Source organism: Rhinopithecus roxellana, chromosome 10 (assembly GCF_007565055.1).
Source record: "Rhinopithecus roxellana isolate Shanxi Qingling chromosome 10, ASM756505v1, whole genome shotgun sequence".
Taxonomy (NCBI): Eukaryota; Metazoa; Chordata; class Mammalia; order Primates; family Cercopithecidae; genus Rhinopithecus; species Rhinopithecus roxellana.
The window spans coordinates 29,568,486-29,812,278 of record NC_044558.1 but is presented as its reverse complement, the minus strand read 5'-3'; the positions used below and the strand labels follow the sequence as shown (position 1 = coordinate 29,812,278).

At 36.5% G+C, this 243,793-nt stretch overlaps 1 protein-coding gene across 2 annotated transcripts; it reads right to left on the bottom strand.

Annotated features, from left to right (window-relative positions):
• Positions 1–275: 275 nt before the first annotated feature.
• On the bottom strand, positions 276–171,402 carry OTOGL (otogelin like). 2 transcript variants are annotated; one of them, XM_010383676.2, is made up of 58 exons: positions 171,351–171,402; positions 169,979–170,018; positions 168,863–168,911; positions 163,332–163,398; positions 161,113–161,211; positions 158,765–158,919; positions 151,515–151,636; positions 147,824–148,029; positions 141,746–141,873; positions 141,293–141,399; positions 135,884–135,990; positions 135,478–135,603; positions 134,111–134,219; positions 133,173–133,219; positions 132,565–132,710; positions 131,310–131,433; positions 129,764–129,941; positions 125,649–125,773; positions 122,557–122,766; positions 121,184–121,349; positions 120,471–120,545; positions 117,944–117,996; positions 116,188–116,350; positions 105,360–105,467; positions 104,462–104,600; positions 79,681–79,815; positions 73,481–73,630; positions 70,879–70,998; positions 68,065–68,181; positions 64,737–64,893; positions 64,045–64,071; positions 59,632–59,799; positions 57,665–57,943; positions 54,693–54,810; positions 52,047–52,126; positions 51,680–51,748; positions 47,382–47,455; positions 44,115–44,292; positions 43,688–43,830; positions 43,409–43,432; positions 43,225–43,317; positions 40,981–41,170; positions 37,093–37,307; positions 26,040–26,181; positions 24,928–25,113; positions 22,333–22,545; positions 21,762–21,866; positions 21,362–21,469; positions 19,930–20,031; positions 19,503–19,607; positions 19,378–19,418; positions 11,677–11,740; positions 10,571–10,749; positions 10,002–10,106; positions 7,575–7,694; positions 6,173–6,218; positions 1,120–1,199; positions 276–476 (listed from the first exon to the last, which is right to left on the bottom strand). In XM_010383676.2, the coding sequence occupies exons 1-58, from the start codon at positions 171,400–171,402 to the stop codon at positions 276–278; spliced, it is 7,035 nt and encodes a 2,344-aa protein (XP_010381978.2). The 2 variants fall into 2 exon arrangements, with proteins under 2 accessions (XP_010381978.2, XP_030795223.1); XM_030939363.1 differs by lacking the exon at positions 79,681–79,815.
• Between the last annotated feature and the right edge of the window lie 72,391 nt (positions 171,403–243,793).

Sequence of the window (243,793 nt, the reverse complement as noted above, 5' to 3'; positions counted from 1 at the left end):
ACTGTATCTGCACCAGGTTGCAATTAAAGACATAATAGCATTTCAGCTGAACAACTTACAGTCATTTGATTTTCTAAAATAGAGTAAGGCAATAAATTTAATTTTGCTATTGAAACTGTATACATTTTGTACCAAGTGGTAAATTTCCACATTCCAAGTCTGAAAAATACAGTATTGTTAAACAACATAAATCTGCCACATGCCTAAGTAATAGTAATAAAAGCTAACTCTATTTGACATTATGATGTTGTACAGAGTTCTTGGAACCCAAGAGTTTAATTCCACTGGCATGTACAGTCTATGGGTTCCTGGAGAGTGTACATAATTGCAGTGCCATTTCCTGAGCAATACAGAGGCAGAGACAAGTTTCGTATTCCATTTTCACGACAACACTTGCAGAATCTTAGGTGACCTTCAATATTGATGTTATATATGGTAGCTGATGGGCATTTGCCGTCACAAGATGCAACATTTATCTGTAAGAAGTGACAGTGAGAAAAAAGTCTTAAACTTTTAAAAGTACTGGTTATTATTTGATTCCACTAAGAAAATCAGATGAAAAGGTTTCTTCCTTATCACTCCAGTCCTCAAGCTTCTGCATGTTGGAAGATTGTGAAAAACAATAAGTGAAATGTCATTCACATAAGTCAAAGGGATATTCCATGGCAATGCTCAACATAACATTCAAAGCATTAAATGTGCACATATAACTCGACATAAATATATATATGGAATATGTTAATCACAATAATCTATTGTAACTTGTGTTATATCATGGCTCAAGTACACTGCAGGTCATATTAAAAGGGACAAAGTTAGAAGCAGGACTCTTTTTGCGGAGTAAAATTGCATAGTGAAGACAACATGTAGTCAAATACATTTAGATTCAATTTCTATCCCTCTGGATTGCAATCATCATTTAGAACTGTTGATTATGCTAAGAATAATTCATACTTCTTCACAAACAGAATATAGCAACATTAGAATGTAGGAATAATCTCAGTTAAATATTGTAAGTGTTGGCATTTTGTTGGCTTACAAACATATTCGTTCTGTAACACATATACTTTCTAAAAAGATGCGTGCCACTTATGTAGCAAATGACATTTTTCCACTTACAGGGCTTTGGCTTATACAGTCCTGTTTCCTTATGACCGATTTAATGATCACTTTCTGGCATATTCTTTCTTCTCTTTTGCCTGATAAAATATAAAATATATTTATTCATCAAAGGCCCATGTTAAATTGTTTAAACATATGAATATATTTACAATTGAAAATTGGTGCATTTATATAAAATATATTCCAGTATTGAAAGATATTTAAAATTTCCCTCTTACATTTTTATGTGCAATATTTATTTTCACCTTCTAAATAGATTTTCTTATATTTTCTTATAGATTTCTATATATTTTCTTATAAGCTTTACACTTATTGATTTCCACTTTATATCTTATTATCTTAGAATAATTATCATAATTAGAAATCAGAAACATTCCACACATGTAATAATGCTAACATCAACCTGTGTGTGGCATATATGTGCTTAAAATAATTTTTGGAATGAACCATAAAGTGTATAAGCAGATATACACATATGTAATTAATGCATAACTACATATATACATCAATTTTAAAATAAAAATTGAGAGATTTAAAGCCACATTATCTTAATGGACATTAACATAAAATAATGCAAAATTTTAATAGAATCACTTACCAACCATATTGAAATGTATGGATGAGTCATACTTGAATTTATGGTTCTGAAATGGTCTTTTATAATGTCAAATGAAAACACTTTGTATGCATTCATAGTATCTTAATACGTGTCTGTGTGTGTGATGGATTATCACTTGCTATTACATGCAAGCATCTGTATTTAATGATGTATGATAGTGGATGTAATCCCTGAATCAAGATGCAAAAACCAAGGTTCTCTCTATTCCAACTTGCTTTGTCACTTTAGGAAAATCACTGAATTATCCTGCTGAGTTTCCTTATTTACAAAAGAGTGAACTTATATCCCAATTTTCAAATACAGTTTGCCATGAAATCCTTATTTAAAACAACCTCAACATGTAAAATATAGATTAAGCTACTCTGCTTGAAGGAGAGATGGGTAGCTAAGATTGACTGAAGAATTACCGTCCTCAAGGTCACTCATGACCTCCAAATTGCTAAATTTCAAGATCATCTCTCAGTTCTCATCCTATTTGACTTCTCAGCAGCATTTGACCCAGTCTATCACTCTGTCCTCCTTAATATACCTTCCACACTTGGCTTCCTGAGCTCACCTGCTTTGGTTTTCATCCTGTCTCACCCATTGCTCCTCAGTCTCCTATGCTGGTTCTCTCTCTTTTCACTGATCTCTTGTTCATGGTGTGACTCAAGGCTCAGTGCTGTTGGTTGACTGCAGGCTGTTCTGCCCCTTATGGTGCTTTCACTTAGTGATTATTTCCTTAGCCCTTCCATTCTTATGTAAGTTCAAGAATAAGAATAGTCAAGGAAAAAAAATCATCTTTACCATGACCTATAAGATGCCTCACCCTCTTCTTTCTATCACCTTCCTCCTCTCACTTTCTGTGCAACAGCCACATTTTGCTTTTGCTATTTCCTCCACTTTGAACACTCTTCACCATCTGGGGGCTTCCCAAGGACACTCAGTCTCTACTCAAATGACGCCTCATCATCAAGGCATTTTCTGAGCCCCCACTTAAGCTAGCAATCCAGCCCATCTCATTCTCCATTCCTTTTATTCTGTATTATTTTTCTATATACCACTCATCACTAAGTGACATATTAGAATACATTTATGAGTTTGGCGTTTCTTCCCCTTCTTGATAATGAGCACTCTCCATGCAGATATTGCTTCATTCACTATTATGGTCCCCGTGGTTAAAAAGATGTTCATTATGTAGGCACCCAATAAAAAGCCAACAAGTTAATTCATTCCATAAATGAAACTGGGGAAGCATTAATTTATTGTTAGCTGAGTTTGTTTGTACCAAGAGGTATTTCTAATTCATCCCTCAAAAACTTTATTGTAAAAGATTTTATTCAATAATATCCAACCTATGATAGTATCCAACCTCCACAGTCTCTTCAACATAGCCTGGTCTTCAGAAAGCAAAGGCAGCAGCAAAGAGTTTTCAAATAGGCCAGCAGAAACTACATTACGAGTCCTTTCACATCAGATGAGAGAAACTGAAGTGGCTTGTTATTATTCTGCAACTTCAAAGAACTTAGCAGAGTTGAAAGATCCTGGGCCCAGATACTGGACAGACCTAAATTTATTATTGAATAGTGTGATCGGCTTCTCTCTGAACCTTCTATTTCTCATCTGTAGGGAAAACATACCTGTCTCCCAGAACTGTGGTGAGGATTACGTGTGGTCCTGTCAGCAATGTGCTTAATAGAGTGTCAATGTGTGGCAGCCAATACTGGTCATTCATATGATTAGTCACAGGGATATTCCCCTGTCTTCCCTGAGTTATCACAAATATACTCACTTCTCTAATAATTAACATAGGGATACAGAAGCCAGGGCCTTAACATTGCCATGTGACTCTATTCCTGCATCTCATACCTAAGGAAGAGTCTAGACTCTGAAGAAGATTAAAAAAACAAGTGAAATCTTAAATTTCCTCATATTCTAAAGTTAAATTTCATTTCTTGAGTTCCTGATACAATGACTATTTGATTCATATTAGTTTATATTTGATTTAAAGAATTCTGAATGAAAACATGCTTATTTCTAATGAACAGAACGTTTGTAATCAGTGTGTATATAATTAAAGCCTTAGTGATTAAAAATATCTAGGTGATATTATATTATCCCTAAAAGTCTTCCCAATATAATTATCATGAGTTGAATTGTGTCTTTTAAAATACCTGTGTATCTTAGAATGTTATCTTATTTGGACACACAATCTTTCCGGGGATAATTGAGCAAAAATGAGATCATTAGGGGTTGCTAACTCAGTATTACTGGTGTTCATGTAAAAAGGGGAAATCTGGAGTCAGACACACATACAGAGAAAACACCATGTGAGCATGAAGATGGCCATCTACATGCCGAGGAAAGAGGTTTGGAGCAGATCTCTCTTTCACAATCCCTCCAAGGAACCAGCCCTGCTGACATCTTCGTTTTGGAGTTCTAATCTCCATAAATTTCTATTTCAACCAGTTTTTGGTTTGTTACAGCAGTCGTGCAAACTAATGTAATAACAAATTAGATGTCAGGCCATCCTATGTTGGACTTTTTTGCTTGTTGTCGATGTGTAGGTGTGCATTGAATTTGGCTTTTTAGACATTACGTAAATAAAAATTCAGTCATTCTAGCCCTGCCACTTCAGCAGAGCTCATCATTCAGTCTCTGCCCTCTCCTAAAACTTGTCCTGGCAATGTTCCAGAATACCATGAAGAGTTAAGAAGCAGAATGTGAAATCAGGCCCGCAGTAGATTCCTAGCATTATCACTCATCAGAGGTATGACTTGGACAAATTATTTAACCCCACTAAGCAGAAAATCAAGATAATGTCAGAACCTATTCCATTGGATTTTGGGGGGAATAAATTATAATATATTACATATTATATATTGTATATAGATAGTATATATTACACAGTATTTGTATTAATACTTTAATACATTCTAATATTCTGTTCAATATGACTCTATGGATCTAAAAATATAAGACTACTCTTACATATTTATGGGATTTAGTCTTTCATGAAAGAAATTCAGAAATCTTTCTCAAGAGGCATGTCAGTTCATATCTAAGAATCTGGCCCTATACCATGGTTTTTTGTTTTTTTGTTTGTTTGTTTGTTTGTTTGTTTGTTTTGAGACAGAGTCTCGCTCTGTCACCAGGCTGGAGTGCAGTGGCATGATCTTGGCTCACTGCAACCTCCGCCTCTCGGGTTCAGTGATTCTCCTGCCTCAGTCACCCAAGTAGCTAGAATCACAGGCATGTGCTGCCATGTCCAGCTAATTTTTGTATTTTTACTAGAGACAGGGTTTCATCATGTTGGCCATGATGGTTTCAATCTTCTGACCTCGTGATCCACTCAACTTGGCCTCCCAAAGTGCTGTGATTACAGCATGGTATTATTAAATTGAACTTTGTTGTGCCCCTTTCCTAAAAGCTTCTCTAAATTTTAAAATTACTGTCTATGCCAATTTTCTCTAAATTTCTATTTTTATATTGAGATAAATTCATAAACACTTTTAAAAGGAAAACTAAATGTGGTTTCATGGATAACCCACTTAAAATTATTCAAATTATTCAGTCCTTAAAAATATTTAAAATTACTATGAAATAGTAACCCTAGCACTTTGGGAGGATGAGGTAGGCAGATCTCTTGAGGCCAGGAGTTTGAGGCCATCCTAGCCAACACTGAAACACCATCTCTACTAAAAATATAAAAATTAGCCGGGCGTGGTGGCACATGCCTGTAATCCCAGCTACTCAGGAGGCTGAGGCATGAGAATTGCTTGGACACAGGAGGCAGAGGTTGCAGAGAGCTGAGATCATGCCACTACACTCCAACCTGGGCAATAGAGCAAAACTCTGTCTCATTAAAAAAAATTACTATGAAATAAACCTTATAATCCAAGTTAATAAAAAATATATTGCATTCAGATAGCTTTATGAAAACAACTATGAGAACTTTTATGAAAAGCATATAAATATTATTTACTAAAATGATATCCAAATTTATTGTATAAAACTATATACTTGTTCAAACAGGTTTGAAAAGTACTGCACCCCATATGTTGTTTTTGGAGTCACAATGCCATTTTAACTGTAATCTACTTGTTTGTGTAAGTTCAGTATGGTTCAAACAAATATGATCACAAGACACTTTTCAATTTTAAATACACTGAAATCTTATGAAATACCATTTGTAATATGCCACAATAAAAATTTAATATTTAAATTAAAATTAATCTAAATGAAAACACTTTCTTTACACTCCAGAAGTTAAAGACTAATTTATAAAATTATTAACCATATGATACAAAAAACATACGATACAAAAACACTTTATAAAATTTGTTTTCCTCTTTGCATCATAAGAATTGAATTTTGTGAGAAAAACCATACTCACTATGAGCAATTAAAACTAATCTATCAAGTAAATGCATGGACTATGCTCTCACTTACAGATCTTGCAACAGCCTTCATTATAAAGCTTCACAATCCCTTCATTCTAGAAAGAGAAAAAATGAATAAAGTCCAAGAATATGGTGTTCATCCATGCTCTCTTATACTAGAACAAGAAAACTAACTTTTCTAAAATTTTTATCAAATATCACAAAGTCTTTATAGAAAAATAATTGGAATTTAACTATTACTAAAAAGAATTTGTTTTTAAAATCTGGAGTAGATAGTTTGCTTAAAAATACATTATTTATACATTGGTACTATGGAAAAGAGTGTAAAAGGATTATTCTACTTAAAAGGACACTTTAAATGCCACAAAATATTTTTATTAAAACAAAATAATAACAGCTATTCTAAATAATGACCATTATATACTTTCAACTCCTTGAAATAACCTAAACCACTTCCATTTGACTTGAGTTTCTGAATATAACTGAATGCTAAAATTGTACATCTTTTTCTTTAATAGTTTATTATGAAAAAATATTTCCTTTCTTGGAAAGACTCTCGTCTAAGACTAAACTTTTACAAGAATTACTAATTGCTTTAGCAACCTGCTAACTGCAGTTGAAATAAGAGAATGATTTACTCTATAAATATTAGTCTGTGAAGCAAGATGATGCCCAAATTTTTTCCAGGGCAGAAATTCTGTGACTTTAGTACATGTTATATCTAGCTAGCCAGCCAGCCATCATCATTGAAAAGGTACATCCTGAAAAAAAAAGTCAATGAGACTAGACTGTACTATTTCACTATACAACAGAACAAAGCTTAGTTTTCATTAGTAATTATTATTGTCTAAATAAATAAATCTACAAAAATCTTGCAAAATAAAAATTATATCACGTTCACAAATCTACTCTCCCAGTAAACTCTTCTCTGAGAGAATAGGGAAAGTTATAGAGCAAAACTTAAGAATAGGCAATCTTGTGACTTGTACTAAATTTTTCAGTGGCCTGTGACCAGGAAAGCTAAGGCAAACATCACATAGGCCAGCATGCATTAAAGTTGAATGACATCATAAATCTCACTGTTTGTTTAAGAAAGAAAATTTCCCAAGCTCTGATTCCTTAGCTTATTAATCCATATTAAAGGGAAGGCCAAGTCTGCTGATCAAATGATTTTTCAATAATCTTTGGATCTATAGATAAAAACCCAATGATTGCAAAGTATCTATTCAAAGATAGTCAGAATTATCTGGAACACTGTATATTACTCAAAATTTCAAATGGGAAAAATAGAACAGAGCTTTTATTTATTCATGAAAATAACACATTAACCATTATGTATAAGCCACAATGTAAGCATGACCTTAGACAATATTAATGTATATTTTCTAAATTATATAAATTTTCTAATTATATAATTATCTAAATTTTCTTAGATATAACAAAGTACAAACCGTTTTGCATTCAGTCTCATTAAAAGGGGGACAGACCATAGTGTAGTTCAGAATTATTGCTCCTTCATCAGTTTTAATACATTCATATGTGGTGCAGTTATAGTGCCAGGTACTCCCTTCCTAAAAAATAAAAAGAAAGTTACTATTTAGCATATTAAAATCTGCTGTATTTCTTAAGTACAATATTACTCTATTGAATAAAAAGTCAAATCAAGATGCAGAGGCTTCTTGTGACACAAAATGTTCCATAATGATTAGAAATGTCTATTACATACACATGTATTATGTAATTATAAAATAATTAGAAACATACGTGTATGGTATATACTTATCTAAAATGATAAAAAATACACACACATGTGTGGTGTGTTTGTATATGCTGGGTTTCATACTAGAACTGTGAGGTAAATGTGAAATAAAACAATAGAGAGTGAAAAAGCAAATAGGTGTCTGTTTCTACTACAAAATTGTCTAATTTAACTAAGTGTCCAAGGTCTTGCTCTAATATTTTCTCACTAATTATAAAACAACAAATCTTATTACTGATATACCTCCTTTCTTGAGATGTGTTTATTCTTCCTTCTACTCCCTTATCGCCAAAAAGTTTAAAGAAATATTTAAATGACAGTGTTTATTGGCTTGTGGTTCTAATTGTGCATACCTTACATTATTTAAAAATGTATCCCTATTCTTTCAAGAAGTATTTAAATATAATAACCGTTTCATTCTTGATTTCAGAATTTCTATTTAAAAGTAAAGTCAGCTGAAATAATTGTTAATCTATATTTTTATTTTATAACTCACATTTAAAAATGAAAGTAGTTAATGTCAGCATTACCTCATCACTTAGGCAAAAAGGAAAATTCATAAAAGAGATGGAAAATACATCTCTTTTTCATTTTATTCTACTTTAAGAAGATTGACCACGGTGGAGGGTGTGTTGTTCTAGGCCTTCTCAATTTCTCATAGATTTTGCTTTAAATTAATTAAGGCCATTCTCTTGATAAATTTAAACATCAGACCAGGCCTCCAGCTATGATGCAGAAGGCTACATTTTTGAATCTCAAGTTACTTTCCATGGTGCTGGACAAATTGACTTAATTCTGTCCAAGCAAACACTTTGTATCATAAGGTTTTTTTTATTGCCACTCCATCCTTACTACTACTGGAGATTCAAACATCTACCCTTGTTCTGAATCAGGATGTTGACACTTTGTGGTTATTTTCAGATGAACAGTCACCATCACACTCTTAAAACCATTTAAAGAAAGTGTAAGCATGTCCTAAATAGTCAACCATTTAACCTGGTACAACATAGGCTTTTTGTTTAATCAAGTATTAGGCCACTCTATACATATAATCTTAAAGGATTTTCAGCAGTAATGAAGACAGTTTGGGAAAGGAGAAGGCACTTTAAAGACATGAAACCTTACATTATATGCTCTTAGATATTTTTAAACATAATAAGCTCATTGGATTCAGGTATTTTTCTTTTTGCATTTAAAAAAAAATATGTGTTTCTAATTTGTTTGCATATTTAATTAAGTCAAAGCTGAGAAATTCATGAGTTAAATTTATAAATGTCATTTGCAACCAAATGAAGTATTTATTTTTAAAAAGAAATGGTGAAGGAACCAATACTGATTTGAACATAATAAAAATAATACGTGTGTATTATACATACATACACACACACATATATATATATATTTCTTCCTTGACACTACTTTCTCACCAAATCAAGTGTATTTTTGTACATAATATATATTGGTTAGAAAAATGTCAATTGTCTAATCCAAAGAATTCTATCTTTGTGATAGATTATATATATGCTAATCTGTTGATACCTCTGTTAATTTGCTTTAAGAGATAGAATTATATTTTTGGAATTTGCAAAAAAAAATAATAATAATAATAGTAGTAGTAGTAGTCAAACTTTGGCTTGAAGATTCCTTACAGATCAGTAAAGAATTCTGATGAACTTGACTACTTTCTTGTCTTATATTCTAATTTTATGTATAGTTTAAGGTCTTCTGTGAAACTCAATTAGAAAAGATCTGTAAATGTTCAAATTCAGGAAACAGTAATATGTAATTTATCTGAAATCGAAAATTAGCTGTCACACAAAAGTATTAATTGTTCCTTTCCTTTGCAATCAGCATTTCTCAAAGACTATTCCTTACATCTAGAAAAAAGGAGTGAAGATATATGACAAAATAAATTTGGGTCACAAGTTAAGCATTTTTCTTTACAACATAAATTATCAGATACTTTAAAATGTAACAAATGTAACTGTGGCTTGTGTGATGTAGGTGTACTGTGTTTGCTGTATGCAGTGCAGTGTGTGGGGGGCACATTTTCCAAACTTTGAATCAAGAACACCTCCTTCAGAAAATAGCACAGAGCGTTACCCTCCATGAAACATACCGCGTATACAATTGATGTTCCATTTTCCATCTGGAATTTGCAGGATACATTTTTGCAGGTACCACAACAATCATAATCACTTGGGGATGGAGTATATACCTGGTGCTGCATATAATGATATTAGATTAGCGACACCATATCAATATTTTAATGAATTACTTCTGGAGAGTTATTTCTTCCAAACATAACTACAAGCTCTCTCCAGACAATTGTAAGAATTTCTAAGGTTGAATATGAGAAGTTTCCAATAATGATTGACTTTACATGGTTATATTAGAAGTGAGATAGATGTTAACCTTTACTTCTAACAGCCAAATTCATCAAGCAGGTGTAACAACCTCAGGTAAGGCAACCTGGCAAGCTGTATAGAATAAGACTCCTGAAGTTCAAGGTTATGCACAGGAAAGTGAAAGTCTATGTTTTATAGACACATTACAAAATAGTAGACTATTGAAGAACTATACAATGTTTATTTTTAACTAATGGAGTATTCACCATTTCTAATTCTATAACTCTGTCATTTTTGAATGTATTAACTCTCACCAGAATAACTTACAAAGAATACTTACAACATCACATTTTTTTGAACAATTCACCAGTGTAAAATTCAGACTGTGAAAGCCTGTATGGTTATCTTTTTCTTCCAGACACTCTATAGTATAACAAAAGTCTTCTTCCAAATATTTTATCATGGATTGTCCAGGATTCAATACTGATGCTTCTTGAAATACACACACATCATCCTTTTCTAAAACAGAAAAAAACAGTCAATAAGAAAATATACTGTTGAGTTTATTACTAATCCATCATTGGAACTTATATTTGAGTTTATGTTGTCATTCTGATGTGCCAATTTTTAAAAACTAATGAAGATTTTCACATTTACATTTTTTAATAACCCAATATTTACTTAAAAATGTAGTACACTATTTCTTAACATAAAATAAAAATTTATCTGTAAAATCAACTGCTGTTTACTGATTGAACTTCCTTCAAAATCCATATTTTATAGCAAGTTTGGAATATGAGTTCTTGGTCAGGCACAGTGGCTCATACCTATAATCCCAGCATTTTGTGAGGTCAAGGCAAGAGGATTGCTACAGACCAGAAGTTTGAGACCAGCCTGGGCAACATAGCAAGACCCCATTTCCAAAAAAAAAAAAAAAGCTGGGTGTGGTGGTGCACGTCTGTAGTACAAGCTACTCAGGCAGTTAAGGCGGAAGGATTGCTTGAGCCCAGAAGTTCGAGGCTGCAGTGGGCTGGGATGGAGCCACTATACTCCAGCCTGGGTAACAGAGTGAGACCCTGTCTTAATAAAAATACACTAATAATAATAATAATAATATAATGAGCATAACTTCATACTCTTTAGATGTCTATATTTTTAAAGTAAATATAGACATATTAAAAAGAGCCTAATGACAACTTTAAAATTCACTGAGGCCTCTGAAAAAAATATTTATATTTCTGTTCTGTTATTCCATCTCAGAACATTTAGAGATATTACAAAAGAGGAAATTGAAACATAATAATGCATTTTTATACTCAAATACTGGCAAATGGCTTAAAATGTATAATATGTGTCTCAAAAATGAGATTTTTAACTTGTTAATAGTGAAAAACAGATACTACTGATATTCATTTATAATTTAAAAGTTATAAAAGACATAGTTACCACAGAGATACTGTATGCATCCACAATCACTCTGGAAGTTATGGTCTATTGCAGTAAATTCTCCCTATTGGAAATAAACTACTATTACTTATCATTTAGCTTATTATATTATTATATTACATATATATAAAACAATTTATATATATATATATATATATATATATATAGACACACATACATACTCAGTGATAGCATCTAATAAGTTCCTTATCACACAGTCATACACTTTTTAAAATCATATTGTTTGATTCTGAGCTTCTGTAGGGCAATCAAAGACAATATTTGCCAACCCTGGGAACTTTGCTTCATGGAAATGTTCTTGACCTGCTCTACCGAGGCAGCCCAGGGCTCTGATGTCTGCATCTGCACAAGGCTGCTATAATATATACAACAGCAACACAAGTATAGTATAGTATAGTGGTTAATAGCACAGTCTTAGGAATGGAACTGCCTTTGCACCAATCCTGACTCCATAACTTACTAACTTTTTGATTTAGGGCACATTACTTAATCAGTCTGCTCCTCACTTCCTTCATCTGCAATATGGAGATAATAATACTGCCTGCCTCTTAGGATTGTTGAGAGAAATAAACGGATCAATATATGTAAAGAGTTTAGAACAGGACTGACACACAGAAAGTGCTATAGAGCCTTTTGCTGTTAGTACAGTTGTTACTATGACAGATACTCAAACTTTGCCCTATCAGGCCTGACAGAGATTCTTCCCACCAAATACAGGACTAGGCTTAAAGTTTCAAGAATTGTATTTAAAGCATCAACTTTTCCTGGATGCATTTAATTTTCGTATGACATCAGTAATAAAATGAATTTTATTCTTGACACAAATAAATGACGCCAATAAATTCACATAAAAGGCATTTTCCCTCATAAGCTAATAATGTTTTGCTTTTTATAGGGCCTTATAAGTTGTAAAGTAGTTTTATGAACACTAATTCATTTGATATTTTAGGACTTTAGTCATTAGACAATTCCAATGGGACTGGAAATAAATGTTAGAATAATGGAGTTAAAAATAATAATAAATCAAATTCTCCGAGTGCATGACTACTCCAAAGATTTTAAAAAGACACTAACTCTTTTAGGTAACATATGTACCTGTTTTTTAATAGTTAAAGCCATAATGTTAACTCTGTTTCCTCAAGCTTAGGCTTAAATCTTCTATCCTTCTCTTCCATGCTCATTTCCTTTGAGATCTTATCCACATATTCAATTATGCTTTTATTCTAAGTTGCCAATTTTACCAAGAGGAAATACCTCTTTGATTGCTCTACCAATCCTAAATATTACCTGAAAAAATATGGTAGTTTTTACTCCCAAATGAACGTCCCTCTCCTGTAAAGTCTGCAGCGAAATCACTTTAGGGGGCTTCCACTTTGGACTATTATGAAGAGTGCTGCTATGAACATTCAAGTATAAGTTTTTATGTAGACATATGTTTTCATTTTTCATCAGTACATATTTAGGAGTGAAATTGTTGTGCTATATAATAAGTCTATGTTTACCTTTCTGAGTTATAGCCAAGGTGTTTTCCAAAGCAGCTGCACCATTTTACATTGCCACCAGTAGTGTATAAGGGTTTCCATTTCTCCACAGTCTTGTAAATGTGTTATTTTTTGTCTTTTTAGTGAGTTAATATAATGGGTTAATATACATGAAGGGTTATGTATATTCGGGCAAGATGTGAAGTGGTATCTCACTATAGTTCTGATTTGTATTTAAATGATACTTAATGATGTTAAGCATCTTCTCATGTGCTACTGGTCATCTGTATATCTTATTTGGATAAATATCAAGGTATATCCATGCAATAGAATATTATTAACAACAAAAGGAATGAAGTAGTGACACATGCAACAACATGGATTAACCTTGAAAATATTATGCTAAGTAAAAAGAGCCAGACACAAAGACCACATATTATACCATTCTCTTTATAGGAAATACCAAGAACAGAAATACATGGAGAGACAGAAAGTAGAGATTTCTGAGGGCTGGAGAGTCTGGAAAGGAAAGAGGAATGACTGCTGTAGGTACAGGGTTTCTTTTGGATTGGCGAAATTCTTCTAAAATTGATTGTCTTGAAGGTTGTGCAATTCAGTGAATATACTAAAGGCCACTGAACTGTATACTTTATATGGATGTATTGTATGTTATGCAAATTTATGTCAATAAAGTTATTATTTTAAAAAATTGCAAAGGCCTAACATACACTTTTCAGGTTGAAATACATTTGTCTATGTGAATAAACTAACGTGATATTTTTAAAAATCACCTTAGTCACCGAAACAAACATTAGCCATTATTCAGAGTGAGTACTCAGGAACAATGAATCAGATAAATGCTTGTGTAAAGCCACGAATGTTAAAACTAAATCATCATGGATGGAGGGTTATGTATATTTGGGTAAGATGTTCAAGGATATTAAAGCTACTAGTTATGTTCTGTGTGTCTAGCACAGTGCCAATAATATAATAATCATTTAAAAATGCTTGGAATAGTGAATGTCAAAATATGATTCACAATTAATATTCAGACATTGAGGGTTGAGTTGGAAATAAGCTAGATGGGCCAGCATCTAGCACAAGAAAAGAGAAAGTAGAGACTGGTAGAAATCCACTAGGAAAAAAAATACAGAGCTAAGGTCACAACCAGACCAAGGTTAATGAATGCACGTAGAGACTGCTACCCCAAAAAGCTTCAAAGGGTCTAGAACACAGGAAGTATAAAATCCCATACGAGGAAAGGTTATCTTTTTCTTGTTACATTGGAAGCTATTGAAATGACTCAAGATGTTATGTTGGCTTTTCCAGGCCAAAAAAAAATAAATAAATAAATAAATAAATAAATAAAAAAAAAAGGAGCTCTGTATGAGGCTGGTTACAAGTCAAATACTAGGACCTCTACTCTCAGCTGCTCCACTGGCCATTGTAATGTTTGTTCAAGGACCCAGTAATCTTGGACTCTTGGTGTGCAGGGCTTGAAACCTTGAAGTTTTTTAATCTCTCTCTCTCTCTCTCTCTCTCTTCCCTCTTCTCCCAACCAATACATTTGTTCAATTTGTTACAAAAGGCCAAAGTCTTTCATTTTGCCCTCCTAAATTCACACCAACCTCACAATACACAAGATGTTCATTAATGAACAGCTACACCAGTCTCTTTGCTGATTTCCTGACACTAATGTTTTAGTGCTCATATCCTGCTATGCATAAATAGAAACATCTCCTTCAAACACCATTTTCTTCATAACTTTCATCCTATGCAGGACTCTTTCCATCTCCTATCACATAAAGTTTGCACGGAACTCCTCAGGGTAGGACTGTGCTTTTTCAAGTGTCTGGCATGATGACTGCCCATAACTGATCTTCAACAAATGTTGGTTGAATAAATAAATGAAAATAATACATGAATAAATCAAATCTGCATTCCTCAGCCTTGCCTTTAAAGCCCTCTTGGCCAGGTGCAGTGGCTCACACCTGTAATACTAGCACTTTGTGAGGCCAAGGTGGAAGAATCACTTGAGCTCGGGAGTTCAGTGATGCTATGATTGTGCCACTGCATTTCAGTCTAAGCAACAGAGCCAGACTCTGTCTTTAGAAAATAAAAATAAAAAATAAAGCCCTCCCCAAATATACCAATTTGTGTAGATTTTTATCTCTCATTCTTCCTTCAGTTAGCTCTTTCTCCAGGCGAGAGAGAGGGTGTTATGGTTATTATTCTTCAGCATACAACTATTACCTCATACCTTTGTGAATTTACTTCTGTTTCTATTAGCCCCTGTCTGAAATAGTTCAACTGCTTTCATCCATTATTTTTAACCTATCACATTCTTCCAAGTTTTTCTTGATGGTCGCTATCTCTGGAAACTTCTTCATAATGATCTCTATAATGTGATTAACATTCTGAGCATCATGTTTAACTTGTAATCAATTATAATAAAGTAATTTAAGAAATTAAGTTTTAATGTGCTCCCCAAATTTTATTGTTAAGATATCTATACTACTCAAATTGCTCTACAGATTCAATGCAAACCTTGTCAAAATTCCGGTGACATTTTTTACAGAAATAGATAAAACAATCCTCAAATTTGCTTGAAACCACAAAAGACACCAAATAGCCAAAGCGATCTTGAGCAAAAAGAACACAGCTGGCAGCATCACGCTACCTGACTTCAAAATGTGCTACAAAGCTACAGTAATCAAAACAGCATGGCACCAGCATAAAAACAGACACACAGACCAATAAAACAGATTAGAGAACCCAGAAACCAATCCATGCATTATGGCCAATTAATTTTTGACAAAGTTACCAAGAACAAACAATGGGAAAAGGATAGTCTATTCAATAAATGATGCTGGAACAATGGCGTGTCCACATGCAGACAAATTATATTAGACCCTTATCTCACACAACACACAAAAATTAACTCTAAGGGGATTAAAGACTTAACTGTAATGCTTGAGACTATAAAACCACTAGAAGAAAATATAGAGGAAAAGCTCCAGGATATTGGTCTCAGCAATGATTTTTTTGGCTGTGAACCCAAATGTAGAGACAACAAAAGAAAAATATACAAATGGGAGTATAGCAAGCTAAAAACCTGCTGCACAGCAAAGGAAACAATCAACAGAGTGAAGAGACAACCTACAGAGTGAGAGAATATATTTGCAAACTATATATCTAATAATGGGTTAATATCCAAAATAAATAAAAAACTCAAACAACTCAATATCAAGAAAAACAAATAAACTGATTTTTAAAATGGGCAAAGGGCCTGAATAGACATTTTACAAAAGAAAACATATAAATGGCCAATAAGTATATTTTAAAATGCTTAATATTAGTAATCAGGGAAATGCAAATTAAATCCATAATGAAATATCACCTCATACCTGTTAAAATGGTCATTATCAAGAAGACAAAAGATAGCAAGTGTTTGTGAAAATGCAGAAAAAGAAACCCTGCACACTGTTGGTGGGAATGTAAATTAGCATAGTCATTACAAAAAATAGTATGTATGTTCCTTAAAAATTAAAAATAGAATTACTATATGATCTAGCAATTCTACTACTTGGTATATATGCAAAGGAAATAAAATCACTGTATTGTAGAGATATCTCCACTCCCACGTTTACTGCAGCACTACTCACAATAGCCAAGATATGGAATCAACCCAAATGTCCACCAAAGGATGAATGGATAAAGAAACTGTGGTATATATACACTATGTAATACCATACAGCCTTGAAAAAGAAGAAAGTCCTGTCATTTGAGACAACATGGATGAACCTGGAGGACATTATGTTAAATGAAATAAGCCAAGCACAGAAAGACAAATACCACATGATCCCATTTATACGCAGAATCTAAAAAAGTTGAACTCATAGAAGGTAGGGAGTAGAATAGTGGTTACCAGAGCTGAGGGTAGGGGAGTAGGGCTTAAGGACATGTTGGCCAAAGGATGCAAAATTTCAGTTACATAGGAGAAATAAGTTCAAGAGATCTATTGTAAAATGTAATGACTATCGTTAGTAACAATGTATTGTATTTTTAGAAATTGTTAAGAGCATAGATTCTGTGTTCTCATCACAAAAAATATGATGTTGTGAGGTAATGCATGTGCTAATTAACTCAATTTAGCTATTCCATAATGTATACATATTTTAAATTAACATGTACATAATAAATATATACAATCTTTGTCAATTTTAAAAATAAGTACATAAAATATAAAAACAATTAAACACAAAGATTGTATAATGCTTCTAGTTTGCCTTTAGAAAACCTATGTGTCTCAGCCAGGCACGGTGGCTCACGCCTGTAAAATCAGCATTTTGGGAGTCCAAGGTGAGCAGATCACGAGGTAAGGAGATTGAGACCATCCTGGCCAACATGGTGAAATTCCGTCTCTACTAAAATACAAAAAATTAGCTGGGTGTGGTGGCACATGTCTGTAGTCCCAGCTACTCAGGAAGCTGAGGCACGGGAATCGCTTGAACCTGGGAGGCAGAGGTTGCAGTGAGCAGGGATCATACCACTGTACTCCAGCCTGGCGACAGAACAAGACTCCATGAAAGAAAGACAGTACAGTACAAGACAAGAGAAGACAAGACAAGACAAGACAAGACAAGACAAGACAAGACAAGACAAGACAAGACAAGACAAGACAAGGCAAGACAAGAGAAAAGAAAAGAAGAAAGAGAAAGAGAGAGAGAAAGAGAAAGAAAACCTATGTGTCCCAGAAAAAAAGATAGAAAGTAGAAAATGGCTAGGTCAGACTTGTAAAGGGAAAAAAAACTAAGAAATTTAAGTTTTAATGTGTCAAAAAAACTAATACTTATAACTAATACTGATTGAGCCCTTCCTATATGTCAGACACTAAGCATTTAAATTATATTTGCTTATTGCCTATAAGGTATTATTATTTTTATATTCCAAATCACAGAAGCAAGCCACAGCAAGAGAAAGGTAGAACAAGGCAGTCTCACATTCTCTTTCATTCTTGTATCAAGTTGTGCCTTGGCTACGTTTTCTCAGGGAAATAAAGAGTTAAGGCAGAGTAGAAAGAACAGGGAATACACAAACATACACACACAAAAAGCAATCCTTGGTTAGAATCCTGAAAATCTCAGTCAATAATTTATTCCCTTGGATTTCATCTCTGTCACTTGTAAAATGAGCTAAAGTACTGACTTGGTAAAGATTCAGTAAGATAGTATACTGAATACGTTATGTAACTGTGAAGGACTAGAGAAGTACATGGCATCATAATTCTACTCTCGTGTAGATGTATATACAGTGTACACACAAAATAATCAAATGAGAGAATTATTATGAAAGTTATTTGTAAAGTTTAAACATTCTCTGTAAAGTATAGATGAGAGCATCATTAAAGCAAATGTTGGATTAATGCTTTTTACATAAAACAGTGGCATCCTAGGAGGGGTTCTGTTATTTTAAAAAGTACCTCATTCCTTCTTCATAATATAGCTTTGAACTGGAGATTCTGAATGAATTCTCTAAGTGTACACATTGTTTGAGAAGGGAAAGAAAAGTAAACTGTCTTTGTGAAATAAAGCGTGTCTTCTCTAATAAATAAGGCCAGGAATATATTATCTTTCTCAAGCCTTATCGGCATATCATGAAGGTAAATAGTTAAAGAAAACAAAGACTTGTAAAGCACTATGGGATACATTTAAGGATTAAATAAGTGACACCAGAGTTATCCTTGCTATTTCTAAAAATTAAATATTTGAAATTTCTATAAGGTTTGCATGTTCGCAGATAATGCTTAACAAGAAACAGGCAGTTCCATGTTTGTATCCCCTTCTCTACAACAGAGGCATTATTAGCGCACTTTCTTAAAGAATCATTAGAGACACCACTCAAGATAATTTTTTTTCAATATTTTGCTTCATTTTAGTACCAGTGAACTTAAGTAGATACAAGACTAGCAGATTCTATCAGCAGTTAAAAAAATAATGTATTGTACTTTCCTATCTCAAGTAAAATGTAACTTATTGACTATTTCCTAATATCAGAGCACATTATTTTAATCTACTTCAGTACAATTTAATGTGGATAATTTTATTAACTCTGAGAATAATTTAGAAATGAGAGAGATAAAGGAAAAATAAACAGATTTAAATAAATATGACAAGTCAATCAAAATATGTGTTCTTACCACTTCACAAGTTGGCATAACAAGGTTTTCACAGTTACATTCTAAAAGGCAAAAATCAACATATTTACATTGATCAAAATAATTAACTTATTATAATGAAAACTTAAAATACGAAAATTAGTTACCACAATGCCATGTTGGGCAACATTGACCAGATACATTTTCTTTCACAAGATTCATATCTTCTGCACAGTTGAGTAATGGCATAGGACAAAGGTTTGGCTCACATACTAAAAAGAAAAATTACATGGGTAAAGATGGATTTTATAGAGTTACCATTTCTCATTACCTACCATTTAGTTCACTGTGATTACCAATAATGCATGGATTCATATTTCCCAAGTGCTACCTCTCCCACCACCAGATTGCCATGTGTTGTTGGTGAAGATAAAACAAATGACATATAAACAGGTACAAAAAGAGTACTGGTGCTAGGATAGCTCAAGTGAAAAACTTTGAAAAAGGGTCTGATGTAACAGCCAACTAAGATGCACTGGACTTCTTAAACATTGGACACATCTAAATATTTTAAAATAGTTAATATACACTTACCACAGTAATACTGAGGGCAACAGAAGTGTGTGCTATTAAGATCTACTGTGAGAAATTCCCCATCATCACATAGTGGAACAGGTTTGGTGCAAGATTCACAAACTAAGGGGAAACAAAAAACCAAAAGTCACAGCTGAGCTAAAAACCATGAATTATAATATGAGCTTAAATTACCACACATAAATCAATTTTGTTTAAGAAAATAGTAAAAGAAATATAAGGTATATCTCCTTATTTGGTCATAAAAACAATAATACTGTCTGAGTATATTGCATTATGCTTTCCAAGCACAGTGACATATAGAACACCATCTTACCAGAAAGGTAGAACGTTCAGATTTCCTAGGTAATTTGTTCTCATTAGAATCAAAATGTCACTTGTTTATTTATTATATTTATGTTTTCTTAATTTACTACCATTGATGACTCTCATTTAGGGATGAAAATGTAGCAGGCATTTGTTCTTTTGGGCTGTTTCAGCATGCCCTCCCAACTTTGGTAACTACTCTCTGAATGACCTTCAGGAAATGCACCACCCACATATTTTTGAGTGACTATCTTTAAAGGTGCCTCACATCACCGGGCCACTCTGTAGAAACAACCCACATAGGAGTAATCAGAATCCCTTTGGATGGAATTTGAGTCATATATAGAGACACATCAAGTGAAGAAAAAAATAAAGTTGGCTCAATCATTAGTGACCTCTACCTAGAGCAGCTGGTTTCTCTCCTTCCAAGGGCTTGACTGTTCTGCTTAATTTTGATCCTACCTTCTCAGATTCTTCCAATAACGGGTTGTGCTAAAGCTAGCCAGAATCAATCAGTTTTACCACTTGCAGCCAATGAATCTTAACTGGTGCAAATAAATTGTTTTGACTACTTCTGAAACCTACATTAATCACCAAGGAATCATGGATATAATGATTCATTTAAAAAATTAGAGAATTCTTTATATTTCAATGTTCAGTTCACCAGGCAGAATATTTAGCTCCAGCCATTTTCCAGTCACCCTTTGTTTCTGCCATTCTTTTTTGAGATCATCATACCTCAAACATGATATGCAGGACATGAAGTTTTAAAGACATATTATAAAGTCTTAGCAGAGCTCATTATTCAAGTTGGTTCTTCGAGGAAAGCCGGTGCTAAATTTTTCTTCAAAAAAATTAAGTATTGGCCTTATTATTTAAAAAGCTTAATTTAAAAATCTTGGTCATATTTGGACTGAGGTATATAGTTTTTGTTGATGGGGGAAGGTATTTATTATGATTGTCTAGTCATTCAAAATGTCATACTTTCTTTACAACAGTTCTCATTCAGTTGAATTCTTATAACATCAGAATATTGCTTACCAACAGTCTCATAAAATTCACATCAAATAAGATTTTTTCCTAGATCCTTTCTCTTCTTCCAAGAAATTATCTCTAGAATACTCACCACAAAGAGGGGAAAAACAACAAGGTTCTTCCTGTTGAACTTGAATCATGAATTGGTCTTCTCTGCATTCTGGTGTTGAAATACTGGGGCATTTCAATGGGTCACATTCTGCAGAAACACAATTATATTAGAAAACGCGTATAGCATGAGATGATAAAATAAATGACACAGTGTTTACCTCTCTTTGAATTTAGTAACAAATATCTTATTTTAAAGTTCTTAATCATATATACATATACATATATATGAAAGATACATACCAGGTTTAAAACATTAGCAAGACAACTCCACAATCTTTTATAATAAAGCATTGTCTTGGAGACACAAAGAATGAGAATCTAATCCACTGTTCTGAATAAACAATGAACCTCACTCTTAATTTTCTATATTGATTACTTACCACATTTGTACTGCGGACAGCAAGAAAGAGGACTGTGGCCAACAATCAATTTTTGACTATTTGTACATGTTGGGATGGTAGTTTCACACAAAGTAGTGTCACATCCTGTAAAGAAGAAAAACTGTTAAAATATTAGTGAACATAACTAAAATCTGCCAACTCAAAGCAGGGAAATGACTGCCATCTCAAAGCAGGAAACTCAAAGAGGGGAAATGACTCTCATTATGCATGTTTTTACACTGCAGTTAACCCATTCAGCTAACAAAATGGGCCATATATGAAAATGTAGCAGCTTTGAGGTTTTTCTATTATTGCCTTTCACCCTTGATTCATAAATCAAAGATTCCCAGTTCTTTTCTCTTCTCATGTTTTGTTGAATGTTATTAACTGTGAATAGTCACAGTTTTATATATGTATTCAACAAAATTGTAATGAAACAAAACTTGCTTTGAGAAAATGGCATTTATGCCACATTTTTTAAATACAAAGCATTATATATGCTCTGCTTTTTCACAAAGAATATCAACATATTTTGTGGAATCAATTGAGTATAAGGCTTCTTCATACATACCACAAACTTCCTTTGAACAGCAGGTCCATTTATCAATGATGCCCATGACAACTTCAGCTTCGCGTTCACAAACTGGCGTGGGCTCTTCATCACAGTCAGGTTCTATAGGAATAATACTTCCATTCTCCAAACATTTGTATAGAGCGCATTCATCAATGCCCCCATTCCAAATCTCCCCAGCAGTGCGAGGTTCGTCTTCACTATCAGTGCATGCTTAAAAAGATCAACAGTATTATAACTCTCATAACCTGGGCACTAAAGTAAATCATGCCACCATGTTTTGGTTTCAGACTGTGACATGGCCCGGTGACATAGATGATGTGTCACAAGTCTATTGTTTTTCTCAGATTTCTCTTTCATCACCCACTAATTTACGCTTTTCTTTAATGGAAGTTTATACTTAGTCCACAGAAAGTATTTTTTTCCTGGTCAGATGCAGTGGCTCATACCCATAATCCCAGCACTTTGGGAGGCTGAGGAGGGAGGATTGCTTCAGGCCAGGAGTTTGAGACCAGCCTGGGCAACAGAGCAAGACCTTGTCTCTACTGAAAAGAAAAATAATTAGCCAAACGTAGTGGCATGCCTACTCAGGAAGCTAAGGTGGGAGGATCACTGGAGGCCCGGAGTTTGAGTCTCAGTGAGCTATGACCACTGTACTTAAGCCTGTGTAACAGAGTAGACCCTGTCTTGAACGAACGAATGAACGAAAGAAAGAAAGAAAGAAAGAAAGAAAGAAAGAAAGAAAGAAAGAAAGAAAGAAAGAAAGAAAGAGAGAGAGAGAGAGAGAGAGAGAGAGAGAGAGAGAGGGAGGGAGGGAGGGAGGGAGGGAGGGAGGGAGGGAGGGAGGGAGGAAGGAAGGAAGGAAGGAAGGAAGGAAGGAAGGAAGGAAGGAAGGAAGGAAGGGGAAAAAGAAAAAATTTCTTTCCTTTTACAACCATCTATAAATCTGTATGTCTTCTTCTATAAATGAAATGTTCCATTATTTTTGACACATTTCAAGTCCTGTTAACATAATTTATTTAGCCTAATCAAATTCAATCATATAAATTTAAATTAGTTTGAAAACAGTAACTGTTAAAAATGAGTGGGATTAGAAAGCAAGGTAACCCCTACCTCATATAACATTTATATCATATGAAAATTCAAAATATTTCTGCTTTAAAATCTAAAAGTAAAAAGTAGGCAATCAGGCAAAATATTATTTAGTGACTATTATTTTTAAGTAAAAGTTTTATGATAAATATGACCATCTAGTAGTTCTTTTGAGGAATAATAATGATAAATGTAGTTACCAACCACATCCTCAGCCTTCAGTGAACTCTTATCCTATTTACTATCAAACCAAATCTCATAGATCTCTAAAGAATAAATATAAGCACACCTGTACACCCTCAAAGTCTTCCACAGATACTTTCTATACTGGCAAACACTAGCTTATTTCTGAAACTAAATATGCATTTCACTCCTCCTTGCCTTTTTCTTTAATTATTAGTCAATTCATTTTCTTATGACCACAATGAAGAGGCCTATGACTGACAATTCCTGTGCTACAATCATCTCAATTTTGCACTTTTTCATCTGCCGCCACCATGGAGACAATGTATCAAAATAACATTGTTTGAAAATAAAATTAGAAATACTAAATGTGTTCCTCCAGTATCTTAGTACATTTTGTGTTGCTCTAAGAGAACACCTGAAAATGGTTAGTTTATAAAGAAAAAAGGTTCATTTAGTCACACTTCTGCTGGCTAGGAAGTTCAAAGTGCGTGACACCAGCATCTACTTAACTTCTGGTGAGGGTTTTTCTCCTGCCTTGTACTATGGCAGAAAGTCAAAGGAGAGGTAGACAGATGTGAAGATGAATCAAACATGAGGAGGAAACTTCCTTTATAACAATCTGTACCTGAAGGAAAGATTCCATTTCTGCTAGAACTAATCTAGTCTCACAAGAGTCATAAATCACTCACAACCTTGAGAAGGCATTAATCTATTGATGAGGGCAGTGACCGTATGATCTAGACACCTCCCACTAGGCCACATCTCCCAGCACTGCCACACGGGGGATCAAACCTTAACATGAGTTTTGGTGGGGACAAACTACATCCAAATCATAGCACCCAGATAATAGTACCATCTGCCATTTCTTACATGCTAATTTTCTCAAGGCACCATGTTAAATGCAAAATGCTTTTTACTAAATTACGTAGCCCACACTAACCTTATAAGTACTATCATTTTCCTCACTTTCCAGATGCATAACCTGAGACTCATAGGAGTAAAAGTGAACCACTAATATATGAATTAACTTGAATTCGAGTTCAGTCCATAATCCACACTCTTAATTCTTGATTTCCCATGCTTTTTCTCAGTTACTATAGGCAGATGTAAAGATTAAAACACATTACCACTGAAGCTTTTATAACAATTAACTTCTCTTGAAATCATATTAAAACCAAACTACAGACAAACTCATTTCCTTTCCAACATTCAGGCTGTCTTTGATAAATCTTTGTTAGCACATCTCTGCAATATCTAAAAAACGTTTTTGTCTGTTTGTCGGATCCCTGAAAAGGCATTTTGTATTTTGTGTCTTACCGCACTCTTTCTCTGAAATGCACTGGGTTGAATGTGGCCTGTGAAGAATAGTTCCATCTTTGCACACACAGTCTTCTCTTAAGTTCAAACAGGAAGAATGTCCATAGAACCATTGGTTCAGGCATGTTCTTGCTTCACAAGGTCGCACACAGGGTTGATATTCCTTCCCCTCTGGGCAACTCAGGGCTTTGAAGAATAGGAGACAAAATTTGCTAATGATGAAAGTAACCTATTTAAATTCTAGTAAAAGAAAGAAATGTCAGATTTCTTACAGAAAATATATTTTGCAAATTTTAGTCTCTTCAAAGTCCATTTTTCATTTACTCTGTAACCATACATCAGAAACAAAGGCACCAATGTGTTTGCTTTTTGCATTTTTTGTAATTTTTAAGCATTTTCCAAGGGTCTACTAGTATTAGCTGTTATGGTGGGAAACGCTTATCAGATGTATAACAAATAAATATCACCAACAGGCAGCACAAGTCTGGTTGGAATAAATATACAATCAACTACTATGAAATTATTGCTCTGTGCAGTAAGAAGAGTTAACAGTCTACTCAGAATTATAACCAAAATACACTTTCAGTTGAGTTTCAATAAAACTCAACCAAATCATAAAAAAGAAAAATGCTGTATGTTTAGGTTTGATCCTTCACTGTCAAAAGAAATTACTATTGCTTTGCAGTTTATAAATGATGTTTTAGAAAAGCCTTGTGGATTGTCAATGATTGTAAAAAGTCATACTATTAAAAATTGAATGCTCAGCTGGTGGGGTTATAAATTGGTACAATCTCAGTGGAGAACCATTTGACACTGTCTAGTGAAATTGGGGATGACACACATTCCCGATGAATCAGCAATGCCCCTCTTGAATAGTGATTACCTCTCAGGGAAAAGAGAGAGGGAAGGGCTGGAGAAGGCACATAGGGAGCTTCATGTGTGACCGTTTTATTTCTGAAATTGAGTGATGCAACTTGTGTTTGTGATAGCTTCTTCTGTGCATTTTGTGCTTACTAAATTAGTTCGTGATGAAGAAAAAGAAGGAAAGAAGTGATTGCAAAAGTGACATTTATTTATGATTAAAAAATATTATTCAGTTAACAGTTACTTACAGCAATAATCAGGTTTTCTCCACTGAATACAGATATCAAACTTGTTGCACAGAGCCACATATGCAGAAAGTGCATCACACTCATAGTTCCAAAAATAGGTATAATTGATCCACATCTTTTCACAAAAGTCTTTCGGTGAAACCTAGAGAAACATTCTGCTTTGAAATAAGTTATATTGTTTTATTTCTCTGAAAGCCCTAAGCTAGACTAAGATTATTTGGAGAATCAAAGGGTAGCAAGTTAATATTCATTATACTTCATCATAGACCTTACTTTTTTCAAAAATTCTTAATATTAAACATCACTCTAAACACACTTAAATAAGACAAATACCATGTGCACTAATCTACACACATCTTTCTTATAAAGGTGGAAAAGAAAACAGTATGTGGAGCCAAGCAAAAATTTATTTCTAATATCCACTGTGGGCTACAATTGCCTTTTCCATATACTGAATAAGAGTTTGAAGAATTATAGATTAAGTTGTAAGCTCACAAAGCATTCTATAATGGTATATGGTATTGATTATTAAATAAAGTTACAAATGCTTCTCAAAACTTTTATTAATATTCAATGTTAGTTACATGATTTGTTAAATTTGGCACACCTCAATTTAATTAGAGACTCATTTGTTCCTATAGAATAGGTTCCATTTTGATCTAGTGATACCTGAAATATAAATAATGTAGCATGTGACAATATTTATTCCACTTTTCTCTCAACTCATTAGTCAGTAGGCACATACTAAATATCTAAATTTAGATGCCAAATTCTGATACAGGCCAAAGCATCCAATAAAAATAATGATCATTGGTGAGGATGTAGGGAAAAGGTAACCCTTGCGCACTGTTGGTGGGAATGTAAATTAGTACAGCCATCGTGGAAGACAATATGGAGGTTTCTCAAAAAATTAAAGATAGTAGGCCGGGCGCGGTGGCTCAAGCCTGTAATCCCAGCACTTTGGGAGGCCGAGACGGGCGGATCATGAGGTCAGGAGATCGAGACCATCCTGGCTAATACGGTGAAACCCCGTCTCTACTAAAAAATACAAAAAACTAGCCGGGCGACGAGGCGGGCGCCTGTAGTCCCAGCTACTAGGGAGGCTGAGACAGGAGAATGGTGTGAACCCGGGAGGCGGAGCTTGCAGTGAGCTGAGAGCCGGCCACTGCACTCCAGCCTGGGCGGCAGAGCAAGACTCCGTCTCAAAAAACAAAAAAAAAAAAAATTAAAGATAGTAATATTACATAATCGAGCTACCCTACTACTATGTACATATCCAAAGGAAATGAAATCAGTATGTCACAGAGATGTCTGCACATCCATGTTTATTGCAGCATTATTCACAATAGCCAAAATACAGAATCAACCTACGGGTCTGCCAATGGATGAATGAAGAAAGCAAATTTGGTAAATATACATAGTGGTATATTATTTGTCCTTTAAAAAGAATGAAATCCTGTCATTTGTGACAACACAAATGAACCCAGAGAACATGATGTTAAGTGAAATAAGCCAGACACAGGAAGACAAATACCACATGATCTTACTCACATGTGAAAACTAAAAAAGTTGATCATATAGAATTGAGCAAGGAATTATATTTACCAGGGATTGAAGTGCTTGAGAAGATGTTGTTAAAGGGTACAGAATTTCAGTTAGATGGGCAGAAGTCCAAGAGATCTATTGTACAACATGTTGACTATAATAATATATTACATTATTGAAAAATGCTGAGAGTGGATGTAAAGTATTATCATCACACAAGTGAAAATCACATAAGGTAATGCATTTGTTAATTAGCTAGATTTCATCATTCCACAATGTATATACACAGTAAACACGTACAATTTTATCTGTCAATATAAAAATAAAATTAGATATTTTTAAAGATGCAGAAAAAAACCCTAAGAATCGACTATCTTTCAATGTCCTTTGTGAAATCTCAGTTTCCAACCACCTTACTTTACACACAATACTTGCTTTAGTCACTAATAGCCTCCTTTTAATCAAATGCAATGAAACTGATATTCTAAACCCTCCCTGACCTCTCAGAAGCCTATATTGCCATTAGCACATCCACTTGCTTAAAATGTTCTCTCCTTGAACTTCAAAGGTACCACACTCCGTTGCCTTTCCACCTATTTGGTCATTGTTTCTTATACCTGCCTCTCATTCTGTTTTACTAGATCCCATCCTCAATGGTCATGTTCTGTCACTGAAAATGCTCTCCCCAAGCTCATCCATTCCCATGGTTTCTATCACCATTTGGGGCATTTAAATCTTCTTTATCTTGGTTTCTTCATATGTGAAGTAGAGTTAATAGTAACAACTACTACTACTTAAGATTGCTGTGAAAATTAAATGAGCTAATATGTGGAAAATGTACAGAAAAAAACCCTGACACAACATAAATTATCATTATTCTTAAAATCCATATACTAATAACTCTTCCAACCTGATCTCTGGCCTCAACTTACCTCCTCTGAGCTCCTGAATTATGCTCCAGAGTTTCTGCTTAGTGTTTTCACTCTGATGATACACATGACTTAATCTGTCCGAAATTTTAAAAAAAAAAAATCCCTTCTCTACTTAGCCCACAAAAGCTGATTCTTCTGTATCCTCTACTTACTTATTAACTGATGAACACTTTCATCATTTATTGGGTACCTAACTACATATCAGACACTGTACTATGCATAAGAATAAAGGTAAATAAAACAGACCTGTTCTCTGCTTGTGGATCTCAACAACTACAAAAACAAAACCTTTAAGTAAGATGAAGAGAAGCCACCATGTTAGAAAGGATTGAACGAAAAAAGTATTCCAGCTGGGGAAACAGCAAGAAGTATAGCCTTTTGACAGAAAAAAATAACTCTTGGAATATGAAGAAAGCTGAGAGGAGGCAACAACGTTGGAGCTTAGCAAACAAGAGGAGCATAGCACAAGATGTGGCTGCAGAAGTAGGTGAGCCAGATCATAGAGGACATTGACAGCCCTGGTAAGAACTTTGGAATGTAGTCTAAGTGAAATACAGTGAAGGATTTTAGGTAGAGAAATCACACATTCTGTTTATAATTTTAAGATATTATTCTGCCTGCTTTGTAGAGATTTGCAAACGAGGATGAAGCTCAGTGGTAGAAAAGGCTACAGTAACCAAAACAGCATGGTACTAGCACCAAAACAGATACATAGACCAATGGAACAGAACAGAGGACTCAGGAATAATGCCACACATCTACAACTATCTGATCTTTCACAAACCTGACAAAAACAAGCAATGGGGAAATGATTCCCTATTTAATATGTGGTGTTGGGAAAACTGTCTAGCCATAAGCAGAAAACTGAAACTGGATCCCTTCCTTACACCTTATACAAAAATTAACTCAAGATAGATTAAAGACTTAAATGTAAGATCTAAAACCATAAAAACCCTAGAGGAAAACGTAGGCAATATCATTCAGGATAGTCATGGGCAAAGACTTCATGACTAAAACACCAAAAACAATGGAAACAAAAGCCAAAGTTGACAAATGGGATCTAATTAAACTAAACAGCTTCTGCACAGAAAAAGATACTATCATCAGAGTGAACAGGCACCCCACAGAATGGCAGAAAATTTTAGCAATCTATCCATCTGACAAAGGGCTAATATCCAGACTCTACAAATAGCTTCAACAAACTTACGAGAAAAAAACAACCCCATCAAAAAGTGGGTAAAGGATAGGAACAGACACTTCTCAAAAGAAGACATTTATGTGGCCAACGAACATGTGAAAAAAAGTTCAGCATCACTGGTCATTAGAGAAATGTAAAACAAAACCACAATGAGATACCATCTCATACCAGTTAGAATGGCGATCATTAAAAAGTCAGGAAACAACAGATGCTGGAGAGGATGTGGAGAAATAGGAATGCGTTTATACTGTTGGTGGGAGTGTAAATTAGTTCAACCATTGTGGAAGACAGTGTGGCAATTCCTCAAGGATCTAGAACCAGAAATACCATTTGACCCAGCAATCCCATTACTAGGTATTACTCAAAGGATCATAAATCATTCTACTTATGTTTATTGCAGCACTGTTCATAATAGCAAAGACTTGGAACCAACTCAAATGCCCATCAATAATAGACGGGATAAAGAAAATGTGACACATATACACCATGGAATACTATGCAGCCATAAAAAAGGATGAGTTCATGTCCTTTGCAGGGACATGGATAAAGATGGAAACCATCATTCTCAGCAAACTAACACAGGAACAGAAAACCAAACACCGCATGTTCTCACTCATGAGTAGGAGTTAAACAATAAGAACACGTGGACACAGGGAGGGAAACATCACACACTCTCTGTCAGGGGGTGGGAGACTAGGGGAGGGATAGCATTAGGAGAAATACCCACTGTAGATGATGGGTTGATGGGTTGACGGGTGCAGCAAACCACCATGGCACATGTATACCTATATAACAAACCTGCATGCTCTGTACATGTATCCCTGAATATAAAGTATAATTAAAAAAAAAAAAAAGATGTAAGTCAAGAGAAGCATCTATTAAACTATCTGACATTCTGTTTAACAATATTGAATTATAAAGCTTTGTCATTAGACCAGGCAAGAGGTGATGTTTGTCTGGATTCAAATGGTGGTGGGAAGAAATGCATGGATATTGAATATATTTTGGAAGTGGACTCAACATGACTTGGTGATAGCTTGGATGGAACAGACCGAGCATCAACAACTCATCAAGAATTTCTTTATCTCGCCGGGCGCGGTGGCTCAAGCCTGTAATCCCAGCACTTTGGGAGGCCGAGACGGGCGGATCACGAGGTCAGGAGATCGAGACCATCCTGGCTAACACGGTGAAACCCCGTCTCTACTAAAAATACAAAAACTAGCCGGGCGAGGTGGCGGGCACCTGTAGTCCCAGCTACTCGGGAGGCTGAGGCAGGAGAATGGCGTAAACCCAGGAGGCGGAGCTTGCAGTGAGCTGAGATCCAGCCACTGCACTCCAGCCTGGGCGACAGAGCGAGACTCCGTCTCAAAAAAAAAAAAAAAAAAAAAAAAAGAATTTCTTTATCTCGATATGTTACCCTGTTTAAGCTAGAAAGTTGAAGTCATCTAGAAATGCTCACCCTCCCTTAGCACTAACATCTAATTGGTCCTTAAACCCTGCCCATTCCACATCCCAAATGTCTACCAAATGCCATCTTTCTTTTCTAAACATGCCGCTATCCTCACTTGCTTCCCACTCATCAGCAGAGTCCATCATCATTTTCCCAAAGTAGACTTGCTTTAAAAGAATTCAACAGGGGCGGGGTGTGGCAGGAGTGAAGAAGATAGGCAGAAAAAAAGAGGCAATTTTTAAATGATTTTTTAATATGACGGACACTGAAAAGTTCTTATACTGTTCCCACCACTTTTGTGAATATGTAAACATTACCACAATAAAAGATTAAAACAAGCAAATAAATAAAAACTACTCAGAGACCTTTTAATTAGCTACCCTACTATACCTGCCTAGCCCATCTTCTTCAGACCTTCATACAGATCTATAGAGCAAATTGTCATGACTCTCCCTTTTTTCTAGTTCTTAACTTTCTTTTTTTTCTTGCAATAGGACTTCAATCAACGTAACTTTTAGAAGCAGAGGGTAGAGAAAGGGAAACTTTATCTCAAGGTTGATTAGAGCTCAGCCCAAAGAAGTCACTATAAACTCAAATTTTCTTTGAAGTATTTTTTTGGGGTCGTGCAAGTTTTACATTCTGGTGCTTAATAGTCTGTGTCTTTTAAATAAAAATAATGTCTTACAACTTGAGGCTTTGAAAGAAAAAGAAATACACCCTGCGTATCTCATGACTTCATGGGCACTTTGATATTGCATTCAATCCCTAAATATCCATGCAAGAAATCTGCGGTGAATTGAGAGATCCAAGGCCAAATATCAAGTTCAACATGATGGCAATACTATGTCTTCTCTATCTCAGTTTTGCAATATCCAAGAACTATGTGGGTAAAAAGAAAATGCATTTTCCACTATTGTATGCACTGTGCCAGAGTTATCACTGAATCATCATGACCAGAATGCAGCTAAAGACATTGTCTGAAGACACAGGCTACTGTGCATAGAATCCTCATAAGCTTTGTAAAGGTCTCTTTTAGTTTCTCAAGGAAACACATCTAGAGACTTTGAGTACTTGAGAGTCTGAAAGTACTAGTACTTCCTACAGTCAATTATTTTATCTTATTCTCAAACTTTTTTTTATAGTATTTTTAATTGGTCACTCTTGAAAAAAAAATCTGCAAAATAAGCCAATTTTGTGAGCTCTTCTTTATCATTACAGTTAAAATAATCCATTTACATTATTTAGGTTTTACTTTTTATCTTTTCTTTCCATGATGACAAATGAATTTTCAACTCTGACTGTAAAAATATTATAGCCATGTCCAGGTATGATGGCTCACACCTGTAATCTCAACACTTTGGGAGGCCAAGGCAGGTGGACCATTTGAGGTCAGGAGTTCGAGACCAACCTGGCCAACATGGTGAAACCCTATCTCTATTAAAAATACAAAAAATTAACCAGGTGTGGTGGCACATGCCTGTAATCCCAGCTACTGAGGAGGCTGCAGTAGGAGAGTCGCTTGAATCTGAAAGGTGGAGGCTGCAGTGAGCCAAGATCACACCACTGCACTGGATGACATCACTGCCTGGATGACAGAGCAAGACTCCTCAAAAAAAAAAAAAAATATATATATATATATATATATATATATATCATATATATTTTATAGATAGCCAATGCCTTCTTTAATTAAATTTATTTATATCTATGCACCAAATAAAATGGCAAACTAACTTTCTTTTGTTGAAAGAGATATTCAAACTATAATACTTAAAAAAATTTTAAAAATTTATCCCATCATTGAACAGCCTATGAAAACATAAAAGCAAAATGTTCCTTGTGAAGAGAGTGATGTTGGATTAAATGAGGATCTTGATGGACAAGCCTGACCTTCCACACGATTCTAAAACTAGTTCTGAAGAAATCTTTTGAGACAAGATTACTTGTTATTTATAAAAATAAACAATCAAGCAAAATATTCTAATAATTATCCTTAAATTCTGCATGATTGATTTTTAGATGTTACCCTAGGAATAGTTTTATGTACTTGTTGATTCAGATTTTCCAACATAAGACACAACATAACTTGGTGCCCATTTACATTTCTACAATAAACAAAACCCACACTTTAAGTAAGCATTAAGGTATCTATTATAATTGTTAGATTAGCCACTTGTGCTAGTGTCCAATTCCTCCTGTATATTCGGATTTTAGGTTTCTTTTTTTGCTGTCAAATTCACTGGAGGATTTTTCTTTTGTTTTTGTTTTTTGAGATGGAGTTTTGCTCTTGTCATCCATGCTGGAGTGCAATGGTGCAATCTCGGCTCACTGCAGCCTCCGCCTCCTGGGTTCGAGCAATTCTCCTGCCTCAGCCTCCTGAATAACTGGGACTACAGATGTGTGCCACCACATCCAGCTAATTTTTGTATACTGGAGGATTTTAAGAGAAAAGTGGAAGCTATCGCAGACTAAATGGTATCCTGTGTTGCTTCATTATGCCTTGAATAGTCAAGCTGAAAGTTTCCTGATATAATCAACCTTTCAAGTTCCCAGTTAAAAATGCAATTTAAAAAAATCATGATGCTTTAAAAAGACAGACTAAAGTGGCACTGCCATGAGTTTTAAAGTATTTGCTATTTCTTCATGTTTATGTGCATGCATTTAAAAAATGTGAACATTGAAAACTTATTTGCATCCAAATCTCCATGTAAAACTGAAGCTCCACAAAGACATGCCATTTTTATCCCATGACTTCATACTTTTGTCTTTTCCCTCAGGGAATGCACAGGGCAGCATCAAAGATCATTCACAGTGAGCTCCTTCCTGACTTCACAATTCCCTTGCTTTCCTTCCCTGACTCTTCCCTTCATAGATGTTGCACCACTCTTTCAATGTTTTCCTCACATGGCCTTTAAACAATACTTTCTCTTGCATATACAATCAGCTCTTCTTATCCAGGGTTTCCACATCCATAGATTCAACCAACCATGGATGAAAAATATTCAGAAAATCTGACGTGAGAGATATCTGGCTGCGACATCTGTCACCCCATTGACTGCCCGGGCTGATTTGGCTGATCTGGCTCACTAGGCAAGTGTACCCTTCCTCCCTCACTGTTCCATGCACGTCTCTCCTGAAGGTGCACATTTGGTTGAAAGTGAGAGGTGACAATGTGCTAGCAGCCCTCACTCTCAGCACCTCCTCGGCCTCGTAGTCCACTCTGGTGGCACTTGAGGAGTCCTTGAGCCCTGCTACTGCACTGTAGGAGCCCCTCTCTGGGCTGGCCCAGGCTGGAGCCAGCTCCCTCTACTTGTGGGCAGGTGTGGAGGGAGACGCACGGGTGGGAACCGGGGCTGTGAGTGGTGCTCACAGGCCAGCACAAGTTCCTGCAGGCACTTTCCTGCCGGCACCGGCGCAGGCTTGGTGGGCCCCACACTCAGAGTGGCCAGCTGCTGCCGCCTGGCCCAGGGCAGTGAGGGGCTTAGCACCTGGGCCAGCAGCTGCGGAGGTTGCACCAGGTCCCCCAGCACTGCTGGCACCCATGCTCAAATTCTCGCTGGGCCTCAGCCGCCAGCCTGCGGGGCAGGGCTTCTGACCTGCAGCCTGCCATGCCCGAACCTCCCCCACAGTGGGCTCCCGCAAGCATCCCTCCCCAAGGAGCACTGCCCCCTGCTTAGCGGTGCTCGGTCTCATCAACTGCCCAGGGACTGAGGGGTGCAGGCCCCGCTAGGGACTTGTGGGCAGCTCCACCTGCAGCCCCAGTGCAGAATCCACTAGGTGAAGCCAGCTGGGCCCCCCAGTCTGGTGGGGACTTGGGGAACTTTTATGTCTAGCTAAGGGATCATAAATGCACCAATCAGCACTCTGTCTAGCTCAGGGTTTGTAAATACACCAATCAGCACTCTGTCAAAATGGACCAATCAGCAATTTGTAAAATGGCCCAATGAGCAGGATGTGGGTGGGGCCAGGTAAGGGAATAAAAGGAGGCTGCCCCAGACAGGCAGCAGCAACCTGCTGGGGTCCCCTTCCACACTGTGGAAAGTTTGTTCTTTTGCTCTTTGCAATAAATCTTGTTGCTGCTCACTCTTTGGGTCCACGCTGCCGTTAAGAGCTGTAACACTCACCGCAAAGGTCTGCAGCTTCACTTGTGTCAGTGAAACCATGAACCCACCGGGAAGAATGAACAGCTCCAGACACGCTGCCTTTAAGAACTATAACACTCACCGCGAGGGTCCGAGGCATCATTCTTGAAGTCAGCGAGACCAAGAACCCACCAATTCCGGACATAAAAGGACGACCATCCCCGACAGAGGACCAGCCTTCAGTCAAGGGTATAAGAGTAGCTGCACTCCCCTGCTAGAACCTCCAAAGAAGCTCTCAAAAATATTCAGAAAAAGAAAGTAAAAAAACAAGGATAAAATAAAATTATTGGGGCCATCAGAGCCTAAACCATGATGGCCATCAACTTCTCCACCCACAGTTCAAATGCCTGTGGCATTACAACCTCAAATACAGGTTAGACAAGTACAACCCCCCCAAAAAAATCAAGCAAAAAACAAGAATAAAATAAAGAAACAAGAAAGAAATAAAAGCAAGAATAAAATAAAATAATAGGAGAATAAAAAATAATAAAAATGTAAAAAAAATACAGTGTAAAAACTATTCATATAGCATTTATCTTGCATTAGGTATTATAAGTAATCTAGAGATGATTTAACATATATGGGAGAATTGTGCAGGTTATATGAAAATACTATACTATATTTTAGAAAGGGACTTGGGTGTCCAAGGATTTTGATATCTGTGGGGGTCCTGAAACCAACCTCTCACAGATACTGAGGGGCCATTGCATTGTTATCTCTGCCTGGAACTCCATCCCTCCCTCTTCTCTCCTGGCAAACTCATACTTCTAAACCTTTCAAAGATCAAAAACTGGGCTGGGCATGGTCGCTCGTGCCTGTAATCCCAGCACTTTGGGAGGCCGAGGTGGGCAGATCACGAGGTCAGGGGATCGAGACTATCCTGGTTAACACAGTGAAACCCTGTCTCCACTAAAAATACAAAAAATTAGCTGATGTGGTGGCATGCACCTGTAGTCCTAGCTTCTTGGGAGACTGAGGTAGGAGAATGGCGTGAACCTGGGAGGTGGAGGTTGCAGTGAGCCGAGATTGTGTCACTGTACTCCAGCCTGGGTGACAAAGTGAGACTCCATCTCAAAAAAGAAAAAGAAAAAATATCTAAAACTCCATAAAGTTTTCTCTGAACCTGGGCTCCTGTATACCTCCATAATGTATATTTTAATGTATCTGCTCACAGACTTGCCTTCCTACTAGGCGTCCTATTCATTTTCTATCACAAGAATCTAACACAGTGATTTCCATGTACTAGATGCTCACTAAATTTTAGTTAAATGATTCACAAAATACTGTATTTGTCCTTTGTCTTTAATGATGGATCATTTTGACAATATAGATTATTTAAAATGCCTATTAATCACTTAAACTCAGAAAGTTGGAGACTAATAAAGACCAAGTAAATTGAGTGAGTGACAGATTCTATTACAAGCATATGCCTAAGAAGCCAGGATCATAAGGAATTGATTAAAGCCTCACTGTATTGGTTTTGATACTGGGTTATCAAACATCATTGATCTCTGTCTCTTAGAGACATTTATTCATAGGACAAATTTTCATTTTTTGAAAGTTGTAGATATATTTCTAACAAAGCATAAAGAAAAGAAATAAAATTATCCTTCCTGTGCTTGTAAGCCTATAAACAATAAGTGATTCTGAATTCCAAAGCATACTGGCAGAAGGTTGGGGGTTTTGTTTTCAGTAGAAGAACATCACAGCAAGAAGAGTAATGTATTGGCTTTTACTCTCAACATATCTAACATGAAAGTATAATTTATGGCTGCTTCCAACTTACTTTATCATGACATGGAATGAAAATTCTTCTATTTAATAACTCAATGCAGTGGCTGCAGTCATGCTCAGTACAATTCCTAACAGGTCTTCTCATTGTTACTTCAAATGATTTCTCAATTTCCCAGCTCTCAATAAATAATCCTATGTCTTCCATATTTGTAATAATTGTGCCATTTTGCATCCTTAGATCATCATCTGGATCTTCATTGCAAACTCCTTGAAAGAATATGTGACAATTAGAAAAAAATAAAACTTAAACCAGTGTAGACAGCACAACTAAATCAGCTAAATAATAGATTTTAAATGACCGAATGATTTACTGTATGAGGTGCCAAGTTTATATATCCTTGAACTCTTACATTGAAAGAACTTTTTAAATTATGTTCTGATTTTTTGATAAAATAGTGTAGAACTAACTGCCATAACCCAATAAGAAAGATATCAAAAGCCTAGAAGTCAAGATACATGAAGAGATCAGAGAAGATTAAGAAAGAAGACATTCATTCTGCTCCTACTCTTCCATTACTACCACCATCTTCTAACTTAGTAACTAGTTTTTGAGTTTGGCAAGGTACTTCCTACAGTAATGGATATTTGGTGATCGGTTCCCAGGCTTCCGCTTCCCTGTGAAAACTCTGCCTGAAAATATTAAATATTTTTCTTTCAGGAGCTATCACTGCTCCATCACCTAGTGCAGGACATCATTCCAGGTGACAGAAAGGTAATCTTCACTCCCTTGCATTAGCAACTGTTCCAGGTAATCCAGGCATAAACCAGCAAGCATGTAGTAGTCACCTAGGCACATAAATTTATTCAAATAGGGAAAACTTTGATCAAGTTCAAGACTTGAACTGGGAATTCTAGGACACAGGCAATTTTCCTTCCTTGGGATAACATGACCTGTTGATAGCTGTAATACCTTGACCTGCTGCAGCTTCTATCTTCCTTGAGAAAAGCCAAATTGTGGATGAGCTTACTCTTCATCAAATGCAGTGCAGAGCCAGGAAAGTAATGAGATCAGATCTATAATCATACCTTACCTGAATCCCATCCTACTTTAAGACATAATTTTTCTTAATTCCCAAGACTCTGGGCTATAAAATATATGAATAAAAATTTTCTTCAAACATCAAATCTTAATCCCCAAGTGAAGCGGTGGCCTGCCCCTCCACACCTGCGGGCATTTCTCGTTAGGTGGAATGAGAGGCTTGAGAAAAGAAATGAGACACAGAGACAAAGTATAGAGAAAGAAAAAGTGGGCCCTGGGGACTGGTGCTCAACATACAGAGGACCCACGCTGACACTGGTCTCTGAGTTCCCTCAGTATTTATTGATCATTATCTTTACCATCTTAGAAAAAAGGAATGGCAGGATAATAGGATCATCGTAGGGAGAAAGTCAGCAGTAAGACATATGAATAAAGATCTCTGTGACATAAGTTTAAGGAAAAGTGCTGTGCCTTGATATGCATATGTAAACATCTCCATAAACCTTTTTAGTGCATAAAGAGCAGCATCGTGCTAGCAAGTCCCACCTTTTGCCCTAAGGCGGTTTTCTCCTTTCTCAGTAAACAGAACATACAATCGGGTTTTACACCGGGATGTTCCATTGCCCAAGGATGGGCAGGAGACAGATGCTTTTCTCTATCTCAACTGCCAAGAGGCCTTCTTTCCTCTTACACTAGTCCTCCTCAGCACAGACCCTTCACAGGTGTCAGGCTGGGGGACGATCAGGTCTTTCCCTTCCCACGAGGCCATATTTCAGACTATCACATGGGGAGAAACCTTGGACAATACTTAGCTTTCCTAGGCAGAGGTCCCTGCGACCTTTGGCAGTGTACGTGTCCCTGGGTACTTGAGATTAAGAGAATAGTGATGACTTTTAACAAGCATGCTGCCTTCAGGCACTTGTTTAACAAAGCACACCCTGCACAGCCCCAAATCCATTAAATCTTGAGTCACCACAGCACATGTCTCTTGCAAGGACAGGGTTGGGGGTAGGGTTACAGATTAACAGCATCTCAAATACAGAACAAAATGGGAGTCTCTTATGTCTACTTCTTTCTATATAGACACAGTAACAGTCCAATCTCTCTTTTCCCCACACCCAAGGAGATATATCAGGATGAATAAAGGTTGCAAGGCTTCACTTCTGTAAATACACAGGGTACTACATGCAATTAAACATTTTAAAAACTTAAGTGAACTACATTGTAAAGCAGCTACTATTTTTTAAGTCTAAACTTTTCTAGAGAAAGGCAATTGCAAGTAAAAATATGTTTTCACTGCAACTTCAGTCACCACTCCAGACTTCATAGTGCTGTGTAGATGTCAATAGAAGCCTCTCATTCCAGTGTTCAGACTCTGTTTGGACAACAGTCTTACTCACCAGAAGCTTTTCAGCCAGCACCCAGCCTAGTGATCCTGACAGCACCCAGATTTCCCTTTAATTAAGCATACTTCTCTCATTGTGGAGGTCAAGGAATTTAGGGAATGAGCCCTGGTTAGCAAAAAGGTGATCCTAGCCCTCTCTCTGCAGCACTTAGTTAAGAATTCAGCTAGCAGAGTGTCTGTCTACATGAAAGCAAGAGCTAATAGTAGAGAAGAATAAAAAACATAAATATCAAACTGAAATAATACCCTTCAACAATGATAAGTTATAGGAGAAAACATACATTTTCAGTCTCGGTTATTACTCAGTAATAACTACTGATTTAGTACATATATATATATATATATATACTAAATTAAGTATATACTCAATAATGCTTATTTCCAAATAATAACCTTGAGTCACCATAGAAATTTATGCTATGTTTAGCATGCTGTAAACAAGTGAGGAACTAAGAAAACCATTTTAGCAAAAATTTCCAATAAATGTTTACATTTTAAAACAGGAAATGTGGATATTTTGTGTAATTTGTTGAGGGCAAGGACTTAGCCACTCATTTTTGAGTTGTCAGCATCAAGCGTAATGTCAGATACACAGAAGATGATCCATAAACTATTGCTTAATTAATATTTACTGAGATTAAAAATAGATATATTTGTACTAAACCAACATTTATTGACTGTGTGTATTTATGTGTTGTGTTTACGTTAACTTTCACATGTAATCCAAGCAATCTTGAAAATAGACATTACTGTCCCCTTTTAAAGATGAGGAAACTGACATTCTCTTAAGAGCACAAAGCTGTAAAGATAATAACCTGTGTTCAATTTTCTAGCAGACACCAGAGCCAGTACTCTTTTTATTTCATTATGTACCTACAGATATTTCTAATTTGTTTCCTTTGACTTAAAACTCTTTATATATCTGCATAATATATTACAATATTAAACCTAGATGTAATGGTATATCTAAGCATTGCATTTCATGATAAAACTAGGACAAATATTCTGAACATTGTGTTCTTTCAAGATGACTTAAATGAATTTTCTCTGATTTCAAACTTTTTAAAAAATTAAGAGGAAATGAAGATACACAAGCCTTTAAACTTTCTACGCCTCATTTGTATCACTTATAAATTGAAATAACACTATTATCTACTTACTAGATCTTAAAATTAAGTGAATTAAAATATGCAAAATAATGTCTGATGCTTCATTAATGCCTAATAAAGACGAGCTAGTGGAAACACAAACAGCATCACAGTAACAGCAGTAAGCATATATTTTCATAAAATACCTAAATTGAAGTGTTATTTCCTGCTCCCTAGCACATTTATGGAATAATCATTGCTTCCTTCAGTATTTACATGGGAACTGAAAGTTAGTATCACATCTCAAATCTGAAAAATGGGGCAACAGGGCCCAAAATGGTATAGCGTGAATAGAAAAAAATAATAATAATAACAGACAAAAATCAAGATTTGAAGGGCAGCACTCACCACAAAGTCCTTCTGTGTAGGATGACAAGTTAAATCGGAGGCCAAAATGAATGTCTATGATTCCTGTAAGATGAGTCCACTTTATGATTAGTCCAGCTGGAGTAGTAATTACATACATTGAACCAGAATCGTCTATGGACAGTTCCTGACTTGAAAATGGCAAAGGCACAACAATGGAATCCACTTCTACCTAAATAACATAAATACAACTGTTAAGAAATGTTTACTTAAATATACAAATTAAGAGAATACAGATTATTCCTTTATTCTGATTTAATGTAAACTGTTTTTTAATTTAAAAAAAAAGTATTTCTTACTGCTGCCACAACTTCTCAGAACTTTTAAGTTCTTTTATTGTTCCTTTGCTGTGTTTTGCTCTAGTCAATATTTGTTCTAATGTCATTGCCTTTCATTTTTCCTCACAATTTAACTGTTTTATGTTATGTATGCTTTTATGTCTGTTTCCTTCAATTTGTGTTTATATTAATAACACCATCCTTCTAATATGAATTTAAGATAATAATGTTATTTTCTGGACATTTTTCTTAATCTGGATTCTTTCCTTGATCTGCTAAAACATTGTTTGCTTAGCTGCAATGTTCATAACAATCACCTGTCAGGCTTGTTAAAGATCAAGATTCCCAGTGATTCAACTTTCCAGGTTTGCATTGGATTATAGACTGTATTTTTAGCATGTACTAAATAAGTATAGACAGTCTATACAGGTATTTGGTGATACTAATGTAGGCAATCCAATGATTATACTTTGAAAAATAGTGCTTTAAATAATGGCAATGACATGAAGCCATGAGCTGTAACTAGCAGCAAATTTCTCAAAGCTATGCCTCACCAACCATTCAATTTCTCATTTTTATATCTTGTTCATACTGTTGTCCTTGAGCTGAAACATACTTTCTCTTTCTCTCCTTTCTTTCTACTTGTTCTTTAAGATTTATCTTAAGTGTGACCTCCTCCAAAAAAGACCTGTTCGACCCGCCTATAAACTATAAAACATTAAGTTACTCTTCTTTTTATTTCTATGATATCTTGGTCATAATTCTCTCACTGTACCTCCTCTTGCTTTCTAATTAGCAGATAATTACATTATGCAAATCATGCAAAAGTATATGTTACTTGAGATCAAGACCTATGTGGTTTTATCATGTTAAACTCTCACTAAGTGATTTTCAAAAATAACTCATCATTAGCTGAATACAGTGCCTGACCAGTGAATGACCAGTGATGAGTTCATCTGGGGTCAAAAATAAGTCCTTCCACCCAAATGCTACAAATAATGACACTGACCAGTTTGTGTTTACTTCTCACCCACTTCCTGTAAGTATATCAACCTCATCAAACTCAAAGGTATACGCAAATGCTATCATTTTAAAAAAGTACCTTATTTATATATTTTGTTTTACTTAATTAAACCTTTTAAATATCTTCTTACATTTTTAGGCTCATTTTAATATTATTTTCAGTCTAGAATCTATGGACCTATGCTAACAGGTTGAATTATTTCCAGAAAGTGCATAGTACCTCAGCCATATTAAGAAAAATCTTTACACATTTTTTTTCATATTTTAGAGAGAATAACTTAGAACTGAGTGAAACACTGAGTTCATAACTCACTCCTGTTTGGCAAATATATGGGATAAGAGTTTTTCCTGTAAAACCAAAAAGCTCCTTTCATTTTTTATAATGCATTGCTTTTTTATAATGTATTGTGCTTCTTCAATTTATTTCAAAAAAGTTAAATATTTTTTTCATATTTTTTCTTATTTTAGCTATCTTATTTTTACCAGAAACTTAATTATGTCAATACTTCAAATCCACTCCTTCCATCTGTTCTTAATGGTCTTTATTCTGGTGTTCTTGGCTACTATACTTTTCAACATTATCATCCCTTTCCTTCATATCTTTTCCACTCTGTCTGATTTGAAACGTGATATTAACTCTGACACAAAGAGGACTGGCCAATCACATTATCTCATCGGTCGCTAGTGTATTTAACATGGTTCCTGCAGTTACCCTCACAGGGGAAAATATTTGCAATAATTGGCACATTATTGAGAGAAAAAATAATATTAAGAAACACATTTTATATTGCCCATGAAATGATTAGTATATATAATAACAATTAAATTCCATTGATATGCTTAATTTTCCCTCTTATTGGAAATAACTGTTTATATAATTTATTTTCCTCTAATGTGATAAAAACTTTTAACTTCGTGTTCTTACCTTTCTTGCTAACCGATTGACAATTATTTTATGTATGGATGTTGTCACATTTAACTTCTTAAAACAAAGTCCAGAGATTCTTCCAGAGGGAGCCTTAATTTGAAAAAAATTAAAACTTTATGGAGTTAAACATAATTGTAGTGACAAACAGAATGAATGTACTAAACACTTTGCAAATACTCACTAGCTTTTTTAAGGATTTTCCATTCTGGAAAAAAATAAAGAAAATACTTTTAAATGCATTATTTGACTTTTTAAAGCATTATTTGGATTAATATTATATGCTTCTAAAAAGATTGATATGAAAAGTTTTCAGAAATGTTTCTGAAACATTATCAGAAGACCGATCTCAGTATCTCAGTGAGTTCCTGAGGTCCCTCCTCCTATGAGAATTCTTGATGTTGTAATAGACATCAGCTGTAGATTTATAACAAAATGACTGCAAAAATGAATTATGACCCACCTGATTCATGGAACATTTTTCAATATGAGCAACTATAATTTCACCAGGAATTCTTACTAAGATATAAGAAGCCATGCTATATAATGCTGCATTGTTTCCATCAAATGTAATAATGCTCAGTTCTGACAACATGGAACACCGACCTACAAAAATGGTGGAAAGCGGATTTAGTCTACTAACTATCTGCATTTTTAGTAATAATTGTTCTTTTTAAAAAATCTGTTACATTAGCCTTGTTATGTCTGACAACATATATACTATATATATACTATACTGTTATATACTCTGAGCCAAAATCGTAAATCAAATAAACAAAACTCAAAAACAATAACTTTGGCTCGATGAGGTGAAAGGTTCAAAAAAGTAACACTCTCTCCAGATTGGAAAAAGAAAAAAAAAGATCATCACTTAAGAAATGCAAACTTACAAGGACATTCCCACTCAGGGCAGCAGATATCACTGTTCACTTGAACTGGCCTTCCTCGGAAACCACAGTCAGGCATTTTCACCTCCTTTGGGCAATTAAGAGACCAGTTGTATAACTGCCATTCCATATTAAGGCATATGTATTGGCTACAATTATAAACAGGATCAAATTGCTGAGGCTGTTAATAAAAAAAGATGGGAGGGATTGCATTGGGAGTTATACATGATATAAATGACGAATTGATGGGTGCTGACGAGTTGATGGGTGCAGCACACCAACATGGCACAAGTATACGTATGTAACAAACCTGCACGTTATGCACATGTACCCTAGAACTTAAAGTGTAATAAAAAAAAAAAATTTAAAAAAACTAAAAAAGATTAGGGTTTTTTTTCCATTCTCAATTAACGTTTTTAATTGATTTTTAAATTTCACATTACTATTGCCCATGTGTGCATTTATTAAATATAAAAACTTTTGAAAGATAAAGAATTAAAATTTCACTACAACTTCTTATTGATGTACCCTTTCTATAATATTCAATATGTATTTAATTTAAGCCTTATCTTAATATTGATTGGGTATTAGATTACCCATATATTTGAACATCTGAAGAAAACAATGTTCTCCTAAATTCCCTAGATTAGTTTTTTTGCAAGCAAATTTATAAAATGACAGGTGACCTTTCATATTGTGTTGTGTAAAGCTAGCATATGAATATAACTTCCATTAATGTCAACTTAAAAATCACAACTTAATACTATCTAAATATTTCATTAAAAATTTATATATAACATCAGTTTGACAGCACCTAGACTGTATAATCATAAATTAATTTTATATGTAACTCAAAATGTCTAGGTAAACAAATAAATAAATAAGTGGTAGGTGTTTCAAAGTTTATAAATCACATTCCATTTAAATTATGGTAATAATTACAGCAATGCTAAACTAGACATTTTCTAATTAACCCATTTCATTCTCATAACCCTCTAAGGTAGATACTATTATTTCATATTTATTTTATAGATGAGTAAACAGTGTGGGGGTTAAAGTTAATTTGCCCAAGGTCCCACAGATAGAAGATAGTAGAGACAGCATCTCAGTCCAGGCATTGTTACTCAGGAATCTGTACTCTTGACCAATACTCTACTGCATGTCTGGGGATTTCAGAATAAAAATTAACAACTATTTACCACCTATTACATACCATACACTAATAAAGTATCTTTTTGTATTTGCTTCTCCCTAAATCTTTTGGATCAGTTTCTATCATTCCAATATAATATATGATTTTAAAAATAAGGTTAAAAGAAATTACTAATTTTCTAAATAATAAGACTCTTAAGTGAGCACTTCAAAATTTAGGAGTCCAATTTTCCAAAATTTTCTGTGTGAAAGTTGTATCACTTATCAGGTATTGACTTTGCTTTCCATTTAGCCAGAAAAATGAAAGCAATTACAAGAAAACTATAGCCCTTTCAGACATCTAAACCACCCAAAGGATTTTAGACATACCACTCTACTGAAACTCTTTTTAACAAGATCACCAACAACTCACCTTGCTAAATCCAAAGATCAGTTCTCAGACCTCATCTCAGACCTATTAATACATTCAGTATAGCTTATTACTCCACCTTCCTTATAATATTTTTTTCCTTAGATTTCAGATCACCTGCAGCCTCCTACATTTTCTCCTATTTCTCTGGTTAACATTATTTGCATGTCTGTCATCTTCTCTCAACCTATGAAAGTTGCAGTGGCCCTTTTCACTTCTCTATCTGTACTCCCTTTATTATCTCACCCAGTCTCATACCATTTATCTGATGAGAATTCCCAAAATTTTTTCTTAGCATGACCTATGTATATTCCATGTATGTCCGTCAAATCTGTATGACCATAGCTTTTTGCTGTCTGGGAGGAATCTCAAGCTTCACATGGCAAAAGTAAACTCATGATTATACCCACTCCAGACATTCACTCCCCATGATTTCTCCATCCTGGTTGACACCAGCCCTTTAGTTGCTGAAAGCAAAAATTTTAGAATTTTTGTGGCTTCCCTTTTACTCACACTTCACATCTAATCTTTCGGTAAGGTCTGTGGCCTCTACCTTCAAAATATATCCAGGATCCAGGTACTTCTCACCATCTTCACTGCTATCACCTGAACCAGGCCATCATCATCTCTGGCCTAAATTCCTACAATAGCCTCCTAACCAGTTATATTGTCTCCTTACACCTTACCCACAATACACCAGTCAAAATGATCTTGAAACTACTCAGATGGTGTAATTCCTTGACTCAAAAATATACAGCACCTTCCCAAGTCATTTAGAACAGAAGCCACAGTCTTTACAATACAAGGTCTAACATAATCTACTTTATTGTTTACTATTTTATTCCTTTATTACTTACTTGTCTCCTTGTCATTCTTTTAATACAGTAGGTACATTCTTGCCTCAAGGCCTTTGCACTTGCTGGTCCCTCTACCTGGAACTTTGTTGCCCCAGTCCTCTACATGGGTTCACTCTCTCAAATTTGCACATCGTTTGCTTAGAGGTTGCCTTATCAGTGAAGATTTTCCAACCATCTTATTAAAAATAGTATTATTTTTCTCCTGACCAGCACCCCTGACTGACATTTTATATAACTTCATTTATTTTGCTTATGGGCTATCTCAGAAATTCCAATAGAATGTAAACTCTGGAAAGGCAGAAATGTTTGCCTACTTTTATATTTTTTCCGTAGGATCCGAATAGTGCCTGGCCAGAAATGGTGCCAAATAAATATTGGTTGAATAAATAATTAGTTTATCAGAGCAAATGGTATATTTGAAATAAGATCTCTGCCCAAGTCTTAGGAGAGAAAAGTACTAGTTCTAGGAGCCAATGACTTTTACCTTTTCTGCTTACCAGTGTATGTTTAACATCTTGCACAGTGACTGACATTGAGTAGATGCTTAATAAATATTTTATGAATGCCTGATTCACAGATAAATCCATACTAGATGACTCTTTATTAAGGAATAACACTTAAGACTTAAGATCTTATTTCAATTTTGTTTTTCTTAGTGTGACTAGAAGCTAATTAATAAGAAATATCAGTTACAATTGTTCCAATGAAATATATATTTCTTATTATCTTTTAGCAAGGATAGACTAGAGAACATACCAAAAAAAGTTTAGTAGCATTTGGACATTGACACAGTAATTTGAGTGGATGATATATGGAAATGACAAAGAGCTGGAAGATACTGCCCAGTCATACCTCACATTCCAAGCCTGTAGTTGGTGTTAGCATATCAAACACAGTGATTTCTGATGGAGTAATCATTTCCATAACTGTCAGAAATGAAAAGGTAATCCTCATTAGTGGAATGTATTTATCTTGTATGGAATTGATATGTGACAGAAACTGTACTAAGAAATTTTATATAGATTATTTCACGTATTCCTTCCTAGAATCCTGTGGTGTTGGTAATAATAGTGTCGACATTTTACAGATGAACAAACTAAGCTGTAGAGAAGTAAGGCTGTTAAGTGGTAGAGACAGAATTTGAACTTGGAAATGAAATCTGATTTCAGAAATTTGGCTTTTAATCACCATTCTATAAACCCCTTGACTTTCTTTCTTTTTTTTTCTTTTTTTTTTTTTTTTTTTTTTTTTTTTTTTTTTTTTTTTTGAGACAGAGTTTCGCTCTGTCGCCCAGGCTGGAGTGCAGTGGCGAGATCTCAGCTCACTGCAAGCTCTGCCTCCTGGGTTCATGTCATTCTCCTACCTCAGTCTCCCAAGTAGCTGGGACTACAGGTGCCTGCCACCACGCCTGGCTAATTTTTTGTATTTTTAGTAGAGACGAGGTTTCCCCGTGTTAGCCAGGATGGCCTCCTCTCGATCTCCTGACCTCATGATCCGCCTGCCTGGGCCTCCCAAAGTGCTGGGATTACAGGCGTGAGCCACCGTGCCCGGCCTACCTTCACTTTCTTAACGGTGTCAACACAATTGTGTGAACGGGTAAAAAAAATATTAATATTATCACTAACCATTCCTCAGGAGTTGAAAATTTTGTTACATTTTGAAAATAAGTAATGAGGCTGACCCCTTGATTTTGGTGAACCTTGAGAATGTGTTCCTTGCGAGCAGAATAAATGCTGATGTGGACCATGCGGAGACTCTAGTTGGTGGGTGTGGTTTAGGGGTGACCCATGAAAACGGGAGATGTGATTGGTAAACACATCTGTGAGGCGCCTTCTAAAGGCGCCAATATCAGAGTTATCTCTAAAATATTCCGTCCGAAAGATTACAGAAGAGCCACAACGAATAGCTGAAACTATTCCCGGCCATAATTGCAGTGCCCAGAGTTGATAGTGTTTAAAAACAACCTCATTAGTTTCCTATTGCTGCTGTAATAAATTACCACAAATTTAGTGGCTTAAGACACCACCAGTGTATTAGCCGTTTTGGAGCTCAATGTAGCCATTTCACAATGCACACATATTTCAAAACAACATGTACACAATAAACATATACAATTTTTCTTTGTCAATTTTTAAAATTAATTAATTAATTTTTAAACAAAATAAGTCCTAAAATCAAGCTATCAGTAGGACTGCATTCCTTCTGGAGGCTCTAAGGGAGACTCTGTTTCCTGGTCTCTTGCAGCTTCTATGAACTACCTGGACTTGGCTCATGGTCCCTTCCTTTAACTTCAAAACGACAGCACAAAATCTTCAAATCAATCTCTCTCTCTCTCTTCCCCTTCTTCCTTCCCTTCCTTTCACTTTATTTCCTCTGATTCTGTTGTCACATCACCTTCCCTGACTCCAACTCTCTTGCCTCTCTCTTATAAGGACATTTGTGATTACATTGGCGCCTCATGAATATTCCAGGATAATTTCCCCATCTCATGATCCAGGCATAAGCCAGTCAGCACCTTAATTTAGTCACATGTATGGCCATATAAGGTCATATATTCAAAAATTCCGGGGACTAAATAGAGTGACATCTTTGGAGGGCCATTATTCAGCATACCATAATGACATTTTAAAAACTTTTAATATTCCAGACCAGGCGCGGTGGGTCTCGCCTGTAATCCCAGAGCTTTGGGAGGCCAAGGTGAGCAGATCATTTGAGGCCAGGAGTTCAAGGCCAGCCTGGCCAATATGGCGAAACCCTGTCTCTGTTAAAAATACAAAACTTAGCCGGGCATGGTGGTGCATGCCTGTAGTTCCAGCTACTTGGGAGGATGAGGCAGGAAAATCACTTGAACTTGGGAGGTGGAGGTTGTAGTGAGCCCAGATCATGCCACTACACTCCAGCCTGAGTGACAGAGCAAGACTCCATCTCAAAAAATAAATAAATAAATAAATTATAATGACTGGGAAGTTCAGTGGTCCTAACAGTGAAGGAGTTCACTGTTATCTAAAATCATCAAAGGCTTACAAACATTATCTGGGTATGGATTTACAATAGCCAAGCTGTCTTGATAACTATAGCTTTGTGGTATGTCTTGAAACTGGAAGTATGAGTCCTCCAAATTAGTTGTTTTTCAAGACTATTTTGGCTTTTCTAAGTTCCTTACACTTCCATATGAATTTAGGGTTAACTTACCAATTTCTGCAAAGAAGTAGCTGGGATTTTGATAGGGATTGTATTGTGTCTATAAATACAATTTGGGAGTATTGCTATCTTAACAACTCTACCAATCCATGAATATGGAATTTCTTCAGCTTCTTAATTCTATCAACGTTTTATAGCTTTTATTGTACAAGTTTACACATTTTTTGCTACATACATTCTAAACATTTTATTATTTTTTGATACTACTATAAATAAAATTGCTTTCTTGATTTCATTTTCAGATTGTGCATGGCTAGTATATAGAAATACAATTGATTTTTGTGTATTGCTCTTGTATTCTGCAACCTTGCTGAACTCATACGATATTGCTAATAGGTTTGAGTAGATCCCTTAGAATAACCTAAGAGCGTGACATCTGCAAATAGACGTAGAAATAGCTTTATTTTTCTTATTTTTGAGGGTAATGAAATATAGTTTGTATTCTCTGCATATAGATTGTGGTGGTTTAAATCATTTTACACATTTGAGATCTATGTTGAATATTAATTTGGGGACTATAAGAGAGTCCAAAGTAAAGAGCAATACTTAGAATAATTAACAGTCTATGCCCCAGATATTAAAACATGCAATCTTATTTCATAGACTTATCCCCTTATAAACTGAATGATCTAGGTGAAGTACCTCCACCTTCTCCCACAGCATGCTCTAAATTATACTAAATTCACTGATGCCTAAAATTTCACAAGAGTATAGTAATTCCTCATCTCTACAAGGGTAACACCTCTCTCATAGGGCTCTTTTCAAGATTAAATGTATGCCAAATGCTTAATCCAATACCTGGCATATAATTACTACTCAAATGGTAGCTAACCAGAGAAGCAGTGGTACTAGCGATGGTTACAGTGAGGCTATTAATATGTTTTTAAAAATCCAGTTTCTTATCATGAGTCCTTTGTGACCTGCCCCCGATAATCTCTTCCACTCTATCTTTCAACACAATTCCCCTCAAACTGCACATTCAAGATACACTGGACCTGCTTAAGATTCCTTCATGTGACATATTCTCTCTCGCTTCCAGACTTTGCACATGCCGTCCTTCTAATAGGAACATATTTCCCCCTTCTCTTAGCCTACCCAATTCCTATCTTCAGTTAACCTCTGACACCACACCTCCAAAATAAATATGATGGCCCTCCTGTGGGCTGCTTGTATTTACCCCTGTTATAAGATTGCAATAGCCTCTGGTCTATCAGCAGTTTTAGGGTAGGAGCTGTGACTTGTTTATCATACCTCCTCACTGAGGGCCAGGACAGTGCCAGGTAGAATTGGTGTTCAATTAAAGCTTGTCAAATAAATTGAAAGAATAAATATCTGAACTTGACCTACATTATAATACCTTGAGGAATAATGCCTTACGTTTGTCAAGCCTCGCTGAGTGGATTTATTAAATCCTTCCCTGAGGCAAGTTTCACAGTGCGGGAGGAAAGCAAGGTTACGAACCCAGAATGCCTCCTCCAGAGCCTGAGACAGAACGCAAACATGGAAATGGATGCAGTAAAGAAAACCCTGATTTGTGTCTATGTTTCTTTAGAGCCAATTTAATCACTGTGAAAATCTAGGTGGGATTTAATAAAACCTAAGAGTAGAATTTAGGTTTTTACATATGAGGGAAGTCAAGGAATCTACACAAACTGAAAAAAATGAGGTGGATCAAATGTAGAAACCATTCAGAAAATGAGGCATGCAGCCCAATGTGGTGTGACTCATTCCTGTAATCCCAGCACTTGGGGGGCTCAAGCAGAAGAATCCTTTGAGGCCAGAAGTTCTAGAAAACATGGCTTGCTGAGCCAATGGATAAGCTTAATGAAGCAAAAGTGACTGCTGGGTTTCCTAGCCCATAGAATAGTATTAACAATAGCAGCTGTGATAAGTGTGCCAACACTTAAATTACATAGTGCTACTTTTGTTGTCTAAAATTGTAACAATACCTGTAAACATGGGCACAGTTGGCTTAGCTGGTGGCATTAATGTTGGTTCTGTGGGAATCACAGGTATACCTACAAAGAAACAAAGATGCTATTTTTAAAACTGTATTTGCTTAAAATGAGACCCACATATTTCATACAGTGCTCTTTAGCATCAAGGAAAATGTTTTGGAAAAGAGAAAGCAGGAGAGATGTTAGTGGAAGATCTACATGATTTAAAAAGTAATTAGAAAAAAAGCTATGTAAGAGACATTGAAGAATAATCTTATGAGAGTTGTCTGTCTAAAACTTGTTTACAACCACTTGCCTCAGAGAAAAACTATGCAAGCGTATCATTTTTCAGAGTAAATTAAGCAAGGTTCACACTTACAGTCTCCTGGATAAACACACTTGAGGGTGACCTCATCAAGGATCATATTTTTAGGGCAGTAGGGCAAGCATCCTTCAACCCTTTACATGGAAAAAGAGTAAATCAAAGTGAAAAAAAGTTTGAAATACCAAAACAAAAGAAAAAAGGACTATATTTAACATATGTAACTAAGATGTATTCTTCCTAAAATGCTTCTATATACCCTTGTCAAGCACTAAGAACTGCTCCATCTGCTACCAACCCATTATATTTCATTTTATAAAATCACAAGCTAGAGGATGATGAGAGAATAGCATTAAGATTAAGGCAGAACTTGAACACAGAATATTAGAACCATACACTTATGTCTGGGGCACACTAAGGCCATGTTCCATGAGTCAGTGGAAATGTGGAAGAATAATTTATTAAGTTGTTGTTGTTGTTGTTGTTGCTGTTTGTGACAGGGTCTCACTCTGTCACCCAGGCTGCAGTTAGTGACGTGACCTTGGTTCACTGCAGCCTCATCCTCCTGGGCCCAGGTGATCTTCCCACCTCAGCCTCCTGAGTGGCTGGGACTACAGGCATGTGTTACCATGCCTGGCTAATTTTTTCTATTTTTTTGTAGAGATGTGGTTTCGTCATGTTGCCCAGGCTGATCGTGAATTCCCGGGCTCAAGCAATGGGCCTGCCTCAGCCTCCCAAAGTGCTGGGATTACAGGCATAAACCCTGGCACCTTGCCAGTTTATTGAGATTTCAACCTGTATTGATTGCACTGTTGCTTTCCACTCTTATACTCCCCTCACATCCAAGCAGATTGGCATGGTCTTTGACACTATCCTTGCCTTGACGGTGTTTGTAGAACAAATACAGCATCTTCAGTGGTCTCCCTCCCTGTTATTAATCCTAAACTCACTGAAAAGATATTAGTGATCTCTAGGTGGAAGGGATGAACATGGTTGTAGTTCTTTTGAGAACAGGGAGAGGAAGGAGCAGAAGCTATAGTTTTCAAGAATATTAGGACCTGTGCCCAAATCTGGGGCAGTGCTCTGGAAGGACATGGTTGTATAAGAGCCTGAAGAGATTCTATTTCAAGCCCTACGATATCTGGCCTTGGTAAGAATCCCCAGTCCTTGTTTGGAGCACAGAAGCCAAGGAAGAGTCTCAAATTTCAAAAGGCCATGTTGTGGGCCAAAGACAGGAAGGAACAGGAGAATGCTTTTCTGCTAAAGGAATGAGACAAAATAATGACTGAGAGGGTATTTTCCTATGTCCAATTAAGGCTCAGAGTTCAATTTATTCTAAATCAAAGGAAAAAATATAATCCTTCAGGTGCAACCAACTCTAATTATTACATTAATACATACTACAGAGAATTCATGCAGATATTGCTATAAAAAGGCTTGCTCGTCTGCCTCTAGAATATACTAGCAGTTTTAACTAATATATTTAAATGTTTTAAAAACATTTCCATTGCCTCGTCTGTAAATAATTTGAACTAAAGTATTGAAGGCCTCGTTTCATTCCAGATGGAAACAAACTAACTTGACACTAAAGGTAAATGCCGCTCAGAAGACCCTTGTTCTTGGAGGCAAATCCAGGCAACGCTTTTTAAAGACAAGAAAAGTTAACTTCTGTCTTAATGAGGTTTAATGAAACACATTTAGCCATCTCCTGGATACCTCCTTCACAATTGATTTTTTTAAAACATAAACAGCTTAGCTTATATAACTGTTTATTTCATAAAATGAAGTTGAGTAATAAAACTTTTAACTAGCATATGATATTCTTAGTCTTCTCTAAACTTTGTGAAGTGGAAGAAAAAAGAAAAATGAAAGTTACTGAATCACTGAAAGACAAAATCTAGTTAGGTATCGTTTATTTGAGTCAAAATCAATTTTACACAACTCAATTATTTTTTGATGCAAGTCAAAACCACAGCCATCCTTGTACAATACTTTTCAAAAATCCATTAACAGCCATGTCTTCTACCTTACAGTAAAAGGCAAAGTCCTTACAACAGGTACAAAGCCTTATATGATTTGCCCACTACTATTATCATCTGGTCTCATCTCCCACTTCCCTCCATTTTGCTCACTTTGTTCTAACTTATTACCTCCTTGCTGATCCTCAAACACACCAAACACATTCCCACTACAAGACCTTTGCACTGTTCTCAAATTAAAGACTCTTACGCAAATATCCACCTGGCCAGCCCCTTCACTACATTTAGATCTCTGACCAGATGTCACCTTGTCAGGGTGCTCTTCCCTGACCACCAATATCAATTAGCAAACACACACACACACACACACAAGCCTTATGCTCTCTGTCTCCCTCATCTTCCTTTATTTTTCTCTGTAACACATATCCACCATAACAATATGTTGCATTATATATTTACATTTTTGTTTGGTTATTTTCTGCTCAGTCCAACAATATGTAAGCTTCATGAGGCCAAATACTTGTCTATTTTGTTCAGTATTGTCCCCCCAGCAGCAAGAAGATTGCCTACCACATAGCAGACATTCAATAACTACTTCTTGATTTAAGTGAAATTAATAGCATAAACAACTTCAGAATGGCTGTTTTTAAATCTTGAAAAAATTAACTGAAAACAGAATTTGCTAAGGCTGGACTTTGATCACTTATTGATAAACATTACTTACGGTGGAAGAAATTTGCATGCTACTGCTTCAGGGTCACTACAGGTTTTAAAACAGGGTGTAGCACAAGGTTCATATCTCCATTCACACATCCTCCTGTAAGGTACTGCTGTCTGGATTTCTGGGAAAAAATAAAGTTTAGATTGTGTGCATATTTAATACAAAGCTTGAAAACTAACAATTTCTTTTCTTTTTTTTTTTTTTTTTTTTTTTTGAGACAGAGTCTTGCTCTGTCATCCAGGCCTGAGTGCAGTGGCACTATCTCGGCTCCCCACAACCTCTGCCTCCTGGGTTCAAGTGATTCTCGTACCTCAGCCTCCCTAGTAGCTGGGACTACAGGCACACGCCACCATTCCCAGTTAATTTTTATATTTTTAATAGAATGGGGTTTCACCATATTGACCAGGCTGGTCTCGAATTCCTGACCTCAGGTGATCCACCTGCCTTGGCCTCCCAAAATGCTGGGATTATAGGTGTGAACCACTGTGCCTGGCCAAAAACTAACAATTTCTTATGTGAACCCTCCTAGGGTTTGACCCTTCTTTGACCACAATGCTACAGGAAAGACAGAACTGAAGAAAAAAACACTGTAATTTCTTGGTGATCAAAGCATTACATGCTCAGATTAAATATCTAGATATACACCTATCTTCCAAAGATTTAAAAAAGCAAGGGGTTGGAGGAGGCTGAGGAAAATTCAAAGCATTCTTTTTCTATATATATATGTAGTGGGTTTTCATCTGTCTTCACATCATAACAATACCAAACACTTCTTTAGAATTTTACTTTTTGCAAAGTAATTGTCCGTGCATTATTCTATTTTATCCTGCAAAAACCCTATTAAGTAGATATTATTTCTAGTTTATAAATGAGAAAATTGAGTCTCACAGCAGCCAAGAAACTTGGCAAGTTCAAACAATTAGAAAAATGACAAGACCAAACACATTTCATGAACTCAAATCTAGGAAGAATATTCTGTTGTTTTTCTTACAAAACTTAGCACATTGCCTTGTACCAGATAAGTATTTTTTGAATGCAAAATACATGGGCGGATTTGAAAAATACATGCATACAGTTCTAAAACCTCCCTTGCTTGAAGTTTTTCTCCTGCAAGGTCTGCTAATACTCTCCCCTTCCCACAGCATAGAGAAGTCCTTTTGTAGCAGTTCAAAGATATCTCTGAACAAGAGAACCTCTTAAGAAAGAAAATTCAGGAGGCAGGTATGTTTCTTGGACTCTGGGTACAGAATTCAATTCCAAATTACAGCAAGGAAAATAAGTCTTTTTGGAAAGCATCTATGCATCTACAGACTTAAGTAATTGCGGAACTTGAGTTACTGGTCCCATGCTTCCTGAAAGAGGACTAGTTCCAAGACTACAATAGTCTCCTGGAGTTTCCTAGGTTTCAGAAGCCCACAAAGATCAACTTCTGATATTCTGATGATGCCATGTGCCACAGTTCTCTAAGCCTCAAATAGGACTACTAGGTCTGGTTCTAAGAGCACAGATTTCTAGAGCAGAGGGGAAATAGAGGCCTGGAAAGGTCAAATGTATGTAAATTGAAGTAAGCAAATCACATCCACTCTATGGAATGCTATATAGATGTGTCAGTGGGTCCTTTTCTCAAGAGCACAGTGCAGAAGGACAGCTCTCCCCTTGGTTCTCCTTGCTTTCTCTCTCCCACTTGCAGTTCTCAAAACAACTGCAAAATGTTCTGAGAGTTATCCTGAGGTAGGGAGGAATCTTCTGAAACAATCCAGGATCTGTTGCCATTCCCAACAGGCAGTCCTGCAAAGTGTGTGCTCAGTGATTCCAGTTGCACCTAAAGTATCAAATCCAGAGCAGAGTGCTTTCAGGGTCCCTCAACTGCAGTGCAACATGGAGCATGTGCAGACAAGATTCAGTTCACCCTGGGCTTTTCTGAGCCTAGAGGACTGGCTCACCATGAATCCTAGGCTTCTGTTGATTCTTGCCGCCTATCTGTAAGTAGTAAAATTCCTTTGCCTGACTTGTTTTCTGAATATGTCACCACACTAAAGAAGGTATGGCACCACACCTAATAATGCAAATGGTAGAGATATTAGAACTTCTTTTGCTTTGTTCTGAGCTGGTTGCCAGGGTAAGAACCCTTGCAGAATTCTGGAATCTGGGTTTGCACAAAACCTCCTGCCAGACTTAGGAACCTTTGCATACAGGAACTGTATTCGATAGGTAAAATTTTGAAGCTCAATTTGTACTTTTTAAAATCCATTATTAGAAGGGCTTGCAGAAATATACCCTCAACAGAAAAGGCAAATTAACTGCTCTCTTGAACTGCTTTAGGAAGGCTCACAAGGATGAAACAATTTCTTGGGGAGACTCAAGATAGACATCAACCTCCTGGATTTTGAAAATAAAGCATGACTTTTAAGATTGCATAAATAAGTGAAGCTCGCTTCAGAAAATTCAATAGCTATAGACCTCAAAGGCTCTCTAGAAGTAAGATTAGGCTTCTGCTGAACTAGATAAATCTTCTAGAGGTCAATGGAAACAGATACCCTGTATCCAACTGACAGAGATAAACATATTGTCGTTATCACTAAGAATCAGATCAATAAGAATCTGCCTTCTAGGAAAGAAAAAGTAGATACAAACATTAGACAACTATGCCACATGAGTGGGTCCTGATTCCAATGTCCAGACAGCACTCGTAGTAATAATTGGGGTAATAATAATAAATCAGGTTATTTAGGATTGTTCTAAGCGATGTACATCAACTTATTCAACACTCGCAATAACCCTATAAAGTGGGTATTATTATTTCTCCAATTTTACAGTTGAGTACACTAAGGGGTATAGAGGTTAAGAAACTTACTTAAGGTCATAAAACTATCTGCTTATATACAGTAAGAATGGTTTTTAAATTAAAGACATAAATATTCTGTTTAATATAAATTACCTATTTGTTCTCTTTTTGGAGATCTCAGGAAACATACCTTCTATGCTGAAGCTACTTGAATGTTTAAATTCTTCAGAATCATCATATTTTGATGCTTTGACACTAGCACCTGTGAATATGATGAAAAAGGCTTTCTTGCTGTATAATTCAAATGCACTGTAACCAGGAATCCAGAGGCCCTGATGGTGGAAAAATGTTGCTCTCCGATGAAAGGCTGAATTTGCCTCCCACAGCTCCAAGCTAAGAGTATCACTGTCATGGACATAGAGAAAGTAGTTTGGCCTTTCAGCAGATTCCAAGGAAACAAGTGCCAATGCTGTAAAACATAGAGCAGTGTAGATTCTCAGAAGAAGGAAGATCATCAACATTGGTATCACAAAATGTACTTATAAAGTAAACAAAATACTACTGCAGAATTGCCAAACATAGTGCCGATCACTAAGATTTCAGAATAAATTAGGAGATGCCTGAAAGAAGAAAAAATGTAGTACTTTAAATTCAGTGAATAATAGTGATATCACTAAAAAGAAAAAAAAATCAGTCTTTGGTAACTTCTATCTTTTAAATATTTTGTCCTTGGGGGAAAAAAATAAATGTCAATGAGGACTCCAGACTGTACAATTTTATAAAAGAAATTGAATGATTAATTGGACATACATTTGTGTTTGCAAGCTTTAACATTTACAAATGTACAAAATCTACAAACGGCTAAATTGGATGATAGAAAAGAGAATAGAGAAATAGATCAATTTAGGGATGTAACTGCATTTCAGTATCACTGGGCTCTTTTAATGAGCAAATGTTCTTGAAAGAGATTTTACTGCACCAAAAAGGGACTATTTATCCAACATTATTGTCAATTTCCCAAAAGATGATCAAATGGCTAATGGGCAATTGGGCTTTACAAAGCATCGAAGAATTATCACCTTTTTTTAGCTAGGGCTTTGAACATTTACCTTATATTTGTAAAACTCATGAAATAAAAGTTTTTAAATTGAGATAATTTTAGGTTGATTTTCTTAAATAAACATCATTTGGATTTTTTCTAGTAAAACCATTAGTTATTACAAATCGTAAAATGAAGAGTTCTCTCAAATTCAATATGGTTTCAAAGGCATTTATCATGTTGTAAAATTTAAGTTCTGCTGAGCACCAAAAGATGCCAAGAATAATAAAATAAATTTTTATATGAGAAAAAAATGTAACAAACATAATTTAGAACTTGATGGTGATAGGTGTTTTCAGAACTAAAAGAGTTCTTTTTACAGGAAAGAAATAATTTATTCTAACTGAAGAATTGTGAGCATTCTCAGAACAAGTGAAAGTTAAGTCTGATGATTCATCCAACAAATAAATTCCTAAGCTGATACAACATGTCATGCATGGTTCCAAGTAGACTGAACATCACTGGATCAGAAGGGAAACTACCACCAATCACAACAGGTGCCAGGTGGATACAATCAGTAAAGACCTGCAGGTACAAACCAGTAAAAGTAGGACTAGGTTCAGGGCACTGAGGACATGTCCAGGAACCAGAACAGACAAGGCAGTTAAGGATAATAGAATAACAGACTGTTACAATAACTGTCTACACTCTGATTTATGCTCTTCATATAGAACTTCTTTGGTATCAATTCACAATTTACTTTTACTTTTGGGGGCATTAAAACCTTTCAAATGTTAAGAATCAGTGGATGGTTTTTCAAAAACATCAAACTAAGTTCTGTGACTAATACTAAGAAAATTTTAGCTATATTTTATTTAACACCAAAAACTCAAACAATTGTCATTCTAACATATACATGCCAATAAATAAACAAAGAAATGATTTTGTATACAAAAGAGAAAGCTGGCTCTTGTGCCAATGTTATATTTTATTTCATATCCCTTAGAGCACTTTTTTAAAATGCCATAAACATATTAGATTCTCAATTAATATTTACTGAGTGGTTACATTTTAAAATGTAAATGCAAAGCTAAACTCTTATTTTCAATTATACTTACATGATACCTTCTCTTTGAAAAGGCCTGGAGTGATCATAAAATAAAAAAATAAATTGGTATGAACACTGCTTCTTGGCAAAGAGAAAATGCTTCTGCTGGTCATATTGACCCCCAGAACAAGGCCACTCTGCCCATAGCTTGCCAGCATATATGGTCCTTCTCCAAGTCCTAGTTAAGTACAAATATGAGAATTACAAATTGGCACAGATTTTTAAAATTTCAATCTGTCATTTCAAAGAAATGTTTTAATAACAAAATACTTAAAAATATTGAGCAATTAGAAATTTATCACTAATAAAATAACTAAACTCTTCAAAAATAATGATTTATATACATAATGATGTATATGTATATGTTTGTGATGTGGGTTATGTAAAATGTTGATATACACGTGATCGGTTGTTTCATAAAAGTTTAACCTTACTGCTCTCGGTGTATTTTACGTTCCCTCTTCTCTCATTTTTATCTCAAAGCCAATTTACCTCAGCGCATGCTGAAGAAGGAGAAAAAAGATTCAAAGAATGTAAAGGCAAGACTTTCTTTCCCTTAAGGACTTAAGACCAGGCCTAAATAAAGGGGAAAGGATAATTGCATTGGAGGGATGAGAAGTCTTCCAATTAGGAAAGGGGAAGGAGAACCAAAATTTCCACCGTAAGGACCAGGAGAAGAACAAAAAGACTGAGAGGATACACTATTTTCAAGTGTACTCTCCTCACTGACCCATCATCTGGGACACATTGAGCAGCTGGGGACCCTTCTAAACAATGAGGAAAAGAGCTTCACTAGGGACTTTGGCACCCTGTATAGAGATAGAAACCTGAAACAGCTTTGCCCCCACATCAAGGTGGAGCTGAGCAGAAACAGTGGACAATTTTTCTTAACCTGACTGGAGGAGACTCACCACCACAGTTACAAATGTTACAAATGCAGTGTTTCTCCATGAGCCAAAATACATGAGGACCAAAGAAAATTACAGCAATAGTCTCTACCTGGTAATGGCTAACTTTCTAGCATGGACAAGAGGAAAGTGACACAAACCTCCAAGATGCAAATATACTTCAAAGTATAAATATGTAGATTTGTACAAATATGTGAATAATATACAAATAATAAGGTAAGTGAATTATAATGAGATACAATTCAAAATGGAGAAGATGTGTATACAATTACAACTTGAGGACTTGAAGCACCCTTATGAATATTCAACATAAGAATGAGAAAGGAGAAGGAGCGTAAAACAAAACCTCTCCCCTGCTGCACATGCCCCTTAATACAGCAACCTGCAGAGACAATTGCCATCTGAGAAACCTGTTTGTATAAAAACCCAAAGCTTTTGAATTGACTCTTAGTTAATTGGTAGCTTGATTCTGAACTATTTTCGCCAGCAACTGGGAGACAAAAGTCATTGATCTTATCATTAATTTTCGGCAGGGAGAAGTACAATTCCACCATCTACTGAAAGCAATCATTTCCTGCAGTGATTCTTTAAAAACAGAAATAAGCATATCCTATCTAATAAAATTACTCTGAACTTAAAAATCATATAACAATTTTTAGTAGGAAATTGAAGTTCTCCCTCACCTACAGAAATAGCATTTCAAATGCAAGCTTTACATTTTTAGTAAAAATCGTATAAATGAACACAAAGATATTATATAGAATCATTGTGCTAAGAATTATTGAAATAATCTCAGCAATAACCTTTGAATTCTTCTGCTACTTTTTAGAATTCTTCCTACAGAATCACACTTATTTATTTATGTATGTGCTTTAAATACTATAAGTATCTTAATAACATAGTGTCTGGGATGTAACAAATAAAGAAAGGGAGAAATATGCCAGCTATAAATGCCCAAAAAGGACTAGATAAATTTACAAGGGCTGTGAAATTCATTTGGGATGAAACAAATTAAGAATAACCATTTAAAATCATTTTCTATTTATTATCACTTTCCACAATCATCACAATTTTATATTCCCCTTCAACCTCTATCACTGTTGCATTGCTTTTACAAATTCTAACTCCCCTTGGCACACTGATGCCTTTCCCTATTACTTTGATCATAGGAAATTTATTCGCCTGCCACTTCACTGAGTCAATCAGTGTCTCATGAAGGCCAAATGCCCCATGTTCATGCTCTGATATTATCAATACAGTATTACAAATGAAACTAGAAGAACAGGTTTGAAGGATTCTGTAACACACTAGAAGAATGAATCATCACTAGAGGTACTGCAGACTTGTTAACAGAGAGCAAAATGTAGCAAGTAGCAAGAGGTAAAGAGATTCAATATGCATGGAAAATTCTGCTTCTGGGACCACAAGTCTGCAGAAGAAATGCCAGAAAATACAAAGGCACAGATGGAGACTGTCATAACAGAACTGGGTGAGACAGGAATCTTTGAGTGAGGAAGTTATTGGAGCATTTTCTCAGAGTGTTGTCTGTGTACATTATGTAGAACCTGTGATGACAATGTGCGGTGATCATCCCTACACTAGGATGTATTAACCATACAGTAGGCCATGTAGCATGGAGGTCAAGCTCACTGGCCCTGAAGCAAATTGTTTACAAATCCCAGTTTGCCACATTTTGGCTAAGTGAATTTGGCAAAGCTATTTCATCTGTCTCTGCTTCAATTTCCTCTGAAAGTGTTGATAATAGCAAAATGCTGATAATAAAATAAAATAATAACATTTTGAAGTTTAAATTATACGATCTAGAGAAAGCAGTTAACACAACAAAAGCTTCTGTTATTGATAATAGGCAATAAATCACATTTTAATTATGGAATCCAAAGATTGATGTGGAGTGTTTGTGTGTGTGTATGTGTGTGTGTGTGTGTGTGTGTGTGCGTGTGTGTGTGCATGCACATGTATGGCAGTCTCTTCACAATCTTGAACAGGACATATTTTTAGTTAGATTTTCTTTAACTACCACAGATATTTTTTAATGTTGAATTTGCCTCCTCTATCAAACTTCTATAAATGTAACAAATACAACTAAAATCAAAAATGCCAATTTTCTTTTTAATTCATTATCTCTATTTCTCTAAAATTATCTAGCTGACAAATTTCTCCAATAAGCCACCTGAAGTGCCTCAGATTGGTTGCTTGGCCCAGATTTCCTGTAACTATTATTCTAACTGACACATCCATCATGGATCCAGAGTTTGCCCAGTTACTGACAAAATGGATACTTCCCTAGATCACTTTACTTGTCTGAATTAGGTTTTGAGGGCTGTGCCTTCCTCATTAAAGAGTTTTGCAAAAAGACTCCAATTCTGCCATCTTCAAGTATTTTCACTAAAAACACAATTCTCTGTCTCTTCTTACATTTATACCTTAGTTTTAGACAGCAGCACCTCTCGGATTTCTTATTGCAAATCTGGATGTTTTCTGAGACCAGGAGATTTTCATTATTATTGTATCAATAAGTTCTCATTCTGGTAATGTGTAAAGAATGATTTTTGCCTGCAATGATGGCAAATTAAATTCCTTACATTATTTCTTATGTCACTGCATTTATACTTTGTTTCTTTGATTTCCACAACGTAAGAAAAATGTGACTGTAGTCACCACGCTGTATAATCGATACCAGAACTTATTCCTCCCATCTAGCTGAAACGTTGTGCCCTTTGACCAACATCTGCCCTTTCCCTGTCCACTTCCCCACCACTAGCCTCCGGTAACCACGATTCCATTCTCTACTTCTAAAAATTCAACTTTTTTGGATTTCACAAATAAGTAAAATCATATGGTATTTGTCTCACTGTGCCTGACTTATTTCACTTAGCATAATGTTCTCTAGGTTCATCCATGTTGTTGCAAATGATAGAATTTCTTGGTTTTTAAGGAATGAAGAGCTAAAAGAAAAAATTTCAAATGTTCTCACCACAAAGAAATGGTAAATATTGGAGGTGATGGATATGCTAATTAGTCTGATTTGATCATTCCACAATGTGTACATGTATCAAAACACTACATTGTACCCCATAAATATATACAATTATATTTGTCAATTTAAAAATCAGATAAAATTGTAAAAAACATTTGAACAATGTTTACATTTATATAATGGTAAAGGTATGCATTTATTATAGATCTTTCATCCTTTTTATCTAAAAAATTAACTAACTTCACCCATCCATTCATTCATGTCATTCCAAAACTGTACTGAGGGCCTCCTAAATTCTGAGAACTTAATTTACACACTATTTTAGTTTTCAGGAAATAAATCTTAACACAAATACTTAGAAATTTTTGAAAATTTTAAAACCTAAAAGCTTTTATGGAGTTACATAGTTCTGAACTATTTATAATTTGTTCACAGCATAAGTTGTTCAAAAACTTTTAATCTGAAAATACACCTAATAGAATACTATAGTGATATTTTTAATTTGAATGTCACATACCTTCATTGTAGTATTCACAATCAAGAGCTAAAAGAAAAAAAGAATAAATATTAAACTATGTAAGAAGCCAATCACTTACCTGAATGTGGGCAAGATATGGCCACATATTTATCAATAACTATGTGAAAGAATATAGAATGGTATTATTTAGGAAATTTTTCTGAGCAAAGAACATTCTTTAAGTGATGTGCTGTAATTAAATTTCATATAATTGTTTTAAAGTAGGAAAATATATCTGCCAATTTAGAAATCTCAACTGAAAGTGTTCAAATTGTAAGCTTGTTCAGATGTCTTACCACCTACACAAGTAAGTTAAAAGTTTAAAGAGTCAAATCTGGAAGCAAATTCAAGGTGATTTTTTAAAAATATGTTTATCATCAGAACAACGAAACTTCATAGGCATAAAAGAAAGTCATAAACAATTTCTCTAAGGATGGTATTTAAATAATTTATATTTCAAATGGTGCAATGACAGCAATCACACATAGAACAAAATATTATCTCACAATTTCTTTATATAAGTCCTTTCAGTATTCTATAATTTATGATTGTCAAAGGAATATAAAATTTCATCATTTTAATTTAATACTATTTCCATGAGTTTCCTGGCATTATTTCTAAGATAAATCAACAATTAATATGTATTTATTTATCAGTTCTCTACATAGTGATGTTCTAAGTAGGATACTCACAACAAACAGTAGATGATCTCCAATGAATTGATATTCCTTCCTGACAACACTTGTATGCATATGCAGCTATACTAGTGCACAGACACTCACAGTCCCCACCAAGATTACAGTTACATGTATCCTCATGGCAATTTTTGGCAAAATAAGTAACATCAATCTGAAACATGAGGTGAAAGATTACTTAATTTTAATAGATACTGATTATGATTTAAAGTCAACCCTCTAAAAGAAGATTATGTGTTTTCAAAGTTTGATATTATCAGCTTAACACTGCCACCTAGAGAGTTCTCTTTACTACAAACTTCTTTATTGCCCAAAGGAGAAAAAAATGTATTAGGAAAATGTCACATCAAAGAACTAGTAAAAGAAATAATAAGATTAATAAATACATAAAACTTCGACAATATAACAGATTAATTTTTGAAAGCTTCTTTCATTACTGACATAATCACATGGCATTAAAATAAGGGCATCTTCTGCTTCCAATTGTAATCTTATATAATTTTGTATCTTTCTTCCTTTTTTCCTTTCTTTTTTGCCCCCGCTTATGCAACATCCTAATGGCTATTAATGGTAATAGCAATCTTTAAAAACAACTTATTCTATTTACTTTATTTATTTATTTTATTTGCAGTATATTTAAGTAGCTGACAAAATTTAATATATTGACAATGCATTAAAAAAGGAGCAAGAGACTCAGGAGGCTGAGGCAGGAGAATCCATTGAACCTGGGAGGCGGAGGTTGCAGTGAGCCGAGATTGCGCCATTGCACTATTGCACTCCAGCCTGAGCGACAGAGCGAGACACTGTCTCAAAAAAAAAAAAAAAAAAAAAAAAAAGCAAGGGACTGGGAGCTGTAGCTTATGCCAGTAATCCCTGCACTTTGGGAGACCGAGGCAGGTGAATTACTTGAGATCAGGAGTTCCAGACAACCCTGGCCAACATGGCAAAACCCTGTCTCTATTAAAAATACAAAAATTAGCTGAGCATGGTGGCACGTGCCTGTAGTCCCAGCTGTGGGAGACTGAGGCAGGAGAACCGCTTGAACCCAAAAGGTGGAGGTTATAATGAGCCGACATCAAGTCCCTGGCCACACCATCTCAAAAAAAAAAGAAAAGAAAAGAAAAGAAAAGAAAAGAAAAAGAAGCATGGTTTGCTGTCACTGAGCTGTATTTTATTTTTTAGGTCAGTTCATGGGTTAACTTTTCTTTTCAAGTGAAAAAGAACCAGCAGGCTCTGTGGTTCAGGACTCCAGACTTGACACAATATTTCTTGTCAAGCAGGTGTGATCCTTGGAAACTATGAAAAGTCTCAAAAGCAACCCTTTCTATAAACAAGACTCTAGTCTACCTATGTGGCTCTAATACGGCAGCCCTCAAACTTTCCTGTCTCAGAATCCCTTTACACTCTTAAAAAAATCACTGAGATCCCCAAAGAGATTTTGTTTATGGGATTATATCTACCAATATTTACTCTATTAGACATTAAAAATGAGACATTTAAAAATAACAATAGACATTATATATTTACATGAATAACATGGTTTTAGTGAAAAACGCTTATACATGCCAAGAAATAGTGAAAAGAGTGCACTGTTTTACATTTTTGCAAATCTCTTTAATGTGTGGCTTAATAGCACACAGCTGGATTCTCATATCTGCTTCTTCATTTGGTCTATCATAATGTTTTTGTCTTGTTTGGGTTTGCGTTGAAGTAGATACAGAAAATTCGGTTCCACACATATATTTAGTTGGAAACGAAGGAGTACTTTAATATCTTTTTCAGGTCATTGTGATATTCTTTGACACTATATCAGAACTCAAAAAAATATCATTTTCAAAAAGGCCGTTGCAATGTGAAATCTAAAACTGTATCAATAAACTTTATACTTTGCTATATTAAAATTGTTTTTATATTTTGCCCTTTGAATGGATCTTTTACTTCTGCATGATTTTGTAACATCATGCATTGGTCATGTGGAAAATTTATGGACCCGTGCATATCTTCAAAATGCTGACACATTTGATTATATACAATAGCTACAAGTCACGTTTGTTAATATCATCATCTAGATCATCAAAAGACTCATTAAGTATCAAAAACCTTATAAGCTCGCAGGGGTGGATCTAACTTTTACAAAACTCTAATTTTCCCTTGAAAGCAAATTTTATCAAAGACAACAGACACCATCAGGTGTTTCCTTAAAGCCACAGACTCATTTCACACATTTTAAGAAAATATCTGCCAGGCACAATGGCTCATGCCTGTAATCCCAGCCTTTTGGGAGGCAGAGGTGGGCAGATCATCTGAGGTCAGGAGTTCCAGACCAGCCTGGCCAACACGATGTGACCCCGCCTTTACTAAAAACACAAAAATTAGCCGAGCATGGTGGCACACGTCTATAATCCCAGCTACTCGGGAGGCTGAGGCAGGAGAATCGTTTGAACCGAGGAGGCAGAAGTTGTAGTGAGCCGAGATCATGCCACAGCACTCCAGCCTGGATGGCAGAGCAAGACTCCATCAGAAAAAGAAAGAAAGAAGGAAGGAAGGAAGGAAGGAAGGAAGGAAGGAAGGAAGGAAGGAAGGAAGGAAGGAAGGAAGGAAGGAAGGAAGGAAGGAAGGAAGGAAGGAAGGGAAAATATCTGCCAAATATCCCTGTCTGACTGTCTGAATAACCACATATCATTTGTTCTTTGAAATAGAATGGCATTCCAAGAGAAAAACAACCATCTTAGCTCACAAGTCCAACAGTCATACAAGTGACTTCCTTCAAGACCACTAACATAGCTTTGCATGCAGCAGAAATATTATATTACCTAATTTTTACCAATACATTGAAGTATTGCTTAAACTTCTATTGGGACCTAAAATAATCACGCTAGGAAGGAGTTTTGAAAGTGAAATTTCTATATAAGTTACATTCCATCTTGGGATGTGCTTCCAAAACTATTTCAAATGTGCTACAAGCAATACTTTTAAACCATACTTTGAGTTGAGAACATTTGACAATGTTCTCTAAAGAAAAGTAAACATTTATGCTGTTAATCATAAAATGATGTATGTAAATAATGTTCCATAAACTAGAACAAATTATTACAAATATGCACAAAGGTACACTGTTAAATTAGATGGAGTAAGGGAGAAAGTAAATCAACTAAATGTGCCACTTGTACAGAAAAACAAACTAACACATAAGTCCCCCTAACAATAGTTAGGTGGTACATCTAAAAAGCCAGTGGGTCACCCAGTTATGTGTCATGTTCACCTCAGTATTATAGACAGAGTAGAACATCTTTAAACTTGAGAGTTCATTAAAGTATTCATTTACCACATTGCGACAAGAAGCAAAAACATCGCTGTACAAAATGGAGCATTCTTTCTTGGCATAAGGAAATTTGTTTTGATATGCCTCACAGGGTTTAATGGTTTCATCTGGATTTTCACACTGTTGAAAAAAATATAAGAGAAAAAATAAGTTTTTCAAGGGATAATTTCTCAAGCAGAGTAACCTATCCAACTTCACTCATTACAATTGCACCTAATATATTCTCATCCTTTTAGATAGGATTTGCGTAAAGCACCTGCTCACATCCAATTCAATGTTAATTGCATATATTATTTTCAAAAGCAACTAAAAAGAATATTAAAATCATGGCAATGTTAGAGATAGAGTGGTGATAAATGATTTTTAAATTATCTTAAACACAGCATTTGCATGACTTAAAAAATTACATGAGCATGACCTGTTTCTTTCATTTTCACCTTCTTTATTTCTGTCACAAATCATCTGAGAGGTTATATGTACTCAAATCTCTGCAGACTCAATTCCCATACATACAGCAACTTGGCCTCTTCTTCTCCTAATCCACTTCCCTGAAACTGCCCTGAAAAAGGTCATCCATGACCTCTTTATTGCTAAATATAAAGGTAATTTTTCAGTCTTCCATTTTGCTTGACTTTTGCTGCTTTTGATTCTATTTAAAACTTTACCTTCTTAAATGTCTCTCTTCATTTGGCTTTGGTGACACAATTTTCTGCTGGATTTCCTCTTGCTACATTGGCTGCTGCTCCCTAATCTCTTTCTTCCTGCTTTTTTTGCAAAGCTTAATTCTCAAATCTCTATTTTCCTCATTCAGTACATGTGTCCTGGCTTTAACGCTCTGAATATACTAGTAACTGCCAATCCCTATGTCCATCCCACATCTCCTTCCTGAATTTCAGAACTGAACATTTCCACCTAAATATCTCTGTCATTTCTCTCTCAGCAGGTCCTAACCATCCCTACCTCTATACCATTGTCCTTCCCCAACTATCCACATTCATTTCCTCCTCTTTGCCCTGCCTCAGGGAGGAACACCAGCATCCACCCAGGAAGCCAGGAAAGTAGGAGACCTTCTTGAAACCTCGAAATTCATCCTTCCTAATACAGTCTTTCAGCAGATATTGATGAGTTTTATCATTAATGTTTCCCAAATTTGTACAGTTTTCTAAATCTCTACTGACTTAATATTTCTAGCTGGATTATAAGAGCCTTTTGGCCCTTGTATCTTACAGATCTATACTTTGCACTTCAGCCTACACCACAACCAAAATTAACTTCTTGAAATTCACTTTGTGCACCATACTCTGTCCAGCCTCTTGACACCTTCTAGGTGGCTGCTCCCTCCTTTCCCTGTTAAATTATTTCCAATAAATTTCACTTTCTTGGCTCCTATAAATCTTATAAGATTCACCTCCAGGGTACCTTCTCCAGAAACCTTTCCTGAACCATCACAATCCCCATTTTGTGTGCACTTCTATCAAAGCAACTACTTTACTATGTTCTGACTGTTAATTTTTTAACCTCTAAATTTTCCACCTCTAGACTCTAAATTCCTTAAAGGCAGAGACTGTGATTTATCCATATTATGTGTCTGCATGTAATGGAAAATATTAAGTGCTAAATAAAAATAGTGAATTTTTTTAAATGACCTGAGTTTCAGCTTTGTCTATCAGATGTGAATAAAAAACTTATTTTGATGGGGTTTAAAATTATTTGACGACTCCTAATATTTAAGTACCATTACAAATAGTTACTTCTTAATTCATTTGCAGATACAAAAATGTAAAACAATTTTTTTCAAAAACTTCTAAAGGTAACAAGATATAAGATAGCCACAGTTAAAAGGATTTTGTCTCTCTCAATATAGTAGATATTTTAGGTATTAAAAGGTACACTTTTGTACTCTTAAGCTTAGACCACACTCAAATATTACTTACTGGAATAAATGTTCTACCCCATCCCCTCTTTATTCTTTAAAGAGATTTAGACATATTAGTAAACTAGGCAAAGTAGAGAAGTAACTAACCAAATGGCAACCAAACAGGAAATTGTGGTTTCAAACACCCCATCAGTTAAAAAGAACAGCAGGCTAAAAAAAGAAAGTAGAAGAAAGAATAGAACCAATTTCCAATTTGACTCTGTTTTCTGAGTTCGGAATTTTTCAAAATGTGTTTCATATAACACTACTTCCTTGAGAACTAATAAATAAAAATATAGATTATGTCAGTAAGTTTGGAAAATCCTTCAAACATGTCCCTCCTTTATAGGCTTATAATGCCTCAAGAAACCCTTTGAAAGAGAAATATGTAAAAATTAATTTATCCAACTGCCGCCAAAGGTAGTTGACCACAATCCACCCACCCACACACATACACACACATCCCCATTTATTTCATGTAATACAGTAACATGGCTGTTAAGAAATTCTGTCTTCATTTATTTATTGCTTTGAACTGGCAAAAGTTCCATCATCCTTCAAAATGCAGATACATTGATAAGGCATTTTGCTATGGTGAGGAAAACATGAGGGAGAAGAGATGAATTTGAATGTCACCTCTGCTACTTTCTAGCCATATAATATTAGACAAGTCATTTAACCTCCCTGAGCCTCAATTTCTTCATCTATAATAAGGAGAAAACATCCTTTATATAAGGTAATCAGAAAAATTACATGAGAAGATAAATATGAACATTCATCAGCTATAAATTACTATGAAATAATATGTAAAATAATATTACCTAAATAAGAATAAAATATACTCGTGGAAAAATATTCTTAAAAATTTCTGTTGACTTCTAAAGTACATTTATGTAACTTACCTGTCCTAATGCCCAACTATCTCCAAATACCTGAGCATTTCTCACTTCTAAGTTATTAGATGTGGTCATGTCATTTGAAGTGCATTTGTCAAAGTTTCCACACAATCCTGATAGCTTGTTCTAAAGTAAGAGAAAATCACCAGGAAATATTCTATATTCACTTTAACATTTAAAGACTCATGTTCATTAAAACTTTTGAGACATTTCAAATATACATTTAAGAATTTCCACAGCAATCATTTTAAAAAATTAACTTGAAGAAGTGGATTTTCTCATACCAATTTAATTATATTTAGTGATTATTTTAAATTTGCAAAAATATTTTACCCGATTTCAAGTCCTATTTATCCACATTTACCAGTGTCTTGGCATTAATACAACTAATGACATAAATAACTTGGAAAAGTATAATTCAAACAAGATAGTACATATGAGAGTGTATGTGTATGCAAATGTACGTGTGTATATACAGAATTAATGTGTGTGTGTGTGTATATATATATATATAATTCATAATTATATATATTCTCATCCTTGGTGGAAACAAGGATATAGGATGAAGAATGGCAGATATATTCCCTGCTTGTTGAAATATATCATATTGCCTACCTGATTTGCCTACATACAAGTTAACCATTTGTTTTTCCACAGCCCCTTCCTGATGCCTCAGCTTTAGGATAATTACTGTTAGTAATGGCCACTGTCTTTGAACAGATGTAATTTCAGAAAACAGAGGTCTCGTGGTAATAAGTGGCTATGGCAGATGTAATTCTATGGTTGTTGTCTGCTTTGCCAGAGACACAGGCAGCCTACTTCACCATTAAGGGATGGATTCTATTCTTCAATATTGAAGACAGCATTCAGCATCTTTAAATTCAAGGTTTTAAGAAGTAGTTCTACTGCTTTTAGAAAATCACTGCAAGTTCTCCTCCTTTCTCTTCTTTCATCTAGTAGTACTTTTGAAAACAAGGATATTGGATGAATAATGGCAGTGAATATTTGTTGAAGAAAAACAGCAATGACTGAAGGTTATTTCGGTTCATCAAAGAAATTCAAGATGCCAACAAATCTAGGAATAGATCTTTGGGCTTTATCCTCCTTAAGACTGAAAGACTATAACTTCAATATACAATCATATTTTATAATATATTAAAACCTTTTTTAAAAAATGTATCTTTTCTGTATTTTTGAGAAGATATTGTTGCTATTCCAATTTTCTTTAATTTGACAAAAATTATATCCATGAGTCTCAGTCTCAATTTCAGGTAAACCAGATTTTAAAAAAATACATCAGTATTTTTGCAAACAACTTTAAAATATGAATTCAAAATATTCAAATAAATATTCGAAATATTTAATCAAATTTGAAATATTTTAAATAGTAAACTACTTAACAATATTTAATAAAAATACTTAGCAAGGAATAGTATATAAAATAATTTAAAATATAAATTGACAAAAATTATAAACAACTCAGATTGGATATTCAACCATGAATGGATAAATAAATTGTGTGGTACATCCACACAACAGAATAGTACTCAACAGTATAGAATTCACATAACAATTTATATGAATCTTAAATATACTTTGCCAAGTCAAAGAAGCCAGACCCAAAAGACTACAGATTATACAATTCTATGTATATGATATCTGAGGAAGGCAAAACTATTGCAGTGGAAAATATAATCAGTGGTTGTCTGAGGTTAGGAGACAAATGTTGGAGTTGACAATAGAGAAGCAACAAGGAGTATATTTGGAGGTTGACAGGTATGTTCTACGTAGAAATGTTGTGACAGATACAAGGCTCCATGCATAATATGATTTGGCTCTGTGTCCCCACCCAAATCTCATCTCGAATTACAATCCCCATATGTTGAGGGAAGGACCTGTTGAGAGGTGATTAAATCATGGCGGTGGTTTCTCCCAAGCTGTTCTTGTGATAGTGAGGGAGTTCTCATGAGACCTGATGGTTTAAAAGTGTGGCATTTCCCCCTCACTCTTTCTGTCTTTCGGGCCACCTTTTGAAGAAGGTGGTTGCTTCCCCTTTGCCTTCCACAATGATTGTAAGTTCCCTGAGGCCCTCCCAGCCATGCAGAACTATGAGTCAATTAAACCTCTTTTCTTATAAATTACCCAGTGTCAGGTTGTTCTTTATAATGGACTAATACAATGCATTTGTCAAAATCCATAGACCTGGATACAATAAGAGTAACTTTTTTTTACATTTTAAAAATAATTTTACTGCATGTAAACTTAAAAAAAAAAAAAATCCAGAATGTGGAGGAAAACATGGAATGCAGACTGTAAGAACTAAATCTAATTGCATTATGAAAAAATCACATAGTTAAGCTGAAGAAAAAGAGAAGAAAGCTGGCTTAAGAAATCTTGGAAAACTGGATACTACAAGGTTAAAGTCAAAAAGAACTGTACACAAACAGTGTACATGGTAAAGTTCTTCTTCACAAGGGTATGAGTTAGTAATTCTGAAAATATAACCTAGTTCTTAAAGGAAAACATTAATTATTTTATTTTCATCAAACATCAAAAACTAAATGTGATTTTATTCATTACATCTCATTAGGAGCTTAGGTTGACCTACCTTCCACTGTGGCCCAACTTTGATATGAATAGTTGTCTTCCTATCCCAAAGAATAGTGATATCTTTCTCTGGAAAGTATACTACTATATAGTAACCAGCCTTCCAAAGCTGGTAGGTAGGTTTGTTTTCCAGGAAAAAACCTGATCGTTTCTTAAAAAAAAAAGAAAAGAGAAGAAATAAAGTGAATACTAGGTTCTCTAACCAAAATATATCAAATTAGCTTAGTTAATATTTACCAACAACTATCTATGTACTAATATTGTTGCTTGGTCATGCCTTTTCTGAATTCTGTAAGAAAAGACAAAACAATTGCACAAAATACATAAATACATAAATATTGATTACCAGACACAAACTAGCAGATGGACCCCACATGGATAAATGGACAAAGGGAAAAGATATTTCAGATACATGCGGGGAAGAGCAAAACAAGGGAATGGACACAGAAGACATTAAGTGATATCCCCGCCAAATCAGAAATTTTACATCTGTGATGAATAAATACAACAGAACTAAAAAAGGTATGGCCTTGCCTGCAAAAGAGAGAAATTCGGTCCTGCTCATGTTTCTGAGTAGCTAATGATAGCATGCAAATAATCTACTGACTTCATTAAAAATGTATTGAAAATCAGAATCATTAAGTTTGCTAGGAGACATTGCCTTCCCAATTCAGGTAAAAGAAGCTGTGAAGTACTTCCTTTAAGTGAAAAGGAGAAAGTTCTCAACTTAACAAGAAAGAAAAAAAATTGTATGCGGCGGTTGCTAAGATCTACAGTAAGAATGAATCTTCTATCTGTGAAATTGTGAAGAAGGGAAAAGAAATTCAGCTAGTTTTGCTGCTGCACATTAAACTGCAAAACTGACAGCCACAGTGCATGGTAAGTGCTTAGTTAAGATGGAAAAGGCATTAAATTTGTGGGTAAAAGGCATGAACAGAAACGTGTTCTGATGGCTGGCAATTGAGTCTGCAACTATCTACGGTTTCAGGCACCCATTGGAGGGCTTGGGACCTAACCCTCATGGACAAGGAGGAACTACTGTATGTGTGTAGCAGGGTGGGAAGGGGTGAATTACCATTAAAGGGATTCCAGAAGGCTTCTTGCAAGGGGTGGGTGTGAACTGATCTGCAAGAGGATATGCACAGCAAGGTATAGGGGGTTGAGAATGAGAATGGAGAAGAAATCCTTCCAAACAAAAGAAATGGCTTGAATCAAGACTTACGGACAAGAAAGTCTCAAAGATTTATTCAGAACTAAGGAGAGTACCAAAAGGCTAGAGCATGAATTACATGATGGATCATAGCCTGAAACCTTTGCAACCAAGTTATACAGAGTAATTATCACATGTGCAAAATGTAGTCAATAAAAGCTTTCAAACAAGGAAGTATCAGACCACAGTTGTATATTAAAAGAAGATAATTTATGCAGTAGAAAGGATAAAGCAGAGAGAAATGAGAGATGGAACATATCAGGAAATGTTAGAGAACTTTTATTGTAAAGTAGGAATATACAATATTCTTTATTAAGCAAGGGCAACACATGGCTATATTGATTTGAATCTGACCTTGAAATTAACTCATATAATAACTTCAAAAATGCACAGCTAACATCAAAGTAAGGCAAATTTAGCCAGAAGCAAAATAAAAATTGTGAAGGAGATATGAAATTCTTTGGTTACTTTTCTCCTTCAAGTAATAACAAAAGCATAGTTTGAAAATACTATACTACAGTAGACTTTTTAATAAATATTTCAAAGGGAAAATGAAATAAATTTATTCACATCCATAAGGAGTTTTCAGTCTCCTAGACCAAGGTCATACTTAAAATAAGTGCACAATATATTGTATAGAAGAGTATATATTGTACATAACCATATGTGTAGTTGACCGGCTCTCTCTGATCTCATTTCCTTTCACTTCCCAATCCCCACCCTCACTGACTAAGCTTCAGCTATGCTGGCTGTCTTTCTGTTCTTCAAATTTACCTAAGCTTTTACCCATCTCAAGTCTTGTGTGTTTGGTGTTCCTCCTGCTGGGAACTCTGTTCTCCAGATCTTAGCGTAATGGCCTCATTCCCATCAGTTGTGACCCATATGCTCCCTCCTCTGTGAGGCCTCCCCTGATTGCCCCACTAGAAATTTCATCCTCAAGATGAGCTGGATTGGTAGGCATTTAGACAGTGCAATGCTCTTCTGAGCAAGGACAGTCCCTTGCTCAGATGTGGGCCACCACTTGGGGTTTAATGCTCTGTAACTGCCATCTTGAAATTCTGATTTTATGTGTGAATCCATGTTTTGTCAGTGAAGTTCAGTGAGACAAAGAATCATGTGTCTGGGCCTTGAAGCCTTGGCTCACATCTCCTGCTGTCTGTCCAACCTCCCTGGGATTGATTCTCAGATGCCTGCTTCTCTGCAGCCACCCAGAGACCACTGCTACGCTCTACTAGCAACACAGAGGCAGGATGAGTTGGACTTAGGCATGCATACCCAAATGCCAAGTTGGAGTTATGAGGCAAGGAAGGCCCTCAGCACTGACAGGGTATGTGATGTGCACTCACCCCAGGACTGTGCCTATGCTTGAGTGAGCATGGCATTAAATGATAATTTTAAAAAAAAGAAAAGAAAAGAAAAAACACCACGACACATCAAGACAGAACACAAAACAAGAAAATGAAACATTTTACCTGTTTTGAACAAATTGCATAGCTTGCCCTGCCCCCAAGTCGGTCTCTGCCACCAGGAACTAATTCTATTGTTTTCACTGCACTCTTTAGTATCTTTCTATCATTTTGTTTGTCTTTGATTTGTTTCTCTTTTGCTCAGTTTGGTTTTGCATCAGTTATCCTGATACAAAAGCACATCTTTTCTATTTGTCTTTAGACATAAAATCCTTCATTTTCCTTAGATAGGGCAGTTTACTACAAGAAAATCCTCTGTGGTCAAAGGGAGTTGCCATGCACCTTACTTTTCAGATTCATAAATAATGCTGTTCATTAGAACAGTGAGGTATTATGAATTTTCCAAAATAGAGATCTCCACTTCAGATGAGAATTAAAGCACTTTAAACAAACTCTAGTGATGTTAGCAAGATATGTTAGAAATATGAATTAAAATATTTAAAGTACAGCTTAATAAATTAATAAAATGGTTATATCTTATACATTTGATAAAATTAGAATTGTGCATTTACATATAAAAATAACAGAGGTGGGCCGGGCACGGGGGCTCACACCTGTAATCCCAGCACTTTGGGAGGCCGAGGCGGGCGGATCACGAGGTCAGGAGATCGAGACCATCCTGGCTAACATGGTGAAACCCAGTCTCTACTAAATATACAAAATATTAGGTGGGCAAGGTGGCGGGCACCTGTAGTCCCAGCTACTCAGGAGGCTGACGCAGGAGAATGGCATGAACCCGGGAGGCAGAGCTTGCAGTGAGCCGAGATCACACCATGCACTCCAGCCTGGGAGACACAGCAAGACTCTGTCTCAAAAAAATAAAATAAAATAAAATAATAAAATAACAGAGGTGGTTTTTTGTTCTTCCTTTGAATGGGTGGTCCATCTACCATAAAATAAATAGTGCTTATTTTTCACTTTCGATGTTTGAGAAAAAAATATTGCAGGGGATTTCTTTAGGGTCAAACTGTTTTTATGACTTTTCTTAATCTTATGTCATACAATTTATATAAAGGAGACTGATTAACACCTACATACAAGTGAAAATTGGAAGTTGAAAGTTATGTGGAGTTGCAATCACCACTTCAAAGATGTGTCAAACTGTCTTTATAAGAGCATTTACTATTTTCTCTTGTATCTTTTTTAACATCCTTCTTCTTAGAAATAACCTTCACCTATAAATGAATATCTGGTTGGTGGTTATGACAAACTGCTGTAATTACTTGAAAAACATGTCAACATGATTGTAGAAACTCTGTTTTGCCCAAAGGTTGACTGCCGCCCAGTTTCAATGTTTCTGACTGAAACATAGTTATGTTTTAAGGTAATTGTTCTCAAACTTTAGTGTGCACAAGAATTTCGGGTACCATTGAAAACGTCAATTTTGTTTTCAGCAACAGCCATTCCGATTACTGAAGTCAGACCAAAAACTAGCACTTACAAGGAAAAATTCCAGATGATTTTAATGAATATTGGCAGATCAAACTGAGAGAAACACTGTTCTAAACATCTCAGAATATAGGTCAGTTTTTAAAGCCCATTTGTTAAATCATGTACTTTCTAACTCTAAAACTTCTTGCCTATACAATGAGGTTCAAATATCTTGCACCATTCAAGAGCCTCCATAGTCTGGACTCAGCCCCCTCATCTATTGCCTTTACCACATGCTCCCTGAATGACAGCTGATCAGGACACTCCTCCCTGAGTCGCTTTGCCACTCCCTCCATCCACTGTCTCATATATTGTGCTTCCACCAATCTAAACCACCTGCAGTTATCCAAACATGCCATTTCATCTCTCAGCTCTGCTCTACTGAGTGGGTTTATTCGTCTGTACTGATTGCCACCCTACTCCCTCTCTTCACCTGGCTAATGCCTAATCATCCTTTAAGACTCAGTGCAAATTATTTCCTCCACAGCATGTCTTCTGAGCCTTCAAAAATAGGGAGGGTAAAGGAAATAAGAAGAATCATTCCAAATCCATCAATTTATACTTTTTCAATCCTCACAGAAACTAAAGAAGTAGGTTCTAAAAATCTTCCCAAATTTACAGATGGAAAAGCTGCAGCTTGGAGAGGTTAAGTAAACCTGCCCAAAGTTATAGAGCAAGCAGCTGATGGAACAGAGGCTCCAAGTTACTACTGAGTGACTCTAAAGTCTATGCTCTTAACAATCACCCTAAGCACCCCAGGTTTCTTTAGGTGTTCTTCCCAGGAGTTCCCATATTATCCTACATAAATTCCTATCATAGGACACCATGCTGCGCATCCTTATTTACCTGAATGTGTCCGTCACCTGAGCAGAAACTTCTTAAAGGCAAGCACAGTGTTATTTCACTATTGTAGTCCCAACAATTAGCACATGTTTTGATATTCAGTAAACATTATAAAAGAATGTATGAGATGAATGAATGAATGAAATTTATTCATTCTATTAAATTGGGCAGGCTCCAAGGATACAATAAACAAGAACTTGGAGACAATTGGGGAAGACAAGCTCACAAGTAGTTTCATTAAAGCATGATACACATTCTAATAGGGTGCTTCAGGGTATGAGGAGGAGCTCCTTGGAGGAGGTATGATAAGACATATTGCATATGAATAATTTAAATGGAAAGACAGATCCAGGAATAAGCAATAACAGTAATGAACGGACTAATAAGATGCTCCACCTCCTGGAATGTGGGCTTGAAGCAGAAAGTGATGACAGAGCAGCCAGGAGAGGTGGGCAACAGTCAGATTGGCAAGGCCTTGGAGGAGCAGTGGGAAGGCATCTCAAAGTCTTGAAGAACCACAGAGTGACATATTAAGATTTCCATCAAAAATATACATATATAAGGCTGGGTGTAGTGGCTCATGCCTGTAATCCCAGCATTTTGGGAGGCCAAGACAGGTGGATCACCTGAGGTCAGGAGTTTGAGACCAGCCTAACCAACATGGTGAAATCTCGTCTCTACTGAAAATACAAAAATTATTTGTGGAGTGCGTCTGTAATCCCAGCTACTCAGGAGGCTGAGGCAAGAGAATCGCTTAAACCCAGGAGACAGAGGTTGCAGTGAGCCAAGATCATACCACTGCACTCCAGTCTGGGCAACAGAGTGAGATTCTGTCTCCAAAAAAATATATATATTTATATATATATATATATATATATATACACACACACACAAGTAAAACTACCTATGTTGCAGTATTTGAGGATGAATTAGAGGGGAAAGACTAAAACTAGAAGCCAAGAGTCTAGCCTGAAAGCCACTGAAGTAATGAAGGCAATAGGTGAGGGCTGCAAGGGCCCAAATGGTAACTATGGGAATGAAAGCAAGATGAATTGGAATATGGAGAAGGGAAGTTAAGAAGTAAGAAGAGAGAAGTGAAGCACAATTTACTGAAGCCACACAAAATGGAAAAGAAAAAACAACATAGATCTCATAACCATTTACAGAGAGAAGTAGCCCAAATCATTTCTATTCTATTTTCAGTATCCTCGGGACAAGTTCAAATGATCCTGAAAGAAATAATTCACTAACCTGTTTGTAAGGAGTATCATTCAGGTAAATTTCAGTGTCCCCAACTGAAATCAAAACACTTTTAGAACAAACAATATCGTTGTCAAAGCATTTCTTGTTCTGGGCAATGACAGATATATCTGAATCATCTGTACTCTGAAATGTCAAAAATATTTTATTAATACAAACATATACAACCTACATTATTTTAGTTATTTTTATTAAGAAATCTTAAAGATCAGTATTGACAATGGATTGCATTAGAACTGAAAAACAACTTACCTCTATAATAAAAAGTCATTTTTAACTAATAATGTGAAGAATTTTATAGCAATATAGTAGGATAGCTCAACCTTTAAACATCTATAATGTCTCTGTTAAAATTTTGATCCAGCCAAGTTTACCATTTTATTTCTATAGCTCAAATGTATCAACCATTATCATTTTCTTTGTCAATAATCAACAAAACAATATGTCACTTAGGGAAATCTTAAAAAAAAAAATTCATTTGAGACATGTCTTTGGTTTTATTTAAAGGATATTTCTGGCTGAATAATTATTTGTCTATAAATAAGAACACAAATAGTTACAAAACTTTGGTATTTGTTAGTAAATAAAATAATGTGCATTGTTTGAGAGCTTGCTTCGCATTTTACATATATTATCCAATTTAGTTCTTATGTAAACTTTTTGAATTAGGTATTATTTCCATTTTACAGATGAGGAAACTGAGGTTAAGACGGACTAATTGATTATCTGAGATCGCTTTGCCAAATAAGCGGAGGATCAGAGTTCAAATCCCTAATCTGTTTTGTTTGTCTTGATGCCACTTATAAAGAAATTAGGAAGGGTCTAGAAATGGTTGAGGAGAAAGACAACTTTAGATGATAGGGAATCCCTAACTTCAAGGAACACTGTTTGGTCTCTCTACTCTAAATGACACACTTCCACTTCCAGTTAGACCCCTTTCCTTAGCAACTCCCCCACTGCATCCACTAAGTCACTCTTTAGAATCAAAGTTTCTAATTTTCTCCCCCAGTTGAATGGATAGGTTTCTTCAGTTGCACTGACTCTGGAAATTTCATTCTAAAATATTGTTTGTATCTGGTTCTTTAAAAGTTTTAATTGGCAAGTTATAATTGTATATATTTATGAGATACAAAGGGATGTTATATGTATATAATGTGAAATAATTAAATAAAACTAACATATTCATCAACTCATATACTTACAATTTTTCTAGGAAGAAAGTACATGCTTCTTGTCAAATTTTCAAAGTGGTCTTAATCTCCCCCAAAGTTAAAAGCTACTATTTGAAGAGCCCCTTCACTAATAGTGGACAGTAGAGATTTCATTAAAAGGAAAGGAAGAAATGTGACATTTCTCCTTGGATTCAATGTTCAGTTTTCAAAGGGCCATACATATTTCCTGAATCTTTTCCATTTTGAGACATATGGGTCAGCGTTTATTTTCATAGTAAGAAAAAGTCATTAAATGTTTGGCAATTATAGGCCAGGCACTGTGGCTCATGCCTGTAATCTCAGCACTTTGGGAGGCCAAGGAGGACACATCACTTGAGCTCAGGAGTTCAAGAGGTCAGTCTGGCCAGCAAACCTGGTCTCTAATAAAAATGCAAAAATTAGCCAGGCATGGTGGCACACGCCTGTAGTTCCAGCTACTCACGAGGCTGAGGCAAGAGAATTGCCTGAACCTGGGAGGCTGAAGTTGCAGTAAGCTGAGACCATGCCACTGCACTACAGCACTCTAGCCTGGGTGACAAAAAAAAATTGGCAATCACTGCAGCCTCAATTTTCCAGGCTCAAACAATTCTTCCACCTTGGCCTCCTGAGTAGCTGGGAGACTACAGGTGTGTGCCACTACACGTGACCAATTTTTAAAATTTTTTTGTAGAGGCAGGGTGTCACTATGTTGCCCAGGCTGGTCTCAAACTACTGGGCTCAAGTGAGCCATTCATTTTAACCTCCCAAAGTACTGGGATTAGTGGTGTAAGTCACCTTGCCTGATGATCATAGAGTTCTTGATGTAAATTCTCCACACTTAGTTTTTCACAACACTGGCAATGTGAAAACTAGCTCAATTCATCTCTTATTTTGGCTAAATTCTTTCTGCCTTGTTAATAAGTGTTATAGTGACTAGAGGATAGTTTTTTAACGAATGGTATTGATGGAGTAATTAATGTGTCCCTCTGTAGCCCATTTTTCCTTCATAGATGCTGGGAGCTTTTGCTGCTTTTTAAACAATCCTTTTGCAAAGCATTGCCTAAATTTTGAAAAGTGAAATAATAAGGGTCATTACAATGATTATGACATTGTACCTCTCAAAAAAATAATGTCATACTTTTCTGCCTTTCTGCATAATTTGCAAAGAAGTAAAAGTACATAATTTAGGGTTTTGCTTTGCTCTTCCTCTTGGGAAAAGTTATTTAGATTAAGGGATGTGAAAAGTTTATTGAAAGGCTTTCTATTGCCATTATATTTTATTACTATCAATTAAAGTGCCTCAATGTTAGTTTTATCCTTTATATTAAATCTGAAATGTCAAGAAATATTCTATCTGTATGGTTTGTCTTATAATATCATGTTATGCTGACAGTAATTTGAAACAATAGCACTATACCTAAAAGTCACATTTCTATACTTTCCATTTCTAACATATTTCAAGTTAATATTAGGTTTAGAAATAATGCCGCAGAGTTGCTAAGCAACATAGTAATAATGATAACAAAGCTGGAGGAAAAAGGTCAACATCAATGTGCCACATGGGCTCCTCAAAACCCTTCATTCTCAGGTACTAAAAGCTTTAATACAGAATATGCCCCAAAATGACTCTGAAACAGAAACTCAGCACCTTTCAAGGACGTATATAATTATACTTGACATGTCAGTCTCAGCACCTGTCATAGCCCCAGCCTTTTAAGGGTAATTATCCCACACAAAGTCTCTGCCAATATCATAGCCTCAGGCAGCCATGGTTTATGTCCCAAAGCAGCGCATTCATTTATGGGCAAAGGGACTTCAATGCTGGCAGAAAAAACGAACTATACTCTATTCAATTCTCTCTCAAATTTGAACCAGAAAATACCGAATTTTTTTTAATGTTTTGCAGTAAGATCTGAGGGTGAATAAACACATAAAGGATGTAAGGAAGTGTGGGAGCTGACCAGGTAAAAACAAGCTGAACATATGAGGAAGTAGAAATGATGACTGAACTGAAGAAAAAGTAGAGAAAAGACACAGAAAAGAAAGTTAGACATGCTGGCCTGAGTAAGCAGAAAATAGGGCAGTCACACAGAGATTGTCCAAGTTGCAAGAATGACATCAGGTCAACCATGACTCTCTGCTGCCTGGGGCCAAAACCACCCTTCAGTTGACACCTTCATGAGGTTCTTGTTAGAACACATAAAACGTTGGAAAAAAGAATGGTAAATATCGTAAAAGTCTACAAAAAGTTTACGAAGATCTTACCTTGTGATCAAATTAATTAAAATTGGATGTATTTTTTTAAATAACTTTAGTGTTAATAATGAACAATGCAAGGTAAAATTTGGTTTTTTCTTTTGAACACCATTTTTGTGTAATATTAAGAGATAGTAAAACATTTTTATTTACCTTTTGAGTATACGGCAACAAAAAGGGAAGAGAGAAATAGATTAAATTTACCTTTTTAACCGTCTTTATTAAGTTTTAAGATTATTTGGGAAACTGAGTCTCCTCTCTACCAAAGAGTAAAGGTTATTGCTTTTTAAAATATTTGAATTATCACTTTGATTAAATAAATGACTAATTTTACAGTGATCTGTGACTATTTCGCGATATCAAGTATTTTAAGCCTTTGATATTTGATAACCTTTCCAAATTCTAAATTCAGTCTTTTGACCTCAAACTAACTTTTTGGATATTAGGACTCCTGAAGTCCAAGATAGACATATTAATCTTCATTGGTACGTTAAAATTATACCAGAATCATTGTCAAATACGAAATGGTGTTTAACTTTCTTTGAGTTATTTTTATATGAATGTGTCATTAATGTATGTTCCAAAATTATATCAGATTCATATAATTCTTGTATGTCTTAATCTATGTTATCAGGAATAATTATGACTATTACGTTAAATGATTGTATGCCACAGAAATAATCAAATTTCCTTATCTATTGTGTCTTTAACCATTGCTATTTTAAGACTTTTGTCATGCACAGACAATTATTGTTTTACTTTGATTCTTCTCAGAAAACACTTTATAATCAGCTGCAGTACACAACTTGCTTCCTTAGGGAAGGTTGTGGAAAGGACTCTGACAGGTGCTCTTGAAGGCAGGTTTCTGATTACTCTGGAGACTGTGTCATTCGACTAGAGAGAAAACTTCTGGGATTCTCATCGGAAAGCAGATGTGTTCGTGAGGATTGCTGGCCCAATACTGGGCAGAACAGGAGTTAATAGCATGGGACTGAAATAATAGAAGACTGAAATATTTTCCTATGACTTTTTTGTTTGAAACATTGAGCTTCTTTTTGTTTTGTTTTCTAAAGCCAAGAAAAAAATTCTGCCAGGCGCAGTGGCTCATGCCTGTAATCCCAGCACTTTGGGAAGCCAAGGCAGGCTGATCTCCTGAGGTCAGGAATTTGAGACTAGCCTGACCAACATGGAGAAACCCCGTCTCTACTAAAAGTACAAAATTAGCTGGGCGTGGTGGTGCATGCCTGTAATCCCAGCTACTTGGGAGGTTGAGGCAGGAGAATTGCTTGTACCTAGAAGGTGGAGGTTGTGGTGAGTGGTGAGCAAAGATTGCACCATTGCACTCCAGTCTGGGCAATAAGAGTGAAACTCCACAAAAAAAGAAAGAGAGAGAGAGCGAGAGGCGAGAGAGGAGAGAGGAGCGAAAGAGAAGAAAGAAAAGAAGAAAAGAAAAAGAAAAGAGAGAAGAAAGAAAGAAATGAAAGAAAGAAAGAAAGAAAGAAGGAAGAAGAAGACAGGGAAGGACGGAAGCGAAGGACCGGAAGGAAAGGAAGAAGGAAGGAAGGAAGGCGGAAGGAAGGACGGAAGGAGGAAGGAGGAAGGAGGAAGGAGGAAGCTGATGGAATGAGGAAGGCCTTCCTGAGGAAGGAGAAGGCGGAAGGCAGGTAGACCGAAGGCCAGCCTTGGGCGCGGCCGGCCGGCCTGCCAGGAGGCAGCGACAGACAAAGAACGCCCGACGTCGGGCTTCTCCCTCCAAAAACTACACCCCAGGAACCACGTGACAAGAACTCCTTTCACTCCCTACCGGAAGCATGACGCGGAGAAGGGACGACTTACCGGACAAGGACGGTAAGGAAGAAAAGAAAGAAAACTAAAAGAAAACCTTTCTTTTGAGCCATTTATAGCTTAAAACAAATGAAGTAAAGCATTCTCTTGTGAGCAAAATTTGAGGCATATTTCTTACTATCTGATTTCTCCAGAATTTGAAAACCATTTGTGAGTATTCTTAAATGATGGCAATATAGCTATTTGCATAAGTTCAACAAGAATCTATTTTCTGCTGTAACAGAACACAGTTGGAGACACTGGTTATTTTACCATGGCTTTGACTAGGATGGAGTATTTACAGATATGACTGGACTGCTTTGGGGAATTTAAGTTGACATTATAGAGCTGACCAAAGCCTCTTATACAGACTGGCCTGGCACCTTGTTTATGCAATTCCTTTACAATGTTTGTGACCTGTAGTAAGTGAAGCACATCACTTTCTGACAGGACTAGAAACCCCAAGTTATTTTGGAACCTCAAGAAGAGAGAAATTAACCCAATTCATATAGGTATTTGCAGGCACAGATAAATCCTTAGCTTGGCTAACCTCAAGAGGCTTTTAAAAGGTCTAACCTGAGATTATGAAAAAGTTACAACAAAGTCAACATAAAAGAGCCTATATGTACAATAATTATTCTTCCTTCACTTTATGCAAATAATCAAGCCATATATACTACAATTAAAACTTATTTTGCAAGTAAATTGGTTCTGTTATGATTTGTCTTTCATAGAAATGAGGAACTCGAGAGGGAAAAAAATATCATTTGAAAAGAAACTATGGTACATCTTTTATTAGATTGTGGCCTTGTCCATTATTTCTTAGTTGTTATTATTTCTCTACAATCAAACATAAACACAAGAATATACTTTCCTCTTGCCAGGACTCAGAGTTAAGACAAATACTCTACTTGAAGTATTTTCTGCACAATCACTATTTGAAACTACAATGATAAATGTTATGTTTTCTCTGCTACAAAAGAAAATGAGGGTAACAGGAGAAAATACTAATAAGTAGTTATTGAGTTCACCAAATGCCCAGCATTCTGCAAAATGACTTGGAAAGAATAATAAGAAATATAAGGTATTGTCCCCACCATCAAAACCTTAGAATTTTCTTAGAGAAATCTGGAGTATATACTTCACATGGAGTATACATAGTAGATATGTCTTTACCAGCATGCTTTCTATTTAATAAGCCCCTAAAATTGTTTTATTAAATGAATGAAATAATAATGTGAACAAAGATCACCACCATACATTGGAGAATGTTTGTAGAGACGCTGACACATGTATAAGAGTTTCAATGCTTTTGGTAGAAATGTGCAAATATTTTTTCCATACACGAAATGAAAAAGTTTCATAGAATCTTTGTCTTACTACTTAAAACGATACCATAAACAAACATCTTTAACAGTAATGATATAAACAATGGGAACATGTAATGTTTGACATTATATTGTCAGTGAAACTTTCTTTGTTCTGAATGTAACTTAAATTTGACCATGCAGAAGAAGAGAATAATTTCAAAAATAATTAAAATCAGGTTGTTAAGAAAGTAAAATGTTCTACATCCTCACTACTCAAAATATGGTCCATAGACATGGAACATCAGCACTATCTAGTAGCTTATTGAAAAGGCAGAACCTGGGGGATTTGGCAAGATGGCAGAATAGGAACGCCTCTGGTCTGCAGCTCCCAGTGAGACCAAAGCAGAAGGTGGGTGATTTCTGCATTTCCAACTGAGTTACCTGGTTCACCTCACTGGGACTGGTTCGACAGTGGGTGCAGCCCACGGAGGGTGAGCAGAGGCAGGGTGGGGCGTGGCCTCACCCAGGAAATGCAAGGGGCCAGGGAACCAGGGAACTCCCTCCCCTAGCCAAGGGAAGCCATGAGGGGCTGTGCTATCCAGCCCAGATACTACGATTTTCTCACGGTTTTTGCAACCCACAGACCAGGAGATTCCCTCGTGTGCCTACAACACCAGGGCTGGGTTTCAAGTTCAAAACTGGGCAGCTATTTGGGCAGACTCCAAGCTAGCTGCAGACTTTTTTTTCATTCCCCAGAGGCACCTGGAACCCCAGCAAGACAAAACTGTTCACTTCCCTGGAAAGGGGTCTGAAGCCAGGAAGCTAAATGGGCTCATTCAGCGGGTCCCACCTCCATGGAGCCCAGCAAACTAAGAACCACTGGCTTGAAATTCTCGCTGCCAGCACAGCAGTCTGAAGTTAACCTATGACGATCAACCTTGGTTGGCGGAGGGGCATCTGCCATTACTGAGGCTTGAGTAGATGGTTTTCCCTCACAGTGTTAAGAAAGTCACTGGGAAGTTCTGTCTGGGCGGAACACACCACACCGTGGCAAAGTGGCTGTGGCCAGACTACCTCTCTGGATTCCTCCTCACTGGTCAGGGCATCTCTGAAAGAAAGGCAGCAGCAACAGTCAGGGGCTTATAGACAAAACTCCCATCTCCCTAGAACAGAGCACCTGGGGGAAGGGGCGGCTGTGGGCACAGCTTCAGCAGACTTAAACGTTTGTGCCTGCTGGCTCTGAAAAGAGCAGCAGATCTCGCAGCAGAGCACTCAAGCTCCGCTAAGGGACAGACTGCCTCCTCAAGTGCCTCCTGACTGAGAGACATTTCCTAGTAGGGGTCGACAGACACCTCATACAGGAGAGCTCTGACTGTCATCATGTGGGTGCCCTTCTGGGATGAAGTTTCCAGAGGAAGGAGCAGGCAGCAATCTTTGCTGTTCTGCAGCCTCCACAGGTAATACCCAGGCCAGGCAAGCAGAGTCTGGAGTAAAACTCCAAGAAACGCCAGCGGACCTGCAGAAAAGAGCCCTGACTGTTAGAAGGAAAACTAACAAACAGAAAGTGATAACATCAACAAAATGTACACCCACACAAAATCCCCATCCAAAGGCCATCAGCATCAAAGATCAAAAGTTGATAAATCCACAAGGAAAAGGAAAAAACAGCACAAAAATGCTGAAAATTCCAAAAACCAGAATGCCTCTTCTCCTCCAAATGATCTCACCTCCTCTCAGGCAAGGGCACGAAACTGGACAGAGAATGAGTTTGATGAATTGACAGAAGTAGGCTTCAGAAGGTAGCTAGTAACAAACTCTTCAGAGCTAAAAGAGTATGTACTAACCCAATGCAAAGAAGCTAAGAACCTTGATAAAAGGTTATAGGAACTGCTAACTAGAATAACCAGTTTAGAGAAGAACATATATGACCTGATGGAGCTGAAAGACACAATACGAGAACTTTGTGAAGCATACAAAAGGATCAACAGACAAATGAATCAAGCAGAAGAAAGGTATCAGAGATTGATTATTGGCTTAATGAAACAAAGCACGAAGACAAGATTAGAGAAAAAAGAATGAAAAGGAACAAAGACTACAAGAAATATGGGACTATGTGAAAAGACCAAACCTATGACTGATTGATGTAGCTGAAAGTGACGGGGAGAATGGAACCACGCTGGAAAACACACTTCAGGATATTATCCAGGAGAACTTCCCCAACCTAGCAAGACAGGCCAACATTCAAATTCAGGAAATTCAGAGAACACCACTAAGATACTCTTCGAGAAGAGTAACCCAAGACACATAATTGTCAGATTCTCCAAGGTTGAAATGAAGGAAAACGTGTTAAGGGCAGCCAGAGAGAAAGGTCGGGTTAGCCACAAAGGGAAGCCCATCAGACTAACAGCAGATCTTTCTGCAGAAACCCTACAAACCAGAAGAGAGTGGGGTGGGGGGCAATATTCAACATTCTTTTATTATTATTATTATTATTATTATTATTATTATTATTATTATTATATTTTAAGTTCTAGGGTACATGTGCATAATGTGCAGGTTTGTTACATATGTATATTTGTGCCATGTTGGTGTGTTGCACCCATCAACTCATCAGTACCCATCAACTCATCATTTACATCAGGTATAACTCCCAATGCAATCCCTCCCTACTCCCCCCTCCCCATGATAGGCCCCGGTGTGTGATGTTTCCCTTCCCGAGTCCAAGTGATCTCATTGTTCAGTTCCCACCTATGAGTGAGAACATGCGGTGTTTGGTTTTCTGTTCTTGTGATAGTTTGCTAAGAATGATGGTTTTCAGCTGCATCCATGTCCATACAAAGGACACAAACTCATCCTTTTTATGGCTGCATAGTATTCCATGATGTGTATGTGCCACATTTTCTTAATCCAGTCTGTCACTGATGGACATTTGGGTTGATTCCAAGTCTTTGCTATTGTGAATAGTGCCGCAATAAACATACGTGTGCATGTGTCTTTATAGCAGCATGATTTATGATCCTTTGCGGATATACCCAGTAATGGGATGGCTGGGTCATATGGTATATCTACTTCTAGATCCTTAAGGAATCGCCATACTGTTTTTTCCATAATGGTTAAACTAGCTTACAATCCCACCAACAGTGTAAAAGTGTTCCTATTTCTCCACATCCTCTCCAGCACCTATTGTTTCCTGACTTTTGAATGATTGCCATTCTAACTGGTGTAAGATGATATCTCATTGTGGTTTTGATTTGCATTTCACTGATGGCCAGTGATGATGAGCATTTCTTCATGTGTCTGTTGGCTGTACGAATGTTTTCTTTTGAGAAATGTCTGTTCATATCCTTTGCCCACTTTTTGATGGGGTTGTTTTTTTCTTGTAAATTTGTTTGAGTTCTTTGTAGGTTCTGGATATTAGCCCTTTGTCAGATGAGTAGATTTCAAAAATTTTCTCCCATTCTGTAGGTTGCCTGTTCACTCTGATGGTAGTTTCTTTTGCTGTGCAGAAGCTCTTTAGTTTAATCAGATCCCATTTGTCAATTTTAGCTTTTGTTGCCGTTGCTTTTGGTGTTTTAGACATGAAGTCCTTGCCCATGCCTATGTCCTGAATGGTACTACCTAGGTTTTCTTCTAGGGTTTTTACAGTACTATGTCTAACATTTAAGTCTCTAATCCATCTTGAATTAATTTTCGTATAAGGAGTAAGGAAAGGATCCAGTTTCAGCTTTCTACTTATGGCTAGCCAATTTTCCCAGCACCATTTATTAAATAGGGAATCCTTTCCCCATTTCTTGTTTCTCTCAGGTTTGTCAAAGATCAGATGGCTGTAGATGTGTGGTATTATTTCTGAGGACTCTGTTCTGTTCCATTGGTCTATGTCTCTGTTTTGGTACCAGTACCATGCTGTTTTGGTTACTGTAGCCTTGTAGTATAGTTTGAAGTCAGGTAGTGTGATACCTCCAGCTTTGTTCTTATGACTTAGGATTGTCTTGGCAATGCAGGCTCTTTTTTGGTTCCATATGAACTTTAAGGCAGTTTTTTCCAATTCTGTGAAGAAACTCATTGGTAGCTTGATGGGGATGGCATTGAATCTATAAATAACCTTAGGCAGTATGGCCATTTTCACAATATTGATTCTTCCTATCCATGAGCATGGTATGTTCTTCCATTTGTTTGTGTCCTCTTTGATTTCACTGAGCAGTGGTTTGTAGTTATCCTTGAAGAGGTCCTTGACATCCCTTGTAAGTTGGATTCCTAGCTATTTGCTATTTGGTTCTCTTTGAAGCAATTGTGAATGGAAGTTCATTCATGATTTGGCTCTCTGTTTGTCTGTTACTGGTGTATAAGAATGCTTGTGATTTTTGCACATTAATTTTGTATCCTGAGACTTTGCTGATGTTGCTTATCAGCTTAAGGAGATTTTGGGCTGAGACAATGGGGTTTTCTAAATATACAATCATGTCATCTGCAAACAGGTAGAATTTGACTTCTTCTTTTCCTAACTGAATACCCTTGATTTCTTTCTCTTGCCTGATTGCCCTAGCCAGAACTTCCAACATTATGTTGAATAGGAGTGGTGAGAGAGGGCATCCCTGTCTTGTGGCAGATTTCAAAGGGAATTTTTCCTGTTTTTGCCCATTCAATATTATATTGGCTGTGGGTTTGTCATAAATAGCTCTTATTATTTTGAGGTACGTTCCATCAATACCAAATTTATTGAGCGTTTTTAGCATGAAGGGCTGTTGAATTTTGTCAAAGGCCTTTTCTGCATCTGTTGAGATAATCATGTGGTTCTTGTCTTTGGTTCTGTTTATATGCTGGATTATGTTTATTGATTTGCGAATGTTGAACCAGCCTTGCATCCCAGGGATGAAGCCCACTTGATCATGGTGGATAAGCTTTTTGATATGCTGCTGAATCCGGTTTGCCAGTATTTTATTGAGGATTTTTGCATTGATGTTCATCAGGGATATTGGTCTAAAATTCTCTTTTTTTGTTGTGTCTCTGCCAGGCTTTGGTATCAGGATGATGTTGGCCTCATAAAATGAGTTAGGGAGGATTCCCTCTTTTTCTACAGATTGGAATAGTTTCAGAAGGAATGGTACCAGCTCCTCCTTGTACCTCTGGTAGAATTCAGCTGTGAATCCATCTGGTCCTGGACTTTTTTTGGTTGGTAGGCTATTAATTATTGCCTCAATTTCAGAGCCTGCTCTTGGTCTATTCAGGGATTCAACTTCTTCCTGGTTTAGTCTTGGAAGAGTGTAAGTGTCCAGGAAATTATCCATTTCTTCTAGATTTTCTAGTTGATTTGCGTAGAGGTGTTTATAGTATTCTCTGACGGTAGTTTGTATTTCTGTGGGGTCCGTGGTGATATCCCCTTTATCATTTTTTATTGCGTCTATTTGATTCTTCTCTCTTTTCTTCTTTATTAGTCTTGCTAGTGGTCTGTCAATTTTGTTGATCTTTTCAAAAAACCAACTCCTGGATTCATTGATTTTTTGGAGGGTTTTTTGTGTCTCTATCTCCTTCAGTTCTGCTCTGATCTTAGTTATTTCTTGCCTTCTGCTAGCTTTTGAATGTATTTGGTCTTGCTTCTCTAGTTCTTTTAATTGTGATGTTAGAGTGTCAATTTTAGATCTTTCCTGCTTTCGCTTGTGGGCATTTAGTGCTATAAATTTCCCTCTACACACTGTTTTAAATGTGTCCCAGAGATTCTGGTATGTTATATCTTTGTTCTCATTGGTTTCAAAGAACATCTTTATTTCTCCCTTCATTTCGTTATGTACCCAGTAGTCATTCAGGAGCTGGTTGTTCAGTTTCCATGTAGTTGAGCGGTTTTGATTGAGTTTCTTAGTCCTGAGTTCTAGTTTGATTGCACTGTGGTCTGAGAGACAGTTTGTTATAATTTCTGTTTTTTACATTTGCTAAGGAGTGCTTTACTTCCAATTATGTGGTCAATTTTGGAATAAGTGCGATGTGGTGCTGAGAAGAATGTATATTCTGTTGATTTGGGGTGGAGAGTTCTATAGATGTCTATTAGGTCTGCTTGGTGCAGAGATGAGTTCAATTCCTGGATATCCTTGTTAACTTTCTGTCTCGTTGATCTGTCTAATGTTGACAGTGGAGTGTTGAAGTCTCCCATTATTATTGTATGGGAGTCTAAGTCTCTTTGTAAGTCTCTAAGGACTTGCTTTATGAATCTGGGTGCTCCTGTATTGGGTGCATATATATTTAGGATAGTTAGCTCTTCCTGTTGAATTGATCCCTTTACCATTAAGTAATGGCCTTCTTTGTCTCTTCTGATCTTTGATGGTTTAAAGTCTATTTTATCAGAGACTAGGATTGCAACCCCTGCTTTTTTTGTTCTCCATTTGCTTGGTAGATCTTCCTCCATCCCTTTATTTTGAGCCTATGTATGTCTCTGCATTTGAGATGGGTCTCCTGAATACAGTAGACTGATGGGTCTTGACTCTTTATCCAGTTTGCCAGTCTGTGTCTTTTAATTGGAGCATTTAGTCCATTTACATTTAAGGTTAATATTGTTATGTGTGAACTTGATCCTGTCATTATGATATTAACTGGTTATCTTGCTCGTTAGTTGATGCAGTTTCTTCCTAGCCTCGATGGTCTTTACATTTTGGCATGTTTTTCCAATGGCTGGTACCGGTTGTTCCTTTCCATGTTTAGGGCTTCCTTCAGGGTCTCTTGTAAGGCAGGCCTGGTGGTGACAAAATCTCTAAGCATTTGCTTATCTGTAAAGGATTTTATTTCTCCTTCACTTATGAAACTTAGTTTGGCTGGATATGAAATTCTGGGTTGAAAATTCTTTTCTTTAAGAATGTTGAATATTGGCCCCCACTCTCTTCTGGCTTGTAGAGTTTCTGCCGAGAGGTCTGCTGTTAGTCTGATGGGCTTCCCTTTGTGGGTAACCCGACCTTTCTCTCTGGCTGCCCTTAAGATTTTTTCCTTCATTTCAACTTTGGTGAATCTGGCAATTATGTGTCTTGGAGTTGCTCTTCTGGAGGAGTATCTTTGTGGTGTTCTCTGTATTTCCTGAATTTGAATGTTGGCCTGCCCTGCTAGGTTGGGGAAGTTCTCCTGGATGATATCCTGAAGAGTGTTTTCCAACTTGGTTTCATTTTCCCCCTCACTTTCAGGCACCCCAATCAGACGTAGATTTGGTCTTTTTACATAATCCCATACTTCTTGCAGGCTTTGTTCATTTCTTTTTCTTCTTTTTTCTTTTGGTTTCTCTTCTCGCTTCATTTCTTTTTTTTTTTTTTTTTTTTTTTTTTTTTGAGATGGAGTCTCACTCTGTCACCCAAACTGGAGTGCAGTGGCCGGATCTCAGTTCACTGCAAGCTCCGCCTTTCGGGTTCATGCCATTCTCCTGCCTCAGCCTCCCGAGTAGCTGTGACTATAGGCGCCCGCCACCTCGCCCGGCTATTTTTTTGTATTTTTTAGTAGAGACGGGGTTTCACCAGGTTAGCCAGGATGGTCTCCATCTCCTGACCTTGCTATCTGCCCGTCTCGGCCTCCCAAAGTGCTGGGATTACAGGCTTGAGCCACCGCGCCCGGCCTTCTCGCTTCATTTTATTCATTTGATCCTCAATCACTGATACTCTTTCTTCCAGTTGATCGAGTCGGTTACTGAAGCTTGTGCATTTGTCACGTATTTCTCGTGTCATGGTTTTCATCTCTGTCATTTCATTTATGACCTTCTCTGCATTAATTATCCTAGCTATCAATTCTTCCACTCTTTTTTCAAGATTTTTAGTTTCTTTGCATTGGGTACGTAATTCCTCCTTTAGCTCTGAGAAGTTTGATGGACTGAAGCCTTCTTCTCTCATCTCATCAAAGTCATTCTCCGTCCAGCTCTGATCCATTGCTGGCAATGAGCTGCGCTCCTTTGCAGGGGGAGATGTGCTCTTATTTTTTGAATTTCCAGCTTTTCTGCCCTGCTTTTCCCCCATCTTTGTGGTTTTATCTGCCTCTGGTCTTTGATGATGGTGACATACTGATGGGGTTTTGGTGTAGGTGTCCTTCCTGTTTGATAGTTTTCTCTCTAACGGTCAGGACCCTCAGCTGTAGGTCTGTTGGAGATTACTTGAGGTCCACTCCAGACCCTGTTTGCCTAGGTATCAGCAACAGAGGCTGCAGAAGATAGAATATTGCTGAACAGCGAGTGTACCTGTCTGATTCTTACTTTGGAAGCTTCCTCTCAGGGGTGTACTCCACCGTGTGAGGTATGGGGTGTCAGTCTGCCCCTAGTGGGGGATGTCTCCCAGTTAGGCTACTCAGGGGTTAGGGACCCACTTGAGCAGGCAGTCTGTCCCTTCTCAGATCTCAACCTCTGTGTTGAGAGATCCACTGCTCTGTTCAAAGCTGTCAGACAGAGTCGTTTGCGTCTGCATAGGTTTCTGCTGCTTTTGTTGTTGTTGTTGTTGTTTAGCTGTGCCCTGTCCCCAGAGGTGGAGTCTACAGTGACAGGCAGGCTTCCTTGAGCTGCTGTTAGCTCCATCCAGTTCGAGCTTCCCAGCGGCTTTGTTTACCTACTTAAGCCTCAGCAATGGTGGTCGCCCCTCCCCCAGCCTCACTGCTGCCTTGCCGTTAGATCGCAGACTGCTGTGCTAGCAATGAGGGAGGCTCCGTGGGCGTGGGACCCTCCCGGCCAGGTGTGGGATATAATCTCCTGGTGTGCCCGTTTGCTTAAAGCACAGTATTGGGGTAGGAGTTACCCGATTTTCCAGATGTTGTGTGTCTCAGTTCCCCTGGCTAGGAAAAGGGATTCCCTTCCCCCTTGCGCTTCCCAGGTGAGGCGACGCCTTGCCCTGCTTCAGCTCTTGCTGGTCGGGCTGCAGCAGCTGACCAGCACCGATTGTCTGGCACTCCCTAGTGAGATGAACGCAGTACCTCAGTTGAAAATGCAGAAATCACCGGTCTTCTGTGTCGCTCGCGCTGGGAGTTGGAGACTGGAGCTGTTCCTATTTGGCCATCTTGCTCCGCCCTGCCTCAACATTCTTAAGAAAGGAATTTTCAACCCAGAGTTTCATATTCAGCCAAACTAAACTTCATACACGACGAAGAATTAAAATCCTTTACAGACAAGCAAATACTGAGGGATTTTGTCACCACCAAGCCTGTCATACATGAGTTCCTGAAGGAAGCACTAAACATGGAAAGGAAAAACCAGTACCAGCCACTGCAAAAACATACCAAAATATAAAGACCAATGACACATGATAAAGAAACTGCATCAACTAATGTGCAAAATAACCAGCTAGCATCATGATGACAGGATCAAATTCAGAGCTAACAATATAACTTTAAATGTAAATGGACTAAATGCCCAAATTAAGGGACAGAGACTGGGAAACTGAATAGAGTCAAGACCCATCAGTGAGCTGTATTCAGGAGACCCATCTTACATGCAAAGACACGCATAGGCTCAAAATAAAGGGATGGAGGAATATTTACCAGGCAAATGGAAAGCAGAAAAAAAAGCAGGGGTTGCAATCCAAATCTCTGATAAAACAGACTTTAAACCAACAAAGATCAAAAAAGACAAAGAAGAGTATTATTACTTAATGGTAAAGGGATCAATGCAACAAGAAGAGCTAACAATCCTAAATACATACACACCCAATACTGGAGCACTCAGATTCATAAAGCAAGTTCCTAGAGATGAACAAAGAGATTTAGACTCCCAAACAATAATTGTGGGAGACTTTAATACCCCACTGTCAATACTAGACATATTAACGAGACAGAAAATTAACAAGGATATTCAGGACTTGAACTCAGCTCTGGACCAAGCAAATCTAATAGACATCTACAGAACTCTCCACCCCAAATCAACAGAATATACATTCTTCTTAGCACCACATCACACTTATTCTAAAATTGACCACATAATTGGAAGTAAAACACTCCTCAGCAAATGCAAAAAAAAAAAAAAAAAAAAAAAAGGAATTCATAACAAACAGTCTCTCAGAACATAGGGCAATCAAATTAGAACTCAGGATTAAGAAATTCAATCAAAACTGCACGACTACATGGAAACTAAACAACCTGCTCCTGAATGACTACTAGGTAAATAATGAAATGAAGCCAGAAATAAATAAGTTCTTTCAAACCAATGAGAACGAAGACACAACATACCAGAATCTCTGGGACACAGCCAAAGCAGTGTTTACAGGCAAATGTATAAATGCCCCTATAAATCTAAATGCCTACATCAGAAAGCAGGAATGATCTACAATCAACACCCTAACATCACAATTTAAAGAACTAGAGAAGCAAGAGTAAACAAATTCAAAAGCTAATAGACGTCAAGAAATAACTAAGATCAGAGCAGAACTCAGGGAGACAGAGACACGAAAACCCCTTCAAAAAATCAATGAATCCAGGAGCTGGTTTTTTGAAAAGATTAACAAAATAGACCACTAGCCAGACTAATAAAGAAGAAAAGAGAGAAGATTTTCTAGTTTATTTGCATAGAGACACAATAAAAAACTATAAAGGGGAGATCACCACTGATCCCACAGAAATACAAACTACCTTCAGAGAATATTTTAAACATTTCCACCAAATAAACTAGAAAATCTAGAATAAATGGATAAATTCCTGGACACATACCCTCCCAAGACTAAAGCAGGAAGAAGTCAAATTCCTGAATAGACCAATAACAAGTTCTGAAACTGAGGCAGTAATTAATAGCCTACCAACAAAAAGAAGCCCAGGACCAGATGGATTCGCAGCCAAATTCTACCAGAGTTACAAAGAGGAGCTGGTACCATTCCTTCTGAAACTATTCCAAACAAAAGAAGAAGAGGGACTCCTCCCTAACTCATTTTATGTGGCCGGCATCATCCTGATACCAAAGCCTGGCAGAGACACAACAAAAAAGATAATTTCAAGCCAACATCCCTGATGAACATCAATGCGAAAATCCTCAGTAAAATACTGGGAAACTGAACCCAGCAGCACATCAAAAAGCTTATCCACCACGATCAAGTTGGCTTCATCCCTGAGATGCAAAGCTGGTTCAACATACACAAACCAATAAATGTAATCCATCACATAAACAGAACCAATGACAAAACCACAAGATTATTTCAATAGCTGTAGAAAAGGCCTTCAGTAAGATTAAACATCCCTTCATGCTAAAAACACTCAATAGTTTAGGTATTTATGGAACATATCTCAAAATAATAAATGCTATTTATGACAGACCCATAGCCAATATCATACTGAATGGGCAAAACTGGAAGCATTCCCTTTGAAAACCAGCACAAGACAAAGACGCCCTCTCTCACCACTCCTGTTCAACATAGTATTGGAAGTTCTGGCCAGGGCAATCAGGTAAGAGAAGGAAATAAAGGGCATTCAAATAGTAAGAGAGAACGTCAAATTGTCTTGGTTTGAAGATGACATAATTGTATATTTATAAAACCCCATCATCTCACCCCAAAAACTCCTTAAGCTGATAAGCAACTTCAGCAAAGTCTCAGGATGCAAAATCAATGTGCAAAAATCACAAGCATTCTTATACACAAAAAATAGAAAAACAGAGAACCAAATTATGAGTGAACTCACATTCATAATTGCTACAAAGAAAATAAAATACCTAGGAATACAACTTACAAAGTATGTGAAGAACCTCTTCAAGAACTACAAACCACTGCTCAAAGAAATAAGAGATGACACATACAAATGGAAAACGATTCCATGCTCATAGATATGAATAATCAATATCACGAAAATGGCCATACAGCCCAAAGTAATTTATAGATTCAATGCTATTCCCATCAAGCTACCATTAACTTTCTTCACAAAATTAGAAAAAACTACTTTAAATTTCATATGGAACCAAAAAAGAGCCCACATAGCCAAGGTAATACTAAGCAAAAAGAACAAAGCTGGAGGCATCATGCTATCTGACTTCAAACTATACTACAAGGCTACAGTAACCAAAACAGCATGGTACTGGTACCAAAACAGGTATATAGACCAATAGAACAGAACAGAGGCCTTGGAAATAATGCCACACATCCACAACCACCTGATCTTTGACAAACCTGACAAAAAATTACTTGTCAAAAAATAAGTAATAGGGAAAGGATTCTCTATTAAATAAATGGTGTTGGGAAAACTGGTTAGTCATATGCAGAAAACTAAAACTGGACCCATTCCTTACACCTTATACAAAAATTAATTCAAGATGTATTAAAGACTTAAACACAAGACCTAAAACCATAAAAACCCTAGAAGAAAACCTAGGTAATACCATTCAGGACATGGGCATGAACAAAGGCTTCATGACTAAAACACCAAAAGCAATTGCAACAAAAGCCAAAATTGACAAATGGGATCTAATTAAATTCAAGAGCTCTGTACAGCAAAAGAAACTACCATCAGAGTGAACAGGCAACCTACAAAATGGGAGAAAATTTTTGCAATCTATCCTTCTGACAAAGGCCTAATATCCAGAATCTACAAGGAACTTAAACAAATGTACAAGAAAAAAAACAAACAACCCCATCAAAAAGTGGCCAAAGGATATGAACAGACACTTCTCAAAAGAAGACATTTATGCAGCCCACAAACATATGAAAAAAAGCTCATCATCACTGGTCATTAAAGAAATGCAAATGAAAACCACAATGAGATATCATCTCACACCAGTTAGAATGGTGATCATTAAAACGTCAGGAAACAACAGATGCTGGAGAGGATGTGAAGAAATAGGAGTGCTTTTACACTGTTGGTGGAAGTGTAAATTAGTTCAACCATTGTGGAAGACAGTGTGGCTATTCCTCAAGGATCTAGAACTAGAAATACTGCTTGACCCAGCAATCTCATTACTGAGTATATACCCAAAGATTTATAAATTATTCTACTATAAACACATATGCACACATATGTTTATTGCAGCACTATTCACAATAGAAAAGACTTGGAGCCAACCCAAATGCCCATCAATGATAGACTGGACAAATAAAATGTGGCACATATACACCATGGATTACTATGCAGCCATAAAAAAGCATGAGTTCATGTCCTTTGCTGGGACATAGATGAAGCTGGAAACCATCATTCTCAGCAAAGGAATGCAGGAACAGAAAACCAAACACTGCATGTTCTCGCTCATAAGCGGGAGTTGAACAATGAGAACACATGGACACAGGGAGGGGAACATCAAACACTGGGACCTGTCAGGGGGTGGGGGAGAGCAAAGGGAGGGAGAGCATTAAGACAAATACCTAAGGCGGGGGGCGGGGGGGCTTAAAACCTAAATGATGGGTTGATGGGTGTAGCAAACCACCATGGCACATGTATACGTATGTAACAAACCTGCATGTTCTGCACATGTATCCCAGAACTTAAAGTATAATTTAAAAACAGAAAAGGCAAGAAAAGGTAGAACTCAAAACCCCACTTCAGTCATATGAAAACAGAATTCATATTTTAACAATATCCCTAGGTGATGTGCATGCACACTAAGGTTTAAGAAGGGCTGCTCTAAAAACTACACATTGAAAGTTCGTGTATGCATTTATCACAAGTGTTAGATCGCTAGAACTAAAAAATTATGTTTAAGCTTGTGGTCTCTATTCTCAAGTGGAGACTGTTGAAAAAAAGTCAAACAAGTGATTTTTTAACTTCATAATTCAGCCATAATTGTGCTAGTTCCTATGAACAATCCAGAAGAAGTATACCACATAGTTCTGACATAAAATGATACACAATCTAGGTTAGTACATAAAAATAATCAGAATATAACGAGCTGCTTAATTTTGATGTGATGACTATAAACACGATAGGATAAAAGAACAGGACAGATAAGTGTGAGCTGAAAATATGACTTTGAGGGAGCAGAGGGAATCAGATACAGAGAGTACGCTGAGAAAAGACATAGATGAGGGATGGAGTTGACCGAACCCTTGGAAAGACTGGTGTAGGAGGTTTGACTTTATGACAATATTGGAAGCCGCTGGAGGCCATTAGAAGTCGCTGTAGTTCTTAAGAAGCAATGATATGATAACAATATGAGTCTCAGAAAGATAAATAGAAAGAAATAGTATATTATTGTGAGATTGAACTTGAGTCAGAAATATAGCCAAGAAATTAAGGGGCAGAGCTGTACACATCAATTTGGAATTCATCAGTGTGTAGGTGTGGCTAAGATTTTAGAAGTGGATGAACACACCAAGCACTAGGAAAAAGGGGCAGAGAACCACAAACAGATGTCCAGTTCAATAAACATTTAGTGAGAAACTATGTTCCCAGCATGGTACTCCTCCCTTGTGAAACAATGATGAGCAAGACTTGGTCCTTGCTCTGAAGGAACCAAATCAGTCATCTCTGAGTAGTGGCTTATGTAAGAGGAAAAGACAACACAAGACAAAGAAGAAACCAGAGAGAGACTGAAAGAATCATAATATCCAGAAAGTCAAGGGTGGAGGTAACTTAAAGGAGTGTCAGAGGCACCTAAATCTCAAGGAAAATGAGGATTTGATATAAAATCAACCTGAAAAGTACATTTGTTTATGTGTTCAAATTTCTAAATTGTTATCTACTTTTCTAAGTCTCTAAATTTATACTCTAAACCTCAGGGGATGAAAGGATTTGAATATTAAATTGTTAGCTAAAACAGGCCTGTTCAAAGAGGATGCTTAGATAAAGTATATTCATTAGTGTGCCTTCCTTAGGCTCCAAAAATAATCCAAACAGCACAAGACAAAAAATATATATATATACCCTATAGGCAACTTACCATCCGCTGTAATTACATGACTGCCAAATCCATTCCTAGGTATTTATTCTTTAAGAATAAATAAATAAGAATAAAAAGAATAAAATAAGAATAAATAAGAATAAATAAAAAAGAATAAATAAGAATAAAAAACTTAAAATCATTCATAAAGGAAGCCAAGACAAGTACCAACAGGAAAATCCAGTGATGTAAACCATAAGCAAGAACCTTGCTTAAGTTCAAAAAGCTACAGATTTTACAATTCATTTTTTATTTAACAGAATTAATATAAAATGGAAGATAGTCTGTTTTCTTGACTTAGGCTTAAATAACAGAATCACACACAAACCTCTAATAATATAAAAGTCATATCCAGAAAAAAAAATGCATTAATCATAGGTTAGTTTGCTGGAGGAAAAGATGTTATTTTGTTTATTCTTGTGTAACTTCTTGCTAAAGCTCACATTTTTCATTTAGAAATGTAAATCTGTGATCAGTGATGTCTAAAATTTGAGTATACAGGTAATTCAAATGCATTCAATGTAAGAAATTTTAAGGATTTTATCAGATACATAAAGCCTGGCGTTTACCAAAGCATATCATCAAAATAGCATTTCTAGAACTGAGTATAATATCTTTTTATTGTTATAACCATAAAAAATATATAACCCAGTTATGGTTTAACATGTTATATTTATATTCAGCAAACCAAATTAATAACAATAAAAATGGCTAACATTTATTGAACACTCACTTTATATTAAATACTATCTAAGCCTTTTGTATATGTTTATTTAATCCTCAGGAGTACTTTCACAGTTATTTTTCTCATTTTATAGATGAGGAAACAGAGGCACAGAACATTTAAGAACTAGCCCATTACCTATAAATAATAAAAGTTAAGAATTAGTTAAAGAAATACCAAAATCTGGCAGAGATACAATGAAAAAAGGAAATTTCAGGTCAACATCCCTGATTAACATAGACACAAAAATCCTCAACAAAATACTAGCAAACTGAATCTAGCAGCACATCAAAAAGCTAACCCACCACAATCAAGTGTACTTTATTCCTGGAATGACAGGTTGGTCCAACATACACAAATCAATAAATGTGATTCATCACATAAACAGAACTAAAAACAAAAACCATGTGATCATCTTAACAGATGCAGGAAAAAGCTTTGAATAAATTCTAACATCCCTTCATATTAAAAATCCTCTAAAAGTTAGGCATCAGAGGAACATACCTCAAAATATTAACAGCCATCTATGACAAACCCACAGCCAACATCATCCCAAAAGGGCAAAAGCTGGACCTAATCCCACTGAGAGTGGAACAAGACAAGGATGCCCACTCTCATCACTCTTATTCAACACAGTACTGGAAGTCCTAGCCAAAGCAATCAGGCAAAAGAAAGAAATAAAAGGCATCCAAATAGGAATAAGAAGCCAAAGTATCTCTCTTTACAGACAATATGATTCTACACCTGGAAAACCCCATAGCCTCTGCCCAAAGGCTCCTATAACTGATAAACAACTTCAGTAAAGTTTCAGGATACAAAACCAATCTACAAAAATCAGCCGCATTTCTATATACCAATAACGTTCAAGCTGAGAATAAAATCAAGAACTGTAATTCCATTCACAATAGCCATATACACACAAAAAAATGCCTAGGTATACAGCTAACCAAGAAAATGAAAGATCTCTACAACAAGAATTACAAAACACTGCTGAAAGAAATCAAGATGACACAAACAAATGGAAATACATTTTATGCTCATGGGTAGGAAGAACTGATATTGTTAAAATGGCCATACTTCCCAAAGCTATCTACAAATTCAATGCCATTCCTAAGCAAAATGAACAAAGCTGGAAGCATCAAACTACCCAATTCCCAACTATACTACAAGACTACAACAACCAAAACAGCATGGTACTGGCACAAAAACAGACACAATGGAACAGGTTAGAGAACCCAAAAACATAGCCACATACCTACAACTATCTGATCTTTGACAAAGCTGACAATAATAAGCAATGAGGAAAGGACTCCCCATTCAATAAATGCAGCTGGGATAACCGGCTAGCCATATACAGAAGATTGAAACTGGAACCTTTCCTTTCATTAAATACAAAAATCAACCAAAGATGGATTATAGACTTAAAAGTAAGACCTAAGATCGTAAAAAACCTGGAAGAACACCTAGGGAATACTATTCTGGATGTAGGCCTTGTCAAAGATTTCATAACAAAGACACCTAAAGCAATTGCAACAAAAACAAAAATTGACAAGTGGGGCCTAATTAAACTAAAGAGCTTCAGCACAGCCAAAGAAATGTCAACAAAGTAAACAGAAAAACTACAGAATGGGAGAAAATATTTGCAAATTATGCACCCTACAGAGGCCTAATAACCAGAATCTATAAGGAACTTAAACAAATCAATAAGCACCAAACAACCCCATTAGAAATGGGCAAAGGACATGCAGAGACACATCTCAAAAGAATACGTACATGCAGCCAACAAGCATATGAAAAAATGCTCAACATCATTAATTATTAGAGAAATGCAAATCAAAACCATAATAAGATATCATCTCACACCAGTCAAAATGGCTATGAATAAAAAGTCAAAAAAACAACAGATGTTGGCAAGGTTGCGAAGAAAAGGGAAGGCTTATACACTGCTACGCACTGCCGGTGAGAATGTAAATTAGTTTAGCCACTGTAGAAAGCAGTGTGGCAATTTCTTAAAAAACTTAGAATTATCATTCAACCCAGCAATCCCATTATTGTGTATATACCCAAAGGAATATAAATCGTTCTACCGTAAAGACACATGCACATGTACGTTCATTGCAGCACTACTGACAATAGCAAAATCATGGAATCAACCTAAATGCCTATCAACAGTGGAATGGATAAATAAAATGTGGCACATATACACCATGGAATACTACACAACCATAAGAAAGAAATGTCTTTTGCAGCAACATGGATGCAGCTGCAGACCATTATCCTAAGTGAATTAACACAGGAGCAGAAAACCAAATACCACATGTTCTCACTTATAAGAGGGAGCTAAACACTGGGTATATATGGACACAAATAAGGGAACTATAGACATTGGGACCTACTTAAGGGTGGAGGATGGGAGGAGGGTAAGGGTCAAAAAACTATCTATTGGGTACTCTGCTACTACCTGCATGATGAAATCCTTTGTACACCAAACCCCAACAACATGTAATTTACCCACATTAACAAACCTTCACGCATATCCCCAACCCTAAAATAAAAGTTGAAAAAAGATATAATTGTTTTATAGGTTTTATAAATAACACATGAATTCGATATATCAGGGAGCAGCATACTTGTTTTTTACATTAAATCTTTACACAAATGCAAATAAAAATGTGTAACTGTGACCTACCTTTATCAAAAAAACCTGGCAATCACTGATATAGTCATATTCTAGTCCATCAAAAGAATAATAATGTCGGTCCCCATATATTGTGCACACTGCTGGGCATGGATAATATGTGCAATTGAACATTCCTCGTCGACAAACGCTATTAAAAAATAACACCAGTTACCTTTCTAAAGAAACTTGACTCTAACTCGTGATTTCAAGTGACAGTAACTTTGGAATGTCTGTATTCAAGAGAACTCATGAGCCAATATCCCTTACGAATGCTGCCAATTCATTCTGATACCACCTATTATTACATTGACAAATTAGGCATACATTTTTTACTTTGTTTAAATAAATTATCAGACACCAAAACCAAGCCTGGGAATTGTGCATTGGTCACACAGAAAGTAGATGATAGAATGAAAAACTGAACACAGGTCTGCTGGTAACTGAGAGAGCACAATGGCATCTCCCATATTTGAGTACATTTACATGCATTAGACATGACATTGCTCATGACTTTAGAATTTTTGTCCTTACTTAGGGAAATTATATTTCAAATTTTATTTTATGGTATTTTTTTGACTTACCTTGAAACTGAAAACCTTCCATTAAATACGTTCTTTTTTTTGTAACATTTAGCACTTTCTTATAAATATGAGATATTTTTTCCTATTAAAATTTTAGATTGTTGTATTTTACACTTTTCTTCTGGGCTGAACAAATATGCATAAAAATAATGGTATGGTTCCCTGCAGACAGTAAGTGTCCACCAACTCCTGCAAGCCTTTAAATTATTTGCTCAGGCTTGATTTAGTTTTTGCTGATGTCAGTGTCATTAAATAAATACAACAAGATGATTGAAATTAACACAATTACTTAGGAAAATATTTGTGAAATAAATGGATCTCCTTACCAGGTGTAACACGGTGTAGCAATCACTTCTCCTGAGAGATACTCCCAATCTTTCCAGATACATGGGCAGCTTTCAGGAACATAACACTTTCCTTTGTGTTCTGCCATTCTTCCAAATGAAGAATAAAATGCTATTTAGTATGAACTACAGATTTCAATTTTAAAATATCAATAATCTTAGCATATTAACACTATCATCTATATTTAGAAGAGCTGTCTAAGGCACTCTATCTAACCTATTGAGGAGTTGAATCCAGTCTTTCTCCCCACTTTTTCCACATAGTACTTTACATATCACAGTACTAAATGTCAGGCAAATGACTATATGTGATATGTTGACCTTTTTGCTATTCACTGAGTGCATGAAAAGAAGACAGAAGCCTAAATTTCTAATAAAGTGAGTCATTCCGAAAAAAAAATTTATGGAGGAAGTGAGAGTCCCATTCTTCAATATCTGCTACTTAAAAGAGTCTGTAGGGCCTACAATTTTTTGATGAAAGAGTAAATTATTAAATGGCTAACATTTTTGTTACAAGATGTAGAGAGTAATCGAAAGCTTCTTTCTGAATGCTGGAAGTTGAAATCAGGAGAGTTTAACTTAGGTGTGTGTGGAACTAAAAAACATTATATTAAGTGTTTCACATTGTTTATTTAATGTGATAATTTTTGAATGTTGGTTTTCTTTCAAGTATTTTTTTCTTGAAAGATTATCCCCTGAAATAGTGTATAAAAATGTCTATGACTATAAAAGTTAAACATATACAAATGTTATATTTTAATATACAATTTAAATATAAATACATAATTAAGTATAAAATTTTAATATAAAAATTGAACAAATCTCAGAGAAGAATTAATTTTGGTGTGTTATCTAAATATTTGGTATGAAGATTAAATATATATTACATATAACATCAAATCCTTTAATATAAATATATATTTCAATATTCTTACAATTTTCTCTAAAAGTTTTAGTAACTTAAAATAAGGATAAATAGTATAACAATAATTTTGTTAGTAATAAATTATAAATATAATAAATATATAAAATAACAATAAAGATAAAAATAACATTAAATTTGAAAAGTAATTGTCATTATTTAAATAATTTGTTATTATGAATTAATCTATAATGTATTATTTAAATAATAACAAATAATAAATAAATAAAAATTAAAAGCTCCTAAAATAGATAAGGTATAAAACTTTTTTTACATTTTGCTTTAAAATATAAAAATTCAAGATTATAAAAATTAACATGGAATTCAGGAACCCTGAATTCTTGCCTATTCTCTAAAATAGAAATAATTTCTCATGTTGTTTTAGCTCTCTGCTTTCTCTCTCATGGCTCTTTGTACACAGCACTGTAATTCCTTATTCAGTATATATGCTGTCCACTAGACTTTCAGCTTCACTTGAGAGGACCATAAATATCTTGTTAATGTTCATGTCACACAAAATGTAGCACATAGAAGACAACTGAAGAAACTTATTTATATAAATGATGGATTATCTCATTTAGATTTTTTCTTTCAGACCAACAATGCCCTCGGTTCTACAATCTCTCATCCTGGCCCTCCCAAACTTCTAGCCATGCATCCTGAGCTTTGAATTTTTCTTCTGCCTGGAAAATTCTTCTCCCATGTTCCATCTGGCAAACTTATCACTTAAGACTCAATTCAATGCAATCTTTTATGTCCCCAGCTCCTTCACATACTCCCTATACTTAGCAATTTTATGAACCTTTATTGGAGGATTTATCACAATGAACTGTTAAGTACTTCATTAAATATCTTATAGTGATAATAAGAACAATAACAAAACTAATATTTTTTACTGCTTACTATGGCAAAGTACTATTCTAACCATTTTAACTATGCCGCTAACTGATCTTATCCTAGTGACAATCCCCTAAGGTAGATTCTATCATTATCTAATAAATGTATTTTAGTACCCCCCATTCCTAAGGCTTAACACAATGCCTCAAAATTAGACACTTCACAAAATTTAATTGTTCAGTTGTTTCAGTGAGGGAAACCTCACCAAAATGAACCACAATTCTTATATCACCAGCCAAAGTCATGGTTTTAACTGGCTTTGCTAATTAATGACTGATGAGTTTTTCATAACTACTCAAGACTGGAAGAAGGAAAAGGAAAACTTTAAATCACTATAAATTATAGGTGTATTTCAGAGAGATTGTTAATTTGGTTCTAGACCACAGCAATAAAGTTAATATCACAATAAAGCAAGTCACACAGATATTTTGGTTTCCTAGTACATATAAAAGTTATATTTACATTATAGTCTGTTAAATGCATAATAGCACTATATCTAAAAATATATATACCTTAATTTAAAAATACTTCATTGCAAAATAAATAAATAAAAGTTAATGATCATCTGAGCCTTCAAGGAGCCATAATCTTTTTGCTGGAGGAGGGTTTTGTTTCAGTGTTGATGGCTGCTGACTAATCAGAGTGGTGGTTGCTGAAGGCTGGGATATCTGTGGCAACTTCTTGAAATAAGACACAAGGCCGGGTGCGGTGGCTCAAGCCTGTAATCCCAGCACTTTAGGAGGCCGAGACGGGCGGATCACGAGGTCAGGAGATCAAGACCATCCTGGCTAATACGGTGAAACCCCGTCTCTACTAAAAAATACAAAAATCTAGCCGGGCGAGGTGGTGGGCACCTGTAGTCCCAGCTACTGGGGAGGCTGAGGCAGGAGAATGGCATAAACCCGGGAGGCGGAGCTTGCAGTGAGCTGAGATCCAGCCACTGCACTCCAGCCTGGACGACAGAGCGAGACTCCATCTCAAAAAAAAAGAAATAAGACACAGTGAAGTTTGCCACATTGATTGACTCTCCCTTTCACAAAAAATTTCTCTGTAGCATGCAATGCAAATGCTAGTGTTTTACCTAAAAATTTCTTTCAAAATTGGAGTCAGTCCTCTTAAACCCTACCACTGCTTTATCAACAAAGTTCATGCAATATTCTAAATGATTTATTATCATTCCAACAATGTTCACAGCATCTTCACCAAGTATGGATCACATGTCAAGAAAGCACTTTTTCAATTGTGATGTTAGGGTGTCAATTTTAGATCTTTCCTGCTTTCTCTTGAGGGCATTTAGTGCTAAAAATTTCCCTCTACATACTGCTTTAAATGTGTCCCAGAGATTCTGGTATGTTGTGTCTTTGTTCTCAGTGGTTTCAAATAACATCTTTATTTCTGCCTTCATTTTGTTACGTACCCAGTAGTCATTCAGGAGCAGGTTGTTCAGTTTCCATATAGTTGAGTGGTTTTGAGTGAGTTTCTTAATCCCGAGTTCTAGTTTGATTGCACTGTGGCCTGAGAGACCGTTTGTTATAATTTCTGTTCTTTTACATTTGATGAGGAGTGCTTTACTTCCAACTATGTGGTCAATTCTGGAATAAATGCGATGTGGTGCTGAGAAGAATGTATACTCTGTTGATTTGGAGTGGAGAGTTCTGTAAATATCTATTAGGTCCGCTTGGTGCAGAGGTAAATTCAATTCCCAGATATCCTTGTTAACTTTCTGTCTCATTGATCTGTCTAATGTTGACAGTGGGGTGTTAAAGTCTCCCATTATTATTGTGTGGGAGTCTAAGTCTCTTTGTAGGTCTTTAAGGACTTGTTTTATGAATCTGGATGCTCCTGTATTGGGTGCATATATATTTAGGATAGTTAGCTCTTCTTATTGAATTGATCCCTTTACCATTATTTAATAGCCTTATTTGTCTCTTTTGATCTTTGTTGATTTAAAGTCTGTTTTATCAGAGACAAGGATTGCAACTCCTGCCTTTTTTTGTTTTCCATTTGCTTGGTAGATCTTCCTCTATCCCTTTAATTTGAGCCTATGTGTGTCTCTGTGCGTAAGATGTGTCTCCTGAATACAGCACACTGATGGGTCTTGACTCTTTATCCAATTTGCCAGTCTGTGTCTTTTAATTGGGGCATTTAGCCTATTTACATTTAAGGTTAATATTGTTATGTGTGAATGTGATCCTGTCATTATGATGTTAGCTGGCTATTTTGTTCATTAGTTACAATTGAAAGAATTAGAGAAGCAAGAGCAAACACATTCAAAAGTTAGAAGAAGACAAGAAATAACTAAGATCAGAACCAGAACTGACGGAGATAGAGACACAAAAAACCCTTCAAAAAATCAATTAATCCAGGAGTTGGTTTTTTGAAAAGATCAACAAAATTGATAGACCGCTAGCAAGACTAATATAGAAGAAAAGAGAGAAGAATCAAATAGACGCAATAAAAAATGATAAAGGGGATATCACCACTGACCCCACAGAAATACAAACTACCATCAGAGGATACTATAAACACCTCTACGCAAATCAACTAGAAAATCTAGAAGAAATGGATAAATTCCTGGACACATACACCCTCCCAAGACTAAACCACGAAGAAGTTGAATCCCTGAATAGATCAATAACAGGCAATAATTGAGACAATAATTAGTAGCCTACCAACCAAAAAAAGTCCAGGACCAGACGGATTCACAGTCGAATTCTACCAGAGGTACAAGGAGGAGCTGGTACCATTCCTTCTGAAACTATTCCAATCAGTAGAAAAAGAGGGAATCCTCCCTAACTCATTTTATGAGGCCAGCTTCATCCTGATACCAGAGCCTGGCAGATACACAACAATAAAAGACAATTTTAGACCAATATCCCTGATGCATATTGATGCAAAAATCCTCAATAAAATACTGGCAAACCAAATACAGCAGCACATCAAAAAGTTTATCCACCATGATAGAGTGGGCTTCATCCCTGGGATGCAAGGCTGGTTCAACATATGCAAATCAATAAATGTAATCCATCATATAAACAGAACCAAAGACAAAAACCACATGATTATCTCAATAGATGCAGAAAAGGCCTTTGACAAAATTCAACAGCCCTTCATGCTAAAAATTCTCAAAAGCTTAGGTATTGATGGGACATATCTCAAAATAATAAGAGCTATTTATGACAAACCCACAGCCAATATCATACTGAATGGGCAAAAACTGGAAGCATTCCCTTTGAAAACTGGCACAAGACAGGGATGCCATCTCTCACCACTCCTATTCAACATAGTGTTGGAAGTTCTGGCCAGGGCAATCAGGCAGGAGAAAGAAATAAAGGGTATTCAGTTAGGAAAACAAGAAGTCAAATTGTCCCTGTTTGTAGATGACATGATTGTATATTTAGAAAACCCCATCGTCTCAGCCCAAAATCTCCTTAAGCTGATAAGCAACTTCAGCAAAGTCTCAGGATACAAAATCAATGTGCAAAAATCACAAGCATTCTTATATGCCAATAACAGAAAAACAGAAAGCCAAATCATGAGTGAACTCCCATTCACAATTGATTCAAAGAGAATAAAATACCTAGGAATCCAACTTACAAGGGATGTGAAGGACCTCTTCAAGGAGGACTACAAACCACTGCTCATCAAAATAAAAGAGGACACAAACACATGGAAGAACATTCCATGCTCATGGATAGGAAGAATCAATATTGTGAAAATGGCCATACTGCCCAAGGTAATTTATAGATTCAATGCTATCCCTATCAAGTTACCAATGACTTTCTTCACAGAACTGGAAAAATCTACTTTAAAGTTCATATGGAACCAAAAAAGAGCCCGCATTGCCAAGACAATCCTAAGCCAAAAGAACAAAGCCGGAGGCATCATGCTCCCTGACTTATATACATATATACTATAGTACAAGGCTACAGTAACCAAAACAGCATGGTATTGATACCAAAACAGAGATATAGACCAATGGAACAGAACAGAGCCCTCAGAAATAATGCCACACATCTACAACCATCTGATCTTTGACAAACCTGACAAAAACAAGAAATGGGAAAAGGATTCCCTATTTAATAAATGGTGCTGGGAAAATTGGCTAGCCATATGTAGAAAGCTGAAACTGGATCTCTTCCTTACACCTTATACAAAAATTAATTAAAGATGGATTAAAAACTTAAATGTTAGACCTAAAAACCATAAAAACCCTAGGAAAAAACCTAGGCAATACCATTCAGGACGTAGGCATGGGCAAGGACTTCATGTCTAAAACACCAAAAGCAGTGGCAACAAAAGCCAAAATTGACAAATGGGATCTAATTAAACTAAAAAGTTTCTGCACAGCAAAAGAAACTACCATCAGAGTGAACAAGCAACCTACAGAATGGGAGAAAATTTTTGCAATCTACTCATCTGACAAAGGGCTAATATCCAGAATCTACAAAGAAGTCAAAGAAATTTACAAGAAAAAAACAAACAATCCCATCAAAATGGGCAAAGCATATGAAAAGACACTTCTCAAAAGAAGACATTTATGCTGCCAATAGACACATGAAAAAATGCACATCATCACTGGCCATCAAAGAAATGCAAATCAAAACCACAATGAGACACCATCTCACACCAGTTAGAACGGTGATCATTAAAAAGTCAGGAAACAGCAGGTGCTGGAGAGGATGTGGAGAAATAGGAACACTTTTACACTGTTGGTGGGACTGTAAACTGGTTCGACCATTGTGGAAGACAGTGTGGCAATTCCTCAAGGATCTAGAACTAGAAATACCATTTGACCCAACCATCTCATTACTGGGTATATACCCAAAGGATTATAAATCATGCTGCTATAAAGACACATGCACACGTAGGTTTATTGCAGCACTATTCACAATAGCAAAGACTTGGAACCAACCCAAATGTCCATCAATGATAGACTGAATTAAGAAAATGTGGCACACATACACCAGGGAATGCTATGCAGCCATAAAAAAGGATGAGTTCATGTCCTTTGTAGGGATGTGGATGCAGCTGGAAACCATAATTCTCAGCAAACTATTGCAGGGACAAAAAACCAAACACTGCATGTTCTCACTCATAGGTGGGAATTGAACAATGAGAACACTTGGACACAGGAAGGGGAACATCACACACCAGGGCCTGTCATGGGGTTGGGGGAGGCGGGAGGGATAGCATTAGGAGATATACCTAGTGTAAATTACAAGTTAATGGGTGCAGCACACCAACATGGCACATATATAAATATGTACAAACCTGCACGTTGTGCACATGTACCCTAGGACTTATAATAATAATTAAAAAAAAGAAACCACTTTTTTTGCTCATCTATAAGAAGCAACTTCTCATCCATTCAAGTTTTATCATGAGATTGAAGCAAATCAGTCATATCTTCAGGCTTCACTTCTAATTCTAGTTCTCTTGCTATTTCCTTTGCATCAGTAGTTACTTCCTCCACTGATGTCTTAAAACCCTCAAAGTCATCCATGAGGGTTGGAATAAACTTTTTTCAAACTCCTGTTCATGATGACATTTTGACCTCTGCCCATGAATCACTAATGTTCTTAATGGTATTTAAAATAGGAAATACTCTCTAAAATATTTTCAATTTTCTTTTCCCAGATCCATCAGAGAAATCATTATCTATGGCAGGTATAACCCCGTGAAATGTATTTCCTAAATAATAAGACTTTAAATTTGAAATTACTACTTAATCAATGACTGCAGAATAAATGTGTTAGCAAACCTGAAAACAACATTAATATATCATTCTGTATCTCCACTGGAGCTCCCAGGTACCAGGTGAACTGACAGTAAGCAGTAATATTTTAAAAGTAATCTTTTTTCTAGGCATCAGGTCTCAACAGTGGTTTCAAAATATTCAGCAAGCCATGCTGTAAACAGACGTGCTGCCATCCAGGCTTTGTTTTTCCATTTACGGAGCACAGGTAGAGTAGACTTAGCATAATTCTTAAGGGCCCTAGGATTTTTTGAATAGTAAATGAGCATTGGCTTCAACTTAAAGTCACCAGCTGCCTTAGCCCCTAACAAGAGAGTCAGCCTGTCCGTGGAAGCTTTGAAGCCAAGCATTGCCTTCTCTCTAGCTATGAAAGTCCTAGATGGTACTTTACTCCTATATAAATCTGTTTCATCTACATTGAAAATCTATTGTTTAGTGTAGTCACCTTCATCACTTATCTTAGTTACATCTTCTGGATAACTTGCTGCAGCTCCTCCATCAGCACTTGCACTTCTATGTTATGGAGATAGTTTCTTTTCTTAAACTCCATGAGCCAACCTCGGCTGACTTCAAACTTTTCTTCTACGGCTTTGTCATCTCTCTCAACCATTAGAGAATTGAAAAGAGTTAAAGCCTTGTTCTGGATTAAGCCTTTGCAGAAGGGAATGTTGCAGCTGATTTGATCTATCCAGACTACTAAAACTTTCTTCATATCAGCTAGCTGCTTTGCTTTCTTACCATGTGTGGGTTCACTGGAGTAGCAGCACTTTTCATTTCTTTCGCAAACGTTTCCTTTGTATTCACAATTTGGCTGTTGCAAAAGAACTAGCTTGTAGCCTATCTCAGCTTTCAATATGCCTTCCTCACTAAATCTAATCATTTCTAGCTTTCAATTTAAGGTGACAGATGTGTGACTCTTCCTTTCCCTTGAACTTTTGGTGACTATTGTAGAGTTATTAATCAGCCTACTTTTAGTATTGTGTCTCAGGGAATAGAAAGACCTGAGAAGAGGGAAAGAGATGGTGGAATGGCCTCTACATGGAGCAATCGAAACACACATAACATTCATCAGTTAATTTTTCCATCTTATATGGGCACCGTTTGTGGCACCCTGAAATGATTACATGATAACCAAAGTTCACTGTTTACAAATTACCATAACAGATAAAATGATAATGAAAAAGTTCTGAAATACTGCAAAAATTACCAAAATGTGACACAGAGACACCAAGTAAGCACATGCTGTTGGAAAATGGCACCAACAGACTTGCTTGAAGCAGGATAGCCACAAACCTTCAATTTGTAAAAAAAAAAAAAAAATGCAACACCTGTGAAGTGCAATAAAGCAAAACACAATGAAACAAGGTATGTCTGTATCTGCTTTAAACAGGTTTGGGCAGTGGGATAGGAAATAAACATTTCCTGAGCGCTTACTAAATAACTGGTGTGCAGCATATACTCAGTCATCCAAGAAGTAAATATATTGTTATACCCGTTTTAAAAAGAGAAACTTGAGATTTCAAGTGGTTAAGTAACTTGCTGTAAGGTACTTCAGCTTATAAGGAGGGCCAGCATAGAAGCCATTTCTATCTGACTTTTCCTCTATACTACTTTCCATTTCTGCAATCCACAGTGATTTCTCAATTAGGGTTATGTGGTCCTTTTATAGTCACTAAACTGCTGGCACTGTTAGGAGCCACATGAAATAAGTCACACTGGACTGTTGTGCCAAAATGAGCCAGACAAGGTCACACAGAAGACATGGCAAATCACATTACCATAAACAACGTTGTAAGAGAAAGCTATCTTAACGAAATATTTCCAAATCTATCAGAGACCTCTAAGTCAATTCTAACCACATTTATTTCAATACAATCAGAGAAGGTAGGAGGAAATCTCCTTAACATTTTATAATGAGATTTAGCCAGTAAATAAATCATTGTCCAACTAAACGTCAAAGGTGACAGTAAATACATTTTAAAAGATAATAGCTTAAGCACAGCATATAAAATAAAATTAGGATATGGCTTTAATTAGTCATGCATTCCTAAGAGTCACAATCAAATCAAATAAATCAAGCAATGTTGTGGGTTTTAATTATTCTACCATAATAAAGGTTTTATTTCCCTTCTCCTTTTTACTAAAAGGTCTTCCTTGCTTATCTGCTCTTTGGCCTAATTTCTACCTGTCTTTATTTTCCCAGCCATGGGCACTTGTTCTTTTGTGACCTTCTTTTCTCTGCCTGCTATGTCCTTTCTTTCTAAAAAGATTAATGCCAGTCCCAAGTTACTTGGCTCCTCAAACTCTTCCAGATGGGGGCCATTTAGACAAATGCAATTCTCCTGGGAAACAAACCACAAGACCTTGCTCTTCTTTGCTCCTGGTTTATATGAGCTGATCCCAGGAATCCCTTTGTGTGAACATGTTCATTGAGGAAGAATGGGTGACCTGTTTGCCTTAGACGGCACTCCCTCTGCACAGCCTCTATTTCATTACCAGAAGAGGGAGGGGCAGGGAGGCCAGATTATATGTATCCCTGTGAGGAAGCCAATAGCTACCAGATTCTCTGTTTGTCTTTCACGCATACTAGGCATTTCTGCAATGGAAGAATATTTATGAAGATAAGAGTAAGATATGCTGCCACAAAATAGTGGCTCATATTTATTAAACACACACACACACACACACACACACCCACATATCACAATGCCTAATTGAGGCTTAAAAGGAACTTGCAGAAAAATCACTCCACTAACAGTGTCAGAGCTGGGATTTGAGCAGTGGTGTGTCTGAAGCCAGAAGTCCCACTGTTACCCACTGCCCTTTGTAGCCTCAATACACTATTTTCTTTAAGATAAAACAGTTGGCATCACTATTACAACTTCACATCAACACCAGTAACTGCACAACAGCATATTTACAAATGCACTTGAAGAGTGTTTTGAATGAAGAGTGATTAATTGTGTCACTTTCTCAAAATTGCAGTTTCATCAGGGGAGAAATTCCAGCTTCATCCAAAAACGAGTTTTCTCCTCAATTCAGTGTATTCCATTAATAATATTTCACAATATTACATGAGCAAAGCAAAATAATTACAATAGTCTTCTAGCTACCAATCCAGTTAAGCACTAGTCAGAACAACAATTCTGGCTATTTCTGTAAAGAATGTTTTCAGGAGATCTTGTGCTTTCAGGCCAATCCTGAATGTTCTGTATTATGAAGAAGAGGCTTACCCTGGAGCACAAACACAGCCACTTATACAGGGTGAGGACGGGGCGCAGGTGAAGTTCATGGCTAGGTTTGCACATGTAGTCTCACAATTAACACCACCAGCTGGTAATTCGGGGTCAGGAAACCTGCAGTCGAAATATTCTTTTCCCTCTGGGCAGATGTGAACTTCAGATGTAAGCACAGACAAAATGTCCTTAACTTGTATCTGCTCCATAGACAAATAATCATATTGGCATGCACTCATCATCAAAACAAAATTCACCATACAATATTTTACCAATTTTTAATAGATGATGTTCTTACTCTGTGATTTTTAAGGAGCTTGAAAATATCCCCTATCCAGATTCCCTTTAGTCACAAAATAGGTTTATTCTAAGCCTATTTTGAGTTTGAGAATGTTAGCTGCCTTCCACAAGACGGTAACTAACTAGAACATAATTTTTGAAGTCAAAAAACAGGATATTTTTATTAATTCATACACATATTATCAATTTTTCAGCATACGTTATCAATTTTTAAGCATAACGTAAAAGCATTATGGCTTTTACAAAGCTACAGTGAACACATGATTATTCTAAATCTCGCTTCACCTCGAGTCATTGTTTGTATCACTTCTCACTCTACCACAGAAGTGCAGAAGTAGACATAATTATAGTCAGGACAGAGGCTCCATATTCTTCCAGAAAGCTTTTGGACTCTTAGAGATCAAATAAATTTCCTCAAGTGGGGCCAGAGGGATCAAATCCTGTGGGTTCCTCTGTGAGAAGGCTAGCCACCTGGGCTTCCCTTCATTGACCCGGAGTCACTCTGAATCAAATGGGGCAGTCAGGATGGCCCTGTAGCTACTGAATGTGTGTGGTCCATAAACATGTCTTGTAAAGAAGCCCTAGGCTTGTCTGAATCCTTGTAAAGTAAATTCAGGGCATGTAATTCAAAGCTCTCTGATAATAATATATACCAGGCCATTCAAGTACATAACAAAGCAATAATAGCTCACAATTACTTTTATCAGCCTACACTCTTCCTGCCCATTAAAATCTATGAAAGCAAGTGTTGTTTTATTATGTGCCTAGAATTTGCCCCCAGTAACTGAGAATTTGAGGCTCTTTATATGATGAAAATAAATAATACATCTGGTCCTAATATATAAGACCTTAGGAAAGATATTTAAAATGACATTCTGAAGGGATGACAGTGAATGTCATTTTACATGCCATGTTAAATTTATTGCTACTAGTCCCAGAGCCTTGCTACTCATAATGCAGTCCAGGAACCAGAAGTATTAATGTTATCTTGGCCACTGATAGAAACGTAGAATCTCAGGTATCACCCCTGATCTAATGAATCAGAATCTACATTTTAACAAGATCCCCACATGTGCACACTAAAATCTGAGAAGTGATGGTCTAGAGTTTCCCAATTTCTGTCCCACAAATCGGTAACAATAGTTGCCTAGATACATATCCCTAAAGTCCTTGGGATGCCTGAGGTGGTTCTGCGGTAGGCAACATCTAGGCAGCATCCCTGGGTTGATCTGCTCTGCCCCTGAGCTGACTCATATGTTCAACCCAGAGCGCCCTAAAATTATAATTTTCAACGTGGAAAAAGTTGGGAAGCACTGGAACACCATGTTGAAGAACATTCCCAAGGCTATAGCCATGCACATTGGGAAGGAGAGGTGATTGATAACTTCTGCCAGGAGTGGAGGCCATATCAGAGCTGCATCCTCCTTCAGGAAAACGTCTTTTAACATCTTACCAGCAGAGGGCGTTGCTAATTCATCACATTTCACAGTCCCATTTGAACACTGGCTAGAAGTAAATAAATAGTTAATTTATGGAACCAAATCTGTTTTGTTTTGTTTTTTTCCTGAATTTCAACAACAATCTAATGTACAAGAATTGATTGAGTACATCATACAAATGCAATTTTTCTCACAGAATTTTTTACAAGCTATTGGGTTAGGTCCTATTTCAGGAACGCGCTATTTCAACACAACACTTTTTATCAAACACCTGTAAGTGTGGAGCATTGAGACAGGCATGGGAGATACGAACACTAAAATTCATAGTCCTTAACATAATTTGTCTAGTAGGAGGGGAAGACACACAAATAAATAATGTATGCAGTGTGACACATGCAACATAGAAATATGTTAAGAGATAGAAGTAAAACAAAGAAAAAATGTTTTTAAAGTCGGTTGGCAACCAACATCAGGGAATCAAAGGAAGTAAAGTCTGAACAGTTTTGAAGAGTGGATGGATGTTATGGCACACCTAAGGTAGGAAGGCTATAACACTCAGTGGAAACACATAAACCATGAAGAAGTAAAGCCACATTCTACATAGCAAAGTGCAATGCAGGAAGGGACCGGCTGTGAGAATGCCAAAAGAGGCAGAGGCTAGCTCCTAGAAGATGCTAAGATTTTACCACGAGGTGAGCCATTGAAGACCTTAAGCACAAAAGTGATATGGTTGCTTTGAATCATTTTAGCAGCAGCATTGAAGATAGGGTGGAGTCATAGCTTCCTTACAATTTACATTCTAAAGTCAGGGTAAAAGCCAAGAGCCGCATATAGGAAAAATTAACCTTGAAAATCCCTGAAGAAGATAACATGATAGAAAATAACACATCAGTTCTCAATAACTCCAATGCAGTTTTTCTTTCAGCTTTGGACCAGATCATAGGTTCTATATTTAAGCCCAGATGAAGAAGCTGACGCACATATACAGTCCACATCACATGAAAAATATGCTATGCATAGTTGAACACTAGAATGACATTCAGAGGTGTGATTCACCAGTGAGTGAGTCACCTCTGATTGAATGTGCTCACACTTTGGCACAGAGGAACTGAGACAGACAGGTCTCAGATCACACATCCAGGTCTTCCATATCATACTTACTCTGGGACAAAGGCTTTTAAAAAGGAATGGCTAACAAAGTCACTATATTAAGTGAATTTTGATTTTTTTTTTTCATTGAGGAGAGATGGTTACTTTGTTTTTGCTAAGTTTACATACATTAATTATGTTAAATCCAAAAAGACATGACACCTAGGCAGAATGAAAGAGGGGAAAAACTAGAGGCAAGAACACCAGAGAGGAAGGTCCAGGGAAGAGAGAGTGAGACACACTGATTGCTAAAGCAGTGATGATGGAAAGGAAGAAATGGCTTTTGACTACGTGTAGAAAGTAAAATCAAGTAAAATCTCAAGTTGCTGGGTATTTACTGATTAGCTGTTTTGAGCAGGAGGAAAGAGTCGAAAATGATTCCCAGAGCTCTGCCTTGGAAAACTGTGAATAGCAGTACTGCCTACCACAGAAAGATCCAAAAGCTAGTTGCCAATGTGTCTTGATGTGGAAAGGAAAAGAGGTGGAGATAAAGATAAAGGTAAATTGAACATAATCAATATTCTGTTGTGAATACAAAAATCAGCTGCAGAGCAATCAGGCAGGAGACAAGCACTGCAGAGCCAGGCTGCCTGGGACTAACTCCCAGCTTTAGTGTCAGGGTCCTTAGCCACCTGTATCCCATTTTCCTCACCTGTAAATCAGGATAAAGCAACATTGCCTATCTCTTAGGGTTATGGTGATGAGTATTTTCATAATAAATATTAAACATTTAGAATGGTGCCAGCACAAAAGAAGGTACACAGTAATGGTTAGATATTATTATTGTTATTATCTACTGTCTATTATTATCTGTAGGCACCAATGGGGCAACTAAAAAGGGGAGGTTAGGAATTATATGTAAGTATGGACTGCTGTATGGACACGCCTAGATTTTCAACAGAAATGTTATAACCAGAATGAGTGTTATCCTATGATTAAGTGTTATCTTTCTAGTATTGATGGGCCTGGGGAGGAGGCACACTTACTACTGTGCAGGACATTTTTCAAATCTTTTTCAAAATTGCTTTTTTTGAGCCATTTCAGTAATACTGTAGTATTTAAACACGTACTTCACCCCTAACTTCTATGTAATAACCAAAAATGATCAAAGGACTTTCATTTCACTGTGAGATACTTAAATTCATAACTCCTTTCTTCAGTTATGAGTACAAAACTTGGTTATTTCACTTTGAAATGTCCAATATGCATGTATTATGTATATCTGTGTTTGTACATATACATACAATCATATGATCATAAAATAGTTAAAGATTACATTGTTACCTTTATTTTTTAATTATAGAAGTCTTATTTCAACTTACAGTTTGGGTTAAGAAATTATATTAGCACATACATAATTTGTCAAACACAATCCCCATCATCAAAACCTACCATAAGCCCGAGGGTGTGGGGATGAGCTCTCCAGGTTGATAAACACTGCCTCTATAATGACACCTGCAGTGGAATCTGTAAGAAAAAAAAGTAAATTAAATAGGATATATTTTTTTTCAAAAATCACTAAAATTCAAGCCGACCCTGTGCTCTCCATTGGTCACTGTAAGGTACACTCTAAGGTCTGCATTATTCTACAAGACTGCATGCAATCCTATCACACAAATAGCGGAAGATGCTTACACATGAAGTTTTGTGTGGCTCCAGATTTTGTTTTCTAAAATACAACTCACAAACTGTTTTGTTTTAGTCACAAGAAAAATCACTGAATGCAATTCAGAGAAACATAACTGATATATCATTTAACACTATGTATAAGACAAAAGGCTTTACTTCATGTGTAAATTGAGAAATCTGTGAGTGCTGAGATATTAAAGTCCTGCTACTAAAGTTTGCCATGTGACAGTGAAACACAAACCTTGTTATTGATTTGACTATGGTAAAAACAAGCAGTAGTACACTTCAAGATCAACCATCAGAGATTCCTTAGCTCTTTCAGTAGCTATTGATGAACATGTGCACGGTTTTTGTTGTTGTTGTTGTTGTTGTTGTTGTTGTTGTTGTTGTTTTAAAGTAAAGATGAAAGCTCATTTAGCCCATAAGAAGAAAAAGGGATTAAAACAGGATGCTGCCAACCTGTTTCTGTGACTTACATGGGTACACAAAAGTTAAGAGTGTCTTCATAGAATTTGCCTTCCGGACAATTACAGCCTTCAGCACAGTCATCATTGCACTGCTCCAGGGAAGAGAGAGAAATGCAGGAACGGAGGCAGAACGAGGAGCAGTGATGGTACAGCATGCCCTTCTGGCACACCACAGCTAAGGACAAAGGAGTATCGCTTGAGAAAGATTCCCATGGCACATAGAAACATTTTATGCCTGCTTAGAGGTATGTGATAGAAAATGAAAGCTGGCCCATTACAAGGTAAGGAATTGGGAGACCCTTAACTTGGATGCTCAAAGAGCATCATCCTCAGCGAAAAGGAAGGACTAAAGCAGGGGTTGGAAAACTTTTTCTGCAAAGGGCCAAATGGAAATATTTTCAGCTTTGCAGATCATATAGTCTCTGTCACAGCTACTCACCTCTGCCCTTGTAGTATAGAAGCAGCCACAGACAACACACTAACAAATGGGCATGACTATATTTCAATAAATTTTATTCACAAAAATGCAGGAGACCCAATGGTTGTAATTTGTCAACCCCCAGACTAGAAGAAATTGGCTCATAGTATAGAAAGATGATAGAAAATCTTCTCTTAACTGCTGGGTCTGCAATTAAAAAGTTACCTCTAAGAAATCAAAATCCTAGACGATATCCTAAACAAATTTGGTATATGAATTTACATTACTTTTATATTTATATTATTTTTGTCTTAGAAAGCCAAAATTGAGCAATTAACATCAACACCAGCCAATGATACCCCTGGAATAACTGGAAAAACCCACTGAGGGAATGAGAAGGTGGAGAGAGTGGTACCCCTAAAACCTAAGTCACAAAAGATTCTAATGGGGGTGGAGGGGTGCTGGTAAAAATTTGCTGATAAAAAAATTATAAAACACACAAGGAAACAATCTACCATGAATGAAAATGGCAGACAACATAGTGTGAAAATTAAAGCCCCAACAATTTGATAATAATTGCCTGTTGCATAACATCTATTTAAGTACAAGTCAACTGCGTCACTGTATTACATAATCTTTTCCATACTTTCTAATATTTAGATATGACATTTCCATGATAAGGATTTTTCAAATGTTTTAAATTATTTGTTGCATATTTCAAAGCATAGTTACGATACTTTCATTTAACATAAAACTAGTCAAAAGTTATTGGTCTTATCCAACATATCTCTGATCTTAAGAAATTAAGTATTTCATTTGCTTTTCATGTTTGTACATTATGAGAATATTTCAAATAACTTATATGCAATATTGACCTTTCATTTAAAAAATAAAAGCAGTCATTACAAACATAGAGGTCTCTAAGGTATTATCTGATAGTCTTTATCTGTGCTGTTGTACTCACCACAGAAAGAAATCTGAGCTCTGAAATCAATGGGAATACCATGCTGGCTGCAGAGGTAGGCATAGTGGGCAAGAGCATTGCACAGGCAGGAGCTTCCACACTTGCATGCATCATGGCGGCAGAGCTGATAGTACAGGCCAGGGCTAATATAGATGTGGCAAGGAGCAAAGAGCTCCTGGTGGATGACATCACAGTGTGCTGCATACCCAACTAACAGACAAAGAGCCCCATTAGCATCTTATTTAATAGTTCAGATCTTACCCCTAAGTATCAAGTTCCAGAATTATCCAAGCATTTCACTTTTTCAGAAATATACTGTAGTGCATATTACTTTTAATACAAGAGTGAACAATTTCAGCTTATACGGTTTTTATTTTTTATAATATTGGTAAGAGCACTTAATCCATATTCAACAGTCTTTTAGGAAAAACAATAGTGTATTGTACCTGAATAGCATGAGCAACAGAAGGGTTGAGAGAAGCAACGGCCTCAACCATCCCATTGCATGAGGATCATCTTAGGAAACCTACTATAAAGAATTGGGGCGTATTGGGAGGCTTATTTCCAGACATCCACACAAAATAAAGTGGTTCCATATTGTGGATGTTATGGCAACTCTGTAATACACAATTGTCTAGGAAGAATTGGGAATGATCTCATTTCAGTGGAGTCTCTGAAATGGATGGTAATGTGTCAGATGCCACATAGTCATTGAACTCAATGTCTGCACAATGCACAGTGTACAATGCCAGGCAGATATTAGACGCTCAATAATGTTTGATAAATAAATCTATAAATGAATGAATAAGTAAATAATGAATAGAAATTGGGGATTGGGGTATATGCTAAAGGCCATGAGATATAACTATAAAATCACCTGGGGAGGGGAGGACATCTGTGTAATCATTTCTTGAAATCTGTTGATTTTTCCCTTGAGAATGACTTATCGTATATAATCTTTTATAGAAGTAACCAAGTTTGACAAAACAATTCAGATTCCATCTTTCTGAAAGAGGGTAGGTTTGTGGTTTCTTGATATAGTGGACCTAGTTTGCATCGGTTTCCTAACAGATAAAATTAATCAATCTTTTCATTGTCATTGCCTTTGACAGACCAGATAAGCTGTTGGAGATCAGTTTTTTCACTACTAAGGAATTATACTGAACTTATTTTGTTGAGTATATTACATATATTTAGTATTGGTAAGAAAACATGGTAATTGCTCAAGTATGATATTTTTGCATTCAGTATGTATATGTATATAAAACAAATGACTTAAACTATAGCAGTATATAGCAGTATACTGTTTAAATATATATTCTTAATGCCAAGGATCCTGAAAGAGCAAAGTAATCCACCAAAAAGGCCTAATAATTTGTAGATCAAAGTATAGTCCACTGACAAGTTAAGGATAACTAAAGAAGATCCTCATGAAAACAAAATATACTTTAGAATCTAGATCAGAGTTATTGACTTGTGTCTATTTATTTTCCTTTCTTTCGGGATATTCCTGAATTTACCTATTTGAAATTGTTTTTTAAAAATCACAATTCATAGTAAAGCTAAAAAAAAGCTAATATCAAATATATATGCATGTATATAGCATGTGTACGGCTTAGGGTGCATGCGGGGAGGTTAGTGTGGGTAGTTCACATGATTCTTTTCAAAGTAAAGACAAATATCTCAAAATATAAATAGTCTATATATCCAGTTCAATATTTCAGTTTCATATATATATAAAAGACATGGGGTATGGGAAGAAAAGTGGTAGAAAATAGAGCAAAATAGCATATAATAAAGGAGGTAACTAAAAAATGACCACTGGGAAACTGAATTTATCAATTGAACCCTACTTCAACTTTAACATGTTGTTAAAAAGTAAAAAATAAAGTTGCTACAATATCCAGGAGGAAACCAAGAAAGAAACAAACCAAACAAGAGTAGCTGAAGGAGGCAGAGTAGATTAGTTGAAAGTTGGGGACAGAATGGAGGAAGGTATTGTTAAATGGGAATGAGATTAAAAGTAGTCATTCATGAAACCAAAAAACTCTAGTCTAGCCCTGTTATTATAGATAAGAAAAATGATCAAAGAGGTTACCAAACTTCTTCAAGTTGAAAAGCTGGCTTAGATTAAAAAAAAAAAATAGCACAAAGAGCAAAAGTATCTTGTGCTCTTTCCAGCATACCAGAATTCCATGTTAATAATAAAAACAATATGGCAATCAACAGAATCCTCCCAACAACCACTACACAATCCATAAACTGCTAGCTTCTTATGAATGTTCAACCAACATGAATAATGTATTTTTCAAAACTACATCAAAATAGTGAACTAGCCAAGATGATTAAAGGAAAAAATAAAATTATAAGAATATTTAAGCATGTACATTAACTTTTTCACAATTATATATATGTGTATGCCTTGTGTATATCTTCCATCTGAATATATACATGTATATCTTTTTTATTGCAAAGTGAACTAGACTTTAACATGGTTTGCTGGGGCTTTAGTTTTAAAAAATGCAATCAAAAATTCTTAGCATGTGGGTTGCCCTGTCATTACAAATTGGAACTCTGGAGCATGACCATCTCAAATTCTTGCCCACTCGATGGCACAAAGCCTCTTTGGATCACTGGCTTCCTGCTTATAAAGCCATAATATATGCTATGAGGAGGAACTTGTAATGAGATGGTAATAACTGACATCGAACATCCCTGGACTATCACAGCATTCTCAGAGGATTCCCAGAGGCTTTTCTTTAGCATTTAAAGACTCTGAAAACTTCCAAATACTAGTCCACATCTGCAAACAAGGGGTTTTTAAACACCTAAAATACGAAAATTTATTAATGAAAAATAAGAAATAAAAGTCCTTGTCAGGTTCTTAAAAAACAACCTAGATTACATAAAAAGACATATGTAAAGGCATAATATTAAGCAAAAATATATATATACATGAGGAATGGCATTGATTTTACCATAATGAAGAAAAACAGAATTTAAACTCACCATCTAATCTTATAAAATTCTAGTAATACATAGAACTTTTCCGTAAGTTTACAGCAGAAAGGAAGTTTACATGCAAAACTTACTGTTTTGTTGATTGATGTTACAGGGGTCCACCACTGGGACATGAACAGGTGCAAAACAGGTAGAAGAAACTCTCCACGCATTTGCATGAAGTTGTGGTGTACCTTCTATCATGCCTGATGGAGAACTAGAAAGCAAAGATAATGCTCACCTTCATGTATCTCTCATTTATTTGTTCATATCCTTCAGATATTTAAATAAGAGAATACTATTTTTCATAATGTACAAGGAAATCTTAGAGCTTGAAATTTTCTACCAGTTTAATAAAAGTACAACAGTATTAAGCTCCATATTACTAACATTTTACAATGTACCAAATTGTAGACATACATGATTTTATTTAATCTTCATCTCAACCTTATAAGAAAAATATCTTTTCTCCCCATTTTACAGAGAAAGCAAAGCAGAAGCTCAGAGAAATATTAAATTACACTAAGCTGATAAGTATCCAAGCCACGATTCAAACCCAGTTTTCCCTGACTTAACCATACACACTCACACAACCAAAACTTTAGCATGTGTATAGTTTAGGGTGCACGTGGGGAAGTTAGTGTGGGTATTTCACCCGATTATTTTCAAAGTAAAGACAAATATCTCAAAATATTAAGAGTCTATATATCCAGTTCAATATTTCAATTTCCATTATGAGATCTGAAATATCAAGATTCCATTATGAAGTGGGCAAACCAAATGAAAAACATCTATCTTAAAACTACAACAGTGTTTAGGAGACAAACACTGCAATTCCACCCCCAGCAGCCATTCTGATGTATTACTTCATCAACCAACATTTATTAAGTGACAACCCCTATTGGACAATGTGCCAAACACTGTCAAGACTTCTAAGGGAATCAGGTTGAACTAGATCTCCCGCAGGAAGTTTTTGACCACACCACAACCCTGACTGTGTTAACTCCTCCACTACAGCTAAGTGGAAGAGTAGGCATTATCTCAGCTTTCTCTAGTGTCCTTATAGATGAACTATTTTCACTGGAGTTGCTCAACAGAGTGACAGAGAGGACAAAAAAAGGGAGCAACACATGCCATTTCCTTTTCGCCACCGTTTCGTCCTTCTTTCCTTTTCCTGTTCCTCAAAACCAAACTAGCCCATAACAGTAAAGAACCACAACAAACACCCTAGTACAAAAATCTCGTTTTGTTTATTTAAGAACACTGAGACTCAAAGTAATTGCATGGTTTGTGCTAGTTTATTTCTTCTCATTCTTTCCCCTTCCTTCTCTCTCCGCTCCTTTGAAGGACAATAAAATAGGTCAGGGTGATACTTGTAGTCAAGGTTTCCAGGTGGAACTTGGAGCTTGGCTCTCTGATTTCATTTAGTTTACTTTAAAACAATAAATTTTAAAAATAGGAGCTAAAATGTGGACCTATTTATTGTCTTTCATTTTATAAAATAACCTTTCAGCTCACCATAGTCGACTTACTATAATAAGGCATACAAAATACGTTTTCAAGTAATTAATATTTTCTATTCCACTGTGCCTGCATATTCACATTAACCTTTGTGAAGAAAGAATTTTAACTACTTAAGTTGGAAAGCTAAACACTGTTCACAAATTATCTCTGACTCTGAAATATCATCCTGTACTCTTATCACACCTAAATGTTTATATGTGGCAGAGACTGGTGCCTTAGAAAGAGGCAGACAGATCTGCCATTTCTTAAACATTGACTGCTGACCCATTCTGACAAATAAAGAAGAGAAAGCGGGAATAATGTCTTTTCTGAACATCATAGCCAAGCCACTTAACGTAGTTTCTGTTTCTCAAATGTGGTGAAGACATCAATATTTGACCTACAAATAAATAAAACAAAACACTAAATTACCTAAAAAACAAGGTACAGGAAGACAAGGAGATAAGATACAAGAAATTACAATTTAAAAAATTTTAAATGCCAGTTCCCCTTGCTCATCCAAACTATCTTCCTGATACCCCACTAAACATTCTACCTCAGTTCAATTAACTGTCCACTATATGTGAGGTTCTATGCTAGTTCCTAAGAATACAAAGACCAAGGACATGACTCTTAGTCTCAAAGCCCTAACAGATAAACAAGACAAGAAACCAGACAGATAAACAATAAATTTTCATAGATAACACATTGTCAGATTTAACTTCGTATGGTGGGACATGAATCAGCTTTTTGAGGCAAATAATGTCCGAATTGGGGTGAACAATAAATGCGAGGTCACAAGAAAGATGAGGAGCAGGAGAGAACCCGAGCAGGAAGGAGAGTATGTGCAAGAGTGTTTTTTAAAAAAGCACATATGTTTATTGCAGCACTATTTACAACAGCAAAGACTTGGGACCAATGCAAATGCCCATCAATGATAGATTGGATAAAAAAAAATGTGGTACTATGCAGCCATTAAAAGGAATCAGTTCTTGTCTTTTGCAAAGACATAGATGAAGCTGGAAACCATCATCCTCAGGAAACTATAACAGGAAAGGAAAACCAATCACCACATGTTCTCATTCATAAGTGGGAGTTGAACAATGAGTACACATGGACACAAGGAGGGGAGTATCACACACCCGGGCCTGTCAGTGGGTGGGGACTAGGGAAGGGAGAGCATTAAGACACACACCTAATGCACGCAGGGCTTAAAACCTAGATGACAGGTTAATAGGTGCAGCAAACCACCATGGCACATGTATATCTATGTAACAAACCTGCACGTTCAGCATATGTATCTCAGAACTTAACGTAAAATAAAAAAATAAATAAAATAAATAAAATTAAATTTAAGAAAAAAGAAACAAAACAGTATTTGGAGAGTAGTTTCTCCATGAAATGTCCCCTGGCTGCCCAGCCCAAAATGAACCCTCTATTGTTCTTCGAGCCATAATCAAAAACCCCAACACTTAATTTTTAGAATCACCTCAGTATTTATATATATATAGTTGATTTATATATATAATAGTTGATATATATATATAGTTGATTGATCCTTGCCTAACACTAAATATTCATTTTTTAGCTATTTTTAAAATTAAGGTATAGCTAAAAAAAACTGTACATTTACAGACTACAACATGATGTTCCGAGGTATACACTGTGAAATAGTTAAATCAAACTAATGAACATGTCCATACCTCACATTCTTATTTTTTGTTATGAGAACTTTTAACACCTACTCTCTTAGCAATTTTCAAGTACGTGTTACATTAATTATAGTCATTATATAATTAATTGATCTCAAAACATCTCCCAAACCTACGCATCCTATCTAGCTGAAACTTTGTATCCTTTGACCAACATCCTCCCATACTCCCACCCCGACCCTTATCCCCTGGCAAACACCATTCTATAATACTTTGCTTCTGTGATTTCAACTATTTTAGATTCCACATATTTCTTAAAGGTTGTTATCCTCTCCTGATCTGCAACACAAAGCTCCGTGAGGATGAGAACCATGGCCTACTGCTTAAATTGCTCCCATTGTGCTTTTAGCATGATAATAAGTGTGCAAAGCATTTACACTAAATTATAAACTGCTTCTTTTCACATATAGGTGAAAAGTACCTGGTTAATACAAGGGGTACAAATATATATTGTTGCTTCTCTTCCAATGAAACACTAACAATCACAATATCTAGCAAGATAAAAAATGTTGCTTTAGAGGTATTAATAATACCAAATGATATCAATATTTATAGAGTATCATTCACTACCACTAATGCATAATGATATTGAGCTGTTACTTTTGTTGTTGTTTATTTGTTTTTTTGTTTTTAGGCAGCAATGTTTCAAAAATAAAATACGTTAAGGTTGATAGGGGTAGAAAAGAGAATAGCGGGGAGCAGTGAGCATAGCTGAACCACACTGCCTAAATCCAAAGCCCAGCTCCACTACATGTGAGCTAAGTGATCCTGAATGATTTATTTGCCACTTTGAGACCTTGGTTAGTTTCCTTATCTATAAAATAAACATATTAATCAGAGATTGCTCTACATTTTAAATATGATGACCTATGTAAATCTCTTGGAATAATGACAGCTAAGCTATTATTAGTTAAGTAAACATTTTTAATGAATTTATATCCTTTAAATGATCAGTCATCAAGTTATGTTAACTATGCAGAAATCATACTTACAGAAAATCATCTCTTATGTTCCCATTAAAAGTGCCACACAGACCTAATGTTCTTCTTTTCCATGCACTAGTGAGCTGAATATAAATTCTTTCCCCATCTATAGCAAACAGAATCTTTAAACCAAATGTGGTTCTTAGAAGTATAAATAAGGATGACAGAGTTTGAATTTCAACAACACCTGCAGGAAAAGAACATATGTAAATCAGCTTTGACATTCACAGACGATGTTCTGAAATGCTAGGGTACACCACCAGGACTCTCCTCCCCAGATACAAGGGAAGCAGGGGAGGCAGGCTAGTGGTTCCTGCCTGTGCTTCAGGGCCAATCTTTGCCACCCATGGCTGCCTTTTTTCCCTTCTATTCCTCTCCTTTTCTCCCTTAGCAGCCATTTGTAATAGTTTTTCAGGTCAACACATACTTTCAATTTGCAAGCATCTCACAAGGAAGGAGGCAGTCCTTAGACATTTGAAGTCCAATTCATTACCAAGTTCAGGCTTTTGTCCTAAACGTTTTTTCAATCTGTCTTCTTCTCTCCATCTCTATCATTACTGCCTTAGATGACCTCCTCCTCATTCCTTGCATGCCTTACTTTTATAACGTCCTAACTGTTGTCCATGTTTCCTGTCTAGCAACTCTCAAAGTCACTTCTACACTGTTGTCGTAGTCATCTACCATAAAAAAATAAAAATAAAAAATAAAAAAAAACCTCCTTAAAAACTTACCATTTATTCGGTTGAACCATGAGATTGCCCTCTTTGTAAATAAAAATGGTCAAAAATGACAATTACATATTTGATTCATATCAAGTTCAACTTCCCTAGCCTGACACCTGAGTAGTGCGAGCATGCGATTTGTAAGATAAATCAGGACATTTTTGAGAGTGAGAGTGTTATTAACGGCTATGCTGGAATGCAGCCATGAACAGGACCTGCCCTAGAAATCCACAATGTAAAATGCCTCCTCCGCAAGCCTTTCTCATCCTTACCTACACTCAGACATTCTCCTTTACCCTGTCTCTGCTGTAGGAATACCAATCTAGTTCTGGTTCCCCCTAAATATGCTGCAAAAATTGACACCTCCTTGATCTCATGAAACATTTTCCCCATCCCCTTCAACCCGGCAATTCCTTATCCTTAAATGCTCAATGAGACAATCATTGTACAATAACCTCTTTCAGAAAACACTCCTGACCATTTCAGTACACCCTTCTCCAGGGCTGAGTGAGCTGCACCTCATTTTACACTCCCAAAGTCTTTATGTATGTCTTTGAATTTATCACATTTTATTGTAAGTGGCTGCTTGCTTGTCCCTCTTCCCTTCCAAAGTCTAGGTCACTTGAGGTAAACACTAGGTCCCATAAACATGATTATCATCATTATCTGTAGCTGATGGCCTGGTGACACACAGGAACTCAATAAGTGTTAGGTAGTCAGCCTAACATTGGGAAAAGATCCCATTTTGTTGGTGTGTGTTAGTTTTTTTTGTTTTGTTTTGTTCTGTTTTGTTTTTAATGTAAAGAAAGTACACTACTAGCATTGTTTCTTACCATTCAGGTTGAAGCCTTGGTTAGGACTAGTGAGAATTTGTCCTCCCCTACTAAGGGTCACTTGTTTGTTAAAATCATCCTCCAGAATCAGAGTTATAGACTGAAGGCAGACCAAGCCAAGATTCTGCATAAAAATCAAATTATCAATGAAAGGAATGGGAGAGAGATAGAGTCATAGAAAGAGATAGGAAGGTAGAGAGGGAGATGGCAGAAGGGGAGAAAGAGAGAGGAGAGAACAAAAAAGAAAGAGAATACATATAAATTAGAATATCTAATATACAAAAGGCTTGAGTATAAGTAATGTAATAAAGTAGTTGATACATAACCCGTTTTATGTAGCCCCATTCCTAATAAAATATAACTTTATATAGTACATTAAATATATCATGTGTATACATACATTCTAGTTAGAACATTAAATTAAAGTCTTTCAGTAAAGTACCAATAGTTATGTTTTCCATGGCATGTAAAGTATCTCTCTAAATTCATTCAACTGACGTATTAGACATAAAAAGTCAGTAAAGCAAAGAACCAAAAGAATTAGACTTCTACACAGAAAGTTAATTCAGACTCTAATATATTACACAGAAAAAGTAAAACTGGAAAAGAAGCAAATAAAGCAGTTCAGAATTTTTGTTGGAAATAATTATTTTCTATTAGAATAAAACTAGAAACTTAAATATTTTGGCAAAATTTTGACTACCTGCTTTAGAGAGATGAATGAAAGACCTGGATTTCTTTATTTAGAAATTATTGATGAGTTTACTGTTTCAAGAAAAGATCTAAATAAATAAATATTCCAATATGTTAAGAAATTCATATCTGTTTAGAATGCTATGAAATCAGTTCAAAGCTGTCAAAAATGATCTCTTTAAAATAGCTAGATTTAAGTAAATAAAAAACTTGGATTCACTGTACAATCATGCATAAAATGTTCAAAAAACTGTACGTACAAACACTACTTTTTTAAAAAGAAAATGCAATTAAATATATAGTATTTAGTCTAAGACATACTTGTTTTCACAGCTTAATATCTCTGAGATCAAGATGCGTCATGTAACCAATGGTATGTCATAGAATAATCATCAATGCTTCTTTCTAATATGTAGAATAATGATGAATCTTAATAATCAACATCATCTCAGTTTTAAAGAAAATAGCTATATCCATTCATGTTACAATTCTTAGTCTGAAATCAAGTTTAAGTAAAAATCAATGACTCCATATTCCTCTGGTCATTTTGAAATGTTCTTACCTGCTCACAGGGAGCTTTCTGTAAAGTAATAGTGAATTTATCTTTTCCAGTTCCTTTCACGAGGATGTATTGGCACATGCCAATAAAAGAATAATGTCGACCATCGAAAGTTGTAAAGTGAGAATCACCTACAACTGAGCATTGAACTACCAAAAAAACAAAGATAAAGAAAAGGAGGTGGAGATAGAGGAGGAGAGGGAGGAGGATGATATGATTAGGTTAATCCTTTAAAAGCAGATCAACTTAGGGTAAATAATCATGCATCAAAACTTTGAACACCGACTGTGTTTGTTTAAAATTTACTGGTTTGACAAACTTACTAGACTAAATTATATTAACCCATTTAATTTAATGTTTATAAAATGATATTTATTCTACATACTTTTTTAGATTTTATAATATTTACACTATTTTAATAAAGTTTTACCAAAGTTGCCCACTCAACGCTATCATTTGTTCAATTTTCCATGTATCCTCTGAGTAACCGCATTTGCAGATTATTATAGCCCCTGGTATATATGAGATGTCTTCATAAAGATCAGTGCTATCTTTCTCCCCAATTTAAAGAAATTTGAAACATTCTCTATAAAAACATTTTAAAAGATTACCTGGACAGTCATGCTCAGTGCAGTTCCAAACTCCACCAAAACACACACTAAAAGAAATTATAAAAATGTTAATTTATTGGCATAGAGAAACTGTATTAATGTTTGCATCAGTGTATTGATTAATGTAGCAAAGTATATCATGTTTATAGGTTCAGAATAATCTGACTTAAAAAACATATCTGCAAAAGTTCAATTGACTGGTAATTTTGAGCTGGCTGGCACCTAAATTATTATCTCTTGTGTATCATACGTAAAAATCACTGACTATGGTGAAGATCAACGGATATTAAAAAGAGAGAAGAGATCTCCTCTTGTGTCAGACAAATTCTACCTTCCACCCTGACATAGGTATGAGTTTTAGAGGACAAAAGCAGAGTACCTATAAAACGGAAACAGAATCAGCATCTGAGAACATGGTTAGTTATCCTATTACACTTCAGCTGTATACACTGACACCAAAGGGAAAAGCATCTGACAACATTTAGACCTCTGTTTCCTTTTAGGACTGTCCTGCAGGGATTTCATGTCTGCCAACAGTGTTAGCAAATTTAATATGGAATTCTAAATGTTTCTAATCATGGACCAAAAATTGGTGACCTGGAGAGTCATGTTTTGCAGTATGAAACAGAGAAGCCCAGAAGCACCATCAAGTTCTAAAAGTATGTGCAAATTAGTGATTACAAATGATAAGAAAATGCAACAGACTCATCATGTGGATACAAGACGTTAATAGAATTACCAAGGTAAGTGATAAGAATTCCATCATAAAAAGAAATACAGATTTCCCTTCCCCCAAGGAGTTTAAATAAAATGCAAGCTTTGTGTTGGAATTTGGGGAAGCTAATTAGTAATGAGTATATTCCTTTAAACATCTGTCACGGTAAAGTTGTCAACTAGCCAAGTACCCAGAAATAATTGGCTGTACATTGATCACATACCATTCAGTACATTCTTGTTCAATTTTTGAACCAACTGAATAAGCTAATCCATGAAAACTGCACGGGCAATTTTCCAAGGAGATGCAAGTCCCATTGTCCATTATGAGGCCTATTTGAGAAGAAATACACACCAAAATTTCAAAAGAAATAATAAAAATTGGATTTCTTGAATATAAAAATTCAACCAACTTCTGTTGAACACCTACTCGTGGTGCTGGAAATACAAATTTCTTTACTTTCAGTGGGATTACTGACAACCTGACTCTTAGGCAGTAGCTACCTTAAAGGATCTATTTCAGTAGTTTTCAATTTTCTTATCCCATGACTTGCCATCAAAAACCTAAGGTTCACCATACAGAATAAAGGAAACCAAAGAGTGTTTCCTTGCATTTGAGGGAGGAAGGGAGAGAAGGCGGGAAAAAGTACACTTTTAGTTTAGTTTCTGTTCATTCCATGATAAGAAAGATTTACACTGTCACACAGAATCATAAAGAGCTAGGTACGGCTCCTCAAATGTCCAAGACCATGGGAATGCACTTGTTACTTCTCCCCAACAAGTAAAGGAGGTTGAACCAGAACTTAAATCAGCCATGTTACTAAGCACACTGTTTCATTCAGCTGACCTTTCTCATGGTAAGACTGTAGAAGAAAGCACTGACTTTATTTTGGTGCTTAAGTTTACATTCTGGGGCAAATGCCTTATCCTGTCATTGACAGGTCACAAACAGCTCGAACTAGGATTGGTCTGCCATACTTTGAGTAGCACTAACAGAACAATGAACAGAGGCCAAACAGATCTGGTTCCAAGTAATCCTCACTCAGTTAATGAGAATATTGGGAAAATCACTTATCTCTGTGATTCTATTTTTTTAATCTGTAAAAATAAAAGGGTTTGAGTAAATCCTCAGCGTTCTTTAGAAACAGCTATCAGTATGGCAGATTCATTCCTAATTTTAAATCCTACCTCTCTAAGTTACTTTTCATTTCAAATATTAAAACTATATCAATACTAAATCTTGTGCTAGAAAAATGTGAAGGCTTTCTCTCAAACTTCCTTTCCTTTTTTAAAAAGTGAAGTCATATAAATTGTTAAATACCATTAACTATTGATAGAACAAAAGATTTCTCATGGGTAACTTCAGGACCATAGATTCCAAATTTCCTGGGAACTTTAAAAAGTAATGAGCATTTTATCAGTGAAAAGTAGCCATTCCTCCTCGTCACTTCAAGGACCAAATTCTACAAGAACAGAAAATTGCAATAGGTCTAATGTCCTGCGAGAGGACAGAAAAAGGAAGATGTGATCCTTAGATCATTGGGTACTAGTTTCCATGAGTGCACACGTGGTTTCTTCATGAAGCACTTACCATCTGGGCAGTAACATCCATCAAGGCAATGGAGATTGCTCCCGTGACATTGCTTCTCAAATGTGCAGGTTGGTGGACAACAACTGATACAGTCCCGATGGACAAAGCTATCATCACATTTATCAGCTGAAAGGGGCAAACAGGGGAACTTAAGTCAATTTTATTAGCCTCTATTTATTTTTAAAAATTATAATTTTATTTTTTACAAAAAAGTATTTGCAAAAAATAACTTTTAATTGCAAAAAAATGCATACTTGTTTCAAAAAGTATGCAAGTTCATAGATATAATTATATCAATAACAAATATTTGCAATTCATTAGTATTCAGCAGTACAGTGAGTTTTGAGTTCTAGGGTTAACCCAAAATTGGCAAAAGTACACAACGCTTGGGAAATAAAAAACATACTGCACGCTGGAAAGTCATCTCTCCAATCTTGAATAGGGTAGCCAGCATGAGAACAGGCTCTAGCATACTCAGTGGCTGCTCGACAATAAGTTTCATCATCATCAGTTCTAGAAAGTGAAAAGACAGAACCAGAATCACATAGGAAATATTGACAGAAACCATACTTGAGGTCCTGATCCCTAGAAATGCTGAGTGCAAAATAATCATAAATAATAATAAAAATAATAATAAAGATAAAAATAATAATAATAGAGACAAATAATCTTTATCAAAGCATTTTAATACTTTTGTCACTTTTCTCTTGAGCCAAAGGAATACTATAATGAAAAAGATTTATATTTTAATTATGCCATTTTCCCCATAATCTGTGTATGTATTTTTTCACTCACACACGCAACATTCCAGGCCTTTTAGAATAAGTCCCATTAAAACAGATAAAATTCTATTACAACAAAAGCAATAAATATGAAAGCTGTTTCTAAAAGATCATACTCTTGATTGTCCACATACTGGAATAAAACCTATACCAATAAGCTATAGTACTCAAAAGTATTTTAATGGTTCCTCAGCAATCCTTGTAATAAGAATCTAAAGCATAGTATTCCATGGTGTATATGTGCCACATTGTCTTTATCCAGTCTATCATAGATGGGCATTTGGGTTGTTTGAAAGATTGAATAAACGGCATTTAACTTAAGACTTAAAAGAGGATTTTGAATTCTTTCAAGTTTAAATTACTAAAGCTAATTATTTTTATAACATTGCCAAGACTAAATAATATTTAATTATTTTCTTATAATCACTTCAGCAGCTTCCCCCCAAAATAATTTCTTATTAGAGCGCTGAAAATTCCCAAAGCACATTAGTAAGGCGCTTTTCAAGTAAACAGATTTACACTAAGGTAGAGGGCTTGTTTTCAAGCCAATCCAAACTCAAAATTGAATAGTTAAATATCTTAGAAGATAATGACCTTAAGAATGCTGCATTTTATGAGGCTTAACATTTCCAGTGTCACTATTGTAAAAGCCACCATCTCGAATTGCCCTTAACCTGTGCTACTGTAATGGGAGTCCTGCAGCTTATCTAGTCCAATTAACTGAGCTTTAGAAGGAAAAAAGGACTGGGCATATAAACTCCAGAGGCTCAGAAAATATTCTAAACCTACAAACAAGAAAAGTCTTTTCAAAACAGTATAGGCTAAAATTGCTAAATTCCTGGAAAGACATTACATTTATGATTTACCTTCTAATATGTGCATTCTTTCCTACATTAATGGTGGTTTTAAAAGCTAGCAAAGGAACTGAATATTGGTTTTCCAACCCAATGCAACTATTGCTATAATACTCACCATGTGTTGTCTACGTTATTCTAGGAATCATGACAGGCACATTAATATGTGACACCTCATGAAAACGCACAATAATTGGGCAAGAAAGAAATTATTATCAAGAAAGAAATTATAATTTACTAAGGGGAAAATAAGTTTTTTTTTTCCATTTTGAATGATAACTTTAATAGGAAAAATGGACATTAAAGAATCTTGGTTTTCACATCAATTGGCTTTGGCATGGCAAAATTAAAATCATTTCCTTGCTGCTGGGTTTGGCATTCTTAGAAGCAGAAACAGGAGGGCATAATTCAAGGATTGGTAGAGTATCATGCAAGTTTCCAAGTCAAACGTTATCTCTTCCATGGAGCCTGTGTAGGCACTCTCTGATAAAGTTAATAGTTCTGTCCTCTGCATCCAAAGCACTTTGCATTTAGGGCACTGTGTCATTTTTAGAGACCTGTTTATCTGTCCTATTAGAATATGAGTTTTTAGGACAGAGATCATGTCTAAATTTTTTCTGTTTCTCCAAGGGGTGGAAAAATACTCAGCTCAGAATAGATACTCAAAAGATGTATGTTGAATTAAATTCAATACACTATCATAACCCAAGCAGGAAATTAATCTGTGTTCAACCAATTCACTTTTTCATTCTTATTGTATGGGACCCTCAGGATGCAGTCCCCTAATACAGGAAATGAAGAGAATCATTCATTTCCTACAGAATGGAAGAAAGAATGTAAATAGGTCTGGCCCTGAATGAAATATTGAGGGGAGTGAAATGCTGGCTCTGGCAGCTTCCCACTTCCACTTTATCAGTGTCCACTTAATTATAATATCCTTCCTTTGGTATTACACGCCTGCTTTGCCCCTAAACCCAGTCTCTCTACCACAAAGGTATCTCTTAAGGTGTCAGCTGATTTCAGCCAGTACAAGTTGTTTCTCTATCCTACTATTTTCCCTGGAGAAAGCATCAAAGTTTCGACGAAAGTCAAAGTCTAAAAACTATCAAAATTTCAAAAGACAAAAATGCTAATTTCTCAATGATGAAATTTCAGATGAAGTAGGTGTGGCAGAGACCAATTTTTGTCTCCAGTTCCCCCTTCTTTTTAGTATCAGAACATCCAAGTTTTTGCCAGGTAGATGGCTGCCAGCCAAACACAACATTTTCAGCTTCTCTTGCACCTAGGTGTGGCCATGTATCCAAGTTCTGGCCAAAAGGTTAAAAGTGGAAGCACGCATGAAACTTCCAGATCAAAAGATGCCAGTCCTTTTGGGGTTTTTTCCTCCCTTTTTAAGAGCTAAAATGTGGACATGATAGTGGTGATGCAGTTTGGGCCATGAAATTGAAAATAATACCCTTGACAAAAGGAAAAATGTAGCAACAAGATCACTGAGTCACTGGAAAACTCATGGAGCAGAGCCACAATGCCAAACCAAGACCACTAACCAGCATGGATTTGTATATAAGAGAATATGAACATTCTATTTAATTTAAGTCACAGTCATTTTAGCTGTTGAAGCAGCTAAACAATATCCCGAACTAAAAAATGAAGAATGAATTTCCTGGACCTACAAAACAATATTTTATCTCAGACTACTTGACAAATGGGTGCTAAAGATATTAAAGATAAGGCAGTTGAAAAGATGATTGGAGAATAGTCCAAGACTGAGCCACTGTGGAATAAGAATAATTTTTAATTCCATATATATGGCTAAATAAGGACTATGGCCTACCTACAGGCATCCTTAAAAAAGAGAGAAAAAAAAGAGAGCTATAGCAAGTAGCTCTTAAATTAAAAATGAAACCAAATAGGGAACAGAATTTTTAAAAATATATACTAAGGTCACTAGCCAATATTTTAGGCAGAGTGGGGGCTCTTTCAAGGCTCCTGCATTAGTTCAGGAATCCTTGAAATTTAGAGACTATACATGTAAGTCTAGGTATAACTGCACTCTATTCAAAAGTAAGAGATGTCACAAATAAGCTTATTTTAAGAAATATTATATTTATTATTTTTGTAATAATTTCCATTTAATTAAAGAGTAGTAGTTATAAATAACACAATTTCATACTACCTCAACCTTTCCTCTTTGTTCTCACCTTTTATAAACCTCTTAAAGAGCTACTCAAGATGTCATTTAAGTGGTTTTACTAAACTAAAAACTAGTCTGGTTCTTTATTTTAAAAATTTCTATGTATCACTTATACTTCTTGGGGTTCATCAAATATACAGATATATTAAAAAATGTCTTTTTTTTTTTTTTTTTTTTTTTGAGACGGAGTCTGCTCTGTTGCCCAGGCTGGAGTGCAGTGGCATGATCTCAGCTCACTGCAAGCTCCACCTCCCGGGTTCATGCCATTCTCCTGCCTCAGCCTCTCCAGTAGCTGAGACTACAGGCCCCGCCACCATGCCCGGCTAATTTTTTCTATTTTTAGTAGAAACGGGCTTTCACCGTGTTAGCCAGGATGGTCTCCATCTCCTGATCTCATGATCCACCCGCCTTGGCCTCCCAAAGTGCTGGGATTACAGGCGTGGGCCACTGTGCCCAGCCGACGTATTAAAATTTCTTTAGATACTCTTGAATGTTCAAGATGAGTAATCACATATACTTGTAATGTTTTGAAAGAAAAATAATTTTTAAAAACTTTAATTGTGGGTAATTTATGGTAGGTTCTACATTGAACTATCATCCATGAACACAGTATGATGAGTCTCATTAAATTTGTTGCTTGTGCGACCACCTATCCTGGATGTTCGTAACCTGAGACAGAATGCAGGAATCTGTGACCTTAGGCAGAAAAAATATTACATGCTTATTTTCACTAATCTCCAACGGAAACTTAGCATTTCCTTCCATTATGCCTATAGGTAACACATCACAATGTTCTTAGCAATATCTGTGACTTTGTCACCATGTGTCTCATATGTCCTTTTTTCATATTTTTTATTTTCATTTTCCATTGTTGCAGACTCACAAAGCACTGTTTACACTAATCACTATGTCAAACTGCAGTAGTTAAATGCGTGTTAAAAGCATATATACCAGAAACTCATTTTTTTAATACTTTGATAACTACTTTATTAGAATTAGTTTTCTTTGGTATCTTACGTGTTTTATTTTGTGCATTTCAAACACCGTTTTTAAAATGGATCTATAAATTTCTCTAGACTCCCAGAAGGGATTCATGGCATAAAAATGCTTAAGAGCCACTGTATTTTGTTCATGCTGGTTATGTAAAACATTTAGAACTACCATCCATATATAATCTAGCAATCCGCTAAGGAGTATATATCCCCCCAAAAACAAAATCAACATATGGAAGAGATATTTGCACTCCTGTGTTTATTGTAGAAGTATTCACAATAGACAAAATATGGAATCAACCTGTGCCCATCAGAGGATGAATGGATAAAGAAATTGTAGTATATATACACAATGGAATATTATTCAGCCATAAAAAATAAGGAAATTCTGTAATTTGCAACAACATGGATGAAATGGGGGGTCATTATGTTAAGTGAAATAAGCCAAACAGAAAGACAAATATCACTCATATCTGGGAACTAAAACAGTGAATCTCATGAAGATAGAGTGTAGATTGGTGGTTACCAGAGTCCAGGAAGGGTAGGAGAGAGGTGGGGGATGAAAAGAGATTAGTTATGGGTACAATGTACATGAGGAAGAAATAAGACCTGGTTTGGATAGATAAATGGGGGGGAGCTATAGTTAACATAAATCAATTGTATATTTCAAAATAGCAAGAAGATAATAATTTGAATGTTCCTAGCATAAAGAAAACAATTTAAGGTGACAGATACTCAATTCCCTTTATTTGATTACATGAATGTATTAAATTATCACATGTACCCTGAAAGTATGTACATCTACTATGTATCAATAAAAAAAATTAGACTGTGACTGTTATATAGCAAATTTTTAAAAGCTGTTTGTAGTTTATGTTTTACATTTCCCATAATATTTTGTGAACAGCTGAAATGGTTAAGTAACAGAAGTGGCTGTGGGTCTTCTTTTTGCATACAGAAAATTTTATTACCACTACAAATCATTTCACTTACTTGCAAAGATCATTAACACAGCTGGCAATATATAAATATGGATCAATGTACTCATGGCAGCTCAGAAAAGGAAACTGCAACAGTATCTGACACTTGAAGAAGATTGCCTGTGCAAAAAAAAGATGCCAGTCACTAGAATATATTTCATGGTATGTGTATAGTTTTCTACTATTTTTACACATCTATTTGCAAAATTTTCAGTTCTCACAAGGAAAAAGATGGTAACTTATACATTTTAACCAACATTTTTCTAACTACATTATTTTCATGAGTACTGCATTTATGAAATCACTACATTCACTATTTCTAAAATTGAAGTGATTTCCTATTACATTTCCTTGATATAATATTTTCAAATTACATTGTGTTTACACTAAAATGCCTAGCTAATAATACAAATAAGATATACATGTATTCTGTCTGACATGCCCACATTTCTCACATCAAATTTACCTCAAATGCTGGCATTCCACTGGAGCACGGATTTGGAAAATCTGAGGGTGTGAGTACACATTTGGTGTCATCTGGAGTTTGCACCAACCAACTATTTGCAAACATAGCGATGTCTTCTGTATAGTCCTCTATTTCACACAAGCACACACACACACACAAACAGGTGTGATCATATCATTTTCCACAAACATAGACATGGTTCTTCAACACAAACTTCCTGGTCAAAACATTAAACTCAGTAACATTATAATTACCAATGTGATATGAGATATTAATATCTAAACCTTTGTTATTTTAGCATAATAAAAACAAATTGAATAAAATGTGGGTACTAAATAAAAGTTAGTTCCATTGGAAAGAAAAAGGAAACTGCATTCAAACAACATAGGGAAGGACTGAAGGTGAGTGAGTACAGCATACACACTGGTGAAGCATTAATCGCCAGTGTTCAATCAGTGCTGTTGAAAGGAGAAAAAATACGTGTAAAATGAAAAAACATATATAAAAGTTTAGTGCAAAAATTATCAGACAGCTCTCTCATTATATTTAATATTAGTAAGAACCTTTTTAAAATTACAGTTATATTTGGTGGGGAGGGTCCGCACAAAAAAAAAAAAAATGTCAAATTCTTTGGGACATTTCAGAGGACAGTCACATAGACAATGAAAGACTAGAAAACACATCAATAGAAGAGATGACTACAAAGCATATCTATTTCATCTAAATATGATGAACAGTGTTTTGAAACATGCTCAGGAAAGACATCCCTACTGAGAATACTGAAGCTAATTCAGCATTAATCTCAGGCAAGATTCAGGAGTTAATGTGTGGGCAACAATGAACAACAAACAGATATTTGGTAGTGAGTGCTATGACTCCATAACAGAGTGCTCTCTGTTCTAAATCAAGTTTTTAAGTTGTCTCTCTACCTGAGTAGTTCAGGGAATGATGCAAAAATTAATCCTTCACCTCTTCCATTCAGACAAAGACTGAATCTCAAAGCTTAAAGACTTGGCAAAACCAAACAAGATGACATCTCAAAGTCCCATGTCAGACAGACTTCAGATTTGAGGTTGGAGTTCTCCACCACCTAGATTGGCATGGTCACAAGTCAACAACTGATGATAATCTATTGCACCACTAGAGTCAGAAATCTCAAGCCAAATGTTTGCCACTCTCTGTGAATATCTTCAAAGCAGAAAAATAATGTGTGCATGCCACTACCAAACACTGGGAAGTGAGGGGCTTTAATATATGTAAGAATGTTTTGCTCTCTTGGTGTAAAATCTTAAACTTTACCATAGCCTAGCAGACTTTGCATGAGCTGGACCCTGCTCTCCCCTTACTCCCACCCGGCTCTGCTCTTCCTATATCTTCTGTACCTTTTCTTGCTCAACCTACTCCAGTCTTATTGACTTTGTGCTGTTCTTCAAACACTCAAACTTATTCCCACCTCAGAACACTTGCTGTTGTTCTTCCTCCTTCAAAACCACTCTTTCCTAAAATCTTCTCACTGTTGCCTCCCTTACTTGATGTAGGCCTCTGTTTAATGTACTCCTTCTCTGCCATGTGATCTAGATTAGCACCAATCACACACTTGCTCCATCACTCTTTACCTTCTTCCTCTACCTTTATTCTTTCATGGCTGCTATTGCTCATAAAAATTATATTTAGCTCTGTTTATTTTATTTTCCATTACAATACGTACTACATGAAGGCAGAGATCTTGTCTCAGCTGTTCTATTGTTTTATCCCTAGAGCAGTATCTGGCATATAGTAGGTACTCAAAATATATTTGCTAAATAAGTGAATGAATACATATAGGGGAATTTGTGAAATTTATTAAAGAGATTATTAGAATCCTAGGGCTTTCGGGCTGGGTGCAGTGACTCACGCCTGTAATCCCAGCACTCTGGGAGGCTGAGGTGGGTGGATCACAGGAGGCCAGGAGTGCGAGGCCAGCCTGGCCAACATGGCAAAACCCCATCTCTAATAAGAATACAAAAACTAGCCGGACATGGTGGTGCATGGCTATAATCCCAGCTACTCAGGAGGCTGAGGCACGAGACTTGCTTGAACCCGGGAGGAGGAGATTACAGTGAGCCAAGATTGCGCCACTGCACTCCAGCCTGGGTGACAGAGCAAGACCCTGTCTCAAAAAAAAAAAAAAAAAAAAAAAAGAAAGAAGAAGAAAGAAGGAAGAAGGAAGAAGGAAGAAGGAAGAGGAAGAGGAAGAGGAAGAGGAAGAAGAAGAAGAAGAAGAAGAAGAAGAAGAAGAAGAAGAAGAAGAAGAAGAAGAAGAAGAAGAAGAAGAAGAAGAAGAAGAAGAGAGAAAACAGAAAAAAAGAAAAACAAAAAGAATCCGAGGGCTTTCTAAATTGTCTGGCCTGCTGCTTTGTCTCTGATATCACTGAAAAGTATGGGCACACTGAGGAAAGTATGGGCCTGCTATAATATACTTTTTAAAAATGGAAAAACTGTTGTCCTTTTTAAGTACACTTATAGTTACATTTCCTTTCAAAACATTTTTTAGAGGTCTGAAGACACAGAAATATTTTCTAAAAACCCACTTATTTCAATGCTTACACACGAATTTTAATGTTACTAAACAACCTGGCCAATCCCTTAGAGTTCACTTTAATTGCTGCTTTTGAACCATGTATTTAGCTATTTTACATTGCATCAAGAGTCCTAAAAGTTGTTTATCAGGAGATTTTTAAATCCATATCTAATGGTGGTGTGGGAGCCTGCTAAACTAAAATTAAAATACGTTGTATAAAATATGCTCTAAGTAGAGTAATTTATTGTCCATATTGGGACATTTCTGAGAGAGAAAGGGAGGCATTATTAATTATTATGCTGGGGAAAAAAATGAAAGTAGACCAGGACTTCTATGTTGTCGCACAGCTAGATGTAGACATGAATTATGGAAACAGAATTCTCAACTAGACAACAAATTATATTTCTTCCTATGTGTACAGAAAATCTGACAAGTCTAATTTCTTTGTGAAGTCATCCCTGAAGGATGAGTTGAAATGCAGAGAGAAATGCAATTTTAATCACCATTAAGAAACTATGCATTCAGTGGCATTCAATCAAACTCACTTTCTCTAAAGACTTTTCTAATCAGCAAAATACAGGTTGAGTTTCAAGAGAATATCAGGCTTCTTAAAGCTAAAGGTAATACTGCTTATCTGTAGCTATTTTCTTGCATTATTATACCATGGGAGGAAATAGAAAGGCAGTTTCTTGTCAAAGTTTTTGTAAGTCAGGTTTTTAAAAAAATTACTCTGCCTTATACTGTGAAGTAAATAACATTGTGAAGTAGCTGAAATATTTCCTTAGGTCTTTCCCATATACTTTCCGGAATCCTTCTTGCCTTCTGCCAGTTCAGCCATAATTCAGTTCAACTGCCTACTGCCAGTCTTCCTCCACTTCTAATCCACTGACACCCTTGTGCATGCTGGCCCAGTTGGCGCACTGTGAACAACTATCTTATGTTCCAGGTTATCTGGAATGTACAAGTCTGTCTGGCTCTTAACTCAAATCTAAGTCTTCCTGCCTCTAACAAGAGCAGATGTTATTTTCTATCCTGACCTCCATACCGTGTTCCCTGGGCATCCCAGGAGGAGTTGCCCAAAGCAGCAGTCTTTCCCTTTTTTTTTTTTTTTTTCTTTTTTTGAGACAGAGTCTTGCTCTGTGTCCAGGCTGGAGTACAGTGGCATGATGATCTCTGCTCACTGCAGTCTCCACCTCCCATGTTCAAGCAATTCTCCTGTCTCAGCCTCCGGAGTGGCTGGGATTACAGGTGTCTGCCACCACGCCCAGCTAATTTTTGTATTTTTAGTAGAGACAGGGTTTCACCATGTTGGTTGGGCTGGTCTTGAACTCCTGACCTCAGGTGATCCACCTGCCTCAGCCTTCCAAAGTGCTGAGATTACAGGAGTGAGCCACCACACCTGGCCTACCCCAAAGCAGTCTTTTCTAACTCTAACACAGAGAACTGGACTAAGTTGTTTTTTTTGTTTTGTTTTGTTTTGTTTTTTCATGAAGCTTTGATACACAAGAAAAAGAAATCAGCAATTACCATCTGACTCATTCTGCCTGCATCCAAAACCCTACTTCCTAATACAGTCTCAAGATTCTAAATTTGTGACCCCTCTCATTGCAAATGCCAACTGGGTGCAAAACACCATTTCAAGATGATCCCAGTACTGTACATTTTTATTGTACTCAGAGACTTTTAAACACTTTCATTTACATTTTCTCGTTCAATATTTACTGGCTGGGAAGCTCCCAGAGTCATTATCATTATCTCTATTTTACATATGAGGAAATTGACTTTTTGGAGCCCTGCTCTCCACTCTAGCTACTAGTAAACTAATCCTGATGATGTATTATCTTGAGCAAAACATTTGCATTTTAATAAAGGCTTCTCAAAGCAATGTAGAGACATTTTCAAACGTTTTTATTTCAGCCCCATTATAGGCTTATGAAGAAATACTTGGAGATGACTATAAATTAAATTAAATGTATTGAGTATTATCTATGTGCCAGGTACTGTACTAAGTATTTTACACCAATTGTCTCATTTAATCCTTGCGACCCTCATGAAGTATATGCTCTTACTATTTCATTAAACTTATAAAGTTTAATAAGTGATAAAGCTGAATTTGAATCATGCAGTCTGACTCCAGAGCCCACACTCTATGTAGTCCTTTCACCATCCTTTAAAACATAACATAGGGGCAAATCATCTGTATTAATTTTATAATATAAAACAAAAGTATTATATAGCACTTTACAGCTACAGTGGCAATTACTCAAGAACTTATCTAAGCATAGGATTGGGAGCCTGTCAGGTCTGTAATCCAACCCTGACAGTACCAGTTACAAGCTATGTTACATTGGACACATCGCCTTGTGTTCTCATCATAAAATTAAGAAAATAATACTGGCTGGATGCAATGGTGCACCTGTGGTTCCAGCTACTTGAAAGGCTGAGACCAGTGGATGACTTGAGCCCAGGAGTTCAAGACCAGCCTGGGCAAAACAGCAAGACCGCATCTTAATGAAAAGAAATAGCAAGACCTCATCTTGAAGAGAAGAAAAGAAAAGAAAGGAGAGGAAATGAGAGGAAAGAAAAGGCTACTCACCTTATAGGATGTTCTGAGTGTTGGGAATAATATAGCTATGTGCTCAAACTAACTATTGTTATAAATATTATCGAGATATATTATTATTATTACTGATGACTCTGTGAGTTCCAAAGTATTATAGCCCCATTTTACAGCTGAAGAAACTGAGCATAAAAGTGATTAAATGAGTTTCCTCAAATTACAGAGCTTATAAAAGTTGAAATGGGATTCAAAGCCAAGTTCACCAGTACTAAGAACAGTATTCTTTTTTTATTGCACTTCTTTGTTTGGACCTAAGTCATGATTATTGTGTGTGATTCTCTTATTCTATTGCCATTGCACACTAGTGTCTGAATTGATACAGAACCTATTTCTTATTACTTACTTTTAGTTTCATAACTTAGATTTAATAGATGATCTAGTAGGTACATAAAACCTTTCCAAGTTACTATTCAACTTTCCTGTTCACATTTGATTATTTTTGCAAAACTATTATTTGTCAATTATTCAATTTATTCCTTTCAAGAAGGGATACAAAAATAATTTTTGTCCTAACATAGACATATTTGACCCAAATGGGTTTGAATCACTAGAATATAAACTTGAAGATATGAAAGGTTTTGTTCAATGCAGCAGAAAGGTTCCTAAAGCAGCAGATACAGAGGTATCCCAACCTTCCGACAGAAAGCAAATGCTCTATTAAAACGTGTTATGTGAGTAAGTGCTTCATGCTAATTTAGCAAAGATAAACTAGTTCATGGTTGTCAAGAATTACACCAAAATATCTTCCTATCCAACCTTTGCTTAAAAGCACTAAAGCAGGCAAGTGACAGCCACAAATTTTCCCCAATCTATGACAAGTCTTCTGGGTACAAACAACTTGATCAGGGGAAGAAGAAGGCTTTAGAAGGCACCCACGCATTTATTCTGCTTCACTTACCTTGCAGAATTATGAAATCATCAGATTGAATGTCATTGTAGTTTCCACATAGGCCACATGATTTCCCCTTATGGTCCTCAGACAGTTTGAGGTAGATCCCAGATATCCCATCCCAAGCCAATGAAAAGCCAAAGGTTGTTTTCACAAGAACGTAGTCAGCTAGTTTCTCCATGAAAACCTGTCCAATTGTCTGAGGCAATGTTAAACTTGAAAAACAGAACAAAAACTATCTAAGAATGATGATAAAGTCTCAATTACAGATGACATACTTTTAAGCGACTGAGATATAATTAAAATAAAATGATTACTTGAAATTATTGAATAAACTGTGCAGCAAGAGCTCCAAAGCAACCATCCTCTGGAAAAATCTCAACATTTTTGAAAACTTCAGTATTGAAAAAAAATACAACAAAAATGATACTGCTTTCTTATATTGATTTAGATTTTGTACTTACAATTAGATGCTTCTTTGAACCAACCAAAAACACAGCTGCTAAATACTGGCGATTTGTTAAATCTGGAAAATAACCTTGCCTATTTAGAATACTTAGAGCTTAAGTGTATTTATTATTTTTTATCCAGAGATTTAAAGTGATCTAAAAATGCTGCTCAACAATTTTGAAGTAAGGACAAACAATCGTCAAAATATATGAACATGATGCTTGAGTTCTGATTTTGTTTAATTTTATTTTAAACATGGCTATAAGGAAATACAAGTTTCTATCTTTAAAATGACACCTCGACATGAGTCATTGTTTTCTAAAAAATATCAAAGGATGATGAATTATAACTTACATTTTTAATACTGCAAAGTACAATATTAGGGATATAATATACTATATCATGCAGTATTGCATAGAGATGATACTCAACATTTTTAAATTGGATACCTTTTGGCCTGTTTAAACAAGGGTCACATAAAATATTTAAGCTCCTGATACAATGTCTAATTTTTCCATTTTTCACAAGCATATGCACATATAAAGGAAGTGGGTAACACAAGGTAACTGAAGAGAACTAAACAACTGAATATTTTGAAAGCACCTAGAATACTTTTGAAAGAACACAATTATCCTTTCATCCATCAGTACTGCCAAAAAGAATAAGTACTAATAATTGAAGAAATTGGAAAAAACTCATTTCTATTAAGATAGTCATGTCAGCCGGTCTCAGTGGCTCATGCCTGTAATCCCAGCACTTTGGGAGGCCAAAGCGGGTGGATCACGAGGTCAGGAGTTCAAGACCAGCCTGGCCAACATAGTGAAACCGAGTCTCTACTTTAAAAAAAAAAAAAAATTAGCTGAGCGTGGTGGCACGTGCCTGTAGTCCCAGGTACTTGGGAGGCTGAAGCAGGAGAATTGTTTGAACCCGGGAGGCAGAGGTTGTGGTAAGCTGAAATCACATCACTGCACTCCAGCCTGGGCAATGAAATGAGACTCCATTTCAAAAATAAAAATAAAAATATCTTTTAAAAAGGTAGCCATGTCAAATAAAAATTATATACCATAATGTGAATAATATGGGTAGTTAATAGGTATATTCATATGTTTCTCTCAAAAATTGCAAATTAGTGAGTTCCTTTCCAGGAAGAGCATGGCTTAATGGACCAAAAACTACAAAATTGAGCATACTAATTAACAAAGGGATAATCCCCGAAGAAACAATTCAAAATATCTGTAGCCATTTGCACAAAAATTTTTTTTTACAGATACTTATTTACAGAAAATTATTTACAAAAATAGAAAAATAACTAAAAGTTTAAATTGGAGAATAGATAAAAGAGACTCTAACTACTGCCATAATACGTTTTTATTAAAAATTATAAATATGAGGAATTCATAGTAAAAGTCAATATGAAATAACATTAAAGAAATACCACTTCTTTTAAGTTTGTAAGTTTATAAAAACTATACTTAAAAGAAGTGAATCATGTTTATAAATATATTTCCAAGTAATGGAATGCTAATCTTATTATGGAAGTATAGTTGTACTATTATGCATACTTCTTTGTTTGGTCATTTGTCACTTGGTCATTTGGTCTCTTTAACAGTAAATTTAGTTAAATATTCCATTTTTGAAAATAAAGGTGGATAACTGTGATTATCCTGAAGTTTATAACGTAGAAGGATGCTAGTGGAGACAGGAGATAATCGTTTAAACTAGACAATATCCAATAGGTCAAAGAAAAACATGCAACCTAGGCAGGAAATATTAAAATGTAAACCTAAATGAATGCAGAACTGAATGCTGAAAAGTATTCAGGGATTCATTTGTACTGAAACTCCTTATTTCACAGGTGAGATAACTGAAATCCAGAGAAGTAAAGCTTCATGCACAGAGCCACACGTTTGATTTTATTATGGCAAATATTTCTGTAGCATTTGCTGTGAGTTAGGCCCCAATCCAGGAACAGCATTTGTGTAAGCAATATTGCTGAATAATAAAAAGACCACCCTTTTTCCATCACACACTCTGAAATCCTCATAGAAATGCTTTCTCTGAGTTAAAATTAATTATGTCCCTGCTTTAATAAAGAATATTCTTGAAAATCAGTCTGAATGGCAAGTCTGTTTTACAAAACATAACAAATTTTTAAATGTCCATTGTATTACCCAAGATTCCATATAGAGAATACTAAATGGCTATTTAAATTCAGCTCTAGGAAATACATGTATAACTGTATTATCTTCTTACTCAAATGCCTAAACTTTCTTTTATGAGAAAATGAGAAGTACAGAACCCAGCTGACCAAGAAAATAAGCCTCAGACAGGGGGAGAAGCTGCTCTGGGTTGTCTGGCTGTTTCAAGGCTCCCCTGGTGCTCTCTCCACTGCCCTTTCTGCTACCACCTGCTGCCTTTTGAGGAATCTAAACCCAGAAAAAGCAACACGGGTTGATAAAGTCATTGTGCTGGAAAGTATTCCTATGGCTCAAACACTTGTTAGTGAATTCTGAATGATGAATAGAATTGTTCCAGCCTACAATTTACTTGTTCTGGCATAATCCAGCCAGGAAATATTAAAAATTGAGTCTCTCTATAATTATTTAGATTGGAAGGTAGAGCATGCCACAGTATTTCTAGGTTAAAACATAAAAAAAACCTTTTGCCAAATATGGAAACATCCCTGCCCCCAAATTCTCATGTCATATTCTTGGCAGATAGGAAACGGGAAGTGGGCTTCTCTCTGGTCTATTCGAGGCCAGGCAGTTGTTGGCTCTCAGTCTGTCAGAACTTCCGTGGAAAATCTCAGGTGACACCCAAACCCCATTCACACAAACTTAGAAAGAACTTTCAGAATCCTTTCCAAATAAAATAGATTTTTAAGTTTCTGCTTTAAAGAAAGAAGAAAATATTTAAGAAAGAGGGCAAAAAGAATCAAGAGTTGAACTCTTAAGATAATCTCTTGAATCTCTCAGAAAAAAAAAAAACAGAGACTCTCATCTCCACCCATGTAAACATATTATATTTATATTCTGCACACAGCATTAGGAAGGGTAAACTTACTGTACTCCTGACTATCTAGTTGGCCTCAGAGCCTTCTGAAGTTTTGATGTCTGTATGTTATACCTTTAAGAGCATTGTTGAAGAAATTCTCTCTTCCTACTCTCCACAGTTCACTTCCAGCATGCGATGTTTGGAAATTCTATTAATTTGTGGTGTTATTGACATTTCACTGTTTCCCACATCCTACCTGATTCCATTCTTTTTTATTTCATGACCATAAATTCGAATTTCCTCTTGGTTTGAAAAGAACAAGCTGATTGACCGATAACAAGAATACACCGAACCAAGACATTTAGGGCTGTTATGAACCTTAAAGGGAGAAAAACAAAAAGAAAGCATAGGAGCAAATAACAAATTTGAGTTACTAAAACCACAATGTATGTTTACAATCATATAGCTTCATTAGTCCCATGACACTTTACAACGTTATAACTACATTTGGGATTTCTGAGAGAAAAGAAATATTTACCTCAGAAATTGGGCAACAAAATTAACTTCCTAAAATACAAATTAATCAGCATATTTTTAGAATGATTTGAATCTTCACATGTTGGCTGTTAATATTCTCAAGGTACATGGTATGCTTTGGGAGAAATTAGTTCTGATAGTAAAACTGTAGAGCACCACAAAGAAGCACGTTTGTCATTTTTATGTCCGTATTTTTTACCAGTTAGAGAATCATAAAACAGAGCTTCGAATGGAGCGCTACACAAAGCAATATTTAAAGGTTGAAAAGTGACCATGAACTCACTAAAAATAAAATTGATTTTATTTTTATGTATTGCCAGACACGTTAGGGAAGAGAGAGATTATTTTTCAAAATATTAACGGGAAAATTAGTTTAAAAAAAAAAAGAATGCAAGGAAGAAAAGAGAAGAGGAAGCTTAGATTCTTTCACCCTATACCAAAATTAATTTCAAAAGGTCCAAAAAGTAAAGTATAAATGTCTAAATCATGACATAATTGAAAGAAAACAGAGATTACAACTATAGAGGTGGAAAAGAACTTTCTAAGCCTAAAAGTGATTTTAAAAATTATCAATAGTATAGGGGTTTTTTGTTTGGTTTGGTTTTGGGGTTTGTTTGTTTGTTTGTTTGAGAGTCTCTCTCTGTCACCCAGGCTGGAGTACAGTGGTGTGATCTCAGCTCCCTGCAACCTCTGCCTCCTGGTTTCAAGTGATTCTCATGCCTCAGCCTCCTGAGTAGCTGGGGCTATAGGCGTGTACCACCAAACCGGCTAATTTTTATATTTTTTTGGTAGAGATGGGGTTTCACTATGTTAGCCAGTCAGGCTGGTCTCAAACCCCTGACCTCAAGTGATCCACCCACCTCGGCCTCTCCCAAAGTGCTGGGATTACAGGTGTCAGTCACCGCACCCAGCCTCAATAATATAGTTTTAATATTGTAGTAATGTAATACATATTAGTTTTATGCTTAATCAGCAAATTGTACTGATCATTTATTATGTACCAGGCCCTGTTCTAGGTTCTGGGGATAGATCAGTCAACAAAGCAGACAAACTACATGCCCTCAGGAAACTTGTATTCTATTAGAGGAAAACAGCTAACAGAAAATATAGCTATGTGAAACTAAAATACATACTATGGTAGATGACATTAAGGAGAAATATTAAGCAGGGAAAGGGGATACGGTGTGTATGTGTCAAGGTCTGAGGTCAATTTCGGAGTGAGTGGCCAAGGAAGGCCTTGCTGAAAAGATGAAATTCTAGTAAAGATGGAGTAGGAGAGAGAGCAAGCCATATGGGATATCTGGAATACCATTCTAGGCAAAGGAAATAGCAAGTACTAAAGCCTGAGGTAAGAGTAGGCCTAAAATGTTCTCAGGATCCAGGAATCCAGCCACATGACCCCAGACTAGATATTGGAGGAGTCTTCTTTCGGGAAACAAAATGGGAAAAAGACATATAGTTACTAATATTTGGGGGCTTATCTAATGAAATAAGAAGATCCTTGCTCACTCTCACACTAGTTCAACAAGCCCCCATGCATATATCCAGAGTTTCCAATTCACTTTTAGAGCCTTATTCTCAAATGTGAACAAATATTCGTGAATCATTAGTCATTTGATGAAAGTCTGTGACATGAAAGACATCAAATAAACAAAAGAAAGGGAATCAAAGAAATAAAAAACAATTTAGAAAAATCCAAAAACTTTAAAAATACATGGTTGACATCTACTGAGAGAAAAATGATATATGCCATCCTTGAACTGAGAATAAAATGTTGCTAAAAACAAAATTCAAAGAATAAAAACAAAAAATTGAATACTGACAATATAAAAGGAGAAATGTATAACTGAAGTAGAAAGGTGGGAAAATAAACATCTCAGAATTGGACAGAAATATCCCAAAATGTAGAACAGAAAAGGAAAAGGTGGAAAATAGGCAAGAATCAATGATAAAATTAAGGGATCACTCCACCCCACAGCTCCAATATATGAGCTCCAATATAAAATCCCATCAAGTGCCCAGCACAAAAAAAAAAAAAAAAAAAAAAAAAAAAAAAAAAGTGGGAAAAGAAATTCACATATTTACAAAATGTCAGAACTCTGGGAATTAAAAGAGGTAAAAATTTCTGGAGGTTGGGTAAGGTTATATGCAAAATGATCAGAAATCAGAGTGAATTGAAATTTAAAATTCTGAAAGTGATTTTTAAACTAAAATCAAGGCTTCAAAACTTCTCTTCCCATGCATACTTTCCAGGAAAGTATCTTCCCTTTCCAGGAACCAACTTAGTCAATTAAAATGAGTGAGTAAACAAAGAGGAAATGGGTCCTTCCTTAATCACCACTACAAACACTGGCCACATATTCAGAGCATCCAATAAGCTTTTCAGAACCTATCTCTCTAGTATGAACAAAGTTAAAGGACCACTAGACATTGGTGGGAACCAAGAAAGAGGAAAACTGAGGAGAGAGAAGAATAAAATTCTCCAGCAGGATGATGAAAAGAAATCCCAAGTGATAGGTGTACAGTAGACTTCAAAAGCAACTAGTCTGAATTAAAAGATGAGAAGGAAAAACTGAGGAAGGGTTGTCTCATGAGGGAAAAGAGAAGCTGATAGCTTGCCTAATGCATCTGACCATATTGAAGAGTTTTATAGAGGGAGAGAGTTAGGAAAAATATTAGTGACTGGAGTAAAGAGAATGCAGCAAAGAAAAAATGGGATAACTTTTTGCTCTAGAAAAATATACAAGTAGAGACATAAAATCATCATAACCTATTGTGATCAGCTCTAAACAATATTTACATAGTGACAATAATATAAAAAAGATAAATTATTTAACCAAAAATGGTGACATAACTCAGGAGGAGAGAAGGGAAGTGTGTGTGTGTGTGTGTGTGTGTGTGTGTGTGTGTGTGTGTGTGTGTGTTAGGAGCAGGAAGGGTGGTATAACTAAGATAATTTCTCATTTTCCATAATAGGAAGTGACGGAATAAGGCCTAACTTTGAAAAATAAAGAGATAATGGCATATTTTGATGTGTAAGATAAAAACTAGAAGAAACAGCTAAATTAGTTGAAGTAATTGCCTCTTGAGAGCCAGACTTCTGCTAGGGTAGAAGATGAAGGAAGGCAGAGGCTATTCTTTTGCTGTATATTCTGGGATGAAATCTTTCACCATACACATATATTATTTTCATAAAAATAAAATAGAATTTAAAGATGGAAAAAATAATAGGGGGTATAGATAAGGATATCTGTATCATAATGTTTATCAATATATCCTTTGAAATTATAATTTTAAAAAAATCTAAATTTCCAATATAGGACATCATTAAATTATTTGAAGCAGATTTAATTATTACAGAAGTTGGAAAAAATACAGCTAACTGTATCTGGATGTATCAAGAATATTTGACATTGAAGGAAGTTGAAGACATAATGTTAATTGAAAGTGTAGGGCAGAAAACTATAGTTTAAATTTTATAAATATGTATAAAATTCAGAGAAAAATGTTGAGAAGGAAATAGATGCAGCTGTTAACCAATGGTAACTCTTAAGTGATAATTCTAACATTTTTCAGACTTCTCTGAATTTTCCAAATTTTCTACAAAAGAAGTGAACTGCTTTTATAATCAAGGGGAAAGATGACATTTCAAGTAAATTGATGTATTTATTTGAAAGCAAATTTTACTCTTCAAAACCAGGCCACGTAGAAACGATATCTACTAACTCCAGAAGCACAGTCCAGCATTGTGTGTTACTAACAAAGAACAGGTTATCTCATTGATACCTCAGTCCTCAAAAGAGTGAGACACTGAACAAGAACATTTTAAAGAGATGGTCAAAGGGTGTTCAAGCAATAAAACAAGTGAGGGGTTGGGGAGTAGTAAACAAGAGAACCGAGAACAGGAGACCTGTAAGCACAGGTCTTTTTCACCAACTTCCCTATCTAAAGAGACCTCTAAATTTTTATTCTTATGCCCCATAAGTTAACTTTCAATAAATCTCATTTCTTTTTTTTTTTTTTTACTTTAAATACATTTGTTATTTTGTTTAGTTTTTTATTTTTGATTTTTGTGGTTACATCGTAGGTGCATATACATATATCTGTGGGGTACAGGAGATGTGTTGATATAGGCATGCAATGTTACATAATCACATCATGGAGAAGGACGTATGCATCCCCTCAAGCATTTATTCTTTGTGTTACAAATGATCCAATTACACTTATAAAGTTATTTTAAAATGTACAATTAAGATATTATTGACTGTAGTCACCGAGTTGTGCTTCTGTTCTGGGTCACAAAGATTTGTAGCCTTAAAAAGTTTCAGGGTCTAAAAGTTTCAGGATACAAAATTAATCTGTACAAATCAGTAGCCCTACTATACACCAACAGTGGCCAAGATGAGAATCAAATTAAGAACTCAACCCCTTTTACAATAGCTGCAAAAAACATTAAAATACTTAGGAATACACTTAACCAAGGAGGTGAAAGACCTCTACAAGGAAAACTATAAAACACTGCGGAAAGAAATCATAGAAACACAAACAAATAGAAACACATCCCGTGCTCATCGATGGGTAGAATCAACATCGTGAAAATGACCATACTGCCAAAAGCAATCTACAAATTCAATGCAATTCCCATCAAAATATCACCATCATTCTTCACAGAACTAGAAAAAACAATCCTAAAATTCATATGGAACCGAAAAAGAGCCCACATAGCCAAAGCAAGACTAAGCAAAAAGAACAAAGCTCGAGGCATTACATTACCTGACTTCAAACTATAGTATAAGCCATAGTCACCAAAACAGCATGGTACTGGTATTAAAACAGTCATATAGACCAATAGAGAACCCAGAAATAAAGCCAGATGCTTAGGGCCAACTGATTTTTGACAAAGCAAACAAAAACATAAAGTGGGGACAGGACACTCTATTCAACAAATGTTGCTGGGATAATTGGCTAGCCACATGTGGAAGAATGAAATGGATCCTTATCTCTCACCTTATACAAAAATCAACTCAAGATGGATGGATCAAATACTTAAATCTAGATGTGAAACCGTAAAAATTCTAGATTATAACATTGGAAAAGCTTTCTAGACATTGGATTTGGCAAAGCATTCATGACCAAGAACCCAAAAGCAAACACAACAGAAACAAATATAAACAGACAAGACTTAATTAAACTAAAAAGCTTTTATGCAGCAAAAGAAATAATCAACAGAGTAAACAGACAAGTCAGAGAGTGGAAGAAAATCTTTGCAATCTATACGTCCAACAATGGACTAACATACAGAATCTACAAGGAACTTAAATTAGCAAGAAAAAAACAAACTATTCCATCAAAAAGTGAGTTAAGGACATGAATAAACAATTCTCAAAAGAAGGTATACAAATGGACAACAAACATGAAACATGGACAACAAACATGAAAAAATGATCAACATCACTATTTATCAGAGAAAAACAAATCAAAACCACAATGCGATACCACTTTACTCCTGTAAGAATGACCATAATTTAAAAATCAAAAAATAATAGATGTTGGTGTGGATATGGTGAAAAGGGAACACTTTTACACTGTTGTTGGGAATGTAAACTAGTACAACTACTATGAAAAAGAGTGTAGAGATTCCTTAAAGAACTAAAAGTAGCTCTACCATTTGATCCAGCAATCCTACTCCTGGGTATCTCCCCAGAAGAAAAGAAGTCATTATACAAAAAAGGTACTTGCACATGCATGTTTATAGCAGCACAGTTCACAACTGCAAAAATATGGAACCAGCCCAAATGCTCATCAATCAATGAATGAATAAAGAAAATATTAGATATATACATATATACCATATATATACACATATATACCATATATATAACATGCATATACACACACATGCACACACACACATATACACACACACACACACACACCCCCCATGGAATACTACTCATCCATAAAAAGGAACAAAATAATGGCATTTGAATCGACCTGCATGGAATTGGAAAGCATTACTTTAAGTTAACTAACTCAGGAATGGAAAATCAAACACCACATGTTCTCACTCATAAGTGGGAACTAAGCTATGAGACTGCAAAAGGATAAGAATTATACAATGGACTTTGGGGACCAAGGGGAAAGGCTGGGGGGTGGTGGGGGTGGTGAGGGATAAAAGACTACACATTGGGTACAATGTACACTGCTCAGGTGATGGGTGCACCAAAATCTCAGAAATCACCGCTAAAGAACTTATTCATGTAACCAAACACCACCTGTTCCCCCAAAAACCTATGGAAAAAAAAACAAGCTTCAGGGACTACTTTTAATATTTGTATCACCTCAGAGAGGAGGAGAATGTAGGCAGCCCCAACACAAGTAAAAAGGGAAAGCATAGCAGAGATTAAAACATATTTTGGCTATGGAGAGCTGTAGCTTTTAAATGGAACAAAATAGCAGTTTCCTGGTAATGATTGAAATACCTAGAAATTCAGAAGATGGTAGCCAAGGAAAGAGGTCCCTGATATCCTTATTCAACTAGAACTGCTCTACAGCTTATATTTTTGAGAGGTCTCCTAAGAATTCATTTGAGTCAAGAATTCTGCAACTAAGAATTAATTCTCTGAGCTCAGTCATATAGTATCAAACTACCTAGCAATTAGTTGTCCATCTTCCCATCCTATAGCCTGTGCTTATGTAACTCATATACTCCATTTTATAAATATTAGTCTCTGATTCATACTGAGTGTGTCATTTCAAAAAATTAAACCAGCTGGACATATCTAACTGGAAGTATCAGGAAGGAAGGAAGCGTGACTAATATGGTTGGTACCTGAACGCAAACCCTCTTCAAAATAAGTATTCATTCTATGATTAGTATATATTTTGTATCACTTGCCAAGTACTTTTCAAATACATACTTTTCCAGAGATAATATTTTTAAGTTAATTATGTCCTACAATCACCTACCCATACAGTGTACCGAGGCTCCAAATCACCACAGTCCTTTGCAAAAATGTAAGAACAGTTTCCTGGGAAGTAATAGTAGATGCCATCAAATGTTTCAAAATGATACTGTCCCCAGGTTTTACAAATCCCATCTCTGCCGTTGCCCATGTTTGGGACTGAAAAGAAACAGGATAATATTTTGTAGACAAAATAAATTACATGTTTCTAGCAGTGTTCAGTCAGCCACCGTAAATGATTCTAATTTTCATTCAAATTTCCTTCCTTGGTCTATATCACAGGAAGAAATAACTAACATAAAATTACCAATTGTTCTCAAAACTATCAAAGTAGTTGATAAAACAGGGTTTCCAAGTAGTTGTGAAGAAGATTTATGTTAGAAAGTTCCTTAATTTTTGTTTCCAAAAAAAGATTCTAGAAGAAAAAAAAGGAGTATGGAAAATAATACAGTAAAAGGTGATAGTAATATAGCAAGTAAGATGGCTCAGAAAAGAGAGAAATATCACCACTGAGTGTCCTAAAGATTAGCATATGCAGCATCAGAGTATTCTAGTCTTTCAAAAATGGCTTTTTAATGGTATCCACAGAGAAAAATAACCATTGACAAAAAAAATCATATTTATGTGTCTGGGACCTGGATGTGGGGAGCATTAGTCATTCAAAGTATGCTGGAATTTGGCTGGAGTGGTGGCTTGCACCTGTAATCCTAGCACTTTGGGAAGCCAAGGTGGGCGGACTGCCCAAGCTCAAGAGTTTGAGACCAGCCCGGGTAACATGGTGAAACTCTGTCTCTACTAAAATACAAAAAATTAGCCAGCAAGGTAGGGGGCACGCATCTGTAATCCCAGGTACCCAGGAGGTTGAGACACAAGAATCCCTTGAACCCAGGAGGCGAAGGTTGCAGTGAGTCAAGATGGCGCCACTGTACTCCAGCCTGGGTGACAGTTAAGACTCTGTCTCCAGAAAAAAAAAAAAAAAAAAAAAAAGGTATGCTGGAATTTAACAATTCATGACCTCAAACTGGCCATATTTCAAGCAGTATTTATCTTAAATCATACAACTGTATCTCCTATTGTCATGCCTACCTTTTTTTCTTACCCTTGTAGATAATCTTCTATTCCATTTTTGTTTTCTAAACTATTCTCTTTAGAATAATATGAAAATCAGTAACATTCACTGAGCACTCAATACGTGTAAAACATTTTGATACACTCTGGGGGGGGGGTGCATAAAGATAAGGGTGACTCTTTACATCTTGTATTTTTGTGATTCCCACCTAAATGTATTAGCCTTGGACAACTGTGGCCTTTTCAGGAAAAAACACAGAATTATCATTATTCAGGCAGTCTTCCCTGACAGTATGCCTCACCTCTGCTTCATATTTTCATAGCATCTTGTACTTTACTTTACAGCACCTGTCACAAGTTTAATTATTGTGTATCTGTTGCGTATTTACCACCTTCTCTAGACTGCAACCTCCAGGAGGACAGGAACATGTTTGTATTATTCACCGTTGTATCCCCAATGCCTAGCCTGGGATCTAGATGCCAGTGAATATTGATTAAACAAATGAATATTTATTGATTATGGTAGACATAGAATCCTTTCTTAGACACTGTGGATAAAAGGTTTATTTAAAAAAATTTTTTAAAAAAGGCCCTGCCCTTGAAGAAGTCTCAGTACTATTTTTTAACATACAAAATGTCCAATTAATTAAAGGTCCAAAAGAATGGCTCCAAATAAAAAATCTGTTTTATAAAGCAAAAGAGAGATGAATGAGAACCTGGTTTTAATAGGCTATTACTGGCTGGGTGCAGTGGCTCATGCCAGTAATTACAGCACTTTGGAAGGCCTAGGTGAGAGGATCACCCGAAGTCAGGAGTTCAAGACCATCCTGGCCAACATGGTGAAACTCCATCTCCACTAAAATACCAAAATTAGCCGGACATGATGGCGATTGCCTGTAGTCCCAGCTACTCGGGAGGCTGAGGTGGGAGAATCACTTGAACCCGGGAGGCAGAGGTTGCAGTGAGCCAAGATCGTGCCATTGTACTCCAGCCTGGGTGACAGAGTGAGACTCCGTCTCAAATAATAATAATAATAATAATAGGCTATTACTATAGAAAGTGGAAAAAATACTTGAAGCAATAAGAGAGTTCAATGAGAAGGGATAGTGGCCCTATGTACTTTTGTTTTACATTGTTTCTAAATTACATCAAATTACTGAGAATGAATTGTGGGCTCTCTAGTTAATATACGACTCCCAATGGATGAACATTATTATAGCAAATTATGCCTTAATTTTTTCCTTGGTATCTCATAATTCTCTCATAAGCATCCCTGAAACTTACTGATCTGGCATCTTGTCCCAAGAGCCTGAAATATTTGACAGTCACATGTTCCAGTCTTAGAACAGAAAGCTCCATTAAGGCATTCATAAGGACAAGAACCTGAGGAGGGGAAGAAAAAGTTATCTTCTGGCATCCATTTGTTCTTTTAAGCATAATATGGCAAGACACAGCTTGGACAAATTGTAATCACTATTAACTAAAACAGAACTCTCGGCCTCTTGCCTTGCTAAGCTAAAGAACTAAACCCATCAAGTCTCTGTCTAGTTCATTTTATTATGTGTGCTGTGAAGCAAGAAAGGCAGGCTTTCACATCTCAAACCACCCTGAGAGCAAAGGTTAGCCCCTTTCAAGCAAATCAAAGGTCAAGTTCCCATGTAAGGAATCTCTGTCCCAGATGATGAGAACCAGAAATACACAAGCTGCAGATGATTCTGTTGAGGGAGTTTGGTGCTGGCTGCACATCCCATCAGCTACTCTTCCAGGAGCAAACACTCTATTAAAGAATAGGGTCTCTCACGCCTATAATCCCAGCACTCTGGGAAGCCAAGGCAGGCAGATCATTTGAGGTCAGGAGTTCGAGACCAGCCTGGCCAACATGGTGAAACCCCATCTCTACTAAAAACACAAAAATTAGCTGGGTGTGGTGGTGCATGCCTGTAGTCCCAGCTACTCGGGAGGCTGAGGCAGGAGAATCGCTTGAACCTAGGCAGTAAAGTTTGCAGTGAGCTGAGATTGTGCCTTTGCACTCCAGCCTGGGTGACAGAGCTAGACTCTGTCTCAACAACAACAACAAAAAGAATCGGGACTATCATTAACTTGAGGGATCAGGCAAAGCATAAAACTCAAAGGGAGACTCCTGCTTTTGAAGAGAATGATTAAACATTTCATTTGAGGTTTGTATATTAATCCTCAGGCTCAATTACAAATGACACATTCTTTGAAACCTATGCTGCCAGGCGTGGTGGTGGACACCTGTAATCCCTGCTACTCTGGAGGCTGAGGCAGGAGAATCACTTGAACCCAGGAGGCAGAAGTTGCAGTGAGTCGAGATCACGCTACTGCTCTCCAGCCTGGGCGACAGAGCAAGACCGTCTCCAAAAAAAGAAAAAGAAAAAGAAACCTATGCTTAAATTTTGATGAAGGAGAAGCCAAAGTCACTACTGTCACCAAAAATATTATTTCTTTCATGGAAAAAAAAATTATAAAATTGTCCCAACAAATTATGTTAAAAAGAGGAAGCAAGTAACTGTGAACTCTAACCCTAATTTTACCATCATCTCCTAAGTGAGTTTTAAAAATGCAAATGAATCAGTGAAAAAATTTCCTCTAATAAGGAGAGAACAAGAGGCAACTGGCAAAACTCAAGCAGGAAGAATTTAACACATGAGGAGAAGAGAGAACATCTTAATTCCCAGAAGATAGTTATATAATTGATCATTTGACCACAGTTCTGCCAAACGCAAGAATTCGAAAACCCGTATGATTCCTCTCCACCTTAAGATCCATTGATCTAAAATGTCTCTTTACTTTTAAAAATGCACAAATCTCCAAGTATATCTTAAGTGAGGAAAAAATATGCTGTTTTAACTTAGTCCATAAATACAGGTTTAAAAAAAATGATGTTCTTCATAAACTTAAAAGCAGTTTTTTCCACTAGGGGCACATCTATATTTACAGTTTATCTTAGATCACAGTCTTGCATTTTTCTGATGAAGAGATGCTAAATATTTAGATAAACAAATACATTTCCTTTAAAAATGTATTTACAGTCCTGCTTATTCTCCTGAAAACAAGTATCAAATGAAAACTGGTGAGGATCATTGTTATTTTAAACACAACAATGATAATTTCAATTTCATAGTTACCACTCAAATTAAATTTCAAACTACCATCAGCATTCTTCTTAATGGAAATGGGGAATTGGTAACAAAAAATAGGGATCAAGTAATTGATTCACACAAAAAAATAGTTTCTGATATTCAGTGACATCTTCCCAGGTCATACAGTTATCAGGTTTGTCTAAATGTTTGGCCCTGGTTATTCTCAGAAACAATTCAAATTTCTCTAAGAAGTGAACTTAAATTATTACTAAGTATTATTACCATCCTGACTCACTTTCCTTCATGTGGTTTATGGAAACAATAAATACTTGATTCAATATATTCCCCAAAGGGATTTTCTGAGAAAGCAAATACGAAAACCTAAGTATAAACACTGACCTTTTATTTTGCTTTCACCCCAATTAATAGCATCATGGAAAAAGTATCTCGGAGAAGTAGCTTCAAACTTTGAAAGAAAGAAATGAGAATGCAAGACAGTTAAATTATTTAATTCAAGCCAAACATGCAAATTGGCACATCTAGAAAATAACTACAAATGCAGAAGTGATAAAGTGCTGACTTTATACTTTCTGGGGTTATTGAGGCTTATCATCTCCACGAGGCAGAAAGGGTGCCTCTGAGGTTGTGGTGAGAACACCTCATTCAGGTCTTGGTTTTGCCTCTTACATGACTTTGACAAGTCGTTTACTTTGCTCTCTGTTCTGTTCTCACTTCCCATCCTCCCTCCCCTTCCCATCACCCACTCTTTCCCCCAGCCCCCAATCCCTCCACCTACCTCACAACCTCATGAAAGGAGCCTGGTTGTAGTCTAACCTTTGAAATTATTGACTGCTTTGCCTGCAGAAATAGCAGTTCTGTGACACTTCCAGGTGCAGACAGGTTTGGAAAAAAAAAAAATGTGTGGAGTTGACAGACCTACAGACAGTGATGTCTTGCTTGCCTGCACACCAATTGGTAAATAAAACATCCACAGAAGCATCTGCTGCTTCGGTGCCAGTGTGTTACCTTCAGGCTCCAAAGAGCTGACTGACACTTTAAAGTTCATAGAACGTTTAAATATATCTTTTTATAGAGCCCAAGGTAGTTCAGAGTAGTGGTAAATAGCATGAATTTTGAATCAAACGGAGCTGGATTAGAATCCTGACTCCGTAATTACTTACCCTTAGGCAAGTTTCCTAACCTCTTAGTGCCTCTGTTTACTCATCTGTAAAAGGGGAACAATAATGGCACTTCCCTCGTTGTATAGTTAGGATAATGAATTAAAGCCATGTACGTAAAGCTTACATACATAATGCCTCACACAGAAAATTAGCAATAAAGAGATTTATGTCAATCAATCTAAGCAATCCAGATGAAATTTTAAGGTTTTTATAAGATCTATATGGCTTAGTAGCAAATAGTTGTGGCTTACTAAAACTAATTGATTGTGGATTATTATTCCAACTCCATACCAATTGAGTGTATGGGCTGGGGCAACATTCTTTCCAATAGCACTTATATTTCACCAGAATAAACACACCCAAAACTTGCCGAATAATTGTCAAATTAAGTACCAGATGATATTAGAAAAACTGAAGAAGGGAAAAAGATAAGAAGGATGGGAAAATGAGCCACGTGACTTCAGGAACAAAGTTGTTTCTCAGCAGATTCTAGTCTCCCTTATGTTAAGTTTTATTCTGACATTTTCCATCTCAGTACTTTTTTCTTTAACAGGAAAATCTACCCAAGATATATCTTTTTTTTTTTTTTTTTTTTTTTTTTGAGAGACGGGTCTTGCTAAGTTTCCTGGGCTGGGCTTAACTCCTGGACTCAAACGATCCTCCTGCCTCAGCCTCCTGAGTAGCTGGGACTGCAGGCGTGCGCCATCATGTCAGCTCATGCTATATAAAAGACACACTCTCTCACTCTTTGAAGATTTCTTTCTAAACTCTTTGCCCCACACAATGATCTCAAGTTCATTGTCTCCTGTTCTCAATACTCCCAGGTTTTATCCTCACTGTTCAATCTCCCCTTTTTGTTCTTGCCTCTGCCTTCAAACTAAGTTAGACGCAACAACAGTCTATGACCTCGATTCCTTCAAGACAGCAAGTCTTATTCTCTCTTCAGCCACATTGCTTCTGGCTGCCTAAATCTGACACAGCCCCAGATATTACTGAACACCAAAACCTTCTTCCTTTGGCTCCAAAATGATTTATGTCTATCCCTTTAATGGAAGCCAATCATCTCTGATACTCACTAAAAGTGTATAATGACTTCTACTCTACCTCATAGGGCCTATCGCCTTGAACAAATTATTCAACCAGCTCAGCCTCAGTTCCCCAGTCTATAAAAGTACCTGCCTCACAGAATTGTGAGGATTCAGTGAAATGATGTGAATGACACACCAAGAATAGTGCCAGGCACATAATAAGAGTTGTAAACATGCAGGCCAGGCGCGGTGACTCACGCCTATAATCCCAGCACTTTGGGAGGCTGAGGTGGGTGGATCTCCTGAGGTCAGGAGTTCGAGACCAGCCTGACCAACATGGTGAAACCCCACCTCTACCAAAAATAAAGAAAATTAGCCAGGGTTGGTGTTGTGTGCCTGTAATTCCAGCACTCAGGAGGCTAAGGCAGGAGAATAGCTTGAACCCAGGAGGCGGAGGTTGCAGTGAGCCGAGATCAGGCCATTGCACTCCAGCCTGGGCAAGAAGAGTGAAACTTTGTCTCAAAAAAAAGGAAAAGAGTTGTAAACATGCTACCTGTTTTTACTATTAGGCAAAAACTGAAAACATTGGATAACATTAGAGGAAGATAAAAGTATATAATTTGTTTTTCGCTCCATATCCGTTAACCTAACTCAATCCACATCTTGTTTATGGAAATTAGAATGACTCCCTAGCACACCACCTTTCTGGCTACAACAATATCCTATTTATCCAGCATCCCGTACATCATAATACATTTCACCAAGGCTAAGGTGTGACATGCAGATTTTGTTTATTTATTGACATATTTGAAGTCAGAATGACATCTTACATTTATAATTGGAGCATATTTATTTTTTATATCATATAAATAATGGCAAATGATTGAGGTTATCTTGGATTCAATGAACCAGTTGCACAGAAATGACTTCTTCATCACCCTACCTCCATAACAGATGGAGTTTCTAGGTAACAGGTACTGCTATTCTTGTTTCTATCTCTAGCACTGTCCTTGGTATGTCATCAACAAATACCAGCTTAACTGAAAAAAGAGACAGAGTTCAAATGGGAATCTGTCTCCCAAGGGTGTTTAGAGCCAAGACTGCAGCAGACTTTGTTGATGCCTCTCCCCACATCCTCTCAGCCCACCTCTGAATTCACTTTGGAATTCATCTGGATTTCTGTGTACACTGAAAGCCTCCAACTTCAGCACTAGGTTCTTTCTGCCTTTGCCTGACGGCAGAGTCCAAGCAGAAAAGACTATAGAAAGTGCCTTCCTGGAGATTTTAGGCTCTCCAGAGGCTTCCCTCAACCTAGAAATTATTCTAGGACACATTCTATATGGTTCAAAAAGTCTCCAATAAGACTGAGCTCCAGCTGCCTACAGCAGAAAGCTCCTCATTAATGCACCCCATATTTTATTTTCTCTCTTCTTCACATCATTTTCCTTTCTCCTTTATTTGTACACTTCCAAATAAATGGCCTGCACCTAAGTCTATGTCTTAGGGCCTGCTTTCAGGAAAAGAATTTTTGGAATGTAATGCAAATGCAAAAAAGTCCCAGGCAGTAGGTGCATGTATTCACATGACTGATAAAAGAGGACAGCCCATCCTTCCCCCTTCCTGATTACACCTCCCCAGGACAGACAGAAGCCCAGGGAAATACAGTCTTTAGATGAGAAATCACTGCAGCACACAAATACACTATTTACAGAAGTCTGCGTCTACCCTTTCTTGCTCACCTCATTGCGAACATATTTCTGAGTCATTACTTGCACACTTATCTACCCATTGATGCTCTGTTTTCCTAGAGCAGAAGAGTGAATCTATGGATAAGAATGGCCTTGTAACACATGAAATCCCAATTCTAAACAGTGCAGTGCAAGATTATGACCTCATTGCCCGCTGCTGAAACCTCTTCTTTTAAAAATTGTTCTGAAAATAAATGATTTTGACACGTTTTCTAGCCTGAGGAAGTAGAAGTACAAGTATCCTGCTCTTCATTCTTGCTAAAAGGGAGCAAAGTATACAAATCCTGAAAACGTCTAAATGGACAACAGTATAACCCCAATTGACACTTAAGTATATCAGTACACAAAACACTTTTTAAGAAAAATAAAAATGTGTTTCCATTCCATAGACAATCCTTTGCCTATTCTGGTATGAGAGGCGCTCCAACCAGAGTGGTTCCACCTTGAATAGGGGCTGGGTAAAATGAGTCTGAGATCTGCTGGGCTGCATTCCCAAGAGGTTAGGCATTCTTCGTCACAGGATGAGATAAGAGGTCAGCAGGACTGGTATCACGAGATACAGGTCATAAAGACCCTGCAGTAAAGAAGCCGGCCCAATCCTGCCAAAACCAAGATGGCAATGAAAGTAACCTCTGGTTGTCCTCACTGCTCATTATACTCTAGTTATAATGCATTAACATGCTAAAAGACACTCCCACCAACGCTATGACAGTTTACGAATGCCCTGGCAACATCCAGAAGTTACTGTATATAGTCTAAAAGGAAGAGGAACTCTTATTTCTGCGAAATTCCTGTCCCTTTCCTGGAAAAGTCATGAATAATTCATCTCTTGTTTAGCATATGATTAAGAAATAACTACAAGTATACTCAGTCAAGCAGCTTATGCTGCTGCTCTGCCTATGGAGTAGCCATTCTTTTATTCCTTTACCTTCTTAATAAACCTGCTTTCACTTTACTCTGTGGACTTGCCCCAAATTCTTTCTTGCATGAGAACGAAGAACCGTCTCTTGGGATCTGTGTCAGGACCCCTTTCCAGTAACACCGGTGCAAAAAAAAAAGGTGTCTACTCTTGATAAGAATAAATCAGTTCTGTCTTCTAACCAGACGCAACAGCATATCAGATCTGTCTTCTATTTAACTACTAATTCTCTTCAATTAACACTATAAAATACACAAATTCAGACATCTATCACAAAATGCTAATAAAAACTATTTGCAATTCAACATTTAACAAAGACTTCCTTGAAGATTTAAGCTATTTGCTAGGTAAATAGTCAAATCATATTCCTTTTCAAAGAAATGCCTTTGCTAAGTTAGGATTCTGTATTTTACCATCCATCTTTTATAGAGAAATATTTTTAAGCCCATCCATTTGAGCATTCCAACCAGTTTGAAGAAATTGCAATTATCCAGTATCCTTCATATGAAGGCACCCGAGCAAGAAGGTCTCTTCAAATGCAGTGCTACACTGCCCCTCCAAAAAAAAGTTACCTATTCAGAGATACCCACAATTTAGATTCATCAGACATTATAAAAACTTTCTGTCAGGACATCAGGATGTATCTGATGCCCTTTTGCAGTATTTAATTCATATTATTTACACCTTTTTCGGCCCCGTTTTCCATGTACATTATACTGTTGTCATTGTCCTAACTGATATTGTGCTTAATTTTTAAACTACTTCTAATTTTCTGGCAAGTGCATGGGATTAAATGCCTCAAATCTATTAGTAGGCAACTGAACTGAATAGCAAAAAGAAATGTATTTTATTCCAAACAAGTTGATGTGACCTGAGCATGAATTTGATGGTCATAGAAAAGCAATAGAGGTTACTTTGCTTCTTCCTCCTCCTTCCTATCTTGCTCTTAGCATTTTATTCCCCTCCACAAAGGTCTCATTGTTGAAGTGACAGCAGAGTCCAAAACAGAATGGATTATTTCTCTGCCTCTCTCTCCACCTGAAGCATAACCTACCTGTGCTGCTAAAAGAGCTCTTTTCTGTCGATTTTCATTAAACCCGTTTCTGGAAGAAAACAAAAAGAACTTGTATAGTCAAAGGCCCCTAGGCAACCTGAACAAGCCTTTCCCAAGAGAGAGCTGGTGTTTTCCTCCTGATTTCCATCACTTTATCAAAGAGGTCTTTCTTGGTTTAACATTTAAAAGGTCCTCCCTCCCCTTTCTGGAAGGGTTAGATTTGGGTGGTGGTGCTGTCTCATTTTACAAAATTCAGGAGTGTCCCCAAATTTCTCCAGTCTTTGATGTAAACTGACTTTTAGGAAGGAACTTTGAGATAGAAAAATAAACAAAAGAGTGTAACATTGTAGCACCAACCCTTGCAATATTTTCTCCACATGATTTTGCAAATCTAGTGAGGTCAGTATTTGTACCTTCCCTTTTTTCAAACATAGTACTTAATTCTCTCCTGTGCTATGTCATAAAGGGCAAGTTAACATTAATGTAAGTAAGAACATCAAATTGCAATTTATCAAAATCAAATGGCTAATAATTCACTAAGGTATATATTTGCTTTATAATGTTTTCTGTTATTTGTGTTATATTTATCAATAAACATTTTATTTTAAAAAAATCAAATGGTGAATAGAATTCTGCTTTTTATTAAGCAGATCAGTTTAGTCCAAAAAATGATTTTCATTATTTACTGCTAAAACAATTTTTTATTTTTATCATTAAAAACTGTGTGACTCTGCTAAAAATCAACATAATACATTTGTTATCAATAATGTATATTAATAATAATGTAAAGGATAATATTATGGAATATAATTTTTATTACAAACCTTTGAAATGAAAGTAATATCTTTTTAGTACCAACAATCACCAAAGACTCCTCTCATAATTAAAATGAAAACAAATACTTTGTAATTAAAAGGAAAGGAAATATTTTCATAAATAAGGAAATGAAAGCTAGATTATTTTTAATCTGTAGAAATGTTTTTTAAAGTATATTTCATGCTTTTTTGTAAAACATTTCACTTATTTTTTTCAAAAGCAGATCTAGTTGCCTGCTGAGGTTTGCTTGTTCCCATTAACTTTACGTTTTAGAGGACACGAAGAACAAGAAATACTCACTTTGATGTTCCCATCAATATAGATGATGCACAAATATATTCTGCCAGAGACAAACATATAAGAATGAAAACAAATTATCCAAATATGTTGGCTACATGTTCTAGTTGTTTAAAAGAACATTTTAACCTAAATTCTAAAATTCTGATTGAAGTTTGCTGTTATTTTTGCATTTTTTAGAGGGATTTGACCAGCAAATTTCTTGTGAGACACTGAATGACTGATAAGCTAAAAAGAATGGGCAGTATACATGGATTTACACAGAGACACCATGCAATTGAACAGGCACTAGTCTTGGAATCAGAGATCCAAGTTTTAGTTCTAGTGCTACCACTTAGTATATGCCAAGCTTAAACAAAATACCAAGCACACCATAAAATGATGGTGTTGGACAAGTTATCTGTAAAATCTCCTCAGCTCTCAAGATTCTGTGACGTCGTTCTCCTCGGGGTTTCAGTTACAACTGGAACTGGAAAATAGCACTTTTGACCTCTGTAGTCTTTTGTACTTAAGCAATTTCTCCAATTTTGTCTACAAGCTCCGAAGCATACAGACCTTTACAGGGATTAAAAATCAACAACTGAAAATAAATGAATCCTTTCCCCATTTTGTTAGGTATGATAAAGTGCTTATCTATTAAAAATATATAATATGTATTTCATGAATTTAAAATACTCCAAGAAAAAATGTGTAACAGGGTAAAACTAGTTCCACAAAATGCTGATAGTTATAGAACCCGGGTGAAGGCACATGAAGGTGTGTTATTTCATTTAAATTTTGTGTATGTTTATAAGCTTTCCATAACAAAAAAAAATCAAATAGCAAGAAAATGTATTAATAAAATTACTATAAAAATAATTAAAATCAATTTTTAACCCAGATGTTAGTCATTCTTAAAACATTTTTTTACTATTCTTTGGGTTGATGGCATGAAGAAAGTTTAAGTACTCAATTGCTCTTAGTTTATTATAAAATTTCAAATGTTTAAATTGTAAATAGACAATTATTTTAAATCATAATTTAGAAGAAAAAAGTTAGAGCTTCTTCTAATACAATTGCATATCATGATAAAAGCGTGATTTTTAACCATTTAAAAAAGATTCAAGAAATGAAAACGAAAAGGTTCTAATACAATTGCATATCATAATAAAAGCATGATTTTTAACTAGCCATTTTGCAAAGACTCAAAAAATGAAAACTAAAAGGTCCAAAATATCTACATTATTAAGAATTTTTTAAAAGGTGATCTGAGTATCATTTAGTACAATTCATTCTAATAACTTCAAAGTGGTTTATAAGGGAAAACTATTTGTATAAATTGTAAGAGAAACAAAAATACAATAAATTAACATAAACATTTAATCTGAGTTCTTACCTTGTAATGAAAACAGCAGTACATGAAGCAAGAATATACTCCAAGGTATCATTAAATTGAGTTTTCTTACAATGTTCATTTCAGTGTAGCCTTTCTCCCTGAAATGTAACCAAATTGATGGTCTTTATTATGATGGCATCTTAGAAGTATGCATAGTTGCAGTGTACTCAAATTCTAATAAATATAGCTATGTAATACAGTAATTCAAAAAGGAATTCCAAGCTTTCCAACTACATACAGCATCTGAAGCTTTAGAACTTGCAGGCAACCCTTTGGCTGAGTCTCTCATTAGTGATGCATGGCAGCTTCTTACCTGAGCCCGTATTAGTTACACCCACACCTGCACATCATAGGCCTTTTTAGCCTATATCAACCTTTTTACCTTCTCAAGACAGCAGCATTAAAATAAAAAGAAACACCTCTTGAAATCTCCCGAAGCCATAAGAGATAACCATTATTCCTAATTGTTGATCTAATCTTTGCATTTTATAATTGTATTCATAAAATAATTACTGTCCCTTGAAAAAGGGTGAAATAAAACCCTGTCCATCTTTCCTAGAATGTCTACATGTTCTTTAAGAATTAAAAGTCTGCTTTAGGAATTAAAAAGTACACTAAAACTACATGCATATATTTTCAAGTCCCATTACAGTATAGTTTAAGTTGACATGATCATGGGCCCACAGACATTTCTGTTAAACGTTCTGCAACAAAAGTAGCAATTTTTTAAAAAAATAATATTCTATACTTGACTTTAAAAAGAAAATAAAGTAACTCACCCAGCCCTGAAAACCTTCCCTTCACACCCTGTTTTTCCATCCTCTGTGACAAATATCCAATTAAACAACAGACTTACTATTTCAGCACTAGGAGCACTCTTCTTTAACAGGGACTGACTGCTTACATTGGCATGAGAAAAGAGCTCTAATACGTCATAATGAACTTTATAGATCTGAGCCCCACACATTAGTGAAAACCATGCTTATATAGTGGGTGCACATTTCTACAGCAGATCCCATGAGTTAACTGCACTAATATCAAAGTCATTTAACAGACGAGTGTGCAGTAGTAAGGAATGTCTAACCACACAGAAGTACTTTATGAAACAAAAAGGCACAGCAGTTGTTAACATCCTGTTGTGCCCAGACAATTCTCCTGCAATGACTTCTGAGTCTTTTCTATTAAGTATTCTTGATATCCTAACTAATGTTACATGGTCCGATGTTCATTATACAAACAGTTTCCTGTTTGTGTTCCAAATCCAATAATCATTTACTCTTGCTCTAGATGACCTTAATTCCTTTCCATTGCTGAAATAATAGCTAATTCCATGAGCCAACAGATGTTTGTCTATAAAGGAAAAAGTTTAAGCATGAAAATACAAACAAATTTCACTAAAATTATAAAGTAGCTATGTGCCTGTCCCCCCTCCAGCACACACACACGTACACACACATTCACACTCATTTTGAATTTTTAATTAATAGGTTTAATTAATTGAAGTACAGTATGTGTTTAATATTATTTATTGAAAGGTTACTAGTCTATTACTCTTGAACGAATTAGACAATCATATAAGACTAACATAATTAACTTATGTATAGTTACATTCTAAATATTAGTCCAAAATATATATTTATTCAACCACAAGCAAAATTATAAAATATTTTACATTGTTGAGAATATGTGACTACAAAGTAAATTAAAAGGCTAAGGTTGAATTCTGTTTAGAAGACAATACTTTTCCCCAACAAAATATTTTTAATTAAGGGAATCAATTTTGTTTATGCAGAATGTTTATTGACTCTTTCTGAAGAGTTGAAATGTACATAACCAATATGCATTACTAAGTCTGCTCCTTATTTTACAATAGTTTCTCTTGTCTTCACAGTTTCCAATATAACTTAACCTACAATATGAAAAATCTATAAATCAACTTCAGGATTGTTTTTCCTAATCTACTAACTGTTTGACTTTTTTGCTTGACTTAAAAATTTCCAAAACTCAGGGCTCGGTGTGGTGGCTCAGGCCTGTAATCCCAGCACTTTGGGAGGCCGAGGGAGGCGGATCACCTGAGGTCAGGAGTTTGAGACCAGACTGACCAACATGGAGAAACCCGGTCTCTACTAAAAATACAAAACAAAATAACCGGGTGTGGCGGTGCATGCCTGCAATCCCAGCTATTTGGGAGGCTGACGGGGGAGAATCGTTTGAACCCGGGAGGCAGAGCTTGCAGTGAGCAGAGATCGCGCCACTGCACTCCAGCCTGGGCAACAAGAGTGAAACTCCATCTCAAAGAAAAAAAAAAAAAATCCAAAAATAACAGCCATATGGAAAAATCTCAAGCATAAACCAAAGTTAAATTTTATAGTTCAATAAAATAAACATTTTTATAATAATTATAGTTATTTCTAACACTATTAGAACTTAGTAAAAAAGGTTATTAGGCAGCAATGTTAAGTCATGTGAAAATTATGTGCTTCTGATACAAACTTTGGTATTTTTATGCACTTAATTAACATGTAGTAACTCTGAACTTTTCATCTCAAGTTTCATATAGTACTTTAAAGTTGTTATTCGAAAGCATCACAGTCATTTTCACTGAATAAAGTTGAAAAGTGCAAGCCTGTATTACTTGATGTTTTTATGACTATTTTTCTGTTTTGAACTATATGTATTTAAAAACTGTTAAGTTGTTTTGTCTGGTAGAATTTGGCTGGGCACAGTGGCTCACGCCTGTAGTCCCAGCACTTTGGGAGGCTGCACTTCAGTTCAGAAGTTTAAGATTAGCCTGGACAACATGATGAAACTCTGCCTCTACAAAAACAACAACAACAACAACAACAACAACAACAACAATTAGCTGGGCATGGTAGCATGCTCCTGTAGTCCCAGCTACTATGGAGGCTGAGGTGGAAGGATCATTTGAGCCCAGGAGGTCGAGGTTGCAGTGAACTGAGGTCACACCACTACACTCCAGCCTGGCAACAGAGCAAGACCCTGTCTCAAAAAATAAAGAAAGAAAAAAATAGTAGAATTTGTAAGAGGAAGCTTCACGGTTGCTATTATTTTATAGACAGAGCTTTGGTGTATGTCTTCTCTCTGCTCCTCTTCCATCCAGGCTCATTGTAGGAAAAATGTTAGAAAAGGAGAATGAACAATGGCAAAGAGAACAGTAACAAAAATCCCAAGTCCTTTTTCAACTAACTACATTATGAACTTGATACATGAAATGGTAGCCTGCATGAAAATAAGCAAAATAGACTTCCTTAAATAGCTACAATAGAAGAGAGTTTAGATAAAAGATTAGACTCAGAGCCACAAAAAATGGAATTTATGACTGTTGCTACATGTAATTATTACTGTCAAAACATAATTGACAGCTTTTATATTTCATTCCACCCTGACAAAGGAACTTTGGCAAAAAGTAAGCCAGCCACCAGCTTCGGAAGTGATATTAAGTTCATAAGAAGTCTGAGACAACTACATAATGCAAGCAATAAACAGTTCCCTTTCTGCTACAAAAGCACTGCTCATTTTCCCACATGGAATATGATCTTTAGAAAGTTGACACCTGACAGCCTATTGGCCTCAACCCAACACATTAAAACAACTGTCAAGAATGGGAAAATTTTATCAAATAGTAAGTATGTCAATGATAATAACAGGTCTATTTGTAATGAAGTTCATCATCTTTGAAGAAAGTTAATTTCTTTGGTGATTTATACAACACTCATTTTTCATCAATTGACAACAAATTTCAAGTAGATAACCTTTGACTCCCTTAATATCGCATTCTGCTAGTGAAATGCAAATACTCTTTACTTGTGTTACTAAACCTAACACATTTCTAGTTCATAGATTTTATCCAGAATTTATGTTATCATTGATCCAGCAAATAGAATCCTATATCTTTAAGATGATGTTTGCCCCTCTGGATATAACTGTCTTATTACAAGATGGTTTGTAGTATTCTATTTATGCTTTCTGGATGTGCATTGCTTGGCAATTTCTGGGATGTTTCATATAATTTTAGAAGTGGCATCTATGTTACCTTTTCTGAATAAGGATATGATTATATTTCATAAACAGTATCTGTGTTGGTCATGATTTCAATTTAACACTCATCCCCAGAAATTAATGTGTTATGTTTTATAGCGATATTTGTTTTTCAACTTGCTGTGATGCCATTGATTTGCAATATCTAAGTGATACCTTGAAAGAAGTAATGTTTCTCCAACTAAATTTTATCTTGTCAACATTTTAGCATCAAGTTCAGTTTCTACAGCTGTCTTCATTCTCTGAACTACTACAACACATTGCACTTGTACCACATAGTGAAAATATTAATGTAAGGCAGTATTTTATACCATAAAGTTGGTTTCTCATGCTTTGAATTCCTTTATATCTTCAATAATTTTTACGTACTTATTTTAGAGTTGTTGAGAAAGAATGTTATTTCAATTTTTTAATGGCAGTAGGGGTGGTTCTAATCTTGTTGTTTGTTGTTTGTTTCTCTCACTTAGGATAGATGACTTCATGGATTTTGTAATTTTGAATTTGGGGTCCATGTCTGGCAGGGCATTTTCTATGGGAATCCTTTACCACCAAAGTTGAGGATATTCCCCTCCAAAAAAGATTTTGTACCAACTTCTGTCAAGTGCTCCAGGGAGCTTCACGTTAATTTCTCAGCTTAAGGGTTCACAGACCACAGAGTATAAATTCAAATCCCAAACATAAAGTGAAGGAAAACCAAGTCCAGTTTCTGTTTTGTTTTTGGTCTCTGGTAATATTCCTTACATCCTAGTGAACTCACTCAACCATTTACATGGTTGACTATTTTATTAAATTCAGTACTTCCAAGTACTTTATACTTAGAAGATTTTTATATCATGTAATCTGCCATATTATTAAAACTAAAACACCAAGCATCAAAAATTACATGATTTTATTTTCTAGGTTACTTTATATATTTTCTTTCTTACTTTTTCAACTTAATTACAACTTACTTAGCTTACTTACAAACAAAAGTTCTTCAAACTAAGTAACTGTAAATTTGTAAAGAAAGCATGCTATACTTGGATCCAATTGTTTAAACTATAAAACAAAACCTGTTAAATCCCAAAATGTCATGATTGGATTACTTCATACAACACCAAGTTTCCAAATCAGACCCCTGGCAATCTGGTCTATGACAAGAGCCACTGGAGTGTCAAAAGTTAGCCCATCATCTTCTGCTTCCCCTATATTGGCAAGATTGATATGGAAAACTGCCTTTGGAGATATGGTGTTACTATGATAGTCAACACAGCACAAATCAGTATGAAAACATAAGTTAGAAAGAACTGTGCCCTTCATTGTGATTTGAGAGTCAAAAAAATCTTGATCAGCCTATAAAAAGGCTTCCCCTTTATCTTGACATGACCACCTCTTCCCCAGCCTGAATTAGAGTCTTACTGAGTTACATGCAAAATTGTTATCATTATCTCCCAAAAGCTGCAGTGAAAATACACTAGTTCCTTTGGAAGGTTTTCTTCAGTCTTCTCTTCTAACAAGATAAGCTTATCAGCTTTACTGAGAATACAGAGGTGGTTCTTAAACTTTGGTGTGTGCAACAATTACCTAGCAAACCTATTAGAAGCACAGATTCCCAAACCATCCTTCATGGCGTCTCACATTTTCTCATCAAGTCTAAGGGGATTAGGCATCTGCATTATGATAAAGAGAGAATCTAGCTTTGAGAAAATTAAATACTAGTTCATTCTAGTAAGAAAAAGAAGTCCAGGCAAATTACAAATGTGAGAGTGCTGACAGATTCCACTGGAGGGGAAAGAAACAGAGGATGGAAAAATGAAGTAGATGGAAGTAGACGTGTTACTTAATTTTCATATTCTTACCTCACTCTTTATGCAAAGAAACTCCTCCTACTCACAGCCTCTGTTCCATTGGCAACACATATTTATGACCCTCCCTATGAATAATGGAATAATGCTGCTCCTCTCTACCCCCTCAACAAAGATGTCTGTCTTAATTCCCAGAACCTGTGAATTTTACTTAACATAACAAAACAGCCTTTGCAGCCCATGATTAAGGATTTTTAGATGGGAAGATTATCCTGGATTATAAGTGTGGGCCAAATATAATCACAAGGGTCCTTGTAAGTGAAAAAAATTTTTTTTTGAAGATGGAAAAAGCAATCAGAAATGAAGCACACAGCTTCTAGAAACTAGAAAAGGCAAAAAATGGATTCTCCACTAGAGCTTCTAGACAAATACAGTCCTGCTGACCTCTTGATGTTACCCCAGTGTCCTATTTCAGCCTTCTGATATCCCGCTCTATAAGATAAATGTCCATTGCTTTAAGCTACTAAATTTGTGGCAATTTGTTATAGCAGCAATAGAAAATGAATGCATTCACACTCTGGCCACCAGCAATAGTCACTTGATGCTAAGCAATATAACATATCGGTAGTCCTAACACTGATCTGATTCCCGTTCTCAGGTATTGAAATGTAAATCACAGAGAAAAGGCCATGTGTTGACATAAGGTTGTGGGCCCTGGAGCTTTGTGATCCAGCAGAAGTGGAGATGGCAACTATTTTTTACTCATGTGCATGCTATTAAATAACCAAAGCAAGAGCTATTCTGCAGAAAGAAGTACGAGAATGGAGCAGATGTTCAGAAGGAAGCAAAGATACAAGCGGTGGTTTCCATGACTACATCTATCCAGTAACTCTTGGTTCTGTTTCTCTGGAGAACCCTGACTAATAACATGGCCTTCCGCTGAGGGGTACTATGAATTAGATGGGGTTCTACTACTCCACGGTCCCCAAATCATCCATTTAGACATAGAAAAAAATTGAGAATTGGAATGTATACATGCAAAAAGATAAAGGTACATTTTCCCAGAAAAACCTCCTTGAAAGATACTAGACAGGCTGGGTGCAGTGGCTCACGCCTATAATCCCAGCATTTTGGGAGGCCCAGGCAGGTGGATCACCTGCAGTCAGGAGTTTGAGACCAGCCTGGCCAATATGGTGAAACCCAGTCTCTACTAAAAATACAAAAAAATTAGCCAGGCATGGTGGTGCATGCCTGTAATCCCAGCTACTTGGGAGGCTGAGGCACGAGAATTGCTTGAACCTGGGAGGTGGAGGTTACAGTGATCTGAGATCACACCATTGCGCTCCAGCCTGGGCAACAGAGCGAGACTTCATCTCAAAAAAAAAAAAAAAAAAAAAAAAAAATTTAAAGGAAAGCTATTAGACAAGAGGACAGATAAAGGTTGTAAGTGAGAACCTGAACAGGAACAGAAATGAAGTGCTGTGAAGTGATCTCAATGCCACCAAGCCTTCTGCTGAGTCCAGCTCACTCTTCTGCTATCAGGAGTTAGAACCAAGAGAACCTGTGAGCTAGATTTCTATTATGTGCTCCATTGGTGGGAGTCAGGGAAACTTTAATGACACAGGGAAGTTCTGACAGGATTGGAGATCTGTCAGGCTCTTTTTGACACTGAGTGGCTTCAGGATAAAAACATTCATTTAAGAATCAGATGGTGGAATGCAGAGAGCAGCAGGCAGGAATGCCCTTGGATTGATTAGGTTATTATTCCCAGTTCTTCATTCATTGCCTCCCTGACATAGAATCATAGATATGCCTTTGCTCTTCTAAGTAGCTTTATTATACCTCCTATTGAGGTAGAAAAATTATATTTTCCCTGCTCATTGATGTTTGAATTGGCCAACTGACTTTCTCTGGCCAAAGTAATGATAGCAGGCATAACTTCTGCAGAGGCTTGCTATGTGATTGAAGAGTTTTGGATGGTTGTCTTTCTTTTATGAAATCCATTATAAGTATATGTCCTGGGTAGCCACTAGTCCAAGAGAATGAGGAAACATGTGGAGAGTACTCTGATGGGGTTTAGATGTTTGTCCCCTTCAAATCTTATGTTAAAATGTGACCTCCAATGTTAGATGTAGGGCCTAGTCAGAATTGCTTGGGTCGTGGGGAACAGACCACGAATCACTTGGTGCCCTCCCTGTGGTAATGAGTTACCATGAGATCTGGTTGCTAAAAAATGTCTCAGATCTCCCCACCTTGCTCTCTTGCTCCTCTCTCACTGTCCTGCTCCCCCTATACCTTCCACCATGATTGGAAGCTTCAGGAGCCCCTCACCAGAAGCAGATACTGGCACCACACTTCTTGTACAGCCTGAAAACCAAGAGTGAAACAAGCCTCTTTTCTTTATAAATTACCCAGTCTCAGGTATTCCTTTATAGCAATGCAAAATGGACCAACACAGACTCCAACCAGAAACAACCTCAAAGAGGTTTCTTTGGCAAGAAAAGTAATTCACCAGGCCTAGAAGAAAACATCCAGTTCCACTTGCCTCCACAGGCTATGCCTAAGGGCTACTACCTCTGGGAAAACAGATGGGAGGTGCCACAGGGTTGTGGCATCTCTATAGGCAAATGGGCACCAATACCTACAGTATTTTTCCACCAGAGCAAAGCTATTTCTTCCTTCTCTTCTAGATTAAATTTAAACATTATCTTTTTGGTGTAGGCTTCCTCCACTGCCAAGGTGTCCAGCCTTCTCTGAGATGTAGATCATTCATACCACTACCATTTTTCTCATCACATTACATATATATTTATTTCTGTATGAGTCCGTCTTACCCGCTATGAATTTTTGAGGGCATGACACACATTATAATATCTTCTTTTGCTCATTACTGAACACAGTATTTCAAAAATATTTGTTGACTGAATGAATTATGTATGCCTCTGCCATAAGACCCTGGGGAAAGCAGAGTTATCAAAGCCTCTTCTTGCTCAGTGTTTTTGTGCATGGCCTCAATCCAATAGACGAGGCTAACTGCTCCATGTGGATGAATCTAAGCATTGCCCTCCACAGGTCAAGCTAATATATTTGAGCTTGTAAAATGACATCTCCCAAGTCCGCAAGCCAAGGGCTCAAGGAGTCTTGGATGAGGGTTCTCAATCACTGAAAAATATCTGTTTCATTTGTATTATGAATTCATGTTGCAGTTACAATAGCTTTGAAGATGAGGGAGAAGGAGGAGTACAAAAGCAATGGATAAATCACAGGAATTGTCTTCATAGAGAAAACTGGAATATCCCCTCCTCACCTTTTCTTGTTTCTCCACAGTCACATTTATTTGTGGACACATAAACCTAATGCAGAGCACTATTTCACATCTCAGGAAATCATGCTCCCACTCTTAACTACTCCTTGGCACTTACAATTTAATTAATTTATATTTCTATTTATCTTTCATGTACATACCCGTCACTTCTACTATGTTTATAGGTGATTAAGAGCTGGGATCTTGACTTACGCATCTTGCATTTCCCCGCAGGCTCACGTGCAGTGTTTGATCGAGAACAATGCTTAGTAAATATTGTTAGTGGCAATGATGATAATGATAATGATGATGCCAATGGTCATCTCCTTTTCCTGATGTACTTGTAGAGCTCAGTGGGAAGGATTGGAGCATGGGGTGAAGTGTAATGGGAAATGAGATTAGAAAGAGAGGAAAAGTTCAGATGATACAAAGACCTATGTTTCAACTAATTTATATGGACTTCATCCTGTAAGCAACTGAGATTCATTAAGTTTCCAGGGTCATTTTGTTTAAAGCTATCTGATAGTAATGTGCTGCAATTCAGAATCCAACATCTGGCTTGCCTCCTGGTTTGAGCTACATTGCATGCAGCCTCACACAAATATCTCGGGCATGGTGGCAGGCGCCTGTAGTCCCAGCTACTCAGGAGGTTGAGACAGGAGAATCTCTTGAACCCGGGAGGCAGAGGTTACAGTTAGCCAAGATCGCTCCACTGCACTCCAGCCTAGGCAACAGAGAGTATCTCTGTAAAAATAAATGAATAAATGAATGAATGAATATTTATTCTGAGCCAAATATGAATGACCATGGCCATGACACAGCCCGCAGGAGACCCTGAGAACATGTGCACAAGGTGGTTAAGACAAAGTTTGGTTTTACACATTTTAGGGAGACATGAGCCATCAATCAAATACATTTAAGATATACACTGATGCAGACCAGAAAGGTGGGACAACTTGAAATGGGCAGGCTTCCAGGTTATAGATAGATTTAAAAATTTTCTGATTGGCAATTGGCTGAAAGAGTTATTATCAATAGAAAGGAACGTCCAGGTTCCATAAGAGGTTGTGGACACCAAAGTTGTATCATGTCAATGAAGCCTCCAGGTAGCAGACTTCAGAGAAAATAGATTATAAATGTTTCTTATCAGACTTAAGATGTGCATTGATGTTAAATACTAGTTGGCTTTTCCTGAAGTCTAAAATGGAGGAGGGCATAATGAGGCACTGTCCGAACATCCCCTTCCCCTCATGGCCTTAACCAGTCTCAGGTTAAATTTGGAGGGCCCTGGCCTAGAGGAGGAAGTCCAGTTAGACTTCTCACAAAGCCAGTAAGAGCTGATATAGAGCCCCAAATCTATATCAGCTGAAAATAACTGGAACAAAGCAGGAGTTACAGTGGCTTTCAACAGCAGCTGCAGACATCAGCAGAGCCCTAGGGAGAAGACCATTTGTATAGCAGAGGTCCTCAGCCTAAGGAGAAGCTCAGAGCACACACCCGCAGCAGAGACCAACACGCCTCCGGGGAATGATGTCCAGGTGGAAGAACCAGTCTCCCTAAGACAGACAAGGACAAGTGAAACCCCCTCCACTTCCCACACCTATGGGCAAATGGCAAGGGACTGGAATTCTGAAAGACATTTACCTAAGTCATCCAAACAGAGCAGTGAATGACAGTCATAAGATCAGCTACAGAAAAATAAAAATAAAAACCTAATTGTTCATTGTACGCTTAGTGTAATGTTAATAAATCTGATACCCCATCGACATTTATAAATAACAATATTATCACATCAACGATGATAGATGTCATGTAAGGTGCATAGCTGAAAGGCTATAGATAGGATAACTATTCCTGGAAACAATTGCACTGACTGCATTTTAAACAGAAGGTACAAATTAAGCAATGGAGAAAAGGATGGGGACTGTAGCTCAATTTTCATGGATACACTAAGGCTCATAGATACACCAAGATACTCCCCATGTCATCCACCTGCACACCAAACACTAGTGGCTCCAGAATCCACCTCCAGACCCCGCTCACTTATTAGCAGAGAAAGAGCCAGATTGAACTCCCAATAATTGAAAGATGAAACCAAACCTTCAAGGATGATTTTTTGCATACCAGCTGGGCTGGACAAGGCAGGCACGAACAGGCATGAGAATCTATTCATGATTTTAGATGACACAGTTCTCAGAAAATTCCCCTTTGTGTTATGTTCGGTGATATTCTGGTAACCATTTAACAACCTCCACTGGGGAAAGGGAAAGATCCTACTTTGTAGTGTTTGCAGATGTCCATGGTATAATACTCCCACTATGGCCAATTTTGAGCTACTAATGTGATTTCAACTGGCTCACAAAATTCCTCCAAATTTAATAATGGGCGTTCAGGAGCCACCAGGAGCTGGCTCCAGCGCACCACTGTGACTCTTAAAGAGCCATGATAGGGCACTGTCTATATCAAAATCTAACTTGAGTGGGTCCCACAAACTGCTAAGTTTTTACCTGGACTTCTATCTAAGTAATACACATTGTGATCTTCAAAACGATGGCACATTAAGAAGTCAAATATTAGGTTGAATTAAATCATATAAGCTTCATTCTACTAACCTATCTAAGTCCTTGTCTGCCTTCATTCTACTAACCAGTCTATTTTATTTTTATTTAGCTCGTGTGTAGGAAATTGATTTCCCTTTAGCATGACCTTATATTTCATAAAGTAATCATTCTTCAATTGTGTTAGGAATCTGCCATTAACAAGTTGCTTGTTGCAAATACAGAAAAGCCCTCTGCTGGCTCACCACTGAATGTCAATGTGCATGCTCTCAGGCTGTTAACCATTCTTTTCCCTGCCTTGTTAAGCTGAGCCAAACTGCAAATTCTGTCTTAAAATGCCATTAAGATAAGAGTGGCCTGTTTCTAGTAGATTTCATTGTTGATATACGAGACTTTTCAGTTTATAAATCATATAATGTTGAATCATTCCAAAGATTAGTTATAATAGATTAGTTATAATAGCCTAAAGAAACATAAACATCAAGCTCCCTTTTAAAAATTGTATTCTGAAATATTAAAAAGGGAGAGAGGGAGGGAGGGTCCACTTGCTGGGTACATTAAAAGGAATTACATTTTTTTATAAATGAAGCTTTTGCGACACTTTTTCTAAATAACAGGGTTAAGTCAAACGCTTTCTGAGAAGGAATTTGAAAGGAAAAAAAATTGTAAAGACCTCATTACTCCATTGTTATTTTAGTCTGATTCAAATATCATATGGCTTGTGGTTTGTACAATGTTTTCAGTTTGGTATTTATTTGCCCCTTTTCTGATTTCTAATAGGAAAACAAACAAAAGTTTATTTTTTTAATTTTAATATTTAAGAAAACCTGGACAAAATAAATCAGTATTACTTTTATAGTCAGAAAACATAAACGTAAGTGCTATATTAAATAACATTTTAGAGCGCTCTCTAGTATAATGTTATATAATGGAAAACTTTTTCTCATTTAGTCAACAAATATTTATTACAGCAGTATTGTCAGATTCTTCTTACTATAATTGAAAATTTGCCATGGTTCAAAAGAATTAGAACATAATATTCTGATTATGTTTTTGGTTGGGGAATTAGAGTGTGTTTATTTTCCCTATATGAATACATCTTAAATTACTCTTGGTGACTTATGGTGATTCTGTTGGGAGATTTAAATTTGCAATAAGAAGGTCTTGCTTCATTGATGGGCTAGGGAGTTACTCAAGGTTCTTTGGTTGCAAGTATTGGAAGAAACTAACTCTGTCCAAGCATTAAGCAAAATGGGGAATTGTTGGGTTATTGGAGATTCCACAGAACTAGTAGGAAGGTTGAAGAATCCTACTTAGTAAAATGAATTATTAAGTTATCATCTAAAATAAATGAATTCCAACTGTTTCATATTTCCTTATAAAAACTCTGCTGAAGATTTGAAGTCCCTCGAGAGCCTGACTAGGTCACATGCCTAACCTTTGGCTATACAAGAGTATCTAGGGACCCCTCAGCTTCCTTTATTAGCTTTCCAAGATTCCATACAGTTGGAGGAGTATAATTCCCAAAAGAAAATCAGTGTTGTTAGTAAGAGGCAGCTAAAACAACAAAGGTCCACTGCACTGCTTATCCAATTTTGTTCTGTGCCATCACTAACTCCACTGATACAAGAGAATGACAGCCACTTCTCTGGGCCTTGGCATCTTCTTTTGTAAAATGAGGAGGACGTGTCAGATGACTTCAAGCTTTCTGTATTTCACATCACAAATCCAATTTAGGCAGACACTGAAACTATCTTTGGAAAATGTTTCTGTCTAAACAAAAGGACTTTCCCTAACCCTTGTCATTCTCAGTCCTCATTATTCCTCCCTCTCAGTTACACTCACATCTTTAAAGGACATCCGTAGCTTCCTGGCTCTTGCACATGTACAGCAAGCCTCCAAAACTCAGTGAATCTCACTTGGAGAATTTTTAAACCAAATGCATTTTACTCCAGCATATATGAGGATAAGTTACACTGTCTGAAATATAACATTTCCTTCATTGAAGAGTAGATATTCCCAATAATATATGCTAACATTATTATTATTATTATTATTATTATTAAGATGAAATCTCACTCTGACATCTAGGCTGTAGTGCAGTGGCACAATCTCGGCTCACTGCAACCTCCGACTCCCAGGTTCAAGTAATTCTCCTGCCTCAGCCTCTTGAGTAACTGGGACTACAGGCATGCGCCACCAGCTAATTTTTGTATTTTTAGCAGAGATAGGGTTTCACCGTGTTGGCCAGACTGGTCTCAAACTCCTGACTTTGTGATCTGCCCGCCTCAGGCTCCCAAAGTGCTGAGATCACAGGTGTGAGTCACTGCACCTGGCCCACTTACCTTATTCTTAAGAATAAGGTTCTTTAAATTTTGTTCTGTTTAAATGAATTTCTGAAGTTCCTTTCACAAAAATAAAAATTCTTTGTCTTAACAAAGAAAAAGCCTGCTGCTCCATCTAGAGGACATTTTATATTTTCCAATTGAAGGGGTTTAGGGAGCCTACTCTAGATGTTCAATGTTCCAAATCTTGCTAAAAAAATTCCACAATTTTCTCAAATTCAACTGATTTGTTTTTTAAAAATATTTTAAATGAGCTCACACTGTGTAAGAATGAAGAGGACATTTCCCTCATCTCTCAGTTTCAGCCAAAGATTGTCTAAGTAATAACCTTTATTTTTTCATGAAATATTTGGGCACATACTATATACTCACTGTACTTACTTCTGGGATTTTATGATTTTAAAAATGATTTCTAACAACCACTTACTAGGTCTTAATCATTTTCATCAATTATCAGACTTTTTTTTAATTTGACAGATATTTCCCCTAGTTTAAATATATGAAGACATTGAACAAAAATACTCATGTTCTTTTTCACTTAGAGTTACACAGCATTTTTCTCCAAAAAGACTCGTCTGTTAAGAGAGCATGTTATTTTTATTTTTAGTGACCAGAGTGGCAGTTGGGTAATGCTTCACAGCATCTTGGAGAAACTTCCTTTTTTAATGTAAAATCTAGGACCTTATTTTAGTGAAGCAATGTTTCCAGCATGGAAATTCACTTTTAACCACATGGAGGGCAAACACACCCTCTATTTTCCCACAAACGTCTGTGAGAAAGTCAGATAACATGGTGAGAGCAAAGAAAGGGAGCTAGGAATAAGAAGCTGGGAGAGAATTCCATGGGGGAGGAGGGGTCCCTGGCTGACCTTAGGCTATGGCCATCTCAGTCAGGGAAGGGTAGCTAACCACGACTGGACCAGCAGGTGGGAGCCCTCCTGGAACTGCACTGGTTTTGTCAGAGGCAGAAAATCAACCCCACAGCAAAGTGTATGAGAACAGAAACAACTGCTGAGCAAAAAGTTTTGCTCTGAGGTCTGACTTGTCCTACTGAGCTCATCAAAAAGTTTGCCATATGTCCTGTGGGTATTCAAGAGTGACAGAGTAATGTATCTAACATTGAAGTTACACAAGCCAAGGACTTTTTCTCATAGACAGAAGAGGAGGAAAACAAAAACAACAACAGTTGTTAGGGTCAGTCTTGATACCTCTTTCACAATGTTCTATACATTCTTAAGAAGAAATTATTATTCTCTAAGGGATAGCTAATGTAATAACTTATAAGTGAATATGGATTTCTTGAAAGCAAAAATATAAATCTCGTCTAACGCACCACAGTATTTAAAGCTGGTACAGCAATCTCTACTTCCTCTCTTGCCATTCACAAGAGAACGAGATCATTTGTCCAAAGTCAGAGAGCTAGTGAGCAGCAAAGCTGAGCCCAGGACTACCTTACAGGACTGATCCCCGGCCATCATTCTTTCTATTACAATGTAATTGGTATAACACTAGTTTAACACCACCAGTTGTCAATAAATTCTCAATATTCTGTCCCAGTAAGAGGCCAACTGTTTAAATGTTGCATTCTTATTTTGAAGGATAAATAACAGAACAAAACTTTATAACATGTAATCATATTTGGTTATTTTGAGTAAATGTGAATATATTAAGAAACACAGTATACAGTTTATAAAAATTCACTTATCTCCTCTCTGCCTTGTTCCAAAACAGTATCTGGACAGTAATCAATAATTTTATTTTATTTATTTATTTATTTATTTTGAGATGGAGTCTTGCTCTGTCACCCAGGCTGGAGTGCAGTGGCACAATCTTGGCTCACTGCAACCTCCACCTCCTCGGTTCAAGTGATTCTCCTGCCTCAGCCTCCCGAGTAGCTGGGATTACAGCTGCCCACCACCATGCCCAGCTAATTTTTGTATTTTTAGTAGAGATGGGGTTTGGCCATATTGGCCAGGCTGGTCTTGAACTCCTGACTTCAGGTGATCCGCTGCCTCAACCTCCCAAAGTGCTGGGATTACAGGCATGAACCACTGCTCCCAGCCAGTATCCAACAATTTTCAAGTCGCAATATGAAAAACAAAGTTGAAGATGTCATATGGCCAGGTTTGATCCTTTCTAGAAGGTAAAAAGAAGGTGGTCTAAGGCCTATGAGTTACACTACTCCTGTCTGTTCCCAGCCCACTCCCCTGCAATAACAGAAAGCCTAATCAGTGAATCGGCCTGCCTGAGATGGAAAGGCTGGTCTTTCCCTGTTAGCTGCAACATTACTTAAATTCCTCTGTACCACTCTGGGAAAAGCATGAACTACAAAGTAAAGGAAGAACTATTTTTAAAAAGAAACCACTAAGGATGCTAACATGATACAAAACTTGGATTCACTCTCAAACTGAGATGTCAGTGTTCACTTTGCCCACGGTTTTGGCAAAAGATAAAGTTGGGAATAGATTCCTTGCAAATGGCAAATAGTGATTTGATACCAGTGATACCTTGGTGTCCAAAAGAAAAGGTAGACCTCAGCTTCAATTATTTTATTGTGCTTCTTTGAATTTATTTTATGGCTTCTAAGCCTTAAAATATTTTAAAATTGTGCTAATTGAAATCTGCATTTTACCAGACTAGGGAAGTTCTTTCATCTATCAGTTAAGATGCACAGCACATCCCGTTCCCAAATGACTCAGCAAATATCAGTGATAGGCAAGCATAAAGCAGCCTAAAAGTCACATCCAAATACAGTTTGCTATTAATGCCATCATGTGCCAAAACAAATCATAAAAACTACTGCATTGCTATGTCTCCTAATTAAAATGCAAGATCTATAATATTTCCGCTGGCCACAAAAATGGTGCCAGAGATGCTGTGGTCAGCGTCAGGAGACTCTATCAACCTGTGTCTACCACTTCCAGTCACCCAAGCTACCATGGAGGTCTAGTCAAGTCTCACAAAGTAGAAACAAGTTTGGGATGAGTCTTCTTTTTATATCCAGTTGTTTTCTCTCTCTCCAGAGCCTCTTCCCATATAGCTAACTGATTTCTTGGTTTCACTTCAAATTATTCCTGAGCAAAGAAGATCACCCTAGGAGAAAGATGAGAATCTGTAGACCTGCTGTCCTTGTGAATGATATGCTCCAGGTGCATCAAACAGTCATACTCAAACCTAGCCTGCATATTTAGATTTATCTTGGAAAGCCCCATCTAGACCAATGAAATTCTACTTTCTAAGTATGGGGTTCAGGCATTAGTGTTAAGCTGCCCCAACATTCAGTAATATGAGTTTTGCAATCTATCTCTTTTGGTCTTTCAGATAACTATAGCGTCATTTTAGAAGCTTCCTAGAAATTCACTTCTTCCAAGAAATGAATTAGTACTAAACAATTTTTGCTAAAGGGGGCAGGAGAGGTTAAAGAAAAAAAAAATCCAACCTCATTCTTATGAGACTTGACCAACTTCCCAGCTGCTGGGTCTTCTTTGGTCAATTGGTCAAAGACTGGATTCTCTTTGTTTTACTCAGAGGCATGTTTGCTATCCATGCCTAAAAGAAAATAAACAATAAGTTAAAGACAATGTTGAGTAAAAGATTATTCAACTGGGATTTACAAAATCTGGATTGTGTTTAGCAGTTAATAGTTGTGGGACATGGGACCTTGAACTTAGCTCTCCATGTTTCATTTTCCCATCAGAAAAATGGAATCCTATACTTCCTTCTTCCAAACTCTCTATTAATCTGACTATCTACTTATGATTCATTAACCAAAAAGCCTTAAAGGATGCACTCTTGTTCACATTGCCAAAAATGGTGGAGTAGACTTTCTCCCTATGCACTCATACAAAGACATTAGAGAGTCCAAATTATAAAATCCTTAGAAGATTAAAAACAGATAAAATAATTAAAGCAGAGCTGAAGCAGAGCTGTGGGAAAGCTTTACTCAAACTAAAATACTGAAAGGTCTGTAGAGGATCAATTGTTTATGATCCTATTCTCTAGAGACTGAAATTCTTTGGCTATACCAGATGGTTTTATTTATATAACAAAAGTTTAGCTCCAGTGAGGTGCTGCTTGCAAATTCACACGCAAATAAAAGAAACTGTGTTTATGTTTGTACATATCCTTGCTCATAAGAGGGACTTTCCTTTGCTTTTTATGGACATTTGAACAAATTTTATACTTATAATGCTAAAGAGAAGGCTCACCTTTTTATATTCATTATTATTATTATTACTACTATTATTATTTGAGATGGAGTCTCGCTCTGTCGCCCAGGCTGGAATGTAGTGGTGTGATCTCAGCTCACTGCAACCTCTGTCTCCCAGGTTCAAGTGATTCTCCTGCCTCAGCCTCCTGAGTAGCTGGGATTACAGGTGCATGCCACCACGCCTGGCTAATTTTTGTATTTTTAGTAGAGACGGCGTTTCACCATGTTGGTCAAGCTGGTCTCAAACTCCTGACCTCATGATCCGCCCACCTCAGCCTCTCAAAGTGCTGGGATTATAGGCGTGAGCCACCGCTCACCTCTTTTTAAAAGGAACAGCAGTTTCCCAGTGTAGCCAAGTAATCCCCAGAACATGAAATTTAACACAGAAAATTTCTGACTTTTGTGGATCTTCTCTATCCAAGGGCATAACAAATATTTAATTCACTCTTCAATGTTCATACTCAATCCTATTTCTTCAAATAGCATCGTTGAAAATTAAAAAGAAATCTCAACCGTCTCCCCAAGTGAATATTTCAAGCTGCATCCTGTGTCAAGTCCTGGCACTGAGTCAGCCTTGTCAGCCCAATTTAGAGCACATGGCAGTAATCCAATTCATTGTGGCTGTTTGTAGTCCCCAGATCAGGTTTCAAAAAAGAAGGGGCAGCAATCCGGTGACCTTCTCAAGATAGTAGAAAACAACTCTGGTCATGACTGACCTCTGATCTTTCTGCTAACATTAGCTCCTAATCAAAGATGGTGCCAATCTTGTATCCGACACCAGCCCACAAATCTTTCTGTCCTCCTCCAAGAGGTGTGGGCATCCTGTCACCCACTGAGTTTCAGTTTTAGAATGACTGTCCCTTTCAGATCCAAGGAAGTCTGGTTTTATTGACATTTGAGATAAAGCTCAAGGCCTGTCTTAATTAAGCTTTCCGGTTATTTATAATGCATACGTATTTACTATTCATTGTCGTTATACTTATCCTCACTAAGTATAATGTGTTCAATGTGATTCTTAATAAAGACATGGTTATAACTTTCTAAAATTAACAACCCCAGAATATTCATATTAAAATCAGGAGATGGCATCCACTTGGAAGCTTTTTTCTGTGCATCTCTCATCCTGTCATCCTTTTTTTTTTTTTTTTTTTTTTGAGATGGAGTCTTGCATCTCAGGCTGGAGTGCAGTGGCACCATCTCAGCTCACTGCAAGCTCCACCTCCTGGGTTCACGCCATTCTCCTGCCTCAGCCTCCCGAGTAGGTGGGACCACAGGCACGAGCCACCACGTCCGGCTAATTTTTCTTTTTTTTTTTTTGTACTTTTAGTAGAGACGTGGTTTCACCGTGTTAGCCAGCATCCTTTCTTAAAAATGTATTACTCTTCCTGAGCTTTGAGTCATCCTTCCTCCATACTTCTGCTGGATCTTCAGGACTGGCTCAGGCATGGCCACAAATTGGCCCCAGCAGCATCTGCAGAAGTAAACTTTACCTCCTAGGCCAGGCCCCATTTTTCTTACTTCACCAAATACTAAGTATCAGTATAAAAAAAAAAAAACCTGGCCACTTGCCTAAGTCGTCCCTAAATCAGGAAGCTATTCTTGATGTGAAGAGGCCTTTAGGGAATGCTGTTGTTTTCTCATCCCTTACCTCTTATATAAAAGTCCATGTTGAGGCCTGAAGACTCCTGGAGCTGCAGATGTGTTCAAAGTAACTACTGGCTTTGCCCCAGCTCTGAGTTTACACATAATATATTATTTGAATTAGTTGAGTTCCAAGTTTTCTATACAGAATTTTATCTTCTTTCTATCTCCATAAACAAACAATCTTTGAAGCTAGATAATATGAGAAAAGAGGATGGAATCATTTCACCCTGCCTTGTTTGTTTCCATGAGGATTCTAACCAAAAGGAAAAGATGAGTCATTCAGCATCATTTCCTATGTGGTGCTTTGGACTCTGTGCTATCTTAGCCAAAAGAGGGCAGCACTCCATGGGTTTTGAATTCACAGGAAGCAAAACTTCAAACAGTTTTTAATTGAACTCTTAAGCAAGGCACTGTACTCTATTACATGGGATAACACAGATTAATAAGACCGCCCCAAACAAGCAGGAACAGGAAAGGAGAGAACAGTTGGGGAGAGCAGCTAAAACATTGCCATGTGTTTGGGAGTGGTGAGCGATACGTCTGAAAATAAAGAATGGATGAGATTGTGAGGGTTCCTTGATGATTAGGCATTTATTCTTTATTTGAAATGCAGTGGGGAGCCTCTCAAAGTTTTTCAACAAGTGAATCATATGATTAGAACTCTGTCTGGGGAAGATACATGTGTTATGGATGTATTAGAGATTAAAACAGGGAGACCAAAGAGCAGAGGGAAACATGGATAGAAAAATAATACAAGAGACATCCGGGAAGTGATGAAGATCTAAACCAGAGGTATGACAGAGAGAAAGGGAGGGTGGCACCTGATGGGAGAGACACAGCTAAGTAGGAAAGATGGACTTTAACGGACTTGATAGAGGGAGAAAGGGACCAAGATAAACCCAGAGTTTCACATCTGAGACCTGGGCATATGGTAGAGCCTTTAACCAAAATTAGGAAGAAAGAAAAAAACAACTGTTTGAAGCAAACATAGCAAATTTGGTCTTAAACACATTTTCCCTTCAGAGATCGTGAGATGTGACTAAGTTGCCAAGATATAAGAGTTAAAAGATAAAAATATAGGAAGGGTATGACTTAAAGGACTACCTTGAAAGGAAGTAGCCCTAAATGCTTACCTGAAAGCCCAGTGCTGAATATATGGCCCACTTGCAAGTGCAGTGTTGAGCCTTAGTGGCCTGTGTTTCTATACCTTCTTGATGTCATCTAACTCTCCTTATTGGTCCATCTGTTCTAATATTTTTATATTTGTATCTTATGGTAGTGCCCCCTCAAATCATTTTGTGAATAAATTAGAATAAGCAGCAATTAATCAATCCTGATTATTACATCTTTCTATATAGACTTTAAGACACAGCCATCTTCAGTAAGCACATAGGACCCGTGTGTAAAATGCAGATCACTAATATTTACTGAAAACTAATATGCTAGGCAGTAAACTAAAAGTTTTACACACATCATTTCATTTTATATTATGATTAACAAAACAAGATTATGAAGTAACTCCATTGTTATCCCTTTTTACAGATGAGGACATCAAAACACAATGATATTAATACTAATTTGGCTGAGTGCAGGGGCTCACACCTGTAATCCCAGTACTTTGGGAGGCCAAGGTAAGCAGATCACTTGAGATCAGGAGTTCAAGACCAGCCTGGCCAACATGGCAAAACACTGTCTCTATTAAAAATACAAAAATTAGCCAGGCGTGGTGGTGCACACTTGTGATCCCAGCTACTTGGGAGACTGAGACAGGGCAATCGGGAATCGCTTGAACCCAGGAGGCAGAGGTTGCAGTGAGCCGATATTGCACCACTGCACTCCAGCCTGAGCAACAGAGGGAGACTCCATCTCAAAAAAAAAAAAAAAAAAAACATCAATTTATATTATAGCAGAACTTACATTACAACCCAGGCAGCCTGACCTCAGAGCCAGCGTACCTAACCACTATGCCTACTTCCTCTCTGCCCACATTGCCCATTTTCCTGATTCCTCTCTATATGTCTCATGCTCCACTTTAGGATGCCATTTACATGTGTTAATAGAACATTGGCCTCCAGGGCAGTGTCTTGAATCAGGAAACTGTGTTGCCTCCATATGTAGAGGATAAATTAGTAGGTTTAAGAAAAGGTATACTACTTCATTTTTCTATAATTAAATTAAATCTATCTCTGAACCCCTACCCATCAGGGCAGATGAGTAACAGTCCAGTACTTGTCATATGGGAGACACAGTTCCTCCTCCCATGACATCATGCAAGAATACTGACTTATAAGATGCCAGAAAATAAGTGGGAGGGAGAAGCCAAGGAGCCATGTTTACTTTTGGCCCTTTATGTCATCCAAGTTGCCTGATATTAGGCAGCCCCAAAAGGGCTCCACAATCTTGTTCTTCTGTCTGTTCATGAACTTAACCACTGAAGTCCTCAACATTGATTCAGTGGCACAGTTGTTGGAGTCCAGCCTTCCTGAACACTCAACAATTACATAACTCTGGCACTATGGACAACAGGGGCCCACTCAGATTATCTCAATTTTAGGGATGCTCATTACTCTCTCCCCTACACAGGGCCATTATCCCCCTGCTCCCAGCCTTGAGAATCTTCCCTTTCCTAGAAAGCCTAGCTTCAGACTTTAGAAAACAATTTTTGTCTATTAAATTGTCAATGAGGCTAATGAAAACCAGATCTCTAAAACACACAGCCTTCTCAGTATGGGAGAGAAAAAAATACATCTTTTACTATCGACTCCTTTACATTAGCTAGAATGAAAAATATTAAGATATATATTATTCTGCCACTTAACTATAGTGGAAAAGGAAAAATTAAGGTGATGAATTAATAGTAAAAGTGTCTTGTCTTCTTATATAGCCAGAAGTTAAGCCTGGTGCAGCTAATGTGTTTCATCTAGCCTGATAACTCATTGCTTAGTAGAATCTGCCTGAAGCAAAGAATTGAGAAATAGTTTAACGTCATGACTGGGTTTGACAGAAAAGGGCTTGCCATTAGTATAGACAAGGAAAATGCAAGCAACATGCTACATATTTTCCATTCCTAGTTTAAACATAAACTACAGTTTTGCTTACTAAGCAAATTGATCCAGTCCCAAGTACCATAACTATGGGGAAAAGGGAGCTATTTGAAAAGAGGAACACTTTAATATACATAAAATAATATACATAATGGATACATAATATCCATAAAGAGTTTCTACAAAAGAGTCCCACATCCAGATATTATAATTCAATAGCACTAATAGCCAGGAGTATATACTACCAATGAAATGTCCCTAGGGAATCACGATGCCACAATTTGAGAAACACTCCTATGGAGAAAGGGTCCTATTTGTTTACCTCTGTCTGCCCTAATGCCTCCCAACAGCCAACTGAAGACCTCCAATCTGCAGCCCTAGCCTCATTCATCCCTGGACCTATCCTAGCCTGTTTAGCAGGATGGTGCCGAGCATCAATCTTGATGCTCTAAAGCTCATGGAATCTTACACATTCCTATGTCTTCTACAACTACCAATGTGTTGGTGACTATGAAGTCTATGGCTTTAGTCCATTCTCTTTCTTGAGCTCCAGATCAACATATTTAATTGTCTATAGGTAAGTCCACAAAGACTACAAACTTAGCATGTCGGAAACTAAATTGAACTCATCATTTCCTAATATACTCCTCCAAACAACATCCTGATTCTTTCCCTGTTATCCATTTTAGTAAGTGATGTAATTATTAACCTGATTTCTCAAGATCAAAATAAACCAAAAACCAAAAGAACTTGGAGTCATCTTAAGAGTCCTACTACTTCAAATCTTACAGCTAGAATTTCAAATCTGAGGAAACATAGATCACAGGCCCTTGAATTATTGCTGCTATTTGTTGAAAGAGAGAGACAGAGAGAGAGAGAGAGAGCATACTACCTCAGTAGGATTGTCATCTCCAATCTAAGCTATTGCAGTAATTACCTAGTTGGTCTCCACAGGGCAATGATACATGTTTATGCAGTGTGTGTTCTGCACAGTCCCTACACTTGACTTTGTTGATGAAGGCACAAGTTATATTGTAAGGATTATAGATTTTTATATTTTTATAAAAATTTTCTCACTCTTCAGTAAAATGTCTGTTGTAAGGTAATTATTGGTATAAAATTTTCCAAAAAATGAAGTAAAAAGTAACTTGAGAGAGGGTACCCTTTTCTAATTTGTATAAAAGTTCCACATGGGCTATTAGCAGCCTTCGGTTTCCCTGATTCTAGACTTTCTCTCTAAGCTATTCATGCATTTCTGCCATGGTGATCTTTCCAAGTGCAAACTTTATCATGGTTTTCCTTCAATAAAGTATAAACATCTGCATATCTGCTTCAGCCTACCTGCTGATGTGAACTCCCTATGCTTCAGCCATCCTGAGCTTCTTACATTGCTCAAATGTATCATTGCACATATTTCACATGTGCAATTCTGTCAGCTATTAATTCCAATCCACTCCATCCCTACTACATTCTATCTGAAAAATTTATAATCTTCCTTCTAGACCAGCACAAGTGTTTCCTTCTTTGAAGGCTCTCTGCTACCTCCTTCTCTACCCTGGAAAAGCCACCTCTTCTCATTTATGCTTTCAACCAACTTCTAGGTCAATTGATCATACTGCATTACAATTCTTTGGTTTTTTAATTCATCTCTTATAGTAAACCAGGAACTCCTTGGTTTAGTATAATCATGCACTATTTAACTTTTCATTTCCTATGGTGATGCAAATTGGTATAGATATTTTAAAGGAAACTTATTGGGTCAGTTGGATCTAACTGGCTTTCTTGCCTGCTGTCTAGCACTCTCTTTCAGTTATGTTTCTTCCTGCTGGCAAGTTTTCACTTTGAGCTGTGATGCTTTCTGCTGCATTTGCTGAGTCGTACCAAGCCTCTGTTATAGATTTCACTGACATGAGTAGGAAGTTTTGATAACATTTAGGGACAGGAATGTGTGATTGGGACTCATCTAAAGTATATGTCTTTTTTAAATTTTTTTTTTAACTCCCTTTTTAAAAATTGCTTTTTAGACAAGGTTTCACTCTGTTGCTCAGACTGGAGTGCAGTGGCATGATCATGGCTCACTATAGTCTCAACCTCTGGGCTCAAGCATCCTCCTGCTTCAGCCTCCTGAGCAGCTGGGACTATAGGTGCATGCCACCACACCTGGCTACTTGCTTTTTATCTTTTTGTAGAAGCAATGTTTCACTATGTTGCCCAGGCTGGTCTTTAACTCCTGGGCTCAAGCAATGCTCCTGCCTCAGCCTCCCAAGGTGCTAGGATTACAGATGTAAGCCACCACGCCCAGCCTACATAAAATATATGTCTCAATCAGGCATTGGCCCTAATTCTATAGAATGCTCAAGAGAAAGAAAACCTGTGATATATACAAGCCTACTTACATTGTATACAAATCATTTATATTTGGTCAGTTAAGCAAGGAAGAGTAGTCACCATGTGGCATGCTGCAGTCATACTCCTAAAGCAGATGGGCTCCCTAGGACCCTACAAAATGCCTTTGCTGATGCTGTTGCCTATGACTTTATGGCCAAAAAAAAAAAAAAAAAATCCTGATCCTCAGGGTTATATAGAAAACACCTATGATACTCCAATGGTACAACTAGGGATTAATTCAAACCCAACTTAAACCTAGAGCCTCTAAACTCTATAAAGCAAACATTGCCATGCAGGAGGCCCCTAATCCTGATGACAATGATTGGAGACTCCCTGGGGGAAGAAACGTACAATATGAGCATAATAGAAAAGAGAACACTTCACTCCCACCAAAGTATATTCAATAACCACCAAAGGGAGTGGGCCAGTCTGTTGTAAGGTAATTATTACAGAAAGAGAGAGAGAGAAAAGTAAATTTTAAAAGAAAAATCTAAATACAGGGGTAAGGGGAGGAAACAAAAAACTGAAACACAGGCCCACAATTGGACCCAATCAGAAATTGAAACCCCCAACTAAAAGAATTTATACAATAAATTAAAAAAAAAAAAGTATGCTTATTGTTTTTTATGCTTCTACAACAAAGGATCTAAATTAATTGTAATATCTATGGAAATGTACCAATTGACAAACCTTCATGATCATAATAATGGAGCTCAAACTAGTTACACCTGGGCATACTGACAAATTTGAACAAGATAACCTCTTTGCCCTAAGGGAAGATATTGAACATGGACTAGAGGTCAAACCCATATGCCTCACCTTAACCATCAGAACTACTGCCTTGTCTAAATTCCCCATAGTTACAGCATACTGATAACTCTTCCTCCAAGGGCATTCATTTGACACACTCATTCAGGAAATACAGATCCCCACGAAGAGTCTCACAAAAAGGGGATGCATCATTGACCCATACATACCTTGTACAAGATCATGGCACCTTGGTTTAATTCCTGAAAATTATTTGGTAAACCACCCCACCCTTGACACTGTCGGGGCCACTCCATCCTTGACACTGGCAAAAAAACATTATTGGTCCTCTCAGTACCCACAACACTAAAACAAGCTGAACACCTTTTAGGTCTTTTGTATTTTGAAGGTAATGTATTCCTCATTTTAAAATTTAAGCCCATTTATGCGATTTCTCACAAACGGACCCACCTTAAATGGGGCTTCCACAACAAAAGGCTCTTTTCTCTGTCTAAGTATAATAGCACTGCCCTTAGTGTTCCCCCACAGACTCCTTCACTGCAGAGGCCTTTGCAAACTCCTCTCATACCTGTTAGAGTTTACCGACCACATATGACATGATGGCCGTAAGTTGCCAGGAGTTTTTGGTATTAAAAACTGCTCTCCTCAGCTACATGCTAAATACCACTGGAGGGGAACTCACTTGCCACATACAAGGTCATCCTAGGCCCAGAGCCTATGACCCTCCATATCCAGATGGCCATTATGCCTTGGAATATGAAAGTAGCAACCTGCAGGTTCATCGTGGCCACCAAGGTCTCCTTACTAAAATAGTAATAGCACTTGTAGAATAAAACCAAACCTTGATAGAGCTAAGACTACATCTTCTGGCATATCCCACCTGCAGGATACAGTGGCTTCTTTTGTCTTCGATCTTTGTCAAATGCCATAGTTCTGGAGGAGGTCACTCCTCCACTCACACAATGTTTGGCTACCTATCAGTCCCCTTGAAAACAACTGAATGAACAGCAAAAGGAGTTTCGTATATTTCATTGATAGCAGCACCACCAATACATGACAGATGCTCACTGGAGAACTGCTGCTTCAATCAAGATGTCCCCAGTCAATGACAGGCAAAATTGTTCACGAGTAAGCAAAACTGGCCAAAGTGCATGCAGTCATCTAAGCACTGAATGCCCTGGCCACGTTTTCTCAGGCTGTCAAGTCAATGCCAATGGTCTGTCCATCTAGTCCATCAATGATTCCTTATTCGTTCTTTACCCTAATGGAGGGTAAAGAACCCCGGAAGTCTCTTGCCTCATAGGTCTTACATGTATCTGCACATACTAAAGCCATGACATGAGACCTCATTATAACACTCTTTATCCCCTTTGGAGTTTGAAACATTACTTGAAGTGACCAAGGCATTTATTTTTAGGTTCCTTATTTTATGATTTTTTTTTCTTTTTTTTCTTTTTTTTTTAAAAAAAGGCATTTAATGAAATTTTCACCTCCATTAGTGCCCTCAGGGTACAGGCCTTATAGAAAGCCATAATGACTGATTTACACAAGCTCAAATTCAGTTTAATAAAGCATGGCCCATTTTCTTTCATCAGTCAACATCAGGAGTGAGTTATAATTAAGAGCCTGACTCTATTTCTGATGTTTGGCTGCTGCTGACTTTCAAGTGTCACCATTTGCCCTTCTCCTGTCCCACATGTGAGCACACTAATAAGAAAGCTCGAGTGCTCCTTCCTTTGGCCCCAGCAGGAAGTTCACACCACATAAGCCTGCTCCAATGAGTTGTCACTTTACCCCAGTCCCCACCCACCCCCTTTAACACTAAAAACCAAGCCAGTCTCCTTTCCCCTGCTTTCGTGAACTATTTTCAGACCTGCCTGGGAGGCTGCCTTACTCTCCTTAGAAAGCTTCATTGTGTCAGTAATAAACCTTTTAATATCCACAACAGTTTCAATATTATATTCTAATTCTCTACTGATCTTGGAGTCTTACCTAAAACTTCTACCTCAAAAGCAATAGTTAAAATAAAAGAGTCCTTAATTTCCACACTAGGTAGAGAAATGTAGCTTTCAAAATACAAATGTACAAATGCCAAAAGATAAGGATAAAAGAATGATTTATAAAGGTAAATATTGCTTCTGGTTCTGGTAGTTAGAGTACCAGAGATCAGATTTAACTCCCCAGTTGGAACAACTAAAAACCTGTACAAAATATATTAAACATACTCAAGATACTCTACATCAGGCAACACAGGACAGTGATAACTGAGAGAGGACAAACTGTGTGGTAAGCATTTTGATTGTCCCAGCTTACTGCTTGTGTAGGAAGAGAAGACCCAGGTATAGCCTGTAATCTCTCTAAGTTGAGGAGACAGGACTGAGAGGCAGGGAAGGCCAAGGCAGCTAGAGTTTATATGGAAGAATACTAAAAAATACAGAACTACAGGGAGATCTGCAAAAGGTCCCTCTTGAGTATTCAGTTGAGTATTGATTTGTGCATGTCTGGAAGTATATAATACCTGAGGTTGGCCAAAACAAAAGCAAAAACAAAAATACCAGATAAGAGGCTGGGCATGGTGGCTCATGCCTGTAATCCCAGCACTTTGTGAGGCTGGGGCAGGTGGATCACTTGAGGTCAGGAGTTTGAGACCAGCCTGGCCAACATGGTGAAACCCCATCTCTACTAAAAATACAAAAATTAGCCGGGCGTGGTAGCAAGTGCCTATAATCCCAGCTACTCGGGTAGCTGAGGCAGGAGAATCGCTTGAACCCAGGAGGCAGAGGCTGCAGTGAACCGAGATCACGCCACTGCACTCCAGCCTGGATGACAGATTCTGTCTCCAAAAAAAAAAAAAAAAATAGAATAGAAAAAACAGAAAAGAACTAAAAGAATTGAGAGAACAATCTCCAAAACTCACATAAGGCTAGAAATAGTCCATGTTTCTGTAAGACACAATGAAAAATCTTGTAATTCATAGGGCATCAGCTGAAATATTCAGAAGGGCATTACGGCAGCAGTGGAGCAAAATTAACCCTAGACTAAAAGTTGCTCTGATTCATCCTAACAAAGCTTAAAAGCAACCTCAAAAGGACAAATACAATATGTGTAAGACCTGTACACTGAAAACTTCAAAACACTGTTGAAAAAAACTAAAGAAATGGAGATATATACCATATTCTTGGATCAGAAGACTGAATATTGTTTAGATACCATTTCCTCCAAAATTGCTCTATAGATTAAATGTCATCCCAAACACAACCTTACTTTTTTGTAGAAATTCAAAAGACACAAGATCACCAAAACAACTTTCATTAAAAAAAAGGATAAAGTTGAAAGATTTGCAATTTTGATTTCAAGATTTATTATAAAGTTAAAATCATTCACACAGTATGGTATTTGTGTTAAGGCAAACAATGAGATGAATAAAATGAAATAAAGAATAAAGAGGTAGATCATACATATACGGTCTATTAGTTTTCAGAAAAGATGCCGAGGCAATTCAATGGGGCAAGGATAATCTCTTTAACAAATGGTGGTGTAGCAAAACTGGATAGCCATATGATTAAGAAATGCTCAACCACCTCCTTACAACCTAGACGAATGTTAACTTGAAACGGGTCGTGGACCTTAAATTAACAGCTAAAATTTCTAGAACACTTAGGAGAAAATCTTCATTCCCTTGGTTTTTGCAAAGATTTCTTAAATATAATACAAAAAGCATGAACTATAAAGTTATATTTTATTTCATCAAATTTTAATACACTAACATTAGGAGGAAACATTTGAAAAACGTTTCTGAAAAAGGACTTTGATCTAGAATATATAAACAATTTTTACAACTCAATAAGATAAACAACCCAGTTTTTAAAATGGGAAAAATAAAAGAAGATAAATGGATGGCAAATAAGCACATGAACAGATGCTCAGCATCATTAGTCATTAGAAAAATAAGGATTAAAACCAAAACTACTAATCACACGAATTGTTGGCAATGATGGAGAGCAACAGGAATTTTCATACAATGCTTATGAGAATTTAAAATGGTACAATCACTTTGGAAAAGAGTTTGACAATTTTTTTGTTAATTAAATATGCACCTACTATATGACCTAATGATTCTATACCCAAGTTTTTACCCAAGAGAAATGAAAGTATCCATCTACACAAAATATATACATGGATGTTTATAGAAACTTTACTGTAATAGCCAGAGATTGAAAACAACCCAAATGTCCAAATATGTGACTGGATCAACAAATTGAAGTATATCCATGCAATGAAATACTACTTAGCAATAAAAAATAATTGGTACATGCAAGAATATGGATAGATCTCAAAAAAATATATTGAGTGAAAAAAGACAAAAAAAGAGAACACACTGTGTATATTCCATTTTTATAAAATCCTAGAAAATGCAAACTAATCTATAGCCACAGAAGTAGATCAGTGGTTGCCTAGGGAGGAGGAAGGATTTTCTAAAGGGAATGGGAAAGAGAGATTACAAAGAGACGCAAGAAAACGTATGGAAATGATGGAAATGTCATTATTTTGTTTGTGGTGAAGGCTTAATAAGTTGTACAGATGTTAAAATTTTATACCTTAAATACGTTCAGTTTAACATATGTAAATTATATCTCAATAAAACTGTTTGAAAAATAAGACCAGAGTTTGGCAGAAAGTATTGTATATGTGAAATGGACTTCAGCAAATGCAGTAAAGCCTGAAAACTTCTGCAACCAGAACTCTTTGAATATTCCTATTAGAAGATGAATACTAGCTGGTCAACTTGGGCAAAAATTATAGCAGAGTAGAAAACTGAGACTGCTACTTCTTTGCTAGCCATCCATAGCTGAAATGGTTTCATCTCCTTTAACAAAGAGTAGTTCATGATTAGATTTTGTAATCAGTCACTGACATGCCTATATTTACCATTTAAAAACCTATCTATATGTCACTAATAGCTTTGTTTTCTATCTTGAAGTCAACCTCAATTCTTCCAAAATCTCATTTTAAAGAATTTCCTTCAACCATTGTTCAAATAGATATCCAAATCTAAGCAGTCACATTGAAACCTCAACCTTCATATTGGTATAGACAAGAGCTACTCCTAAGTGAATCAGGCAGGATGCCAGGAACCTTGATACTGGTTTCATCACCAGGCCCCAGACAAGAACCACACCTGAAATGCAGAGTTGCCAAGTCACTCAGTCTGACATAGGTTACTGAAAAAAAAAGAGCTCAGTGTGGGAAAAGCTTATATAGAACCTGAGGATGCATGAAAAGAAGAATTTGCTTTCTAGATAAAAGAACACACATTCCCCTGTATAAAAATGTGAGTCATGCTTATTCCTTTTATGCTCTGTAATCTCTAAGAGTCTTTATCTGAAAGGTTTCTCATAGAGCAAGGCAATGCTGCAAATGACTTCAGTAAATTCTCTTGGACCAACACTGATTCACCCTTAGAAACACAGTTCAGCACATTTTTCTGGATAAGAAGTTTTTGGTTTATATTATGTAATTTTGAGTCTTCTTAATATGCCACTATTATTTTCAATGTGTGTTCCTCTGAGAGCTTCACACCTAAGGATGAGAAATTTGTATCGATGGTAGGGGTCATTTAAAAACCTTAATTTTTATAAATAGATACTAAATTAAGTACTACATTATTTAATTCTAAATAGATGACTCAGACACTTTCTTGTTTTTATTTCCATTAACAGTGTATTTAGGGGAGAGATAACAGACTTACCATCTCTGTGTCTGTGTGGAAAACTATACTGTTGTGCCTTTGTGTGTTCTAGGTTTTTGCAGCCAAATATGTGTTTTTTATAAGATGTCCTTCTGCATTCTTTGCCTCTCAGATTGGAAAATACTCATTAAATTTTTTTATTTTAAAAACTTTCCCAGGTATTTTACTTGTTTTTGTTTGTTTGTTTGTTTACCATGTTTTAGCCCTTGCCCTTTTTTGAAGATAAACGAAATGTTCAGCACCTTGATGGTAATGATAAGTGGGCAACACATATATTAAAAAGATTAAGCCATACCTTCAAGGAATATTCTAATCTACATGCATTAAATAATATCATGTGTGGTGAGGTGCCTTTTCTTCTGCTCACTGGGGAGGAAAATAAAAAGCACAATTTTAGAAAGATGATTAGATATGATATCTTCCAAGATTAAGCTAATACTGTTGGGAGTACACAAAACAAAGCAATAATACCCCTCTAAACTTTAGCCAGTTCTCACACATAATTTCTTTTACAATATTAAATTTTCACAAACCTTCCACAACTTGCTCAAACCTTCAGCTTTATTCTAACTTAAAACAATCCTTTAACCCTCTAAACTAGTTCCATCAAAGCCAATTTAAAAAAGATCCTATGTCCCAAGTAATTGTTCTTGCTGTCCTTTATACACATAATCAGGCCAAGTATAAGACTAAAGCTTGTTTTTGCAAACAAATCAGTCCTATTGTGATTTGTCTTTAGTAAAAATGGGAGACTGGTGAGAGAAAAATTCTGTTTCAAAAACTATGGCACACCTATTATTAGATTCTAGTCATCAGTTGTTTTTAAGGCTTCTTTCCTATAATTTAGACTAACCCTGCTTATTCCTATGAATCAACCAGTGAATCTCTGACTACAGCTCAGAAGAAACAGGAGGGATGGGTAATGTAAAAATCTGGATCAGTATTCTAATTCCAGGCACATATTGGAATCAGCTAGCGACTCCAAATCAGCATGGTTTCAACAATTGCCCAATTTGTGGAAAACCTAATTTGTTTACTTGGGATAATTTTGCTTATTTTGCTTTACTGCTGTGGAATCTATTGCTGTTGTATTCTTCATATAAGAATGCAGGATGAGCTTTCTCAATGTTTTCTTAAATTGAGCAATTACTAATCTTCCAGGTATCACCTTCTGTCAGAACTCAGAGTTATAAATGGCCCTCAGCATACTGACGCTTTCTGACTGAGCTCCTCTTTACCCTGGCTACAAGACACACTAATAGTTAGGCAGGAATATCACCGCCCCTATTCAGCCTGAAGAAATTACAGAAGATGAATCTTCGTCCCTCTACAACCCTTAGGATTAAGGGTACCCTTGTGAAACAGAATATGTCAAAGGCATTTGAACCAGAGCAACTCCATCTTGAGTAGGGACTGGGAAAAATAAGGCTGAGACCAACTGGGCTGCATTCCCAGGAGGCCAGGCATTCTTAGTCATGGAATGAGATAGGATGTCAGCACAATTTACAGGTCACAAAGACGCTGCTGATAAAACAGCATGAGGTAAAGAACCTGGCCAAAACCTACCAAAACCAAGGTGGCGATGAAAATGATCTCTGGTCATCCTCACTGCTCATTATAAGCTAATTATTAATATAAGCATCAGCATGCTAAAAGACACTCCCTCCAGCACCATGCCAGTTTACGAATGCCCCGGCAACATCAGGAAGTTATCCTGTATGATCTAAAAAATGGAGGAACTCTCAGTTCTGGGAATTGCCTACCCTTTTCCCAAAAAACTCATGAATAATCAATCCCCTGTTTTAGCATACAAGCAAGAAATAACTATAAGTATATTCAGTTGAGCAGCCCAGGCCAGTGCTCCCTCCGTGGAGTAGCCATTCTTTTATCTCCTTACTTTCTTAATAAACTTGCTCTCACGTTATTAAAAAGTATATGAATCTTATAAAGTAAATATTGATAGGAACTTAACCAGGACAGTATAATATGACTGACATTTTTTTTCCCAGCTTTTAAGTTCAGGGGTACATGTTCAGAATGGGCAGGGTTTTTACATACCTAAACATGTGCCACGGTGGTTTGCTGCACAGAACATCCCATCACTTAGGTATTAAGCCCAGCATCTGTTAGCTATTCTTCCTGATGTGCTCCCTCCTCCCACATCCCGACAACAAGCCCCGGTGTGTGTTGTTCTTCACTATGTGTCCGTGTGTTCTCATCATTCAACTCCCACTTATAAATGAGAACATGCAGTGCTTGGTTTTTTGTTCCTGTGTTAGTTTGCTGAGGATAATGGCTTCCAGGTCTATCCATGGCAGAAGAATTGCTTGAACCTAGGAGGCAGAGGCTGCAGTGAACTGAGATCGTGTCTGCAAAGGACATGATCTCATTCCTTTTTATGGCGGCATAGTATTCCATGGTGTATATGTACAGCATTTTCTTTATCCAGATGACAGTTTTTTAAATACATAGAAAACATAAGATAGAAAAAAAAATAGAAAAAATCAGATAGAAAAAGGAAAGAAAGCCAATTGTAGGAGGCAATCCCAGTGTTCTTCCCCACTGCCCTCCTGACCTGCAGGACTTACCACACCCACCTCTCCAGAACCAACCTATGAGAAGACCAATGACTCACATTACCAAACTTCACTCATGTGATTTACAAAATAAAAGGCAAGGGGCTTGTTAACTGCTGGCAGAAGAGCTGTGACTTGGGGCAGGAGGGACATCAAGGACTTGGAGCTGGAACAACAGAAGGAATGAAATGTCATAAGAGAAGTATAACATACTTTAGGGGTTCAAAGAAGGAGGTATCACTTCCTATTATGGTGAGCTAGGAAAACTTCACAAAGAACATGACATTTGAGGAGGGTCAGACTGATAGATTAAACTAGGAAGAAAGGCATTTCAAGTAAAGAAAACAGCAAAAGGGAACAAAAGCAGGAAATCATATAAGTATGGCTCGAACACAGGGTACATAAGGAAAGTCTTTAAAGATGAGATTACAAAGGGATATTGGATTAGAAAATATTTTTCACTAAATAAAAATAAAAATAAAATATATGAAAATTTGTGAGAAGCAGTCAAAGCAGTACCTAAATAAAAACTTATGGCATTATATGTCTATCTTGGAAAAGAAGAAAGGTCTAATTTTCACCTTAAGATACTAGAAGAGGAAACTAAATCCAAAGCAAGCAGAAAAACAAAAATAATACAGATTAAAACAGAAAGCAATGAAACTAAGAAGAATAATAGAGAATATTTATATAATCAAAATATAGTTAGTTGAAAAGATCTATAAAATTGAGAGATATTTAGTGTTCATGGACTAGAAACTGAATATTGTTAACATATCAATTCTCCCCAAATTGATCTGTAGATTTAATCAACTCCCAATCAAAAACCCAGGAGAAGTTTGGTAAATATAAACAAGCTGATTGTAAAATTTATATGGAAAAGTAAAAGTACCAGAATAGCCAAAACAATTCAAAACCAAAGGAAGATGAAATTTGGGGGGTTCACAAAACCTGATTTTTCAGACTTACTATAAAACTACAGTGATCAAAACGGTATGGTATTAGTGAAAAGATAAATATCAATGAAACAAAATAAAAAATCAAAAAACACCAACACAAACATAGTCAATTGATATTTAGCAATGGTGCAAATGCTGTTCAATTGAGAAAGGACTTCTTTTCAACAAATGGTGCTAGGACAATTGGACTTCCACATGCAAAATTAAAAAAACAAACAAAGAACCTCATCCAGGAGTGGTAGCTCATGTCTGTAATCCCAGAACTTTGGGAGGCTGAGGTGGGAGGATTGCTTGAGGCCAGGAGTTTGAGACCAATCTGCAACATAGTGAGATCCCATCTCTACAAAAAATACAAAAAAAAATTTAGCTGGGCATGGCAGTGAATTCTTGTAGTCCCAGCTATTTGAGAGACTGAGGTGAGAGGATCACTTGGGCCAGGAGGTCAAGGCCGTAGTGAGCTCTGATCATGCCCTGCACTGCAGCCTGGGCAACAGAATGAGATTCTGACTCAAAAAACGAAATTAACCCTAACTTATGACTCCCAGTTTATACACATACACATGCAAACTCAAACTGGATTGTAGACCTAAATGTAAGATGTGAAACTATAAAAATTGTAGAAGAAAACAAGGGAGAAAATCTCCAAGCATTTGTAATAGACAAAGAAATCTGAGGTGTGCCACCAAATGCATGATCCATAAAAGAAAAATTGATAAATTAAACTTCAGCTAAGTTAAAATAAATTGTTCTATAAAAAACACTGTTCAGAGAATAAAGGGATAAGCTTTTGACTGGGAGAAAATATATATAACTGACAGAAGTCTTATATACAAAATAAAAAAGAAGCTCTCAAAACTCAGTAATAAGAAAAGAAGGTGGGCACAGTGGCTCACGCCTGTAATCCCTGCACTTTGGGAGGCTGAGATGGGCAGATCACCTGAGGTCAAGAGTTCAAGATCAGCCTGGGCAACATGGTGAAACCCCATCTCTTCTAAAAATACAAAAATTATATGGGCCATGGGTGCATATAATTTGTATATGAGTACATTATACAGGCATGCACCTGTTATCTCAGATACTCAGGAGGCTGAGGCAGGAGAATCACTTGAACTCAGGAGACAGAGGTTGTGGTGTGCCAAGATCATGCCACTGCACTCCAGCCTGAGGAACAGAGCAAGACTCCATCTCAAAAAAAAAAAAAAAGAAAAGAAAAGAAAAGAAAGAAAAAGAAAAAAAACCAACAAACTATGAGCAGAAAATATGAAGACACTGCACCAAAAAATATACTAATGGCACAAAATCACATAAAAATATTTTCGACATCAATAGTCATTAGAGCAATGCAAATTAAAGTCACAAGGAGATATCAGTATACATGGACTGGAATAGCTAAAAAGCAACACACACACACATATATACACACACACACAAACCTGACAAAGCAAGCACTAGCAAGGATGCAGAGCAACTGGAATACTCATACATTCCTGTTGGAAATGTAATGGTATAACCACTCTGGAAAATTGTTTTACAGTTCCTTATAAAGATAAACATCCACTTACTACATGACCCACTCATTTACTCCTATGTATTTACTCAAAAGAAATGAAAGGATATATTCACATAAAAACCTGCATGTGAATGTTGATAGTAGCATTATTCATAATTTCCAAAAATTGCAAATAACTCAAATGTCCTTTAATGAATGGATAAGAAAATTTTGGTGATCCATACAATGGAATACTACTCAGCAATTAAAAGGAATGAACTATCAATATATGCAATAATAAGGATGAATCTCAGATGTGTCCTGCTAAGTGACAGAATCTAGATCCAAATATTACATACTGTATGATTGCATGTAGGTCATGTTCTGGAAAAGGCAAAGCTATAAGGACAGAAAAAAGATCAATTATGGCCAAGCCTCAGGGATGGAAGAGGAGCTTGACTGCAAAGGAACATCAAAAGGAAAGATTTGGGGGTGACAAAACCTATTTATTGTGATTGTGGTGATGGTGACATGACACTATTCATTCTCATAGAACTCATAGAACTGCATAGCAAAAAAAAAAAAAAATTAAATGTCACACTATGTACATTTAAAAATAAAACTATAGTTAAATGCAATTAAATAGATAGGTTGGGACTATGGAATGTTTGACCTTAATTAGTAAACGAGAAGAAGCAAACAGTGATTTTTGAGTAGGATGTGACACAATCAATCTCAAAGTTCAAATTTCTAGAATAAATTAGACTTTGGAGGAGAGGGGACAAAAATGCTAAACACAAAGGAAGGAAGACCAGGCAGCAGCTACTGCAATGGTCTAGTCATGTCATAATGAATGACATACTGTGAGGATGGAAATGGAGGGATGAAAGAGGAGGTGCTGAAAATATCAAGAAGATACGGTTCTAGGAAAAGGAAAAAATGAAAGGTTATTCACAGGCTTCACATTGAGTTGACTAAGCCAATAGCAGTATCTTTTGCAAAGGCAGGGCAATCTGAAATATTACACTGTTAGAAACTGAGCTATTCTAAGAAAAAAAAAATCTAGAAGGCAAACAAGACTATAGCTCTAGATATCTGAAGAACAGAATGAGTTGAGGAGATTGAGCAACCAATCTAGAGAGGATATGTGAAACTTTGGGGATGAATAAATGGCCAAGTTAGCAGAAAGAAAAGGAATGGAAATAAGGGAGAAGCAAGGAAGGGGAAGGACGATTACAAAACCCTAACTAACATCTGCTACAGATACATACTCATTTGCCTAATTGCTTAGAGAATGTTCTGTTCACCAAACTAGAAACTAGTTTCTCAACTCTTATTTCTCTGTCCCCTGAAAGAAGATATCGTAACTTACGAGACAAGACACTTGGCACTGAGGTTCATGATGAAGATGCCCTATTAGGAAAACAGTCGGAAAAATCTATTAAACAATATCTTCCAAGTCTGCCAAGAGTGACTGCCAAAATAAAGTTACTTATTACTTCAAAAAGGAACTCATATTTTTCCAGGACAAACTTACTACAGCCTTTTTTCAATTCGTTTTAATTTCATACTTTTATAGCTATGACTCTTGCTGATGATATGGCACAAAGTGATTAGGAACATGAAATCCATCAGCAGTTGGCTTTTATCATGTTCATATCTTAATTCCCCAGTATAGTCATTCTGTGATCTCCACAAAAAATATAGCATGATTTAAATAATGAAATATGACGTAACCCTGGTTGAACTATATGTGGACGAATTGTTCTCTTATAGGCTATATTTTTTAAAATATCTTATAGAGTGAAAGAATGTTGCTAAGTAAACAAATGAAAAAAATATTAGGATGAGTTGAGCATTTATGTACTGGAGGAACTTTCTCCTTGTTAGAGTTGAAAAAGTGTGTAGCCTGAAATCCCAGCTCTTTGGGAGGCTGAGGCAGGCAGACCACTTGAGCTCAGGAGTTCAAGACCAGCCTGGGCAACATGGCAAAACACCATCTCTACAAAAAATACAAAAATAGCCAGGTGTGGTGGCATGCCCCTGGAGTCTCAGCTACTTGGGAGGCTGAGATGGGAGCATCTCTTGAGTCTGGGAGGTTGAGGCTGCAGTGAGCCGAGATCATATCACTGCACTCCACAAAAAAAAAGAAAAAAGAAAAGAAGAGAAGAGAAAAGAAAGGAAGTTTGTAAAGGATTATGACAGCTAATTCTCAAGTGACTGGAGTGTACTTTCAATTTCTCAGGCTTTTTGCACTTATTTTCCTTTATTTCTCACTACGTGGTGAGAGGCTAAACAAAATCAACTTTGAGGTTTCCTGCTGTTGATTTTCTTGAGAACAAGAAAAACAGTGTTTATCAGATAAAGTAGAGGTGTGAAGTTGTGCTTCACCATTATTTTATAGCTTAACTAGAGACAAGTAAAATATTAAAAGGTAGAAAATAAGATGATGACATTTTCAAAGTAATTTTTGGCCAGATGAATATTCCTAGAAGAAAAAAATTAAAATTCTATAATTAGCATAAAATATTTTAAATTAATTATAAGATTATATTACCCAAATTAATATCTATCTCTATTGCTTTTATTTAGGTTCTCAATAGTTCTTATTTTGTTTAATGAAACTGACTCAGTTTATTGACTTGCTTCAAATCTTGATCTGATTCACTCAGTCCTCTACAAAGGATTCTTCCAAAAACAAAATCTGATAGTATTCTTGATTTTTAAAAAAGCCTTCCAATTACTCTTTTAAAAAATCAAAACCAAAATTTTTAGCCTATTGCACAGCCACCTCACAATTCAGCCCTCAACTGTCTTTGGAGAATCTCCACCTCCCCACCACTCCCACAGACTTGCACCCTTCACTCCACTAAGGCTGAATTGTCCGCCATTTACTGGTAAAGCTATTTCTTTTCCAACTCTGGAACTGTTCCCAGGGAAAAGACTAGAGCTAGGAGAACAGGGCATTTTCTTCAGGCACAAAGTTTAAAGGGATGCCAAAAAACTCAGTCATCAAGGTAAGTATTTTAATGCAACATTTTTAAAAATCAAAATCAATGCAAAAAAAGATAAAATATCAAAATTTAAAATAAAGGCAATATCAGTTATTCCTCCCTGAAATTCACTCTGCCTAGGAAAGTCTTACTTAAATTTGAAGACTTGACTTAAACGTTTCTTCTCTGAGGAGACTCTCTTACCTTCCCAGAGCACAGCATTGTTTTCTGCCCTCTGACTCTGTTGCCATAAGTCTCCAATTCATGTTTTATTTATCTCAACATGTACTCCTCTGAACTGAGAATTTTTAAACCATTTCTGCATCCCAGTGATTGATATGCATTAGGAATTCCACTACTATCTGCTATTATATATGAACATATAATAGGTTACAGTAAGTATAGTAAGATACAGAATTTGGAATCAGAAACAGAAATTCCAATTCCTTATCTACAATTTATATATTTGTCAATTTTATGGAGCAGAGTAAATTTCTGAGCCTGTTTCTCTGTCTTTGGAATGCAAATGAACTTACTTCTTTGGGGCTTTCAGAAGTTAGGTATTTATCAAATATTTTGAAAGAGAGGTCAAATAGAGTAGACATTTATTCATTCACGTGAATTCCAGTGAAGAAGGTGAAAAGAGAGAAAGGACAATGTGGTTTACTTAGCAAAAAGAGCTACATCTTTGAAAATAAAAGCAAGAAAAGCATTGAGGACACTGCTTAGGAAACTGCAAGTGCTTCAGCATGGCTGCATGTAAAGTGACAGATCCATCAAAGGATTAGACAGGAAACAAAAGGAGGCAGAGCCTAGGCCATGGATGAAGTTCTTGGGTAATACTCCATCTAAGGGGTCTTAACTCCATCCAAGAACACGTGGTGAAACTGAGTGAACCTTGAGTTAACAGAATGAGCTACTGCCGAAATTGTAAATGAGGTTCATATGTTACACTGAGTTTGACAATAGAGGAAAAAGAAAAATTAAGACATCACACATTAAAGTTTGCAAACTATTGCTATTTCAAAAGCATCATAGAACAAACTTTTTAAAGGAAATTATAGCAGGGATAGAGAAAAAAGAAATACTTGAGATATTGGAAGGTTAGGATATATAAGATTTGGCAACAGATTGCAAGAGTGCAGGGAGATGATTGAGAGTGAAGTATAAGGCATGAGGAGGTATAATGCATGAATAAAAAATACCAGCATTTTATTGTTTTCATATAAAATGGGCACCAAATTATCTGGCCTTAATGCTAATATCTTTCCTCAGAACACCAGTCCTATTGTTTTGTCCAAACATTGATTAGATCTCAGAGGTTGCCTTCTTGTTTTTCCTGCACGTAGCAGTTAAGAAGAAAGAATGACAAATGCTGGTAGTCATAAAGATTTTTTTCCACAAAAATAAGTACTTATGTAATTCAGTAAAGAGATGCAAAGGCTTGTTCAAAGGCTATGAAGGAACCTCTGTGAAGGAACTCCTGGAGCTAAGGCAAGATCATGTGCAATGTTTAATGGCTGATAGAAAGGGCAGATGAGAAAAACAGAGTCAGAAAAGTAGAAGAGGGGTTTTGAAATGAAAATGTCATGGGAGATGGGAGTAAGACTAAGTTTTGTTCATATCTTGGTTACGCAAATTACTGCTATTTAACCTTGAGCTACTTATTTAATCTTCGTATTTTCTCAGATGTTAAATGAATAAATAATATCAATTAGTTGTGAGGATTAAATATAATATGTGTAATACTTTGCATAGTGCCTTTTATATACACAGGGATAATAATATAAAGTGGTTACTGCTACTAGCAGTTTGAATTTTATGACTTAGATTATACAAATGAAAATAATTTGTGAAAAATCAGCATTTAGAGGAAGAGCTTGTCTAATAATGTAGAAGGTGAATTTTAAATATGTGTGCATGTATATTGTCATATTTAAAATAAAATATGTGGAAACAAAGAAAGAATGAAAGAAAGGGAGAGAGGGAGGAAAGGAGGGAGGGAGGGAGAGAGAGAGGAATAAGGGAGGGAGGGAGGGAGGAAAGGAAAAGCTACTATACTACACTGTACATGCTATCTTTGGGATCTCAGAGAAGACAAATAGCAAAAATAAAAAGCATCTTCCAAACAAAAAGGAAAATGTACGAAAATATATATTTAAAATTGGGTATCACTAATCCAGCAAATCTTATACTCAGAAGGAAAGCACATTACCACCATCTGTCTCTCAACTCACATATTGGCTTTACGGTAGGAAGGTGTATCAGCCAGGGTTCCTACAGAACACAGATGGCACAGTCAGAAGGAGTAATTTAAGAAGGATTAGTGAAGGGACTATCTACAAATGTATGGATGGGATTAAGGGAAACCAACAACTGTTGATGAAGCACCTCAGGACTGGCAACAGTGGAAGCTATTACTACCTCTAGGCCTAAAGGGGTAAGAGAAGGAGCAGTTACCAGAACTCAGGAGAGCCGTAGCTGTAGCTGTAGGAAAGGTCTGGGTGCTGGATGGGATCTGTGACTTGTATAAACCCAGCCACTGCCAAACCTCAGGCCCGCAGGGCAGAAATCAAACTCTCTTCCCCCTTACTTGTGCATCCAATCAACTGAACTCAAATGGAAGCCAGAAGAAACAGTGCTCAGTTGATCCTTTTCATAGAGGTCAGCCTGAGATATAAAGCAAAGCAGATAGTGCAAGAAAGAAGAATGTAAATTACTGTGGGTGGGTGAAAGGAACAACTTGAGAATATCCAGTTTCCGGACAGCAGAAAGCTTTGTCATATATCTCTGTACACACATCCTACCACCACTAACTCATCACCTCAAATCAGATATAATACTTTGCACATAGTTGGCCCATGATAAATGCTTAATGAATAATGAACACAAGGGTATATATGTCCAGAGCAAATATTAGAATAAATGGAAAAGATAAGAAAGTAGGAGAGAAGCAAAGAACATGTCATCTCAACCTCTTTAGATCTTCTTCCAGTTTGACAAATCTCTAAAGAATCCTAGGAGAAGAAAAAGTACTAGACAGACATAAAACAAGAAATATCTTGCAAATTTTTTAAAGACCCATTTGGCACATGCCTCCTACCCTAGAATCCCACACAGGGAGAAAGTGCTATCATGAGACTATTTTCTGAATTTATTTATTTCAACACCATTTCCTCATTTTATTTTATGCCAGATCCCCTCTATCCTTGGAAGACCCTTTGTATTCCTGTCCGTTCATCTTTGTTTAATATCCTCTTCATGCCAAGAAATTTTCCCCTTATTTTTTTCCTCCTCTACATTAATGCACAATCAGTAATGCACAATAAATCATTATGTATATATTTGCAGAACCATGAGCCAATTAAACCTCTTTTCTTTATAAATTACCAAGTGTCAGGTATGTCTTTATAGCAGTGTGAGAATGGACTAGTACATCTCAGTGTCTCACAGATCAAAGATGCTGCCATGGGCTCATGAAGTGGTGTCACCCAGACACAGTAGCCAGCCTGCTGCTCTCGCTGAACAGGGATGCGTTAATACAACATCAATAAGAATAATGACTGCAATGGATTAGAAGACTCGGGGTACATCAAAAGCTATGAAACAGAATCAGAAATGAACATGTGGCATTACCTACCTTGCAGAAATAAAAGGATTATAAGACAATACTTTGAGCAATTGTATGCTAACAAATTCAGAAGCTTAGATGAAACAAATTCCTAGTAAAACACAGACTACAATAACTGACACAAGAAGAAATAGAACATTTTAACAGACGTATAACAAGGAAAGAGACTGAATTCTAATCAGAACCTCCCACCAAAGAAGACTAGAGGACAAGGTGGCTTCACTGGTAAACAGCACAAACATTTAAACAAACACCCAAAATTTTTGCTTTGTAATGGTCTTCTAGTTTTTTAGGTATGTATACCCTGAAATAGTACCCTGAAGGAGAAGAGGAAAGGAATCTAACAAATTCAAAATATACTACATGATGAAGCTTTATAAATAACATCTCCATATTCTTCACAATTATACAGCAATACAGATATTGTTAATCTCTGCTTATAGATGAAGAAACTGAAGCGAGATAGCCAATTTTCACAATGTTACACGGTAGAGCCGAGATTTTGTTTACTGTATTCTTGAGGGGAAAAGCACACATCTTATAAATTCCCACCTTCTATCTCTCAGTCCCCATCTTTTATCGTTTGTGGCAGATTATTGGCCTCAATTCTTCATAGCCTCCCCTCTTATCTGTGGCCTTTGTCGTGTGACTTCATTATTTCTCCCGTTGAAGAAAGAGAGTATATCCTTCTCCTTTGCCTTGGGATCAGCTCTTTGACTTTACCAATGAAATATTAGCAACATAACATAACTAAAAGCTTGGAAAATGTTTGCAACAATTGGGCTTGCTCTCTTGCTCCTCTGTCATTGCCATGAAAACATACCCAACTTGGCCCATTGATCCCAAAAGGAAAATGAAAGACATGAAGGACAAAGCCAAATCACCCCAGCCAAGCCCAGCCTAGATCAGCTGAGAGCACATGAGGAGCCTAGATGACATCAACAGTCACCCAGCTGAGCCCAGCTGAGATCAGCCCATCCTTAATTGACCTGCAGATCTAAATAATGCCTGTATAAAAAATGGCAGCAACAAAAACTCTGATTTCAAAGTGCCTTCACTATACCATATTATTCCTATGCCTGATACTAACTACCCCTATGATCTCAGAAACGTTGATCTGTTTGAACATCAATTCTCCATTATAAAAGAAGAGACTGAATTTCTCCTACAATGGTCTCCAAATTCTAATATTCTATAATCTTTATTTTTATTTTATTTACAGAGAGGATTATGTCATTCCATTATTTGTTTCCTCTTTCTCTTTCTTCTCTCCAGATGATAATGCAATGGTATATAACAGAATCTCATAAACTATTTGTTCATTAGTTTACTCATTTAACAAACTTACAATATGTTGGGCATAAGAACAACTGTATGTTGGGCATAAGACAATGCCCTATCATCAGAAACATAATTAAGTTAAATAAAAGTTAATTATGACAAATAAATTATGACATGTACCCAGGGATGACTATGTGAAGAGACGGGGGAGATGAGAGCCATCTACAAGTCAAGAAGAGAGGCCTGGAACAAATCTTACCCCCACAGCCCTCAAAAGGAACCCACCCTGCTGACACTTTGCTTTCACGCTTTTAGCCTCCAAAATCCAGACAATAAACGTGTCTTTTTAAACCACTCAGTTTGTGGTATTTTCTTAAGGCAGCCCTAGTGAACTAATACAGGTGTCCCTGTGTATATTTATGATAGCTAACTTCACTCTAGCCACAGGAGACCCAGTTAATATAAAGGAACTAGTTGTACGTTTGAAAACTGCATTTGCCTATAAACAAAGTCACCATCTCTATAATTAGAGAAGTGCATCTGTTTCTATGACACTGCAATTTCGATGGTACTTGAGCAATGACAAAAATATGACTGTGGTTTTGTGATTGACATTTCTCAAAGGAAAGGGATAGATGTCTAGTTAATAAACTACTTTTGAGGAATAAGAATTTTCAGATCACCTTAGAATAATTCCAAACTCACAAGGAATCAAAACCATAAAATCACTTTGGAATTTCTTTTCATAACTGTGTATTCATTCAATTTGTAATTCTGGAACTGTGGCATATGTGCTGAGGAAGTGAATTTGTTAATATGAAAATAGGAGTTTCTGTTCTTAGTTATAGGAATTTATTTAAATTCAAACATTGGCAAAGCTTTTGTTTTGAAGAGCTTTACCAAAGCAAATCTATCAGTTCTGAAGTCTGATTTCTATATGCTAATTTCAAATGAAGAACATACTGGGAAGTGCTTTTCTCACAACCTTATGACTCAATAAATGACTGTAAGAAAGCAGATATTCACATGCTGTCTCATAATATCCCATCATTTTCAGATGGCTTTAATATTTGAGCTCCCCCATATGTCCTAGCTTAAAAATATCTTCTCCCAAACCTTGCTCCTCCCACTATCTTGTATATTTCTACTAATGGTAGCACTGTTCTTTCAGTGGCGTGAGAACTTAGTTATCCAAGATACCCTTCCCTTCCCCTATATTCAGTTAATTACAAAATATTATAGATTCTATATTTGTACTTTGTTTGCCATACCATCAACTCATTTCAATTTTACTTGCCCATTCTATTAAAGCAGCCTGTTGAATGTATCCCATCTCCCAAATTTGTCTTATTAAGCCAGCCTACTTAGTTTAATGTTCTTTTAGCACAATGGCATTTAAGTTACTCTGTACTCAAAATTCTTGAAAGGTTCTCAATTTCTTATCGATATTATTCAACATTAGGTAATTTTTTATAATTTATATCCTACTTATTCTCATTTATCTCCTCCTCCTATTTACAATTTTTCCATGTTTCTCATTTTTCCCTTTTTCTACACTTTCATTTATAACTTTCTCTTTCTTAAATTTTTTTATTTCCATAGGTTTTGGGGAAACAGGTGGCATTTGGTTACATGACTAAGTTCTTCAGTGGCAATTTGTGAGATTCTGGTATACCCACCACCCTAGCAGTATACTGAACCTAATTTGTAGTCTTTTATCCTCATCCCCTTCCCAGTCTTTCCCCCGAGTCCCCAAAGTCCATTATGTCATTCTTATGCCTTTGAATCTTCATAGTTTAACTCCCTATGAATAAGAACATACAATGTTTGGTTTTTCATTCCTGAGTTACTTCACTTAGAATAATAGCCTCCAGTTACATTCATGGTGCTGTGAATGCTATTAATTTGTTCCTTTTTTGGGGCTGAGTAGTATTCCATCATACATATACCACAATTTCTTTATCCACTAGTTGACTGATGGACATTTGGCCTGGTTCCATATTTCTCCAATTGTGAACTGTGCTGCTATAAACATGCATGTGCAAATATCTTTTTCATATAACGACTTCTTTTCCTCTGGGTAAATATTCAGTAGTGGGATTGCTAGATCAAATGGCAGTTCTACTTTTAATTCTTGAAGGAATCTCCACACTGTTTATCATAGTGGCTGCACTATTTTATATTCCCACCAGCAGTGTAGAAGTGTTCCCTTTTTACCACATCCGCACCAACATCTGTGATTTTTGTTATTTTTTTTATCATGGCTATTCTTGCAGGAGTAAGGTGGTATTGCATTGTGGTTTTGATTTGCATTTCCCTGTTAATTAGTGATGTTGAGCATTTTTTCATATGTTTGTTGGCCATTTGTATATTTTGAGAATTGTCTATTCATGTCCTTAGTCTACTTGTTGATGGGACTGTTTTTTTCTTGCTAATTTGTTTGAGTTCCTTGTAGATTCTGGATATTAGTCCTTTGTTGAATGTATAAATTGTGAAGATTTTCTCCCACTCTGTGGGTTGTCTGTTTACTGTGCTGACTGTTCCTTTTGCTGTGCAGAAGCTCTTTAGTCTAATTAAGTTCCACCTACTTATCTTTGTTTTTGTTACATTTGCTTTGGGTTCCTGGTCATAAAGTCTTTGTCTAAGCCAATGTCTAGAAGGGTTTTTCCGATGTTATCGTCTAGAATTTTTATATTTTCAGGTCTTAGATTTAAGTCCCAGATCCATCTCAAGTTGATTTTTGTATAAAATGAGAGATGAAAATCCAGTCTCTTTCTCCTACATGTGACTTGCCAATTATCCCAGCACCATTTGTTGAACAGTGTGTCCTTTTTCCCCACTTTATGTCATTTGCTTTGTCAAAAATCAGTTGGCTGTAAGTATGTGACTTTACTTCTGGGTTCTCTATTCTATTCCATTGGTTTATGTGCCTATTTTTATACAAGTACCATGTTGTTTTGGTGACTATGGCCTTATAGTATAGTTTGAAGTCAGGTAATGTGATGTCTCCGGAATTGTTCTTTTCAGTTAGTCTTGCTTTGGCTATGTGGGCTCCTGTTTGGTTCCATATGAATTTTAGGATTTTTTTTTCTAGTTCTGTGAAGAATGATAGTGGCAATTTGATGGAATTTGTGTTGAATTTGTAGATTGCTTTTGGTAGTACGGTCATTTTCACAATATTGATTCTACCCATCCAAGAGCATGGAATGTGTTTCCATTTGTTTGTGCCATCTATGATTTCTTTCAGCAGTGTTTTGTAGTTTTTCTTGTAGAGGTCTTTCACTTCCTTGGTTAAGTATATTCCTTGAACAGACCAACAACAAGCAGTAAGAATGAAATGGTAATTTAAAAAATGACCAACAAACAAAACTCCAGGAGCAGATGTATTCACAGATGAATTCTATCAGACATTCAAAGAGAATTTGTACCAGTCCTATTGACACTATTCTACAAGATAGAGAAAGAGGGAATCCTCTCTAAGTCATATGAAGCCAGTATCACTCTAATATCAAAACCAGGAAAGGACATAACAAAAAAACAAAACTACAGACCAATATCCCTGATGAACATAGATGTAAAAATCCTTAACAAAATACTAAGCTAACTGAATCCAACAGCATATCAAAAAGATAATCCACCATGATCAAGTGGGTTTCATACTAGGGTTGCAGGGATGGTTTAACATACACAAGTCAATAAATGTGATACATCACATAAACAGAATTAAAAGCAAAAATCACATGACCATCTAGTTGCAGAAAAAGCATTTGACAAAATCTAGCATTGCTTTATGATTAAAACCCTCAGCAAAATAAGCATAAAAGAGACATACCTCAAAGTAATAAAAGCTATCTATTACAAACCCAGAGCTAACATAATACTGAACAGGGAAAAGTTTAAAGCATTCCCTCTGAGAACTGAAACAGGGCAAGGATGCCCACTCTCACCCCATCTATTCAACGTAGTACTGGAAGTCCTGGCTAGAGCAATCAGACAAGAGAAATAAATAAAGGGCATCCAAATCAGTAAAGAGGAAGTCAAACTCTCACTGTTTGCTGATATGATCATATACCTAGAAAACCCTAAAGATTTCTCTGAAAAACTCCTAGAACTGATAATGAATTCAGAAAAGTTTCGGGATACAAAATTAATGTACATAAATCAACAGCTCTGCAATGCATTAACAACGACCGAGCTGAGAATCAAATCAAGAACTCAACCCCTTTTACAAAAGCTACTCTCTCTCTTTCTCTCTCTCTCTCTATATATATATATATGCTCTCTCTATATATACATATATATACATATATAGGCTACATATACACACACATACACACACACACACACACACACACACACACACACACACACATATATATAGCCCTTACCTCCTATCTCTGCCATTCTACCGATTCTGCAAGGCCCATTTCAGAGATCATCTTTTCTTTTTCTGAAATCTGTATAACCACACAATCCTTTACTCTAAACCCTTGGGTACAATGGATTTCTAAATTCAGAATCTTTTAGAATTTATATGCACATTTCATTTATTATATAACATCCCCAGTGGATCCTGATAAGTCTCCTGGAGTCAAATATATTAAATTTTCTGCAATGAAATTTATAAAGTCACCTAAAGGAGGTATATAAATGCTATAAGTAGTTTCATGTCAGTTCAAGTCAGAATTTGTAATCAAACGAGTTTACCACAAACTGTTTTTTAAAAACTGTTGTTTTTTAAAAAACAAAACTCAGTTGTCAGAGCTTTATAGATTTTAGAATTGTGAATAAAAGTTTATAAGCTTGTGGCATTTTTCTCATACTTAAAATGCTTAGGATTTGCTAATTTCTATTTAGCTGATATTTATTTAAACCCACCATATAAGAAGAAATTATTACTAACCAGGTACTAGATTAAAGATTTCATACACATAAATCAATAAAGAACCCACCAGGAAAATAGAAACCACTTCTGGAATTTACAACAGAAATTAATTCAAGGAATTAGTCACACAAGTGACTGGAAGAACTGAGAGCCAACATAGAAGAGTGAGGCAAGCCAGAGAACAGCAAGAAACCACTACCACCCTTATGATACATAGACACACAGACCAATAGAACAAAATAGAGAACCCAGAAACAGATCCACACACCTATCGTGAACTCACTTTTCAAAAAGGTGCCAAGAACAACCACTGGGGAAAAATGATCTCTTCAATAAATGGTGCTGGGAAAACTGGCTATCCATATGAAGAAGAATGAAACTAAACCCCATCTCTCACCATATACAAAAATAAAATCAAAATAGATTTAACACTTAAATCTAAGACCTCAAACTATGAAAATACTACAAGAAAACATTTGGAAAACCCTCCAGGACATTGGTCTCAGCAAAAATTTCTTGAGTAGTACTCTATAAGTACAGGCGACCAAAGCAAAAGTGGACAAATGGGATCACCTCGAGTTTGAAAGCTTCTGCACAGCAAAGGAAACAATCAGCAAAGTGAAGAGACAACCCATAGAATGGGAGAAAATATTTTCAAACCACCCATCTGACAAGGGATTAAAAACCAGAATATATAAGGATCTCAAACAAACTCTATGGGGAAAAAAAAATCTAATAATCTGATTAAAAATGGCCAAAAGATTTGAATAGACAGTTCTCAAAAGAAGACATACAAATGGCAAGCAGATATATGAAAAGGTGTTCAATATTATTGATCATCAGAGGAATGCAAATCAAAACTACAATGAGATATCACCTCAACTCAATTAAATGGTTTATATCCATAAAACAGGCAATAACAAATGCTGGCGAGGATGTGGAGGAAAGGGAATCCTGGCACACTGTTGGTGGGAATGTAAATCAGTACAACCACTATGGAGAACAGTTTGGAGGTTCCTCAAAAAACTAAAAATTGAGCTACCATATGATCCAGCAATTCCACTGCTGTGTATATACCCCAAAGAAAGGAAATCAGTATATGGAAGAGATATTTGTACTCCCATAATTTTTGCAGTACTCTTCACAATAGACAAGATTTGGATGCAATCTAAGTGTCTCTATTAGTCCATTTTCATGCTGCTGATAAAGACATACCCAAGACTGGGTAATTTACAAAAAAAGAGGTTTATTGGACTTAACAGTTCCACGCGCCTGGGGAGGCCTTACAATCATGGAGGAAGGCAAGGAGGAGCAAGTCACATCTTACATAGATGGCAGCAGGCAAAGAGGGAATTCGTGCAGGGGAACTCCTCTTTATAAAATGATCAGATCTCATGAGACTTGTTCACTATCACTAGAACAGCATTGGAAAGACTTCTCCCCATGACTGAATTATCTCCCACCGGGTCCCTTCCACAACACATGGGAATTCAAGATGAGATTTGTATGGGAGATGCAGCCAAACCATATCAGTGTACATCAACAGATGAATGGCGTACTAGTCAGGGTTCTCTAGAGGGACAGAACTAATAGGATAGATGTATACATAAAGGGGAGTTTATTAAGGAGTATTGACTCACACGACCACAAGGTGAGGTCCCATAATAGGCTGTCTGTAAGCTGAGAAGCAAGGAAGCCAGTCTGAGTCCCAAAGCTGAAGAACTTGGAGTCCGATGTTCAAGGGCAGGAAGCATTCAGCACGGGAGAAAGATGTAGACCAGAAGACTAAACCATTCTAATCTTTTCATGTTCTTCTGCCTGCTTCTATTCTGGCCACACTGGCAGCTGATTAGATTGTGCCCACCCAGAATGAGGATAGGGTCTGCCTCTCCCAGTCCACTGACTCAAATGTTAATCTCCTTTGGCAACGCCTTCACAGGCACACCCAGGAAAAATATTTTGCATCCTTCAATCCAATCAAGTTGACACTCAATATTAGCCATCACAAGTAGATAAAGAAAATATGGTACATATACATAATGGAGTACTATTCAGACATTAAAAATGAATGAGATCCAGACATTTGCCACAACATGGATGTAACTGGAGGTCATCATGCTAAGTGAAATAAGCCAGGCACAGAAAGACAAACATCACACGTTCTCACTTATCTGTGGTATCTAAAAATCAACACAATTGAACTCATGGAGATAGAGAGTAGAAGGATGGTTACCAAAGGCTGAGAAGACAAGTGGAGAGGGTGGGAAGTGGGGATGATTAATGGGTACAAAAAAAAAAGAAAAAGTAAATAACACCTTGTATGTGATAGCACAACAGGGTGACTATAGTCAATAATAATTTAATTGTACATTTAAAAATAACTAAGACTATAATTAGATTATTTGTAATACAAAGGATAAATGCTTGAGGGGATGGATACCCCGTATTACCTGATGTGATTATTATGCATTGCAGGCCTGTATCAAAAAAATCTCATGTACCCCATCTCATGCAATACATAATATATATACCTACTATGGAACCACAAAAATTAAAAATTAAAAAAAATTAACTCAAAGTTTATAATAGACCTAATTGCAAAATGGAAAACCATAAACCCCTAGAATATAACATAGGAGAAAACCCAGATAGCCTTGAATAGGGTGATGACTTTTTCAGATACAACATCAAAGCCATGATCCATGCAAGAAAGAATTGATAAGCTGTACTTCATTAAAATTTAAAACATCTACTCTGTGAAAGACAAGGTCAAGAGAATGAGACAACAAACCATAGACTGAGAGGAAATCATTGCAAAAGACGTATCTGATAAATAATTGTTATCCAAAATATGCAAAGAACTCTTAAAACTCAACAAGAAAACAAACAACTCAATTATAAATGGGCCAAAGACCTTAAGGAACTCCTCATCAAAGAAGATATACAGATGAAAATTAAGAATATGAAAAGATGCTCCACATCCTACATCATCAGGAAAATGCCAATTAAAGCAATAATGTGATACCACTACGTATCCATTAAAATGGTCAAAATCCAGAACACTAACAATATCAAATGCTGGCAAGGATGTGTAGCAACAGGAACTTTCATTCACTTGTGGTGGGAATGCAAAATGGTACAGCCGTTTGCAAGACAGTTTGGCAGTTTCTTACAAACAAAACATATTCTTACCATATGATCCAGCAATCACACTCCTTAGCACTTAACTATTGGAGTTGAAAACTTCTGTCCACACAAAAACCTGTACACAGATGTTTATAGTAGCTTTATTTTTGCCAAAACTCGGAAGCAATTAAGATGTCCTTCAGTAGGTGAATGAATTAATATGGTATATCCAGACAATGGAATATAAGTTAACAATGTTAAAAGGTAAACTGAAGTACATTTAAATTTTTTTTTATTTATTTGAGCAAACAATGATTCATGAATTGCTTAGTTCCAAACTAGAAGTAGTTTGGGGGTTCAAAGACGGAGTGCAAAGGGGAGGTTTTATAGGACGAACATGGAAGTAAAGCAAATAAAATATTTGATTATGCAGCTGCCTTATTTGGTATAGGCTCCTGGAAAGTCCCTAGTTATACAACTATAACAGTTGGTGGTTTCTGATTAGTTGAGCTTAAGTTTTCTTTTTCTTTAATATGGGCATTTACAAGAAATAGTCCAAGTTAAGTTTTGTGGGTTTTTTTGTTTGTTTTTTGTTTTTTGTTTTCCTTTTTAACGCAGTCTTGCTCTGTTACCCAGGCTGGAGTACAGTGGCATGATCTCAGCTCACTGCAACCTCCACCTCCTGAGTTCAACTGATTCTCCTGCCCCAGTCTCCTGAGTAGTTGGGACTACTGGCGTGAGCCACCATGCCTGGCTAATTTTTGTATTTTCAGTAGAAACGGTATTTTGCCACGTTGGCCAGGCTGGTCTTGAACTGCTGACCTCAAGTGATCCACCCACCTCAGCCTCCCAAAGTGCTGGAATTACAGGAGTGAGCCACTGTGTCCAGCTTCAAGTTAAGTTTTGATTATGTTTGCAAATCAAGTAAGGTTAAAGTCGCATATGACACTTAACTGTCTTTGTCCACTTACAGATTCTTCAGGTACGGTCTCTATTTTATTTTAGTTTAACAGCATTAAGAAAAAATGAAAAGATATGGAGGAAATTTAAATGCATATTACTAAGTGAAAAAAGCCAATGTGAAATGACTACATATGTATGATTCCAACTACGCGACATTCTGGGAAAGGCTAAACTATGTAGACAATAAAAAATATCTATGGTTGCCAGGATTTGGAGGGGTATAGAGGAGGGATGTATAGGCAGAGCACAGAGGATTTTTAGGGCAGTGACAGTACTTTATATGACACTACAATGGTGAAAATATATCATTATATATTTGTACAAACCCATAGAGTGTGTAACACCAAGAGTGAACTCTAATGTGGTCTTGGGGTGATTATGATGTGTCAATGTAGGTTCATCAGTTTTAACAAATGTGCCACTCTGGTGGGAGATGTTGATAATGACAGAAGCTATACATGTGTGAAGACAGAGAAGGTATAGATTAAATGTGTCTCCCCCAAATTCTTACATTGAAAACTTAATCCCCAATGTGATGGTCTCAGGAAGTGGAGCCTTTGAGGGGGTGATTAGGTCATGAGGCTGGAACCCTCATGAATGGTATTAATGCCCTTATAAAAGAGACCCCAGAGAACTCCCTTGCTCCTTCTGCCATCTGAGGACATAATGAAAAGATGGCTGTCTATGAACCAGAAAATGTGCCCTCATCAGACACCAAATCTGCTGGGGTGTTACTCTTGAACTTCCCAACTTCCAGAATAAGAAATAAATTTCCATTGTTGATAAGGCCATACTATAGGACTTTGCTATAGCTGTCCGAAAGGATTAGTACAGGGAATATATGGGAAATCTCTGCACCTTTCTCTCAATTTTGCTGTGAAACTAAAATTGCTATTTAAAAAATAAAGTACTTATTTCATTTTAAAAATTGATGACACAGCTGGGTGTGGTTGCTCATACCTGTAATCCCAGCACTTTGGGAGGCTGAGGCAGGTGGACCACCTGAGGTTAGGAATTCGACACCAGCCTGGCCACCATGGTGAAACCCTGTCTCTACTAAAAATACAAAAATTAGCCAGGTGTGGTGGTGCACACCTGTAATCCTAGCTGAGGCTGAGGCAGGAGAATCTCTTGAACCCGGGAGGTGGAGGTTGCAGTGAGTCGAGATAGTGCCACTGCACTCCAGCCTGGGTGACAGAGTGAGACTCCGTCTCAAAAAAAAATAATGAATAATAAATTAATAAAATTTTAAAAATGATGACAAAGGTTGGATTTTTGCAACAGGTGATTGGATTACCCATCCTCAAATTCTAGGACTACTCAAAGGTCATTGGTGACTATAAATTGCCTTACATCCACAAACTGTTTTACTCTTGAGTTCCTACAGCACTCTGGGATGAGTGTCCTTTAGTTCCAAGTTATTATTTGCATCTGTTTTGTCATTAGGTTTATAACATACCATGATTCTGTCACTATTAATTCTAGTACCTCTGACCTTTCAGCTTTGAGCTGAAATTTGGGAGGGACGATCTTCTCACCAAATTCCTTAACAAAGAATGAAACATAAAACTGATTGAGCCTCTGCTTTCTCTTCTCATGCCTCAAGACCTCTTTCAACTCATCGAACAGTGCTACTTTGGCTTGGGCTCCAACAGAACTGAGAAGTAAGAGAATCTGTTTTCTCTGCTCCTCACTATAAACTCCCAACCACCAAGAGCTACTACTTTATCACACCCCACCTTTTAGTTCTCCTCTCCTAGGAGAAACCGGTCTAATTTCACAAATTCTCACTGATAGTGCCAGATGACTCTAACATGGCATGTACTGTTCTCAATTGAGTAAAAAGAGACCCCAGATCTATCGTAACTTAAATTTGGGGGGCAGTTATTTGACTTCTCTGACCTTAATTTCCTTGTCCAAAAACAATAATGGTAAAAATAAATACCATACACAGTTGTAAAGAGAATCAACTGATAATGCCCAGTAAAGTGAACTGCACAGCACAGACAAGTGAATAATTAGATACTATTGTTAGATTCTACAAGGCACAGAAGTCAATGCTGCTTTTGATTCACAGTAATTTTTAAATGTCTTCTAAGTTAGAGAGCTGTTCACATTCACAGTGACATTAGTTGACTAGTCTATTAGTGACCAGTGACTCTTCAGTAACTAGTTGACTCTTCCCTTGCCTCTCACCACCATCATTTCCTCTGTTCTAGAGTATTTACAACCCACAAGGAGTCTATCTAAAGGAGATAGCTAATATCTAAAGGGACAATTCTATGCTCCAAAACAACAATACTAATTCAAGTATGAATAATATGACCCTATTCCCACAGATCTTTTTTTTTTTTATAGAATTCTGCTTTTAATGTCTCCAGATAAACTATTTTATTTTATTTTATTTTATTTATTTTGGAGAGAGCTTACATTTTAATAGGAAAAGTAGACCGTGAGCTTGTAAATATGTGAATAAGCAAAATAATTTCAGAATGTTTTAAGTGCTAAGAAAGAAAGAAGCAGGTAAGGGAGTAAAAAGTAACTTGAAATTACTTTTGATTGTGTGTTTAGAGCATGCCTCTTTGAGTTGTGACTCTGTGGCTAACCATGGGATACTTTAGGCTCATCTTGTCTTTTCTAGTTTCTATCAAATCTTAGTTTGCCTCTTAGTCTCTGCTTCCTATCCTAAATTTTATTATTCCTTTGAATTTAGAGTTGCTTTTTGTAAACATTGGATTAACTATGTAGGATGACTTATTCAATTAGAAACTCATCCTAGGCCGGGCGCGGTGGCTCAAGCCTGTAATCCCAGCACTTTGGGAGGCCGAGACGGGAGGATCACAAGGTCGGGAGATTGAGACCATCCTGGCTAACCTGGTGAAACCCCGTCTCTACTAAAAAATACAAAAAACTAGCCGGGTGAGGTGGCAGGCGCCTGTAGTCCCAGCTACTCGGGAGGCTGAGGCAGGAGAATGGCGGGAGGCGGAGCTTGCAGTGGGCTGAGATCCGGCCACTGCACTCCAGCCTGGGCGACAGAGTGAGACTCCGTCTCAAAAAACAAAACAAAAAAAAAAAAAAAAAAAGAAACTCATCCTAAATTCCTAGCTCTAGGCATTTGGCCAAATTTCCTCCTAGGAAAATTTTTGACTGGGGAAATCCATCCATAAACTGACATTTTAGACTTTAGAGAAATCTCAGAAAGGTTTTTATTTTCACCTACCCTTTCTCACAAGGATTTCAAAATTAATTTTATTGTGATTCCTATTATCTATCATTTATTCCATGAATGAAATGCCAAAATCAAATAATATTATTTTGTCCTTTTTGCACTGTAATTTTTTAAAAATATAAATACCAGCATAATTTTTCAGAAATTGCTTTTAAAAGTAAAAATAAAAAGCATCTATTTCTACTTGTTTTCTATGCCTTTCTTTTTCTAGACTTACAGTAGAGTACAGACATGAGCTTCAGAGAATATGCACATTTCCATCAATTATATAAAATAGTTATGGGTGCATGCATCTTCCTAGGGAAAGGGCTCTTGATCTTCAGTCATGATCCATGACTCACCAAAGGTGAACAATAACTATAAGGCCCCTTATTGACACAATCACAATGAATGTCTGTGAATTTAAGACCTACTTTTGAGTTTTCTGTGCTCTACTACAAGGCTGCAGGTCTTCCCTTCTCCAGTAATTGTAGATTTGTTCACTGTCTTAGAAGCAGCAAAAATCCAATGACTGGCCCATCACTCACTGCCTAGATGAAAGATAAATGCAGATGGATGAGTCCTTAACATTCCCCTTTGATCTCCCAGACTACTGGGATAACTCTCTGGAGTTTCCTTTGCAGGTCAATTTGGAAGATTCTTTTGAACAGCTTTATCTTTTCATTTTTATTGGATAAGAAATTACTCTACATTCTGTTCAGCAAGAAACACATTATTCTGTTGTAGCTGCATAGAAAGAAAACCATTTTCAAAATGAGTATCACATAGAGGACAAGTATAATTCTTGAAAGAAGTTTGGCTCAATGAGGTAAACAGAAAAAAATATTCTAGAGACATTTCCAGGGAACAAGGACCTTTGGTCACACAGTACTCTATTTGAGAAAGAGCAAACTCCTTTCTATAATTATTGGCATTCATTTTTTTGGGTTTGCATCAGATGTTATATTAAGAAAAGCAAAAAATGGCAGAGCATTTTCAATGCCTTTGAACATACAAAAGAATACACATATATCTCTCTGGCCAAATAAGTTATTTTCTGAGTGTAAATTAGTCCCTTAGAGGACCATTAACTCTTTTAGCATGGAAGAACTAGATATAAAAATAGTACACCTGAATAGCATACTACATGAGCAGTTTATCACTCCAGTAAGATCAAAAATCACTATTCTATAAATAAAATAGTGACTGACGTAACGTTGAGCACATTATTTACTGCCCATATTCTGTTAGTTACTCTTGACGGCCTCCTTTATGCCATCATGAGCAACTAACACACTCTATCAAATGCGACAGACCTGCGTCAAACCTCTTCTTCTGCTCCAAAACAAACCCCTCTGAAGTTAACCTCTGACTTGAGCACTCCATAGCCTAGGGCTCGAGTTTCTCCTGACCACTCAGCAATGCAAGAATTTTGTGCAGGGAACTATACACAACTCCACAGGGTTCCAGAAGGTAGAAAACAAACCATGAAAAATGGGAGAAATTAAGGCTGATAAGGGAAAGAGAGGAAGAACATTTTTCAATTAATGGGAGAGGTGTGTCTATCACTAGCAATCACTTTGAACACAGGCAGGTCAAGCAGTGACATTTAGGATGTGATTTGAAGGGTTTAAAAAAATCTTTTCCTATTCATTCCCACCCCCTAACCAAATTCAGATCCATAGTCCCTATTGCAAACCCAAGAAGTCAGTTGTAAATTTGGAATTCTAAACTTTAGGGACTTCAGAAAGTTAACAGGGTACATATACTTTATATTATTATGTAACATCCTATAGTGGGGTATGGGGTAGCACCCTATTATCAAATACATTAATATTCTTGCTGCAAAATCTATGAATATTTCCATTACGTATGACAATGAAGACTATAAAAAGCTTCATGTCAATTCATGATAGGTTTGTACCTAATTAGGTCAGGTCAGCCTTTGTCACCCAACTATTTTCCCAGAGTGGAATATTGCTATGTTACTTCATCCCAGCCCATCTTTCCCATCTCTTGCACATATGCCTTCCCATCACAATTGCCAGTTGCCTGAGTGGTCCCAAGTCCTCCAGATTTAATTTTATATTTAAATCAAAAGGAGTCCAGTTCCTGTCCAATGTATCGTGGGAAAGCCCCTCTTCTGCCACCCCTGCCGTATCTCTACATCTTCCCTGACTCGTCCTTTCTGCTGGACTCCCCTCCTCATTCACCTCTAGTTTCTGGTGGCTGTTTTATTTTCTCTACCTCTTTTGGCCCAACTACAGAACACAATCCTTTTTCCTAAGATTACCTAATGCAACCAAAGCAGTGGGGACAGAGAGAAGGAAACAGACACAGGAGGTGTTAAGGGGCTGTCAAATGAATGACTGTTGGCTTTCCTAGGCTAAAAGAAGTGAGGGACAGACATTATCTCCTGGGCTTGGGATAGTGGTGAAGGAATAGTGGTTCCTGCCAATACAGATGCAAAGTAGTTCCACTTAAGATACCTTACATTAAACAACAGAATTTAACTGAAGATATAGAGAAAATGGGGAGGAGTTTATATCTTGGCACAACACAGAAAATGAATGAAAAGTTTTAATTGAAGAATCACCTCCATTCCCACCACTCAGAACTTTCACTATGTTTTTCAAAGGACTCCAGATTCCGGCCATGATGCTGGGCTTCTTTCTATATATCTATGTCACCCAGTACAATAACCGCTAGACACGTGACCACTGAGTGCTTGAAATTTAGCTAATCCAAATTAGGATGTGCTGTCAATGTACAATATATTACTAAAAGTAATTTTACCTGTTTATATTTAAACTAGAAAACTTAAAATTATATATGACTCACATTGTGTTTTTATTGAACAGTGCTGATCTAAGTTTTTCTCTAACTTTCCCCTTTCTCAGGAACCTCTCTCCTCCTCTCTGTCTTCTTTCAGAAACTCAAAAGTTCTCCCATTTGGTACCTAAGCAAGCAATACAGCTCCCTCCTGATCTCAGTCTATCCTATCTTGGCCGAGCCCAGAAGGACAGGGAAGGAAGGTTGAGGATGGAGTGTAGGGGCCAGTTTCTTTCCCATTTCATTCTCAGAGTGGCCATGAGGGTACTCTCTTAAACGGTATTTCCTCTCCCAAAAATGAATTTTCTGCTGCTAATTTTAAAATATAAAAATACTCTTTCTACTACATACATATATAGAAAATCATACTTACCAATCATGAACTTTGTAGACTCCTGTAAAATATAAGTAACTTGAAATTCTTGACTTTTTGACCTTCTGTTGAACTAATACAAAAAATCTTGAATGGTGGCTGATTCTTTATTTGAGTCTCAGAGATCCCAGGAACAAGAATGGGAAGGAAAGCAAAAGGAGGCTGACACCCTTTAGGGAGATTCTAATCAAGGTACAGCAAGGGCTGATGAAACAAGTCTGCCTGTTTTTAGAGAACACCTTTTTATTTACTCATTGCATGTGTACAGTGCTCTTCCAGGGTTGAGCAGTATGGTGCTGAACAGCAAGTGCTCAGAATACTCATGTTCTCTGGAGGCAGCATCCTCCTCCAGGACACTAGGCACCAAGAAATAAAAGTGCTTGCTTTTTTTTTTTTGAAATGGAGTCTCGCTCTGTCGCCCGGGCTGGAGTGCAGTGGCTGGATCTCAGCTCACTGCAAGCTCCGCCTCCCGGGTTTAGGCCATTCTCCTGCCTCAGCCTCTCGAGTAGCTGGGACTACAGGCGCCCGCCCCCTCGCCCGGCTAGCTTTTTGTATTTTTTAGTAGAGACGGGGGTTCACCGTGTTAGCCAGGATGGTCTCGATCTCCTGACCTCGTGATCCGCCGGTCTCGGCCTCCCAAAGTGCTGGGATTACAGGCTTGAGCCACCGCGCCCAGCTTAAGTGCTTGCTTTTCTATATTCCATATCTGAAAATTGCCACCTTCTGGTGATATATCTTAATGGCTGAAAAATGAGTCTTATTAATAGTCACCTTTCAATTAGAGAAAAATAAAGATAAGACACTGCAGATATTAAAGTTACACAAATGAGGCTCAAAGATAAGAAAAACAGAAAGATAATGCCACGGCTTACTTTTATCTCTAGAGTTATTAAAAAAATATCTTGCCTTTTTCCCTTGAAACCACAACCCTACTTTACATAACTTAAGAACTCGGGGAATGTGACAGAGTATAATTACCAGCCCTTTCCTTTAAAAATAAAGGTACAAGAATAAAAAGATCACCACGCTTCAATAAACACCTGCAAGAGCTACAGAAGTATCATTGTTTCTTTATAAGTCTTGTGGAGCAAACTATTTTTAACAGTATCAGGATTTAATTTAATCTTTGTACACTATTTTTCTGAAGGTAAATTTGGTAAGTTAGGTGAACATAAAGAAGTTATTCTACGTACACTTATTTCATAAATGTGGGAAAATCACTTAATTACTAAAATTACTGATGTCCATATATATTTACAAAGATACCAGTTCTTCTCCCTTAGTCAGAATTTCGCATCATTTAATACTTAAAATGATCAAACTCACATTACATAAATAGTAATGATACTAACTGACAATAATATTTTCTATGAGCTAGGTGCCATTCTAAGGACTTTACATATGCTGACATTCCATTCTTACCACAATAGTAAGAGGTAGGTATACTTATTAGGCACATTCTATATATGAGGAGACTGAAGCACAGAGAGATGAAGTAACTTGCCCAAGATCATCAGATAGTTAATGGCAGAGCCATGGGGATCCTAACCCAGTTACTCTAATTCCAGAGTCCTCACTTTTTAACACTGTGCTCTACTTCTTAGTAAAGTGATAAAGAAATTCATAACATTTGATGTGTTCCTTTGTTTACTTAATGATGGTAAGACTGTCTGAAATCTTACATCTTCTGACAAAGCTGAACACAAATAGTTAACAAAGCAGACATCAAAAGCAATCTGTTTCAAAACTAAACTCCAGGGACAGTCCCAAATGACCCAAAGAAGCCAATAATTTATCTCTGAACATCATATGCAGTTGTAATGACCCTAAAGTTGAAATAAAGACAGTTGTTGGTAAAACGAAAAACAACTCGAACAATGTGATAGAGATGCTCCCAGAAGACATCTGTGGTATGAAGGAGATCAGTGCTAGAATCCACATGAGATATGAGGTCAACTTGAAATGTCATCAATAGAGAGAACAAAGTAAAGGGGAGAGGCAAGGCAGGTGGAACTGGAATTAATGTGACTTGATTATTTGTTGAATGTAACAAGAGAAGAATACAGTAGTTGGGATTCTTGCCCAGGGCTTAAATAACATGGTAAGAGAATGATGATGTCTGTCATGCATTCATAGGGAACTGGAGAGGAAAGTCTGAGGGTACAGGTCTTGAAAATCAGTTTAGGGAATGTTCAGTGTAGGATGTTAGTAGAACATTCAGATGGAAATATTTTCGAAGTGGTGGGAAGAGATTGAGCAGTTATCAACATGTATATTATAGTTTAAACTACAGTACACTACTCCTAGGCATAATGCTTTTAAAGGCAGCCTTCCTAAAGTGATTTTGTTGTATTCAAATTCCTCTAATATTCATTAAGCACCTACTGTCTTTATGGCACTCTGATAAGCACAGTGGGGATTCAAAAAAGCCTTTTAGTATATTTAAATTTTATGATCCCTCAAAAGTTTGCATTTAAATAAAGTAAGAGTAACTTGAAATCAAAGCAGAATATGACAAAAAGCACCAAACAAACCACAAAAGCTTAGTGGATCAAAGCAAAGAGAGTGCACATTAGCTAGGGAAATCAGGAAATATTTAAGGAGGGAAGTGGCATGTGGCCAACACAAGATACAGAAAAGATGCGAAAAATGAAGTTGTGCCATGGAATTTCAACACTAAAAATTCTAACTAGGAGAAACCAGCGTGCGAGTTAAGGCATGGTTATAAAGGACAAAATTCATGTTGACTTATTTAAATGAAAATGGATTGCTACAGTTCCCAGGTAGTTAAAAAAGGCTTACAGAGTAATTAGGACAGCTAACTTAGTAAACTCTGCACCGAGGGTCCAGGAATAACTCCCAAGATCCTACTGCAGAAATGCACTTCCAAAGCAGCTGTTTCACCTGCCATGATCAAGGAGCTGCCATCTCCATGGTCAGCTTCTATGCCATCCTCCTTACCAGCAATCTGCACCAGCAAAACCAATATTTTTTATTCTTTCTCTCTTAACTATATAATTCAAATCCTAGGTGAATTCATCTGATTGGCCACATCTAGAACCCTCGCTATAAGGGAGTGTGGGATGCGTGAGTTTTAGCTTCCCAGTCTCTGCAGTACAAACGGACACACTAAAAGGTAGTTGGAAGAGACAGTGAGAAAGATAGTCTGAATATTTACCACACTGGACATGTTCAGAGACTTTTGCTTAGGATAGAAACCAACCATCCACCCACCAATTCATTTATTCATTCACTCAAAAAACATTTCAGTGTTAAAGATGTATCGTAATCAGTATTAATTTCACACTTCTGACTTTAACTTTTATTCTCTGAGATTACATTGATTCACTATTCAACTACAGTCTGTTATTATACTCTTGACATTTTTTAATAAAAATTTAGACTTTATATTTTCTTGACATTGGCCTTTTTTGCTTCAAATGCTAATGTAGCTATTGGCTTTCAGTATTGGAATCATTTGACTACTAAAATAATCGATGTTCTTATCTTGCAACTGGCAGTAAAAGCTCTCATAACTAGTCTTTGAAATATAGAGGATGAAAAAATCCCTCTCTCCCCATTCCTATTCACCTGGAGAACACGTGTTCTCATTGTCATTTACTAATGATAATAATAAGACAGAGGAAGAGGAGTGATAACACTGATAGTTACGTTGTACTTACCATGTGCCAAGAACTGTGCTAAAATCAGCTTAGATTATTCCATTTAATTCTTACAACAGCTTTATTAGAGAGATTATGATCACTATTCTATAGATAAGGAAACTAAGAATATGAAAGAATAAGAAAATAATATTATCAACCAACTGGAACTTTTTACCAAGTGTAATCATACTTCTAAGCCTTTCTTTCTGACAGAAAGAAAGAAGTCTTTGCCCTAAGGAAAGATTTAGTAAGAATCGCCTATACCCTGTTGGGAACTCGTTCATTCTGATTCACAAGCTACTCCACATCTGTATAATTGCATATGTGATTGTCTAAAAAAATGACATCTAACTTAATTATACCCTCTCTGAGAAGGAAACTCTAACCCCAGATTTATTTATAAACCATAATACTTATTTGTACTAATATCAGAACATATGGAAATCCTAATTTTTCTGTTAAGTCTATTATTTTAGCTCCTCTATCTAAAAGGCTGGGAGACACCAAAGTGATACTTCTTCCCAAAGAACAGAAACACAGATTACAGTTCCATTTTTATCAGCGTGAACCAGTTCTCATTTGAGGCGCTGATTTTTAATGGGGAAATCTCCAGTCATCACAGCAGCACCCTAAAAGATCAATTATGTTCCCCAAGACTGGTTTCCAGTAATTACCCTGGCATCAGAACATGACACTAATAAACTTAGAAACATGAGGCAAGAGTGCCTTACATAGAGTTCCAGCTTGCTGTTAATTTGTGATGGGGCTTTAAATAAGCCATTTAACTTCTTCCCATTTGCTTCCTCATCTGTAAAATCAGGATTAAAAATAAATTCTTAGAATTTGGTTGGCATTAATTATTGTTTTGAAAGCATGTTAAGGTCTGGGCACTGAGCAGAAAAATGATAAAACATCCAAATTAGTGTCCTGATTTGTCTTGGGTCAAATATCTAATTTGGCAAGAGGTTTTGGTCAATTCCATTTCTCAGCAAGTTCATCAAAGTACTGTCTAGGCAGGTTAAAGTGATCCTTTTGAAATACCATACCAATGTCTTTTATTGTAAACAAAGTATTCACAATGGATCATGCCAGAAGTTTAGACAACTAGATGATAACTGAATATTCACTAAAATAGCAGTTCAATGACATGTTTTTTTTTTCTTTGCTTCCAAGATACTATTACATAACATGAAATTATAGTAACCACTGGCATTTTTGTATAAATACCACACAGAGCTTTTAGATAGCTACAACTGACTTAATAGAATAAAATTTGAGAGATTAAATATTTCCTGTTGATTATATTTTAAACAGCACTGTCTTGTTTGTTGGAGAGGAAAATAGTCTTTCTACATTTGTAAAATCTCATTTCTGAAACCTATCAGAAAATAATGCACTTTTTTTTCTGTGACTGACAGCATTAATCCAGCCAACAAATACTTATTTACCACATCATATGCTAAGTAATATCGTAGTTATGGGGAATACCACAGCAAACAAAATAGGTAAAAACTTCTACCCTTGTGGAGTTTACATTCTAATAGAATGGGAAGAGAGACTGAAAAATAAGAAATAAATATAAAGTTAAAAGTACATAATATAACAGAGAATGAAGAGATAGCTGGAAGGGTTGGAATAGGATGAAGGTAACAATTTTAGACGAGGTGGTCAGAAAAGCCCTCCCTGGTAGAAGACATTTGAAAAAGACCTATACCATTGTTTGTAGCTGTCTAGAGAAAATATAGTCCAGGTAGAAGGAAGAGCAAGTCCAAAAGCCTGAGGCATTCCTGGAAGGTTTGAAAACCAGCAAAGAAGCTAGGGTGGTAAGAACAGAACTAGAAACAGAGTAGTACAAGAGGTGAAAATATATCATGAGGTATACTTCATGAAGTCAAAAAAGGTATCTTATTACTACACGGAGAGTAAATTCTATGAGGACCTGGGGATAGCAGAGACACCTGGCAAGAGGTTATTTTACTATTGACGTGAAAGGTGATGCTGGCTGTGACCAGAATAGTGGAGTAAAGGTAATTGGGCTCTCAGCATAGTTTCAATCAGTAAAATGAGGACTAAGAATTGAAGTATTGAATTTAGCACTGGGTAGATCACTAGAGAACTTGAAAAGAGTAGTTTTGAGGAAATGGTAAGAGTGAAAGCCTGATTCTAGTGGGACCAAGAGAGAAAGAATGGAGAGAAATTGAAGATAGTGAGTAGAGACATTTCCACCAAAAAAAAAAAAGCAAGTCCAGGAACTGTGAGAATCAGAAAGATATTGTATTCTTCAGGGTTTTCCAGAGAAACAAAACCAATAGGAAAAAGACAGACAGCTATAGATAGACACGAAGAGGCTTATTATAAGGTATTGGTTCACATGATTATGAAGGTTGGCGAGCCCAAAATCTGCAGAGCCAATGTCCCAGTTTGAGTTCAAAGACCAGCAGTCTGCTATGGAATCAGGAAGAGCCAATGCCCCAGGTCAAAGGCCATCAGGCAGGAGAATTCTGTCTCAGCTGAGAGTTGGCCTTTCTGTTCTACTCAGACCTTCAACTGACGGGATGAGACCCACCTACCTTATGGAAGGCAATCTGCTTTACTTAAGTCTACCAGTTTAAATATGAATCTCATCCAAGAACACCCTCATAAAACACTCAGAATGTTTGACCAGTTATCTAGATATCCCATGTTCCAGTCAAGTTGAGAAATAAAATTAACCACCAGAGATATTGAAATAGAAAATATTAAAATCACCAAGACTTCTTATTAGTGCTAAAGAGTATGACTGTCATTCAGAAATGAAAGTCTTTGATAGGCCAGGCATGATGGCTCATGCCTATAATCCCAGTGCTTTGAGAGGCCAAGGCAGGCAGATCACCTGAGGGCAGGAGTTCAAGACCAGCCTGACCAACACGGTGAAACTCTGTCTCTAGTAAAAATACAAAAATTAGCCAGGCATGGTGGTAGGCACCTGTAATCCCAGCTACTCAGAAGACTGAGGCAGGAGAATCACTTGAACATGGGAAGCAGAGGTTGCAGTGAGATGAGATCATGCCACTGAACTCTAGCCTGGGTGACAGAGCAAGACTCCATCAAGGAAAAGAAAAGAAAAGAAAAAAGAAGAAAGGAAAGGAAAAGGAAAAGGAAAACGGAAATGGAAAGGAAAGGGAAAGAAACGGGAAAGGATCCTCGAGAAATAAAAAACGACCCAGAGATTTGTAATGGACTACAACAAGCAAGGGTAATAAGTAGTATAACCTGGTGATATGAGATCAAAGCAGGGACAGAGGGGAGGAAAACTGTGTTGAAAGAAGCAAGGAAGACTATGAGAGATAACTACCCCATCTGTGGTCCAAGTGATAACAGGAATGTGAGAAAAATAAAATAAAACAGACTCGAAGGTGATGTAAAAGTGATATCTTCGTAGGAGAGCCATGTTTTGGCTAGAGAAAGGTCAACTGAACATTCAGAGATCAGAAGACGCCCAAGATATTGCTGAAAACTACCTGTAAATTCCAGAGGCACAGGAATAAGGTTTCAGGACTTGGAACCTGTTGGGGATGCACCAGGAAAATCTGATATGCAGAGACACGAGGGAATGGAAACCAGCAGTGGGAATTGCCTATGGGTCCTGGGCTTCTTGTGATCACTAACATAAACATAGACAAAGAGCATAATGAGAATGATTTGATCTTAAGGCAAGTAGCAGTGAAGATGCTGTAGACTTTGGTGGGAAAGGGGGAGGATTGTTGCCAAGAAACAGAATGCAGGTCCTCACTTCACTGCTGCCAATGATGATATGAAGACCCAGGGAATGGGAGTCTTATGTAGCATGAGAGTTTCATGAGTAGTGGACTACAAATTCAATTAAACAATATTTATTAGAAGACATTTTTTGTGCAGAAACATAAAACTGTGAGTAGAGGATACCAAAATCACATGTCATTCCTTTTGAGAGGTAATCACACTCCAAAATTTAGAATAAAACAGCCTACTTAAAAACCGTAATTCAGGGCTGACTCAACAAGTGTCATGAAATTTGTGGGTGTTATAGAAGTCCATAAGAAAAGGAAAGCTCATCAGTTGGGAGGATGATAGCAGGTCCCTAAAGAAGGTGACATTTAAGATAGACATCAAAGGATGGATAGAATTTTGCTAAATGGAGATAGAATGCTTATCCAGACTTCATTTGGAAAATAATACAAAATCATTAAATGTTTTAGAATAGGAAGATGAATCTGGTGTGGTGCATAAAATGGGGAGAGAGGAAAATAATCTAGAGGTTGAAAGAATTCTCAGAGGTCTAGCAATAGTCTAAATGAATAATAGAATGGTAGCATTAAGAATGGAAAGGAAATTAAGAATGAAAACCTGAATGTATCATTCAGTCATTGCTGGTATAATGCTATTTAACAAACAATGCTGAAATTCAGTGACTCTACTTGTTTTTTAATTTTAGCTTTTAATTTTTTTTGTTTGGGTTTTTTGTTTTTGTTTTTGTTTTTCTTTTGAGAAAGAGTCTCAACTATGTTGCCCAGGCCAGAGTGCAGTGGCACAATCTCAGCCCACTGCAATCTCTACCTCCCATCTCAGTCTCCCGAGTAGCTGGACTACAGGTGTGCACCACAAGACGGGCTAATTTTTTGTATTTTTTTGTAGAGATAGCATGTTACCATGTTGCTTAAACTGGTCTCGAACTCCTGAGCTCAAGGGATCCACCCACCTCTGCCTCCCAAAGTGCTGGTATTACAGGCATGAGCCACCACACCCAGCCTTTTTTTTTCTTGATCACACATTTGTGCATTGTCTAGGGGTTAGCTGACCTAGTGTGGGCTTGAATGAGCTTAGCTCTAAGCTGTAGGTTGGATCCTGGGTTGCTCCATGTTTCTCTTATCTTCCTTGGGCCAGTAGATAGGAAAAAATACCAGAATGCTAAATATTTTACCTTGAGTTACAAAAAATAAAGAAAAGAAAAAAACAATGGAAAAGTTAATGAATGATTAGACTGTAGACAGACCAAGTACAGGTAATCAGAGTTTCTGTGCAGCTCTATTAATTTTCAAGTAAATTTCATATATAAATATCTCTAAAATGTTTCTCAAAAATTTCAGAGTTCAGGGGACATATAATAACAGTTCATTTATTTAGAAGACACTCTCAATCCCATATTCAATAACCATTGCCTAAAAAATCACTGCCTAAATAGGTGCTAGCATAGGCGCTTAATATAACAAAATAATAAGGTAATGAGCCCTCTTTTTATCAAGGAAATTTTGAATACAGAAGGAAGATCCTAGTGATAAACATTCAGATTGTTTTCCTTAAAGATACAAGAAGTAACTAGAACCTAATCTTGGCAATTAAAAATAATTACATTTAGTTATTTCATTTGTATTTTAAACTTAAAATTAAAATAAATTAATGGAATTAAAGAGTTTTAAAAAAGGCACTTTTTAAATAAATGTAACAGGAGAGATGCATAGGGAAGGGAAAGCTAACTATTCATCTTGCCCTTCCCAACTCATGCCCCTGTTGAAAATGGGGGAAGACATTCATAAATTCTAGCATTATCTTCAAAACCACCTTCATAATGTTCAACCTGCTGGATACGCAGGTGAGAGGAACAGGGCAGGGAACCTTCATTCGTTTAGAATACCTGGTCTTGAAAAGTGTTGTGGCCCAAGTGATCAGCAGACAATCTTTACATTTTAGAGCAGAGACAATGAATATTTAATTTGTAAGTGGTCAAATCTTGATCACCTGGGCAGATTCTCAATGAATCCAAGGCTAATTTTGCAAAATATATAATCATAATTAATACTTTGACACCCTTATTGAGACTCCAGCAAGAGATGAAAGAGAAGGCAATGTAAAGTCACTGTCTAAAACATTGAGCTCCTCTGGGGAAGGGTATGAAGTAGCAGAGATGAGTCCTGGCTGCATGGATTGTTTCATTTCTCATTCTGTTTTCCTCCCGGCAGATAAAACATTTTCAGAGAAAAAAAAAGAAAGAGAAAAATAGTTCAGTACACTAGGCAAACAGACATGAAGTCTATATGTACACTCCACACATATTTTTATATTTTTGTCATATATGTGAGACTTCAGTTCAGTAAGAGCAGCCTATAAGACTACATCTGATAAATTAAAAATCAAAATTGGAAAATAAAAAAATACAAATAAAGTTTAAATGATGGCATATAAAATAATGCAATAATCAGACTATAAAGGTTCAGCACAACTTATACAGGTGTGGCACCACATAAAGATAAAAATAGTGAGAAGTGAGGTAGGTCAGTACTTCTCAAACCCTAGCGTACATCAGACTTATCTGGAAAGTATGCCAAAAGACAGATGTCTGGGCCCGACCTCCAGAGTTTCTGATTCAGTAGGTTTGTTGAGGGGGCAGAGAATGTATATTCCAAGTAAGTTCCTGGTTGATACTAACTGGAGTAGTTGATGATGAAGGACCTGAAACATTTATTGTTCTTACAAACTCTATTCTTGCTACTTAAGCAATACAAAATATTAAAAGGACTTTGGAATCAGACAGAAATAGTTTTGAGTTCCCACTCTATACTTATCTTCTGTGAAACTTTAGGAAAGTTACTAAACTTCTCTAGCCAATAGTACTCATATCTGCAAAAAAAGACAATAAGACTTATCTTGAATGATTCTTATGGGGATTAAATGAACTAAAGTATCTAAATCAATGAGTTTCATGTATGGGTCATAATAACAATAAAGTTAAATAAATGCCATTTGTTTTTATCATTATTATTACAAGAGAAAACTGTATGGTACCTAACACACAGTAAATATGCAGTAAATGTCAGCTGCCCTCCTTTGATTCATCCCACATTAAACTAAATAAAATATGCAGGTGATTCTCATAGGACATAATTCACCAAAAATGGAACAGTTGGTCAATATCATCTTTCATAAAAATTATTTCATACAGGCTGTGTGCAAAGTCCTTTATTGAATGCTAGAATACGAAAAAAAAGTTCCTGCCCTCAGGTCCTCTGACTCTCCTTTTCCTAATAATATTCTATTCTCCCTTTTGGGAAAGCCACCAGCATGTATACTCTTGGTTGAAGCTATTGTTCTCTATGCACTATGGAAGCAGAGATCTCTTCCACAAACTGGACCAGACAAGGGATGGACATGTGACTTAATCTGGGCCAACTGGATTTTCTATGTGTAGGACTTTGAATTCGAGGAGGATGCAAGGACAGGGGGTAATTGGAGGTCAAGGTCATGGCAGCGGTAGTAGTAGTGGCCAAGTTCTTACCAAGCTCTTCTTGCCGTGAGACTTGCTGTGCCTCTTACTTCTTAAGCTTCCAGAGCTTCCTTGGTTCCAAGTGTCTCAACCCTGATCTTCTAGCCTTCTGTGGATTCCATGAATCCTTCCTGTAAACTCTGACTCCCCAAACCCTTTGGGGGGAATGAATAGGTAAAGGGGAATTAAGTTAGTCAGTGTTTGCTTTCATTGCTTTGAACCAAAAATTAAATGATACAGATAGAATATGAGCTGAATTTTAAAAGAAAGTTTGAACTCATGAAAGCAGAGAAGAAAGGTCATAGCATGATAGGAAGTATGGCAGATATGTGGGAATCAGTTGAAGAAAAATTGTTAGATTCGTGTGATGAAAACAACATGTTCATATAAATGAATTCAAAGAAGAACCGCTCTCTGGCAAATCAGCCTAGAAAATTATTTGCCTCCCTCTTTAGTGTTCCTAAGCTCAGTCAGCATACCTTTATTCCTAAGGCAAAAATCACAGCATATACTGTAGAACTTAGCTTCGCCACTCCCTTATCGTCCCCACATCCTCTCTAGTAGTTTATCAACCAAAATTTCTCACCCTATTCCCCTGACTTCCATTTCCTTTGAGAACTTGTATAACATCTTCCCTTGTCTGTTTTCACACTGGCCTGCTCTTTCTGGTTTAGAGCCTCTTATATTCTTCAACACATTCTTTCACTGGCTCCGTTCCAACTTCCAAGTCTTCAAGTTGTCATTGAAAGCACAGTTCTGACCTTTAGCTCATGCAATCTAACCAACATTTGAGACTAAATTGGCCTCAGCATCTCTATCCAAGATGAATGCTGATATGTTTTCTCTGCATCTTTGCTGGAACAATTTGTCTGTCTAATTTAGGGGAAATATATCATCAGAACGGATGCATTCCCAACTGGCTTGAATCCAGCCTCTTCCAAACACAGGGCATGATGGAATGACTTGTTCAATAAAAATTGTTTTGGGCAAAAAATTGGCAGTAGTTCTATAATGATTGGAATGAGGAAAAAACTGAACACAAAGAAACCAGTTAAGAAGAACAAGTATGACATAGACTTGGACAAGGATGGTAATAGGATATTTCGGAAGAAAAAAAAAAAAGAAATAGAAAATTACAGAGGAAAAATAGGCAAGACTTGGGAGGAAAAGAATGGAGATAAATCAAAAACAAGTTCATGGTTTTCAGTCATGACCAAAACAGAGAAATTGAAAGGATATGCTGCTGGTTGTAAGAATTAGTTTTGTATGGGGTCATGGAAGTTAAGGGAACAAAGAAGAGTTTCAAAGCAATGAGGGCAGTCAATAAAGCAAAT

Bases quoted from the DNA above. Each gene is read 5' to 3' on its own strand.
- OTOGL (XM_010383676.2), bottom strand. From the start codon at position 171,402: ATGATACCTTGGAGTATATTCTTGCTTCATGTACTGCTGTTTTCATTA. The intron at 151,637-158,764 runs GTAGGTGATTGT...TCTCCCTTTAAG, and splicing joins AGCCTCGGTACACTGTATGG to GTTCATAACAGCCCTAAATG. The intron at 6,219-7,574 runs GTTTGTACTTTG...TTCTCTTTCTAG, and splicing joins ATGAGACTGAATGCAAAACG to AATGAAGGGATTGTGAAGCT.